We start from the raw sequence: 288,358 nt of genomic DNA, 5'->3' as shown, positions 1-288,358 counted from the left end.
CTGTTTTTTGACTAGTTTTACATGTTTTTCTTTGTTTTTGTATTCAGCAAAGAAGCTCATACGAGAATATCTGGAGTATGTAAACTTTAAATCCACAATTACTACAAATATTGAACGTGCAAGTAAATCAACACATGCAGGTGGTACATGTGCAAAAAAATTGTTACGTAGAGGAGATGTTGTGGACATAATTAACATTGACTCTGACTAAGTCAATTATTGAAGCAAACTATTGTTTTAGTGAAAATGTTTTTGAACTTGGAAAATTGAACTTTGTACGTAGAACATGATGTTTCTTATTTGGAATGTTATTATTGCAATTGACTATGATTTTCTAATGGGAAATACTAAAATTTTTCTTGTTTTATGATTTCCTATTTTCAACAAATCACTGTAGGGAATAATCCATGTTTATTTTGTCATTTTACAAAGAAAATTTAACAAGTATTAGATACTTTCTCTTACATATCTTATTTACTTGCAAGTAAGCTTTTAAGTTCATTTGAATTGATTGATTTTGAGAAATCTTAGTGCATTTCATATTTATATTTGCAGCAAGCAAGCAACATGCACCAATCGAAGGGAATGATGAAGTAAATTCTTTCAGGGGACCAAATGATAAAAATTTTCAACCATCTCTTCATAATTATCCTTCTATTGAAAAAGTAATAATTCCTTCAAAGGAACATTTCGTAGGTGGGGGGAATTGATTAGTGTCATTGAGCATAACACAACTATCTCATTGCACTCCTCATAGATTTGTATTTGAGGGCAAATTGCTTTGTAAGTATGGAACATACAAAGTTGCAAATCCCAAATATCCAACCTTCTTGAAAGGTGACTTCACCGACAAGTTTCGTTCTTACATCGTGACGTTACTTGTTCCCTCATCTTATATTCATTAATTTGTAATTTTTTTACAAATTGGTGAATTTTATAGAATTGAGGGTGTAGGTGTTGTTCCAAGGGGGATAACTGAGGGTGGTACCTCAAAGTTTTCTCTACTTGTTGAGGCAACAACTTGCATCATACAAGGGGAACCTTTTGAAGGAAACCTTCCATTGTTACCTACCCATCCAATTTGCAAGTATGTTCCTTGGGCTACAGAGATGATTGATCAACTTCGACAAATTGAATGTTCCCAATGTCATGGGGATGATTGCAATAGTGATAATCAAGGTTCCAAGTAATGAAGGTATGGCCGACCAAATCATTGTAGCAGATGGACCATGCGATGAGGATAGAGCTGCAGTAAATTACATACCTTAAATCTACCATACTGATTTATTTCCCTTTTGTGGAATTTGGATGTTTGAAACATTGTTTTCTATTCTTGCAGCTTTCTTTCATCACCGAAAGAAAACCCACTCTCACTCAACTAATCCAAGAATTCAATGAGGAAGGTGTGGTTATGTACATTCTAAAGAATGTATCATTCTTGAAGGCAAAGAGTACTAATTGTGTCTTTGACTTCACTATTCTTGCGGACGTACCTGATGGTCCAACAAAAGATGACTTGAAACAAGCTTTCATGGCCCAAGTGTCTTGTTTAGGATATGGAACAAAGGTAATAATCACCTTGCAAAATATTTTGGTGTTAATTTTTACAAAATACTGATGTTTCATTAATTGTGCTTGTAGGTACTTGGCATTTTGCATTTTACACATGTCAATGTTGACTTGATAGAGCACATTTGTGAGACTTGTGGTGGATTTCGCGTTAGTTGCAACCCATTACGACCTTTTTGTTATTCTTGCAAGGGCCCTCAACCTATTGCATAGATCCCTTCCTTGACTGGAAACATTGTCAAATGTGGAGGTGAAGCTATTCCTATTCATGTTCGAGGACCTTACGTGGACATTGTACTTCCTTTTGATGTCCCATTCCTCTAATTATATGAGGAAGATCTTATGGCAGTTCATAGTAAACTCAAAACTTGCAAACCTAGTGGAAGCTTCACTATTGATAGCTCTGGGTTTGTGATTGCCTATGAGCCGAATATGTAATCTTATCTCAATTTGAAACATTCCTCTTCTATTCATATTGGTACAAGATTATTGCTTTGTGTTGCACTTTCATCCTTCTCAAGTAACGAATTCTATAATTTCCAAGAAACTTTACTACGATGAATATTGAAGATCTTCTACGTGGTAGACATTTATCTTTGAACAAAACCTTTATTATTCAAAACCCATCAAATAGAGATATTATTGTTTGTCTTCAAGAGTTTTATCCAAGTTTGTCTTATCAACAACTTCTAGAAACCACATTTATGGATATTACAAGTACGAATGCCAACCAAAAGAATCCTTGGACATTGTTGACGTCACCTACTACAACGAACACACTATCAATAGAAGATATTCATTGTCTAGCTCAAACATCTTCTACTTCTCGTGCATTGATTGTAGACATTCTTCAACATTTTTATTCTATTTTTGGAACTCCCTTTGTCTTGATTTGCTACGACGGCATAAAGATGTCGTCCAAAATTGCAAATTGCAATAGGTGAAACAAAAGGAAAAATTGTCAATACTTTGATGTTGGAAGAGTCTACTAGCAATCCTACCTTAACATCATTAATCCATTTACAAGGGAAATGCACATACCAATTATGGTCTACAATTGATGAATCTAAATTAGAAGAACTACTTCAATTCTGCTTTAGAACTTACATATACAACTACAAAGGTTCTAAACAAAATATACAAAATACGAAGAACTACTATTGTAGCAAATATCAACATTCCTATGTTGTCTCCACATATAACAACACCTATTGCAAGGAATACACTTTCTTCAAAAAAAAGAACAAAACATGCTTTAACATTCCAAGAAATATATCAACAAAAAGTCTTGGATACTCCAAGTTTTCCTTGTATTTGTTGTGGGTCATTGAAGTTCTTCTCAAACATAAAAATTTTAAAAGAAAACATGGCAATATTCTTGCATACAAATGGAGTTAACATTTTGACCGCAAAAACAAAAGATTGTCACTTGTGTTCGCTTTGCTATAAAGATGTTAAAATTAACAAAGTGCTAACATTGTGCTCAAAAAACATGAAAATGGCAAATAAAACAAATTACTGAAGCCAACTCAATGACATTGAAGCACGCTTAATATCCATTAGAATTCCTTTTGCACAAATCCATGAATTAACATATGAAGGCCAATATGGACTTCATGGAAGTGTAATGAATGTACTTGCGGATGTGGGTAGAGCACAACGAGTACTTCCTCGATTCTTGGGGGAAGAAGACATTGTGGCTGTGGTATTAAAAAAGACACTATCATACAAACATAGTTACATGAGTGGAGTTGTGCAACCAACATTCACTATGATGGCTCTTGTAGAATTGATGAAATCACAACTATACTTGCAATATGACGTAAATATAAATCCTCTTTGGGAGGCCCACATCAAAATGTTGCAAGCAAAAGAACACACACATCCCAACTACGAAGATAACAATGAACCCACCAATGATGATTACATGAACAATGATACTTTGGTCCATGGCCTATACAATAGCCAACAAGTAGTTGACTTCGAAGACAAAACGATTGCAGTTGCTCCATCCGAAGGCTTCTCTCCATTGAGTATATTCAAGGACAAGCACTGTGAAGAACTTGCATTTCCGAGGTTGTTCTTTGGAGAACAACGGCAATACAATATTCCAAACACTGAACCATATCATTCAATTGCACGTTGGGAGCTAACAAACATCGATCGTTGATTCACTATTCAATCAACAATCTTTTCTTCAAGACAATGAAAATCCTAGTACGTCAAGTACTGTCATCTTCATGGGTAAGAATGCACAAGGCCCAAACAAAAGGCCACCGCAATTTCAAGAACTTCAAAAAAATTAAGAATTTATTGAATAAGAAAGCACACTCACTATGGACTACAAAACATTCTTACATTCTCTTAAAATGACTGAAGAAGAATATATCCTAGCTCTTAGATCGTCCATTGCACAACCAATAATTTTTCTTAAAAGACAACCAAAAGATGCCTACACATATAATTTCAATTCAACCATGTCAGGTCTTTGGGGAGCTAACACAAACGTTCAATTCATATTAAATCCACATGGAGCAGCTTCCTATTGCACATTTTACATGACTAAAATAGACAAGGAAACAACAGAAGCTGTTAAAGCTGCAATGAATCAAAGCTTGCATGAAAATATTCCAACAAATGAACGAATTCGAAGTATGGGAAATGCAATTTTGAATACACAACATATAAGTTCTCAACAAGTAGTATACCTAGCTCTGTCTCTACCACTATCATCATCCACAAGACAATTTCAATACATCAACACAAATCCTTTAGAAAGAAGAACACTACTTTTGAAAAGGCGACACCAACTCAAACAGCTACACCCAGAAAGTACAAACATCTTCTTTGACAACATTATAACAAAGTACTTGAAATGCCACATAGACCTACAACACATTTGCTTAGCAACATTCGCTAGTGAATACACATTCTCTAAAAAATGTTCCAAGCATAGGAAAACCCATGCATCATTCATTTCAACGACTACAGTGAGATAACAGACCCTGAAAACTACTACAGGGAATTGTGTACACTATTCTTGCCTTACCAAAACAAAGAACCAAACCTTGATGACAATACAAGTACATGGCATGACATGTATTACTCCAACAGACACATCATCGACCCAAAAAAAAAAAAAACAACAAACTTATTCCAAAAGCTCCTTCAAAATCAACATCACAATCCAATACAAATACTTCCTCATCTAACCAAACAATGTCCAACAACAAGGAAACTTATGACACTGAAGTTAGACCTGAACATTCCAACTAAAACAAAACAATTTGGTAATGATTTTTTGCTAACATACAAATTGCAACCCAACAATCATTACCACTACACATTTCGTAACTTCAATGAAGAGCAACGACTAATAGTTGAAGACACAATGCTACAAAAAAGACTAAACCCTTCCAAACAATTTCACCTTTTCTTAACTGGAAACACTAGTATCGAAAAGACTCACACACTATTGACAATAGTGCAAGCACTACTTAGATACTACTCACACAAAGACACAACTGATGCCACCCTTCCTAGGATATTGCTACTAGCTTACACAGGGAGAGCAGCATTCAATATAGGTGGAACAACAATCCATTTAGGTCTTCCTTTACCACTTATGGCATCACACTATACGAGTTTGTCTGCCAAAAAACTACAAGAACTATCCCATTTGTATAAGAACCTTGAACTGGTGGTATTTGATGAAGTGTCCCTAATTGGACATAACACATTTGTTGCAGCACACATGAGACTACGTGAAATAAAACATAACCACATGCAACCATTTGGGGGGGTTGATATCCTCTTGTGTGGAGATCTATGCCAAGCTAGTCCAACGAAAGACTCTTGGCTCTTCATGGAACAATCATCAATAACAACCACAACAACATCTTATTGGAAAGACAATGTAATGATGCACGAACTTAATATTCCTATGCGACAAGATAACAATGAGTTTATAGAACTCCTTAACAAAATTAGAATAGGTAAGCAAACAATAACTGACATCGCAACATTGAACCACCATTACTGTCGAACACCATTGCAAAAACAAAAAGTTCCACACCTCTTCTACACTAATGCAGCAAAAGACATTCACAACAAAGAAAATTTTTATTTGCTAGAAGATAATCCACATATTTTTGAAGCAATACACAAAAAACACAAAACATGCAACAAAACAATAATACCACCTTGCAATGCAAAAAGTACTGGGGGTTTGCACAAAACACTACACCTAAAGCCTGGTATGCTTGTTGAAATTTGTTCAGGCAACTTCGACATTCCCGGACGGTTTGGTGAACGGGGCAGATGGCATATTCAAACATTCAGAAAAATCAAATAGCAAACATGTCATTTGGATATTATTTAAAGATAAGCATATTGGAAAACAAACATGCCTCAAACATGTAAATTGTACAATTCCAATATTCCATCCATTTGGACACATATTCACCAAATTACAAGAGAATTTCAAATTGGAAAGAGTTGCTTAAACACCATTACAAGACAACAATTTCCAATAGCAAGAACCATTCATCGCTCACAAGGACTATCCATGAATTCAATAGCATTTGACCCAACATCAATCAAATCTCATGGCCTAACATATACAGCATTGTCACATGTCAAAAACACAAATCACTTGTATATTATCAACCCAATTCAACAAAAACATATCAAGGTGGATCACAACATCCTCAAAGAGATCGAACGATTGAGAGCGGAGTGCAAATGGATTGTTCATTAAAAAAACTTGTTTACCATAAATAGCATACATCCCACACTACAATCCCCAAACACAAGATCCTTAACACACATTATGACGACATACTAAATGACAAAAGTTTGCCAAGTGCCACAATACTATGTCTTCAAGAATTACACACAACATCATCCAACACACTCCTCCTCCCACAATTTACATCCATCCAGAAAAACAACGGCTGTGGAATATCCACATCCTACAAGAGGAACTTGAAATTAGCACATGAGGAATACATATGTAACAACAAATGAGAATGCTTGTTAACAATATTCTCCACCCTCAATTCATATGAATTTGCAATTATTAATGCGTACAAATCACCCACAACATCAAATTCAATCCTCCAGTCAACATTACAAATTGTCTTAGACAAGATTACAAAAACAATACATACAACAATCATAGGAGATTTCAATATAAACTACAACATTTCCGACATCAACAAAAAACAAATATTTGAATTCCTCTATCAACAAAACGAAATTTGTGGGAGATTTTGAACTGCAAATAAAATTTTTGGGAGATTTTGAATTGCATGCTATGTTTGTTCTTCTGTCGAGCGATCTCTCCACCGAGAAACTCCTAAGAGAACGTGTGTCCACTAACTCATCGATCTAGAGAGTAGTTAGGAGTGGGGGTTTGGACTCAACCTTCATTCAAGCAACATAGAGAAGAATTTAAATATAGGCACCAAGCTTTCCATCAATCACCTTGAATGAAGACCTCAACTCTTCCAAGAAGGTAGGCACCGATGCATTCTCAGCTAAATAATGGTTAACTAGACGATGATGTGTTGAAACTTGGGATGCAATATCTGAATGTTCATAAATAAGCTTGAGACGGTCCCAAATATCCTTTGAGTGAGGAAGACGATGAACTAGATCTACCTGACTATCTCCAATGGAGAGAATAAGATCATATTTTGCTTTAGCATCATTGTCTTTCCATGTAGTAATGTCAGCTTGATTAGTAGGAGCCGAGCCTTGTGCTGTGTCGTTGGTAGCAAAGATAGGTTGTGGAGATGGGGTGGTACCATCTACATACTTCCACAAATCTTCTCGAATGAGCAACATTTGTATACACATGGACCACCTACGATAGTTAGTGTTGGTGAGACACTCAATTTTATAAGATGAGAAGCCTTTATATGTGGAGGCCATGGTGATGTGGACAGAAGTTCTTCACAACAAAGAGCCGACTAATATGGCAGTTCCATTGCCTTGGATAGCCTCAAAGAATAGGCAGTTCCAAGTAGAGAGTGGATAGAATTTTGTTTAGAAGGTGGTGATGGTAGATCGATGCAAACTATTGATCAATGGAATTTCGAAAGTTCACATGCTGTGATCTTTAAATCATCAAAGCATCAAAATGAAAGGAAGATAGGAAGTTAGAGGGCTTAGTCTTGTTGATGGGTGGTGGGATTAGGGGGGTGTCAGGGGGAGACCTCAGGAGGAGGGGGCGGGGGAGGTGGAGGGACCTCCAAAGCTGACTCTGCTAGGGCTCCAGACTCCCGCTAAATGGGTACCTGGGTACTTTGCTCTGCTGTCACCTGAGGTTCCGAGGGGAGATAAAAAAAGGTCTCCTCCTCCTCCATCTATGTACGGGGTCTGGGGACTCCGTTAGGCACCTTCCCCTTCCCCTTTCCTGTGTCCTGGGAAGAAGAAGTATGCGTCTTCTTGCGCTCTTTAAGTCTAGCTCTCCTTTTTCTTTTTCCAGCTGATTTGGAGGCCTTCTTTTTCTCCACCTTTGTCCATGTCCCTTGGGAGGGGTCAACCCAAGGTGTCTGAGTATGTTGTTGCCTCGCTTGGTGCTGCTGGGGCCTGAATCTCATCCAGGAGATCATAGTACTATCAGTGCATCCACTGTAATATGTCACAGCTCTCTGTCAGCATAAAATGGCATCCATGTCAAAGGTGACCAAAAGCAACTTTGCTAGCCAAAACACTCAATTCCGCAACTTTATTGGCCAAAACACTCTTTAAGCCAGTGCCAAAAGCATCACAAATGAATGCATAGTCCCTGCAAACATTGCACTGTCCGATCACAACATATGGCATCCAAACTGGCCCAAAATGCATCAAATTTGGCATCCAAAATGCATCAAACGGGGGCTCGGAAAGTCATCACTTTCACACTCCAGAACTGGCAAAATGTTGCTCAAAAAATGGATGAGGTAACTAGGTTGTTGGCCCAAAAAACCTGCTCACCAAATGGTGGCCGAAAGATCCTGAAAAATCAAGGTTTTTGATGCATAAAATCCTTTGCAAAAGGGAGCCACAATCCTTGGCCAATACCTGACCTATTATTGGCTAACCTTTGATAATGCGGAAATAAAGGTTTTTGTAAAAAATTGATTTTTTTTGTTCTATCAACAGATTATGACCAACATGCTCTCTGTTTCTGTTTCTACTAATTTCGCTTCTACTAGTTTTGTGTGTCTGCAATTCGACTAGGAAAGCAACAAGGATTCGCACAAGCAGGCTCTTCTGGAGGCTTGCAGAGAATTCATTGAGAAGACTACAAATACATTGTTGCCTTGAAGCGAGGCACCTACTGTGTATTTAGTGCGGAGCAGCAATTTGTGATGGAACTGGCAGCAACGGATTTCACAGACGTTTGCACTTGGTGGAAGTGAAGACCGAGGTAAGCACGGTTGTCACGATCAAGAGCACATCCAAAAATCCCATCAATGCCAATCTGGAGGGCAGGAGAGTATTGCACATCACTCCAAACAACTGTCATTCCCCAATTCAAAAGACCATGGACATTGTTTGTCAAAACGAAAGAAACCAACCCGCGCAGGTCCCATTTCGGCTCAAGTGGAAGGAGCCCATCTCTTGAATCTTTCTCTGTGGATCTTTTTGTTGCTCACGCTACCTTAGCCCCCACTACCATTCAAGCTTTGCTCAAGCATCCAGGTGTGATACTCAGCTTGTAGAAGAGGTGGCAGGCACCATGTGGAGCTTGCCAATGAACGATTACAATAGCACCATGGAGCTCACACCCTTGAAAGACACCAAATTCTTATCCTTGTCTTGCCAAACAGAATGCAGTATCTTAGACTGCTAACACACAACCTTCATAAAAAATAATTGCGATCATGGCTTCTTAAAAACTGAGCAAGCAATCTACGGTGTTTGTGGATTACAAGGAAAAGATCGACAACAAGCTTGCTCCATCTATCACCGATGCCATCTTTACCATACTCATTGGTTAAGACAACCACAGCACAACATCATCTGTAGACTCAACCATAGCTCGAGGGCAGGTAATCAAATCGGTCCAGGGGAGTTGCTAACCCTGTGGCAACAAGGGCCAGAAGTACAATCTAGGACAACAACGATGAGAGCATTGTGTGTGTACATTAGCATGGCAAAGCTTCGCTTGTAATATCTTAAGCCTAAAAGATGGTATGATCAATCTTAAAGGATGAGGATAGCCAAAATCCTCCCTAGAAAAGATCCAATCATATTTGAAAAGCAAGATCTAGAGAGAATGACTAAAAGCCTACACTTTTTGAGGTCCCCCCACTTTCTGTTGAGACCCAAAAGGTCCCCCCACTTTGTGTGGAGACTCAAAAGGTCCCCCCGCTTTGTGTAGAGACCCAAAAGGTCCCCCCCAAAAGTGGAGGGACTCTTGTCCAAAAGGTCTCCTAGAAAAGAGGTCCCACCACGGAGGTACCTACAGATTGTGTAGAGACCAACATGTATAATATCTCTCAATGCAATGAAGCTCCCACAGATTGTGTAGAGACCAAGATATATAAATATCTCTCAATGGAATGAATCTCCCACTCTTTGGGGTTCAGTGTTCAAGATCACTATTGTGTTCATGTGATTGATCTCCATTGCGTCCATGCTCTCTTACACTATCGTGGTCTAGCATGCCCTTACCATTGCATTCTCTATCCTTGTACTCCCTCCTCCTCCTCCTTCCTCCTCCTCCTCTCTTCTCCTCCTTCCTCCTCCCTCCTTGCTCCCTCCTCCTCCTCCTCCCTCCCTCCCCACCTTCTTGCTCCCTCCTCCTCCTCCTCCTCCTCCCTCCCTCCTCGTCCCTCCTCCTCCTCCTCCTCCCTCCTCCTTTGTCCCTCCTCCTCAACCCTTACCCCTTGAATCCACAAAGGAGACTCGCTCTCCACTCCTCAACCCTAGACTCCCCCTAAACCCTGCAGCCCTCTCTGAACCCACGAACTTTTACATAGCTCTCTCAACCCTGTTCCCTTTTCTAATCCTGAAATCCCCTTATAAACCCTTGAACTCCCATGGAGGCAAGAGCCTCCCTCAATTGTTATGATCAAGCCATCTTTCTCACCCATGCATGCATGAGATCTGCTGTCCATGCTTCAGCCTACACCTCTCATCGGAATATGACTCGAGGACCTACGCTACACTCGTGAACACCTATGCTATAATGAGGGATGACGCAACTGTAGGTGAACAACACACTTGGAATGTGCACTTGGGAGAAATAGTGACTATAGGCATCTGGTGCAGGCATAGCATCTTGGAGGGCTGGGCACCTGGCCCACCGATGATCACAACCTACCCCTATGGAAAGTGAAGGAAAGTGTTGGCCGCATTTGCATTTGGCTCTAGCTCATCTTGGGTTAAAACTACCATTTGGTTGCAACCAAGTGCTAGGATGAGTTGTAGGCACTCAATGTATTGCCTCCACTACTGGGCTTGCTCTTCTATGATGAGCGTGCTGTGCTCTGTCAGTGTATTGGCATCCATGGGGACTGCATATTTAGTTGGGTCTCAAGAATGGCATGATTATAGATTCTTGAGGAATAGACAAATAAATGGCCAATTGGGATGGAGGAGCCAAGGCAGTCATCAAAACAAGGGGAAGGGGTGCCAACATAGTTGGGCTCATCGAGGGAACTGAAGGGTGTGCTTTAGAGAAGGTCACTGCTTTGAGACCAACTAGCAAGGGGATGCAGTGAGTGGCTTGAAGTTGCCAGTTATAGAGGCATATTAGTCAGCAGTCTCATTAGGGCTAGTGTCCTCCAGCTTGATGACTCTGGTAGTCTTCTTGCTACAGCCGATCTTCTTCTCTAGTGTGCGCTTCGAGCGATGCTTCATGACCTTGGACGTTTGTGCTGGGTTGGCCTCTAGTGCTCCACCTATTGGTGGTATCAAGAAGGGGAACAAGGCTAAGTAAACCTAGCCAATGTAGCTCCGAGCATTCACATGCTTTAGGAGGTGTTTTACCTCATTGAGGAAGCACTCCAAGAATAGCCATGCCCATGCCATGGGCTTCCCTTCTGTTGAGATATGGTACCATGAGCACATAATTAGAGGCTAAGGTATGGTATAGGAATATATTAAAGTAGCCACCCTAGGATGTGGACTACAGATGTGGAGATGTGGATCAAGGATATCCACAAGGAGAGATGTGGATCAAAGGATCCCACACGTGTTGACAATTCCCAAGGCTCTCTCTATATAATAAGCCTATCATGTATTGTTGATCATATACATTCCAATAGATTGAGTATTGCCTACCTTATGTCTCTCTCGTGGTGTTACGATCATCCTTGATTTCTCTCTTTTGACATGGTATCAGAGCTCCCTTGGTTTTCTTGAGACATCGAGATCCTTGTGAGGGTGAGATAGTGATTGAGAGGTTCTCTTGAGCATTCTTCGTAAGACTTCACTCCAATGAGAGACGTCCATCCATATTTCCGTTCTTTTTCACTTGAGAGATTGTGAGATTTCCATTGTTCTCAGTCGAGTTCATTCTACTCTCACTAGAGATCTAGCTCCAGCTCCAATGAAGGTAACACCTTCTTCAACGTATTCGGCTCCATCTTGTCCATTAGCTCCACCTCCAATGACACACTGCTACCTCCTTTCATCAACACCAACCGAGACTGCATCGTCCTTGCTATCTCCCAACAAAGCACTTGGCTAGCTTCAGCTCTTCAAGCTGAGATCTCCAGTGCCAGTGACTAACTTTGACCTCCAAAAGTGATCAGTAGAGCTGCCATCACCAACTAATGAGCTCTTGAGTGTAGCCTACCTCCTACGGCTATTGCAGCCTCTCAAAAAATGAGCAACAACTCCCCATAGCTCGTAAGTAGCCGAGCTCCTTGCAGCAGCACTTCTCCCACTTCGTAGCTCTATCCTTGTAGCTACAATAGATTGCGGCGATGTTTTGATGCAAACTCTGCCTCCATTCTGAGCTCCTCCTTAAGCCTCAACCCACGACTTTAACCAGCATGGCTTTTGCATCCTCCTATGCAATGGGCACCACAAGCAGCCAGCCGCCAGCCGATAGCACCTACAAGCTCTCCTGCTCCTGACAAGCTCACCCACAGCCATGGGCTGCAACACTGATGAGCACCGATCTCCTGCTCCTCGTGCCATTTCCATCAACTCTCCAACAATGCCAGAGTCCTCCATGCTTCTCCAACGAAGCAACAAACTTTCATAATCCTCCTGCGCCCTCGCACAAAAGGTCACAAGCATTCGAAATCTACAAATCTCCAATCAGCAGGCGTCGTGTCGCCGTCGTCATGCAGAGAACCCTCTTTCTTCCCTAAGGTATAGACCTTAGGACACGTGGTGTTTTTGGAACCACCCCTAGTGAGATAGGGTTGGTTGAGTTATTTAACTGTGGTTAGGTTCCGTTGCTTGGGTTAGTTGGATCATAGTTAAGTGTGTGTAACCTTGGGTTAACTAACTTGGGTTAGAATGTTGCCACATGGCATAGTGCCACCGAAGCACATAGCCCCTGCTAAGCACAGTGTATCTGCAACATGTGAATGCCCCCTGTGCCACATCATCATGCCTCTTCTTTCTTCATAAAAACTTTAACAAGTCATAGCTCTCAATCCATAAAGAATTTACATGCACTCTAGAAAGGAAAAATAACCAATTTTTTGAGCTCTATGCATCTGTCAACTCAAATTTTCTGTATGCAATTAGACAATGCCAAATTTGAAAGTATCTTCAACTAGTAAGACCTTTGCAATGGCAATACGCACCCCAACGGTTGAGAAGTTCACTGGGGAAGGATTTCATACCTGCTCTACACAAAATGAGGTATCTCCTCATGCATCAAAAGCTTTGGAAGACCATAAAAGAAGACATACCCACTGCACAAAATGTTGCCTGGAAGGAAAAAGACAAAGCAGCACTATGCACTTGGGTCCAAACACAATTCATCATATAGACTCCAAGGATCATGCCAAAGATGCATGGGATGAGTTGAACACAGTGTTTGGTGCAAAATCCAAAAACCAAGAAATTCATCTTAAGATTGAATTCTATGGTTTGCACATGAGCTTCAATGAATCGATGGCACAATTTTTCAACAAAATCAACAGCATTATGACCCGACTAGAAGATATAAATGCAAAAGTAGGGAAAAGGATGCACTTGCAATCCTCCTTAAAAGCAAGCCTACGGAGTACAGTGCACTGACAACCACTTTGAAGAATTTGCCAAATCTTAAGTTTGAGGAATGTGTATCCTCTCTTCTTGAAAAAGAAAGAGAGTTGAAGACATCAACATTGACATCGACATCTACATCAACACGCAACAACTATAATGAAGAACAAGCATTGTTCAGTAAAACATCAACAAAGTGCTACCATTGCAGAAGGATGGGTCACTACCAAAGTGACTGTAGACTAAATAACAAACCAAAGTGTCACCATTGCAAGAAGTTGGGACACAAGGAAGAAGATTGTAGATTGAAAAAACAACAAGACAACTACGAGGAGTCATCATCAAGCCATGAGTAGAATGACAAGAACAACATGTATTGAGAAGCAAAAGCTTTGCCACCTTCAGCCCATAGGTTTGTAAATCAAACCTGACCACCTGAGAGTAGCCATGTAAGCACCCAGGGGAGGATTTGATCTTGTAACTCACATCTGACCACCTTGCAGTAGCCAAAGGATCATGGCACCAAGGGGAGGTGTTGAGATATGGTGCCATGAGCACCTGATTAGAGGCTAAGGTATGGTATATGAATGTATTAAAGTAGCCGCCCTAGGATGTGGACTACATGATGTGGAGATGTGGATCAAGGATATCCACAAGGAGAGATGTGGATTAGACGATCCCACATGTGTTGACTATTCTAAAGGCTCTCTCTATATAAGAAGCCTATCATGTATTGTTGATCATATACATTGCAATAGATTGAGTGTTGCCTACCTTATGTCTCTCTAATGGTGTTACTATCCTCCTTGATCTCTCTCTTTTGACACCTTCCCCCACCTACATCAACCATAGTGTTGCAGCCAGCCAAGATATTAGCAGTTTTTGCTTGCAACCAAATCAATTCAAGAAAGAATCTGAAGCAAGGGATGAGACTAAAGTCAAAAAGGTTGCTAATAAGGAGATGCTCCTTGGTAGATTTCTTGGCAAATAGCATCTCCATATCATTGAGCTTAGCACTGGAGTAGCAAACTTTGCTGTTTTGAGGGAGACTAAGTGCTAAGGTGACCAACTTTGAATTGAGCATGTATTCCTTGGAGGCAACACAAACTATCTTTCCATGTTGGAGCTATGCTGTAATGCTATCGGCCTTGGGGTGAATGGGGATTGTGCTCCATGTTAGGCTTGCTACATATTTGAGTTGTGTTGTCGTCAGCCATTCCTCTACATGGGGTGCTATAGCATCAAACTCCAACAACTTAGTGTAAACCACCATGGTGGGACCTAAAGGGATCTGAGATAAAGCACAAGAGAGTGCGAAGAGCAAGAGCAATAGAATTGCTATGAGTAGAGTTAGATATGTTTGAGGATGATTGTAATTACTTGGATGGATTAGCAAAGTCTATTGTTAGACTTCATCTTGCAGAGTCAGTCTATTTCACAGTAGTAAATGAGTAGACTATGGAAGATTTGTGGAAGAAATTATGTGCCACTTATGAGAAGGAAACTTCCTCTAATAAAGTTTACCTCATGAAGAGGTTGTTTGAGTTGCAGATGAAGGAAGGGGTCTCCATTGCTTCCCACTTGAATGAATTCAATATTATTTTCAGCCAGCTTCAAGCTCAAAAGATGAATTTTGATGCAGAGACTAAGGCAATATGTCTCTTGTGTTCATTGCCATCCTCATGGGATACCTTCCATAGAGCTGTCAGTAACTCTCCACCTAGTGGAGTACTAAAGTTTGATGATATTGTGGGTAGCTTATTAGCAGAGGAGATTAGATGGAAGTCTATGGAAGGCAACAAGAAGTATGCAACCTTAAATGTGCAAAGGGGAAGATCACAATTTAGGGGAAAGTCCCAAGAAAGAGGGAAGTCTCGTAGCAAATCCAAGGCATAGAACATTGAGTTTTACCATTATGGCAAGAAGGGCCACATGAAAAAGGATTGCTACAAGCTGAAAAGAGAGAAAAATGATAACAAAAAGAATGCAAATTGGAGTGAAAAAAAGAAGGAAGAGAGTTCAAGGGAGGACAAAGGAAAAATGAAGATCGAGGAGATCAATGCAGTCATCACTGATAATAGTGACAATGCCATTCTCTTTATGACCAGTTTACCTCTGCAGACTTGATTACCACTTCAGATGATGCATATTCCCAAGATTGGATTTAGGATTCTAGTGCTTCATTCCATGGTACTCCCCATAGGGAATGGTTCTGCACTTATGACTATGGAAAGACAGGTTGTGTGCATCTTGGAAATAACTATGCATGTGACATAGTGGGAGCAGGTGACATAAAATTTTCTTTTGCAAATGGGTCTGCATTTGTTTTTAAAAATGTGAGACATGTTCCTAAGATGACCAAGAGTCTTATTTCAGTGGGTCAACTAGATTATGCTAGTTTTCAGACCACCTTTGGTTTTTAGAATTGGAAAATCAAAAGGGCTCTATGGTTTTGGCAAGAGGTGCCAAGTGTGTGACATTGTATCGCTTACATGTATCAGGGTTGTCTAATCATGTTGTTGTAATAATCGAGCAATCAAGTACTTCTTTGTGGCATTACCGGTTAAGGCACATGAGCCAGAATGGAATGAAACTCTTATGCCATTTGGGTTATGTACCGCACTTGAGTTTTTCTAACTTTGAATTTTGTGAGCATTGTCTCTATGGGAAGCAGATGAAATCAGCCCATAAAAGAAGGGGAAAGAAAGAGCTTGAAAGGCTTGATCTGGTGCATTCAAATGTATGTGGTCCCATGCCTACACGGTCATTAGGCAGGGCTGAATACTATGTGACATTCATTGATGATGCAACTTGGAAAGTGTGGGCTTATGATATAGCTCGGAAGAGCGATGTGTTCCTGGTATTTCAAAAATGATACACGTGGGATCAAGAGGGAGCTCACAACACCATTCAAGAAAGGCTGCAATGTATTCTTTCCAATGTAGGTCTTTCTAGTGGTTTTTGGGCTGAGGCAATGAAGACTGCAGTGCATGTGATCAAAAGATCACCTAGTAAGAGTTTGGATGGTGGTATTCCTGAAGAGGCATGGAGTGGCAAGAAGCCCTCTTACTCTCATTTGCGTATATTTGGGTGTGAGTTATATGCACGTGTGCCGAAAGAGCTTTGGAAGAAACTAGATTCTAAGTCTAGGAAATGCATCTTTTTGGGGTATGGTGAAAGTGGAGGGCATGGGGAGTGGGAGGGGGGGGTATTTGACATGCGCGCAAGGGGAGGGTGGGAGGGTGGGGGGGGGCATGTGCCTTGGGAGGGGGGGGCATGGGGGGGGGGGGGGGGGGGGGGTACGCACATGCATGCAAGGGGGGGGCATGGTGGGTTGGGGGGGTGGGGGGTGTGGGGGTTAAAGGTCACTGTGCCTTTACCCCGGTTATGTACAATACTCAAACACATATATAAATGAATGAAAAAGAAGATTAGGGGGTTCTGCACCCACCAAAACTTGTGTGGCTCTCCGTTTCTCTCTCTCCCTCTTCTGTTCTTACTTCCGTTGAAAGCACTCTCAACTGGTATCAGAGCCCGGGTGATCTAGCTGAGCGTGCGTGAATGCTTGGAAGCTCAACAGCTCTGTGGGAGGAAGGAGAAGCTCTGTGGGAAGCTTTGTGGGTGACTTTACTTGTATCCGAGTGTGCAGAGACTTGGAGGAACCTTTGGAAAAGTCACTTTGGTTTTGTGAAGTGGTTTTGAGAGCCTCTTAAGTGTTTTCAAAGAAAAAGTCATTTTTTGAGCTTTTCCCTATTCCATTCGATGACAGAGACTCTGTATTGACTTGTAGAGGTGCTTGCTTTTGGTGTCCACTTCACTTCAGGAGCTTGGAAGCACTTCATTCTTGAATCTGGGATCATTTCATTGGATTTCTGACTCACTGTGTCAGTTTCTGCGTTTTTCTGCCCGGGTGTTGGAACTCAAGTTTGGAGTAACCATTTGCAGATCTGTCAGTTTCGGTGGACTCAGGAGGTCCTAAAACTTCTATGTTACTCATCATTCGCACTCCGGTGGAGTTTACAAACAGCTCTATTTCCAAAAACGTTTTTCAGTCCGTGTGTTGGACCCAGTGATTGAGACCACGGTTTCCAAAACCGTCTGTCCCATTGCATTTCGGACGCCCAAAAACCCCTACTTGTCAGTTCTTACACGATACGGTGGAGGTAGAGTTATATATCTCTGTGTATTCGATTTCACCTCTCTATTATGCATTTTTCATTCTAAGGTTTTGAAACCTTAGATTTATGCCACATGGCAGTGGATCAGTGTTGACTCCCATTTCTCACTCATCGGTTGGGATGTTGGAGTTCCGACGGAAGAAAGATATTTGCAGATTTTCTCGCTGAGTCCGATTATGCAATGGCGCCCATGTTTCGAGGCATCTCAGGTTCTATTTTCAGTAGCGGTCATTACCGTGGGACTATGATTTCTTGAGCATACCTTATGTAGATCACTCTGGTTGCAGTTTGAGCAGTGTGCACTTATTCGTGGTGTGCATTGGGTTGTAGTGGATGATTTATAGGCCATTTGGATGCATTGCAGTCCTTATTGGATGCGCTGATAGGCCCCAAATGCCTTGTGGGATGCTATTTTTATGGATGCTTTGCACATGGATGCTATTTTATGCTAAGGGATAGCTTTGACACATTGCAGGTGATGCACTGATAGTGCTATGCTCTCTTGGATGAGATATTATTAATGCATATGCCAGTGGACGGTGTTTACGCTTAAGTCATTTGGCACTTATTGGCATTTTGGATTGCCATTGCAGTTGGCATTTTCTTTTGGGCCAGATTTGCTCATATGGATGCATAGTATATGCACATGAGTCAAATGCATTTTTTGATGCTTTGACCCTTGAGTTTTGCTTTGAGACATGAGTTTTGGTGATATTTCACTCTATTATGGCATACACATTTGGGTGGACCTAGTATTTGGTGTGATTCTCTTTTGTAGGCACTAGCATTCGGGATTTTTGCTTCATTTGCATCATGGCATCCTCTTCCATGTCTGAAAAGGAGTTTTTTAGCATTAAAAAGTTTGATGGGACAAACTTTTCTTTGTGGAAAGAACAAATAAGGGATGTGCTTATTCAAAAGAAGCAAATTAAACCCTTGGCAGGGATTGAAGCTAAGCCTACAAATATGTCTGAGGATGATTGGAATGAGTTGGATGCATTAGCAAAATCTACTATTAGACTTCATCTTGCAGAGTCAGTTTATTTCACAGTAGTAAATGAGCAGACTACGGAAGATTTGTGGAAGAAACTGTGTGCCACTTATGAAAAGGAAACTGCCTCTAATAAAGTTTACCTCATGAAGAGGTTGTTTGAGCTACAGATGAAGGAAGGGGTCTCCATTGCTTCTCACTTGAATGAATTCACTATTATTTTCAGCCAGCTTCAGGCTCAGAAGATGAATTTTGATGCGGAGACTAAGGCAATATTTCTCTTATGTTCATTGCCATCCTCATGGGATACCTTCCGTACAACTGTCAGTAACTCTGCACCTGGTGGAGTACTGAAATTTGATGATGTTGTGGGTAGCTTTTTGGTCGAGGAGATTAGACGGAAGTCTATGGATGGCAACAAGCAGGATGCAGCCTTAAATGTGCAAAGGGGCATATCACAGTCGAGGGGGAAGTCCCAAGAAAGAGGGAAGTCTCATAGCAAATCCAGGGCACGAAACATTGAGTGTTACCAATGTGGCAAGAAGGGCCATATGAAAAAGGATTGCTACAAGCTGAAAAGAGAGAGCAAAAGGATAAGAAAAAGAGTGCAAATTGGGGTGCAAATCAAAAGGAAGAGAGTCCAAGGGAGGACAAAGGAAAAGTGAAGATCGAGGAGATCAATGCAGTCACACATGATAGTGACAATGACGTTCTCTTCATGACTAGTAGGGATGTGGAAATGAGGAGAATCACTTTCTAGGATGTGATTCCACCTGCATATGTTGACAGACAGCAAGCCGTCCATGCACCAAATGTGCAAGAAATGGTACCACCAAGTACTCCCATAGGTATACAATCAAGGGTAGATGATGGGTCCTCTATTGGTGGAAACGATGAGCCAAATGTGGCTGATATGCAGGTGGGACAAGCTGAAATGCCCTTGAGAAGATCATCTAGAGTGTCTAGACCACCTGATAGGTTTGTTCCAAGGGTAGATTATGTGATGCTTATTGATTGCGGGGAGTCTTCTTGCTACAGAGAGGCTATGATGCGCGAGGATCAACGCAAGTGGGAGTATGCTATGCAATCAGAGATGAGTTCACTTATGAAGAATAAGACTTGGGACTTTGTTTCTTTGCCACATGGAAAGAAAGCATTGCCATGTAAATGGGTCTACAAAATGAAGGTCACAGGTGATGCTGTGCCTAGGTACAAGGCCCGTTTGGTCATTAAAGTGTTCAAGCAAGAGAAGGGTGTGGAATTTGATGAGATATTCTCTCCAGTTGTGAAGATGACCACACTTAGATGCATGCTTGGACTAGTGGCAGCAGAGGATATGGAGCTTTTGCAGATGGATGTCAAGATAGCTTTCTTGCATGGGGATCTGCATGAGGGAATTTACATGGTGTAGCCGAAAGGCTTTGAAGAAAAGGGCAAAGAGCATTTAGTTTGCAAGCTGAAGAAGAGTCTCTATGGTCTTAAGCAAGTGCCTAGAGAATGGTATCAGAAGGTTGATGCTTTCATTCGGTCCCATGGCTTTAGAAGGAGTGAAATTGATCACTGCCTCTACACTAAAAGGGCTAAGGATAATAGCTTGATACTCCTGGCACTATATGTGGATGATATGCTATTGGCTAGCAAGAATACTTATGAGCTAGATGCATCAAAGGCCAAGTTACATGAGGCCTTTGATATGAAGGATTTTGGACTTGCAGGTCATATTCTTGGTATGCGCATCACGCGTGATCGGAGTAGTCACAAGAGAAGTATGTTACAAAAGTATTGCAGTGTTTCAATATGGAGGGGAGGAAGGCAGTGAATACTCCATTGCCTCCATATGTGAAACTGAGCCATACAGATAGTCCCAAATCAGATGAGGAGAGGGCCATGATGGCCAAGGTTCCTTATGCATCAGCGGTTGGGAGTCTTATGTATGCTATGATAGCTACTAGACCAGACATTGCATTTGCAGTGGGAGTTGTTAGCCGGTATATGGCTAATCCAAGAAAGAGGCATTGGGAGGCAGTTAAGTGCATCATGAGGTACATGAAGGGCACCAAGGAGATGTGCATCGGCTTTGGTAGAGGAGACATGCGTGTACTTGGGTACACAGATTCAGACTATGCAGGGCATGTGGATAGTAGGAGATCCACTTCTGGTTATGTGTTCACCTTTGTAGGTGGTGTAGTGTCGTGGATGTCTCGCACACAAAAGTGTGTTGCCTTGTCTACCACAGAGGCTGAGTATGCTGCAACCATAGAGATTTGGGGATTCATACAGGTGTACCGACATTGCATAGTGATTCTATGAGTGCTATTCAACTAGCACGGAATCCGATCTTTCATGCAAAGACCAAACACATTGAGGTCAGGTACCATTTCATCAGGGAGGTACTTGAGGACAAGCGCATAGAGCTTGTCAAGGTTCATACAGATGATAACCCTATAGATATGCTAACGAAGAGTCTACCTAGTCAGTGGTTTGAGTATTGTCGTGTATTGATGGGCATTGGATAGTATGCTCACTGCTTGTTCTCCCTTAAAGGCACATTGTCCTTTAAGTGGGAGGTTGTGGGGATTAAAGGTCACTGTGCCTTTACCCCAGTTATGTACAATACTCAAACACATATATAAAGGAATGAAAAAGAAGATTAGGGTGTTCTGCACCCACCAAAAACTTGTGTGGCTCTTTGTTTCTCTCTCTCCCTCTTCCGTTCTTGCTTCTGTTGAGATTACTCTCATTGTGTCCCACCGGGATGGGGGTGAACCATGGCACTTGTGCATTGGGTGTAGTGCTGGTTGCCTATATACTAGGATTGATGGCTGTTGGTGCTGTTGGGGTTGGGGTTGAGCTACCCTCATATAATATGCTGTTGGGGTTGGGGTTGAGCTACCCTCATATAATATGTGATGTATAGAGACGATGGTCACTACTACTATAGATTGAGGTGTATTGTAATTGTTATGAGTCGCATTTGACATTGTTCAAAATGGATATGTAAGTGGTACTGTGGCACTAGTAGATCATCATCTTGTTTCTAGTTTGGATTTTAGTAGACATGTACTATATGTTTGAAGGAAGATGTGTGTATTTCACACACATATGGTGGGTTGCTTAGTTAACATGCACTTCAATTGTCAATTCACTTTACTAGAGTTTGCATAGCCCATCTAGTTTTGTGCATGTGCCATCATCGATTGGATGCACTTCTGTATTTATGGGAACTATGACATCAATTTCTATGGTCTTATTTGATGTGGGATGAAAATGATTAATATGAGAGTAAAAGGGTAATGAATGGCACCAAAGTGATTGGTAAGATCAACCAGTGGGAGGAGATATCTTGATCAATGAGGGTGGAGTGCCTTATGAGAGGGTGAACATTGAGATTGTTGGTGATGCATGCATGGTTATCTATGGGTTATATAACCCATGAGGTTCCCAATTCCACCTATGATGGACTAGTGTATAAAGGTGCACTCAATGGTTATCTGTGGGTTACATAACTCATGAGGGTCCTAGTTCCACCTATAAGGGACAATTATTAGAAAGTCCACTCAATGGTAATGGGAGTAGCATGTATAGGTCACAAGCACTACATTTCTCTTGTGACATACGGAATGGGTTCACATAGTCCATTTGCTTTTGAATTACATGCCAAACATGGGTATGCACTTGCTTGGATTGATTTTGCGAGTTATGGCCCCTATTTCATGGGAAACGATCATGGGATGATTAGCATAGGTTTGCCATAGATACAAAAGAGAGTTGTGATTACTGAGTGATGGTAGGTAGTCATTAAATGGAATATATTGTGCTTATGAGTTATGGAATGTCAAAGATGCTAGTAATGTAAAATTTCCAAAAATGGGATAAAGGTATGGGTTTTTATTTTTAAATTTCATTTTCAATCACATTTCCTTGGGGCAGCAGTACATGGTTGCATCTTGTAGTGTGGTTTACCAGGTTAGGTTTGTTCTCCTTTGTTATTTTCATTATGTGATGTCTATTGATTTATTAGTGCACTCCACATCACTCAAATGCAATTGTGTTCATTCAGATCAATCGCTTTGTTATGTGCATTGGTGGAATTTTGTTCAAAGCAGCTATGTAGAAGGCCAAAATGAGTCAATTATGATGTAACGATGAGATTCATTCACTAATTTGGGATTTCCAAATGTGATGTGCTTGTAGGGTTTCTCAAGCTGATCATTTTCTATGTTCACATGAACTTTATTTGATTTATGTAGTGAAAGTGTGCCCATATTTGTGTAGCAGTGGAATCAATATCTAGATCTACTTAGTCTTGGATTTGGGATAGTATATGTATTTTGGGTTCTTGATTGATGGTACATAGGGATGATTTTTTCATGTTAGTTTCGTTAAGAAGCAAAACTTTTATATTGGTGTAAAACTTTGTATGCCCTAATAAAAATAAATGCTTGAAACATTCGCTAGGATTTGAAAGTTTTATGTGAAAATTGTTGAAGTTTGGCCAAGATTTACAAATTTTATTTGAAAATTCAAAAGAAAATATACAGAACTTTGCTATATGCTATCAATATTGTGAAACTAAAAGAAATATCTCAATAAACTTTTGTAAAGATTTTGTATTAATATACAAATATACCTTTGATAAAAACATCCATGATGGTACATGTGGCACATTGTTTATTGGGTGGCCATTGTAACCACAACTGCATCATCGTTGATGTATTTTCAAAGGGATTGTGGCGCGAGACGGGTGACGTTGGTTTCAGCTATCAATTGGTGGATGTTGAGAAGTTTTGTTGTGCTCACTTCAAGGTAGATACATGGAGGTGACAACATATCGTAGTTTGTGAAGTGTTCAAAGGGTCGCTAGGGAGGCCTAAGTTCAATATAAAAGGAGAGGGTCTATTACTCCTGCATGCTTCCCCTTTCTAGCTCCTCTTAGACATTGTTGCTCCAATTTGGATCGTTCTAGCTTACCTTCTCATAGGCTCTCCTAAACATTCTTGTTTACAAGGAGCTAGTCACAACCAAGTGTAATGGAATGAAGCTCCCACTCTCGGGGCTTAGTTTCAATTCACATCAAGTGTTCATTTTTTTTTTTTTTAAATAAAGTGTTCATATTTTTTCTCTCCTTGTGTCCATGCTCCCTTACTTTATCAATGTGCACGAATATGCTCTCACCCTTGCAACCTATCCTCTCGTGCCCATGCTCCCTTACTTTATCAATGTGCACTAGTATGCTCTACCCCTTGCAATCCATCCTCTTGCACTCCCAACTCCTCATCCTCCTCCTCTGCCTAACTCCTCCTGCCATCCCAACTCTCCTCCTCCTTCTCCTTCCCTCCTCCTTCTTCTTCTCCTTCCAACTCCTCCTTCCCTCCTTGGTCCTCCTTTGCACTCTTAAGTCCTCTTTCCATCCTCCTCCTCTCCATTGTTTACTCACACCAAACTTTGCAACTCTTAAACTTCTAGATTAGACTTCTCAATTCTTTACCCTCTTTGATCCATGGAGACAATGTCTCTACTCCTCAAGCCTATCTTCTTTGTGAACCTTGCAATCTTGTCTTGAACCTGATAACTTCTTATCCTTAAAACTCCCAAAGTAGTTGAAAAACTCCATCAACCTCCATTCTTCTTCACTTGAGCTAAATACCAAAACTACTTTCCATACTTGAGCCTACATCTCTAATTAGAATACGACTTGGGGTCGTATGCTCAACCGTGATCATTCTGCTATGACAACCAAATACCCATAAATGCGGGGTGACTCAAAATAATGAAACTTGGAAATGAGATGAAACTTGACAACATTTTGGCTCTATTTTGCTAGGGAGATTGGCACCGTAAGTGGATGTACGTCATCAATAAGCTTGTGTGTGAAAGAAATTCCAAAGAAAACCATTATGTTAAAATAAGTGTTTTATCTTAATCTTACTTATATTAATGTTTTTTTGCCAGGACATGGATACAATGTCAAACAGATCAAAATTCTAAGAACTTTTCAAAAAAATTTAATCACTTCCTTCCACAAGCTATATAATCTCCCCCCCCCCCCCCCCCCCTCCCAATTCTTCCCCCTTCATATTTTTGCAATCTCTCCCAAAAGACCCTTCTTCTTTCCCCCCCTTTTGGTTTCCTTAACCATCTCTCCACCAATGCACCACCATTCCTCTTCCTTAGGATCATCATCTCCATCTCCTCCACCCCCCCCCCCCCCCACGCCCCGCCCTCTACAATTTCCTCCTCCATCCCCTTCCCTCAACCTTTGTTCTTTTATGTCTTCCCCCCTCCTTCCGTCTAACTTTCTTCCATTTGTGTCCATTTTTCTCACCCCTCCCCCTCCATTTCCACTTCCGACCCCCTCAAGCTCTTGGCGATATTTAGCCATCCCCTCACGATCTCTCCCACCCCTCAACCCTTCCCCGACCTTCACATATTTTCCCCCAACACCCACTCATGTCATCACTTCACACCCATTCTTCCCCTACAACTAGCCACCCCCTCCTTCCTCATTATGCCACCCTCCCCCCCCCCCCTTTCTCGTTCATCACTCCCTCCCATTCTTTTCCTATAGAAAGCTATCCCCTCTCCCCACCACTTCCCCCCGTCCTCTCATTCGTCACTCCCTCTCATTCTTCCCTTACAACCAATTGCCCCTGCCTTGTCATTCTTTCACCCTCCCCCCTCCTCTTGTGAATCACTCCCTCCACCTCCTTTTCCACTCCCTACCCCTTCCCCGATTGAAGCTGGTAGTTAGTCGCACCGGCATCATCTCTACCACCCCTTCCATTTTATAACATGTTCCCCCACCTTCACATATTCGCTCCTCTCTCAAATTTCCCTCCCCCTTGCATTGTTTCCACACCTAATCCCCTCGCAACCACTCCCTCACCTTTTGGATCCCCGTCAAAGCTACTCCCTCACCTCCATAGCCAATCTAGGTGCACCCCTCCCCACCCCCACCCCACCCTCAACCCCCACCCTTCGCAACCAAATCCCTCTGCCCATTTTCCACTTCCTGCCTTGGTTTTCCAGCCTAGTCCCCTCTCGTAGCCACTTTCCTCCCCCATTGCCACCCCCTCCTCCCATTTTTCACCCTAGCCCCCTCGCATCCACCCCCTTCCCTTTTCCACTCTAGCCTTGCATCGCAGTTACTCCCCCATTGTTTTAAATGATTTTCCACCCCATCCCCCCTCATGGAAAATCCCCCCTATTTGCCACCCCCCCTCCAAAATTTTCACCCTAGCCCTCCTTACAACCACTTCCCTACCTAGAGTTTCCTCTGCTTCCCACCTCTCTTTTTCCTTAATTCTCCTATTGCCTCACAACCCTTTGTATGTGCACGCACCTGCACACAAACACGTGCCTGCACACACATGCCCACAATTGTAGCACACTCTCAAGACACAAAAAACTTATCCAAACAATAAAAACACACAACACAAGCATAAACAAGCCATACACAACACAACACACACAGCACACTGCTAGGACTCACACACAAAAACCATGCACAACAAAAAACACACTAACAATACATTTGCACAGAGTCATGACTCACATCCGTAACACATTTGAAACACATCATTCAAAACACACACAAGGTCATATTATGGAAAAACAAACACACTTTCACACACCACCAACTCAAACATACAAAACACATGCAGCACACACAAGAACCAAACATAGAATACACACACAACCCACATGACTCTCATTTTCAAGTTTTGATGTATCAATTGTGATTAGTTGGTCATTATAACACAATGATCACCATTGTAACGTGTGGTCATTTTGCAATATAGTGATCACAGTTGTAGCATGTAGTCATTTTGCAACAAAATGATTATAGGTGGTCATCTAATTGTGAGGAATTGCTCTCTCTCTATGCAAAGCATGTGACAAGTATTTTAGTCAATACTCTACCTAGATTCTAATGAATTCCTCTCTCTATGCAAAGCAAGTGGTAAGGATTTTAGTCCTCTCTCTAGACTATAAGAAACTCCTCTTTATGCAAAGCATTTGGTAAGGATTCTATGTCTGATGTAAAATCACCCTCCATTGAGTCCAAATTAGAGCATTCTCCTCATTTTTCCAGTAAGCATCTTTGTCTCACTAGTTCTAATATTTCCCTCTAGATCATGATTTTACAAGTTTCTAAGAGAGCATTTTGGCTATATTTATCCTATTAGATCTACATAATATGCCTTTAGGCTCCAAGCGAAGCTTTTCCACCACTACTACTACTACCACACACACACACACACACAGACACATAGGGAGAATGATCTCATGTTGACTACACTTGATTATGCATTTAAGCCTTATATGTCGCATGTACTATGTGTTCTTGCTTTGCATTGCTCATATGATGCTTGTTTGTATGTTGTGTGCGTTATTATTCCACTCGTATTAATTTTGTATACGTTGTTGTGTCGTATGGTCTATGATACATATTTACTATGGACAAGTTGCATTTGTTAGTCATGAGATTGACCCATACTTTGGGCATTACAAAGTCTCAAAGCCTTGGTTGAGTGAGAAGACTTAGGAGATGAGTGTGTGAGCTGTCCTTGAGCTAATGATGCAAGTAATAGGATCCAATGGAGCTCATAAGGACTCTTGACAACTGCACAAGACTCATAGGAAGACACAAAGGTCACTATAGAGTACAACTAAAGTTGCGTAGACTTTGTTCAGTGATGCAACCATTGAAACGGCGAGAGGTGCATAACAACGCTATGGAATTCACAATAACCCACTGTCATAAATTGTGTGATCAAGAGAGCATGTTCAAATGGTGAGGTGCATACCAGCACTAAGAAACTTCTAATGAACCACAGTCATAAAAGGTGTGATCAATGAAGCGCTCTAATGTTACCAACCTGGGTAATAACTCATTACGTGCTGAACAGAAACTTTCAAGGCCCACATTAAAAATTGCACCAATGGCATTTGATCGAATAGCCATGGGTAACATCCGAGTCCATCTCTCATTTGTGTATCGGTCCAGAATAAGCTCTATTCTCTTCATTTCTTCTGGCATATCAGCTCCTTTCAAAAGCACCTCAGCTTGCAGAATCTCTCTCTCAGCGTTCCTGTCCCTTGTTAATGCTTTGGAGAGCAGGCGGCCAAGGATCACTGCATCTTCAAGCGCACAGCATCCCCCTTGTCCAAGATTTGGTGTCATAGGGTGCATTGCATCACCTGCTAGTGTTACTCCGCCTTTTGAGAAAGCAGGGCCCATGAATGGCAACATCCATCGATCAGATATTGTGCTTCGACTCAGGGTGTCAGGCAGAGATCTATTTATTGCATCACAGATTATGTATGGCCATCCTTGAACAAAGCCTAACGCTTCCTGCCTCACAAGCTCAGGATCTGTGATTTTTCTAACTGTCAAGGGCATGCCAAACGCAATGTGTCAAAACTGAAACAATGTTCATGACAGATTTGAACTGACTAAAATGGTCCTTCCATGGACATCTTAAAATGAAAAAAAATGATCATGTACCTTTTGTTTTGCTCACCCCCAAAAAAAAGGAAAAGCATGGACCTTTTGGTAGCTTAACCCACGTCTCTCTCTCTCTCTCTCTCTCTCTCTAAGTCCAAGTATGAGACTATACAATTTAGTGCTGCACCTGTGGCTAGCGGAAATGACGAGGGAGAAGAGGAGGAAGGCCAAGTGGAAGGGAGAGAGAGGAAAGATGGCCGGGGGGATCGAATGGTAGCAGCCTGTCAAATGGGCTGCTGAAGGCTCGGGCGCTGCTGGAGCAGCTCACAGAGGCAAAGGATGAGGGAGCTAAGGGGGAGAAGGAAGGTGAAGCAGGGGTTGAGGGAGCAGGTTGTGTGTCATACCACGAGCATTTTAAGCATTTTTGTACTTTTGAGTTTGTAGGTCTGCTTGAGAATCTCTATCTTATTCTCCTTTCTTTTTACTGTAAATCTGTTTATGAAATTTCACCTGTTCCGCAGAGGTCAACCTTTACTGCATTCTGTTAGAATTATTGTTATAATTTAGCAGTGACCAATGTAATGTAATAAGTAGGTTAGGGGCACTTTTCCCTCACTTAGAGGTTTTTTCCCCTAACCACAGTTAGTTCACTAAGTACAGTTAGTGAAGGATAAGGTTTTGTCACTTAGACAAAACCTATCACTCTCTTCAGTTGTAACTCTCTCATCTATTGCAACTATCGTTTTAAGCTCTCTCTCTCTCCTGTTCCTGCTCTCTCACTTTGCTCTCTCCCTTGTTCTCACATTTGGTATCAGAGCGGGTTGACCCTGCTCCCAGCTCCTTGCCCAAGCTCCTCCTGCAAGTCAACCTACCCAAGCTTCTGCTGCTGCATCGTCGCCGTACAGCCCCAGCCCGTACAGCTTCCGTACCATTTTCGTACCATTTCGTACAGCCATCGTTGGCTGTTCCATACATTCCGTACACAGGCGCACACTCTGCCTATACATTCCGTACACAGGCGCCGTACAGCATGTAGCCTATCCGTACAGTTCGCCGTCGTCAGCCGTACAGCTCGTCGCCCACTCGTCGTCACCCCGTACAGTTCGTCGTACAGTTTCGTACGCCCGTACCAGCTCGTTGTCAACGCCGTCCGTACGATTGTCCGTACATGCACGTGTCGACCTCGTCGTCCGTACAGCTCGCCGTACATCGCTGTCAGATCCGTACAGGTGTACGGATTTCGACCGTATAGGCTGAGCTGTATAGTTCCGTACAACTGCATTCAATCGAAATGACAGTTCCGTACAGTTTGAAGGTGAAACTATTTTTGTAGGATTTTCTTTGCAGGAGGATATTGGAAAGAGTTTTGTCAGGCTCTTGTGCATACAACCATTGTTTGGCTATATTTTTGGGAGCACATTTGGAGCTTTGGCAAACAAATTGCAAATTTGGGGCTTTCACTTAATTTGCCCTCTTTTGGATGCAATTTCCTTGAAGAAATTTGGGGCTTTTGCAGAAAGAGAGCAATTTGTGCAACATTTGGGGCTTTCAGACCATTTGCTCCTTTCTGGTTGCAATTTCAAGCCACAAATTGGGGCTTTTGTGTTGGGAGAGCAATTTGACAGGTTTAAGTTCACACTGCCTTTTTGTGAGTGTTTTGAAGCACTTTTGGCAGGTTTTGGGAGAGATTGGATGCTCTGGCAGATTTCTGACAGAGACATTACAGAGATTTGAGTTGCATTTTTAGCCAGTGTTTGGCTGTATTTTTTGGGAATTGTGCACTCCATTCCCAGCAAGGGAATTCAGATTTGCATTTGCTGTATTTTCTTTCTCAGACATGGCCCAGCAAAATCATAATGATTTCCAGTTCAGTGGTCTCTCACAAGAGGATAAGCTGGATGGTACCAACTACTCCCTCTGGAGTTTTATGGTATGCAATATTCTGATTTCCCGTAATTTATGGGACTATGTAAATGGGGATGAGTTCCGGCCAGCAAATGTGGCACCTAATACCCCTCCCCAACAAGGAGGAGGTAGAGGTCATGCACAGGGTACAGCTGCAGCACAAGTTATTGGTGCAGTTATACCTACCACTCCAGAACAAAAGAGATGGGATTCACGTGATGCTTTAGCTTTGTCGTGTATTTCTCTTTCAGTGAAAAGATTCATCATTCCGCATATCCGGTCGTGTAAGACCTCAAAGGCAGCATGGGATATTTTGGAGAGCATGTATGCAGCTCGGAATGATGCCAGAGTGTCTTTTTTGAAAAGAGAATTGTCTCATACACATATGGAAGAGGGTGACTCCATGTCAGTGCACCTCACAAAGCTACAGGATTTATGAGAGCAGTTGCTGAATATTGATGAGATCATTCCTGATTCAGAGATGATTACCACTACTCTGAATTCTCTTCCTGAATCTTATCTCAGCTTTCATACCTCGCTGAATTTGTCGTTGAGGGGGGGTGCAAATCCTCTCAATTTTCACGAGACAGGCAAAGACTTCAGCAAATCAGCCTTCCAGTGGTTCATGATAGCCTTCTCAAAAGGCTAAGGGTGATGCAGGTAAACCCAAGAAGAAGGGAATATGTCATTACTGCAAAAATCCAGGTCACTACATTGGAGAATGCAAGAAAAGGCTTGCAAAAGAAAAGAAAAACAGCTCCGGTATGGCTGTTTCAAATTCAGCTCCTCATGCATCTGACAATGAGCAAGCTACAGCCAACTTTGTGGAGCACGACTATGCCTTCTTGTCTTGCATTTCAGACTCTCAGTTGGCTGCTCCGGATAGTACAGCCACTTGTAATCATGACTCTTATGCTTTTCTGACATGCAGTTATGATTCTTCCAAGGATGCATTAGCTTTCAGTGTCAATGAGACACAAAATACATGGTATTTTGACAGTGGTGCCTCAAAGCATATCACTTCCAAGAAGTGTCTTTTCACATCTCTGCATCCACCACCCGTTGGTAAAAAGGTCACATGTGCCAACAACTCCTCCTATTCAGTTCGTGGTACAGGAGAAGTTAAACTTACAGCCATTGATGGCTCAACATTCAAAATTTCTGATGTCTTGTATGTGCCTGGTATCACAAAAAATTTACTTTCAGTGTCCACTCTTAACAGAGCTGGATTTCAGGTCATTTTTGAAGATGACAAGTGTGCAGTCCATGACAAAGAGCATGACTATGCCTTGAGATTGTCTGGCACTTTGTTACGTGGTCTTTTTCAGCTTGACATGTATGAGAAAAGACCAGCACATGCTCTTGCAGTTTGCACTCCTACTGCTGCTATGCAGAATGCTGAGTTATGGCATGCCAGATATGGACACATGCATTATGGCAGCTTGATGACGATTCAAAAACATGCCATGGTTGATGCATTGCCTCCTCTTGAAACACCTCCTCCACATGCCTGTGAAGGGTGCATTCTTGGTAAAATGCACAGATCTCCTTTTAAGAAGGATGGATCAGTAAAAGCTGTTCGAAAAATTACAGCTTATCCATAGTGATGTCTGTGGTCCCATGAGAACTCCATCATTGGGTGGTCATCTTTACTTTGTCACTTTTATAGATGACTACTCCAACTACACTTGGGTTTATGGGCTGAAACACAAATCAGAAGTGTTTATGGTTTTCAAATACTTTATAGCCATGGTTGAGAATGAATCAGGACTCAAGATACAGACATTACGTACAGATAGGGGAGGGGAGTATTTGTCTGCAGATTTTGATGCTTTTTTGAAAGACAAGGGCATTGTACATCAACTTACAGTGAGGCTAACTCCTTAGCAAAATGGCAAAGCTGAGAGGAAAAATCGTACTCTTATGGAGATGGATAGATGCATGCTAAAAAGCAAAAAATTGCCTCACAAATTTTGGCTTGAAGGTCTCATGTGTGCCAATTATGTTTTGAATCGGGCACCCACAAAAGCTTTGAAGGCCAAGACTCCCTATGAAGTTTGGCAAGGGAGAAAGCTTTCTGTGGATCATTTCCGTGTTTTTGGATGCCTTGCATATGCTCATGTGCCCGTTGAGTTTCGGCATAAGTTGTCTGATAAGGCAATCAAATGCATTTTTGTTGGGTACAGTCTCTACAATCCTGTCACACGCAAGGGCTACCGTCTCTACATTCCTGTCACACGCAAGATTATTGTCAGTAGAGATGTTATATTTTCAGAAAATTCAGCTCACACTCAAGCTGAATTTGATTTGCCTTCTTCTTCCGATGATGTCTTTGAGGGGTTACTACCCATTGCCTTGGGTTCCCCCGCTCATATATCTAATGCAAATCAGAATTTTCAGATACCTCCACATGCACCGATTCAGCCACAGGATGTCTTACCACCTCCACAAGCAGTGGAAGAGGTTGTTCAGCAAGAAATTGCAGATATACATGCAGCAAAAACAGTCCCAAATTGGCTGTTACAAACTCTCAGGGAGAGTAAAATTGATGCTCCATTACTTGGTAGAACTCAGAGTGCAGTAAGGCATGGGGGAGGTGCTCTTTCAGTTGAATCAGCTTATGCAGGTACTCTTCTTGATGAGGAGGAGCCTAAGACATTTGAAGAGGCACAGGATAATGTGCATTGGATGAATGCCATGCACGATGAGTTGCAGTCCATTCAGAAAAATCAGACATGGGAAGTTGTCGATTTGCCACCAGGTAAACATGCCATAGGTACACGGTGGGTTTTCAAAGTTAAAAGAAAGCCAGATGGGACCATTGATCGGTACAAGGCAAGGCTGGTTGCAAAAGGATATGCTCAGAAAAAGGGCATAGACTATGAGGAGACTTTTGCTCCTACATCGAGAATGACAACCATCAGGTCAGTTATAGCTATGGCTGCAAACTTTGAATGGAATGTTCATCAGTTATACATTAAAAAAGCTTTCCTTAATGGAGACTTGTTGGAAGAGGTTTATGTCAAACAACCTCCAGGCTTTGAAATTTTAGGAAATGCACTTCAGGTATGCAAGCTGTGAATAAAGCTTTGTATGGGCTGAAACAAGCCCCACGTGCATGGTATGCCAAAATTCATGCCTTTCTGACCAGCAAGGGGATGCACAATAGTCCAACTGAGAGCACCCTCTACATCAAGAAGGATGGGGGGGATATTTTAGTCATCATTCTTTATGTAGATGACTTACTGCTCACAGGGTCAAATGAAGATAATATTGCAGATTTTAAAGCTGAATTGCAGACCACTTTTGACATGTCAGATTTGGGGCTGCTACACTTTTATTTGGGGATCCAGTTCACTCAAGAGAAAAGTGGCATCGGTATGTCTCAATCCAAGTATGTGCAGAAACTCTTGGACAGATTCAACATGCAGGATTGTAAGCCCATAGCTACTCCCATGGAGCCGGGGCTGAAGCTTACAATGCATGAAGCAGGTGAATCATTTGATGCCACACTCTACAGTCATGCTGTTGGATGCCTCATTTATCTCTGCAATACACGACCTGATATTCAGTTTGCAGTTTCTCAGGTGAGCAGATATATGCACAGCCCAAAGACTATGCATTGGCAGGCTGTAAAACGCATCTTCCGTTATTTGCAAGGTACCAAGTCTTTTGGCTTGATGTTTCCCAGGGGGGGTGACTTGCAGATGCATGCCTACAGTGACTCAGATTGGGCTGGAGACTATGACACTAGGCAGTCCACAAGTGGCAATTGTTTCTTTTTGGGCAAAGCTTGTATTTCTTGGTTGAGCAAGAAACAATCTACAGTGGCTACCTCTTCATGTGAAGCTGAGTACAGGGCAGCTTTCACAGCGACAGTTGAATGTGTTTGGCTGCGTCGTTTATTTGCTGATCTTCATCTTTCATTGGAGGGTCCTTCTCCAATTCTCACTCATAGTCAGAGTGCTATTGCAGTGGCAAAGAATCCTGTGTTTCATGCTCGCACGAAGCACATTGAGGTTCACTATCACTACGTCAGAGAGAAGTTGCATGCAGGAGAGATCAGTATGATCTATGTGTCAACACATGACAATGTTGCAGACATTTTCACTAAAGCACTTCCATGTGAAAAGTTTGAGGCATTTCGCAGTGCCCTGAACTTATCTCCTTTTGGTGATTGATCATTTCCTTGTACATGACATTGGCACTGCAGGGGGGTGTTAGAATTATTGTTATAATTTAGCAGTGACCAATGTAATGTAATAAGTAGGTTAGGGGCACTTTTTCCTCACTTAGAGGTTTTTCCCCCTAACCACAGTTAGTTCACTAACTACGGTTAGTGAAGGATAAGGTTTTGTCACTTAGACAAAACCTATCACTCTCTTCAGTTATAACTCTCTCATCTATTGCAACTATCGTTTTAAGCTCTCTCTCTCTCCTGTTCCTGCTCTCTCACTTTGCTCTCTCCCTTGTTCTCACACATTCTCCTGTTGGGCTTGTGTTCTTAAATTTGAAATCTAGCTAGCCTACCCTTTCATTCTCCTTATATTTTCCTCATCGCGGTAACAACTCTCTCACTGGCAATAGGGATTAATTGTGGTATTACATTTCCTTACGATTTCTTCTATTACTGCATCTTCCCGTCAGTGGGATCCAAAAACATATATATTTGTGCAAGATTAGGCAAACAAGCCCGTCAGTGGGCTCTTTGGCTGCCTTTGTCCCGCCTGGAACAATTCTCCTTTGCTCAAACTGACTCTGACTCTTCCTTCTCGAGCTTTGCCTCCTTTTTCTAATCCGCCTTCTTTCTTCCTACAATCTCACACAAGATGTCGAGGATGATCACAATAGTACAATTTTCCTCCTCTTACTCTCATTGTTTGAAGACTTGCCATCCCCTAGAGCCCCCAGTCTGGTCTGCCGGGAGTTGGATAGTACAATTCCACGACCTTGTTGATGATGAGCTCCTGGATAAAGTGGTAATGGACCTCAATGCGTTATGTTTGTGCATGAAAGACGTGGTTCTTGGTCATACTATGCACTCTGGTTGTCACACAAATTCACAGTTACAACCTCCTGAAGGGCATCCATATCCTCCAAAATCCACCTGAGCCACAACGTCACAAGTTGCAATACACGTAGCCAGTAGTGCACCACCATTGAAGAAAGGGAAAACGTTGGCTGTTTCTTGCTAAGCCATGAAATGGCACTTGATGAAAGCACGAAACAATAGCTGTATGTTGAGCGTCTGGTGTCCCAATCACCTGCCAATCACAATCCCCAGCTACACACCTGTGCTATGAGTGATCCCGTATGTGCTTAGTACCCCTCAGGAACATAAGCACCCACAATCCTACCTTCTAGTAATTCTCCATTGGTTTTGAAGAGAACTCACAGAGTATACTAATGGCAAAAGAAATGTCTGGTCGAGTGTTAGTTAACTAACTTTCGAGACTTGCTGGCATCTAGTATCTCAAATAAAGCAAAGCCCACTAACTGTTGAGACTGTTAGGAAATGGAGTCAAGATGAGTCAATTTCGTGTGTTCTAGTGTGAGTTCTAGTCAAGTGTGTCATATGGATGCCACGTGTCACATTGGCAGTTATCCCATATGCATTGGTGTTCATATGTGTGTGTGTGCTCTATATAAGAGCTGTACTTGTAGCATCAAGCCTACAAGCTCTTTGGTCTACATGTCATTTTGTTTATTGCTCTTGCTATTTCATTTCCATTTCATTATGTCTCTCTTTGAGTATCATTATCTCTCTCCCTAGCCTACCCTCTCTCTCTCTCCCTCTCCACCATGCACCTTGATGTGGTATCAGAGTCTCCTTTCCTACCTTTCCCTTCTCCATGCTCAATCTAGAGGATGAGGGAAGCCCACAAATGGAAGCCATCCTCTCCTTCATGATTGAGCTCCCTTCCACTCCTTTCTCCCCATCTTGTTCTCTTCTCACCCATAGCCTCTCCATGAGCTGCTCTTCTTCAACAAATTCAAGCTTGGAAACGCTGCCATTGGTGAAGCTGCTGGTCTTGGAGCTGTTCATCGCGAAAACTTCACTCTAGACCCCTTTTTTAGCATATTCGTGGCCTCTCTACGAGCTGCCACACTGTTTTGGACGATTTCGGATTTGGTTGAGGTCATTTTTCATCTGCCGCCTTTATCTCCATAGTCGCCACCTCTATTGCTGCTAGATGACACTCTGAACAGCTAATCCAGTGCTGAAATATGAGAAAACAGTCAAAACTGTGTTTTTTGACCTAAAAGTCGAGTTTTAAAATTTTAGGTTGGACACTTTGAATTTATGGGACTTTCATGATCAGAGGCTCATGACTATTGCTAGGAAACTTTCTTGCAATAAATTTTGAAAAGGCCTAAATTTTTAAAAACCCTAATTTTTGACAAAAACTCTAATTTCCAAAATTTAGGGCTTTTTTCTGACTTTTGCAGTCCTTTGGCATTGAAGCCTCTGACCTGTGAATTCTTTGGGGATTTTTCAAAATTGATGTAATTTCATTAGTATTTGGTACATTCATTTGGGAATTCTGCCTCCTTTGGGCATAATTGCTCAAATTTGAGGCTCTACTCCGATCTTGGTGACTCACATCGCGACATTTTGAGAGTCATCATGTGATTGCTCCTTGTAGCTGCTCCCATGGCCGACATTGACATATCATTCGGGTGTTCTCGCCATATTCTTCACCGACATACTTTTTCAGATCGGGATGTGTACTCTTATGTGCAGCAGCTACTTGGGGTCATTTTGGGTACTTTGCCTTGGGTTGTTTCCAAAAATGAATGGAATAAATGATGTGTGTTGAATCAATAAAGTTCTCCGTCTTGGATAGTCCTCCTAAAATGATATCTTTCTTTTATATTTATGGTGTTTGGCTCCATGTCCCTATTGAGTCCCTGGAGCGCATTAGTCTCCTAGACCTCTGAGTTGGCCATGCATCCATGCATGATGAACCTCTGAGCCATGTTAGTTGAGCCTCTAAGTCTATACCATGCTCACTTGCCTCTGAGTTAGCATGGGATCCATGTCTAGTTCTAGAGCATCATTGCACAGTTTGATGACCATCGTTGCCATGTTCTGTTCTTGGTTCCATTCCAGTAGTCACTCACCTTTCCTCCATGGGGGGGTGCTAGGAAATGGAGTCAAGATGAGTCAGCTTGGTGTGTTTTAATGTGAGTTCTAGTCTAGTGTGTCCTATGGATGCCACGTGTCACATTGGGAGTTATCCCATATGCAATGGTGTTCATATGTATTTGTGTTGTGCTCTATATAAGAGTTGTACTTTATCAATCAAGTATCAAGCCTACAAGCTATTTGGTCTACATGTGAGTACTTTCATGTTGTTCATTGCTCTTGCTATTCATTTCCATTTCATTATGTCTCTCTTTGAGTATCATTATGTCTCTCCCTAGCCTACCCTCTCTCTCTCTCTTCCTCTCCACCATGCACCTTGAGAGACTTGCTGGCATCTACCGAAACTGAAAAGTATCTCCAATACTCAACTTCAGCCCGACTCCATCGGCATTACTACTTCCTTGCAATACTCCATTCGGAACTTCTTCAGAATCTCAGACCAATACTTCTCTTGAACCCTGGGAATGAATATGCTATGCCTTCCCTGTCTCCTCTCTACTCCAAGGAAGTAGTGGAGTCCTAGATCAGTCATCTCGAAAGCCTTGATCAGGGCTCCTTGACTAGCAAAATCTTCCCCTTGAGATCACTTGTAAGAATAAGATCACATACAAGATTATGATCCTCCTTCTGCTCCCCTCTGAAAAGAGGTACAGATTTGAATCCCGATGGACTTATAGACAATCCAATCTCCTTCTGCTCCCCACTGAAGAAGTCATTAATGCAGTGGTATCGTGCGCTTGGGGCATGTTTCAGCCCATACAAAACTTGCTTCAATATGCACACCTATGTACCAGTTCTTGGAACATGAAATCCCTTTGGCTGATCCACATAAGCTTCATCCGTCAGGTTACCTTCTCTTTTTTCTTTTGGGCAGATCAGGTTACCATTTTAGAAACACAGACTTGACGTCCATATGGAAAATGGACCATCCAAAATGGATAGCCAATGCTATGACTATCTGTATGGTTGCCATCCATGTTGTTGGGTTAAAGGCCTGATCAAAGTCAAGACCCTTCACCTGAGCATAACCTTTGACCACTAACTTGGCTTTGTACTTGTCCAAACTGCCATCTAACTTGAACTTTGCTTTATACATTCTATTTGTGCCAATCCCTTTCTGTTTGAGAGGTCTATCTACCAAGTCCCAAGTGTGATTCTTTAGAATGACATCCATCTTTGCCTCCATGGCAGCTTACCATTCCAGCATATCTTTCGCCTCTTCAAAAAACCTTGGCTCCACAATCTGAGTCACTAAAGCATAATTCACAGCACGATTCTTCAACATTCGTTGAGTTATTGAATATGGAACGTTCCTCACTCAAGAATCCTGTGGAGATCATGGAAGCTTCCCCTCCTTTGCTAGGGTCTTCTTTGGTACCAATGGAGCTTCATGTGCTGCCACCTTTGGCTGTGGTTCCATCTCTTCAAAGATGATGTCACGGCTTATGAGGATTTGATTCTTGTATGGTAAAAGAGCCAATGAGCTTTTGACTTCCCCTTGTACCCAACAATATGCACTTTTAGATCTTGGAATCTAGCTTCTTCCTCTCATATTTATGCACATAATCAAATGATTTAGAACTGAAAACTTCCCAATGATAGGCTTCTTACCATAGTAGCCTTAATGTGGGGTCTTATCTACAACTATCTTGGTATTGGTCCTGTTTAGGATGTGTACAGCTACATGAACCTCCTAAGCCCACTAGGCCTTGGGAAGGTTCTTCATCCTTATCACTGTTAACCTATCTCCACCATCACATGATTCTTTCTTTCCACAACCCTACGTTGCTGGGATGTGCGGGCTGTGGTGAGTTGTCTCTTGATGCCATTCTTGATGCCGTTCTTGTCCCACTCTCAACATACCAGCCTTCTTTGTTTTTAGTAACCACTCATGCTCAACAACTAAGAACAACTCTCCGGTTGTTACATTGGCTGATTCGGACTGGGTCTCTTCCTTGGCTTTCCTCTTCCTCTTCTAATTTGCTTTCTTTTTCCTATAGTCTTTCAAGAAGTGGCCAAGTTCCTCGCAAATAGAAACACCTCTCCTTCTTCTCGTGCATCATCCCATATTTCGCCCTTGGATTCTTCTTTGGATTTCCTTGCTAGAGTTTAACTTGTCAGAAAAGCCTTGTTGTTGTTATTCTAGTACAATTTCTACTGGGCTTCTTCCTATGACAGCAAGGGGCTAAACTCTTCTAATATAAGAGGCTTGGTCGTCTCTCTTGCCGTCATAGTGGTAAAGAAGCCTTTAAAACTTCTTGGAAGCATCCCAAGAACAAGAATTGCTAGCTAGTTTGAGTCCACTTTGTTGCTGACTACCACTAGCTGATCCTTCACCACCTTCAACTTTGTGAGATGGTCATGTACTTGATCCCCTTCCTCCATTCTCGTTGTGAACAATTGATCTTCGAGGAATAGGGTCCTTGACAAATTGTGCATCTCATATAGATATTTTAGAATGGTCCATGCCTCACAGGACGTATCCGCATTCTGGATGCGTGACGGAATGCGCTATAGTCCCTATGATCTTTGATAGGGTTTGCACATCTGTCCTCCCAGCCTTCAACCACATCCAGATCTACAACCACCTATCACCTTCCCTGAAGCGTTCTTGATATCCACGGGCTTCAGTTCTGTTCCTGTTGTCACCTCCAGCCTCCTAGCCACAAGGTGGCTCCTCAACTTGACCTTGTAGATGGGGTAGTTTGACCCATCTAGCTTTCCCACATCTCCAAAGTTTGGAATGGAATGGGTATAGATTCTGAAATCACAGGAAACAAAAAATAAATTTGCTGTAGCAACCAACCAAACACCTGCACCTTTCTTGAACCGGGGTTGCCTTCGAGCTTGGAGGGACTACTTCCTTAACTGAATACAAGCATCTCGCTGATGGATTTGATACCATGTTAGATAATAGTGGCCTAAATACTTGAACCTCTAATGCAGCAGACAGATCTAGGAAACTCTTTCCAAACACTTGTAGATGCACTCACAAGCTGGAACCTCACCCAGGAAACTAAAGCGGAGAGGAGAGAACGAGACCTCAGACTTTATTCATCTAAAAGAAAAGGAAAAACAGCTCATAGAAGACCTAAACACATCCAGCACAGGTGCTGGATAAAAACACCAATCTACGATGATTACAATGCTGAGATCTCGGAGGGAGGGAGCTGAATGCTCAAGGCACTCCTCACTCCGTGCTGCCTTTTGAAGGGATTCAGGGTTGCTTTTGCATGCAAAGAACCCCCTTTATATTGGGGAGGGGCGCTTGAATCCCCCCCCCCCCAACAAAAAAAAATTCCAGTAGGTAAGGCTTCTTCCGGTCCTAACCTGTGCTGTTGCCGCTGGAGTTTCCCTACTGCCAGACCTATAAATAGACCATGGCAGTGCTGTACTGACCTGCTGCTTCGCTGCCCTGTAGTCCTGATGTGCTGCCACACAGCCTTGCTACCACATATTGATGCAGATCCTTCTCCAGACAGGTCCAAAAATTGCGCACCAGCCTGATCGAGGTAAGCCGACCTACCCTGGTCTACTAACCCATTGTCCTCCTCAGATCGGGTCTCATAGTTGGGTTAGCAACCTCTCTTCTAACAAGCCCTTTTTGTAATAAGGAGTAACCGTAGCTCACCTATTACCAGAAAACACCTTATATATGTAATAAAGAGAAAACGTAGCTCACCTATTGCTGGAAATAAACACCTTATATACGCTGCAGAATGTATCTTGATTGAACTTTTGCAGCTAATTACTCACAATAAGATAGCACAATTTCAATGTTGGCATGCCAAATGAGAGAATGTGATTGACACTGTTACTTTAGTATAAAATTCTGTTCTGTACTTCATTCAATTAGGAAATGCATTCCTGACAAGATGCATCTTCTTATAATACTCTGCAATCATGCAAGTACATAAGTGCACAATGCAGCTTACTGGGGAGTTCTGATTTTAAGAATGGTGTTTGAGAAACATAATCTGTGAATGAAAACAAGAAGTGTGCACTTATAGAAGTCGAAGAAGTCGACAAACCTGAAGAACTATTGAAGACGACAAACCAGTACAATTTGTTGGAATCCATGGGCATGCAGCCTGATCGGACACCTCGCCCTAATGTTTGCCTTACTGCTGCCTTAAGGTTATGTCCCTCTGGGTATACTGCTAATCCACGTATAGCTATATATCCAGCGTAGCGAGGCTCTTTAAATCCCATCCATTTTGCCACAACAGATCCAATACCATCGCATCCAACAAGGACCTTTAAAATTCAGGGAAATAAAAAGGGGTCACCTCCAGAGCCAATAATTTAAATGTCGTAATGTGCACTGTTGATAATTCGTCAAGTGCTCAGGTTCATAGCTTCCATTTATGCCTTAAAATTTTCTACAAGCATAGTGCAATTCACAGTTGTAAAAATCATCTAACTCACAAAAATGGGCATGCCTATGACAGTGTATCCAATGTCATTTAAGAGGCCTGATATTATTTCATATTTGTTGGGTTTTTGGAGCACTTTCTCCTTCCAGGCAAAGTTCTGCTGATCATCACTTCCTATTATTACTGACCTCTTTAAAGAGTTGTTGAACTGGGTGTGCCACACAAAGAGATGCATAGGATATTCATCCTTTCTCAGTGTATTTTCACATGTTAGGAGGGAGACGAGCCAAGGCACGTACACCAGGGTTCCCTGCCGGAGTTTGGGCTTTGCTAGGCTAGGTTTGAAGGCTTGTAAGGGTCGCATTGGACGCCTCACTAGTTGAGGTTGGAGGCCACATTTGGCCACCCGACTAGGTTGGGTAACCCCAACTAGCTTGGTTGGGTAGAGCCGACCAGACCTGATTGGGTTAGGCCAACCAGCAAGTGGGCCTGTCGACTGCATAAGCAGGCCAACCAACAAGGGGGGACTCCCCTATATATAGGTACTTCCCTTGCCCTCTTGTTATATCATCCATGTGGAGGTTTTCTCACCATTATCAGCAACGTTTTGTCCCTGGCTCCTGTGTCGATTTCCATCGAGTTTTCTTGCTATTCCAGTTTGCTATTCTACTCTCCATTTTTTGCTTGTATTTTCATGACAATTTCACATGGTATCAGAGCAGCAAGTTGACTGGAAACTTGGACCCAAAGGGGGTTTGAAGGGTGAATCTCTTCGGAGATCAATGTTTGAAGGCGCTTTGAGCTGAGGCGTGTTCAGATCCGGTATGTTGTTTTGGCTCATATCCCCTACAGGCCATAGCCCACCCACCCTTATTGCATCGTGCATGGATGAAACTATCGCCGGTGTCTTGATCGTGCAATTTACATTAGAGCACTATGCTTTTGGAGCTGACGTAGTTTGCTACTAGAAGGACAAATCGGGTGTAGAGGAGCGCTTGAAGAAGGAAAGACTAGTTTGGGGTAGAAGGCGATTCTTTGGATATGTTGCAAGGCATGGACAGCAAGGAACTATTGAGAAGGTGTGCAGGCAGCAAGCATCGGAGCAGCTTCTTCTCCTTTCCACATTCTCTTGCAGCCTCCTTCTCTCTTCTTTCTTCATCCTCTTATCTCTTCTTCTTTCCCACCCCCCCCCCTTTACAGCAGAGCTAGTCCTCCACCCCTCTGCGATGGCGAGTTTGTTCTCGATACGGATGAGAAACCAGTTAAGATCCCCACCTTTCCTATTGACGGTCATTTGGGTGGCAACAACTATAGGGTTTAGAGAATGAGGATCGAGTCCGTTATTTAGTCTTATAACTTAGCCAACTTCATCCTTGTGGGCATTACTAAACAAGATCTGCTTTGTAGAGAACCCTGGAATCCTTGAGCAAAGGGATGCTGAGACAATGGCTCAGCTCTAGGATCTAGTAAATGCTCAAGTTCGTTTCTTTATCTTTCTGAATTGTATTCAACCACGTCAAGCACATGACACTAGCAAAGGGGATTTGGGAGCATCTGGTGTCTCTACACAACGAAGTCTCCCTGATCGTCGAAGTCCAGGTGATGTTGAATCCCACCAAGTCTACCTTCATGCAGGGAGCATATCAACAAATTGCAGGAACTTCAACAAGAGGTACTCCAGGCATGCAAGGAGATCTCTCCAAGGACATGGCCATCACGCTGTTGTTCCATTTATCATCCCCATATTCATCTTTCTACTCTTTCCTTATCACTAGTGGGAGGTTGAAACTCTCACATGAGAAGAGAGTGTGCCCATGGTGCTTGATGAAGAGGAAGTTTTCGGAACCCTCCACAGGGCAGAGGTGCGGAAGCTTTGGCTGCCCCGCAGAACAAAGGACTGAATAAAGGCATCGATAAGTGGAACCCTTCGTCATCCTCAGAGAAGAAGACTGATGCAGACGAAAAGGCCTTGAAAGAGGAACGTACATGCAACCATTTTGGCCAAAAGGGTCACTACTAGAGGAAATGCCCTCATAGAATCAAGGCAAGGGTACCGGTTCCTTGTCTGCAACTGTCACCGCCGCCTTTGTTCATTTGCAAGTCATGGATCTTCATCTTCTTTAGAAGGAGAGGGGTTGCCCTCAAATTGGGTGAGTCAAAGGACTGAATCCTTGATAGTGGTACCTCTAGGCACACGACTCCATCCTCGTGAGAGTTCCAAGCCTTTGGGTTGAAGTTAGGCAATGTGTTTATTAGCGGCAGTTCCACAATTCTAGTTCATGGAGAGGGAGGGCTTGTGATCCATGGGTATATTTCTTGGCTCAGGAAGATTTGCCTTCTCCCAGGTTTGAGATTGGTGTGCTCTACTTAAGAAAGAATCCTGGCTGGCCCATGAGAGCTCTCGAGGCTAACAAAGGGGTTGAGTTCTATTCACATGCTTTTGAAAGATTTTGTGCTGGAAAAGGTTTTAGAAGGGAGCTTGCAAACACGGGAACTATTGGCGCAGAACATGCCATGTCGCACTCGGGAGGTGGACCAGGTGTGGGATCCCCAGGTCCCGTCCCATAGCCGCCCACCAAAATCTCCACAGCCTCCCAAAAGCCCAAGGAGGGAATGACTGAGGAGGGCTCAAGAGGCATATATATTCAAGGGTCTTCCAAGGGCGCAATAATTTATCCAACTCCTTGATTTACATGTGTCAACAGCCTGGGACCTCCCCCCCGAAATCCTTTGTATTATGACCATTCCACTATATACATGAGGGTGAAGGCCACCACATCCAACACCCCCCATGGTCGAACCTTGAAACACCATCAATGTACTGACCAAATCAAAGGCCAGCACCAAACCAAGGCATTGTGGACAAACCGCACGGGGTTGGCAAACCAAAGCCACCCAAAGTGCCTCAAAGCCCACGCCAACTAAACAAGCAGACAGCCACCGGTGCCATCAGTTGCCCACGGAAAATCACACCGTACTTTCAAATCCACCACAAATCCCGGCCCTTCATGGTGAGTCACACTTAATGCCCACTCATGCAGATCATGATGCCTCTGCACAAGTGCACAGGTCCAATGTCCAAAAATCTGCGCGACTACCACACGTCAACATCTGCGACAATTGTCTACTTACTCTGATACCATGTTGGCACAGAACACGCCACGTGGCACTCGGGAGGTGGGCCGGGTGCGGGGCCCCCAAGTCATGCCCCATAGCCACCCACCAAAAGCTCCACAGCCTCCCAAAAGCCTCGGGAGGGGATGACTGTGGAGGGCTCAAGAGGCATATATATTCAAGGGTCTTCCAAGGGCACAATGATTTATGGGATCCAACTCCTTCATGTACATGTATCAACAATGTGGGACACCCCCCCAAAATCCTTTGAATTATGACCATTCCACCATATACACGAGGGTGAAGGCCACCACATCCAACAGGAACTCCATCTGAGAATGAAATGGTTTAAGGGGAAAACAAGACCGTGGTGGAGATGCCATAAAAAATGATGTAGCACTGTGATTTTCCCAATCTCTTTGGGAGGAAGTAGTGGCAACGATAGTCCATCATTAATTGACCATTCTCTTTGGGGGGAAGTAGTGGCAACGATAGTCCATCATTAATTGACCCTTGTCTCCGTTCAATATTTTGGGAAAAAGCCTGATGTGTCTTATTTCAATGTGTTTGGTTGCGATGCTTATGTCCATATTCCAAGAATCAGAGAGGGAAGATGGATACAAAATTCCCAAAGCTGGTGTTTGTTGGCTATAACTCTTAGTGTAGGAACAAGAATGGAGAAGAGTTGTGAACACAAGAGAACAAGAAGTGAATACAAGTGAACTCCAACTAAAATGTTCAAATGAAACAATACAAGTACTTGGTATATATAGTACCCAAGTACTAGTCAACCATATAGTTGAATTATGGCCTACAACACCATATCATTGTAGATATCTCTACAAATCCCCCCTCAATGATATGGCTGAAGTACTCTAGAGTCTAGTCTCAGTAGTGCCTGAAGAACTTAAAGTACCATGGTTGCACAAATTCATCCACATGTGGATGTAGCAACCTACGGGAGTACAAAAGAAAACAATGTCATTTTACAACCCCCCTTGACATTGTTTGTATGTCTCATATCCCCAAGCTTGAAAAGAGGGGCTGGCAGGCTTTTAGTGAAGATGTTGGCCACATTGTCCTCAGTGGAACAATATATGAGATCGAAAGGTGGGGGATTGGTGCAGAGGCACTCTGGAGCAACATGACGAAATCTAGCAATGGAACTCCGCGTTCTAACATCTTCTTCATTAATTTCTTGTTGGAACCTACAGAAGAAGGCTTTTGACATGGCATACCAATCGAGAAAATACCCAATTGGAAATTGATTGTATGAACTTTGAGCTTTCTTGATCAAGGCACATGGAAAATAGTCCATATAGTCTTCCTCTATGGTTGTGCCATTGATATGGAAAATACGCAGGAAACTTTGCAAGTGACTGTAAGGATCTTCATCACCTGTGCCTTTAAAATTTTGGAACTTTACCTTGATATTGGAGCTGGATTTGAACTTCTCCACCCCAAAACCCAAGTATGTGGGTCTACCATTCGGAAGAATTGACTCGCTCGCTCCCCACCCATCACCTTCTTGATTGTGACATTGTTGTAAACCCCTGACTCGATTGGTATAGTCCTCAAGCCTCAAGGGTACAACCGGATGTATACCTATTGGCCAAGTAGATTCTCTGTATGTTGTGAGAGGAACTTGGGCAAACTGCCTTAGTTGCTCTACATTGACATCAGAAATGTGGTGGCGTCTCTCTTCATCAGAAGCACACCTGTCTTCATGATGATGGATTCTTTGTCCATTTGTCGTAGTTGGTATTTTGGCTTCATACCTTTCTCGGCATACTCTTTCAGTTACAATAGCTTAGTAACGCTAAAGAGGTTCTCGTCGCTCTCTGAGTTGGTCTTCACTTTCATTTTTTTGTTCGATCAAGGAGATGGCATCTGTTCAAAATCCAAACTCTCTATAGATGAGTACTCAGATTCCATTTGCCAAGATGGTGGGCCTTCACCTACCAATCTTCTGGAATGCCTTAGCCAATTCCTTCCCCTACACCGACGGGTGGACGTACTGCCCAGCCATCCCCTCGCGCCCCTTCGACCGCGGGATCAATAGCAATGCAACTCAGGCTATCACATAAGATCTGTAATACAATCCAGCACATAATGATAGTGATTCTCAATGTGTTTCATGTGAGCATGAAATACAGGATTGTTTCCAATAGCAATGCAACTCAGGCTATCACATAAGATCTGAGTTGCGTCACCACCCTGAGCATGATGCAATCATGCAGAAGCTTTCTCAACCACATATATTCCATAGTGGTTGAATTCGCAGCTTTGTACGAGTGACACTCCGTCTTGCTTCTTACTGAGCCATGAGATACATGCTGAGCCCAATGAGAAGCAATAGCCGGAAGTGGCCTTGCGATCATCTATGTCCCCTGACCAATCTAAGTCTGTAAAGCCATTAAGAGAAATGTCACCATCTGGAGCATAATGCAGCCCATAGGTAAGTGTACCATGTACATAACGGAGAACCCTCTTTGCTACATTCCAATGCATGACTATGAGACAATACATCAATTGAGATAGAAGCCCTATGGCATAGGCAATGTCTGGCCACATAGAGCATAAGTAAATCAAACTACCAACCCGATGCCTATACAAAGTGAAGAGACCTAGTAGCTAGCTAGGAACGAAATGGGAAATATGGAAAGCATAATGAAAGGAAAAATGGAAAGGAAAATAAAAGAACAAGTGCTAGGCAATGATAACCAAAATACTCACATGATATAAAGCTTGATGTTGACTGATGTAATAGACAACAGACAAGTACAACACTATATAGTGTGCCACTAGACTCTAGAAAGTCTCAATGTCTATGGGATATCTCCTAATATGACACGTGGCATGTCTAGGACTCACTAGACTATAAAACCACACCTAGACCACCTAGAACACTCATTTTAGACTCACTTTGGCTTCATATTCCAACACCCCCCCATGAAGGCAAGGTGAGAGACTACTAAAATGGAACCAAGAACAAAACATGACAATGACGGTCATAAAAAATGTGCATGCCGGTCTAGAACTAGACATGGCTCCCACACAATCTCAGAGGGAAGTGAGCATGCGTCAGAGGCTAGTGAGCATAACATAGAAAGATCATCTAGCATGGCTCAGAGGCTTATCATGCATGGATGCATGATCAACTTAGAGATCTAGGAGACCAATGCACCAACATCCTGGAACTCATATGCCAGGCCTGATAACTAGACCCTATCAATGCCAATATATGGCTCCCATAGTACATCCCCCCTTGGCTTCATAACAGGACATGTTAGAAAGCCATACACCAAAATAGGAAACCCAATACATCTTTTTAGGAGGACTATCCAAGGTAGAGGACCTTTAGACTCAATGAAAACCAAACACTCAATACATATCATTTTAGGGGGACTACTAAGGGCAGAGGACCCCAAAATATATCAAGCTGTAGTAATAAATAAAAATATCTCTTTGTGAAAGAGATGTCCTCCAAGTAGCCACTACACATGTGTGCACATCCCTGCGAGACGATGACGATGTTGATGAAGCGCTAGGCAGGAATGCCCCAAAAGATGTGTCAGTGAAGTCCATGGGGTAGCTAAATGGAGCACTCACATGATGACTCTCAAAATGGCGGAAGGAGAGTCACCAATGTCGAAGTAGAAGCCTCAGGTACCACGACCAATCGGGAAGTCAATCAATGCAAAGTACCTCAGGCACCGATCTATTCCAGGGCTTTGTGAACACTCACACAGACCCAAATTTATATGTTCTGCAATAGAGATCAAATCTGAAAGATATACTAGACCCGCATTCTTTTTAAAAAAGGACCCTTTATAATATAAACCCGCATTATACCCAAAAAAAAAGAAAAAAGAAATCAGATCTGGTCTTGCTGGTTCTTTAGGTTGATGACATCATACTCACTGGCAATAATTCTCAGCAAATTGCAGCAGTGCAGTCCGTTCTTTGTCAAATATTTGATATGACAAATCTCGGCCTCTTACACTACTTTCTTGGCATTGAATTTTAGCAAATCCAAAATTCAACGCCAAGGGGTTGTTGCAGAAATTTAAGATGGGGAATAGTAAGCCTATGGCCACTCCATTGGAAAAAGGACTCAAGCCTGAACAACAAAACCCTCGGGCTGATGCACATAGACCTTCTCCTTGAGATCCCCATTGAGGAAGGCGGTCTTGACATCCATTTGGTACATGGACCATCCATAAAACATAGCAAGAGAGATGACAGAGCGAATGGTGGTCATCTTGGCCACTGGAGCAAAAGTCTCCTCAGAATCTATCCCCTCTTCTTGTGCATACCCCTTTGCAACCAATCGGGCTTTCTACTTCTACAACTGTACCATCAGCATGGTACTTGATTTTGTAGATCCATTTTGTGCCAACCACATTCTTGCCAATGGGTGCAAGTCCCATGTAGCATTCTTTTAAATGGATCTAATGTTAGCTTCCATGGCTTTCTGCCATGCCGGATTTCCCTGAGCATCCTCAAAGCGCTGAGGCTCAGTTTCAGCTTCCATCACTTCGGTCATGACAGAAAAGTTCACCTGCTTCTTGGCATTTTGAGTGCTGGCCCTTGTTCTCCCCAATATAGGCTGATCTTTAGCATCTGCAAGTGTCAACCTAGCCCATCTAGGAATTGAATTCTCAGCTTTTTCGCTGGGAATAGCATCTAGAAGTGTGACCTTTTTTGCACGGCACTGATAATGCTTCCAAATATTGGGTTGTCCCTCCCCATGAGGTGGCTGCAAATCTGAAACATTCGAGGGAAAAGGACCCTCAACATGTGGCAACACTGCTGGAGTCTGAGAGGTAGAGGGAACATCAATTGGAGAAGCCAAATCGGCATCATCCTCCTCAAACTGAATGATGTCCAGAGGTGTATCATCATATGGAGGTAACTCCTCACTGATGGCCTGCATGCTATCATGCTCAGCAAACAAAACATCCATGCTTATGATTACTTTCCTTGTGGCTAGATCATAAAGCCTAAAGCCTTGATTTGCAGTGCTATACCCCACAAAGATGCATTTAATGCTTTTATCATCAAGCTTGGATCGATTTTTAGCCGGTACCAAAGCATATGCAATAGACCTAAAGACTCTGGAATGGTTCACGTTAGGCTTGTACCCATAAAATGCCTCAAAAGGTGTCTTGTCAACCAATGCTTGTGTAGGGCAGCGATTCTGAATATATGTGGTTGTAACAATTGCTTCACCCCAAAATGCTTTTGACATTTTCTTAAATTTCAGCATACACCATGTCATCTCCACGAGAGTCCTATTCTTTTTCTCTGCAATCGGATTATGCTGAGGCATGTATGGCACTATTTTGAGATGCTTTATCCCAGGCTCTTTCAGTACCCTTCAAAAGCATGTGAAGTATACTTCCCATTCTAAGAATTAAGTGTTCCAATTCTAGAATTGGTTTGTTCTTAGCCAATGCTTTGAACTCCTTAAACCAATTGAACACTTCAGATTTGCTTTTCATGAGAAAGAGCCAAGTGAACCTAGAATAATCATCAATGAATGTGACAAAATACCGATATCCTCTATGGGTTGTGACATTCATTGGTCCACAAACATCACTATGCACAATCTGCAAGACCCTTTGTGCTCATACTGAACCTGGACCATCCTTTTGGAATGGTAGGTGATGTAACTTTCCAAGAGCACAAGCTTCACACACCTCTTGGGTGGGCTGCTGTAATTTTGGCAACCCTTCAACCATGTTATGATTATGCAAATATGCCAAAGCTCTGTGACGTACATGACCAAACCTGGCATGCCATAAATCACCTTGAGTAGTAGAAGAGACAACCATAGCACGCTGATTATAGGGCTAAGCATCAAGCTTGTAAAGACCCATGCTGGCCTCATAAGAAATTGTAGCCACAATCTCATACCCTTTCTTTGGATCCTTGATCCTGCATTAATCATCTTGGAATTCCACAAGCATGTGCTGATCATGGGCCATGGATGGAACTGAAGCAAGATTTTTCCTGAAGTCAAGAACATACAAAACATCACAGATATACTTTTTCTTTCCTGAATCTAGAAGGATGGGAACATCTTCCACTGCTGTGATGTCCGTAGTTGCATCATTAGCACAAGTAACCTATCTGCCTTGAACAGGTTTGATTTCTTGAAACCTCTTTTTCCTGTGAGTCATGTGCTTCGATGCACCACTATCTAGATACCAAGTATCTATGGTAGCAAATGAAGAATCCCCAGATGAAGCAAGAGAAGCATCATTTGCAACTAAATCCCCCCTGGCACCAAAGCTGTCCTGAAATGCAGTAAACACATAATCCTCTCCCTCTTGTGCAAAGTTTGCATGAGATGGTGAAGCATTGCCATTTTCAGCTAGTGCCACATAATTACTACTTGTGCCTTGCCTCTTTTTCTCCTTGGCAATCCTTTTCTAGCACTCCGCAATGTAATGATGTCACCACAATGTAAATATCCTAAGTCAAAGTACAGTTGACCATTTATTTGATCTTAATTAAAGAATGTTATATGTGTTAATTACGGTCGAAGAGTCATTTTAATGGTCAAAGGATTGACTACGGTCAAAGATACTTGACTCCAGTCAAGTAAACCTAACTACGGTCAGAGAATGTTGACTTCGGTCAACAAGACTTGGCCTGCGCCAAGAGGGTTAACCCCGGTTAACCAAGATGTGCCAACTCCGGTTGGAGAGACTTGGCTATAATTAAGGCGCCTTGACCTTTGGTCGAAGCTCTTTAATTATAATCAAGAGTGTTGACCTCGGTCAACCAGAGAAAATATATATATTTATTTATTTATATATATATTTGTTTAAATGTGCACATGTGTTCAGTGGGGACGCCCACCGTGACTAGGATTAGTCCACAGTGTGTTATTTGCATGCAAAGCGCTAACAATTAATGGGTACCATGGTGGTGCGCTTTTATTAATTGTTGCAGGTACTGGAAGGATTATTTTTCCTAAGCGAAATGGGAGCCTGACAAGCACCTAGGAAGCGGTTCGTGTGACCGAGAGCCTGGAAGACTCCAGAATGGCCCTATGTGGCTTGTAATAAGAGTCAGTCTAGATTGTAGACAAGTGGCATGTTGCCAATTTGAATGGGGCTTGAAGCCCTTGTAAAAAAAGATTTCTTTTCACGTAGGAGGGAGGAGAGACTTACGAGACAGCTCATGCTGAACTTCTGTAACAGTTTTTCTGAAAGTAATAAAGACCTTCGGGGGGGTCCAGCCCGACAATTTGTCCTGGGCCCTAGTGTTTGTTCAGAGAGAGGGAGAGAGGGAGAGCTTTGCTGTGGACAGTTTGAATTCCGTCGTTGACGTGAAGCCATATGTTGTTTTATTCCCCTCCAGCTCGGTTTTATTGGTATCAGAGCGTTAGGATCTCCCTACCTTCCATGGTGGGAGCGATCAAGAGAAAAGAACCGCAGGCCATCGCATGGGCAGCGAAGCTATTGTGAGCAGGAGCAAAGGGGTGTCGCAAGTGCACCGTCACGCTGACTGGGCTGGTGACACCGTCACGCTGGCACACAAGGCGCAGTGCGTGTGCTCGACGCCAGCGCTCATAGGCTAAGCAACTGCTGAATTGCCAATAGCAATGAAAGAGGTTCCGTGACCACGAATCAATGAGCAGACGGCTGCGTGATACCCCTGACGGAGAGTAAGCGCAGATGGGAGCGATTCTGGTGATTCTTGGTCTCTAAATTGGCGAAGGAGTATCAGGGAGGTCGCTGGATGGTATGCCCAAAGGAATTCGTGCAGATCCTTGAAGACTTTGTGAAGGCAATGCGCGGTGAGCTATTCCGCTGTCTAACAGAGATGCTGACGAAGACCTTCAGCGAATCTTCGTGAAGGCTTAGATCGATGGTCATCAAGGCGCAGGCGCGACGCGCGATGATTTCCTGCATAGCCAAGGTTTGAAACCTTTGGCTGTGCTGACGTGGCCAGGGTGCCACCTAGGCAGACACGTGGCATACTCAGAGCTGACGTGGCGCTGACGTGGCGCAGGACATGTGGTGCAAGACACGTGGCAGAGGTCTTGCAAGATGCTGACGTGGCAGCCAGCCTGGCAGACCCGTGGTTAAGTTAACCCGGGTACAGTTAAACCCTGGTTAAGTTAATCGCAGTCAGTTAACTCTGGTTAGTTGAACCAGTATCCAGTTAGTTCAACTTTGGTTCAGTTAAGCTGGCCCAACCAGACCAGTTTGGTTGGTGTAACCAGTCCAGTTAGTCTAGTTGCAGACTAACCAGACCAGAACCAGACAGTCGGTTAAAGTAACCAGTAGTTACTCATCTGGTTACTGTTTTCACAAAAAAAAAAAAAAAAAAAAAGAGACAGTTGCACAGACAGTTTTGGCTATCAATTTTCTCTTGCCTGTCAGGCTTTTACTGTCAGAAAAGTAGCAGAAAACCAGAGAAAAGCAGAGAAAACAGAGCTTTGCAGAAAAAGGAGTATGCATGCCTTTGAGCAGTAAAAAGAGGGAAAAACAGATGCCTTTTGAAGCCATCTGCAGCAGCCAGAAAAGGGCAACATAGTTGATAATGCTTTGACAGTTGTATGGGTACATGCCTTGAACTGACAGCCCGTACTGGCGTAGATTGTGAATGCAAAACACCTCTTGTTGAGGTACCTTTTCTGTTGGAAAAGCAAAGGTAGTGTGCATTAGTTACTTGCACAGTGTGAGAAAAATCTGCAGATCTCAGAATATGGATCAATCACCTATCCAGTGGGATTCTCAAGATAGGGATGTGCATCCAAGACAGAGGAATGTGCCACAAACTCAACAAGAATTTGAACAAATGGTACACACTCGTATACAAGAGCTGGAAAATCTAAAAAGGGATCCCAGGGCTCAGCATTCGTTTCCAGCAGAGGCTATGCCTAATCCAGTATATGACGTGCCAATGCCAGAGGCACACTCCCGTGTACAGTCTGAGAGAGAGAGATCTCATAGATCTCATAGGAGACGGTCCCATAGTAAAAAGAGATCGAGGCATCGTCACCGATCTCCTAGTCCATCACCGTCTATCTCGAGTTCGACTTCTGTGTCTTCTTCTTCCTTATCAGATAAACCATCCAGGAAAAGAAGGAAACACGAGAAGTCTGGGAAGAGAAAGTCTTCCAAAGCGACCAGGGAATTTAAAGAGGGAGGAAAATCTGTCAAATTTATGACCTACAATGGACAGTATGGTCATACAGACAAAGCATTGCAGTTTATCAGACAGTTTGATGCTGCATTTGGTACAGAGAAATTTTCAGAATCCTCCAAATTAAGAATGGTCAGCCTACACTTAACAGCAACGGCTAGTGCATGGTGGAGTGCACTGACCACAGATGGGTCAGCCCCAAGAAAGTGGAAGGGCTTCAAGAAAGCCTTCTACCAGCAGTTCATGCCTAAACAGTTCAGAGACCATGTTCTTCAAGACTGGGACAGCTTGCACATGGATGCAGGAGATACAGTGGATGGGTACAACCAAAAGTTCTGGGATGCTTATTTGCAGGTTGCACCGTTCAAAAAGATCTCCAAAGGTACCCAGATGAGGAAGTACAGAGCAGGTCTCACTCCAAGAATTCAGGCAGTAGTGAATGCTTTGGGGGCAAAGAATATTCAAGATCTTATGCATTCAGCCTCAGTAGCGAGTCTTGTACCGCTACAAGATCCATCTACAGTGCCATCCTTGCATGCAGGACGTGCTGATAAAAAGAAATCTGATTTTCAAAAATCAGAAAAGAAAGAGTCCCCTAAGGCTGAAAAGAAAGGGTTTCAGCCTCAGAAGCCGAGGGGTACTCAGTTCTCGAAGACCTATAAAGGCAAATCTACTTTTACCCCTGAACAGATAGCGGAATTCCGTAGAGATGGGAAATGCTTCAGGTGCGGTAAAGAGGGGCATGTGGCTGCCCAGTGCCCAGAAAAGCCTTCATCATCGAAGGGAAAAGAGGCAGAGAAGCCACGAGGACCGCAAAAGCCAATGGCGGGGGGTATTCCTGATATACTGGGTCATGCTTTGAACCCAGAAGAACGAGAATTGCTGCTATCGTGGGGCAAAGTTAGAGACCAGCAAGCGCTAATTTTATTTGATCCAGGGGCTACTGATAATTTCATATCAGAGGATCTAGCCCTGAGGCTGGGAATAAAGACGGAAGAGTTAGGCAGGGCTTTGGATGCCGATCAAATGTTTTGTGGGAACCCTGTGCCAGTTACTCCCTTGATAGGGAAACTCCGTCTACATGTTCAAAGTTATGTGGATCAGGAAGACTTCTTTATTTCTCCACTGAAACATTATGATGTAGTTTTGGGGATGCCTTGGTTTCACCGCAAGGCAGTGAAGTTGACTCTTCCTGAAAGAGTGCTGGAATTTGTACATAGGGGGAAAAATCAGCGTGTAATTGCCAGGAATAAAGGGGACACTATCCCCATTGTATCTGATGTTTCATGCAGTAAAGCAATAAAGTCTGCAATTTCTGCGTACATGGTTTTTGTAAAAGAAAAAGAGACTGATATGCATGCTGAAATGAATGATGCAGACAAAGATAAGTTTCAGTTTTTGGTAAACTTTAAAGATTGCTTTTCTGATGTTTTGCCAGGGGAGTTACCCCCAGAGAGACCAGAAGATCATCAGATAGAGTTAATGCCTGGTAGTGAGCCACCAAACAGACCCCCTTATAGAGTCAGTGCGACTCAGAGAGAGGAGATTATGGCTCAAGTACAGGACTTGCTGTCCAAAGGCTTGATTCAGCCCAGCTCGTCTCCTTTTTGTTCCCCTGTACTGTTAGTACAGAAGAAAGATGGTTCATTCCGTATGTGTGTTGATTATCGCGCACTGAACAAAATGACCATCAAGAATAGATTCCCTATTCCGCGTATTGATGATGTCTTGGATCAGTTAAATGGAGCTTCAGTTTTCAGCAGGATAGACTTGAAGAGTGGCTACCACCAAGTGAGGATACAGCCTCAGGATGTGCATAAGACAGCATTCCGCACAACATTCGGGTTGTATGAATACTTAGTGATGCCTTTTGGATTGACAAATGCTCCAGCCACATTTAACAGAATGATGGATCGCATCTTCCGGAAGTACAGGCATTTTACTGGTACTTTCTTTGATGATATCTTAGTTTTCTCTAAGACAGAGGAAGACCACAGAGAACATCTTGCTATAGTGTTTCAAGAGCTGAGAAATCATCAGCTCTATGCAAACAGCAAGAAAAGTGAGTTCTTCTTGGAAGAAATCCACTATCTAGGGCATATAATATCCAAGAATGGGATACAAATGGATCCAGCGAAGATCCGTGCCATTCAAGAATGGCCAGAGCTGAAAACTGTGCATGAAGTTCGAAGCTTTTTAGGCTTGTGTTCTTACTGCAGAAGGTTTATCAGACATTTTGCTGATATCGCAGCTCCATTACATGACCTCACTAAGAAAAATGCAGCCTTCACATGGGGATTATCACAGAAGAAAGCATTCAATACACTCAAGGAAAAGTTGACTACAGAGCCTATTCTGGTAGTTCCGGATCTGTATCAGTCTTTTGATGTGGATTGTGATGCTTGTGGAGAATGTGTTGGGGCTGCATTGCATCAGAATGGTCATGTAGTAGCCTATGAAAGCAGACGACTTCGGGATGCGGAAAGATATTTAGGAATCTATGAGAAAGAGTTATTGGCTGTAATTCATGCCATCCATACTTGGAAACACTATCTTTTGGGTGCAGATTTTACTGTCAAAACAGATCACCAAAGTCTGAAATACTTTTTAACTCAGACCAAGCTTTCAGAGAAGCATATGAAATGGGCAAACATGCTGTCAATGTATCATTTTCAGATTGTCCATACTCCAGGAATTCGGAACAGAGTGGCAGATGCCTTGTCCCGAAGACCCCAGGTCAATAATGTAACTATTGCTTATCATCAGGACCTGGAAGGCATGAGGGAACAATATGTTCATGATTCTGATTTTGGTGAAATTTTACAGCAGATGCAAGAAGGGCAACCCACCAGTCACTATTCCCTGAAAGATGGGTATTTAATGAAAGATGATTGCCTATGCATCACCCAGGAGATGAGGAAAAAGATTTTGGGGGAATGCCATGCACCTCCCTATGCTGGACATAGAGGAATTACAGCAACAACTCTAGCACTAGAGAGGTATTTCTTTTGGCCAAGAATGCGCAAAGATATACATCAGTTTGTTACTGAATGCCTTACGTGTCAGAAAATGAAATATGATAGACACAAGGCACCTGGCCTACTTATGCCTCTTCCCGTGCCTCAGGCACCATGGGAAAATATTACAATGGACTTTATTTTTGATTTGCCGAGATCAAAGTCAGGGAATGATGGGATCTGGACTATCATTGATAGATTCAGCAAGCAAGCTCATTTCATTCCGGTTCGCAAAACCATAAAGGCAGATCATATGGCTAAGCTGTTCATGGCACAGATCTTTAAACATCATGGTATGCCTAAGTCCATTGTTAGTGATCGAGATCCCAGAATGACCAGTCTATTCTGGAGAGCTTTATTTGATAACATGGGGACGAATCTGAATTTTTCTTCTTCTTTCCATCCCCAGACAGATGGTCAAAGTGAAGTAGCAAATTCTACCATTTTGGATATGCTGAAATGCTACGTGGGTGACCAGAGTTCAGACTGGGAAAAGTACCTACCCTTAGTAGAGTTTGCTTACAATAATACAGTACATAGCTCTACAGGGAAAGCCCCTTTTGAAGTCATATATGGGAAGGTGATTTTGCCACCTATATTAAGGACTAAAGATGAAATATTTGCAGCTGATCAGTTTGTAAGAGACCTCCAGACAGCTTACAGCCAAGTCCGGACAGCAATTGAAAGGTCTCAAGAGAAACATAAAAGGGCTGCAGATAAACATAGGAGACAGTTGGATCTCAAGGAAGGGGACTGGGTACTTTTAAAGTTTGAAAAAGCTAGGCTCCGCAAGTTTAAAGGCAAACAGAAAGTGTATGCAAAGTTATCTCCCAGATACTATGGCCCTTTCAGGGTTACAGAGAGAATAAATGAAGTTGCATACAGATTAGCATTGCCAGAGCATTGGAGGATTCACAATGCATTCCATGTGAGTCTTCTAAAGAAATTTCAAGGACCAGAGCCTACAGAACCAGTATCAGAGGATCCACCAGAAGTGGATGAGCTGGAGGAAGTCCTTCAGCCAGAGCAAATTGTGTACCATACTGTACGTAAAGGCCCTCAGGGTAAGGAATTTTACAGGTATCTTGTAAAATTCAAGAATTATACGGCATTAGATGCCAAGTGGATGGACGAAGACATGTTATCCGATCATCCACAGCTTTTGGATGTTTACAAGGAAGCTTTTCAGTTGAGGTCAACTGAATAGAAGCCGAGGGGATGTCACCACAATGTAAATATCCTAAGTCAAAGTACAGTTGACCATTTATTTGATCTTAATTAAAGAATGTTATATGTGTTAATTACGGTCGAAGAGTCATTTTAATGGTCAAAGGATTGACTACGGTCAAAGATACTTGACTCCAGTCAAGTAAACCTGACTACGGTCAGAGAATGTTGACTTCGGTCAACAAGACTTGGCCTGCGCCAAGAGGGTTAACCCCGGTTAACCAAGATGTGCCAACTCCGGTTGGAGAGACTTGGCTATAATTAAGGCGCCTTGACCTTTGGTCGAAGCTCTTTAATTATAATCAAGAGTGTTGACCTCGGTCAACCAGAGAAAATATATATATTTATTTATTTATATATATATTTGTTTAAATGTGCACATGTGTTCAGTGGGGACGCCCACCGTGACTAGGATTAGTCCACAGTGTGTTATTTGCATGCAAAGCGCTAACAATTAATGGGTACCATGGTGGTGCGCTTTTATTAATTGTTGCAGGTACTGGAAGGATTATTTTTCCTAAGCGAAATGGGAGCCTGACAAGCACCTAGGAAGCGGTTCGTGTGACCGAGAGCCTGGAAGACTCCAGAATGGCCCTATGTGGCTTGTAATAAGAGTCAGTCTAGATTGTAGACAAGTGGCATGTTGCCAATTTGAATGGGGCTTGAAGCCCTTGTAAAAAAAGATTTCTTTTCACGTAGGAGGGAGGAGAGACTTACGAGACAGCTCATGCTGAACTTCTATAACAGTTTTTCTGAAAGTAATAAAGACCTTCGGGGGGGTCCAGCCCGACAATTTGTCCTGGGCCCTAGTGTTTGTTCAGAGAGAGGGAGAGAGGGAGAGCTTTGCTGTGGACAGTTTGAATTCCGTCGTTGACGTGAAGCCATATGTTGTTTTATTCCCCTCCAGCTCGGTTTTAAATGACCAGGCTTCTTGCAATAATCGCATTTGCCTTTCTTCACCTTTGCACCTTTATCTGCATTCCCTGTGGTTGTGTTTGCATTCCCCTCCTTCCTGGGCTGATAAGCATGACTAGTCTTTTTCTGAAATTTACCCTCTTCATGAGTGGCAAGTGCTTGCTCACTCGAATAGACTAAATTAGAAGTCTGCATTTCTTCTTGTAAGAGCAAGCCAACTAACTCCTCAAAACTGAGCGGAGCAACCCTGAGCATAATAGTCAAGGAAGTAGCAAACGTATCATATGAGAGTGCCAGTCTATTGAGGGTGATAGAGACTGATTTCTTGTCTTCTATATCCTCATCAATAGTTGCGAGCTCATCCGAATGCCAGTAATCTTTGCAATATGAGCTGAAATAGTTTGACCTTTCTGCATGGACAAGTCACTAAGCTTATTATTCAAAGAAATGCTTCTTGCTTCATTCTTCACATTCGACATACTTTTCACTCTATCCCAAGCTGCCTTTGAAGTCTTGCAAGACTTGATAGTGGACTTAATGTGTGTCTTCACAGACAATGCAATCAAAGACAACGCTTGGGCATCCCTGCGATCAAACCTCTTCTGATCCTCCGTGGGAGTAGTAGTAGAAGCCTGAGTGGTAGTGCCAAAAGTGGATGATGCACTCGTGCTAGATCCAGTAGGTCTAGCCTCATCACCATTCACAATGTCCCATAAGCCCTTTCCAACCACGATATTCTTGAGTGTAAATGACCACAAAGCATAGTTGGGTCCATCCAACTTATCTGCTTCAGTTATGGTACCAAAATTCTCATTGAGAGACATGATTTCAAGCTCAAGAATAAAGGCAAGTGTACCTGCAAAGGAAAAGACAGAAAATGGAAAACTGAAAGACCACTGACTGCTATGCAATCACTGCAATGACATTCACTGACAGTGGCTGCTCTGAAATAGCAGTAAATCTGCCCCAAAATTTCTGCTCAAACCTCAATCCCTTCCAGGATACAATATGCAATCAAGCACTATATTTAATATGCAACCAAGCACTATATACTATATTTCTACCCCAAAAAGTTATCCTCAACCACAGCCAAACACATGCTCAAATGCAATGTCCTTTTGCCCCAAAAATCAGCCTGTATCTCAGCCAAACAATGGCTCACAATGCAATAGCAAACTCTTGCTCAATAGGCATCCAAAAGTGCATCAACTTACAGCCAACACTTGGCTTCAAATATGCACAACACCTGAGCAATGATTTGCACTCAATGTGTAGCCAAAAACTGTCCCAAATGCACTGACACCTGTGCAATGCAATCTGCAAGACACCTGCGCAATGCTATCTACAAGAACCAACTAGGAGAGGCTGAAAATATGCTGAAGCAAAAATCTCGAGCTGGAGTAGGAGCAAAAGTTGAACCACCAAGTCGAATCCGGAGCTGGAGATGCAAGTGGCAATTTGGAGAGGCAACGGGCAAGCGGTCAATTCAAATGGAGAGATGGAGAGGAGAACTGTACGAAAAGCAGTAAAAATCAGCAAAACGTATCTTTTGATCTGTTGCTCAGAATGAAATTTTGATAGCACGAACAGCTCCGAAAGGGGAGTAAACTTTAGTACAACTATTCAAAACTCTTCTGGATTGCTTGACGCAGCTACAAAACTTCCGGTATCCGAAATTGCCTGAAAAAACTGTGCACGCAATGCAAAACGAAGTCGCCCAGCTGAGGAATGCTTCCTGGTGCAAAATCTCACAACAAAACTGAAGCTCAAGATCACGCGAAGCTCGTGGAATCTCACAACAGCCAAAAGAGAAGTTGACCAGCAAGAATTAACTTCTTCTCCGTGACAAAAGTGCAACAAGAGCACGTGGGAGATCGGGGAAGCAAGTGACGTGGCTGGAAATACTAGCTCTGATACCACATGTAGAAACAAGAATGGAGAAGAGTTGTGAACACAAGGGAACAAGAAGTGAACACAAATGAACTCCAACTGAAATGTTCAAATGAAACAATACAAGTACTTGGTATATATAGTACCCAAGTACTAGTCAACCATATAGTTGACTTATGGCCTACAACACCATATCATTGTAGATATCTTTACACTTAATCTACAGGTTATAGGTTTTATGACCCAGTGAGGAGACGCATTGTGGTCAGTAGAGACATGATCTTTAATGAGCAAGTGCTGACTTCAGTGGTTAAGGAGCCACAAGTTCTTGAAGAGCCAAGTGATTATGAAGACCAAGCTATTCTTGCAGTGGCTCTATGCCTAAAAGGCTAAGGTAATTCCCGTGGGTCGTGTCCCAGGTCATCGAAACAAGGATGGGAGGTCACCCAGTGTGATTTGCATGTCCGTCCACTGCCGATTATGTCGTGCCTCGCACCCCGGATCCCTACTACGTCTGCCATTGGTGATTGTGTGGTCCATACAATCTGATTGGAAGAACTCTGTGGTCCTGCTATGAGAAGAGTCGACGGTATATCTGAGGCATGTCTCTATATTTTGAGTAAGTGCTCTCTATGCCGAACCGCCTCATGAATGAAAGCATCCCAAGCATCCCTGGTCTAGGTACGAAAGGAGTCTGGAGAGGGACCCAAAGCCGTCCCTAAGGAGACAATGATAGCGACCACAGATCTCGTAGTACACAAGGCAACTGAGTGCAAATTGCTTCTCTGACTCGACCTCCTACCTCCGATTGCATAGCGTACATAGGCGGCTCTCCCTGGGCATCCCCTCAGCTCATCCGCTCTCGATATGGAGTCAATGTGATGATACTCGAAATTGCCCGATGGAGATCCACAATGAGTGTGGTAAGTGAATATGAGTATACTTTGGCGGGACAATGAAGCCCTCCTCAGAGATGCGAAGGCAATGATCTCTGTAGAAGTTGAGCTTCACTGGAAGCTCTCTTGGCTCCAACCAGATCCTGAATGTGTGTAGCTGTAAGAGATCTTCTCGAATGACCTAGTTCTCGTGGTACCCAAGTGGGATTGATGAAGCGTCTAAGCTATAGTGGAAGGGAGGTAGTCTATCCATGTGGAGTCCCAATCTCTTGAGCCACCTACGTGTCTGTTCATACAACCTCTCTCGTCCCCTCCATCTGCAAGACTCATGACGAAGCGAGAGACATCCATGGTGGCCTACGTCTCCTTGATGTGCAGTCTCCATACTGACTGACACGGTGTAAATAAGTAATGGTCTGAAATGCCGCATCTAGTTGCACTGGAAACGCGGCTTGAATGATATGAAGTGGCACCGATGGTTTCCCCAGGATCATCCATGAGAGCAAGAGAATCTATAGTCACTCTACTCATGCCCACTCCGTGTCTGAGAGATCGGGTTCCCAACAAGGGCTGCCATACATGCCGGGTGGTCGAACCAAGGAGTCAAAGAGAAGAGGCTTGGTCTGAGGGTCTTGAAAGTGTAAGTGGACTCTCTCTCTCTCTCTCTCTCTCTCTTTCTCTCTCTCTCTCGTTCACACACCTTCTGGTAAAAACTCTTGTTCACACACTTTTTTTTTTGTAACAGAAACTTTTCATTAAGAAGAAAGTGCATTCATAGGTGTCCCAAAGTGGAACAGCTACTACTCATGACAAGAGAAAAAGCAGATATAAAAAGGAAGCTTCCAGGGGCTTCGAAGGGAATATAGGTCCATCTTCCCTTCCATAGGGCGGGCCTTTGGCATAGTTTTAGAGTACCCCTTAGAGTCAGAGGAGACAGTGGTGACAGATGACAGAGTCCCTCGACTCAAGCTAGTGGTAGAGAGCCCGGACACACTTCCAAAGGTGATCCTTCTGGAGACCTTGGAGGGAGGTACGCTTCGCTAGTGTGTGGAGGTCTCCGATCTACAAGGGCAGTGTTTGAGGTGTAGGCAGAAGAGACACCTAGCCAGATATTGTACGAGAGGACTGAGCAAGGCGCATCCCTCCTCACAGGAGTCGCAAGGGCAACATAGTGATACGAGAGAGGGCGGGACTTGGAGTCCACCTAGGCAGGCACAACAGCACTTTCAGCGACAACAGGTGGAGTCCCAGACTCCTTGGGTGGAGCCCTCAGTGGGAAGATGGACCAAGGCAAGGAAAAAGAAGAGGAGCAAATGGGTCAAAAAGAATCAAAGGCATCGGGCCAACCACAAGAGGAGAGCACAGGCAGTGGCTTAGGCACAAGGAGTTCAGGATGGTGACCCGCAGACAGGAGCATCACGTGACCCAGAGAGAGTATCGTCGATTCTTCAGGCCCCTCTAGAGGAGAGACTCCTCGCCCATCACAGGACCCACAGTAGTATCAGGAGCAGCAGGCATCAGAGAACCCCATATTACCAGTGTCCCTGGCCCCCCCTCAGAGACCAGAGAGGGTATCACAGGGACCGTAGGTGCCACCACTGCAACGACATTCTACGCCCCTTGCAGTGACAACAGTTGACCCCACCCAGCTGCCTTTACCCCCCCCCCCCAAGATCCACCTGCCCCCTCTCCGCCACCCCTTTCTGCACTTTCCCCACCTCATCCTTCTCCACCGGCCCCTCCTACGGTGGTTACCCTCCCTATCCGCCCTCCCCCGTCAGACCCCTCTTCCTCCCTATAGACAACAGCAGCCTCGCCTGGGGCCACCTCCTCGGGCACCCCGTCGGGCCCTGCGATGGGCACCTCTTTTGTGGGTAAGGGGAAGGCATAAGATTTTATGCCTACCTCTCCCAGGCCGCAGGCCACATAGGATACAACCTCTTCTCATAGGTTTGGGGAGAGGGGCTTCAAGACTGAGCCCTCAAACCTTCACATGCGAGCGGGCCGGTCGGTTGCCGAGGGAGTTTTGGCGATTGGGTCCTTGGAACTATTTGGAGATCCCAGATACGTACCTATGCCCTTGGAGCTCACCATTCTAATCCTATAGCCTTGAAAAGGGGGCATCAGTGCAGTGGGCTCTCCCACCTCCAATTTGGATCCTCCATTTCACCTCCACCGGGATGGAGAAGTGGACCGCAGAGCTTTTTGATGCGATGATGGAGCTTTAGGTATACCAGATGATGGACGAGTGGATGGGACCTCAGGGTATGGATCTCTAGTAGGCCCATGGTACCTCTGCATATTTTCAGCTTGGCTTTTATCCAGTAAAGCCTGGATAAGGCTTGGCTGTAGCCGTGATCCGCCTACCTGCAGAGACACTATTGGACGCTCCAGCAATGCGCCTACCTGTTTGGCGTAGATGTTTCTTTCATGCAGTATTGGGCTCGGAGCATGGGGATTGAGACAGTGTCGATGCTAGCAAGCGCACAGATACCGATTATTCGCCCTTTATAACCTTTGGCAAAGTCATTGAAATCCGTCTTCCTTGAGTAGGCTCCCATGCACAGGTGAGCCTTGTTCACTACCGTCCCATCTCCATGAGTTTGACGGTGGTGACTTGGAATGTGCACAGGCTTCATGACCGTGCGTGCAACTAGCCGCAATACCTGATTTTACGTCTGAAACTGCAACGGGCTCTGGTAGGCAGGTCAGTTAATCTTCTCTTGATTCAGGAGCATACGTTCTCAGCAGCAGACGTGGCACGCCATCACCACCACCTCCTTGGGAAAGGCCCGAAGATCTGGTCCCCATCAGTTGGTAGGAGCGGTGGGTTTGCATTTTAGTATCGCAAGTGCTGGCCTCGGAAATTTTCGCATAGGGTGAGCTCATTTCAAGCCACACAGATTGGATGGGCCTTCAGGAAGGAGAGGAATGGATTGGTATCCTGAACGTGTATGCACCAGCTTGCAGGCAGCACCGCCCGACTTTCTGGCTGCCGCTAACAGATTGCCTCCCAAAGGATGGATTGTTGGGGGAGATTTCAATAACCTTGAGTTCATGGAGGATAAGCATGGAGGAGCCTCTTTCGCAAAGATGCCATCAGGGGAGAAGAGCACTTGAAAGTAGTTTATTTTGCCGGTTAGTGACAGGGATCCTTGGCGGGAGCCAGAGTTTACCAGACTTTTAGGCAGCCTGCGCTTTTCCTTTGGCTAGAGACGACAGGATGGACTGCTAGAGCATCTAGACAAATTCCATATTGGCGATTGGGGTTTAATCCGCGGCGGGTCCACCGGCATTCTAGTAGGAGGAGGATGTCCAGCAAGTGTTGGTAGAGATCTGGAGTCAGCCAGTGGACAGTCCCATTGAGGGATGGATGGCATGGGAGGCCGAGCAAATACAACAAAGCAGTCAGGAGCTACAGAGCCAGGCCCTAAGGCGGTGAGCTGCTCTTTAGGAGTAAGAGCGGGCTCTGCATCAAGATCTTGTGTCCATTGAGAGACTCAGGGAGCAAGACCCAGGGTCCCCGTGGCTTTGGGACCGCCTAGAGTGCGCACGCTCGGGGCTACAGGACTTGGAGGTCCGCAGAGCAGACTTTTCTTACCATTCTTCTAGGGCCAGATGGGTCCGACAGGGGGACAGGATGACCTGCCAGTTTTTCCAAGCCACAAGACCACGGTCAGCAAGGATCTAGCTACAGCGTCTTAGGAACTCCAAGGGATAGATGCACTCAGACGCACAGGAGATCCTCGAGATGACTATATCCTTCTATGGCCAGCTTTTCTTGTCGAAGGAGGCCTCGGCTACCACTCCTGTAGCTAGAGAGGCAGTTTGGGAGCAGGTCCCCACAGTTGTCTCGCCAAGCCTTAGCAGACACCTAGAGGAGCCTTTCACGGATGAGGAGTTATGGGAGGCCCTACAGGCTCGTCCAGCTCAGAAGTGCCTTGGAGAGGATGGTTTGACCTTGACCTTCTTTCGCTGCTTTTGGGAGCACATCTCCACCCCACTTCAGTTAGTCTGTCAGGAGATCTTTGACTCAGGGGACCTCATTTGATTTATGGTCTCATACTAGTTTGAGGATCGGTCCGCCTATGCAGCTATAGGGACATATTGAATCAGATTCATAACGTTGACACTGGTAATAATTCTTCCTCATTCCCTAAGCAGAGGTTGGATATGCCTGATTCCGAAGGGGGGAGAAGATATTCGACAGTGGAGACCGATCACCCTTCTAGACACAACATACAAGATCTTGGCTAAAGTCTTGAGTCTGCGCCTGAGATCCCACCTTCCGGATATCACTCATGAGAGACAGACCGGTTTTGTCCATGAGCGCAGCATCCTGGATAATATCTTCACCTTCTAGGAGGCACTTGACTAGGCCAGGGAGGAGGCACAACCTCTTGCTATCCTTCTCCTTGATTTCGAGAAGGCTTACGACAGAGTTGAGTGGTCCTTCCAGGATGGGACTATGCAGAGACTTGGCTGTTCAGAGAGGTGGATCAAAGGAGGGATCTCAGCTTTATATGCAGGCAGCTCCAGCCAGGAGGCTATACACACGAGATCTTCCCACTCTCCCGTTTAGTGAGATAGGGATGTCCCTTGGCTCCTTATCCTTTCCTTTTTGTGACAGAAGCCCTGGGCAATTTTCTGCCTTCTCAGACACTTGGCCTTACACTGATGAGGTTGCCGATCCGACAGGAGGAGGCCTAGATTCGGAGTTTGCAGATGATACAACGCTCTATGTTGACGGTTCTACAGCCAGTCTAGAGAGGGTCAAAGGTGCATTATCCATTTATTGTGAGGCCTCCGGAGCTCGTATAAATTGGACCAAATCTTATGGCTTCTTCACAGGCACGAAAGAGAGCTAGGAGGTTCGAGGCTGGGGCACAAATTTTGGCTTTTAGTGGATCCCGAAAGAAGAGATGGCTAGATACCTGGGCTGTCAGGTGAGCATCGATATTTTGGCAGAGCAGCAGTTCAGCCCGGTTCTGGAGTGTTCAGTGGAAGCTCCTGTACTGGAGCTCCGTGCAACTCTCTCTTGAAGGTCATGCTCTAGTGGTGAACCAGGTACTCCTTGCCACATCCTGGTACATCGCTTCTTATTGGTGCTTTCACTGACGTTGCAAGGGGGCAACTACGCCAATTGGTTCGGAACTTCCTTTGGTCGGGATCGGATGGCGGTGGCTTGGCAGACAGTGATTTTGCCCCAGGCATAGGGTGGACTTGGCATTATTGATCTTGAGATGCAGAGTAGAGTCCTCTTGGGCAAGCTAATAGTGCGCGGCCTCACCCCGCGGGTGGAGCCTTGGAAGCTCTTACTACATCAAGGGCTTCTTGGGAACACACCTCGTAATGGGGCCAGTGGCAGCAGTCCTACGAGTGGGTTTTCTCCGAGGCTCCGCTAACATGGAAGGGTTCTCTGCTGATGCGGAGTCTCTACAGAGTGTGGTAGAGATTGGCAAGAGGACTCATCCGGGCTAGGCGTCTTGTGGAGAGGAGTTTGAGAGAGCTCTGCTCATCTGGCACCCAGAGCTCAGAAACTCGGAGGGGCGCATGCTTGGGCAATGGACTCATATCGGATGGGCACACTGGGATAGTGGACCGGCCATATTCTTTGGGACTTGGAGAGGACTTCCCAGAGAGACAAAGGCTCGTAGACAAGCTCTCTTACCTCCAAGGAGCAGACACTAGGATACAGGAAATTGAGGAGGCGATCTCGGATTCTTGGTGGGAGGGATTACGAAGCTCGCTGCCCTTGGGCCCCCCATTACTGGTCTGGACAGTTCTTACAGACAAGGGTACCGCTTAGGATATGCTTCTTTTAGGAGTCTCTTGGCTTCCCCCAGTCTCGCTTTTATTGAGTGGGACAGGGAGGATCTCTGCAGGCTGGGTCGGAGATGGAGGAGGAGACAGAGGTGGACTTAGAGGACTTAAAGTGGCAGAGGGTCAGAATTGTGGGCCGCATGGGCAGGACTTGGTACATCGACCCCTCCGTAGTCTTATCGACCCCGGAGGGAGCAGTATGGTGCTTATGGCTCTAGATAGGGCAGACCTTTATGTGACATCCACTGGGACCCAACGGAGTGGTTGTGGCCAGCCCGCATTGGGCAATCGGACCGGGTGGAGGAGGTCTCTTTCTTCTCGTACACTACTCGTATTGGGCGCCGTTTATAGCTTGAGGCAGCAGCATGGTCCCCCATGAGGAATGTCATTGGCTAGAGTAGGATGTCCCACGAGAGGTCATAGGCCGCTTTTGACCCCGCCTTTGGATGAGTTTGTGCCCGCGGAATATTTCGTATTTCTTCTAGCTGTTGGCACATGGGGGCCTACCCATTGGCCCTTGGCTGGAGCAGATGAGGATAGATGGCCGATGCAATGGTTGTGTGGATGGAGTTCTGGAGACGATCCCGCACTATCTTTGGGGCTGCCCTGTCGAACAACGGATATGGCTGGCGTCCTTCAGGATTGTTGCTAGCACACAGAGGATGAATAGGGATTTCACGTGGGGGATGGTGGCCTGGCTCTCACGGAGGGAGGCCACACCTTTGCGATCGACCCTATCATGCCGGCCTACAGAATACATGGGTAGCAGGTTTCCTAGATTGAGATTCATGACGCAGTTCAGCCCTCCCGTCCACGCCCACCACCTCTCCCGGAGGATGGTGTTTGGGAGACTGTTTCCAGCATTACTACCTGGAATGTCTGGGTGACTCATTGCAATCTGGTGATGGGAGATTTCTCCGATGGCTGCCCTAGTAGCCATTTGGCAGGATATCATACTCACCTTGCGTGCCGTTTGGGAGCGTGGTACTCCAAGCTCGAGAGCAACAGTTGAGAGACGGGAACGCTTCCGCCAAATTTGGCCAGCAGGCATCTTCTACACCATGTCCGCAAGGGGTATTCGCTGGGTATGTAGACCACCACCATGGTTGCTAGCTCCTGTTTAGGAATCTCTAAAGGTGAATTGCCATGAGATCCGGAAGCGGGTGTCGTCCTTGTAGCTCGGCAACCTGTTCCTTTCTTGTTTTCATCGACAACTCCTTGTGGAAGCTGGTTGTATGGGTTTTTTCTAGCATTAATAGAATTTACCTTTCTTTGGAAAGCCGGGCCGCAGAGAGATCTCCATAGCTTGTTTCGTAGTTGTTTATAGGGGTACACACTACTACCCTATTTTCTCTCTCTCTCTCTCTCTCTCTCTCTCTCTCTCTCTCTCTCACACACACACACACAGGCCCACATAAGACAAAACTCAACCTTAGTTCGTATTGTTGATCCATTCAGAAGTTCAATTTCAGTACAGCCTCCATCGATTTTCCGAAGGTGAAGCACTTGACTATTGAAACGAACAGTATCAGGTGGAAGAGGTTCGTTAAGAGCTTCAAGTAATACACTTCTCTCAACTCCACGCAACTCAACATCCCTGCGATCACCAAATTATGCATAAAATTTAAAGATTTTGAAATAATTGTACATTTTGTAATGCATGTATAAATACGTTGTTAGGGCCTTCAGGTTCCATTTAAACATCAACGTTATATACGTACTGCTACAATCACCTCGCTGATATACGTGTATTGCTTTTGGCCAATAATAAGAGTTATGAAGTAATTGAGGCAAAGATATAATGTAAATCTGGTGATGGTGGACAAAGCAGCAAGAAGGGCTGTCTATGATATTTTGTACATTGGCTTGAATGAAACCATGAGAGATGGGATTGCATATGACTTCCATTCCCAGTTAAAAATTATAAAGAGCGAATATAGCAAGTCACCACAATTGTGGCATCGTTTTCAGACTCAACGATCACCACAATATATATAAATATTATATGTGTGTGTGTGTTCACTTTGGACTCTCTAGAAGAGATAGAGACACAGAGTCCTTGGTGATCCTATCTTTTGTATTTTCATTTTCTTTTGTCGCTCTTTGCGGCAATCTCTCTTCGATTGTCTGCAAACTCACTACATAGGCTATGATGTATATTTGTCCTACATTGAGATTTTCTCTTGATGTATTTTTCAGCTTCCCAGTGTGGGACATATGTGTTGATGTATTTTTGCATATCCCATTTTGGTAGCTATTCTGTAATATAAAGCATAAAAAGTTTCACCCAAAAAAAAAAAAACTGTGTGTGTGGTCATAGCACCTGGTTGAGTACCTCTACATAAACTCTGTTGAAACTGGTTGTGTGTGGTCATAGCACCTGGTTGAGTACCACTACATAAACTCTGTTGAAACTGATGCACCATCCAGTCATTCCTCCCTTTTATAAAAAAGGGGCAAAAGGAAATGAATGGAAAACAAAAGCCACCACCTACCTTTCTGTGTTATTATTCTCTCCCAGGAGGATCTCCCTTATTATAGCCTTGCTATACGGTTGGGCTTTTACAAACATTGTTCCTGTTAGATCGCTTAAAATATACAATGGTGTAGGAGATTTTAGTAGCTATCCATGCCACAAAATCTCGAGTGCTGGAAATTGTAACTGAAGGTCAAACTCCTTAGGCACCAACAGTACATTACAGTAAAATTGACTAGTTACAAAAAGACATGCTTAATGTGTGCCTGATGCTCATTCTGGCAATATCACGTACGTTGTCGCAGCTTCAAAGCTCAGGCTTGATAGGCATTTACCATCAGCTGCATAGAACTCTATCCTGCACATTTAGCATTCCCGATTTAAATAAGCTCTCAACAGTCTAAATGTTCTGGGCGGACCACATCAACTATTCACTTGATCAATCAAACGTATTTTGTAATACATCCACTTCAGAAGTGTCCAAATGTAAGGAACAAATACAGTCGGATGTTCCACGCAAATTTTATATTTCGCAAAACTCGAGATCAGACTGACGGGACGATGATTATATACTCGGTAAGTGATTGCGATAGATATATAGTTCCAATGGTGAGTTTACGACACAAGCTCTGCCCCAAGTAGCATACCCCACCACGTCTGTAAGGGAAGCAGTGCTCCAGCCAGACAATCGCAATAACATGATGCAAATAGCAATCTTCAACTTTAAGGACAAGCAAGTGGAACGCAACTTACTCCTTCATTTTCATAAACTTCTTCCGTAGGCCTTCCGCAACCCCAAGAGCTTCCAGTGCCCGCCATGCATTCGTCCAGATACCAATGCTGGACCCAGCTGTCCTAAGTCTATCGGATTGCTCTAGGACTATCGACTTAATTCCCAATCTGCGGTGGTAACAGAATTTGGGCCAAATCAAATACACGCGATTAAGATTTGAGAAAAAATTGAAGACAATTCTTAGTGACGGGGTTATCTGCATCAGCATTAATAACTTCTATACATGGACTACTGGACTGGATTGTATCTAATTTGGATGCAGGAGAGCGACTGCAAAACGACCTGTGAAGAGCCAACGCAGTAGCCAAACCGGCAATACCAGCTCCAACAATCACGACATTCTCCAGATGAGAAGTCGTTCCAAAGGGATCGCGTTGGGCATTAAAGGCAGTGTCGTTGCTGGAAGTGTCTCTCGACGAGGCATAAATTCGGGAGCCTGTGAGTTCCCACGATCTCTGGATAAGAACGTTCAGCCTTGGGGATATCAGTAACTGCCGAAAATTGTCTTGCAGTAGAGCTACATTGCGACGGCAGGAATCAGAATTGAGGTGAATTGAAAGTGCGGGAGCTGGAAGAATGGCATTCGCCATGATCAGCAAAGGAGCTACAATCTAAATACTGTCGATTCTCGAAATTGTGGAGCAGCTACAGGCTAAAGCTAGTTTGTGAAGTCACCATTGGGAGTATCGTAGCCACTAGATTGGTTGGAGTGTAGAGCAGAGTACAAAGACCAAGAACGACAGAAAAAACTTCCATCCAGAAAGATCTCTTCACATAGGGTTTCAAAAATTTGCAGGTTTCTCTTGATTTTAAAGCTAAAATATGACTAAATTGCTAACATTTTGCAAAATTTTTATCATTGACAATATATTTTTGGCCTGCCTCGTAAGGGTAGGTCTTAGTAACGAGTTTCAATCTTGACAACGAAAAATGTTTTTCATGTGTAACTATTTGGAGTCTTCATTTTGTGGTGGTCTGATTGGTTGTGTGCCACGTCTCCTTGTTTAGCATCATTCTTTTTTTGTGTTATTCATCTCTCCTCCTCGCTGGGCAGACCAGTTGAATCCGATTCACCTTGTTTATAGATGAAAATGAAAATGGTCCAGGTTCATTGTATATCGTTTGCAAGTTTTCTGTGAACACTCCTCCTTTACACTTCAGTGCGGGCCGGGCCCTTTTATTAAGGCAATCCCATTACATCAAGAACCCACATTTGGGTGCAAGAACATTGTCCTGATCAATCAGTTAGACGCCCAGATTAATCTACTTGCTGACTACTCAACCGACGTGGATAGAGGATCGGCTGACGTGGCCATATGGTCGTTATGTCTACCTCCCCTTGAAAAAGAGACAGTTCGGGAGAAATAAGGCTTAATGCGAGCAATGTGGGTTGTGGTTTGAGTCTTTTTTTGCCCATCAGTATGTCGAAGCACTTGATAGGGTCCTACCCATTTCGCTAAAAACTTTTCAGCTAGTCCCTTTTGCCGTGTTGGGTAATGAACCATCACCAAATCTCCCACAGAGTATGTAGCTAGTCGATGGCGAAGATCATATAATCTCTTTTGGCGACTTTGAGCTTTGTGAAGATGATCAGTAGCATTTTGTCAAACAAACGAAAGAGCATCTGTCAAATAATGAGCCCATTGAAGTGCATCTTTATGTTTGATCTTGTCCACTGAAATTGTGTCGACCTCGAGAGGAAAAACAAGTGGCCTCCCAAACAGAGCTTCAAAAGGACTCAGCCTAGTAGAATCCTGAATTGCAGTGTTGTATGCCGCCATCACATAAGGGAGCAAGATATCCCAATTGGAGTGTTGTGGATCAATGTACATTGCTAGCATCAACTTTACTATCCGATTAAGGCACTTTGTCAAAGCATTTCCATCCGGGTGATGCAGACTAGCAAATTGTTGCTTCACATTCAATCTGTGATTCACAACCTTCATTACTTCATATTTGAAGTTACTTCCCTGATGTGACATTATGATTTCGGGACAGCCATGTGGAAGAATGAGGCATTGGAGAAGGAATTCAACAACTTTTGAAGCTGAAGCAGTCTTTAGTGGTTGAGCAATCCCCCACCGGGTGAGATAATCTATTAACATAATGACATAGCGAAACCCATTTGACGAGGTTGGAAAGGGGCCGATCAAGTCATAAGCCACTAGCTCCAAGGGACAAGACACCGTAATAGATTGCATGCCTGGCGGGTTTAGTATTAGGACTCTTATAGGCTTGGCAGACAAGGCATGACTGTAAATATTGATGCAATGAAAAATGCATTTTTGGCTAGTAGAACCGTGCTTGCAATTTGGTAAGGACTTTCAGGAATCCCAAATGGCTGCCAAAAATTCCATCATGGTGGAAAGCATTTAAATAATGCTCTCGATACTCAACCGGAATAAACAGCCGGGGTTGGAATGGAAATCGATGGTAGTATAACAAACCATCAATGAGACGCAGATGTTGTGGTGTGGCGGACGTCTGCATGCGACTGATTAGTTGTTGTATGTCTGGGTCACCATCTTGCGCTCCTTGGATATCTTGAATGGAAGGGGGGGGGTTGCTGTAGAGGTATTGGCAATGGTGTCCGAGAGGCCGTCGGAAGTGCGTCAAAATGCTGAGCTGCCATTACATATGAGCGTGAAAGCACATCCGCAACTTGGTTATCTTTTCCAGGTGGATAAGATATTGAAAATGTATAGTCTTGCAACAAGAGGACCAATCTAGCCAAACGTCCTTGCAGATTTCTTCTCTTGAGGAGACTTGTTAGAGCCGCGTGATCAGTTTGTACCTCAAAGACAGTCCCATGAACATATGCATGAAATTTTGAAATTGCTCGAACTATTGCAAGACATTCCAGTTCGGTGGCTGCATACCTAGATTCAGGGGCATACAACGACTGACTTACGTTCATTATTGGTCTCCAATCACCATTGTCGTCTTGTTGTAAGAGAACTGCACCCAAACCGTCAATTGAAGCATCCATTTTGATTAGAAATGGTTTTTGTAAGTCTGGATATTGTAGTAAGGCGTCTTCTTTGAAGCCTTCTTTACGTTGATCAAAAGTTGCTTGATAGGCAGGCGACCATAGAAACCGTTGGCCCTTGAGCATTAGTCAACGTAGAGGTGTTGACAGAGTAGCCAATTCAAGCATAAATCTTGAGCTGAACGTTGCCATGCTTAGGAATCGTTGAAGCTGCTTGATTGAAGTTGGTGCAGGAAAACGATGTAAAGCTTGGACTTTAGCAAGGTCAGGACGAATTCCTTCTTCTGAGATTATAAAACCCAAATACTTAAGGCTAGACTGAGCACATTTGCATTTGGTTGGAATTAGTCATAAGTTAAACTTATGTAGCAATCGAATCACCTTGTTTAGAGCATCCTGGTGTTCTTCCCAAGTGGAAGTGTGAATCAATACATCATCAAGATATACTAATACACTCCCTTGGACAATTAGATCATGCAAAACAAATTTCATTAGTCTTTGAAAAGAACTAGGAGCGTTTTTCAAGCCAAAGGGCATTACATTGAACTGATATAATCCAAACGGGGTTCTGAATGCGGTCTTTTCATGATCTTGTGGACGAAGAGGGATCTGCCAATAACCAGACTTGAGATCAAGTGTGGTAAAAAACTTTGAGTTTGCCAGAGAATCTAAAATGTCATCGAGCTGAGGCAGCGGGTACTCATCACGAATGGTAACATTATTTAGTGGTCGAAAATCGACACAAAAACGGTATGAGCCATCTCCTTTTTTTACTAGATGCGGTTCACAGGTCCAGGTACTATGAGAATGTGTGATAATCTTATCACGTAGCATCGCATTACATGCTCTTTTAGGACTTGAATCTCTCGAAGAGATCAACGACGCTGAGGTGTAGAAATGGGACGAGCATCAAGTGTCGGAATTTTGTGGCAAACGTTTGCTCTAGTGATTATTGGGGTAACCCCAGCAAACAGAGGATTACCAGAATTCGAGCGACTACGTTCGAGCGAGGCGACGGTTCGAGTGAGGCATTCATAAATTTTGACATTCTAGTGTGATGTTTTATGTTCAAAAAGTAGCATGCATTGCTTACTTTTACAATTGTTGTCCTACCCATGATATTGTGAGTAATCAATTGTCTTATAGACAAACAACAATTTCTGAAAATATTTGGCAATGTTTTTCAAGGGTCAACGATGGAGGGGTGGAAGAAAGGGGTCAAAGTATATGTTTTTCTTGTGCAATTTCCATTTTCAAGGCAAAAAAATAATGGGAGGAGGATTCTCCCTAGAGGCCGCGATATCGCGGCCTCTTGGGAGGCTCCTCTTACCAATTTGATTTGGGCCATAACTTAGTCAATCGAACTCCAAATATGGTCATGTTTGTAGTCAAAACGATCGGAATGATATGAATGAATACATTCATGATGTTAAAGTTTCAAAATTCTAGATATTTAGAAAGTTTATACTTATCTTTGTTTCATGAGAGTCGGACCTTATCAAACTCTATATTTAATTATGACCATGGATTTTTCTCATATAGAGTTTGGGTCCTTGGTTTCCTCCCTCCATCCTAGAGGTGTATACATGGTCAAGGACATATAAAGGTGATCCATATTTAGTTAGCATCATCATGGTCATAAGGTGATCAATAATTTATTAGTTCCATAGTTTAAACATTTTATTCATGTGATCATTTTGTGTACAAAATGGATCAAATCATGTCGGTAGCATAAAAATCGATGAGCTACAAATAGTTGTTTGTGAGAGATTTTGCTAGGAGGAGCTTCTATATCATCGGTAGGACTATTGTTGCCATGTATGTAACTCCATAAAATAAAGAAACCCCTTCAACTCACGTGCTACCTTACATAATTCTGAGTGATCGCCTTGAGGTGTAGACATTGCAGCATTTCCCCTTTTGTATCTATTGAATGATTGCTAGCTTGCATGTATTTATTATTTATCGAATAATAGGTTTTCTCTTTGTATGTTGCCATGAATTTTCCCTTTGGTATTCATTGAATGATCGCCAACTTGCATGGATTTATGAGTTATCCAATAGTAAGTTTAATCTTTGTAAGTTGCCAAGAATCATACAAAAAATAATTAAAAACAATTTGTAATAGTGTCATGTAGATTCAACCATTTTTAGTAAAAATTTATTGCTCCTACAGGTTTAGACAAAGTTCCTCATAAGCATCGCTCGAACTTTGGGCTCGCTCGAACGCAGTTGCTCGTCGATGTTTTGACTAACCCCAGCAAACACATGAGGAAATTTTGACAGTAAATGTTGTACTAGAGCTTGACGCATAATATCATTTTGAAGCATGGAGGATGATACCTACGAAGAGAGAATTTGAGAGTAGACCCACGGAATAGCAACATAATTCGGCAAGTGTAAACATTTGCATCTAAAATCAATAGTGGCCTAATTCTTGGTCAACCAGTTGCACCCCAACGATATCGAAAAGATCTGTTGCAGCAAAACGATTGTTGGTACCATGAACTTATTGCCTGCAAATTCCAATTTGACATCAACTCCCAATGAAGTACCGACTGTTGTTGCATTATCCCCAAATGTGATGTTGTTAGACGGCAGGTTATGGAGTGGGATTTGTTGTTGTTGAACAAAAGAAAGAAAGGACGTCGTGAGGGAGCTCCCAGAATCTACCAGAGCAAAGATGGGCTTGGAACGATAGAAGGCTTCAACCACATGCAATAGGTGGAGGCAGAGAATTATATGGAGTCGATGCCTCCTTCAAGACTCCTGATGATCTTTTCCCGAGACAAGCGAGTCGTTTGTATTTGTGGTTTGAGCACTTTGTGTTGCAAGTAGAAGACGGCAATGCTTCTTGACATGCCCATACTTATTACAGTACACACTCACAATCTGGGAGCTTGCGATCAGTGGAGGTATGAGGTCTAAAGGTGGGCTTGTGACCAACTTGAGCACGCTGCGTGTGGTCAATCTCCATAGGCGTTGGTTCGATCGAGTACGTTGGAAAAGGCAGCAATGGCGAAAGAGAAGGTGGCTTAGAATTGGGCTTATTGGAAGCGAACTCAATACGTTGTGCCACCAATAAAGCTTCATTTAGAGTTTTTGGACCTTGATCTTGAGTCCGTGTGGAGATTTTTGGTCAAAGACGTGGCCAAAGAAAGAACAATTTTAGATCCTCGATCATGTTCAAGTCTACACGGAGAAGAGGATGGGTGAGTTTCACCCCAAATTGAGACACAGAATCAGATCGCTGGTGGCTGAGCTCTTAAAGCTATGTGAGAGCATCCTTAACTGTGTCAGTATTGCCAAAAGCGGTAGTGAGGGCATGTCGAAGGTGCGGCCAAGAATGCTTGATATTGTCGTCAAGTTGATGGTACCACGCAATAGCCAAAACTTGAAAAGACAGTTTAATTTCTTCTACTTTCTGTGCATCAATCCAGCGATGATATTCCACCAGGTTCGAAAAATGGTCAAGCCACATGTAAATATCATCTTCCGACGAGCATGTGTAAGGATTTGGGCGCATTTTAGAATCATGGCCAGCATTGTAGGCTCTGGCATTCGTCACATGAGCAGTGAGATTAGCGACTTAGACATTTGATTGGATTAATTCCGTCAACGGGGTCGTCAGCATGTCCGGCTAAATGCGACTTGTTGGAGAGTGCCTCTCTTGAGACTGGGGCTCGAAGTTCTGAGGTTCAAAATCCATCTACCGGCGTCTCCACCAAAAGGTCATAGTGACTAGATTGGTTAGAGTGTAGAGCAGACAGAGTAAAGCAGAGTGCAAAGACCAAGAACGACAGAAAGAACTACCATCCAAAAAGATCTTCGTTGCACTTCAACGCAGGCCCTTTTATCAAGGGAATCCCGTTACATCAAGAACCCACATTTGGGTGCAGTCAATCCCAAGACATTGTCTTGATGTATCAGTTAGATGCCCAGATTAATCTACTCGATTAATCTACTTGCTGACTACTTAACCGACGTGGATGGAGGATCGACTGACGTGGCCATAAGGTCGTTACATTATCTAGGCTAGATTCAAAATTTTGTTCGCATCATTCTCAGTATTACATATCATTATCCATAATTTTCTTCTCTCAATATCCACCATTGGCATGCCACATGGACTTTCCCACGCACCACTAGCCCGGCGCCAGTAGTCAAGTGGAAATGCCACCTCCTAGCAAACCTTTGTCATGCTGAGGTTGTTCCCACCCTGCACGCTAAGCCAAATTTTAACGGCGCACCGCCCGGGTGGAGAGTGAAAATTTCACCCTCCCAATGGGCATTTTGGGGCCAGCTCCAATGCTTCCAATCATTAGGTAGGCAGCATAGCGAGCCGCCACATGGCAACCTAATTCAAGTTGTGAGCCACGTGTGATTCTAATTCAAGCCATGATCTTGAAAGGATGGTTTGCTTTTTGCATAGCCGTATTGCATGATTCTAAAAGGATGGTTTGCTTTTTACTCCTTCCCCTTATTGCCTGCCTAAAAATCTTTCCTTGCAATTGTGGGTTGGGCATTGCGTGTAGCACCAAGCTCTGTTGAATCCAAGTTGCTCGCACCTTTGGTGAAGGCAGATTCTTCCTCGACTATCACGATCTCTGAAGCCAAACAGCCTGCCTAACGAGGGGCAAACTCTGAGCTACGACGATTGAACAACAACTAGGTATATATTTTTCTCCTGCACAGGTAAGAAGAAGAAGTCTTTGTACGTAACTGCTCACTTCTCCTCATCTTTTGCTCCTTTGCTTCTGGTGCGTTCATCGTTCCATGAATACCAAGACCCAATCTCAATGCCCACGGCTTGTCGACGGAATGTATATGCATTCCAGGCTATTTCCTTCTACGAGGAACATTCTAAACGGTAGAAAGACGACCAAGACGCCAGATATTTGTATGATTTCCCTGACCTTTTGTCGAGTTTTGGGAGATTCATTTACACAGAACCTCATTTCCAATGCAAAAGGTGATCCTGCAAGATTTATTGCTCATCGAAAATCAAAGCCCGCTCTTTGTTCTCAAAGAGGGACAACAGATGCAGGTCCCAAGACGCTGTTGAGGACCTTCGATCGAGGAGATGATAACTCAATTAAGTGAAGCTCAGAGGCCTGGATTTCAGTCTGACACAGAGTCAGAGTTTTGTGTCTTGAGATGCATGATGCCCTGGACTCCCGCTTCTATTTTTCCTACCTCCACCTGGAACTAAAGAAATTCCTACAGACTCCGAGTCGAATCGGACCCTGAAGCCGGGAAACCCTTTCCCCTGACCTGGGGCTGGAAATCAAGCCGGAACGCTGGCTCAATGCGACCTGGCCTCCGCACAATTGGCCTCCTACTCCGCCCACATCTTTCAGCCTCACAAGCCCTTCCGCTTGCCTGCATTCGTCCTCTGAAGCCAGCAAGAGCTCTTTGATTCCTTCCTCGACCCACGATAAATTATGCAACATTTCTCAGAATGTTTTGAAGCTAGAGATGCTCGATGTAAGCAAGAAATACGACGACCGGGTAATCTGGCTGCTGTGGATGTGGAGGAGGAAAGCATGTATCCCCGAGCTTAATTCGAAGCCTGATGACAACTAAAAGCCTGATGCGTTAGAGAATTCGTTCTACGACGGCAACCCAGGAGATTTGAGGGGAATCTGATGCGAGCAGAGTGGGCAGTTTCCATCAGCTTAACTATGCGGTCTGTCGAAGTCATCATGATCGCTTTGGCGTTTACAGATGCCACATCCTACAAGGGAACAACTAGCCGCGTCCTGTCTGAGTGGAAAATCTACAAAACAAACTCAAGTTTCATCATCGAACCAGGAACAAACTTACTCAACCGTGAATATCTCATTTGCTTTGGCATTTAACTTATCAAGTTCAGCTTTCAGATTGATACATTATTTAGGCAAGGAGATTTCTCATCAATTTTCGTACATATTATAAATCCATAACATTTCTAAATATTTACATTGCAGGTATTGCGACTAATTGATAAACATTATTTCATATAAGGACGTTCATTAAATAGGTACATTCACTATTTCCTATAACCTTCTCTATCCAAGTAAAAACAATCAAAAAATTCTTTAAAGAAAGATACATTATGCAATATGCAAAAGACATTATGCGATTTACAAAATACAGGATGCAAAATACAGGATACAAGTTCCCAAGGAATGGCACATTCCTTGGTCTTATAATTTTTGGAGAGAAGCTGTGCCAACTCTCCCCCCACATGAATATGTAGTTAGACGAACATGTCGTTATATGTATTATGAAATTTGTGCCAAGATGATCATGCTTTCACATGATCATATGATTATATACACTGCAAACTTTCTATCCACATCAATGTGTGGTTATATGCAAGATTTTAATAATGTTACGTAATTATATATAACAATACAACGAAGACTTATCATGCATTTTCAAATGTGTTTTCTTTGTTGTATACTTTCTTGTATACTTTCATGATATATTTTTACATTTGCATTGTACAGTGAAGATGTGACTTATCGTCAATTGACACACCTTGTCATCTGCTCCAATATCACGTGGATTGCGAGCAATTGATATGAGCAGCCATCTACAAGCACATCTAAAGACCAGGTACTTTTATGATATATTTGGTATCATTCATAGAAATGAAGCGAACATTTATGGAAAAGCGAGCATCTGCTTATCATAATACTATTCAAAATAAGAAAAAGGCGATTACACCCCAGTATCCCATCATGGCCATTCATCAATACACATTTAGAAGAATGACAAAACATGTGCTTTAAATTTGTAACTAAAATGAAATATTGTGCATATTGTGGTAGAGTTGAATTTGCCACAAATTTGTTCTCGAAGTTACGAGCGATACCATCTATACTAGATTCTGAGGTCATACCATACGACCTATCAAATATTTTTCTCAGTGTGTATACTGAGAACAAGAATGATAATGATTTGTGAGGCTTGCATAAAGTCTCCTTTTAGAAATTTATACTCAGTTCCATATGATCTTCATTACATACAAAATATGCTAATTGCAGACATATTTCAAATGCAATTATTGTCGGTCATTGATGTATCTTTCAATATTTCAAAAGCAATTAAATAATTGGCAGCAGGAACGTTGCAAAGAAGATCAATACTAGACAATCCATTAATATGTTGGGATCGACAACAACGGATTTGCAAAAATCCAACGACACTATTGGCAACAACTGAGCAAATACTAGCTTTCAACTCAAGAACAAATCCAATCCTCACAAAATACATATCAATGTACGAAAGACGCCATCCAAAACTTGGAATTAGTGTTCTTTCCTCAGAAGCTATTGTTGACATTCTAGAGAGACACTCTGCAAATTCTCTTTTCGATCTTATGCGAAGTTGCACATGAGGACAATTATTTGTTGTTATTGGAGCATGTAGATGTAGTGCCTACAACCCATCAGTTTTAAAGACAAGATTCACATGAGGTTGGCACACAAAATCATGGAACACAAAATCTTTACATCCACAGATGGATTATTTGATTCTCATGGATAGACAATTGAGAGAAAGTTATTTCCATTTCTGTACCCTTTTGGACATGGTAGCCATGATGGTAAGCTGCTCTTAAATGTGTACTTAAAAATGAGAATATGATCACTATTCTCACTATTCACACTCTACAAGCCGTACTTGCTATACTAATGTACCAAATTCAACAAGTAATCATTATTGCAAACTTAACACGGATGACAATTCTACAAAGAGATATTGATCAACAATGACGACAGAATCTGAGAATATCTGAACATTAGATAATGAAACAGGTGATCAAGTTTCAAGTACCAGGGTCGATACTTGGATCCCCTTCATGGCATCGTAGAAGCTTAAAAGATCTAATAGCGATGGTTGAAACATGGGGACTTCCTAACATATTTCTTACACTCATAGCAGATGAGGTATTGAGTACAAGATGGTGTGAGATCGATGAAATAGAAGCAATTACAAGACAATTCAATCAAAATTTCACATGGAGAGATTGTCTAGTTGAGTGTGAAGTACTATTTCATGTTCGACTACAAAGGTTCTTGTCTAGATATGTTATATCTAACAAAGGACTACTAGGAAGAGTCAAGCATCACATAGTGAGATACGAGATCCAGAGTCGTGGATCAATGCATGCTCATATAATGTTGTGGATTGAGGAGGGTGATATCAAAGTTATATTGAATCAAATTGATGCACATATACCCTACCTGAATGACTCGAATACACTACTTGAGAATTCCTTGGAAAAGAAGCTTCATGATTTGGTGAAAAGAAAGCAAATTTATACATGCCGATCAACATGCAATTCGATGGACTCAGATAACAACCATAGATACAAATATGGATTTCCATTTGGTATTCATTCAGAAACTAGACCGACGATGGATCCTCTTACACATAGATGGCTCTATTATTGCCCATCCCTTGAGCATCGAAACGTTGTCCCACATCATGCTAGCATACTATTGTTGTGGGGCAAGCACGCATGAACATTCAAAGAATAACAAATACAGGCCTATCATACTACCTCTTAAAGTATGCTATGAAAACAGAGCCAATGGGACATATGCACTTAAACATTGAGGATGCAAAGCTCCTTGGACTTAAGGAATGCACCCAACCAAGAGCACATGCATACATGACAAGAAAAAAGGCATAGACCTAAGAGGCACAATCTAGATCATTAAAACAATCATGGAAAATCAAGAATCTCAAGATAAGAATCCTCAATCAAGAAGCTTTCAAGGCTACAAGAAGATGGCACCTGAGAGCCCAGCGGGTGTAGACATGAGAAGCCCCTTGGTAGTAAGGAACCAAAAAGCGTCTCAACCCATAAAGGTGAAGTTTTAATACTACAAGTGAGTAGAACACAAACATCCTTGTAGCCACATGTAGAGTTTTCTCCATGTGTGCACTATGAAAGAGATTACTTGAACTACTTCTTGTGCATATTAGTGAGAATGGAAAAGTGATGGTTCGATCGATTCCCTATTGGATATTTCTAGGACTAGAAACACATTATATAACCTTTCTACGACTAGCAACACATGACATAATCTTTCTTGAGACGTTTTTGCCAAGGAGTCAACAAAGAGGCTGTTAGAATAAAGCTCAATGAATCATACTAAGACTTTGTCTTGTAATTGGGAGCCATGATCAATCAATTGAGCAAGTTTTTCAATGATAAAACAATGATCAATTGATTGAGAAAGTTGCCTAGTGATAAAACCATGCATACCTAGCTATTGAGTGAGACACTAGTTGATCTCCATTTGTTGGATATTAAACCCAAAGAAGACCTATGAGGAGCTTCTTGATAGAGTTGATCTAAGGAAGAGTGGCATAGTCAAGCCAAAGTAAAAGAAGATTGAGGCAATCAAGGAAGAAGGCAACTCATCTCCAACAAGAATGAAAGAAGCATGGACATCACTTTAAGAAAGTATTGCAAGGATTGGGAATTTTAGGATGACCTCAAGCAAGCAAGAAGTGGTGTAGCAAATGTTACATGGGGTGGCCACCTAGAAGCACAGTGGCATCCCATACAGTGTGAACCCTATGTAAAGCATGTCCATGATAGCTTAAAATGCTACTGGAGCAACAAGCAGGCTACAAATGTACTCAATCAAGTCTCCCAAGTAGCCAGACCAAGAGATGACAAACCACACACCACCAAGGAAGAGAAAGAGGCTTCCAATTGAGGGGATAAGGAGATAGAGATTGAGAACCTCATGAAGACCAAGACAAAGGCAAAATAAGGGTTAAATTATACTACTCTAAATAAGAGGTTCATCTGAAGAGTGGACAAGAATACATCAAACTTCTCCACAACAACTCAGGGAGGTGGGAAATAGATCCTGATGTGAAATGCCGAGCAATACTCAATGAGATGCCAAATATGCCAAAGCAATAACTCATACAAAGGGGAAAGCAACAAAGCAAGAGAAAATGAAGAAAGGGAAATACATAAACTAGAAAGAAGACATTGATACCATAGCAAAAATATTATGGAAATTGAAGGAAAATCCCTCCCACACTAGAGTTCCAAATATAGCAATCAGTCTTTAAAACTCTGAGTAGAAGGGAGATCAACTAAGTAAGAAGAAAATGCATCACCAAGTACCACAAAGGAGCTAGAGCTAAGCCAAGGAGAAAAACCAAGCAAATAAAGAGGTAAAGAAGCAACATAAGCATGGGAGATATTCTCGGGGGGTCCACCTTGGTAAATGTAAGTGTACCATGAGAGTCTAGCTTATGCAACTATTTGGGAATATGGCGGAGAGGAGATTTCAAGTCCCTATTTGACAACTAAGTTGAATGCATATGCTATGGGCATGCTCTCTCTTTCCACTGCAACAACAAATGATAAGCAGATAATTGTAACAATCTTGTGCATTACCCAAGTTATTCGGTTTTGTTAAGAGTAATCAAAAGCTTAATTTTATAATGCTGAAGCATTTTTCCCTCCCACTAGTCCTAACCCAAAATATCATGAATTTCCCACCATTTGTTTTTGGTTGTCCTCTAAATGCTTCTGCATCAGAATTATGTAGTTATTAGTTGACACATGTATCTTCTAAGATCTAGCTCTAATGCATAGAGGCATGGGCAATGATGTTGCATTTGAAGAAAAGGAAGATTTCATGCTTTACTTATCTCTAAACAATTTTAAAGTATGTCATGCATTTACATACTTTGTTCAATACTTGCAAGTGACTCAATCATGGTGATGAGCAATGTACATAATCCGTAGAGTGGGGTATGTAAGTTGTATTTGAAATAAGGCTAAATATTTGCCATATATTTGGTAGCATGCCACGGTAAAAAGTTTCATTAAACTTATGATTTGGGTTTTGAGAAGTTGAAGATTGCCTTGACATTGAAATTGTATGTACAAGTGCATTAAGGAGGTGTCTAGTTGAACACTGTTATGGATAAATTTGACCAAAGTAAAAAGGCATAAATATGAGTGTGTGCTTGTATGTGTGGCAATAGTATAATAAAATATGGAGTGCATAGGGCCCAGGGTTGAGGTGGCAGGGCATGACCATGTGCCACCCTTCCATGTAAGAGGACCCATAAGGTGTGTTGTACATAATCCACGGTAGTAATATTATAAAATGTTAAGAAAGCATGGCTCCTCCATGTGCCACCCCTCCACCTAGGCGGGGTCCCATGCCTGCATTTAGTGAGATATGGCCCAAAGTCCATGGAAGAAGTAGTATAAAATAGGTGGAGATGGATATTATATTGGGTTATTCCCTCCATATAGGATAGACCCATGTGGGGGAGGTATAGAAGGTCCAAGAGTGCAAGTTAAATAATGGGGAAAGTAGGATGAGGTGGTAAGATTCCTTGTGCCAACCCTCCACTTGTCCTCCTAGATGTTTGAATGTATTATAAAATTGGAAAGAGACCAAGGGAGTATCATAGACTTGGGATATGGGAGTTGATATATGTGGAAAAATGTGGCCAAGCATTATTGCACACAATTGAGAGTGCGTAACCACCTAGCCCACATGGGAGACTCTTCCACACACACCATGCATGTGGGAGGATGCATTTATTGGGAGAGACCCTCTCTCTTGGCTATAAAAGGAGGGGGCTATTCCTTAATGGGACACGCTCATTCTTGTAAAGCCACCTAGCTAGTACTTTGATATTTCCCCTTATCCTTACTTTCAAATAAAGCATGACCTCTTCCCTTGATGTCTCCATCTCTACATTCCTCCTCCACCCATGTATATACTCCTCTTTCCCCTCTTCCTCTCCCCTTGTGCCATAGTCTCCCTCTTCTTTCCCTCCCCTCTTAATCCCTTTTCCCCACCCATGTTAATGCTCCTTCCCTCACATTCCCTATTCCTCTATGGTCCTCGAGCGTCGCCCTACCTATCCTCTAGCCTCTTGTCTTGATTTCTTTTCCGGCTAATAGAAATGGTGTGGCTACTGGGATCGAAATCTCCACGGCTAATGGTGTAAAATCTGTTACTCCTATGACTGGGTACGGCTCTGCAGCCTCTTCTGTGCGTAGTTTTCTACTTTTTCACCTCCAAACTGTGTGCCTTCCCTATCTCTACAGTTGCAAAACCTCCCTGCTTCTGCACTTCCAGTCTGCCTGCTTTTTCTGCTCACGGTTCCTACGTGTATTCTGGCTGGTGAATCTTCTACTCGTACCGATCGCATCTGCAGAACTGTAACATCCGTGCTCCCTCTGAGTTCTTGCGTGCGCATTCGCGCATCTACTATGTACACCCGCACGCATCGTGGACAGATCGTGATAGTTTTCTGGGGTCCTGCGTCTTCTGGTCTCGGACAGTTTTTCTGGGCTTCTGCAAAACTGTAACAAATCCTGCGCCCCCCCTCTTCTCTTCTCCTTCTCCTCTCCTCTCCTCTCTTTTTATTAAAGAGTGGGATTTGAATCCAAGACCTCCCCCTTCACAAAAGGGAGACTTATCATTGGGCCAGCAGATAAGAAGACTTGATGAAAATGTACTGATATTGCTTATATATTGAAATCCCATGAACTGTAACTCTCTAACCGTGGGGAGTTTTCACATGTTGTAAAAAGCAAAAGTACTTCACTTTATGTGCTCTACTCATATCTCCTACTAGATTGCAGATTCTGAACTTTTTCAAGTTCACTTCACAGACGCACGCCACACAAGGAGGGTGGATATTTATGTCACTTCTCGACGAGTTTAAGGATTTGGTGCCTGGTCCTCTGTGCCTTACGGCTACCAATGGGCGAGATCTCTTTCTTGATCTTCATGTCAATCTTCAACAACTGATTGTACAGTGCATTGCTCAAGGAGACGACGGGTGGGATGATACACCGTGGATGATTCAAGGTGAAGAACTAGTGATACGCTGGGAGGACTTTGATTTCAATTCTACTCATTGTGTGGTGATCGAGCTACTTGCTGCTTTGAAAGTAATTAAAAGGGTGTCCTTCGAAGGGTGGGATGCTCCCCAAGCTTGGGGGGAGATTTGGCGTATCTGCTTATTAATTCCTGTGGATAAGCTCGTCTTGAATGGTTTATTCTCAATCTCACTACAAAGGTTTCTAGGGCTCGGCTATGGTTGGTAATGTTTCGACCAAGGAATCCCTTTGTACCTAATCAACCCTTTGTGCCTCATTTTGAGCTTCAAGTTGTAATTCTTTTTAGTCTAAAGATAAACTATCAATAAAGAATTGCAAGTTTATTTGGTGCTGAATGTTTGGCTCAAGTATTGAATTCTCCTCACCCTCTCCTTCTACCTATCTCGGACTACCGAGAAACTTGGGATGTTTGGATTTTAGTCTTGGTGTGATGACATCTTGGATCCTTCAATTTGATGGAGCTTACAAACCTTCGACCAAGGCTGCTAGTGTGGGTGTGAAGCTCACTTCACCAGGTGGTGAGGAGTATTATTATAGCAAGTCTGCACCTGTAAGTACTTGCAACCAAGCTGAGTACTCGGCACTCATTTTTGGGATACAAAAGGCACAAGAACATCACGTCAAGCAACTTGAGGTGCAAGGAGATTCTCAACTAGTATGTGAACAAGTTAGTGGAAGGTGGAAGTTGCGGAGCAAAGGCTTGGTTCCACGACATCAATAAACATTGGAACTTTGCAACCAATTTGAAGAGGTAAAAATTCAGCATATTCCTCGAGCTCAAAATCTAGTTGTTGATTTCTTGGCACGTGAAGCTTGTACTTCAATCACGCATGACGCAAGTGGAAGCACCACCCCAACAAAGCCGCAAGCCACGAAGGAGGGTGATCATTTGTAAGGAATGCAAAGATTGTGGTCATCATGAAACTAAGTGTTGGGCATATTTGATACGAGTTTACCAACTTCGAAAGATCATCAGAAAGGTTCTCAAGGACATTGCTCAAAAGAAGGATGCCAGACCGCACACCCCTTGAAGAAATAGCATGGCGATTACAAGAACTGGAAGAAGTGTTTGCTCCTTATTTGGGGGATTTCTTGGAGGTGTTTTTAGATGATTTCTGTATATTCTCATCACATAAGGAGCACATCATGGTTAGGTTGGCCTTCCAAAGGGTCAATAATGCGAATTGTAGTCTCAACCCTGAGAAATGCACCATTGGAGCCACTCAAGGGAGGTTACTAGGACATATTGTCTCATCCGAGGGCATCAACAATGACAAAACATGTGTGCCTCAGGATCTATGGAGCACTCTAAGGTGGATGGAACCTGTGTGGAAACATGATGAAGGGAGTGCTCATGACATGTATCTCAAGTCAGTTAGGTTCCAAGATAGATTAGCTTGGACTCATAAAGAGAATCTTGAGATAGTGCAAAGTGCTTGATTGATATTACTTCAAATGAACCTCCCTTTTATAGGTGAGGGTACTTACATCCATTTGCTTGCTCACATGTGGGATATCTCCTCCATGCCATGTGGCAGCTTGCCCTTTACTCATACCTTTGCTCTACATGTGCTCATGGCACCACAACTCTTAACACCTCCCCTTGTTGCCATAATCCTTTGGCTACTTCAAGGTGGTCAGATGTGAGGTACATTCCATCACCTCCCCTTAGTGCATGCATTGCTACTTAAGGTGGTCAAGTGTGGTTTTTACATGTCAATACCTCCCCTGGGTGCTTTCATAGCTACTCTCAGGTGGTCAGGCTTGATTTACAAAATATAGGCAAGGTTTGCAAGGTATTTGCTTCTCAATACATTCCATTTATGTCACCTTTTGGCTCATGGCTTGATGATGACTCCATGTAGTTGACTTGTTGATTCTTCAATCTGCAATCTTCTTCCTTGTGTAGCTTCATGCATGATGCTTTGTTCTTCCATGTGCCTTGATGCTTTATGTGTGGATGCCATGCTTCATGCTATGGTCATCTCATGCACTTGTGCTTTTGGCATGCTTTCTGCATTCACGCATTGCTTTTTCATTTGTTGCAAAGGTCTTACCAATTGATTTCTTTCAATATTGGTAGTGTCTAATTGCATACAATGATTCTGACTTGACAGATGCGTAGAACTCAAAAAGGTGATCACTTTTCCTTTTTTGGAGCACATCCAAATTCTTCCTGGATTGGAAGTTATGGCTTGTTGAAGCTTTTGTGAAGAAGAGGGGCCTTTGATGATGTGGCACAGGGATTCACATGCTGTGCTTAACAAGAGGTTGTGTGCTTTGAAGGCACTGCTGACTGTGCATGCTAATGTGGCTTAACTAGCCCTAACTTTAACCATGGTTACCCATTTGACCAAGGGTGAGCTAACCCTAGTGTGACCACAAACTCAACCAAGGATATTTCTAACTAACCTTGGTTAGTTATTATCTGCCACGTGTCTTAAGGTTACACCTTAGACAAACTTTGAGGCTGCAGAGAATTTGCAGCGACGACGGCGATGAAGAAGCTCAGGAGCTGCGAGCTGCGGAATGGCATGGGAGTCACAACTCTTTCCAAGAGCGAAGCTCATTCCCTGAGCTTCATTTCTGCGGGTTCGGCGGCTGCTCCAGTTCTTGTAAAATGGAAAGATCGGGATGAAGCTACGGCCGTCTGATGAAGTCCGTGCTCCTACATCTCCTCGTCTTTCTCTGCCGTCCCCCTTCTCCTCTATTGTCGCTGGCCTGTCTGCTCGCTACTGCTTTCGTTGAAGGCTGTGTATTTGTACTACTTGTAGTTTGTCAGCACTAGGCAGACGCTGTTGTGAGAAGTTGTGGGAGCTTGGAGGAGATAGGGCGCTGGAGTAGTAGTCGTTGCTGTGTGCAAGGCGGTGGCGTATACTTGTTGCCAGTGGAGTAGCCCGTGGGCTAGTCATAGAAGTCAGTTGCCTTGCTTGCTAGGCGTCGAATGGAGAGCTGCATTGTGGTGAAGTTTGCCGTTCGATGCGTTGATGTAGTTTGTAGAGTTGCTTGCTAACGAACTATGGCGCTGCTGAGAGTCAGTTGTGTTAAGTCACAAGGATTGGAAATCCAGCAGGCTAAAGGCATCACTGAATGAGCCGTGCGTGGGCTGTAGAGTCGTCTTTCGAGGTGCTAGAAGAGGCTCTTTGAAGCATCAGTGCCTTAGGCTGTGAAGGATTGCTGCAGCTTATTGAAGGAGCCATGTAGGAGTCAGCTTGTTGAGATGAGCTCGTGGCCTTTGTGCTTGCATGTCGTTGCTTGCAGGAGGTGCCTCATGGGTTGTAGGCTCTAAAGATCTCTCTCTTCCTCACGGAAACTCTCTTGATACAGAAATCTCTCTCGACTGTCGCTTAATAGAGACTTCATGATCCCTTTCTCTTTGAGAACTAGCTCTTACTCTCAATGCAAACCTTTCTCTCTCAACTCATAATCTTTTGATGGATGGAATAACTTTTGCAATGGAAGAATCTCTCCCTAATGGAATGACAAAATTCTTTTATAGCAATGAACAGAATTTTCATTCAATGGACGGAATTCTCTCAATCTAAATCCTAAAAACTAACCTAGGAGAAAACATGTGCTCCTAAGGCAAGCCTACACCTAATCTAGGAGACTAGACCTAAGCTCTGATACCATGGCAAAACATGTGTGCCTCAGGATCTATGGAGCACTCTAAGGTGGATGGAACCTATGTGGAAACATGATGAAGGGAGTGCTCATGACATGTATCTCAAGTCAGTTAGGTTCCAAGATAGATTAGCTTGGACTCATAAAGAGAATCTTGAGATAGTGCAAAGTGCTTGATTGATATTACTTCAAATGAACCTCCCTTTTATAGGTGAGGGTACTTACATCCATTTGCTTGCTCACATGTGGGATATCTCCTCCATGCCATGTGGCAGCTTGCCCTTTACTCATACCTTTGCTCTACATGTGCTCATGGCACCACAACTCTCAACAAACAAGCCTTGACCCCGAGAAGGTAGAAGCCATTTTCAAGCTCTCCCCACCAACAACCAAACATCAGGTATGCTCATTTGTCAAGCTAGCAAGATACTATCGCCGCTTCATTGATTAATATGCTGCTTTGACATGATCCATGACTATGCTATTAAAAGATGGGGTTGATTTCTCTTGGGATGAGGATTGTGATCATGGGTTTGCACAAATCAAGAATGCTCTAGCTTCAGAACCCATTCTACCCAATCCTAATTGGTTAAAGACTTTCTATATCAATCTTGGGTTTAGTGAGCACACTCTGGCAGGTATTCTTCTCCAGCAAGGAGAGGATCGGTTCATGTATCCTGTTCAATTTGCTTCTCGACAATTGCTCAAAATTGAACAACGCTACTCTGAGGCTGGCAAGCATGCCTTGTCTTTGGTGTTCTGCATTGAGAAATTTAAGCATTATGTGGCTGGAAAGTCCTTCATTATAATCTCTAGCAATGGTATTGCAAAGCAGGTTCTTCAATCACCAAATCCCATGGGCCAGTTGGCCAAATGGTTGGCAGTTCTACAAGAATATGATTTTTCTTTCAAAATTGAAAAAGGGGGTTGTTCAAACTTGAAGAATGCTTTGATTGATTTAGAGGAGTGCCTCGATGTAACCCTTGTAGCAGCCATAGAGGTTGGGGATCATGGTATGGTGGTATCTACAGGTTTCTGATTGCTTTCTCCTTTCCTCCGAAAAGTACTAGCTATGAGAGAAAGAAGATCTGAAGAGATAGTAGGCGCTACACTCTCTTTGATGGGGTATTGTACCATCAAGGCATGGATGGGGTACTAAGACGGGCCATTGATGCAGATGAAGTGCCTAAGGTATTGAAGCATTATCATGATGGATTTTGTGGAGGCCACTATGCCAGTGACTATACAACTAAGAAGATTTTACACGCTAGATACTATTGGCCGACCTTGTTCAAGGATGTCACTTTGTATTGCAAAACCTGTGAACCATGCCAATTCTTTGGTAGGAAGGATTTGCGTCCTGGGCAACATCACCTAGTGATGTCCATCCATCCGTTTCAAAAGTGGGGAATAGATTTTGTCGGGCCCTTGCCCATGACTACCCGCAAAAAGAAGTATCTTTTGGTAGCCACTCAGTATGTCACTAAGTGGGCTAAAGCTTTTGCCCTCCCTGCTATAAATGGTAAGGCAGTTTCAAATTTCATATTTGAACATATCTACACAAGGTTTGGGACACCCATGGAAATAGTATCTGACCATGGGAGTCCATTCTTAAATGAAGGAGTGGAATTGCTCATGGATCGCATGGGTATTGATCACCGCACTTCTAGCATCTATCATCCAGTGTCCATGGGGGACAAACGGAGCGGACCAATGGCCTCCTTTGTAAAACCATGGGGAAAATGGCCACGGGGAATAGGAGCTAGTGGGATCAGAAGGTCAGTGAAGCTGTGTGGGCTTACAACATCACCCATAAAACGTCTATAGGTCACACTCCTTTTGAGTTAGTGTACGGTACTGAGGCAGTTTTACCACTAGAGATAGAGATTCCGGCCTTGAGATTGGGCCTTGAGATTGACACAAGAACAGAGGATGACAGAAGATGAACATGTAGAGTCCAGATTGGTACAACTTGAGAAGTTAGATGAAACCCGATGCCTTGCACTACACCAAACAGAGATCCAAAAGAATCGACAAGAGGCCTGCTTGGATGCTGAGATTTGCAAGGGATGGGAAAGACACTTTGCTGAGGGACAAGTTGTGCTATGCTTTAATAACAGGTTGGACCACCAAATGGATAAGAAGTTTCTGCCACTGTGGACCGGTCCATACAAAGTCATCAACGAACATAGCAATGGGTCTGTATAAGTTCAAGAGCTGCATGAGCCATATGGCAAGAAGCTAATCAACAAGCGTTATCTCAAGCCCTTCTTTGTGCGTGATGGTCCCAGGCATGGAAATGCTCTGCATTCCCTGCCTGGGGGGGGGAACTATTATGGATAAATTTGACCAAAGTAAAAAGGCATAAATATGAGTGTGTGCTTGTATGTGTGGCAATAGTATAATAAAATATGTAGTGCATAGGGCCCAGGGTTGAGGTGGTAGGGCATGGCCATGTGCCACCCTTCCACATAAGAGGACCCATAAGGTGTGTTGTACATAATCCATGCTAGTAATATTATAAAATGTTAAGGTGGCATGGCTCCTCCATGTGACACCCCTCCACCTAGGCGGTCCCATGCTTGCATTTAGTGAGATATGGCCCAAAGTCCATGGAAGAAGTAATATAAAATAGGTGGAGATGGATATTATATTGGGTTATTCCCTCCATATAGGATAGGCCCATGTGGGGGAGGTATAGAAGGTGCAAGAGTGCAAGTTAAATAATGGGGAAAGTAGGATGAGGTAGCAAGATTCCTTGTGCCAACCCTCCACTTGTCCTCCTAGATGTTTGAACGTATTATAAAATCGGGAAGAGACCAAGGGAGTATCATAGACTTGGGATATGGGAGTTGATATATGTGGAAAAATGTCGCCAAGCATTATCGCATACAATTGAGAGTGCGTAACCACCTAGCCCACATGGGAGACTCTTCCACACACATCATGCATGTGGGATGATGCATTTATTGGGAGAGACCTTCTCTCTTGGCTATAAAAGGAGGGGGCTATTCCTTGATGGGACACGCACATTCTTGTAAAGCCATCTAGATAGTACTTTGATATTTCCCCTCATCCTTACTTTCAAATAAAGCATGACCCTCTTCCCTTGATGTCTCCATCTCTACATTCCTCCTCCACCCATGTACATACTCCTCTTTCCCCTCTCCATCTCCCCTTGTGCCATAGTCTCCCTCTTCTTTCCCTTCTTTCTTAATCCCTTTTCCCCACCCATGTTAACGCTCCTCCCCTCACGTTCCCTATTCCTCTATGGCCCTCGAGCATCACCATACCTATCCTCTAGCCTCTTGTCTTGATTTCTTTTCCGGCTAATAACACATGAATCTTTTTTGTGGCATTTATAGAGAACTACGTCACATTCACAATTTAATGATGGAGAGATCTTTTTGTGGGGACTACTGTTGATATTAACATGGAATTTTTTGGGGATGCTTTTATTTTTCACTTGTAGCTATATTAATATGATAGTCATTTTTATGCTTTTAAATTATAACTATCCAGAGTCCTCTCTTTTTCTCTCTATGTTTTCTTCTAGGCATTTCCCTTCAAGATCGGAGCTATTATTTGGTTTCTTTGCATAAGTTGAAGCATGGGGAGCTCTTTGTTTCTTCTACAGACTACTTTGCAGGATCGAGCCTTGGGACTAATATATCAAAGGATATGCTTGCAATTGACATTGCATTGGGCCTTATGCAAAAGGTGTAAGCTCTTTAAGTCACATCACTCTGTAGGGGTCCTTATGCCAAAGGGTAATCTCTTTAAGTTGCATAATTGAATAGTTTTTTTTATTTTATTAATTTAAAAGTTGAAATCCTAGGCAATCTACCATAGCCACACTTGAACATGTTTGTTTTGTGATCACATCACACTTGTGTATACTGAAATTGAGTATCCTTAATGTTGGATTCATGATGCTCCAGTATGTCATCTTGTTCTAGTTATACCCAAGATAACAAAGTTGACTCTATTACAAATTTTATTCAAATGGATGCGAGGTTGAATGAGCTAATTTATGTTATTCCTAGTTTTAAGTATAATTGATTATCTATTTATTAGTAATACCTCCTCAAACTCCGCAGGCTAAGTGGTTTAGTGGAGATTTTGTTTGGGGTATTCTTTCTATTATTGATGTGAAAGAACATTATGAAGCTTAAAATGGAAGGCCAAAAATTGTTCCACAGTTGGAAAAACTATTATGAAGCTAGAAAAACTATTAGGAAGCCACAAAATAGGCTATGAAGTTGAGAAACTAAATATAATGTTGATTTTAAGAAAGTAGTCTAAAGCTAAAAATGTGCATTATCTTTTCATGTACAAAACTATGACAGGATAATTCTAACAATGAAAAAGACATGTTGAAATTTAAAAAAACATTTGGATTTTGCCTAGGAATATTTATTATGAATATCAATTATGGCATTGAATAAAATTTTTATAAAGTTAGAAGAGAGATCATGAAATCAAAGACATCGTTATAATGTTAGAGAATCGATTCGAATTGCTTTGAAGTTGACTGTGATTGTTATGAAGTTAGAAATTTGTTTAGAAGCTCAAAGTTTTATAGTATTCATCAATAATGGTTTTAGATAAGACATCTAATCAGGTAGCCAAGCATTAATGATTTCTTGTATACATGTTAGATCTTTATTTAATAATTTTAATATTTGAATTTTAGATGTGGAACTTCTTCTATACTAGATGATACTTTTCCATATAGGTGTCATTTCACTTGACATCATGTACTAGTTTGCCTTTGGCTTTTCCTCCCAAAAAATGCACTTACTAATATGGTAGCAATCATTATTTATGCACACCTCTTCACTCTTGTTTCTTCTTCTCTAGTCGTCTCTCTCTCTCTCTCTCTCTCTCACACACACACACACACACACACTTGCTATTGCAGTTTTCGAAACTCATTAGATCTCTTTAGAATGTTTCTTAAAGTTAAGTTACTTGCAAATTTTGTAAGCAATATAGTATTAAGAGCCTTCTACTCTATTGACAAGGTTTGCGATTTCCTTAGCCGACTACTCACATAAATACAAGTCTAGTAATAAATAGCCTCTAATAATCCAGCCTTAGGAGCACTTTGGTCTCCTAACATGGTCTACAATTTTTCTGCAAAGATGCTTACGAGAATCAAGTCGTCTAATGCATAGTCTCTAAGAAATCTAGCCTAAGGCGCTCTCCAATTTGTTAACATGGTATGTGTTTCTTAGTAGAATGCTAGTGAGAATTAAGTCATCTAATGCATAGGATCTAAGAAATCTAGCCTCACAAGTACTTAGATCTCTTAACATGGTTTGTAATTTATCTGGCAGACTGTCCACAAGAATCAAGCATCTAATGCATAGACTCTAAGCAATCTAGCCTCAAAAAAACTTTGATCTCTACTGTAATCCTTAAGCAATCTAACCTCAGGAGCACTCCAGCCTATTGACATGGTCTGCAATTCCTCTGATAGAATTCTCAAGAGAATCAAGTCATCTAACATATAGTCTCTAAGCACTCTAGCCTCAGGATCACTCTGATATTTTGATATGGTGTGTGATTCCCTTGGTAGAATAATAAATTCTAGGATTCTCTTGGTAGAATGCTCAAGGGATTCAAGTAATCTAATGCATGGTCTCTATACAATCTAGCCTAAGGAGCACTCTAATCTCTAATATAGTCTTTAAGAAATCTAGCCTTAGGATCACTTTGGTCTCTTGATATGGTCTTTGATTCCTCAGGTAGAATTGTAAAGGAAATCAAATTGTCTAATGCACAATGTCAAAGAAATCTAGACTTAGGAGCACTTCGATATGTTTTACATGGTCTATAATTCCCTCGACAAAATGCTCACAAGAATCAAGTCATCTAATGGGTAGTCTCTAATAATATATCCTCGAGAATTCTAGCCTCTTGAGACAATATGCAATTCCCTTAGAAAAATGCTCATGAGAATCAAGTCATCTATTACGTAGTTTCTCCTTAGGATTACTTCAGTCTCTTGATATGGTTTGTGATTCCCATGGTAAAATGCTTGAGTTATTCAAGTCATATAATGAGTGGTGGTCTCTAAGAAATCTAGCTCTAGGAATACTATAATCTATGGACATGGTCTACAATTCCTTTGGTAGAGTAATGCATAGTCTCTAAGCTATCTATCCTCAAGAATCAAGTCATCTAATGGGTACTCTCTAATAATCTATCCTCAAGAGCATTTTAGCCTCTTTAGACAATATGCAATTCCCCTAGAAAAATGCTCATGAGGATCAAGTCATCTATTACGTAGTTTCTCCTCAGGATTACTTCAGTCTCTTGATATGGTTTGTGATTCCCATGGTAGAATGATCACGTGATTCAATTCATATAATGAGTAGTCTCTAAGAAATCTAGCTCTAGGAGTACTCTAATCTATGGACATGGTCTACAATTCCTTTGGTAGAGTAATGCATAGTATCTAACCTATCTATCCTCAAGAGCACTATAATCTCTTGACACAGTGTATGACTCCTCTGGCATAATGTTCATAAGAGTTAAGTAATCTAATAAAAAGCTTGTAAGCAATCTAATGCATAGTCTATAAGCAATATAGCCTCAAAATTCAAGGGAAGACATGAAACATCTAAAACTTTGAGTTGAAAGAGTAGAAATGGACTAAAGGGAAGTTTCCCAAAAGAGTAGAAAGGGTAGAAATGTACTAAAGGGAGATTTCTAGACTAAAATATCTTTAGATGCATGAATAATTATAATTTCAGTTCAATAAAGAATTTATAATATTCATTTTTTTCAATCATTACCTTTTATAGAGTATACTTTTGAAGCTAGGATCTCCACTAAATTATATGTAATTACATAAATATAAAACTACGTAAATTCAACACAAATGAAGGGAGATACATTGTGTTAGTAAGCATAGTGAATTGTGTGCACTTTGTATGATCAAGTTTGATGCCGTTCTAATGAGCTGATAGATAATAGTGTTTTCTAATAGAAAATGTGTCATGTAAGCAACATTATGCTAGTACATGCATCATATTAGATACAAACACTCTAATAATTTAGATCAACATAAGTTTAAATCAAAATTTTTGGTCCATATTCTTAGATGCTTTTGTCATTATATCAATGTTCCAACTCAATTTATTTCATCCAAAACTCTAGTACCTAGTAAAGTGAATATGGAGGAGGTATTTTGGGAATTGTGTAGATGCAAAGTTGAAAATACATTCTATTGGGTACTAGTGTGTGTGCAAACGGTGCATGCCCATGATATAAAAACTCAAGTGGCTTATTTGATTTCACAACATGACTTCTCATAGGTAGTATCCACTTTGACTTACAATTAAATTTACAAGAGGAGGGTAAAAAATCAGGCTTTCCAAATGTTATATTTAAAGAAGAGATATAATTATTGGCCCAAAAATTCACATTAGGGGTATATAAAAATAGGGGCAAATGGGTTAAAGAGGGTCTTTTTTAATACCTTTTGAATGCATGTTGTATACATGGATTACACAAGATGGAACCCCCGATGAGATATTGAGAGATCTGAAGTTTGACTTAACACAAAAGCAATTATTACATCTTGCCTAATACTACCACATGTATTTTTTGCAAGACAATTCAGACCAAGCTAAGAAGATGACATTCCCACATGATTGCCACTTGACAACTATCATTCTACTGATTGATGCCCTATTGGTGTAGACAAGGTGGTACCCATTATAATCAAAATAAAGAAGCAAAACATACAAGGTACCATTGGTAATGGGGGATCAAGTCAACATTAACTCTGAAAACTTGGTTAAAAATATGAAGTTGAGAAATTTGAATCCATCCATGGATCAATGGCTATTGTATCCCTAATGAATTCTTTTTTGGATGTGGTAATCACAGTAGAGGATCTCATTGCATGGCATGCTTAATTGTAATAACCATGGAAGAGTACCCATGGCTTTAGCAGAAGACCTTGGCTAAGTAGTGCCAAGGTACTCTATGATTGGGGTTCTAAAGTGATGACAATTAGAACCGGGGAGTGTGTGTGTGTGGGGGGGGATTTGTGGCTAAGCATGTGAAGTCTAACGAATTGAAATGTGGGTGAGTATGTAGTTGGGGATAAGGACCCTTACCTTGTATAAATGAAGACACATATTTGCATGGTGTGATACAGAATGGGAATCCAAATCAATAGTTGGATGAGATCTTCTCTCTCTATCTCCCACAATGTGCATTCTCTTCCAATGAGAACTCTCTCCTATTTATTAACATGGTTTCAGAGCCATGATAGCTCTTTTCCCTTACTTCTTGCCATTTGTAGATCCTTATTCTTTAGCCAAATGGTTGGCTTCTCCAACATAATCTTGAGTAAAAAAATTTCACATTAAGTGATGAGACTTTTGGACCTTTTGTCCAAAGGTTTAAGGTAGCTTAGAATGTTTTTTTAAAATAAGTTGCCAACAAGAGTGTATTGCTACTACTAGTAATCATTTTTTCCAAGAAACAAAATTGTAGCAGCCAATATAGTTCATAGAATATATACTCTACAATATTTTATGGCCAATAGTATTTAACAATAGTTTCCTAGAGTTATTGAGCATGAATATTTTCTTGTGAAGAAAGGTTTTATGGCTAGTAGATCTTAGCAAGTGTTTTTCCTAAAGGTTTGTAGAAGGTCTATGGGTTGTGGAAGCTATGAGGCTATTTTGTACTACAGAGATCTGATAGCTTGTTTTAAGCCTACATGCAATGATGTTGTATTTCCAAAACCACTCTCCAAAGACTAGTTTCTAGGAAGAGTTATCCTACTAGGTGTCATTATTTTTTTGTTTGTCTCTTGTTGAGCATCCACAATTCTAAGGAGACCTATCGCCAGACTATTCTAAAGCTGAATGGGTTTCTAGTTGGGTTTGCAGTCGCATCACCTTTTACCATTCAAAGCATTTTATCTACTATTTGTCACACTTTCCACTCTATCACATTTTATTGCAAGTAGTATTTACCTGAGCTGCAAGTTAAAGAAGTTTCTATTGTTGGGGTGCCATGAGTTTTTTTATGAAATATTTTTGCCCAGCCATCATTTTCTATTTGAAGTAGTGGGTCTCCTAGCATACTTTGCAATGCTTGTGTAGCATCATAACTACGCACAGACGCAACGGGAAACAGAGATAAAAAGATACGTGCAACATCTACAAAAAAGGAATAGAGAAGACACAACAATGAAGAACTCTATATTCCAGTGCAAGAGATCGCACAACAACTATGTAAAGAACAATTGTCAGAATGATAGTAATAGCATGGGTACAAGAACCATCTGATGATTAGAGAAGAGTCCGTTGCAGACTCAATCGCTCGGAGGACTGAACTGCCAATCTTTGTGGGGCTAATCTACCCTCGCACACCCCTCAGAGTCAATGCTGCTAACCCGCATGGTTATGCAATAACACATGGCACTCACGATGGACTGTACGAACCACACACATCCCCTGAGTAGAAGTCAGATGCCAACATAGTGCATGTGCATTAGTGTAACAATCATTTTGGGCATAGCCTTGGTAGAGAACTAGGTGCAGTAAGTTAATCCTAATCCTTCACTCACTACACATGAATAAAAAAGCATCTCATTTTCGAATCCATAAAAAAAACATCATCTGTCATCAGTCTAAATGCCTATCTGAACATCCTTTGTTGTCTTCACCTGCTTGTGCAATAGCACACAGCACTCCAATTAGCTTTTATCCTTCCTATCCAAAAGCTTCCCGCACTCTGAGTACTTTTGATCTTTGCTTGTCCAAAAGCATCCCACACTCCGAGTGCTTTTTATTCTGCGAGGCCACCCAAAATCCATCGTTGGATCTCTACTCTTCATCCAAACTAAAACTACACTGAATAAGTGCATCAATGACTCCCACCTCGCTCAGTCCCGCATCACCGCTTTCTTGACACTCTTGCAACAAGTGGTTCTGCTCTACTAGAACTAGCACCAATTGTCTCCAGCTGCCTCTTCCACAACCAAAGCTTCAACCTGTGATCCTGCTCCATATTCATCAGCTGGCAAAGGATGAGGCTTTGACCAATCCACCGCTTGCTGTTCAGGCCACTACTCAGTGGATAATACCTCCTCAATCCATGCATCCGATGCTAACTAGTATTGCCAGCGCTCCTATTGTGTAGCTGGCTTTGCTGAATCACCATAGGCTCATAGGAAGGAGGGTTAGGTAAGCCAGGAAAGGAAGTGTGCTTATTATAAAACTTCTCCAAAAGCCGATCCGCTTCTTTCCACCAAGGAGGATGAGGAGGCAATGATAAACTGAAAGAATGGGCACACGATTCAAACCACAAACACAGAGAATGCATTTGCTGCTTCAGCACCTCCACTTGTCTGCTAGAGCGAGCAACCACGTCCACAATGCTGTCAGCCAGCTCTTCATACTTTGCATGCCAATCCTCACCAGTTAGCACAGACTCCGTACCCACTCCTTTACCCTTATTCGCACTACCAATACCACCTGCGGAATTACTGGAACCCATCGGTCCAGATACCATTGTTGGCTCTTTCCCATGGCTTCTGTAGGAAGAGTAGGGTATTCTCAGTATGTAGGGTTCCGAGGTTTTTTGTCACCTATAGATATATCGGGGTTGTTATTTGTAGTGTATGTGTAGCTTAGGACCTCGAGTCGTATTTCGGTGAGAGACGTAGGCTTAAGTGTGGTAAGCAAACATAGTGCATGCATGTGTAAAAGGAATGTGCATCATCATGGTTGAGGTCATGAAGGTTTTCGCCTTCATTGGGGGTTACAGGGGGAGTTTAAGGGTTAGAGGGAGGTTCAGGGTTTAGAAGGAGGTTCCAAGGTTTAGAAGGAGGTTCCAGAGTTTAGAAGAGGTTCCATAGTTTAGAAGAGGTTCCAGGGTTAGAAGGAGGATCCAAGGTTCAAGGTAGACTACATGGTGGAGAACTCGTCTCCCTCGTAGATCATGGAGGTTAAGGGTTGAGAAACTAAGGGTTTAGGGGGAGCATAGGAGTGGGAGAGGAAGAAGGTGTAAGAGCATGGGGGAAAGAAGAGAGAGGAGGGAGGAGGAGGAGGAGAAGGAGGAGGAGGAGGAGGAGGAGGAGGAGGAGGGAGGAGGAGAAGGGAGGAGGAGGGAGGAGGAGGAGAAGGAGGGAGGAGGAGAAGGGAGGAGGAGGGAGGAGGAGGAGGAGAAGGGAGGAGGAGGAGGGAGGAGGAGAGGGAGAGGATGGGTTGCAAGGTTGGAGGAGAGGGGAGGAGGAGTTGCAAGGTTAGGACATGCTTTTGGACGTGGAGTGCAAGGAAGCATGGACACTTGAGACAATTGCTTGGAATACCAAAGTAGAACTCAACACAATGCCCCAAAGAGTGTGGACTTCATTCCATTATGGGGTATTTATACAAGTTGGAGAGCTTCTCTCTCTGCATGTAGGAATTGTAAGACATTCTCTCTCTACATGTAGAGCTTGCATATAGAAGTTGCATGTAGGAGTTGCAAGTTGCATGTAGAACTCGCATGTTGCATGTAGAACTCGCATGTAGGAATCACATGTAGGACTTGCATGTAGGACTTGCATGTAGGAGTTGCAAGTAGAAGTTGCAAGTAGAACATGCATGTAGGAATTGATGTAGAAGTTACAAATAGAACATGCATGTAGGAATTGCATGTAGGAGTTGCATGTAGGAGTTGCATGTAGAACTCGCATGTAGGAATCACAAGTAGAACTTACATGTTGAGGATTCATAAGAGAGATTATTCCTAGCCTTATGCAAGTACAAGTGGAGCTTTGCCGCTACTCTACACACACATTCTATACTACCTAAGTCCATGTTGGCACACAGACAACAACCGTATGCACTTGCAGACCACTTTGTGGTCTAGAACCCACACCAGCACCCGCATCCCCATCCATTCTGGGTCGGCGTTGTTGTAGAACCAGCTCCTGACATGTTTGCAGAATCACATGTGCATGCCAACGAGCAACTTGTCTGTCCCATTCTGCATGAACATCCCCTTGGAGAGCCTTTAGGAGTGCACCCATTTGCTCCATATTGACACTAACATTACCCGAAAAAGCCCATAAATACTCAGCTAGTGCATTGGTAGTACGTCGGCATAACAACTCCTCCTGAATGCCAGAAACATACTTCGAATGTAATTGCTGAGTGGCCTCCAAGTGTGCTTCTGCCACTTGCACCTGTGCTTCGAGAACCACAACCTTGTCCTCCAGTTGTTGTAACCATGCCTGCTGACTTTGCAGGGATTCATTTTCCATACGCAACTGAGTGACCTCCAATTCCAAACTTGTCACGCTTGACGAATCACCCCTCACGACATATTGCATTGCAAGACGAGCGAGCAATTGTGAACAAAATTGTAGTTGCACATTAATAGGCTGCACTCAAAAAGAAAATCCGACTGAGGATGCTAAAGAAACCACTGCAGGCTTAGAGATCATCGCCGCGAATTCCTTTGCTAGAGACACCCACACTACCTTAGACATTGCCACCACCCTTGGAGAGGTCTCCGCAGTGGTCATTGCTAGACGCTAAAGTTACTCCAACCACCTTTGAGTAAGTGATCCCCCCACCAACGGACTACCTCCGAAAACACCCATCGTAGTAGTTGCAGGAGCTACCATCACCATCACCCTCTTAGCCATGACTAATGGTGCAAGTGGAGGCATAACACTGATCTGATTGGATGCCACCCCATTGGAGAACCCACTCCCCGTTCCACCTACATGAGAAGGAGTCAGGGGTGCAAGAGAAGAAACCATTCCCTGAGTGATATGAGGCCCCTAATGTTTTCGCTTCTTGGGTGCTCGACCCACTGAACCCTTAGCCTCCTCCAGCATAGGACCTTTAGGCTCAAGAGAAAGAACTAAGGCCGTATTACATTGAGGCGCCGTAGACTCAAGGTGTAAGGGAAACAAAATCTCTAGAATTTGAGCAATCTTTGAGTTCACCGCCTGCTTCTTCTCAATTGTTGTCGCCACCCTTTGAGCCTCTACATGTATGCGCTCCTTCAGAACATGAGCCCATGGCACTACCCGCTACTTACCCACCGCGATCACCCCTCGAGACCAAGGAGTGATTGTATAAGTTTTGGCCTACAAAAATACAGACTCCAGAATCCAATGATAGAGATCCCGCGCTTGAGCATCCTGGCATGCACTACGCTTATACTCTCCTCTGGCAGGAGTTCCAAAATCAGCCACCATGGCCTCCACTGAATGCATCGGCTGCATGAACAATCCTCCATCCATCGAAAAAAATAGACGCTGGTAGATAACCTGAACTGTCAACTCCCGATGCTCACCCAAAAACTCCACAGTAGTACTCGCCGCCAACTGCTGGCAAAGCGCCAACGTTGCTTTGCCAATCAATGCTGCTGAAGCTCCGAAGGCATAATAGTTGAAATGAGCATCAATAGACTGTGAATCAATGTAGACCAATGAAAGTAAAGGAAGAAACTGTGCATGAGCCATCCCCATAGCGATGTGAAGTAGAAGGAAGGAAAGAGCGCTGAATGCAGATGAAAGCTGGAAGGCGAAGGAGCTCAGAGAACTGCAAGTGCGATGAGGAAGAACAAGCAACCAACTGGTACATGCAAACAAATGCTCAAGAATTACAACATTGCCAATACCCCACCTTGACGATAGGTAGTTGCATGGAGGCTTTGATAGGACCTCGCAGAAGACTGTCGTCATCATGTCGTGAATCCTTCTGCCACATGTCCTCATGAGATTTCTTGACTGCCTCCATCTCAACCCAGGAAATCTAGATATTGGAAATGGGCACTGAAGACTATCGTCACATGATGGTATGGACGAAGCTGAAAACCATTAACGGGATGTGGAAGTACGTGCCCTTGCACTGCAAGATAGAACGATGTCGATCTGCAATCATGAAAAATCTAGAATGGACCAGCCCATCGCAATTTCAGCTTCCCTGGCATCCACCCAAGGTGAGTGTTGAATAGAAGAACCAATTGCCCGCGCTCAAAAGATTTTTTCTTCGAGGCCAAATCCACTCTCCGCTTCTGCCTTGCTTGAACCTCCAAAGTCAGATAGTAGCTCTCCAACCGCATATCATCCAACGGATCTAGAACATCCAACCGGAACACCATAGACTCTTGTGGAAGGAGCTTGTCCTCCACTGCAATTTGCAAACTCGAAACAATATGCTCGATTGGCGTAGTTGCTTCCAGCCCAAATGCTAATTTTAAAGGAGTCAACCCTTTGGCCACCTTGAATGATGTGCGGTAAGCCCATAGTGCTACTAGCAACTTATCATCCCAATCCATGCAGTGCTCATTCACCAACAGTGAAATAATCCACTTGAAAGTATGATTTGTAGACTCAGCCAATCCATTAGCCTGCGGATAGTAGGGGGAAGACTTCTTGTGAATCACCATTGTGAATCACCATATAGAAAGAATTTTTATGCTTGATGACCTTGTTGACAAAGTGAGTTCCCCTGTCGCTGACGATTTCAATTGGGCACCTAAACCGGGTGAACACATCGCGGTAGAGGAATTTTTCAATCGAATTTGCGGTATTATCCCGCAAAGCCCAAGCTTCCACCCATTTGGTATAGTAGTCAGTTGCTACCAGAGTGTAACAGTTCCGTGTGCGGGCAGCCACAGGCTTGAATGGACCTATGAAGTCCATACCCCACTTTTGAAATGGCTCTAGTGGCAATATGGGGTTAAGCAGCATTCGATCTCACGATCTGTGGGTTGGCCCAACCAGTGGTAGAGATTGCAACTTTTTGCAAACCATCTGGCATCCTTCTGCATGGTTGGTCACCATAAGCCTACTTGCAGAATCTTCTTTGCAATTATTTCCCCCGCAAAATGACCACCCGAAACCTCACTATGGGCGTCCATTAGCATTGCCTCCTACTCATGAGGCTGAACAACCACAGCAAGGCCTTCATCAGATGTCACCGGTACAACTAGCCCAAGACTCCTTCAAAGGATCTGCTCCACAATGCAAATCGTTTCCTTTGGTCTCTGCACTCGGATCCTACTGTTGACCAATCGCTCTCTAGCCGCACCCATTATAGTGGCATCCCAATGTGTTGTGTGTTAATTAGTCAAGCAAATCGTGCACCAATTTGCATTAAGGGCACACTCGACTATGGAATGACCAGGATTGCGACAGTGAGTGCACCAGATACCCTTCAAACCTTTAGGTACTGATCCTTCTCCAGAAGCCACTGGAGCGCCCTTGTCCCCTTTAGAGGCTCATCGTGTCTTCGTCTCTGCTTTTGAATCAGAATCCTCCAAACTTGTATCTTCAGAGCTTTTGTCAGAGCTAGCCACGTCTGAATCCTCATCGCTATCATCCAACTTCTTATATTTTGGTAGTTTCTTCTTGGTTTTACTTTTGGAGGATTTGCGATTCTTGGCTATCCTCTCGTGCAAAGACTCCCCTGCTTGTACTACTTGTTCCATGATCGTCATGAGTGTCGTTTGCATCCGATCCACTATGGCCAACACCATCCACAGATCCTAGGACACCTCAAAATGAAGTAGTTGTTGAGTACTTCCTGAGCAGGCCGATTCACTTGTGGCACACATTATAAGAGTAATTTGTATTTGGATGCATAATCCTCTACACCTTGGTCTCCTTGATCCAAGCATCACAATCTATCCAGAGTTTGGGGAATCGTTTTTTCCTGACAAAACCGTCTTAAGAATGCTTTGCGGACAAGATCATATGAGGCGAAGTGATCCACTGCATACTCTACCAGCCACCGTGTGGCCTTGTCTACTAAAGTTGACTAAAAATTTGCCTCCAGTCGGAGTGGTACCATGGGCGATGGATTGTTCAGCTCATAAACCTTCTCAAACTGTCATACATGAGCATCCGGGTCATCTAACTTTTTCCCCACAAACTTGGCATACTTGACTTGACCTGCTATCACGGCACCTCCAATGTTTGGTGCTTCTCCTCTCGATGGCACTCCTTTACTGAAGAGATTGCGAGAAGCAGCCGAAACTGCTGTTGGAGAAGAAGATGCAATCAATACCCGGTGTCCATCAAGTGAGACCTGCACCTGCAATCATGGTAGTGAAACTGAATGAGAAGGCATACTTTGACACCAGTCAAATCCTCCCAGAGAGCCTTGCGGAATGATGTCTCCATGCTCGAGATCACTATTCTGTAGCCGCAACCGTGTCGTTGGTGTCAAGGGATCAAGAGGTCCTTGTGATCGTGTGTGCATGCATGCCTATTGAGAAGATATTAGCAGTAGAATTTGCTACCAAGACCACCGAATGAGGTTCTTCACTAGGATTTCTGCACTCGCTCGACCATAAGTAGGGTGCTGGGGATCGGAGGATTGCATCCGCTGGAGTTTATCTTGAAATCCGCCATGGCTCTTGCGACATCTTGCCTTCGAAATACAACTCATGGTGAGCTTTGGCATTGGTGGGATTCCAGTAGCATCAAACATTATCATCTTAAACACAAGATCTTGCTGAAGTTTTCTCACGAATAGCAAATCACCAACTTTGATGTCTTTGTTAGACAAACATTCCATGACCTTGAGCAATCTTGGACACCTTGATCATCATAGGGCAACATGAAAGAGAATATTGAACAAATTGTGGCTCATTGTGTTGCTAAATTCTTTGCATATGCCCTTGGGATGTTAACAATCTGCATCCCCATGGATGCCACAGTGGAGCATGTGATTGATGAACCCGATGAGCTCTCAGATAGCCTTAGTGCTGTTAGCCGATTTTGTGAATTTAGGCGTACCTTAAGAAATTGTCAAATTTCTTAACATCTTGGTCTATGACAATAGCCTCCTTGCTCCCAAAATATGTGGAAAACTTCCACACCAAAGTCACAAAAAGAAGGCAAAGGTAGCTACTTGAGGCTATCCTGTAGAGTGACAAATCTTGCCCCACCATTGATGCTCATAGTAGGCAATTTGGTGACACTCATGGGAGTCGTGGATTTTCTCTAGGCTTGCATCATGTCTTCTAAAGTCATTATGTCAATCTAAACAAGAAGTTTCTTGTTTAAGGCTAATGAGCAAGGGTCATTACACTTGTCTCCACCATTGTCTCCCATGCCTTTAGGAAATACATCTTTCCTTTGCAGCTAGGGCACCACCCTCACCCTTATTAATGTTGTTAGGAAATCGCTATCTCAAGTACAACCAAGGCAACTCCAAGCAAAAATAATTGAGCCAGAGCATTGAGTTACAATTGGCTAGCATGCTACCAAAGAATGCCTAGAAAAATGGATATGGGTAAGCAAATGTTGGTATCTCTAAATGTTGTGGGTTGTCAAAGTGTTAGTGGGAAACTGACCCCATTAACAAAGTGTTGGGGTTAAGGGCTACCCCCAATAGAGTACTTTTGAAAACTACATCAAGCACACAAAGGGACGGTGAAGAAGATAATGTGATGCTGCCAACATGCAAAATAGTAGAATTTGCCCCCAAGACGAGGGATGTGGAGCCCACATGAAAATGCTCTGGACAAAAATATAGGTGGCCAAGCCTCCACATTCACTTATGGGGTGTCCCTGCATAAATGCCAAGTCTACCTAATATTCCACCCCCATGTGCTTAGTTCACAACCATCAGATAAATCCCCAACCAACACCTAGAGTAATTAGTGGTGCATCTATTGGTCGAATGCCTATGGACCTGGTCAACAACAACATAGTGTCTCTGCTTTGTGTAGCACGCATCTTGTTGCTTAAGAAACACCTTGAGTAAAAGGCATTGTTGGTTGCATTGCACCCCAACCTACTGCTTGAGCAATAACTTGTCTCTATGTTGTGTTGGCATGCAACTTGGTGCTCAAGCAATACCTTGGAGTGAAATTACTCTATAAGCACTTCATGCAAGCTAAGATACAAAGAAAGGAAAACAAAATGAGCATGCACTCTAAAATTGTTTTTATGATTAATTCAAATGAGAAAATGTTAATTCTTGAATCATAAACATGGTAAGCAAACGTGCTCCAGCTAACCACTCTTTTTTCTAATCAAACATCACACATCTAGTCTTTAGATCACCAAAACCATCCTGATTCATGCAATTGACTATATCCGCCCTTGAATCCGGACCCCGTGTAGAAAATTTGAAAACAAAACATGTAACCTCCTCAAATTCCTGACCAAGGAATCCATTACAATGGAAGAACTCATACATGCATTTTTGTTTGAACTCCAAATACCATCTAGTCAACCACTACCAGTTAAACTAGTCCTTTTTGATTTGCCAACAATGTCTTGCAAGTTGATTAAAACAACAAATAACAAAATCAATCTCACCACCTTGCAAGAATTGTGATATTCAACACTAAGGGATTGCCACCCACTTGCATGTTTTTGCTCTACTAGCTCTAATTGTTGCAGGATGTTGCACAACTCAACATCACCATAATGAGCCTGCTCAAGTTGTTTTACATTCAATTCCATTTCTCCTCAGATTGTTTTACATTCAATAACATTCTTCTACGAGTCTTTGTGTCACATCCTCCTAGTTCTACCACTATGATTTGATTGCATGGCTTCCCGCACCAACAATCAAATTCTTCCTTGATGTTCAAAGTTGTACTTTGTGTGCATGCTTGCCCATATGTATCATCAATTGAGTCAATCTTGCATCATGGCGCATCACGTACTGAGCTGAACTATGACACACCCTAACATACATGGTTACTGCCTTGCAAAAGTGACACCTCAAGGACCCTCCGTCGTCGTTGCTGGTAACCACCATGCCAATGTCACACTTCCTTCCCACTAGACCGTTGAAGAGTCCATCATTCTTCATTAGGGTAGGGGAGACAAGGCGTAGGTGTATTGTGAGGAGGAATATATGGGTAAAGTGGAAATCAGGCTAAGTATTTAATAGTCTAGGGAATGATGGATTGAGCCATTCAAACATACTTGCACATGAACTCTGAGAGCCATGCCCTCAAATGCAATACTACAAGTTATAGGTTTTTTCCATAGATGGACATCATATTTGAGCTCCATTCCCTCCTTGATGGGGGTGGCTCATCCAACCTCATAGCATGCCCAATCCTTTTCACAAAGGTACCTAAACTTGTTGATGTACATCGAGAATGTATGTAAGCTACAACACTGCACCCAAGAGATATTGCATTTCTACTTGTTTTTGAAATTTCTAAGGAGGGTTCATCCTCATTTGTTTCCATTTTCTCTACTCTATATTGCATTGGAGGGTTTTCATCTCAATAGTTGGAATAGGAATCCTCCTAGATGACCCAACCTTATCTACAAATGCTTTCTGTGGTGGTGGACTTGAGGAAGATCTACTTCCAATTAATGTGGAGCCTTTACTCCCAGGAGATTCCATAATATTTATCAGTGTGTGGGGAGAGGACCCCGATATTTTGGATTTCTAATCCAATATGGATTGCATGGTCATTACCCTCCACTTGAACATTTTCCCATATTGGATGTTGTCATTCCCCTCCACCTGAACATTTTCAAAGCTTCTCTCATTGCTGTCTCTATCAACCTCTACATAGATGGCATTTGGACCATGTTTAGACTGGGATGGTGAGGATAGCCTCATTGTGGACAGTACGTACTTAGAAGCAAAGCTTGAATCCATAGTGAAATGCAAAGATCCATCCATATTGGTGTGCTCCACCATTGGGATCAGGGTTTGACCACCAATAGGATCAGCAACAACAATCACTCCATGTAGTCCGTCAAACTACAATCATGCAAGGAGTTTAGTTGCCAAGAAAATTTTATTCACAACACACTTTCTATCCTTTATAATGGAATTTCTATATCTAGAAATAGGCATTCTTAATCAAATGCAATGGTTACAATGCTCATTGTTGTTGGTAATCTATAATGTCCTCAGCTCAAGGCAATGACAAGCTCTGGAAATGGGAGAGAAGCGAGTGGGGAACCTTGTGGCACCAACTCCCTTTAGTAAGGATACCTATGAAAATCTTGAGTCTGAGATAAACCTATGAAAATCTTGAATATGAGAGGAATTTAACAATATGCCATGAGTGGAAATTAGTCAAATTAGCATGGTTGTGTTCTACACTAAAAGAGCTTCAAATATGTTTTTACACCTTGAAATTTGGGTAATAGATGAAAAAGTTACATGATTTTGAAAGGAGGTTGGTTTTCATATTTTAGTGTATTTTTTGTTTTACCCCCCGTAGTCCAAAAGGCAAACCCCCAAAATTCCCCCCCCATGCTTGGGTATCACATATTATGAAATATGTACAAATCATAAAACTTTGCATTATTTTCAAGCTATATACCTTATGATTTGTGGGACTGGGGTCCTCATATTTTTCCCTTGCGTATTTATAATTTTTGTAAAAAATGCATGCATATTCTATATGGACCTTGTCCCCCCATACCCTAGATTTTGGACGAGAATAGTAACATAATACATATTGAGTTGGAATCCTAGGTGGGGAATATAGAATGGGAGGGAAAACAGAATGAAAGGATTGTGAGGGAAATGTGAAGGAGCATGAAATGGGGGGGGGAAAGGGAGGGAACATAGAATGTAAGGGTTTGGTGGGAAATGGGAGGGAGCACAAAATGGGATGGAAAAGGGAGGGAACATGGAGTGGGAGGGTTGGTAGGGAACACAAGATGGAAGGGAATTCCTATAGGGGACACCAAATGGGAGGGTTGGAATGGGACTCAAAATGACAGGGAAAGAGGAGGGAACATGAAATGGGAGGGTAAGCAGGGAAATGGGAGGGAGCACAAAATAGGAAGTGGGAGGAAGCACGAAGTGGGAGGTTGACCACAAAACCCTAACGGTTTGAGTTAAATTGGAAGTAGTGGTAGGGATGGGATAGAAGTAGGAGGGAATAGGAAATAGTAGAGGGAACATAAAGCCCTAAAAGTTTTGGCTCAAAAATTCCAATTTGAGGATGTTAGAGTTTCTATGTAAGTGCTTTTTTGAAACTTGCATGTATCTACATATAGAAGCACTTATATATATATAGTTATAAATATATTTATAGTTATTATGATAGTTATATATATGTATGTATGTATGTAGAGGGGGAGAGAGAGAGAGAGAGAGAGAGAGAGAGAGAGAGAGAGAGAGAGAGAGAGAGAGAGAGAGAGAGAGATAAAAGTTATATAAGTTCATTTATATAGTTTATATATTAGTTATATATATATGACTATACATTATATTTCTCTAGAGAAAGCACAGTGTTGCTTAGTTAGAGTCCTAAAGATAGGATTCTAACTAAGCCATATATTTACCCTAAAGTTAGGGATTTCTCGCTCCTCAACACTTCCTACTCTTTCCTCCCTCCTTGCTCCCCTCAACATGCTCCCTTTTCTTATGACCCCTCGTGGCCTCACGAGTCCCTCTCCTTTGCAACCTCACCTTGTTGTTGCGATTGGGATATCTATTGTGGATGTTTGACTTTCCGTTGTGGTTGTTCAATCGAGATGGCCGTTGTGACTAGGGAGATTTTCCATTGCACTTTTGCGACTTTTTCTTGGATTGTTTTGCGATGTCCTGTTTTAGTAGAGGTAAGTCCATGCGACTTTCTATCAATTGAGCCATTGTGATGTTTTTAGGCTCAAGACATGAAATTTCTTTTGCTTCCATGAGCCAATCGCTTGGTTTTCATCCAACCGTTGCAACATTTTTAGGCTCAAGACATGAGAGCAAAATAAATTTCATAGCTTGAGCCTAATAACACCGCACGGCTCAATGGAAAGTCACATGGAATTACCTCTGGTGCAATGGGAGATCACAAAATAGTGCAACAAAAAGTCACACAAGTGTAACGAAAAAGCCTCCCGATCACAACGGCCATCTCAGTTGAACAACCACAAACTAAAAGTCAAACATCCACAATAGATATGCCAATCTCAACAAGGTGAGGTTGCAAAGGAGACAGACTTGCGAGGTCATGGGGGGTCATGAGAAAAGGGAGCATTGAGGGAGCAAGGAGGGAGGAAGGAGCAGGAAGCATTGAGGAGGGAGAAAGCCCTTCGGCAAAAGCCAATGATTGGCTCATGGGAGCAAAATGAATTTCATGTTGCTGAGCGTGGATGTCATTCAATAGCCAAAATTTTCTACTCCCTTGAGCCAATCTTTAGCTTTTGCTAGGTGAAAGCCACAATGACGATCCCAGTCAGACACCATCTACTAACTACCTGTAATGCCCTAAGCTGCAAGGGTGTGGATATACAATGTGTGCAATTGCAACCATTGACTGAAGGGTTACGGCAACTTACACTCCTTGGAATCTATGCTAACCCCGTATGTTATCAATGCCTTAACACTACCACGGCCCCGCCCACATTGTTTTGGCATCTATTAGACAAACTATTGGAATTTGATGTAAATGAGTTAAAGGAGCTCGTTATGGATGAGTGAGGGGATAAGGTCATCTCTTGCATGAGACAAATAATGAGTGTAGTCTTTGATCGAGATATCATGGATCCTTGGATAACACAGTCTACCCACAAGAATGATTACGTCATAAATATTCTTTAAAAGGAGCACCCTGTGCCTCTTGGTCGTGAGTTTTGTAGCAAATGGATGGAACATCACAGGGGCAAAGTTTTAAACATTGTCGGATCAAATGTATGTTTGCATTCAATCAAGGAAAACCAAAGCCCGAACATGTACTCTGAGATGATGGGAGCAGAGTGGGAGCGGGCCATTCAAGAGATAGAAGAAGAACTAGAAATGTGGGAAAGTAGGAAAAAGCAGCACGAGACCGCCTGTGATAGATAGGTGCTTCGCATCTTGGGAGATGTGGGAGGTCCACAACTAGGCAATGGATTGTAAGTAGTTGTGCTACATACTTCTTTTGTAAACTTTAGTTTCATTTGAATACACTGTTTAGCTCAAAGAAATTTATCTAATGCTTTTTATTTGGGTTCACAAGAAATCGGGGATTGGGTAGGCTCCAATAGAGGACAAAATTGACTATGCATGGAGCCATGGCATATATGCTCTTTTCCAAATGTTGGAGAGGGAGAGAACTCACTCGATTGAATGGCAACCACATACCCACATGTAAGTCTTTGATTCTCCTTCTTCTCAATCATTTTTCTTTCCATTTTTAAACTCAAGCTTTAATCATATTTTTGAAATTTTTACATGCACTATCCCTCCACTGTCCTTAGGGCACGAGTGGACGGAGTGATGAAATAGGCGAGGGCTCAAGATCTAGAGCTACGGGTTAGGGCTTCGACAAGGGAGGTGTGATGGTAGAGATCGAGAGGACAAGGGGTGATGAGGATGAGGAGGCCAATTAGTTTAAGATTTTCTAGCTTATTATATCTATGATTTGTACATAGCCTTCAGGACGACTGTAGATTACTGATGGATATACCGATGCACATACTGACGAGCATACAGACATACATACCGACATGCTTGTTGCAACGGCCATTCTGACTAACGTACCAACATTTTCAATTTCAAAAAAAAAAAATGCTAATGTATTTTTGATACATGTATGTCGAAAAGCGGCCAGCTCCTTCAAGTGCATGAACTTATGTCACACAAGTAGCATTTTACTTTGTATTCCAGATGTCTTTTAGTTATAATCTACAACTTAGTAGTGTATATATTGCTTCTTGTAGCAAGAGCATAAAACTTGGTAATAAATATTGCTTGAAGGGTGCAACAAAAGTATCCAAAGAAGCACTTAAACCCAAAGTTGAAGCACACACTGGAAATCATAAGCATGGCAAGGTACACAACTAAATTTATTACACTAAATCCAAAGTTGAAGCATAATATATGACCATAGCAAGTTGCATATTTAAAATAATGCAATTGCGTGTTAAAATTTTTCATTATACCGATGCATGTATTTGTGCAACCCATTTGTCCTTTTTTCACAAAGGTTTCACACATACATATGCAAAATAATGAGACATGTGTTGAATAAACATAAGAATCTTGTAGTACCACTTGATGTTGACCTAAGGCCCAAAGTTACAGTATGCAATATTCTATTGCATGCCAAGATGGAAAGTTGCATTGAAACCAAAAGTTGAACATGTAATATCAGGATTAGGATTCCATGGTATGTAAATTGTAATAAAAAGTCAAGATTGATTACATGTTCAAAAGCATTGAAGCATCAAGACAAATCTCCATGCATGGAGGCATTGCAATGGTTCAAGGTATGGAAATCTCCATCATTCGCATCATCTCCTTCTATTATCAGCATGTACTATGTCATAATGAATTGAGGCATACTATGTTGCACTCGCCTTATGCATAACATCCTTATGCATTGCCACCCTATGCAATCCCTATGGCACTATATCTCCATGTTTTGAGATCTTTATTTCCCATAAGGACATTTTTTACAACCATATATTATCTATAGCAAAAACGATGGGAGAAAAAGAGAACATTTAAGCAATCATAACTCCGAAAAGATAATAATTGACCATGCATGCCATAAAATGGGGAGACAACAATACGCCCGTGAAGAACCTGGAATTAATTAAAGTTATTACATGTCAATATGTTTTGCATGTTAGAAAATCAAACTTTAATAACACATGCCATAAAAGAGAAACCCGTGTGATAAGACAAATGCCTAGTGGTTAAATTATATAATTTAAGGATACAATATGGCTAACCTAAGACGTGTTGAAATGTAAGAGAAAATGGGAATAATAAAAATTCATGACAATCGAGTTGTTTCGAAGTACTTTTTGTACAAGAGCATGAAAATTTTTAGTTTTCTTCTTTGTGCATGTCGGCTAGGTAGGGGAGGTTTGGAATCAAGAGAGGGAAGTGAACGTTTGAGCTTGGAGTATGGAACCAGCTGAGGCTTGGGCAAGGATTGCTTCGAGAGAGGGAAATAACTTCGGGGACGTAGTGATTATGGTTAGGAAGTGAGAAACTTGGTGCATTGTGGGACGACTAGAGGGAACGTCATGTGTGCACATGATGGCAATTTCTATCACTCTCCTAGCCGCTTCCGGTGTCAATGTTGTGTCGTTCAAAATGCTCAATTCATTCTCAGAGTAAGCTAATCTTACCCATGATACAAGATTATGGCCTTCTAATACTCCTTCACCGAATGTGGTGGGTCGCTTGCCTGTGAGAAGCTCTAGCATTACCACTCCAAAGCTGTAGACATCTCCCTTCGTACTCACTTGAGAATGGCATCCATATTCTGTGTTCAGCACCATGATCGCAATGCACACGTTGTCGTTAGTGGACATATCAACGAATATCAACACCATTTGTATATTAAATATCAGGTGTAACCAGTTGACGACGTACATACCTGGAGGGATGTAGCCGATGGATCCCCTTAGAAGAAGAGAGGTCGAAGCTTGGTAGCTACTACCATTGAGAAGCCTGGCGATACCGAAGTCAGAAATGTGTGGTTCCAAATCAGCGTCCAGTAGAATATTCTCGGGCTTGATATCACAATGAACGATGGGGCCTTCAGGATGTAATTCATGCAAATAGTGGAGTCCATCTGCAACTTCTTTTAGAATGTGTAATTTCTCCTCCATTGTCAGTGGAGCTCTATGAATGTCATTCCCATAACAGCGCTCTGCCAAGTTACCCTCGGGTATAAGCTGTAAAATGAGTGCCTTTATGCCCAAATTGATGCAGCATCCATAGATCCTCACTATGTTACGATGGCGCACCTTGGCCAACACTTGCACTTCTCTGTTGAAGGTAGCCTCTTCTTTGAGGGCAACATCATCCTTAAGCACTTTGACAGCTACTGCAACACTGTTTCTTGGAAGTATAGCCCTGTAAACAGTGCTCACACTCCCGGAACCTATAATATTCTCACTGCTAAAGTCACCAGTGGCTTGTCGAAGTTCTTCTGCCGAGACAGTCAAATATTCCTCTCTGAACAAAGCGACTGTGATCTGCGCTTTTCGTTTCCTCCGACGCCAAATGGCAAGTTGCACGAGAATTCCTGCTAGGACTACCGACACTAGAGACGCAGTAATTAGTGCAACGACCAACTTGCGCTTGGAATTAGGCCTGATGACAATAGTTGGAGACGGAATGACGTTGCACGCTCGGTGCACTGGTAGACCGCACATGCCAGGGTTGCCAGCAAAGTTGGAAATGGATGAATTGTCGAACGGCGGAATCTGTGCAATTGAACCCACAAGCTGGTTGTAGGACAGATCCAGCACCTTCAGGTTCTGCAGTTTTGCCAGCTTTCCCGGGACATCACCGCTGAGATTGTTATACGAGAGATCTAAACTTATGAGCTCCAAGCAGTCACTGAGAGCAGCAGGGATCGCGCCAGACAGGTTGTTGCGTGATAGATTCAAGGCTTGCAGCAACAATAGTGATCCAAGCTGCGGTGATACTTGGCCATTCAGGTCGTTGTGCGATATATCTAGACTGATAAGAGCAGACAGGTGTCCCAAACTATCCGGAATGTTACCTGATTCAACATTCAAGGGAACCTCATCCATCTACGTAAATGAGAGGACTCAATTCCAAGAGAAAAACACACACTATTTACCGTAACGCAAGAAATCAAACGGAATTGAGAAAACTCACCTGAGAGGTTGTTGGAGGAAAGGTCTAGTGATTGCAAGAAGAGGGAGGTCGAAAACATGCTGGGTATGCTTCCTTCGAAATGATTTCCTTGAAAGCGTAGTCCAACTAGTTGCTTGAGACCTGCAAGCGAGCTTGGAAGGCTCCCTGTAAAAGAATTGTACGAAAGGCCTAGGTACGTGAGGTAGGTACATCCCTCGAAAGCATCAGGGACATTACCTTCGAATTGATTCCTATCGATTAGCAACACTTGCAGGTGCGTGAGTTTGTTCAGGAGATCTCGGAGAATATCAGAAATCCCTCCACTGAGCTGATTACTATCTAGGGTAAGTGATTCGAGGGAAGAGCAATTTGTCAAGGAGGTTGGAATCTGCCCGGTCAGACTGTTCTCCTTCAGATAAATCTTTCGCACTTGTTGTAGCATGCCAAGCTGTGGAGGTATTCCTCCGTTCAATTGGTTCGTGGAAATCTCCAGATCCAATAAGGCAGAGCAGTTCCCCAGATCGCTGGGGATTCCACCAGTCAATTCGTTGCCCCAAAGGTAAAGATATTGCAATTTTTGCAGCATGCCTAGCTGGGGAGGTATTGCTCCACTCAGCTGGTTCTGCGCAAGCGACAGTTCCTCTAAAGTGGAGCAATTTCCCAAGGCGCTGGGCACATGACCCGTCAATGGGTTCACGGAAAGAAGAAGCGTTTGCAGATGCGGCAGCAGGCTTAGCTGTGGAGGTATGCCTCCGATCAGCTTGTTCACAGCAACCTCCAGATTCTCTAGTGCTGAGCAATTCGCCAAGCTAACCGGAATAACACCCGTCAAACCGTTGCCCCAGAGCAAAAGCAATGTCAGTCGGCTCAGCATGCCCAGTTCCTGCGGTATATCTCCGCTCAACTGGTTGGAACTGAGATCAAGCCACTGTAAAGCCGAGCAGTTTGCTAAGGCGTTTGGAACCTCACCCGTGAATGCGTTTGCGGAGAGGTCACCGTATTGCAAGCTTTTGAGATTTCCAAGCTGTGGAGGGATACTCCCACTGAGCTGGTTTCCCGTCAGCCCAAGGAAATATAAAGTAGTGCAGTTCGCCAACGCTGGTGGCAAAATGCCTGTGAAATTATTGCTCCCAAGATCAAGCACCTGCAATGCTTTCAGCCTTCCGAACTCTGAAGGAATACGTCCGCTCAGCGAGTTTGTATCGAGGACGAGTTCTTCCAAGGTATTGCTGCAGTTGGCTAAAGCATAGATATCAGCGACGAACCCATTTTGGGCGAGGTGTACTCGTCGCAGATGTTTCAGCTGGCTGAGCTGGGTGGCGGGGAGGGTACCTGTGAAATGATTGTTGGAGAGGTCGATGATTTGCAAGGAGGTGCAATTGGCGAGGAAAGCAGAGGGGATAGGACCGGAGAAAGAATTGGAGGAGAGGTTGAGGAAGAGGAGGGAGGAGGGAAGGGAGTGGGAAGGAGGGAGGGAGCCATGCAACGAGAGACCAGCGACGTCCAGCGAAACCACACGATCATGGAGGTCACAAGATACGCCCACCCAAGGCATTGTATTGGGGAGGCAACTAGAAGAAGAAGAAGTGTTGGTGCAGGTATTGTTGCTGGGCAGTGTCCATGTTGAGAGGGAAGTGTAAGGGTCTGAGAGAGAGGCCTTGAGGGCAAGCAAAGAAGAGGCATCTTGGGATGCTGGTATGCAATATTTCGTTGCTGCTCCTGCCACCACCAAGCACCTCCACAACACTAATAAGCACCGCACAACGCACAAGAGAGGACCCATCTTCCTTGCATACGCTAATCTTGAGCATGTACAAAGGAGGGAGGAGGGGAGAGGGCGGAGAGATTACAACGATATGACTACCTTGTAATTTCAAACCCGTTTTTTCTAGTTTAACGTAGTAGCACCCTAGCTGCCAATTCTTCCTGCTGCCCATGTTCTAATTCTTCCTGCTCCTGCTCCTGCCATAGGCAAATGTTCCCCTCGTGTGTAAGTGGGTGGGTGAGTCGGAATAGAAAAACATACCAAAATTTAATCCTCTACCTAGATGCACCTCATATGTGTATGGAGCCATGTTGGGTTAAAAAGTGCAGGCTAGCCATGGTTTTTGGCTTGGCCACTTCCCAAAGGTAAGCCTGCCTTTGGAAGGGTATAGGGAAGGTTGACCACTTCCCAAAGGTAAAATAGGTATTTATTTAAACATTTCTTTTTTTTAATGCTTTTTCTAAGAGGCTCTAATGCATGCATTTAGTGACTTCGTCCTCTTTGGCCTGCACCCCCCCCTTTCTCTCTCTCTCTCTTTCTTCTTCTCTCTCCCCTCTCCCCTTTTTGTAAGTATGCTTTTTGTAAGAGGCTTTAATGCATGCATTTAGTGACTTCGTCCTCTTTGGCCTGTCCCCCCCCCCTCTCTCTCTCTCTCTTTCTTCTTCTCTCTCCCCTCTCCCCTTTCTCTTCTCCTTTTCTCTCTCCTTTGTTTCTCTCCTCTCTCTCTTTTACTTTTTTTATCTTGGGCAAGCCTTATGAATGATTAAATATCATTCACCTTGTTAATTTATTGAAACAAGTTCAAGGATCACAAATAGGTGTAACATTAGGGAATTTTGGACTCAAAAAGGGCCTCATAAGGAGTGGATTACTAAAATGGAAGTGGTCATTCTTTAGCATTTACCACTATACCCATCAACATTTATCTGACTTGTATGTGTTCTTTTCCTTTAGAGGACACCTATTATATTATTTCTATACCATCAATGATGATGAAATCTTAGGGTGACTTTGTGGATGTAAAATATATCTTGCAATCTACAAATAAATATTCATAATCTAGCATGCGTTTTGAAGATCATATTCATGTGTAGTTAAGTATAAAAACATAAGTATATGTATCTAGTGCATCTTAAAAAGTTGCATTACATAAATTTGTGCCCCTTCTTAGAATCGAGCGTTTTTGGAGATAGACCTATGAGAATATAAATTGCTTTCAAAAATTGGCCAATAATGGTAGGATTTTGAAGAGAATCTTTTTTTGAGAAGCCATGCAATGTTCTCACTTCATCCACAATAGTGTTATAGTGGGAATAGGCCCTTAGCCCTTAAATGCAAGAGTGTTATTTGATTACTTTGATTGAAAATCAAGCCATAGTGGTTTTACCATCATCTTATTTAAAAGGAAGAGTGACTTATGGAGAGTGATTTCAATCATGGCTGAGTAAATATTCTATGCAAAAGTCTTCTTGGGTCAAGGAGGGTTGTGTTGTTGAGAAGAGAGACTTCAATCCGTGCAGGCCCCTGAAAGTTTTATGATTCAATGCAAAATTCATCTTGGGTAATTGGAAAGAAAAATGACTTTAATGATGGGGTAAGTTTTGCAAAAGTCTTGTTGGGTGATGACTTGGGATGCAAAAGCCAAGAAGACTGAGCTAAAATTCTAGCCGCCCTTCAAATGCAAAAGTCTTCTTGGGTCAAGGAGGGTGACCTATTGAGAAGAGAGGCTTGAATCGATGCGGGCTACTAAAAGTTTTTTCATGATGCAAAATTCACCTTGGGTGATAGTGACTTCAATGATGGGGCCAGTTTTGCAAAAGTCTTGTTGGGTGAAGACTTGGGTTGCAAAAGCCAAGAAGACAGAGTTAAAAGTCTAGCCATCCTTTAAATGAAAATTTCTTCTTGGGTCAAGGAGGGTGACCTATTGAGAAGAGAGAATTCAATTGGTGTGGGCTGATGGAAGTTTCATCATGATGCAAAATTCGCCTTGGATGATTGAAAAGAAAAGTGACTTCAATCATGGGGCAAGTTTTGCAAAAGTCTTATTGGGTAAAGACAAGCCAAGAAGATTGAGTAGTCACCCTTCCAACCATTTCTAATATCTAGAACCATCATTTTTTTCTCTTTGGCTTGCCCTATGGGAAAGGCCTTAGTGATCTTTTTATTTTTTGTGGTTGTTTGAAATTCCCATTGGCTACTCCAAATGTTGGCAGAGACTATTGATGATTTGGGGTCCCCTTTTATGACTTTTGGGCTATTTCCTCCTAATCTCCTTCCTACTTTTCACATTCATCATCCCTTCCTGAATTTGGGGCCTCCAATTTAATGCTCGCTTTGTGCATTTCACTCAGGAAGGGGTAGGTCTAATGAATGATAGATATATCATTCACCTTGTGGATTTTTTTACTTGGCCAGCACTAGAGCGTTTTATGAAACTCTAAAATCCTACGAAGCCACGTGACACATTTTAAGCTGTTAGATCAACTGGCCTATTATTAGCTACTTACAATACACTTAAGAACTGTTCAAGCATTCAAGTTTGCATTGTTTCTTTTATTGAAGTGCCAACCATATGCGCTAGTTTTTTACACAAGAAACCACATTCTACCTAGACACGATAAACCACTCGGTCGAAACTTGTACCTGTAGTCTTAGAGACTTCCTTGTAGATCCATCACCTTGAGTCACCATCGATCTGGACCCATCTCCCATGTCCATCTCTTTCTATATTCTCTCAACGCTCACTCCTTCCCTGGCCTCTTGCTCTTCTTTGCTTCTACTTTTGTTCCATGTCATGTTTAGGAGCTCCTACTCTTGCTGTATAATTCATTGCATAACGAGCGAGCCGTGGCACGGTTGTAAACAAGCTCCAACCTGGTACTACACTCATGTGCGATATTTACATGTGCACACACACATATAGATAATTTATATTTATTATTATTATTATTATTATTATTTTGCACAACCCCTTGCATTGCCACGGGGAAGGAAAGAAGGGAAGGGGTAAATGAGGGCATGGAAAGGGGGGGAGAGAGAGAGAGAGAGAGAGAGAGAGAGAGAGAGAAGGGGGGGGCAGGGGGGAGGGGAAGGGGAGAGGGAGAGGAGAGGGAAGGGAGGGTAGGGTAGCTCTCACACTACTGCAACAGTAAGAAATTTAAAAAAGGAATCGGGAGGGAGAGGAGAGAGAGAGAGAGAGAGAGAGAGAGAGAGAGAGAGAGAGCGGGGGGGGAGGGGAAGAGGAAGAGAGAGAGAGGAGGGGAGACGGAAGGGGGGGGAGAGAGAGAGAGAGAGAGAGAGAGAGAGAGAGAGAGAGAGAGGAAGAAGAAGAGAGAGGGGAGAGGAGAGGGAAGTGGTGGAGAGGGGGGCGGATGGTCGAGAGAAAAGGGGAGAAGTTGCATTGTCGCAGCGGCAACAAGAATTTTAACACAAAAAAGGGGAAGGAAGGATCGAAGAGAGAAGGGGGAGGGAAGGGGTGGGTGACTAGGGGGAGAAGAAGGGGTTGCGCTACCACGGCAGCAAAAAATAATAATAATTTTATTTCTTTCTTTTTTTGCTACCGCAGTCCCTTACGCTACCACGGTAGTGCAATGAGGGTGCGAAGGCATGGGAGAGGAGAGAGGAGAGGAGAAGGGATGGAGAGGGTGGGAAGGCATGGGAGAGGTGGGGAAGAAAGGGAGGGAGAGGGTGGGAAGGCATGGCAAAGGCGAGGAAGAAAGGGAGGGAGAGAGGAGAGGAGAAAGGGAAGAGAGAGAGAGAGGGAGGGAGGGGAAGAGAGAGGGAGAGAAGGGAGGAGAATGGGAAAAGAGAGGGAGAGAAGGGAGGAGAAAAGGAGACAGAGGGGGAGAGGGGAAAGGGAGCGCAACACAAAGGAGAGGGAGAGGGAGAGGGAGAGGGAGAGGGAGAGGGGGAGAGGAAGGGAGGGGAACACAACAAGGGTGAGAGTAGAAGGGAGGGTGTGATTGAAAATGAGTTATGGGAGAGGTGATATTCAATATATAGCCCTCAAGGAATTAAAACTTCCTGCTCTAGAATTCAAACTCCCCTCCCCCCTTTTCCCCTCCAGCATTTTCCCTTTCCCTTCCCCCTCCTCCTCTCCCCCCTTTCCCTTTTTCCCTTTTCCCTCTTTCCCCTCCCCCTTTCTCTTTCCCCTCTTTCCCCTCCCCCCTTTCTCCATTTCCCCTTTCCCCCCCTTTTTCCTCTCTCCCCCCCCCTTTCTCCTCCTCCCTTCCCCTTTTCCCCCCTCCCCTCCCCCTTTTTATCCTCCCCAACCCCTCCCCTCCCCCCTTTTATCCTCCCCACCCTTTCCCTTTTCCCTTCCCCCCCCCTTTCCCCTTTCCTTCTTTCCCCCCCTCCACACACCTTTCCTTTCCACTTTGCCCCCCCACCCTCCCCTCCACCCCCCTTTCCCCCCTCCTCTTCTCCCTTCCTCCCCCACATCTTCCCCCCCCTTCTCCCCCCTCCCCTTTCTTTTTTGCTTTCCCCTTCCCCCCCCTCCCCCTTTCGCCCTTTCCTCCCCCTCCCCCCCCCACCTCCCCCCCCCCTCTCCTCCCCCCATTCCTTCCCCCCCTCTGCTCCCTTATCTTCCCCCTTCTCTCCCTTCCCTTCCCTCCCTCCCCTCTCCTTACTTTCCCTGATGTACTTCCTTATGTTCCCCTCTCCTCCATTCCATTAATTCTCTTTTTCCCCTATCCTCCCAAAGGTATATTTTTAAGGGTGAATATTTTCCCAAAGGTGAATTTAGGAGCTTCTTCAAACTAGTTTGGATAATATTTTAATCTTGAAATTTGAGAAAATTTCCCAAAAATTAACATAACTCTCTCGTATGAGACCCAAATTTAGCTCTCCAAATACTCAAATCGATCGGCCTAAGCCGTCTAGAGTCATATATATGGTTATAATTTTCAAATTCCAGCTTATAGAAAACGTGTGCAAAGTATCATTCCCATCAAGTATGAGCCAATTCGAATGACATACCTTAGATACTCAGAACACTTAGTGAAAAAAATGGTGTTTGTGCCGAGTTTCACCATCCAAATCATATCCGATGGGCATGATACTCAGCACATGCCTCAACATATGTTGTATACACATGTGTGTAAAGTATCATGCCCATCAAGTAGGAGTGCATTCTAAATGATGATAATCTAAGATTCAAACTAAGATAACAAAAGATTTCTATAACACTTGATGAAAAACTATGTTTATGCCGACTTTGACCATCCAAAGCATATCCGATGGGTATGATACTTTGCATGCACCTAAACACAGGTTGTATTGATGTGTTTCAAAGTATCATGCCCATCGGGTATGAGCACATTTGAATAACACACCTCATATACTATTTTTTGGCGGTTGTGCATAACACTTGGTGAAAAATGGGGTTTGTGGTGCATTTGACCATCCAAATCATATCTGATGGGCACAATGTTTTGTGCACACCTAAACATAGGTTGGATTCACATGTGTTTAAATTATCATGCCCATACAACATGAGTGCCTTCTAATTACATACCTCAGATAGTTTCTTTTGACAATTGTGCATATTACTTAGTGAAAAGCGAGGTTTGTGGCAACATTGACCATCCAAAGCATATTTGATCGGCATGATAATTTGAAAACTCCTTAAAATAAATTTTATTGATGCTTTCACATATTATTATGCCCATCAAGTATGTGCACATTCGAATAACACATCTTAGAGCGTGTTTTTTGGCGATTGTGCATAACACTTGGTGAAAATTGGGGTTTGTGGGGAGTTTGACCATCCAAAGCCGATGGGCATGATACTTTGCACAAGTATCAATATAAATTGTATTGATATGATGTCAATGTATCATGTCCATCCAGTATGTGAGTGTTCAATAACACACCTCAAATACTATTTTTTGGCGATAGTGCACGACACTTGGTGAAAAATGGGGTTTGTGGCAACTTTGATCATCCAAAGCATATCTGATGGGAATGATACTTTGCACACATATAATAAAATGTTTGATTTATGTGTGTGCAAATTACTGTGCCCATCGGTCATGAGTGCATTTGAATAACACACCTTAGATAGTATTCTTTGGCAGTTGTGCATAACACTTGATGAAAAATGGGGTTTGTGGCATGTTTGACTATCCAAATCATATAACATGGGCACAATATTTTTCATGTACCTCCAATTAGATTATATTAACACATTTTCAAACCATCATGCCCATCGCGTATGAGACCATTCAAATAATATGCCTCAGATACTATTTTTTGGTAGCTGTGCATAACACTTGGTGAAAAACGGAGTTTGTGGCACGTTTAACCATCCAAATTATATCCTATTGTCATGATATTTAGTACATCCTCAACATAGGTTTTATAAATGTGTGTATAAATTATCATGACCATTGGGTATGAGCACATTTGAATGACACACCTTAGATACTATTTTTTAGCGGTTGTGCATAATACTTGGTAAAAAACGAGGTTTGTGGCAACTTTGACCATCGAGAGCATATCTGATGGGCACTATAATTTGCACACAGATCAACATAGTCTGGATTGATACACATGAAAATTATTGTGCCCATCAGGTGTGTGTGCATTTGAATAACACACCTCAAAGCATGTTTTTTGGCTATTGTGCATGGCACTTGGTGAAAAATGGGGTTTGTGGGGCAAGTTTGACCATCCAAAGCATATCTGATGGGAACGGTACTCATAGGCCTAAAAATAGGTTAAATTTACATGCTTTTGATGTTTTGTGTACATGCCCTCAAACACAATTGAGATGACACTAAGGACCAACTCAAGGCAGCTAAGCTACATTTTGGTCTTGAGTCCAAGAGACAGGTAGAGGAGTACGAGTTAAAGTAGTAGATTAAGATGCTTGAGCAAAACAAGAAGTTCCTCCAAAAGAGGAGAGCAAAGACGAGGAGCAACGTAGAACCGGGTCCTCTAAAATAGACACCGACTGATGACTTGTTGTCCAGCAAAGCTAGCCCCTCCTCCCCCTCCACCACAAAAGTGAGTGCAATAGCTTCCTCCCTCTAAGATGGGTCTACAGTAAGTACAGGAGGAGCATAGCAAAATGGCAGCAGCAATGATTCACATGATGTGGACAACCAGCGATGACCTTATTCTCAAGAAACAACAGCTCCAACAAAACCTTAGCACTGCCTAGGAATAGTTTGTCTTTAACTGGAAGATTATTGATGATGCTTGCATAGGCATCTGGCAGCTTGCCTAGTTGTGGCACACAAGTAGATACCAAAACCCCCATGGTATCTGTTGCCCTCCAAATTTTTGCAGATGCACTCATGCAATCGGGCTACTCTACCCCAACTTGCACCACCACCTCCACCAGCAGTGTCGAATCTGTCAGCCGTTCCTCCTCCACAATAGAGCGTGCCCCCACCACTCAATCAACATCTTACTACACGGGCATCCAAGCTAGCCAATAGTCATGAGTCAGAGATTGTTTGATGACACATGGCCTTTTATACTATGGGCATGGGAGTTTCTCCAGCTATAGGTAGTTGTTGGTAACATTTGCCTTCCACAGATCTCATCCAATTCCTCTTTTGTCTTTCGGACTACTAGTAGATAAGGCTCTCCTCACTTGCATTTCTTTCTTTATTGGCTAGTTGACATGCTCCTGAGTGATCTAGCTGGGCTTACCATGATATGCAACCCAAAGGCAGTATCTTCTTGCGAGTTTTTATTTGGGTTCTCAGCCTTGGCCCGACCATAAAATGATGAAATTTATTTTTCTATCAGTGTTTCTGTTAATATAGAAGTAGCTCCCCTTTAAGGTATCTAAATTCTCCTTAGGCCTTGTGGAGTTCTTGCTTTTGGCAAACCGCTCCCTTAGGGGTGCCAAAGTACCCCGACCGGGTAGGCATTCCATTAACACTACAAGTCCGACCGTCAGAGTCACCTAAGCTAGAGACCCACATCTGACAGGACTTTAAGGTGCAATCAAGAGGGTGGTTGCTTCTTGTTCAATGTGGTGGCACCCTTGGTTAATGTAGGGTCTCTCATGTGGTCATAGCCATTAATTCATATGACAGTTTAAAACACACGGTGCCTTACAATGATTGTTTTTTAATCCAAATTTTTGAAATACAAGCAACTTTCCTCAGTTAGACCCATTGGTCTATTCATAGTACTTCACGGGGAACTTTGAGCTCTATATTTCTCATTTCTATGTTATGGATTCCAACCTTGTCTCTGTGTGTTTAACTGTGTTTATTTTTTAGTATTTCTTTGCCATGTTTGATTAAAGCAACTCAACTTGAATGTGTACTATTTAATCTCCCAACCTGCTTGCTTCATTTCCCAACTTGTAGCTGTGTATAAACGTTGCATTGATACAATTGTTTAACATGGCACAAACATCCCGTTCACAAGCCAAAAGCTATTCCAAGAAGTTATAAGATTTCATATGTACTATTTTGGATCTTGAAAGCTATCTTATGCTAAATATATTATGTGGGGTCATAATATGGTCGGTTACCCATGACACATCTTGGTGGCTAGAAAATTTGGGGCAAAATTGTTGACCTAAACCCATGAGAGCATGATCATCAAATTTCCTCTCATACTTTGGAATATAGATGACCCCCTTCTTGGTGCAACATCTCATCAGTCTAGGATTGTGCGGTTAATTGTCAATAGATCTTGGTGTAATACCAAGTTATTAATACTTTTCTTTTACATCCCAAAGTAAAATTTCTTACAAACATTATGCTAGATTTAAAAAATGAGATAATACAAAGTAGGCAAATTAATTAAGTGTTGTAAATGGATGAGTAGATTCCACTGTTGTGTTGTCATCCTTTGCAGAACCATCTTTAGATTCGAAGGCTATCAGAATATGAGTAGTCCACCAGTTCTCCAACTAGTTTTTGCTCTATCTCCGTGTTTCAAACATCAATGGGTAGATGGTCTTAGGCTTCTTCACTACTTATATCAATCAATGCATCAAGTGGCTGCCTTATCTTATCTTGAATTTCCATAGCATCATGAATTTTCCTAACTTCATCTACCACAATGGAATTGGATGCCATAACTAAAGCTTCTGCAACATCTTTGTTTACAGTTTGTGATGTTTCTTGTGTTGCAAGACTATATTGGTTTTTAGAGGGGAGACAAGTCATACTAGTAAGGTTTCCTATTCCTCATGCCCAAGCTATGTATCCTTCTCCAAGAATGAATCGATCGTACAACTAGAGTTTTTTATTTGAGTAAATAGACCTGCTTCTACAACTCCTAAACCTTCTCTTCAACAACTCATCCGACATGAATATTCTTGCAATATTTGACTCCTCCTCAACCATGGAATTTATTTTTTCTTCAACTAATTGGAGGGATACCATGGACTTTATCTTTTCTTCAACTAGTTGGAGGGCTACAAGTTGCCTCTTTAGCATAATATTTTCCACCTCCAGTATCTTATTTTGTGTAATAAACTGCTCAAAATCAACTGATATGTCTTTTTGGATATCTATAGACCAGGCCTCCAACTGAAATGTTTTTTGGATATCTATAGACTAGGCCTCCATTTGATCTTTCTACTACATTCTCTCTTTGTACTCTTGAAATGACTTTTCTAGGGCATCTTTCTTCTCTATGTAGTCGCCCTCCATGATTTTCTATTCCTCTTCTTTAAAGGTCAAATCTTCCTTCAAGCAATTAATTTGGTGCTATAGAATGTCATTATCCCATCTCAGTTGTAGCTACCATTCCTCATATTCCTTGTACATCCCAATATATCTGGTCTCCTCTTGCTAATGGAATTTCTATAGAAAATGAAGGGCATGGTTTGCCTTATCAAAATTGATAATTGCATCCTTAGGTGGCTCATCCTTTGACTAGGATTCTAATTCCTCTCCTTCTACTTCACCTTCTTCTGGTGGTGGGGATTCAACCTCTTGAGTTTCAAGGATGGATTTGTCCAAGTTGTTGATCTACTGATGCCGGTACTGTGTGTTTCTCTTAGTCTGGTGTTAGATGAGCCAAATTTTACTCCTGTGGGACCTCATTTTGATATGGGTTCTTGACTACATCCTCTCTAGGTTTCTTATTATCCCTTGGTGCTGGTCTTCTTGGTGTTGTTTTCACTTTGACTACCTTCTTTGTCTTCTTCTTTGGGGTACTTTCCTTCTTATATCTCTTAACTATGTCCAGCAAGTTCAATGACTCATTCAAGCCCTTTTTTAAGTTGCTAATGCTAATGCAATTTCTTTTGCTGTGTTCTTGGCCGCTTTATAGGCCTACTCTATTTCCATCACCATATCTCCTTGAAGTGCTTTGGCCTCTACTGTAGAATCATCCTCAAATGCTTGGGAGTACACTTTCAAGGCCTTAGTGCATTGGGAATGTGCACAAAGAGTGCAAACAAAAATTATCTGAGCTTCTTGTGAACCAAACTCTGGCATTTGTCCTTATTGGTGACATCTCCCATGATTCTACCACAAAACAACGGCACCTAAGGAACTAGATGACCAGTTATTGCATAATGAAATAAATCATAGTTATCTTGGGAAATGTATTCATATTCTACCAAAAATAGAACTTTTTCAAAGAGCCAAAAAACTTTCCTTTCTTTGATCCACATGAGCTTGCTTTACTATAATAAATATCCCTTCAAGTGGGCATGAGGACCAAATTCCTTCACCATCACATCATTCGATATCTGCATGGTGCTTTGACTAGCGCATCTAGAGCCAAGGGCAAATAAAACATCTTAGCCACCATTCCATAGTGATCTATATCTGAGACATCAAATAACCGTCAGTGTCCTTTAGAATTTGAAATTGATACTCTACCTCCATGTTCGTAGCCCATGTCCACCATGGGAGCTTATAGAAAGCATGCAATTGTTGGCCTATAGTCAAAGTGCATTTTTTATAATTGTATTGTCCAAATTATGACAAAAGTCTTGGAAATGAGATGTGGGCTCCACTACAAGGTTGTTACTCACATTTTGTGAAGATTTGATTGTTTACTCCTTATCATTTTTTAACTATGCAATGACCATCGTGTCACCAAAGAAACCTTTCTCTTCTTCATCTTGGGGTTGAAACCTATTGCTACCACTTGTAAGTTGGACAAACTGCTTCCATCCTATTCTTTGTCTTTGCTAATTCTTTAGCTACTAGTCAGAGCGCACCTTGCATGTTGATTTCTTGAGAAAAGATGCTGCCAAAAGCTCACACAGATTTCATAGAAGCAAGGAACACACTATTCAAAATTTTTGGACTTGTGTAAAGTCCAATTTGAGAAATGGACTAAAAAACAGCCCAAAAATTTTGAATATACTAGAAAGGTTGTTTTTTAAACTAGATTTGACAACTCAAAACAAAAGATTTGGTGATTATGTACTAAGCACATTGACATAAAGTTTAAAATACACCATTACGTATAAAATGAACCTCATAAACAATCTTTATACACAATAATGAGAGTAAAGAAATCAAAAAAGTAGTTAACTTTTTATTAGATATTCGCTTTACATAGAAGTTCAAAACTTGCGAAGTTCAAAACTTGTGATTACAAAGCCATCAGCCATCATGTTCCTCAATGCCAGGCCCTTGACTACCAGGGTCCTGACTAATAGGCTGCTCTAAGATAGTACCAATGTCTTCAATGCACCCTTGACTACCAAGGTCTTGACTAATAGGCTGCTCTAAGACTGGAGTCTCAGTAGCAAGGTCCTCAATAGTTTGCTCTTCGGTTCCAAGCACCGGACTAGTAGGCTGCTCTGGAGTTTGAAGGTCATGGTTGAAGAACCATCTATGCCTGCTGGTAACTCCTCTTGGTCATGCTTTGCCTTGTCCATACCTTCTTTGGGTAAGGCTTCCTTGCTTGATCCACTTGCATGTCCTTCACCCAAGATCAAGGGTACCTTCCTCACTTTTAATTTCAAGGGAAGTGCTTCCACCTCTTTAGTCTTACCTTTTCCTACGTCGTGCTGTACTTCTTGCTACCGTGGGCCTTCTCATATGATGAGTGGAACCTCCTTGACTCTAGTTGACAATTGATCACCCTTATTCTTTGTGTGGATTTCTTCTTGGCGTAAGTCATTGGATTCAGAGCTTTCATCCTCATCACCATCACCTGAGCTAGAATCATCACCCTCAGAGTCACTACCCTCGTCTTTGACATTTTCCTCACTACCCTCTTCTTTGACATTTTCCTCTTCAAAGAAGGTAGTGCAACTGTAATAGGTGTCAAAGAACTCAATCTGATGGAGGGTATCAATGACATTTAGATTTCTACCTTGGCGTAGCAATTTCTCAGCAGCAAAACCCATTCGATACAATGCTACTTCCCACCCATCATTCAATAAATTCTTTTTCATGTCTAGTATCACATCAGGATGCATCAGCTTTCTGTAAACCACCATTGCTGCATCAAGCTTAACCTTATTGTCCTCAAAGTAATGAAGCTCGAGAGTCCTTAAAGGAATTTTGATTAGATTGCCACCACCCCTGGATAAGAAGCACATCAAGAAAGGCTACAAGACTTAAATGGCAGTGCCTTCCAAGATAGTCATATGATTGCATAGGACTATACCATGGTATACTTTTGAAAGTAAATACCCAAACGCAGATGTCAAACTCATATACAAGGCATCCCTTTGTGATTTTGTCATGAACAAGACCAACGTTGATCTTTTCTTATCTGCCATAGGACCTTCTATGATAAACCGCACAAGTTCAACTATTCGTGACACTGCAAGGTCTTGCAATTCATCTATGAAAAATACACATGGCTTCTCCCAAGCATGACTGCTCATTGTTATGAAATGCTCTGTATCAATGCCATTGATGTGTGCAAATTTTGTATCATTCTCTGATAGCAAGATATCATAGGAGAAGCTGAATGGAGAACCATCATGTAAACCACCAATTGCTCTACCTTGGGCTGTGGACTGCAAGGCCTTTTTCTTGATGTCCATATATTCTGTCTCAACAACCTTTGGCATTTTAGCTCTTAGATCCTTTGTTGGTGTGGCATCTACATCCATTGAAGCCAACCACTTTCTAGCCCCTGTCTTATCAAGGAGTTGACCTAGGCTAAGTGCTTTCTTCTTATCCACATCAATTGACTTGTTAGCTAACTCATCATCAGATTTCAATAAAAACAATAGTGCCGAGAGAGCAGCCTCACTTTGAATCATTCGGGTGACCACTTCATCCAAGTTGCTATGCTTGCTCTTCTTTCCAAAGAAGTAGGCACTTTTAGCCGGAAAAGTTATCGAGATCAGAGGCTAGAGACTAAGTATGGCGACGCTCAAAGGCCATAGAGAAAAGGAGATCACGAGGGCGAAGGGATGTCATAGGGGTGAAGAAGGAATTAGAAGTGGAGGGAAGGAAAAGGGAGACTATGACACAAGGGGAAAGGGAGAGGGGGAAGAGAAGCAGGTACATGATAGGAGGAGGAATGTTGAGATGTGGACATCAAGGGAAGAGAACCATACTTTATTTGAAAGAAGGGATGAGAGGGAAATATCAAAATACTAGCTAGGTGGCTTTACAAGAATGAGCGTGTCTCATCAAGGAATAGCCCCTTCCTTTTATAGCCAAAAGAGGGGGTCTCTCCACATTAATGTATCCTCCCACATGCATGGTGTGTGTGGAAAAGTCTCCCATGTGGGCTAGGTGGTTACGCACTCTCAATTGTGTGCGACAACCCTTTGCCTCAATTTTCCACATAAATCAAGCCCCATATCTCAAGTCTATGATACTACCTTGGTCTCTTTCCAATTTTATAATATGTTCAAACCTCTAGGAGGACAAGTGGAGGGTTGGCACAAGGAATCTTGCCACCTCATCCTACTTTCCCCATTATTTAACTAGCTCTCTTGGTCCTTCTATACCTCCCCCACATGGGCCTATCTCATATGGAGGGTATAACTCAATATAATATCCATCTCCACCTATTTTATATTGCTTCTCCCATGGACTTTGAGCCATATCTCACTAAATGCAGCCTAGGTGGAGGGGTGGCACATGGAGGAGCCATGCCACCTTGCATTTTATAATATTACTATTATGGATTATGTACAACACACCTTATGGGTCCTCTTACATGGAAGGGTGGCACATGGTCATGCCCTGCCACCTCAACCTTGGGCCCTATGCACACCATATTTTATTATACTATTGCCACATATACAAACACACATACATATTAATGCCTTTTTCCTTAGACAATTTTATCCATAACAGTTCCCCCCCCCAGGCAGGGAATGCACATCATTTCCATGCCTGGGACCATCACGCACAAAGAAAGGCTTGAGGTAACGCTTGTTGATCACCTTCTTGCCATATGGTTCATGCAGCTCCTGAACTTGTACAGACCCATTGCTACGTTCTTTGATGACTTTGTATGGACCAGCCCACAGTGGCAGAAACTTCTTATCCATTTGGTGGTCCAATCTGTTATCAAAGCATAGCACAACATCCCCCTCAGCAAAGTGTCTTTCCCATCCCTTGCGAATCTTAGCATCCAATCGGGCCTTTTGTCGATTATTTTGGATCTCTGTTTGGTGTAGTGCATGGCGTCGGGTCTCATCTAACTTCTCAAGTTGTACCAATCTGGCCTCTACATGTTCATCTTCTGTCATCCTCTGTTCCTATGCCAATCTCAAGGCTGCAATCTCTTTCTCTAGTGGTAATACTGCCTCAGTACCATACACCAACTCAAAAGGTGTGTGACCTGTAGATGTTTTATGAGTGATGTTGTAAGCCCACACTGCTTCAGTGACCTTCTGATCCCATTGGCTCCTATTCCCTGCGGCCATTTTTCCTATGGTTTTACAGAGGAGGCCATTGGTCCGCTCTGTTTGACCCATGGATGCTGGATAATAGATGCTATAAGTGTGATGATCAATGCCCATGCGATCTATGAGTAACTCCACTGCTTCATTTAAGAATGGACTCCCATGGTCAGAGACTATCTCCATGGGTGTCCCAAACCTTGTGCAGATACGTTCAAATATGAAACTTGAAACTGCCTTGCCATTTGCAGCAGAGAGAGCGATAGCTTCAGCCCACTTAGTGACATACTGAGTGGCTACCAAAAGATACTTCTTTTTGCGGGCAGTCATGGGCAAGGGCCCGACAAAATCTATTCCCCACTTCTGAAACGGATGGATGGACATCACTGGGTGATGTTGCCCGGGACACAAATCTTTCCTACCAAAGAATTGACATGGTTCACAGGTTTTGCAATACAAAGTGACATCCTTGAACAATGTCGGCCAATAGTATCCAGCATGTAAAATCTTCTTAGCTGTATAGTCACTGGCATAGTGGCCTCCACAAAATCCATCATGATAATGCTTCAATACCTTAGGCACTTCATCTGCATCAATGGCCCGTCTGAGTACCCCATCCATGCCTTGACGGTACAACACCCCATCAAGGAGGGTGTAGCGCCTACTATCTCTGCGGATCTTCTTTCTCTCATAGCTTGTACTTTCTGAAGGAAAGGAGAAAGCGGCCAAAAACTTATAGATACCACCATACCAAGGATCCCCAACTTCTATGGCTGCTACTAGGGTTACATCAAGGCACTCCTCTAAATCAATCAAAGCATTCTTCAAGTTGGAACAACCCCCTTTTACAATTTTGAAAGAAAAATCATATTCTTGTAGAACTGCCAACCATTTGGCCAACCGGCCCATGGGATTTGGTGATTGAAGAACCTGCTTTGCAAGACCAGTGCTAGTGAGTATAAAGAAGGACTTTCCAGCCACATAATGCTTAAATTTCTCAATGCAAAACACCAAAGACAAGGCATGCTTGTCTGCCTCTGAATAGCGTCGCTCGGTGTCGAGCAATTGTCGAGAAGCAAATCGAACAGGGTACATGAACCGATCCTCCCCTTGCTGGAGAAGAATACCTGCCAGAGTATGCTCTCCAAACCCAAGATTGATATAGAAGGTCTTTGACCAGTCTGGATTGCGTAGAATGGGTTCTGAAGCCAGAGCATTCTTGATTTGTGCAAAACCATGATCACAATCCTCATCCCAAGAGAAATCAACCCCATCTTTTAATAGCATAGTCATGGGCCGTGTCAAAGCAGCATATTGATCAATGAAGCGGCGATAGTATCCTGCTAGATTGACAAATGAGCGTACCTGACGTTTGGTTGTAGGTGGGGAGAGTTTGAGGATGGCTTCTACCTTCTCAGGGTCAGGCTTGATGCCCTCGGATGAGACAACATGTCCCAATAACCTCCCTTGAGTGGCTCCAATGGTGCATTTCTCAGGGTTGAGACTGCCATTTGCATCATTGACCCTTTGGAAGGCCAATCTAACCTTCATGATGTGCTCCTTACGTGATGAGAATATACAGAAATCATCTAAAAACACCTCCAAGAAATCCCCCAAATAAGGAGCAAACACCATCTGCATAAATCTTTGAAAGGTGGCAGGAGCATTGGTGAGGCCAAATGGCATTACTTTGAATGCAAATGTCCCCGAGGGTGTGGCAAATGTGGTTTTAAGCACATCTTCCTCGGCAATTCTGTTTTGATAAAACCCAGAGTAACCATCACAGAAAGTATACATCTCATGACCACTTACCTTCTCAAGAATGAGGTCTTGAAAGGGTAGAGGATGATGATCCCTCTTGGTGGCAGCATTGAGCTTCTTATAGTCGATGCAGACCCGCCACTTGTTGTTTTTCTTTGGGATGACTACCACTGGTGAAACCCATTCACTATTGTGAACCGGAACAATAAACCCAGCCTCTACAAGCTTCTGCAACTCTGAGCGCAAAGCGTCGGTCTGCAGGGGCCCTAATCTCCGATACTTCTGAGCCACAGGCTTTGCATCAGGCTTCAGCTCTATCTTGTGCTCTATGGCAGTCACATGGCGAAGGTGGTGGTAACTAGTTGCAAAGAGGTCAGGGAAATCTTTGAACATTTCAAGAAACTCATCTTTCTCACTTGGAGTGAGGTCTGGAGAAAGCATTGATTCGAGCTGTTGAGGACTAGCTGTTATCTTTTCTGCAGGTGACAGGGTCAGAGACACCCCCATCATGTAAACTTCCTCCTCTGAGAATTCGTCCCCCCCGTCTGATTCTTCCATGGACTCAGACACCGAAGATGAGATAGTATCACTGTCATGCTCCGCTTCTTCTTCCGGTTCCATGGCACCAGGTTGCACCGGGATCTTCTCCTTGGAAGCACCAAAAGACATGTGTCCTGTCTTCCAATAGCTGACTGCATCACTCTTTCTCAACCATGGTCTCCCGAGTATGGCTGGGTAACTTCGGCCTGTATCTTCAATGTCCACTACATAGAAATTGACAGTGGTGGTCAACCCATTGACAGTGATGGGCAAATCCTCAATCACTCCCATGGTGGAGAGTCGTCGACCATCTGCTACCTTGATTCGAGTGGAGGAACGCCTTGTACATTTCAAATTCAATTTCTTCATGATGCGGGGCACCATGATATTACATGCAGCTCCCCCATCAACACACACATTTTTGACACGGCAATTATCTATGATGACATCTACTGTGTGTGGGTGCCGATCAATTTCTTCAGAGATAGAAGATACCTCTCGTACCTTTCCCTTTTTCTTGCTCTTCCTTGTTGAGAGACCTTGCTGCAGCTCACGTCTCACCTTAGGGCTTAATGCTATTAGTTGAGGGAGTGTGATGCTCAAAGACCGATGAGCAAGGTCTTGAACGACCGAATAGTCCTCTTGCCCTGAGCCGATGGGAAAATCCGAGGGTGACCACTTACTCCTGCGAGATCTTTTAGTCTTCTCTGTTGGTGGGTCTGCCATCTCAGCATCTGAGGGCTCTGAGAAGGACACCTTCTTCCTGGGGCGGCCCGGTCCACGGTTTGGAGAGGGGTCCGAGGTAGCACGAGTTCTTTTCCCGAGATCAAGGATCTCCACATCAGAATCCTCAGTGCCCGACTCACTTAGAAGATTCACCCTTGGAATATTGGGGCATTCTGTGCGATAATGACCCTTCTGGTGGCACTCGTAGCATACAACATTAGCACGATCTCTTGGAGGGCGGTTGGCTTGATTTCTGATGCCCACCATCTCAAGCCGAAGATCATTCAGGGCCTTGGCTAAGTCATTGACTCCAGGTTCTGTTGCAGGGGGGGCCTCTTTAGTTGGAGGGGCCACGGGAGTAGAGAGGAGGGGAGCTCGTGGGCGAGGCTGGGGAAATCTTCGAGGCGGAGGATGAGGATATCCACCTTGTTGAGGGTAAGCATCTAAGGGAGGACCATACATTTGAGGTGGAGGCGGTGGATACATCCCTGATGAGGGGTGGGGGTATGCCCCTGAGTTAGACCCCCCAGGTTGTTGTTGCAGGAATGGAGGGGGATGCGGAGGGACAATCATCTTCTTTGAAGCGGGGTCAGACTGAACTTTATCAAACTTTTGAGCAATCTCATGTGCTAGCACCATAGTTTCTGGATTCTCCCATTTAAGCTTGAGGCGGAATTCATCACTCGCTCCTGCTACAAGGTAGCCCAGCACATGCTGAGTCATTCCAGCTCGAAACCCGGCATTGTCCTCCTGTGTGGCAATCAAACGGTCCAGGAGCACGGCTGCTCGATCCACATATCGACGCGCCGTCTCACCTTCTGACTGCTTCAAATTTGCCACCTGCAGGTACACATTCTCCGGCTCCTCTTCTTTGCCGAAATACTCAATCATTGCTACTGTCAACCTTGGCCAGCTTTGGCGAACATCTTCGGCTTGCTTCTCATACCACACTTGAGCCAAACCTTCTAGAAATGTGGGAAGAACCAATAGCCATCTGTCTTCAGTAAGAAAGTTGAGAGAAACACAACGGCGCTTGAAAGCCACAAGATACTCATTTGGATTTTCTTCTACCTGTCCACAAAACACGGGAATGTCAGCCATGCTTGGAAGATGGAAAAGAGGGGCTTATCTATGGACGAACAATAGTAAGAGGAAGCTTGAACTGAAAATCGGGTGAAGATACATCCAAAAAGCACACATAGGCAGGGTAGGGTGTGACTGGTGTAGTGTGAAATATTACACAAGAAGAATCTTCAGCATAGAATAGCACATAGACAATCTTAAAAGGACCAACCCTCATGATATCACATTGATCATTACACGCGAGGGTTAGAGGCGCGGCGTTGCATGAGGTTGTTCATCAAGGCAAACAAGAATGCCATGACAAAGGTCAACAGTTGGAGAGCTTGCACATCACCTTCAGCTTCTTCCAGTTCTTGTAGTCGCCATGCTATTTCTTCAAGGGGTGTGCGGTCTGGCATCCTTCTTTTGAGCAATGTCCTTGAGAACCCTCCTGATGATCTTCCGAAGTCGGTGAACTCGTATCAAGTATGCCCAACACTTAGTTTCATGATGACCACAACCTTTGCATTCCTTACAAACGATCACCCTCCTTCGTGGCTTGCGGCTTTGTTGGGGTGGCGCTTCCACTCGCGTCATGCGTGATTGAAATACAAGCTTCACGTGCCAAGAAATCAGCAACAAGATTTCGAGCTCGAGGGATATGCTGAATTTTTACCTCTTCAAATTGGTTGCAAAGTTCCAAGGCTTGTTGATGTCGTGGAACCAAGCCTTTGCTCCGCACCTTCCACCTTCCACTAACTTGTTCACACACTAGTTGAGAATCTCCTTGCACCTCCAATTGCTTGGCATGATGTTCTTGTGCCTTTTGTAGCCCAAAAATGAGCGCCGAGTACTCAGCTTGATTGCAAGTACTTGCGGGTGAAGTCTTGCTGTAACAATACTCCTCACCACCCGGTGAAGTGAGCTTCACACCCACGCCAGCCGCCTTGGTCGAAGGTTTGTAAGCTCCATCAAATTGAAGAATCCAAGATGTCATCACACCAGGACTAAAATTCGGACATCCCAAGTTTCTCGGTAGTCCAAGATAGGTAGGAGGAGAGGGTGGGGAGAATTCAACACTTGAGCCAAACGTTCAGCACCAAATAAACTTGCAATCCTTTGTTGATAGTTTATCTTAAGCCCAAAAAGAATTACAATTTGAAGCTCGAAATGAGGCACAAAGGCTGATTAGGTACAAATGGATTCCTTGGTCGAAACATTACCAACCATAGCCAAGGCCTAGGAACCTTTGTAATGAGATTGTGAATAAACCATTCAGGACGAGCTTTTCCACAGGAATCAACAAGCAGATGCGCCAAATCTCCCCCCAAGCTTGGGGAGCATCCCACCCTTCGAAGAAGGATACCGTTTTAATTACCTCTGAAGCAGCAAGTAGTTCGATCACCGCACAATGAGTAGAAGTAAAGTCAAAATCCTCCCAGCGTATCAGTAGTTCATCACCATGAATCATCCACGGTGTATCATTCCACCCGTCATCACCATCAATAATGCACTGGTGGACAATCAGCCGTTGAAGGTCGACATGAAGATCAAGGAAGACATCTCGTGCATTGGTAGCCGTAAGGTGCGGAGGAACAGGCACCAATTCCTTAAACGCGTCGAGAAGTGACATAAATGTCCACCCTTCTCGTGAGGCGTGTGTCCGTGAAGTGAGCTTGGAGAAGTTCTGAATTGGCGATCTAGCAAGAGTTTTGGATAGAGCACATAAAATGAAATCTTTTTGCTTTTTACAGCAAGAGCAAACTCCTTACGGTTAGAGAGTTACAGCTCCCGCGATTTCAATATATGAACAAAAATCATTACATTTTTACCACTTCCAACTTGTTGGCCCAATGGTAAGACTTTCTTTTGTGAAGGGGGAGGTCTTGGGTTCCAATCCTACTCTTTAATAAAAAGAGAGGAGAGGAGAGGAGAAGGAGAAGAGAAAGAGAAGAGATAGGGGGGGCGCGGGATCTGCTGTTACTCTTTTGCAGGGGCACAGAAAACAGAACAGTCCGTGACCAGAGCAGTCCAGAGAACTGTCCGCAACCAGAAGTCGCAGCAGTCCAGAGAACTGTCGCGCAGGTGAGCGCACAGAACAGTCCGCGACCAGAGCAGTCCAGAGAACTGTCCGCAACCAGAAGTCGCAGCAGTCCAGAGAACTGTCGCGCAGGTGAGCGCAAAAAACTGTCCGCAACCAGAAGTCGCAACAATCCAGAGAACTGTCGCACAGAAAACCGTCCACAACCAGAAGTCGTAGCAGTCCAGAGAACTGTCGCACAGGAGTCGCACGAATCAAATGCATGCGCAGTAGCTTAGAAAGAGCACAGATGGTATAGTTTTGTCGATGTAACCCGTACGAATAGAAGATTCGCCACCAGCCGTGGAGATTCGGATCCCAGCAGCCACACCAAAACTTTTAGCCGGAAAAGTTATCGAGATCAGAGGCTAGAGACTAAGTATGGCGACGCTCAAAGGCCATAGAGAAAAGGAGATCACGAGGGCGAAGGGATGTCATAGGGGTGAAAAAGGAATTAGAAGTGGAGGGAAGGAAAAGGGAGACTATGACACAAGGGGAAAGGGAGAGGGGGAAGAGAAGCAGGTACATGATAGGAGGAGGAATGTTGAGATGTGGACATCAAGGGAAGAGAACCATACTTTATTTGAAAGAAGGGATGAGAGGGAAATATCAAAATACTAGCTAGGTGGCTTTACAAGAATGAGCGTGTCTCATCAAGGAATAGCCCCTTCCTTTTATAGCCAAAAGAGAGGGTCTCTCCACATTAATGTATCCTCCCACATGCATGGTGTGTGTGGAAAAGTCTCCTATGTGGGCTAGGTGGTTACGCACTCTCAATTGTGTGCGACAACCCTTTGCCTCAATTTTCCACATAAATCAAGCCCCATATCTCAAGTCTATGATACTCCCTTGGTCTCTTTCCAATTTTATAATATGTTCAAACCTCTAGGAGGACAAGTGGAGGGTTGGCACAAGGAATCTTGCCACCTCATCCTACTTTCCCCATTATTTAACTAGCTCTCTTGGTCCTTCTATACCTCCCCCACATGGGCCTATCTCATATGGAGGGTATAACTCAATATAATATCCATCTCCACCTATTTTATATTGCTTCTCCCATGGACTTTGAGCCATATCTCACTAAATGCAGCCTAGGTGGAGGGTTGGCACATGGAGGAGCCATGCCACCTTGCATTTTATAATATTACTATTATGGATTATGTACAACACACCTTATGGGTCCTCTTACATGGAAGGGTGGCACATGGTCATGCCCTGCCACCTCAACCTTGGGCCCTATGCACACCATATTTTATTATACTATTGCCACATATACAAACACACATACATATTAATGCCTTTTTCCTTAGACAATTTTATCCATAACAGCACCACTTAGGATCTTCTTGCATACTTCTTCTGTTATTGCATCTGGAACAAACCTTAATGCTCTCCACCAAACAATAGACATCGGTTTCATTATTTCTTTCCTCTGAGTTGCAGTGTGCTCTAGCGCCTCAAAGGATAACTTTCCTGTTTCATATGCTTGGCAAACATCCACGATGCTCTGAAACACTGAGTCCTCGTGAAAGACAATGCAAGTAACATCCCTGTATCTTGCAACGGCGGTGTTCAGATCCTTTGCCTCAACCTTATTACTTGGTACGCCTTGTGTATTGCTTACAACACCTTTCAAGCATCTATAGAACCGAGTCCTCTTTGCCATGTACTCAGATGTAGGTCTCCTGCCCTTCACTGTTTGTGGCTTTCCACAGCCCACCCATAACTCCCTTGCCTTTATCAGGATCTCAGAAAGAGAAGAGCTTTTTTTCAACCTAAATGGAGTAGAATTCAGCCTTTCTGATTCTAGAATAAACTTCGAGTCATCGTTAAATATGCATACATGACAAATTACCCATTGAAACTTTTCCATCCACTCAATCTGTGGCAAGTTTCCTTTTCTTCCCTCATCAAGGCCCGATCCTACAAGCTTCACAAAAGTGTTGCCCATCAATGGGCTCAAACCTGCATCTTTCCAAGAATCTATTCTTTGCTAGCATGTATCTCTTCTCGATGTCATCGGCTTTGGTACAAAGCCTCTTCACGAACAAAGTCACTCCTTCTAAAATTCTCAAAAGCATTAAGAAAGTCCATGCGCTTTTGAAATGTGACATCACGCAATGTAGGATCATCTTCTTGAAGTCTCTTAAATGCCATAAGACGAAGAGTGATATTAGTGGCAATTGGAGTTCTTGTTTTCCTCGTATCTTCATACAATTTGCGTGCAAATGTCTTACCTAGCTTTCTTTGATTTGTGAACAACGAAGCTCGATCAATAAGCATTATGGCCACGCTGAATTGTGAAAATCCCCAAATGTACCCCTCATCCTCTGGAGGATGTAAGTCTGCCACACTTATAGAAAAGTCTGCAAGACTTGTATCTTCTTCTTGCGGATCCTCCTGATCATCACTATCCAATTTTTCGCCTGGTTTTAAATAACCTGGACTTGAACGATCTACACGTGAAGTAGAAGTTATTTTGGCTCTCTTTCTAGGAATAGCTGTGGAACTTGAATGTGCTCCACGATCACTCCTTGTTCCTGTAGTTACAGCAGTCGATGGTGTAGGTACGGTTGGAGATACTGTAGTTACTATCGCAGATATTGTAGTTACTCTTGTCGGAGATACCATAGTTATCGCCACAGATATTGGCGATACAACTTGAGGGCTACATATTATAGATGGTGTACTTACTGCTGCTAAAGGTAAAACACCACCACTTGGAAATGCATCCCACATTTTCTTCAATGCTTCCAAGGCACTAAGTAATTATTGGGATCCCTCAATTGAATCTGGTAAGGGCTTCAAGAAGTGCTTGTGCATAACTCGTAACTTGTAGACCACATCGTCATTCTTCCCTTTGCACATAACTTCTATCAAATTGTTTTCTTTAATGTTGATGGTTGAGACCATGCCACCATTTCTTACTGCCTCTCGAGAATATTTCACGCTTGACACAATCTCGTACTTTGATTTGTGCTCCATAAAATACCAAGCATGTTCAAGATATTTGAAAGACACCTTGGAACCAAAACTCGAAGCCATAGTTTTCTGCAAAGCAATCAAAAACAAAAAATGAGAATTACAATGATTTTCAAACTCAAAATATTAAAAAAATTGCTAATTAAATATTTAAATATTAAAAATTAAAAATTAATTAAAATTTCAAAAGTTCAAATATATTTTTATATTTCTAGGTATTATTCTTTTATCTAATATTTTTTTACATAAATAATTTAATTCAAAATATTTTATAAACATAGATTAAAAAACTAATTTAAATTTTATTTGATTTTTTAACATTTTTATTTTATTTATTTAAATTTATTTATTTATTTATCTATATATTTAAATTTTAATTTAATTTTTCTTAAAAAATTTAAGTTTTTATTTATTTTATTTTATCTTATTTTTTAAATTTATTAAATTTATTTTTTTCTATTTTTTTAAATTTAATTTAATTTATTTATTTATTTTATTTAAATTTATTTATTTATTTAAAATTTAATTTGTTTTATTTTTTTGTCACTTTTTTTATTTATTTAATTTTTATTTTTATTTAAATTCAATATAATTTAATTTTTTTAATTTATCTTATTTTATTTTATTTACTTTTATTAAAATTTATTTTATTTTATTTTATTTAATTAAATTATTTAAATTTATTTATTTATTTTAAATTTAAAAAATTCATCGTTTTTTTTTTTTGAAGGCCCAAAGGGCTCCCACTTAAGGGAGGGGTTAATCCCCTCCCCTAAGGGGGCCTTAGGGGAGGGGATTAACCCTCCCCCCTAACCTGTTGCACGTGCAACAAGAGGGCTGCCTATTGCGCACGCAACAGGTTGGGGGGGGGTTAATCCCCCTTCCTCCCTCCCCCCCCTCTTGCTTCCCCACCTCCCGCCTCCCCCCCTCTCGCCTCCCCTGTCCCCGCCTTCGCCTCTTGCCTCCCCGCCTTCGCCTTCCCCTCCCCACCTTCACCTCCCCCCTCGTGCCTCTGCCTTCGCCTCTCCCCTCGTGCCTTCACCTCCCCCCTCCCCGCCTCCTATCTCGCACCTCCGTCCTCTCCTCTACCTCCTTGCCTCTACCTCTCCTCCCCAAAACCGATTCCTGGAGGAGCTTGAGGAAAGTTGTGAGAGAGAATGAGGAGAAGTAGAGTTTTATAGAAAATGGGTAGCTTTTAGGTCGTCAGCTTTTTTTAGTTTTTTGGGTTTTTTTAGTTCTTTTAGATTCACTATAAGTAGAACATTCTTCATTCTCTCTTTCATTCAAAGTTTATTCTTTCACACTCCACGCTTCTCTGCTCTCATCAACTTGTTGCAAGATTTCCAAAATTTTTAAAATGTTGCAAGAGATGAGTTCATTTCCAACATATTGCGTACGCAAGAACTTCTAAGAATTAAGTTTTTGTAAATTTGATTTTTTTTTTCAAATCTGATTCTTTTCTCAAAAACCTATTGCATACGCAACAACTTCAAAAAATCATTTTTTGCATTAAATCTTTTTTCTGACAAATTTCCCTCTTTACCTCAAACTCTCACAACCTATTGTCACAAATTTCTCTCAAACTCAAACTCTCCCAGCCTATTGGGCATGCAACAATTTTTCAAAAAAAATAATTTACAAAACAATCTATTACAAATTTCTCTCTCAACCTCAAAACCACTCAAACCTCCCTACCTATTGCGTACGCAACAACTTCAAAATAAAATTTAACTATAAATCTCTCCAAAAACTCTTCTCACGACACTTTATTAATATGGGAAATCCATTTATAATATTTTAACTCCATAATATAATAAATTTTTATTAACTAATGTTAAAATATAATTTTGCTAAAAATATATATCGTTAATCTATAAATTAATATAAATATTATATAATTATTATATAAATACATTAATTTAAAAAATATAACAATGAAAATATATACTTTATACAATACTTATTCTTCAATAGTGAATGTATTTGTAAGGTAGTTCTTAATATGAAAAACTCTATAATACTCTTCCTACTATTAACTAGACATTAAATTTTAGTTTTAATAAAAATATACATTATTAACTTAAAAACTAATCTAAATATAATGTAATTATTATATAAATTTAAATAAATATATATATATAATTAATATTATACATTAATAACATTTAAAATTATGTATATTATATAGTAATAACCTTTAAATTTTAAAAAGTAGTCAAGCAAAGAATTGAATTAATTTAAAAAATAAGAAAATATTAAATTTTACACACGTGCTTTTAGCATGTATGCTTTTCTTCCATGTGTATAATACTTGTTAGTCAAAGAATAAAGAATTAGATAATGCATTTGTAAGGTAGGTATTTAAAACCATAGAATTTGGAAGAGGTTTAGCATACTTGCTTATCTTTGTTACAGTATGTAATACTTTGCAAAAGCCTTAAACAAAGTTTAAGGCTTTGCACAAAACTACAGTATCATTGAATCCATATCATTTTTCTACTTTAGCAACCACCAGATATCCATGGTATGAATCCATGATATGGAATACATATTTCTTCTTAATATTTCTTATCACATACTTCTGATACACCATGCAGCATGAATGTAAGAAAATATGAATCGGTGTGCTTTTAGCCTATGTGCTGTCCCTAATCAATAGGATACTTTGACTAGGTAGACTTATAATTACTTAAAGTAAAGCCTTTGCAAAGGATCGTACCTAGTATTGGATATAAACAAAACACTTTGGAAAGCATATAATATATAGTCTATATATATCTAAACTAAATACTTTGGAATGCATATTTTATATAGTCTATATACCTTAAATCTTACACCCTAAATCTTAAATCCTAAAGTTCCCTAAATCTTAGGTTATACAATCTAAGCTCTTAAACTTATATAATAGTTCTAATCCCTAAACCCTAAACCTTAAACCCTAACCCCTATAGCTTAAATTCTAAAACCTAATTTCCAGATCCTAAACCCTAGATTCTATACTCTAACCTCATGACCTTATATACTAAACCCTAAATCCTAAACCTTGAAACAATAATCATAAACCCTAAACCCTAAATGCTAAATCCTAAATCCTTAACCCTAAACCTTATATCTTAAACCCTAAACCCTAAATCCTAAACCCTTAGCCCTAAACCCTAAACCCTAAAAGCATAATCATCAACCCAAAACCCTAAACACTAAATCTTAAATCCTAAGCCTTAAATCCTTAAGCCTAGATTCTAAACCCTAAACCCTAACCCTAAAATACAACCAAAATTTAATGATTTTTTTCAATTTGTGCAATAGGTTTGATATATCCCCCAACCTGTTGCAAGTGGAACATATTAATGGTGTACCTAACCTATTGTAAAAATCAAGGAATTTTCTTGATTTGTGCAACAGGTTGGATATATCCCCCAACCTGTTGCTCCTTAATCCTAGATTCTAAACCCTAAAATACAACCAAAATTTAATGATTTTTTTTCAAGTTGTGTAATAGGTTTGATATATCCCCCAACCTGTTGCTCCTTAATCCTAGATTCTAAACCCTAAAATACAACCAAAATTTAATGATTTTTTTTCAAGTTGTGTAATAGGTTTGATATATCCCCCAACCTGTTGCAAGTGGAACAGGTAAATGGTGTACCCAACCTATTGTAAAAATCAAGGAATTTTCTTGATTTGTGCAACAGGTTGGATATACTCCCAACCTGTTGCATGAGCAACAGGTTGGGGGATATATCCAACCTGTTGCATAAATCAAGAAATTTCTTGACTTGTGGAACAGGTTGGATATACCCCCCAACCTATTGCTCAAGCAACAGGTTGGGGGATACATCCAACCTGTTGCACAAATCAAAAAAATTCATTAAATTTTGGTTGTATTTTAGGGTTAGGGTTTAGGGTTTAGGGTTAAGGATTTAGGATTTAGGATTTAGGGTTTAGGATTTAGAGTTTTGGGTTTAGGAGGATATATCCAACCTGTTACACAAATCAAGAATTTTCGTGATTTATGCAACAGGTTAGAAAATTCATTAAATTTTGGTTGTATTCTAGGGTTAGGGTTTAGGGTTTAGGATTTAGGATTTAGGATTTAGAGTTTTGGGTTTAGGGGGATATATTCAACCTGTTGCATAAATCAAGAATTTTCTTGATTTGTGCAACAGGTTGAATATACTCCCCAACCTGTTGCTCAAGCAACAGGTTTCTTGATTTGTGTAACAGGTTGGATATACCCCCTAACCTGTTGCTCAAGCAATAGGTTGGGGGATATATCCAACCTGTTGCATAAATGAAAAAAATTCATTAAATTTTGGTTGTATTTTAGGGTTAGGCTTTAGGGTTTAGGGTTTAGGGATAAGGATTTAGGATTTAGGATTTAGGGTTTAGGATTTAGAGTTTTGGGTTTAGCATTTAGGGCTTAGGATTTAGTGTTTAGGAGTTTAGGATTTAGGGTTTAGGGTTTAGGGTTTAGGGATTAAATGTTTAAAGTTTAGGATTTATGGTGGTTAAGATATTTTGGTATTAATTGTTTAAAAGTTTAAAGTAATAATAAGCTCAATGATTATTTATTGTATCTTTTTTTGAGTTGCTAATCTATTTTTGTACATAAAACAGGTATTCACCCTAACAGAGGGTATGGATGTGGTGTTATATAAGAAGAATGAAGTTGTGGCTTTTGGACGAATTCATAGTCTTGATCCTATGAATGTGTGTCATTTCCAACGTTGTGGTGAGAGAAGATGTGTAGTGATAATCACCAACGTTGTAAATCCTGAAGTACATTTAAAATATCCACTTGGAGACTTTGAAACATTGGGAGATATCTTACAATGTGACATTTGATATGCAAGCACACAAAACGCTCTAGGACCAAGACAGAATTGTTCCAAAGACATACTTTCAAGATATCAAGAAAACTTATTTTGAGGGGGAAAAAGTAGAGATGTTATCTTGCTCTAGAGAAGTTTTAGCAATTGGCAACTTTAAGGGCTATGCTCAAAGTTTTCTCTGTATAGTGGAGATAATTAAGTTGACTAGTGTAGGTGTCATTCAAAATGCAATGGACAGTACTTCACATCTAGACATCCATAATACTACGTCTCATCTACAAGTTCATAGTACTTGTAAATGGGGGTTAGCTTTCTTGAAATCAAGTTTGCCCAAGACAGTTTCCTTCAATGTCATGGAAGACACAATAGAATATTATCAGAAGAAGATGACTATAACACAAATGGGATCCAAATTGATAAGAAGCTATAGTAGTGATCAAGAGTATCATAGTGGCATGCTCACAGGTATTGAGGACATTATAGTAATAGATGTTGATGAAAAAAAGGTTTCTTGTGTTGCAAGTGACTCAAATATACTCACTGGTATAGAAGACTTGTCTTGTGTTGCAAGTGACTCGAACACGCTCATTGGTATAGAAGACTTTGTCTTGTGTTGCAAGTGACTCGAACAGGCTCACTAGTATAGAAGACTTGTCCCATGTTGCAAGTGAATCGAACAGGCTCACTGGTATAGAAGACTTGTCCTGTGTTGCAAGTGACTCAAACATGCTTACTGATATAGAAGACTTGTCTTGTGTTGAGAATAATAAGATGGGACCACAAAGAAAAATACACGCAAAGATCGATGGGATAAGTGATGCAATAACAGGAATTGATGATATTAGTGACAATGATCACGATGTTACCACTCGAATGCAGGGCAAAGGGGGTAGCGAATCTGAGACTTGTCATGTTGTTCGTAATATTGTTGCTAGCATGCCAGAGGATATAGATGGGAGAATCTTGAGTTACGAAGGAGAAAGAGTTCAACCACAAAATTCAAGAGGCATTGGCAACAAATTGACATCAATGAACATGTCTACCAAATTGCCATTTCCAAGATATTATAAGGCATCAAATAATTCTCAAGCCCACACAGCATTTGACTATAGAGATGAAGATTCAAGGGAAATGGATTTGAGGTTTGATGGTCTTACAACTAAAAAACGCAAGACACTATTTACAAAAAGAAAGTATGTGAGTGTGAAGAGGCGAAGAATCATGGCATCAATTCTAGAACCAAAGAGATGTAATGTTATCCAAGGAAATATGGAAAGGATGCTTATGTGAGTTTGTTGCAAGAGACTTTGCATTAGAAAAGTTGGGAAAGATGATTGTGCAGTCATACGCCTTGGTATTTGGAGTAAGATAGCACCTAATAGACATAACTATCTTCTTCAAGAGTTTTCATGCTTTCTTCATCAAAGCACTGATTAAGATTTGAGCACAAGACACTGTAAACCTAGATTGAAACCCATGGTTAATGGGAGACCCATTTGCAATTGAGGATATCAATGGTTAACTAGACTATCACATGGCACATACTGGACCATCTGGGCAGAGGTGAAAGAAAAAGTGGTTCATACAATTCATGGAAATACCTACAAGCTTAAATGCCATGGAAGCACTATAAATGCAACCGCAATATTAAAGCAAGTTCTCAAAGACCATGCATTACCACAGCCTCATCTTCAACAAACAATGCTAGATGGACGTGTTGAATTTCAACAACATCTTCCTTTGGGAATGACAAAGAAGGTCATCCTAGAAACTATCAATAAAACTTTACAAGATAGAGACAAGAGCATGATTTCATGGTCAACCTTGTACAAAATTTGGCATAGAGAATTTTACCATGTCAAGACACCATCAAAGCAAAGGATGTCAAAATATAAGACGTGATGAATTTAAAAATGCCATTGAACATAGTAAATGTGAGTAGCAACGAGGAAGATATATTAAATGGCGATCAATCCATTTACATCATGTGCAGGATGCTCAAAAGTTGTATGCTTCTTGGAGAAAGGAAGCTATTTCACATGTCGATAAGTCCATGTGCATCACCATTGATGACATGGACCAGAAGGCAAATGTGGACTAAAAACACACTTCTGTGGAGTATTAGTACATGGATACCGAATCTTTTGTGATGTATGGATTGATAGTTTGCATGACCATGATAGTAACCAGGTTGTTACATCAATCATGAAAGCAATAAGAAAGTTCAGAGATGCTCGCGGATGTTTACCTAACACATTGCGAATACAAGCCAATAATTGTTGGAGAGAGAACAAGAATAAATATATATTTGCTTTATGGTCTATGCTGGTTGGTTTGAAAATATTTGAAGAAGTGGAAGTTCACTTTCTTCTTGTCGGCCATACACATGAAGACATAGATCAAATCTTTAGTGTTATCTCTGGTGAGTTGAAGTTAATGGATGTTTTGACAATGGAGGATATGCTATTTCGAATTGGGAAAAATTCTGGAGGGTCTCGCAAGGAAGAATCAGAAGTGGCTATCTTAGAGAGGATGGTAGATTGGAGAGCATTCATAGAGCCACATTTACAAATAGGAGATGATGCCCTAATAGGACACACAAATCCATACTACTTTTGGTTTCACATGCATAACAATATTCTAGTGATGCAATGGAAGCACTACTCAGTAGATGGAGATCATTTATGGAGTGAGTCATATGCTTTATTACAACGAATAATTCCATTAGAGGAAACTAGATTTGTTCTTGCAAAAAACAAATCACTTGACATAGATGAAATGAAAGGCTTGAAAGCCTTCATTAAACATCTTCAAAGTATGATGCAGAAATATCCTGAGCAATCAACTAAGAATTTGGAGACAATTAAATCAACTAAAGCACTTATCCAATTTTTAGAAAGACAAGAAAACTTAATGAGCATTGAATACTATGAATCCTTTTGGCCGGAACAAGCTAGGTTACCAAGTTTTCCTTTGGATATAAATATGTTAGTAGATATGAAGAAAGCAGAGGAATGCCTTTTACCTCAAAAATATTGTGGCAGGAAGGGAGACAAACCCTTACCAGAGTTTATACCATCTAATGAGATTAAAGAGGGTCTATTTGTTACAGTTTGGGCATTTGATCCAAGTTCAGAGTTGGATGACCTAGGTGGCCCAATTTGGGTTGCAAAGTTGCTAAGATAGAAAGGGATGACAAGGGAACTCCTATAACATTCACAGCTTTATGGTATGAACCAAAGCCATTAAAAAATCTCTCGAGAAGATATACAATAAAACAACTCTCTGAGGGATGCTTGCAAAAGAAACATGAATGGGTTCCAAATAATGAGGGATTAACAGAGGTGGAAGTCAGTAGCATTATTCATTGCTGGAAATCGAGGACACGAAGTTTTAAAAAGAAGCATGGATACAATGTTGAAAAATGTATCACAATCCCTGATCCAAGTCGTGTCCATATTAAACATCATTTGGCAAGAGTTGACCCATCAAGCGCAAATACATTACATGAATCTGATGACTCTGAACGAGATTCAGATGCATAAGATAATGTTTTGTATGCTTTTTTCTAGACAAAAGGTGTATCTATACCACCACCAATAAGATAATGTATTGTATGGTTTGTTTTTCAAAAAAAGAATGTATCTATACACCACTTATATATTAAATTCAACAAACTCTTTTTTTTCCAAAAAATGGTATATCTATACACCACTTATATGTTAAATTCAACAAACTCTTTTCATATGGTGTCATATTTTCACTTCATAGTGTTAAAATTGAACTAGAGTTAGGAGACTACTATTATTATTATTATAGTTATTGGATGGGGGCACCATGCACAAGTTTGGGAATTATAGCTTCATTGAGCCTTTTTTTTTTAAATTAGAGGTCACCACTTGATTTTTTAGCTTAATAAGGCCATATTTTATAAAAGTGACCCATTTAGTGCTCTAAAAAATCCAATTTTTGAGCTCACTAAGTGAAGTTGAGTGGAGAGGATATGATCCAAAAAAAAGTCCAAACCAGGAGAGAAAGTCCAAAAATTTTGAATAGTGTGTTAAGAACACTGATCTTTTCTTTAAAACAATTAGTGATAGTGAACTAGAGGTGTAAATTTTAAAATGATGAGCTCCAAATGTGTAAACAATCATAGTCACAACCAGAGTCAGAGTCACCACTCCAATAACTCATTGCCCTTTTTATAACCCTAAGGTATCAAAGTCCCACTTTCGACTCATCGAATTGGTTCCAAAGTCTGATGAAAGGTTTGAGTTGGAATCCATCCACCGGCTTGGGCAGCATGCAAATCAAGAAACTGGAATGTTCCCTAAACCAAATCCTCCATGATATTAAATGGACCACTATAACTTAGCTTTAACTTTCCCAAAACATTTCCCAACTTGGAATTGATCATCAACACCCAATATCCTTCCTTAAACATTTTGAACTTAATATTCACAGTGTTTACCCATGCTTGTCTGCATTCTTGAATGATCTATATTGGCTTTTTAACCAATCCTCTTCTAGCTATGCAAGTTGATTGTGTTAGAATTCTAGTGACTCCTCTAGACTCAATTTCTCTGTAGTGATCCAAAAGCTTCCAGCAATGAATTCCATAGGTGCCACTACTTCCAATCCATATACCAACCTAAATGGTGTCACTATGAGAGCATTTTGGTTTTAACTTTGTTTGTGGTCTAGAATGCCCATAAGATGGAATTTAATATGGTAGCCCAATGTGTCTTATTTTCTAACATCTTTAATTTTAAAACTATTTTTACTAATTTATTTGTGCTTTCTTCCTACCCATTGCATTGTGGGTGATAAATGGATGCCTTTTTATGTACAATCACATGTACTATAGTCAATTTCTTTGTTGCTCTACCCAAGAAGTGACCACCTTAATCTAACACCACCTCAATTGGGCATCCATACTGAGTTATGATGTTCTAATAAAGAAATTTGTCATAAGGCCTGTCAAAATATCACAAATTGCTTACGCATCTACCCATTTAGTATAATAGTCTATGGCCACCAAAATTTATTTATTCCTAGTGTGTCTGGTGTCTAGCTTAAATAGACCCACAAAATCTAGCCCCCACTTCTATGGATTCAAATTCATTCAATCAGAATATCTACTTTGGCAATACTAGCATTTTGTTGTGAACACATGCACATATTTAATTTCCCCATAGACTACCACATCTTTAATTACTATGCTTTTAGGAAGCTTCCAGAGGATCAGAGACTCTTATCAATTTGCCACCTCAGAGGGAGTGCAGCCAAGATGCAACAGATAGATGTAGCCATACTAGTAGAGTGGATAGATATAGATGACATGCCTATCACAAAGTCCACTTGGTTGGGAGATTTTACGGGGACTGGTATTCCTTTACAGGTTATTGCCTTACAGGATGCACTTGAGGAGACCCTTGTCTTGGATGTTCATTCAGGAGGCAGACTTCTTAGATCTTCAAATGATATTCTTTTTGGACGTTTCCTTCCAACCTAATAGGATTGCAGGTTACTTGGAGTGGGGGAACAGGTGGTATCTTGATCCTGACCTTGCTCTCCTGGCACTTGGGTCTTAGAGACTCTGGTTATATGGTGGTTCCCCCATTAGGTTCTTGTAGTGGGACCCAGGGGAGTGGGAATGGATTGATAAAGGGAATCGAGAGAAGAGCATCCCCTTGTTTCGTTACACAGTCAAAAATGCTAGGAGATTTCAGCTTAGCAGTAGAGGTTGGAGGCCCTCTAGAGCTCCTCATTGGGATAGTTTTCAGATTTCTGCAGAGGTGCAAAAAAAAATTTAGAGGAGGCTCTAGAAATCCCTCAAAAATAAAAAGATCACTCTCTTATTTTGGATTTCTATGCATGGAGGGATTGCAGTGAACCTGTGGAGACCTAGCACTTGGAACTAAGTTCCTATTCACGTAAATGACAATAGTACCTATGAGTACATCAAAAGGTGAGTGCAGGGGACGATACCAGTGCTTCTTTCAGGATGGGCATGTCTTTCGTCCACTTTCACGTCTAATCCACCTCCATGAACAGATTCGCATTGGGCTCTATCTGCTTGAGATGCTACGACACAGAGACACTATTGCGACAGATTTGAGAGCACGGCACCACAGGCTATGAGGCAGACCGAGCACAGAGACATGTCACAGATTACTATGCATTCGAGTCAGCTCTAGGACACACTAGGGTAGAGGAGGAGGAGCTAGCTGATATAGGGCAGCATGGATCAGTAGAGAGAGCTGACACGACAATCCCGAACGAGGGGCACAGAGACCACACCTGACAGGGAGAGGGACCAAAGCACATACGATCGAGGTCTGGCCTATCTCAGCCCTCCTCAAAGGAGACCACGAGAGATGAGGTGGCACTCCTGACATAGTCTATCGGATCCAGAGATCAAGGAGCCACGCCCTTCACCACAGCACGAGACAGCTCGACGGACGCGGATCCGAGATAACCTCGCAGCTCAATGGATTGACAGACCTAGCAACGACATCATTTTGTAGACCACCAGAGGAATATGAATTGTATAGCTATTCTAGACCTCATGTAAGTCTAATAATCACTTCAAAGGAGAGTCACTAATACATCACTGGAGATCTTTGTTGGCGAGTAGTTGTCATCCCATTTGTAGCAATGTTTCTTGTAGTTATTTGAGATCCTTGATTGCAGTAGAGCAGGTTCTTGTGGAGGTACTCCATTTTTAGGAGCAGGTTCTTGTGGATCTATTGTTGGCATGTTTCTTGTTGTCAATGTTGCACCATTGAACATTGCAATCTCCCACATATACCACTTCTATGATATCGTAATAAATTGATATATGTTCTATGTATCAAATGTGAGGAGGATCGCAATGTCACATAGATCTTTTGCTTTTGTTGAGCCCAAGTTTCAACTGAGAAAGTTGTCAAGAATGAAGATAATTCATTGTTCACATTGGAAGGTTCGTGTGGGACTTCTGTTGTGATGGGTATTACTTGTGTGGCTGATTCTTGCATAGCTACCCTGATGATAGATGCCAAATTTCTTAGTATAAGGAAGGTTCTTGTGTGGCTCCCAACATGGATTCAACTTTTGTCTTGGCAGGTTCTTGTGTTACTGTCTCTTTTTTCAAGACAGGTTCTTGTGTTACTGCCAATTTCCTTGAAGATGATGCAATAAATTGACATGCCTTTTGATAGACTTGTGGTCAAATTGTCTCCCTTTTTGAGTTAGGTTCTTGTGTAGCTACTTGAGAGGAGGTAGATGAATTCCTTTTCTTATGATCCTCCTACATGGGTGCTTTTCCCTTATCCTTGCAAGCAGGTTCTCACAGTTCTTAGCATCTTTGCAGAGTAGGTTCTGTGTGACTACTACTCGTGCATCTGCACTCTTGATTCTTTTGTTTTGATAGAGTTGGGGCTCCACTCTTGCTTTTGCGATGGTGTACATTTAGGCTTAGGGCAAGCATGGATGGGTTGTAGATTGTTCTAGCGAGGCTTGGGTACCCATATATAAGAATTGCCAAGTCAATATCCCTGGTCCTTGAGTAGTCTTGTGGGAACCCATTGGTAATGTACCTTCCTTGTTGGATGGAGTCGTCTTCTTCTTTGATGTTGAGATTTGTTGTTTACATGAGGGGGTGGTTGGCGATGGTGAGGCTTGATGTTTAGAGGAGGAGGTGGCTTTATATGTTGAGGTTTCTTTGGAATCCAAAAATATGATTCACCCTCAAAGTATCCGTGAGCCTTCAATAGATCCTTTTGGACCCACATTTGCTTGGTTGCCTTTTGTCTTTGTCTTTTTCCTTGGTGGCTTCCTTATTGAGGTGGGGAGGTGGAAGTAGATGCTGATGTTGATCCTTCGCTACCAGAGGAGTGCACACAATATTGCTACATGTACACTAAGTGTATTGAACATGAACATAAAGATATACATGTGAACCCCTTAGGGTTAGGCTTTGTCCCTATGCCCTATGTGGATAGTGCAATTTACACTATCTTTAACACCCCCTCTTAAATTGCACTGGGTAAGTAGAGGGTGCATGTACAAGACCTATTTGTGGATTTTGTTTGGTGCATATAATAGATGATAGAGATTATACTTCTACTGCATCATACCTCACAATTGCTATTAGTTCTTTGGGTTGTTGACACCCTCGTATGTCACGACCTACTGGATCACATCTCCATCGCTACATCAACTAGCCTCACATTCGAATGCCTATTCTACAGAGCAGCTACACAGGCCAGGGTGACACATGACATATTCATCTTTGACATGTTCAGCATGTAGACTAGTCTTTGATCCAGGTGGACTTTATTTTTCGCATATTTCCTTCCCCTTACTTTCGGCCTATCTTCTGGGTTTTATTCCCAAAGGCAAAGGATGACCCACAAATTTAGAGGGGGAAATGCACATCTTGTACAGGACCACATAAGTTGTACTCATTGTATATGCTTTTACTACATAGCCACTATGCTTGCCTACGCAAATACTACTCAATTTTCTTTTCAGTTTTGGATGCTATCATATGCACCAAACAAAATCCACAAAAAGGTCTTGTACATGCATCCTCTACTTACGCAGTGCAATTTTAAGAGGGGGTGTTAAAGATAGTGTAAATTGCACTATTCACATAGGGCATAGGGGCAAACCCTAGCCCTAACCCTAAGGGGTTCACATTTATATCTTCATTTTCATTGTCAATACACTTAGTGTAAAGGTACCTATATCGTGTGCACTCCTCTCTCTCTCCCTCTCTCACTTCTACTATCAAATAGCTAAAGTGAAACTTTAGAGTGAAAGAAGATGATTTGGAGAAACTTAACCTGGGGAGGCCAGAAAAGCCACAACCAATGAAGATCAACATACACGCAAAGGGGAAGTTTAAAGTAGATTTGGTCTCCAAACGGGCCCCGCAACCCGAGAGTGGGCTGCCCCGGAAAATGCTCCGTCTACCCTCAGTGCGGTCAGTCATGGGATGCCTTCCCACACTTGCATGTAGCCTAGTTGGCAGTGTGCCAACTCTATCTGAAGCCGGCCATCCATCAGGCCACACATGGCCCCCATCTAGTGTCCAAACCAGGACCTACCGGATAACCTAGCTACTCAAATGCCTTCTCCTCATATGGGGGGCTTACAAGTAGAGTTAGTTGGTTCCCGCGTAGTTACACGAGAGTGGAGCATTGATATCTAAAACTATTGCCTCTCCCTCCATCATTCCTCCTTTGGCCTCTATCCTTCTAGCCTATCATGGCTCTTCCTTCATCCTTCCCTACCTCCTATTGTGCCTCTTCACCTCCACTCTTCTTGTTTATGAAGCAAGGGGTGTGTATGATTGATTGCCTTGCCTCTCCCCTCTTTATGCTTGAAATCCATCCATGTGTGTGTGCATTTGTGTGCAAGTGTCCACATATTAGAGAGCTTGAGAGAGAGAGAGAGAGAGAGAGAGAAGGCAATAACACATGGTTAGATGCTCCCCCTCCGAACTCACAATGTTGATTTTTTCTAAGTATTTTTGTGATAAGTTATCTATTGATATTTGCTTGTAAATTAGTTAATTTGACATGATCATCGCAATTTGTTGCATGCATTTGGGCATTTTGGATTGGGAGGTACTGGGCTTACAAACTAGAGTTGCGAAGAGACAACCAAAGATCGATGGCACCCTGCATGCTACAACCAAAAGTTTTACCGTCCACATGTTGTAACGCTCGGAATAATCTCTCAAGTGCACCAATGGAGGAATGCCAAAAGAGTATCCAATTGTATGATACACAAAAAGCCCAATTTTCTCTTTCACGACCAAACGATTACTAAGCCCTTCCCCAATGGGGGCAAGTTAGTTTTAAAGGAGATCATCCTTTAAAAATTACCTTTTATAGCCCAACTCCCTTTTTAAAAAAGTTTGCTCATCTTGTTGCCATGCACACTTGTGCACTCTTATGCGTGCCTATCGCTCCTGCGCCTAAAACCTATTAATTAGTTCAACTCTCTTCCACCCCGCTCAAATTAACCTATCCTAAAAGCGAATAAACCTATGCTACCTAATGCATCAATGCGTCTCTCTCATCCCCGCTCTCGCTTCCTCTCCCTCGAGCGTCTCCCTTCCTCCACTCACTCCCTCCTTCCTCCTTCCTCCATCCCATACTCCACTCCCACCTTCCTCCCCTCCTTCCTACGTCAAAGGTTGGGGTCGCAAGAATGTAGATCTAGACCATTGGATTGAAGATCTTCCATAATGGTAATCTCCCTCCCTTGCTCAACCTGCTCGAACTGCCATGTGTCAGCTCCCCTAGCCTTTGATAGTTGAAAAAGGTGGGACAGTCCCACTTTCCCACTCAAAAAATGGCTCGCGGGCAGCCTGCCCGCTCACCATTTTCTAAGTGGGAAAGTGGTTTTCCCCCACTTTCCCTACTCCTTCCCACTCCTCCGCTCCCTCCTTCCTCCTCACTCCTCTCTCCCCTTCCTTCTCATGACTCCTCTCTCCCCTGCCTCCCCTGATCTTCCTCCTTATCTTGGGGAGGGCTTCATAGCCCCTCTACTTGCAGTCTACCCCCTACCCCCCCTCCTTTTATACCCAGGGGCAAGGTGGCAGAAACTTCTAGATTAGGAAGCTTCCCCAAGAAGCCACGAGCTTCTCCAAGGGCTTCGATTAATTTTTCCTGCATGATTCTTAGTAATCTGCGCTTAGGTTAATCGATAGGCTAAGGAAATCCCCCAGACAAGAACAAATTAATGAATGGGTTTCTATCGACGCCCTCCCCTCCCCTCCCTCCCCCCCTCGCCTCCCTCCCCCCACCCACCCCCGCCACCCCTTCCCCCACCCCCTAGCCCGCGTCCCCCCCACCCCCCCGCCCACCCCTAATTTGATACCTAAGTTCATTGGATACCCTCGTTGGTGTAAGGGAGCGATGCTAACACCAAGACCCATATATAACGAATCCCAACGGTAATAAACATCAAAGGACGTAGAAAGCTGTAGAAAATCTCAGCCGTTGGAAATGGAGATCCGGCGGTCATGAGCGCTCCATGCACCACCTGCCTGCTTCATCGTAGGTTTCTTCTCAGTTCCCCATCGCCGTAACCAACTTTTGCTGTGAGCTCCAGCGATCCATCCAGCTCAATCAGCCTGCTCTGCTCGCCTGCAAGCCGCTTTGTTATAGACCCACAACTTCATGTTCACAGCACAACCTACACGGATAGCTTCCATCGCTTCTTCAATCCAGCTGCGGCGCCCACCCGTGAACAGATCTGCATCACTCCGTCTCGCTTGATAGACATGTAAAGGCCACACATACGTGTTGAAGCGCCTTCGATTGAGTGCTGGTGAAGTCGCAGCTCCCACCAAGAGTGCTCCCACCTGCCGTGCTCGCAAAATGAGTACTGCTGGCGAAGATATCGAATTACCTCCAAAAATAATAGCGGCGCTTCCTACGGATCCCTTCGAACAATTTGATGTGGCGCGAAAGATCCTGTCTGGAGCAGTATCTGCGGGATTTTCTAAGCTCGAGGCAGAGACTGTGAAACTTCGACAAAAACTGGGAGAGAAGGAAAACAGCATTCACAGTATGCAGCAACGAATTGCAGAGCTTGAGCAATCCCTGCAAGAGACCACAATACGCCTTTCGCATGAAGTCGATCGGCAGGTTAAGCCCTTGCCCCTGTTCACTTTAAACATTTTCTATCCACGTCTATGTAAAGAGATGCGCGGCTCTGCGGAACAAGATATTAGAGGGCAGTCTTCGCCAGCAACTCTCCCCGCCACATTCATCCTTAGAAAGATTTCTAAGTGATCTTAGAATCGGTAGATGGGAAACATAGATGAGGAAACTAATTGACGAATACCTATGTATCTCCAGATATGTATTTAATACCTGCAGGTCCATGCACTCATTCTATGACCATGTTGCTCTTGTTTCGGCCGGAGGTTGGAACGGCCTCTAGATGTGGAGGATTCTAACCCTACACACATGACAAGAAAAGGGAGAACGGCCTTCCGTACATCCAAGCCCCGCACGTCATTTGGTTTGACTGCTGTTATGCCAACTCTTGTCAATAGCTATGCTAAGCTTAGCTCAAGAAATCCATCCAAAGTGTCTGAGGACACGCAGGCTCAACACTCCCTCCGCCCCTCGGATCTCAAACCAACCGTGGCTCTAATACCATATGAGAAGTGCAGCGGAAAAGTATGGAAGAGAGAGAGAGATAGCATGCCTCACACACACACACACTAAGAAGGAGAAAAAGGAGAGAGAGAGGCACAAGAGAACTGCAAGCGATCTCTGGAGAAAACCCCGCTACAACTGGGGAAAAACCTCGGACAGAACAGGCTGCTCGAGAGCTCAGACATAACAGCTCAACAACCAGAAGAACGGGAGCATGAGGGAGTGGATGAACTGCTCCACTACCCTGCTCCTCAAGTGATGCTGTGGGCTGGCTCTGCACCTCTGCCAGACTCCACTCTGTGGTGGACTGATCTGTTCCAACAAGATGCTCAAAAGGGCTGGTTCTGCTCCTCTGCCAGGCCCTCCAATGTGTGATCAAATGAGGGCTGAGGGGGGCGTTTAAATAGCCCCCCCCTAGCCCCTCCCTACTCGACTGCTAGACTAGGGCCGACCCCTGCTGGTAGGTGGGCCGACTACAGCACCTAGGGCTGGGCACACAGCCCTATATCAAGGGCGCACCCCTCTACGCCTAGGGGGGCCAACTCAGCAGGCCGTACAGGAGCCGACCAGGCTGCTACTCCCCTATATAAGGGGCTCACCCTCTCCAGCATACAAAGTGGCTGCCTATGGCCGACATGGCCTGGAGATAGAGCTGGCCCAGCACCCTACAAGAGGGACTGCTGGGGCCTAGTCTCCTGTCCAAAACACCTGCCAACCTACCTAGATCTATCCTCACAGGGATGGGCACACCCACAACAAAAGCCCTCTCTCTGCCTACCCTTACCTCACACTGGGCAGGCACACCCACCAACACTAGCCCTCTCTCACTAAAGTGACATCAAGAGATGTTCACCCCCAACACCTACATGGCAATGCAATGAATGTCTCAAAAAGAATAGTGTTTTACAATGAAAGTAACACTGTGGTTCTCTAAAAGGAAGCCTATCTCCAAAACAATGTCTCTGACCACAGCTCAGCAAAGATAAAGGGATGGATCAAATTCATCCATCTATTGATACTGTTAAAGTCAACAAATGCCAAACCAAACTTCTTATCCAATGTTTCCAATTATTGTAAAATTCTAGAACACGTCAGCTTCCATCCACAAATCCTCCAAAGATGCAAGAGTTGCCAAGAGCTCCGAGATCAAATTGCAATTCCAATCTCCCCACTTTACTCAAGTCGAAAATGATGCCAGATGCTTGCATGAGTGAGTTGCTTGTCAAATAGCACCCAGGCTCATAACAAAACAGCAAATCATTTCTTTAAAGCTGACACGGGTTTGCACTAGTGGTAACCGGGGGCAAGATCAAGTTCGAGAAGGAGCCCTAGGATGAAGTTGTAGCAAGAAGGCAGCAGCTGGATGCAATTGCAGCAAGTCTAGATGTCTTATTGAAGTACTCTATATGAAAATTTTAGAACATTAAATCTTCACATAAATACTATTCATAGAGTAGGGATAATAAAAATTGTGAAATAAAAGAAACCGAAGTAGCATGGGGTGTAAACATAATCTAGCCGCTACTAGGACAATAAATCTTTGTTTATTTATTCCAAGGGATACATGATTGCAATACAGCAGTGTTCAGAGTTTACTATAACTTTTTTGAAACCATACAGCATAGCTAGAGATGTCCAAGGCACCAACTACCTCCAAAACAATGTCTCTGACCATAGCTCAGCAACGATAATGGGATGAATCAAAATTGTCCATCAACCGATACGAATCACCCACAGGTCAATTCCACGATGAGTAACACAAATCCAAGTTGCCACAGTGGATGGTCAGAGCAAGCACAATAGAGGTCCAGCCCATCGCTGCTCTACTTAGAGGAGAGCGACCAACATGAGGTGTCACCCTTGACATGGCTTGAGATCCCAGAGACCACACCCTCTGCCATGGCGAGAGACAGCTCGACCAGCTACAAATACACAACATCTTTGTGTCTCATCGGAGGGATACCACAACTCCTGGATATGTCCTTGGAGCTGACCTACTAGAGTCTCTTGAGAGTTTCTGAGAGTGTGTTTTTCAGGTTTTGAGATCATTAGGTTAGCTTATCACTCAGCAAGGGTCTTAGCGAGCCCTTTGCTTCAGCCTTGTATGAGTTATTCTGCTGATTGTACTTGGTCTCATAGGCCCGCGCGCCCTCCTGAAGACGTTAACACAACTATATTTCTTTCTTTCTCTGAAATGAAAAGTCAACGATGCCAAACCGAACTTCTTATCAAATGTTTCCAATCAGCGTAAAATGCTAGAACATCTCCAAAACGCAGATGTGAGAGCAGCCAAGAGCTCCAAGATCAAATCGCAGTTCCAATCTCTCCACTTTACTCAAGTCGAAGATGCCAAATGCTACCATGAGCAAGTTTAGCACCCATCATAACAAAACAGCAAATCACTTCTTTGAATCTGACACGGGTTTGCACTATTGGTGACCTGGAACAAGATCAGGTTCCAGACGGAGCCCTAGGAAGAAGTTGTAGCAAGAAGAAGGTGGCTGAATACAATCGCAGCAAGAGATAGCTTAAAGAACTACTCAAGATGAAATCCCAGTCTAGTAAAGGGATGGGAAGCAAGCAATGCAAGCCCCAGGTGCACCCAAGGCACTAGAGAGCAATGGGCAGTGGATCCAGCTCTTAGAGGTGCATTTGGGCACTGGAAAAGGCGGAGACGGAGGCAGCAGCAGGGTGCAGCAGAGGCCGCAGCAGCAGCAGCAAACATTAGCATATGCGTAGGGCTCATCCATTGAGTAAACACACAGGTGTAGAAAGGCATCTGACAGTGATGAATAATTAGGGCTGTTAAATCTCCTCCACCACCAAACCAGCTGTCCTTGATTGACAAAAAATAACTAATCAAAGGTATTCAATTGGAAGGCTTCCTAATAAATCTGAATAAGATGAGGATACACATAGATAATTTTCAATCCACTTGCCGTTTGTGACAAAGATGGACTTGTGATAAGGATTCTTGTACTCGGGAAGGTCAGTATTACTGCAAGTACTTCCTGAAATTTCAGCACCACCCCCATTCACACTATTTTCATATCCACCAGTTAGTTCCTAACACCTTCCACGAGGTTTGTGGGTCATCCAATGGTGATTTGAGCAACTATACATGATTATTAAGATATAGCAAGATCACATACAATAGATAGTGAGTTAGAAGTGATCTCTGGATCTATTGCTTTTTAGCAAGTTTTCTCTTGCACATTACATTGATCACTCAAAGATCTACTCATAGGCGATAGTATTGAGTTTTCTAGACTAATGTATGAGCCTAGAAAAAACCTTTTGATTAGTTATGTGCATGGATGGAGGGTTCATGGGAGGAATTTTTAAAAGGGCTAGTAAATTTAACTAGATCTAGTTGTAAACTTAAACCCAAGATTAGGTTAGTTAATCCATAACGAAGTTCTCATCAACACTAATTACTTAATGATTGATTAGAGATTTCTGCTTATGGTTTTTGCCTTCATTAGTCTAGTCTAGAATGTAAGTTTGCAAGTCTTTCTAGATTGCAATTTCAGTTCTAGTGCTTCCTACTTGCATGCTCTCAGCTTCCACTTGATTACATGTGCTTTTACCTACCTCTTGGCATAATGTCTTGCTTAGAACACCTCTTTTGCATATAGAACACCTTGGAGCACTTATGGAGGCAATTCTCTAGACACATGGGCCCCATTACACGTTGTCGACTACTTCTGATCGGTCTGCTGGTTGGCCGACCAGGTCTGTGGACCGGACAACCAAACCAGCCCTTTGGGGGACTATTGAAGCACCCAATGGCTGTGCTGTTTGTTCCCACGTCTAGGGCTAACAACAGCTCCTTGTGACTTCTCCAATGGAGCCTGAAATAGGCTGCACACATGCTCTAAATCAGGGCCCATTTTTGGCCCAAAGAATGGTCAACACCAAATGGCTGTCTCTTTGAGGACAGATCTGCCCTAAAGGGTGGGTCATAAATAAACCTAAGAAGGAAGTCTCTGTGCTTCCAATATGGCATCCTATGTGCTTCCCATGTGGCAACCTGTTCATCCCTCCCCTTGCGCTGATTTCTCTATGGGTGCACCCCCGTGCTCAAAACGGGGAGTTGAGGCTTATTCTATAATATCCCTCTCAATTAGTTGTTGCGAGTCATAGAACACTCTTTAAAAAATGTGCTCGATCTTTGCTCCTTGGGAAGAGATCTGAGGAACACATTGAAAGCATGTTCTATGTCTAGTCCAAACACCCGTAGATCAAATTCTAGCATTTGCTATTTGACAGTCTAGTCTGTATCATCTAGAAACTGCTCTGCAACATCCACTCCACCCGATGCATACTTGGTAACTTGTCCAATGATGTCCTTCACCAACTGGTAGCAACCGTCTAACAAATCTCTTTGTGAAAATCTCTATCCAAAGGCTAGCTGTCTCTGCCATCCCGCTCAATGCTTCTTGTGAGCAATGCTTAGGTTTGGATCCCGAGTCTTCAAGGTCACATCCGTACTCCCTTTGTACTCTCCCATCTATGACACAAAGTCTTCAACGGAGTCTGATCTATTATGTTAGAAATCGACCTACAAAGGGTACGCATAGCGAAAGACTGACTCACACAGTGTATGTGGGGAGTGGAATCACAAACTGCTGAAACTTATGTTCATCAAATAGATGTGCAAACTCATCAATAAACAATGAGCCAGCTAGATATAGAAGCTACCAAAAGAATATATATTTCCATCCAAAACTATGGACACAATATAAAGAGAGATAGATCCAAATTCCCACCAGAGCGTGGTCCTTTGATCTTACCATGTACTTCTCCTATCTGTCGGATATGTGTGCACTACTGCTCCTGTTGTGTGCTGGGTATGAAATGAGGCCCAAGGCCTCTCCTTTTATAGACCCTCTGAAATGGCCGACCTTTTCTGGCCTAAATGGCTGACTTTGTCTGCCCCAAAACCAACCTGGTTGGCTGCCCCTACCAGCCCAACCAGGGCCCTATATAAGGGCTTTCACTTGCCCTTCCTTTGTTCCAGGTACAAGAGATGGCGCTCCCTCCCAACCGTGCGCTCCTGTGAAAGAAGCTTTGATGGCGAGCTGGAAACAGTAGAGGACGGAGGCTGGATGCTAAGGAATCAGGGTTGCTGTAGCCAGTGATGAAATGGGCTTCACAGGCTTGCTAGAGTCTGTACCCTTTGTGACATGCAGACAGTTGAGACGGAGGCACATGTAGCTCTACAGTGCCCCCGATATGCACATATCAGGGAGGACTACCAGCAGATACTGGGGGACTTCACTAAGTTGACATCAGTTCTCTCCACTGCCTCTCCGGCAGCATTGGGATCTTTTGTCACTCGTCTTTTTACCTGTCGTCAGGAAATCATAGACTCCTGACCTCTCTCCTTGAGGAGACTCTTTTTACATTGTATCGAGACGGGTCCCATGGGTCATTTTTGGCCCCCCGAGGACGCTAATAAACTCTCTTTCTTTCTTTCTTTCTTTCTTTCTTATATAGCCACCAGTCGTAGTCAGTTGGGCTCAATTGGGTGACCGACCCAGTCCGCCCAAAACGGTCGACTGGGGGTCAGTCCCGAAATAGGCCACTGACCACTGTCGGCCCACAGCCATCCGGGATCATCTGGGACTCCAAACGGGCCCCGCAACCCGAGAGTGGGCTACCCCGAGAAATGCTCCATCTACCCTCAATGCGGTCAATCATGGGATGCCTTCCCGCACTTGCATGTAGCCTAGTTGACAGTGTGCCAACTCCGTCCAGCCATCAAGCCACACATGGCCCCCATCTGGTGTCCAAACCAGGACCTACCGGATAACCGAGCTACTCAAATGCCTTCTCCTCATATGGGGGGCTTACAAGTAGAGTTAGCTGGTTCCCGCGTAGTTACATGAGAGTGGAGCATTGATATCTAGCAGTATGCTAGTTTTACATGTGCATTACGGGTTGATCATTCCCTCTTGCTATCTGATCACTTTCCAGTATGCTTGACATTATCTGTAGCACAATTGACAGATGATATGCCTTTCTTTGGTCGTCGCCTCCTCCATGTTAATAGTGCTTATTTGCTTCATCAACAATTTCAGAACATGGTGAGAGTGGCTGTCCGCCCCCTCCTCCCACATGCTCAGGAGGACATGGATTTTGCTTGGATCAGTCTTGCTCATCGTTTGCAGGCTGTCATTCAAGATTATGGATGGAGTTACATGGGAAACTTCAGGCTTAAGCTGAAATGGGCTCAATCTCACAAGCTACAAATGGATGCAATCAGCTCTCATAGGCAGCTCACCTCCTCTGAGCAGGACTCTTGTGCTTATGCTGTTCATATCATCCATCAAAATGATCTTCGCAAATTAAAGAAATGGCAAATCCGAGCTCGCATGAAACCCCTTCTGGATAAAGGCTACTCCTCCAAAGCTTTCTTTAAAAGCCTGCATGCAGATAGGCGAAAGGAGGATATTTGCAGGATCAAGCAAGATGATGGCACCTGGACCACTTCCAAATCAGAATTGGAATCACAATGCTCTCGTCATTTCCAGCATCTCTTTTGTCTTCAGCCTGATCATTCGATGCAAGTGAATGCAGCCAGGTCTCGGGAACAGGCTCATGCATTGGAGCAGCCCTTTATGCTTCATGAACTGGATGATGCTTTGAGTCATTTACGTAAAGGCAGCTCTCCTGGCTGGGATGGATTGACAGTTGAATTCTTCCGTGCATTTTGGGGTGATCTTAAAAACACTCTTCTTCTTATGATCAATCATGCTTGGACAGAACGATCTCTTCCTCCTTCTTGGAAGCATGGCCTTGTCAAATTGATCCCCAAAAAAAGGTTGTGTGAGACAATGGCTGATTGGCGGCCCATATCTCTTATGCCAGTCATTTACAAACTCATTGCCAAAATGATCGTCCTCAGGGTTCGATTTATTTTGCAAGCAGGACTTCATCCCAGGCAGTATGGGTTTGTTCCCAGAAGGCAGATTACTGACAATATCTCCAATGCTTTGCTTGCAATTGAGTATGCCAAATATTCCAAACAAGATGTTCTCATTCTGTAGGTGGACATTGCAAAAGCATTTGATACTATCCATTGGGATTTTATCTCTCAGACCATGCATAAGTTAGGATTTGGTCCTCGGCTGGTCCATATTATTTACTGGCTCTACTCCCATGCCACTGCGCAGTGTTTGCTTGGCGATGGGTTGTCAAGAACCTGGACTATGACCCGCTCAATGAGACAAGGTTGCCCTCTTAGTTCGCTACTGTATGCTATTGCTACTCATCCATTATTGTTGCACATGGACCATCTTGCAGCCACAGGGCACCTTCATGGATTGCAAATTCCAAGAGCACAGCCATTTCTTGCACAGGCATATGCTGATGATTCATATTTTATGCCCAGGAATTCTCAAAGTGACCTATCTCATTTGATGCAGACTCTAAATGATTTTGGCATAGCTGCTGGACTGCATATTAACTTTCAGAAGTCAAATCTTCTAGCATTGAAAGAAGCTGATTGGCATGCTCTTCTCTGGCCAGGCCACATTATTTCATCCCATACCATTGTGAGGCATTTAGGGTATCCCATTGGCTGGAATATTACCCCTCAACAACAGCTTCAATGGGTGCTTCAAAAGATTAACAAGAAGCTGGAATACTGGCATTTGTCCACTTGGCCTCTACATGTTCGACTCCGGATAGTGCAGTCCATCATTATGGCATATGTGCAATTTTACTTGCCTCTTCTTCCATGGTCTATCAGGCACTTGGCTTCCTATATGTCCCAGGCTATGGAGATATTTTGGAAAAGCAAATCTCACAAAAAGGCTTTGCGATTACTTCCCATGCAGTCTGTTTGTTCTCCTAAGACTCATGGGGGACTGAACATACTCAATCTTCAGTTCCATATGTTAGCAAGAAAGAGTACTATGATTGCTGATTTTTTCCAGCAAAAACAGCCATGGGCTATTATGTTAGCAGCTATGTGTGGAAACATGACGTCCCATTCATATGGGCATTGGATTACAGATCACTAGGACGCAGTCATGACCACTTTTCAGGGGAAAATTCCTGGTTGTCCTGTTTCTACTGCTTTTATTCATGATTGGAAGAGAATTCTTTCTTATGCCAAATGGTCAGGTGCTTCTTCCCATCATGGTAATTCTCTTCGCTTGGAAAGCATCCATTGGAGCAAGGTATTTGAATCGCCTCTTGCTTTACAGGCACCGATTAAAGCATATAATATTATGAAATTGGGCATAAGAATTGTTGGAGATGTTGTGGATCAACATGGTTATTTGCTTTCATTTCCACAAGCTTGCAGGACATTCCCCTTGGGTCTGCATCATAGACCCATTTGGAGAACACTTACAATTATGTTGCAGCCATTTGTTCCTGTTCCTCCGCTGTTTGTACAGGACAGACTACTGGACTGGAATCTGGTTTCCTCATCTCCTGCTACCTGTTCACTTTGAGTGCATAATCTCACTTTCTCGATGGTCTACAGGTTCCTTCTTCCACGGCCATGGATTGATAAGCATGCCAACACTCTTTGGAATCTGGATAGGCCTTTATCTTGGTGGCAATTACAACTCAAGAAAATCCAAATTGCCATTGAAACAGAGGCTTTTCTTTTGGAGATGTATAGTGGGAGCTTTTTCCGTTGGGGTGAAATTGGCAGCACATCGTATTGCTTCCTCTTCATGCCCTCGTTGCTCTCATCCCCGCGAAACAGTTCCCCACTTGTTATGGTCCTGCCCACACTCTGGAGTATTGCTCACTCATGTCTCTCATTTGCTGCGGCTTCGATTTCCCTCTATCAGATTCGGGAAACTCTTTTGGATGTTTGGATGCTTCTCATCTCAGATGTCTCCTTTCCTCCTTTTCTTTCACTGGGCTCGTTTCTGGCTACTATGGACCATTTGGACACAGAGATTGCATTCTAGGATGGGACAACAGTTTCCTCAGGCATATGCCTTCTTCAGAATGTCCCTCAAGCAATCATTATATGATAGTTATGCTGCAAAGGACTTGGATGCTACTAGTCTTGAAGTGTTTTCTGACTGTTTTTGAGTTTTTCCATTAGGCTCCTCTTGGAGTCTAATGCCATGTACATTGATTTCATGTTAATAATATAGCTACTGGTTTCACAAAAAAAAGTGTGTATGTGCATGCATGCATCCAGCAGCCTGCTTGTTGTGCAAACTTTTAGAAGAATCCAGGAATGTGCTTGATATTCCTGTGCAATGGTAAGGGAAAGAGCACAGATTCAAACCACAAATGCTCGTCATTCACAATATTACCAAGCAATACCACAATCATGCAAGGGACTACCTACTGTGATACCTGTATGCTATGTATACTAGCCACTTGACTCCTTGCAGTATGGATCTTACAAGAAGTAATGATGCTATTACTAAATATAGAGATGTTATTGGCACTTCATTATAAAGTACATAGAGATGTTATTCTTACAAGGAGCGATGACAATACTGTTAAATATAGAGATGATGCTATTATTATTAGATATAGAGAAGCTATTCGCAATTCATTTATAAAGTACATGTATTCAGACTAAACACCTCCAATTCATCAAGCAACAACATTCTACAAATACAAAATGGGACACATTGGTGAAGGCAGCAAAGAATGTTAATAAGCACAATCTTTTCTCTGTAAACTTCATATGGGATTATCAGTGCTATACATATGTTACAGAAAAACAGAAATTTGTCATACATAACAAGCATAAATTTTGCAGGAAAAGGTAATAAGTGAGAAAAATGCCCTCACTGCAATGGTTCATAAACTAAAGCGTCAAGTTGCCAAGGTAAAGACATTTCAATAGCAATACTCTAGTAATTCTATGTTTGTTTGAATATATGATAACAACTTCATAAGGATAGCTGTTAAATTCAGCTAAATCAAGTAACAGGTTAGGCATATAAAGGCATCACTGTTTGTGGCTTCTCAAAATCCCTGCATTTCATATAACATTGAAGGGCTTCTCATTGACCATATCCATCACCTAAATTTACCTTGAGATTTCTGCATAATGAGAATCTGGTTGGCCTAGAATTTGAGCAAAGACATGAAATGAAGCCAAAAGAAAGTGAATTATACCTGAAGAGAAGAATACAAAGTGGAGAAGACTTATAGAAGTGATCCACATGGATGTGAGTGGGATCACAGTGTTTGTGTAGGGAGAAAAACTACAATCTGCATGGAGATGCGAATAGCATGATAGATGCCATCAACTTATCGCCTGTCCTGGTCTCCAGTGATTTCCCTTTGGCACTGATTTCCAGTTCCCCCTCTCCCTATGATGTACTAGGTCATATGTTCTTTCACCCCAAAAAAGACCCTTCCATTTAAGTAAAGAAAACCTTGGTTGCATAAAACCTGTGCCAAACCAACCAAAGGCTAGCTAAAACTTAAGACAAAACCCCCTCCCAGGTTGAAAAACCTTGACTATGATGGTCAAAGCAACATAAATGAGAGATCCCGAACAGAAATGACTAGCCACCCAACAGTGGAGTACTGTGAGGTCCCACCTCAGCCAAACCAGTGCATATAAAGTGCTGACTCTGGGTCTTGAGAAGGACATCACATCTATATAGGGCTGCTCTGACAAAGGTCCCAAACACAATTAGTGTCAACGATCTCTACCAGTGGGCATCCAAAGACAAGCACCCGAAGGCAATCAGCCTTCCAAATATGCTGGGTGGCTCCCTATTATCCCTTGTGTGTCTGGACCCTTGAAATAAGAGAGCTGATTCAAGGTAGCCTGATCGTTTCACAGCTGAATAATCATGCCTCTAAGGACATGCCTGGACCTACTAGCCCCGGATAGGTCTTCATATTGATTGTTGAACTGATGTGGTAAGCCACCTGACTGCACCTTAGAATTGGTAGATGATACAAAAATTTGAGTCAAGAATATGATACTAATCACTGTTACTCAGGTACAAATATACAAGAGGTCCCGTCCATGCTTGATAAGAACATACATAGATGGACGTGCACCAGTTAACAATTAAGAACAGAGAATTAGTTCTTCTAGAGACATAAGTCAACAAGAATAAGTGATCTAATCCCATTCACTACGCTGCAAGCTCATATCACCAGCCTCTCCTCTCTCCTCTCACCTCTGAGTTTAGATGCCCACTTAGAGGCTCCACCCATTTGGTTTTCTTTAGTCTCATAGACCCTTCAGTCTTTCAAAAACTTTACTCTCTCTCTCTCTGTCTCCTGTGTCTGGCCTCCTCAATGATCCCTCTAAGTGTAAAAATGTGATCGTAAGTCGAGTGATCCGCCCTGCCTGTCCGGATGCCCTGAGCCCCTCTACCTCTGCGCCTACAGATACTGATGTTTGCTCGGATGATCCGCAGCAAACCATCGGTACCACACCAGATCATTCTAGCAGAGTTCGGCGCCTCACCCCTACAGCTTGATGCGGCTTTTCAGGCTATCACCTATCTCCATAGAGTCAGGGATTTCAGCTCCTCTGCCAACGGTCGCCTCCGCCTACCTTGGCTAGCCGTATCCTCCTCTATGGCCTTATCCGTTGATGGGGACCAGCGATGCTAGTATAGTCGTCTTTCCAGTTGGTTCACTCGACTGGGCCTCGACTTAGACCGGTTGCCTCCTTTTCAGTACAGCCTCGACATTCCACCATCTCCCCTCTCCCCCACTGACCAGGAGGTCAACCGGCTCATTCGAGCGGATCTGCTCCAGCTCCACACCTGGCGGACATGGTTTCTTCTCTTCGAGCTTCCTGTGAAGCTCGACTTCTACCGCCGACAGTACCTCCAGATCTCACAAGAGGGCTTCATCACACCTCCGGGTTACACACAGCTTCATCTACCACATGCGCTCCGGATCTCCCTCGATCAGTTCAGGGTCTCGTCACACCGATTACGGATCGAGCGCAGACGCACAGAGGGTATCCCACGAGAGGACCGCCTTTGCCCACTCTGCGACTTGCAGGAGATCGAGTCGGAGGAGCACTTTGCTTTCAGATGTCCTATCTATTATGCCATTTGAGGCCGGTACCACTGCCTCTTCCGCGACGGATTTGGCTCCCTCCCACACATGCTGCAGTTCTCGGATCAGCGATGCCTAGCCGCTTTCTTACATGAGATGACTCGCCACTGAGATACCTCTCTCCGAGCACGGCGACACGAGCAGCACACACAGCGTGAGGACACCCAGCGGCCTATCACTGACTTCTTCCAGTCACAGGATACCTCTTCTCAGTCTAGCCGACGATGCGGACGTGAGCGAGAGCCAGAGCCACGACAGCTGCGCCAACGGACAGACTCACACATCCAGGTCCATGACATCTCGTCTCTGCTCTCTGCCCGTCCCACCGGGGTTACCATTGCCCTCATCCACAGGGCCACCCGCCGCCCCCGACGACCGAGGCCACGTGACGTCAGAGGCCAATCATCTATCGCAGGGTTTTTTCTGACCTCCCATTTGACGGCCCCTCTATGATTGGTCTCTGACGATCACCACCTGCACATGTATACTGTATCTCCCCCCTCTGCCCCATTTTTGGTGCCCCCCCCTTCTTTTTTGTATCGTCTGGAGGTAGACACATATTTTTTGTATCAGGGCTAGACACACAGTCCTTCATAACCTCTTTTTTGTAGAAACGGTTGGCTGAGACCACCACCGTTATGCTCATTGTATCAGTTATCTTTAGTCTCATAGACCTTCACGGTCTCCCGAAGACTTTAATAAACTTTCTTTCTTTCCTTCTTTCTCTCTCTCTCTCTCTCTCTCTCTCTCTCTCTCTCTCTCTCCCCCAGCCCCCCCTGCCTCCCCTCCCTCCCAGCCTCCCCGCCTAGCTCTCTCACCCCCCAACGTTCTCACCTACCCCCTAGCCTCTCCGCCTAGGCTCCTAGCCCCCCAAGCCTCCCCGCCTAGATTTCACTCACCCGCCTGAATTTTGCATGGCATTTTGCCCTCCCATCTACTCGTGGGCTGCTGCAAGCCCTCCTGCAGGTCATAGACCTGCTCCAGGCTAGTACGGGGCACTTGCACTCCAACTTCTTGATCACACCATAGCTCCAGGTCCCCATGGGGGCTACAGGACCGGGCCTGCTCCAACATCCTTTGAGTGGACCCTTGGATGACCTGTACAAGCCCTACTCCCAAACCTGCAAAGACCACCCAAAATCAAGAAAATCAAGGACCTCACCTGCTGCTGCCTTTCAAACCTGCAAGGACTTGTAAAACGACCAAGGAGCATCCAAGAACTAGGCCAAAGTCAAGAGCATATCAGGTGCATCAAGAAACTGCCAAACATGTGAGTAGTTCAAAATACTTTTTAATATCTGATATGTTCTGAAAAAAGGGGGCTTTCAACTGTCAAGGTTACAGATTTGTTTGGCACAATGCCTACACGAGGATGTGTAGAGTATACATGGGGGAAGCAATGCTATTGCGGGGAGGACGCCACCTAAGACCATCTTTGGTGTCATCACCCACCTCAACAAAACCTGCATAGTCTTGATTGAAAAAATAGAAAATCTGGAAGCTACAAATGTGACCCCGTTAGCTAAAAAATCACAAGTTGACAAAGTGTCTGAAGTGAAGAGGCAGGGAGGAAAGATGCATGAAGAATGGAGGAAAGACAAGGTCAAAAGAGAGGAATGGGAAAAGGAGAAAACAACATGGGAAGCAGAAAGGATTTGCCTCAAAGATAAAATGCAGGCCATGTCTACTGCAATACAGTAACGCAAGGTCATCATGGGGACACCGTGCAAGTAACCACGCTGAGTTCACACAGCAAATCACAAAAGAGAAAGCAGATATACTTGCATGGAAAGAAGTGGTGAAAAAAGCATCGTAGCACCCAAAAAGGAGCTCATATCTGAAACATTGGAGGAAAAAGGAGGCGGAGCAGCAAGGCATTGAATTTTCTGGTTAGAAATGGAAGCCTTGCAAGTAATGATGCAAGGGAAACATGCAATCACATAGCAAATCACGAAAGGGAAAGCACATATATTTGCATGGAAAGAATTTGTGAAAAAGGGCACAATACCTCATATATACGAGTTCAGGCACCTGACGCATGACCGATTTTCATCGCAGTATGCTACTTCCCCTTGAACACGTTATCATGAGGTCACCACAGAGGGATGCAGTCCATACGAGATGATACATGGTAATATCACGGAATTCTCTAGGTATGGGGAGATCCTCTTCGTGACTTCAATGTGCATACTAAGGGTAGACAGGTCGAGCTACTTGAGTTTGGATCCGACCACCTAACAATCCTCCTTGGCGGGAGGAAGTAGCGTTGGCGGAAGTAGCATGGAACGCTTTACCCGATCTAGTGGTGGAAACAAACGCCTCGATGGGGGAAGACCTCCTACTCAAAGAGTGAGGGAGAGAACCCAGAGGAGGAAACTGTACGGGTGAAAGAACCCATCCATCCAAAGAGGAAGCCAACGTAGGATCAAAAGGAATACCCATCAATTCTCACCAAAAGTGGACTCATCAGGAAAGTCCGCTAGATCTGCAAGGGCCAAAAAGGAGTTTGTGAAGCTCAAACCTGGCGTTGGGGTACGTATAATGCATGCAGTCAAAACCGGAGAGACAGTGGGTGCAACCCCTTTCCCTCTGTCTAGGAGGGAAGACGTGAAAAAAGGATGAGCCTGCTCAAAAGAACCATGACCATAAAAATATGCAATAGGGTCAAGCGAGGGAGTTGCAGTCGGGAAAGCATATGGAGCAGCATCCTAAGGTAAGCATGGGGTAGCTTCAGGTATCACTGTGATCAGACCTTGAAGTACCACTAAAGTCGCAGCCTGAGGAGGATCATGAGAGTCACTAGTCACAACCAAAATGGGAATATCCGAAAGTCCCTAGCGTGGCTAGGTCCAGGGTTCATGAGGGCCCCTCTTGATCTGTAGGTGGTGGACGTGCATGGACACTAACTGGGACCCAATGGGAGACAACTGGAGCAAGGTTCAAGATGAACACTCTGAGGAGAAATAGCCTAAGTAGGTCGGGGAGGTCGTGAAGGAGATGCACTAGAAGGTCTTTTGGGCCTCTTTTTCTTTCTTAGCAAAATGCCCAAAGGACCTACAGATCTTACATTGGCCTTGTCTGCCCGCAATCTCAACTCTCTGTCAAAAAAAGGAACCATCAGGGTGCTAGAGCATAATATGATCATCGGATAAGTTAGGGTCATCAACGATAACCCTCACTCTCGAAAACCTATCCGATCTGACTGCCTCTACTGAAGAGGGTAAATCAGGGAGGGCGGATCTGAGTGACAACTCCGAACTGCTCTCCAATCAAAGCAAGAAGCCGATGGTAAACCTGAGGAAGTCGTGGAAACCTGATGAAGAGTGTAGTGCCATGACTATCCTCTTCTACTGGGTCAAAACTCGGCTTAATGGGAGACAAGAAAATTCACCTAAAACCCAGTTGTAATGGGTTTTCTTTGAGCACCGTCCGTGCTCGCAGCCTCTGGAGAATCAAAGACCACTTGGAAAAAACCCCATCCCAATAAACAAACATCTTTAAGGCGTGGGGTGAGGTCAGAGGGCAATGATGCAACCATCCAATATCTGGCTTGAAGTCTTGAGGGGTGAGAGCCATAGACACGAGCGAAAAGAATGGTGGAAGATTCCCATTCCACATCTTTTTGAAGTTGCAGCAACACGTCTTTTGGAAATGTGCAAGTCCTTGCGGCCAGTGGAAGCGAGAGGCCTACTCAAACAAAAGAAATTATGCTCTATCTGTCTTGAAGAGAGCAAAGGAGGGAGAAAGAAAAAAAGGAGGGCATAGATCGTGAAAATAAACTACTCCCACATACCTCTCTCAGGTGGTGGCATCCATGAGAAGCTTGCTTGTTCTCCCCATACTCTGTTGAAGTCACCTCCAACAATCCACGAGTCCATGTTCGGCTATGGGGTGATGTGGGATCCGCACTCGGTGCATTTGGCCATGTGGCACCTTTTGGAGTTTCTACACCGCCAAGGGTCCCTGCCACAGATCGTGAAAATAAACTACTCCCACGTACTTCTCTCAGGTGGCAGCATCCTTGAGAACCTTGCTTATCCTCCCCAAACTCTATTGAAGTCACCTCCAACAAACCACGAGTCCATATTCGGGAGGCTCTCAGTCAGCTGCCTCCATACCGCGGGGCGCTGCGAGTTACAAGTAGGAGCATAAACATTCAGAATGCCTATCATGGAGTCTTCGAGTGTAGACACCTCACAAGCTCGTGGAGTTTGGTGCTACCTGTGATTCTTTGAAGCCTGCTTACTAGGCTTCTTCCGCTCCACCTTGGTCCAAGTTCCCTCAGACGGCTCTACAAAAGGTGTTTGGGACTCCACCCCCTATCTGGTCACTCATCGTACCCCGACAGTCACGTGCCAAGTGTCCCATCTACTTGCACCATAGGCATTGCCTTGGCAGCCCCAAGATCTCGATGTGTTGCTTGATATCTCCACCGTCGAGTCTCAAGAATGATCTCCTCTGGTAAGGTCTTGCGGCACTCGGCTATCAACTTGAGGCGAGGAACGCCATCATTTGCTACCAGTGACATTGTTGTTTGGGGTGGGGACTCAAGCACCATGCCAAAAGCCCTCCAAATCGAGTAGAGGATAGGCCAATGCTCCCTCGGGAGCCCCACGAAGTAGAGCATCACTAGGAAGCGGGGGCCAGGATAAATCGAATTTATGTTATCTACAATGAAACCATGATACCAAGGGATGAAGTACACAAGGTGTGGGCCTAGGAAAGCACCACAAGGGACTGAGTAGTAGCAAGGAGATCAACTAGAGGAGGAAGACACCACCTCCGAGATGGTGACATCTTGGATGTGGTCACCTTCTAATGATAGGATGTCCTGGATCCAATCTTGCATCTAGCACTTGTAGGAGAAAGTAATACAATCTTGCGAGTTGCTTGCTTCACCTGTTGCTTGTCTACTGGAGGGATAAGGACATAAATGATAAGGGGAGTCAAGGGTGCTACCATGAGAGTGTTGGTAAACTGAAAGGAAAGGAAAGAGTGGACACAAACTCAGAATACTTGCATTACATGCTTGTAGAATGAAGAAGAGTGAGGTCCTTAAGTAGGCACCTCATACATGCTCACTGACATCACTGATGACTTCAAAGCTCCACAATCATCTCCTCAATCTACTCCTAGATTCTCTCAATCATCCTATGTGGCTCTCCACCACCTAACTGTGCTTGTGGGCACCTAACTGTGCCTCTAGCACTCACACATAGAAACCAAGGTGTGCCTGAGGCATACACCTTGAGATATCCCATCAAACCCCCCCTCAAGGGAATGCCTCAGGCTATGTCAAGGATACATCTAGTCTCATAGTTTCTCATGCCATCTCATGGTGGTTAAGGATAAATCTATGGCTAGGTTCTCATGCTAGCAAGGGTTCCCTTGGGTGTAAGGTAAACAAAAGGGATACAAAAAGACCTTCCAATGGTTATCTCCCCTGCATGTATATGCACACAATGTCTGCAGGAGGTACCATGGAGCAAAACATACACATGGCCTACATCATAAGGTGACCAGAGGTGTTTACAAAACACACAAAAACACAATAGTTTATTTCATTCATTTTGGAGGACTATCCAGGCTGAGTACCTTGACATAAAAAGAGAGATCTGGAGCATACATAGAGATGATTTAAAATGCATAATCTTCATGGGATGCCTCATCTTGTGGAGGCTCTTCAACTGAAAGTAGATTTGCATTTTCTGTCTTTGCTTTGGCTCTACAAAACTTCTCATTATGGTTGTTCTTGCCACAGTGCTTGCATGGATTAATTTTGAAGCAGTCCTTTGAAAGGTGATTTGTCTTTCCACAGTGATTGCAAGGGGTATACTTGCCCTTCTGGACTTTTACAGCATAAACAGTGTCATTGCCTTTCCTGAGCTCCATATGCCTTTCTTCTTCTTGGAGAGCAGAGATAATACCTTCAAGATTAGGATTAGGAAGATTTTTCAAAGTGCTAACTATGTGATCATAATCTTCAGGCATACTCTTAAGTAACACTGCCATAGCATCATCTGGAGTAATAGGAGAGTTTATAGAAGCAAGTTGAGTCATAAGACTCCGCATATAGTTGACATGAGCTGCCAAAGTAGTACCACTAGCCATCTTCAATTCAAAGAAAGAGATTTTAAGTGATAGTTTAGAGATGTGAGAGCTAGCACCAAAAATCATGTCAAGCTTCTGCCAAGCTTCTGAAGGAGACTCTAAGTCAGAGATGTGGTGAATATAATCATCTCCTAAAGCAAGAGCAATGATACCGTATGCTTTTTCTTCTCTAGCTGGATCCCTTGCCGGTCGTGTCGGAGTTGAGGATTCTCCAGCATTGGAGGCCGTAGAAGAAGCGGTAGGAGTAGGTTTGACAAGTCCCCATAAGTTCTCCCTCATCAATGCAAATTTCACCTTCATCTGCCATGTGTGGAAGCCCTTTCCATTGAACTTCTCTAGATTCAATAGGGTAGCCATGAGAGGGTCTAACCCAGATATTGGGCAGTGTCTATCTCTCTTACAAGGCAAAAAATAACTGAAAGACTTCCAAAATATGAGCACTTGATGTAGCAAAGACTAGTGACCAATATTCAATCAATGATGCTTCTTCTTACACACTTCATAGAAGTGGCTAAAATGAATACTTTCCAATCAAAACTAGGTCTAGTAATTCAAAACAAAACTGAAGCCACACTTGTACTGAAGTTATTGAAAGATTCAAAAAACCAGAAATGCTAGAGTAGCATTTTATGTAGCATCATCTTCAAAAGATTGTCCAAAACTGTCAAAACTAAAAGGCTGAACTTGGAGGGCTTGTAGCTCACTCTTCAAAGCAAAGGAAAAGGGGGTTTGTAAGGCAAAAGAGAGCTGTTATACCACAGAAGATCCTCTGGGAAGAAGAGGCGCAAAAAGGCGTCAGAACTCCATAGCTTGCCTTTCCAACGTCGACTGGTTTTTCTCTGTTTTCAGCTTGAATAAGCAACCATTGCTGCTCAGATTTCAGCACAGGATAGCTCAAGGCATGGAGAATCTACCCCTGAAAGGAATTAGAGGAAGATAAGGTGTGCTGAGAGAAAACGCAGAAGGAAGAATCGACGGAAATCGTGTAATGGCGACGAAACGGGTGCGGTTTTCTTTGATTCCTCTCAGCCAGAGGTTCGCCCCTTCAAGGTGGATCTCCCAGCAGGAAGGACGTGGGAAATGGCTGAGAACAGGAGGAGAACAAGCTTAAGCAAACTTTGGGAAGAAATGGTGAAGAAGAAGATGAAGAAGAAGATGATGATGTGGCAAAAAATGGGCTCAAGGGGGATCAAAGGGCTCTGATACCATGTTGGTAAACTGAAAGGAAAGGAAAGAGTGGACACAAACTCAGAATACTTGCATTACTTGCTTGTAGAATGAAGAAGAGTGAGGTCCTTAAGTAGGCACCTCATACATGCTCACTGACATCACTGATGACTTCAGAGCTCCACAATCATCTCCTCAATCTGCTCCTAGATTCTCTCAATCATCCTATGTGGCTCTCTACCACCTAACTGTGCTTGTGGGCACCTAACTGTGCCTCTAGCACTCACACATAGAAACCAAGGTGTGCCTGAGGCATACACCTTGAGATATCCCATCAGAGAGCCCCTCTGGCCAGACCAAGGGTCACCATCAAGAAGCTTCCTCTCCGAGGCAAGGCAATGAACACACCACTACAAAGAGGGAACGGGGGGTGGAAAAGAGGGGGAAAGTAAGGAGAAAAAGGGAAAGGCCAGCCACCAGTTTCAGAAAAAGGATCGGTCTAAACACTAGAAGGGGCTAGGGGGCTAGGGCCAACCAGGCTCAAGAGAATACCTCAAAGTGCTGGCTGGGCTGTAGAGAAAACCCAGGACAGAAAACTTGAAATAAACCCCAAGAAAGCATTCCAAATGGGCACCAAAAGCAGCCATGACCAGCAGGTCAACTCCCTAGAAGAGGTACGAACAGACCAAGCTCCACGACGCCTTCACAAACTGCCGTGAATCTGCAACGGGGGGCTCTAAAGACCAGCATGACCTGGTGGGGAAACCAAAGGGGGAGCCAAGGGGGCCACGAGCAGTGCTGAGGGAACTTTGAGCAGCTAGAAGGGCAGGAAACCAGCAAACAGGTCAGCTTGGCGAGGCAAAAGGTGGAGGATAGGAGCAGGGAAAGAGACAGAAGGAGAGAGAAGGGGTGAAGGGAAGGTGACAAGGAGGGGAATTGTCTAAGGGGGGGGGGGGGGTCCTACCACTTTTGGAATTGTTACCGGAGGAGGCCTAGGGCCACTTGTGCGAGGAGCAAGTACAATGTGTCAATAAGAGCATCGAACGAGTAGAGACGATGGTGTCACCGATGGTGCGCGGTGTGAGTGCTGGGACAATGATGTCAAGAATGGAACAATCAGGGACAATGATGTCACCGATGCTGCAAGTGCAATACGAGTGCAAGAGTTATGTGAATGTGCAAGATGTTAAGCGGAGCGTAATTACAAGAGCCAACCTTTGACATGAAATGTACTAGAACTCAAGCCACATGACAAAAGGTCCATTTACCAGGTGAAGGGGATTAGAAAGGGACATCAACTTCTAAACCTAAAGAACGGTGCTTTATTATTAGAACTCGAGCTGTTGCTCCTCCCCGCTCCCTTGCTGCACCCTCTCCCTCAGCCCGTCCCTCCCTCTCTCCCTTGCCCTCAGCCCCTCCCTCTCCCTCAGCCGCTCCCTCCCTTCCCCTCCTCCCCTTCAGCCCGCCCCCTTCCTGCTCGCTTCCTCTCCTTTCAGCCTGCTCCCCCTCTCAGCCTGCTCCCCCGCCCCCTCCCCCTGCCTGCTCCCTCGCCCCCTCCCTGCCTGCTCCCCCGACCCCTCTCTGCCTCTCCGCCCCCTCCCTGCCTCTCAGCCTGCCCCCCTGCTCCCCCGCCCCCTCCCTGCCTCTCCGCCCCCTCCCTGCCTGCTGCTCCCCCGCCCCCTCCCTGCCTCTCCGCCCCCTCCCTGCTTGCTCCCCCGCCCCCTCCCTGCCTCTCCGCCCCCTCTCTGCCCGCCCCCTCCTCTCCCTCTCCTCTCCCTTCCCTTCACTCCCCGCTCCCTCTCCTCCCCCTCTCAGCCTGCCTCGCCCCCTCCCTGCCCCTCCCTCTCCTTCCTCTCCCTCTCCTTCCTCTACCTCTCCTTCCTCTCCTCTCCCTCTCAGCGCTCCCCCTCCCAGCCCGCCCCCTTCCAGCTTCTCCTTCCTCTCCCTTTCCTTTTCCTAGCCTGCCCCCTCCCTCCCTCTCAGCCTGCCCCTTTCCCCTTCAGCCTCTCAGCCTCTCCCCTTCACCCCTCCCCTTCTCTCCCCTTCCCCCTACTCCCTCCTCGCCTCCTTTCCCTTTTTTCTGCCCCCCTTTTCTCCCGCGTTTTTTTTTGGAGCAGAAGGAGCCTTTAATTTGTTAGAGTCCGCCTCCTCACCTCGATTGGCGATGGATACTCCGTCAGCCAATCCCACTCCACCTCCACCGGCCACGAAAACTATTACCTTTTCTAAAGACGAGTTGCAGCAGCTCAAGAAGGATGTAGAGATTGAATGCTCTACCACGTTGCTAGCACGCATCTTCGGGTCTCACCCCTCCAGTTCCCAAGCCAGAGACTGGATGCTTGCGGCTCTCCCCCCAGACCTCACTCCATGATTGTTAGATGTCCGTCTTCTGGGACGAGGTTTTTTCCAGGTTGTTTTTGACACTCCAGAGGCTGCGAGCAATGTGCTCAAGGCTGAGTTTTTACACCTGGGACACAGGAAGATCTTCTTTGAAGCCTTTCATATTGGTTTCGACCCAGTGGAGGCAGATAAGAAAATCTTCTCGCTCTTCATCAGATTCCCCGGGCTTCCCACCATCGACTTCTTTCTGTTATTGGGGAGCATTTTGGCGTAGTTGCTGAGATCCCACCCCTCCTTGGGTTGCCATTGACTGCAGCAGAGGCAACCAAGGCTGATGGGGTTCCTAGAGTTAGGGTCCTTTGCAAGGATCCTAACCTCAAGATGGATCATGTTATGATCCAGCGCCCGGATGGTTCCTTTTTTCGCCAGAGAGTAGAGATTTCAGGCAGACAGGACCAGTGCAGGATTTGCAGGACCCTGGACACTTTGCCAGGGATTTCCCCAGGAAGAAGAAAAGGCCCAAGAAGCCCTCTAGTACAGCTACCGCCCCATGGCCTTGACAGGGGGGACAGGGGGGTGGTATAGGTCCTGCACAGTCCGAGACGCTGAAGCTTCGACCTCCTCCCCAGTTGCAGCTTCTTCCCTAGACCCAGCGGTGCCAGATGCTCTTCTTGAGGCAGGAGAGGTCTCCGCGGCTGGGCAGACACAGGATAGAGAGCATTCCTCACTTCCTCCCTTGGATAGGGAGAAGGGGATAGCTTACACTATTGATCCTCTTCCTTCACAAGGGATCCTTCGCACTCCAGTGTCTGGCTTGCTCCACAGGAACTCGTTTTCAGCCTTGGCAGAGGGTTCATATTTCCCAGAGAAGGAGTTTGTGCCCGCTACTTTTGGGGAGCCAGTGATTGGGTTTCCTATTGACAGGGCTTCTTCTTCAGGTGCCAGGGTTCTTTCCCCTGTTGATTTTCCACCACTTGGTTCCATCCCTCCCTCCTCGAGCAGGAGGTCTTCCCCTGTTGAGGGGTTTGTTTCCGCCACTAGGTCGGGTAAGGTGTTCCACTCTACATCCTCCCGTCGATGAGGATTATTAGTTGGAACATACAGGGCCTAGGTGGTGTCCCATATCGCCGCCGTAGACAGCTGATCCGGGATCAGCTTCATCCAGGTGTTACTGGGGGTTCCATTGATATATTATTTATTCAAGAGCACAAGCTGGATTCTAGAGATTGTGCCAAGTCAGGCAAGTTGCTTTCTGGCCATACTTTTTGGTCGCCTGCCTCGGGCACCAGGGGGGGCACTTCTATTTCAGTTTCGCAGTCGGTTCTCCCCTTAGTTGTTGGGCACGGAGTCATTATTCCCTCTAGAGCTCAGTGGATTATTCTTTTGATTGGAGGGCGTAAGGTTGGTTTCCTTAACCTGTATGCCTTCAACATTAGAGGGGAACGTGTCCTTATGTGGAAGACTTTGCTCTCCTGGGCCCCCATTGTGGATTCATGGGTGATTGGAGGTGACTTTAACATGGTCGAGTTACCGTTAGACAAAAAAGGGGGTAGAGAAGGCGGACTTCACTCTTTGGAGAGAGCAGCTTGGGATGCCTTCCTTTTTCACTTCTGTGGCATAGATACTTGGTGTGATGATGCCTTTCTTATTCAGCCACAGTCCCTCCTGTTCTCTTGGTCGAACAGGAGGCAACAGATGCCTATTCATGCACGCATTGACAGATTCTATGTAGATGACTGGGCACTAGACAGAGGTGGATCGGTATGCATTGCTGCTGGGGTTTCCACTTCAAACCACTTCCCTGTTGTGCTGGCTATCTCAGAGCCTCACTTGAGAGGCCGGTCTGCCAGCACAGGATTCCAGATGCCTTTTACACAGAGGAGGACCTTACAGAGGCAGCCTTGCAGATATGGGTTGCTCATGTCCAGGGTGGGCAACCATATCCATCACATGTAGCCGCTGCCCTTTCTGGTATTAGCGACTTCTACCGCTCAGTTGCTTATACCAGGAGACAAGATATTCTCAGACGTGAGATTGGTGTTCGCCAGCAGTTGGCAGCTTTGCAGAGGGAAGAGCAGAAACGGCCTTCAGATGCTTGGATTCAGGAGCGCCTTGCTGCAGCAAGGGCTCATCTGCAGTTATTGCTTGATCAGAGAGCAGAGTATGCCTTTCATGCACGGGAGTCCTTCTGGATTCAGATGGGTGGTAGAGTCAATAAACACTTTTTCTCTACTCTTGGCCCTAGACATAGTAGAGAGAGTGTATCCCAGCTTATTGACTCACATGGGGTTTTACAGACAGAGCCTGATGATGTCTTACGCATAGCTTCATATTTCTATGCCACCCTTCTTACTGCTGATCCCAAGACACATGATAGAGAGGATGCTAGACAGGCTATTTGGCAGAGCATCCCTGTGTTGGTGAATCCGGGTATGCATGTTCTACTCGACGCACCTTTCACCAACACAGAGTTCAGGACTGCACTTTCAGCCCTTCACAAGGGCAAGTGCCCAGGTTCAGATGGCCTCACCCCATCTTTTTTCATTGCATTTTGGGATATGATTGGAGACTATATTACTTCAGCCCTGCAGGCCATTTGGGACTCTGGCGAGATGCCTGGGTCGCTTACAGAGGGTCTCATCCACCTTATCCCAAAAGGAGGTAGCAGAAATTTAGTGTCCCAGTGGAGGCCTATCACACTTCTGGGGACTTGTTACAAGATTCTGGCCAAGGCTATCAGCCTCCAATTGCAGCCACTTCTCCCTGATCTCATTCATGACACTCAGACGGGATTTGTGCATGGCAGAAGCATTTTTTATAACATTTTTTCTTTCTGGGAAGCTTCAGAGTGGGCCATGCAGAGTGGCCAGAATCTTGCCATTCTACTTTTGGACTTTGAAAAAGCTTATGACAGAGTAGATTGGGGTTTTTTGGAGGGCACCCTTCTACGCTTTGGCTTTACTGATGCTTGGATCAGAGGTGTCTTCTCTTTGTATAGATCAGCCCACAGCCAGGTACTTATTGGTGGGGTAAGGGGTGAGAGATTTCAGATTTCGAGATCAGAGGTGTCTTCTCTTTGTATAGATCAGCCCACAGCCCGGTACTTATTGGTGGGGTAAGGGGTGAGAGATTTCAGATTGAGAGATCAGTCCGTCAGGGATGCCCCCTTGCTCCTTTCCTTTTTTTGTTCGTGGCCGAAGCTATGAGTATCTATGTTAGATCTCAAGCTGACATCTTTGGGCTGAGACTTCCCATCAGAAGGGAAGAGGAGCTACTTGACAGTGAGTTGGCTGATGACACAGCAGTTTACTTGGATGCCACTCCACAGACGCTCACTTCTTTCAGGACAGCATTGGATTTATTTTGCTTGGCGGCAGGGGCGCAAATAAATTGGCATAAATCCAATGGCTTTTGGATCAGTGATAAGGACACTCCAGTTTGGGGGCTTGACATAGGATTCACTTGGGTTCAGAGGGGTGTGCCTATCAGGTATTTGGGCTGCCAGTTCGGCTTGGATATTTCTACCACGCAGCAATTTGCTCCCGTTTTGGAGAGCATCAGAAGGAAGCTTCTTTTTTAGAGCTGAGCCAAGCTGGATCTTGCCTCTAGAGTTGTGGTGGTCCACCAGGTCCTCTTGGCCACAGAAGACCGATCAGAAACTTTCTCTAGAGTGGGCTTGATGGCACAGCAGATGCCTTAGCCAGAGTGGCTTGGGAGACCCTCATCGTCCCTACACATGAAGGGGGTCTCAATATTATTGATCTAGATTTACAGTGCAGAGCTTTACTTTGCAAGATGGTGGTGCGGGGACTTATGCCAGGGCAGGAACCGTGGAAGGACTTTCTTATCAGCAGCATATAGAGGTGCACACCTTCTTCAGGAGGAGACTGGATGAGCAGTGTTAGATGGATCTTCACCACAGCACACCTCAGGTCACCTTCGTCCCCTGTCATGGTTGCCATTCTGAAAGCTTGGGCCAGTTTCAGAAGCACTCTTCGGAGGATTCCTCCTTCCTCTTGGGAAGAGATTGATAGGCAACCCATCATGGGGAATGACAATATTTTAGATGATCATGGCACACCACTGGGTGCCTCACTCTACATGCAGTGGTCCAGGTGGGAGAGGGGACCTGCATTTTCTATGGGGTCTTGGAAAGCTTTCCGTAGGCTTCCAGAGGAGACCAAATCAAGGTTGACAGAACATCTCAGAGGGATAGCAGGGAGGATCTTGCAGATTGAGGCAGCCCTTCCAAAGGTTTGGGTAGACACAGATGATATGCCACTCACTTCCTCCACTTGGGCAGGTACTTTTTCGAGAGGCGGGGTTCCGCTTCAGGTTTTGGCCTTTCGAGATGCACAGGAGGATGCTTTGGTTTTTAGTGTCCAGGATGGTGGCAGATTGCTTAGGTCCACAGAGGACATCTTGCTTGAGTCTGCTTTTCAGCCTATCAGGGTTGTAGGTCTTTTGATGCAGGGATCAGATTCAAAGTGGTTCCTAGACCCAGACCCCCGGCTACTCTCCACCGGGTCTTGGAGGCTCTGGCTCTATGGGGGAGTTCCCATCAGGTATTTACAGTGGGACCCCGGAGAGTGGGAGTGGATTGACGCAGGGCATCGAGAGAAGAGCATCCCCTTCTTTCGTTACACGCTTTCGTTACACGGTCAGTAATGCCAGGAGATTTCAGCTCAGTAGTAGAGGTTGGAGACCCTCCAGAGTTCCCCATTGGGAGACTTTTGGTATTACTGCGGATCAGCAGAGGTGCTTCTGGAGGAGACTCTGGAAATCCCACAGGAATAGAAAGATCACTATCTTCTTTTGGCTTTCTATCCATGGAGGGATTGCAGTGAACCTTTGGAGGTCCAGGTTCGGCGGAGCCGACCCTACATGCCCTCGATGCCTTTCTGCTTCGGAGTCTATTCAGCATTGCTTATGGGATTGCAGACAGGCGAGGATGATTTTTTTTTTCCATGAAAAAGACTTCTATTAAGTAAGAACAAAAACCCGCGAGAGCAAGCTCAAAGCGGAATAAATCATGAAATCATGAGGATAAATAAAAAACCCCTCAGAGTGAGGTGGAAAAAAGCCAAGGCTGAGGCTGAAAGTGCCATCTCAACCCTGTAGTAGTTTCAGAGAAGAATGGAGAATCCTTCCATTCCCTGAAGAAAGAAGCCCTCCTAGCTGAGGCTGCACGGGAGTCCCCCTACATACCCGTCCATACGGCCATCAGAGTGTGTACGATGTCTGTCCAGATACTAGCCAATGTGTGCGAGGGATGAACCTGAGTACCCTCCATAGCCTCTGTGCATCTGGCTCTCCAGATATGCCAGGCTGCTATGCTCGCTAGAATCTCCCAAGAAGTATCCACAGAGGCATGTACAGCTGTAAAAGGAAGGTGTGGTACCACATCCAACGAACAGGACTCAATCCGATGACGTCGAACCGAAATGGCCCGAGAGGAGTCAACTCCCTCATAGAAAACCTGAGGTCCTGTAAGAGAAAGCCAAGCCACCGAGCCCCAAGTCATAAAAAGTGGGGAATGGGCAAAGTGACTGAAAATCCTGGCTATCCCCATCCAAATCAATCTCGCCTGTCTGCAATCCCATAAGCAATGCTGAATAGACTCCGAAGCAGAACTGCATCGAGGGCAAGTAGGGTCGGCTCCGAATCTGGACCTCCAAAGGTTCACTGCAATCCCTCCATGGATAGAAAGCCAAAAGAAGATAGTGATCTTTCTATTCCTGTGGGATTTCCAGAGCCTCCTCCAGAAGCACCTCTACTGATCCGCAGTAATACCAAAAGTCTCCCAATGAGGAACTCTGGAGGGTCTCCAACCTCTACTACTGAGCTGAAATCTCCTGGCATTACTGACCGTGTAACGAAAGAAGGGGATCTCCTCTCTCGATGCCCTGCGTCAATCCACTCCCACTCTCCGGGGTCCCACTGTAAATACCTGATGGGAACTCCCCCATAGAGCCAGAGCCTCCAAGACCCGGTGGAGAGTAGCCGGGGGTCAGAGTCTAAGAACCACTCTGAATCTGATCCCTGCATCAAAAGACCTACAACCCTGAGAGGCTGAAAGGCAGACTCAAGCAAGATGTCCTCTGTGGACCTGAGCAATCTGCCGCCATCCTGGACACTAAAAACCAAAGCATCCTCCTGTGCATCTCGGAAAGCTAAGACCTGAAGCGGAACCCCGCCTCTCGAGAAAGTACCTGCCCAAGTGGAGGAAGTGAGTGGCATATCATCTGTGTCTATCCAAACCTCTGGAAGGGCTGCCTCAATCTGCAAGATCCTCCCTGCACTCCCTCTGAGATGTCCTGTCAACCTTGATTTGGTTTCCTCTGGAAGCCTACGGAAAGCTTTCCAAGACCCCAAAGAAGAAGCATGTCCCCTCTCCCACCTGGCCCACTGCAGGTAGAGTGAGGCGCCCAGTGGCCTGCCAAGATCATCTAAAATACTGTCATTCCCTATGATGGGTTGCCTATCAATCTCTTCCCAAGAGGAAGGAGGAATCCTCCGAAGAGTGCTTCTGAAACTGGCCCAAGCTTTCAGAATGGCAACCATGAGAGGGGACGAAGGTGACTTGAGGTGTGCTGTGGTGAAGATCCATCTAACACTGCTCATCCAGTCTCCTCCTGAGGAAGGTGTGCACCTCTATATGCTGCTGATAAGAAAGTCCTTCCACGGTTCCTGTCCTGGCATAAGTCCTCGCACCACCATCTTGCAAAGTAAAGCTCTGCACTGAAAATCTGGATCAATAATATTGAGACCCCCATCCTGTGTAGGGAGGATGAGGGTCTCCCAAGCCACCCTGGCTAAGGCATCTGCTATGCCATCAAGCCCACTCCAGAGAAAGTTCCTGATCGGTCTTCTGAGCTGAATGATGCAGTCCCTAGAACGGCACCGACATGAACATACAAACCAGGCTGTGGCCAAGAGGACCTGGTTGACCACCACAACTCTAGAGGCAAGATCCAGCTTGGCTGAGCTCCAAAAAGAGAAGCTTCCTTCTGATGCTCTCCAAAACGGGAGCAAACTGCTGCGTGGTAGAAATACCCAAGCCGACCTGGCAGCCCAAATACCTGATAGGCACACCCCTCTGAACCCAAGTGAACCCTATGTCAAGCCCCCAAACTGGAGTGTCCTCATCACTGATCCAAAAGCCATTGGATTTATGCTAATTTATCTGCGCCCCTGCCGCCAAGCAAAATAAATCCAATGCTGTTCTGAAAGAAGTGAGCGTCTATGGAGAGGCATCCAAATGAATTGTTGTGTCATCAGCCAACTCACTGTCAAGTAGCTCCTCTTCCCTTCTGATGGGAAGTCTCAGCCCAAAGATGTCAGCTTGAGATCTAACATAGATACTCATAGCTTCGGCCATGAACAAAAAAAAGAAAGGAGCAAGGGGGCATCCCTGACGGACTGATCTCGAAATCTGAAATCTCTCACCCCTTACCTCACCAATAAGTACCTGGCTATGGGCTGATCTGTACAAAGAGGAAACACCTCTGATCCAAACATCAGTAAATCCAAAGCGTAGAAGGGTGCCCTCCAAAAAACCCCAATCTACTCTGTCATAAGCTTTTTCAAAATCCAATAGTAGAATGGCCACTCTGCATGGCCCACTCTGAAGCTTCCCAGAAAGAAAAGGCGAGGATGATTTGGATGGGGGTAGCCAGGATTTTCAGTCACTTTGCCCATTCCCCATTTTTTATGACATGGGGCTCGGTGGCTTGGCTTTCTCTTACAGGACCTCAGGTTTTCTATGAGAGAGTTGACTCCTCTCGGGCCATTTCGGTTCGACGTCATCGGATTGAGTCCTGTTCGTTGGATGTGGTACCACACCTTCCTTTTACAGCTGTACTTGCCTCTGTGGATACTTCTTGGGAGATTCTAGCGAGCATAGCATCCTGGCATATCTGGAGAGCCAGATGCACAGAGGCTTTGGAGGGTACTCAGGTTCATCCCTCGCACACATTGGCTAGTATCTGGACAGACATCGTACATACTTTGATGGCCGTATGGACGGGTATGCAGGGGGACTCCCATGCAGCCTCAGCTAGGAGGGCTTCTTTCTTCAGGGAATGGAAGGATTCTCCTTTCTTCTCTGAAACTACTACAGGGTTGAGGTGGCACTTTCAGCCTCAGCCTTGGTTGTTTTCCACCTCACTCTGAGGGGGTTTTTTATTCATCCTCATGATTTCATGATGTATTCCGCTTTGAGCTTGCTCTCACGGGTTTTTTCTCTTACTTAATAGAAGTCTTTTTCTTGGAAAAAAAAAAAGAAAGGGACATATGAAATGAAGAGGACTTTGAGTTGTGACCAGAGATGGAAGGAAGAATAGTGTATAGGAGTCGAACAATAACAATACACCAACAAGACATCACCATGATACACCAGGTGAGCTCGTGACTCAAGCCTTCCTCTCACTCGTCTTCGACAATCATCAAATACCCCATCCCCCTTATCCTCCTCCCCTTCATGCCCTCTACTGCCTCGTGGAGGGTCTCTCCTTGCTGAGAATCTTCTTCCGTTCTCCCAATTGGTGGTGTCTCTGTCCACCTTAGCCATTCCACCGCTCCGACTCTTGATGGCTTCAACCAATTCTGACTCACCACCTCCTCCCAGCTGGTAACATAATTACCCTATATAAACCTCCCGGTTGGTCTACTGCTTTGGCTAGACTAGACTAGACTAGAGCGGAAGTGTTTCCAGGTGCACTTTAGACTACAGCGGCAATGTTTCCAAGCGCATTTCTTTTTTTACCGAAAAAACAGTGCTAATTATATTACTTCGAGAACAAGATACAAGAGGTCAGCTTATAGCTGACGGGCTGCGTTCACAAATCGGACACAGCCCTAAAAGGTAGCAGAATAAAGCATACTCTCACGGAGGGATAAGACGAGTGTGAATGAATAGCCATCGGGGTGGTGAGTAGTGCCACCGAAGGCCCTGCGTAGTCTGCTCAAAGAAGAGGCCCTGTGTGTCCCAAGCCCGGAGGAAGCGTCTCCGCTTCTCCTGACCGGCTCGGGAGTCTCCCTGAATCTGGTCCCACTGGCCTCTGAGGGTATGAATAATCTCACTCCAAATCTCCGCCATGATCTGGGCAGTCGATAAGGAGGTGCCACCGAGGATCTGCGCGCAGCGCGAGGTCCAGATGTGCCACCCTGTAATGCTGCTAATAATCTCCCAGACTGGCTGCCTCTCCCGAACTCCTGTATCAGCCTCTGCTAGGTGCTGCGGGATACCCTCGAGCGGCCCCCACGTCCCCTGTGTGATAAGGAAAGTGGGGTCCTGCTGGTATGCCTCGAATAAGTGATGAAGACCAGGTGCGGTGCTGCACCAATAGAACGCGCCCCAAGTGATCAATCCTAGCTTTGGTGCTGCGCGAGTAAGAATCCCGAAAGTCCACCTCCACACTTCCTAGGCGCGAGTGCAGCTCCACAGGCAGTGTTTTGGTGACTCCTCATCCGCATGGCAAATCTGGCAGCATCCGTCCTGGCCTATCTGCCTCAACCAGCTCCCCACTGGAAGACCTTTGTGGGCAAGAAGCCACAGGAAGTATGAGATCTTCCGCGGCCGCCAGCTCTCCCACAAGGCCTTCCAGAATGCCTGCAAAAAGAACCTGGAAATACCCTGTGCGTACCAGCTGGGTCGCTGGGTGGGGGGGCGGCTCTGCATCCTCCCAAGAACTCGCCTGCCCAGAGTCGTGCTGTAGGCGAAGAAGGAAGTCGGCCCCTGTCCTGTCACAACCTCTGGCCACCACCACTCTCCTGGGTCCCAATCAAGCTCTGACAGGGCCCGCCCCTCCCAGAGCCAAAGACGCCAAAGCTGTATCTGGTCCTGCTCGATGCTAGGGTCGGTACGCCAGACCTTCCCCAAAAGGCCTACGACCCGAACCCTCTGCCATGGGAGTAGGGGGTCGATGAGCGCATCCTCTCTCCTGAGTCGTCCATCCCCAGAAACCGCGAAGAAGGAGATAGAGGAGTCATCCATACGTCTTGCGATCACCAGTGGGATGCCACGGGGGGTGAACTGTCCCAGCCAACGGGTGTCACCAGGTATGAGGACCTGAGGCTCAGGTGGAACCAACCAAACAGCTGGGATCGCACCGTCGATCTCCGTGCGTCTCGCCTGGGCTCCACGTGCTCCTCCAGCTGCGTCTGCAAGATCAGCCAACTCCAGATGTCTGTACGTATCCCTCCAAACTCGAAGGGACCGGGCTGGCCCCCTCATCCAGCCGTCCCACCTGATATGTGATCTCTCCCCCAACTGAAGGCCCTCGGCATCTCTGACCTGACCATTCCAGATAAGCGGCTGGCGATCGATCTCCTCCTGACAGCTGGGAGGGGACTGAATGAGACTGAGGCGGAGCCGCCTCCAAACCATGAGGAGGCTACGAACGAGTGGGGAACGGGGCTGAGTGAGCGGGGCGGAAGTGAAGATCCACCTGAGGGACGGTAGCCACTCTCCACCTCGGCGCGGGACACAAGAACCGACTCCCTGCTGAAGTAACATCTTCCACGTCTGCCCCCCCGGGGTCAAACCGCGGATGACAAGCTTGCCTAACAAGGCCTGACTCTGAAGCTCTGGATCGATGACCCCCAGGCCACCCTCAGCCTGCGGAAGAATGACTGTCTGCCAAGCAACCCTGGCTCTGGTATCTCTAAGACCATCCTCCCCGGACCAAAGGAAGTTCCGAACCAACCTCCTGAGCTGTGCCACGCTGGATCTCGAGAAGCACCAGCAGGAAGCCACATACCAAGCCGTGGCTAGGAGGACCTGGTTAACTACCAGGGCACGACCTGCAAGAGAGAGCTTAGCAGTGCTCCAGAAAGCTAGCTTCCGTCGGATGGAGTCTAGCACCGGGAGAAACTGCTGAGCTGGCGTGATGTCTAGGCCAACCTGAAAGCCAAGGTATCTAGCTGTCTGTCCCCGTGGAATCCATCTGAAACCCAGAAATCGTCCCCACTGAGAACACGCCCCAGGGTCTGTGAGAAAACCAACTGATTTGTTCCAGTTGATTTTCGCACCAGCGGCCGAGCAGAAGACCTCCAGGGCCATCCGCACCCTCTCTAGCATCCTCTCATCGTCCTGGACATAAAGGGCTGTATCATCTGCGTACTCCGAGTCCAAAAGCTCCGTGTCCTCCCGGAGTGGAAGGCGAACACCCCTGATCCCTGTGGACCTCGCCCGAAGGTAGTCAGTCATGGCCTCGGCGAAGAAGAGAAATAGGTAAGGAGCAAGGGGGCAGCCCTGACGCACTGATCTCTCCAAGCTAAAGCGCTCACCCATCCTGCCTCCAATGATGACCCTGCTAGACGCTGTCCTGTACAAAGCTGAGATACCCTGAATCCAACCTGCCGGGAAACCTAGCCGCTCCAGAGTCCCCTCCAAAAAGGACCAGTCCACGCGATCGTAGGCCTTCTCGAAGTCGAGAAGTAGAATGGCAAGGTGTGATCCGCTGTGCTGAGCCCACTCCGCCGCCTCTGAGAAGGTGAAGACATTATCCAGGATACTGCGATCCTGGACAAAGCCTGTCTGAGTGTCATGGATGAGGTCTGGGAGTAGAGGCCGAACTCTGGCACTGATCATCTTGGCGAGGATTTTGTAGGCAGTGGTAAGGAGAGTGATCGGACGCCACTGGCGGATCTCCTGTCTATCTCCTCCCTTCGGGATGAGGCAAATCAGTCCCGAGGAAAGGCTCTCTGGCATCTAACCGCTGCTGAAAATCCCCTGCAGAGCTGCAAGGAGGGGCTGATGGATCTGGTCCCAGAAGGAGGTGAAGAATGCCCGGGATAGCCCATCCTCACCTGGGCATTTCTGTCCGTCGATGGCCATCAAGGCCTCCAACATCTCATCCATGGTGAACGGTGCCAACAATGTCGCCTGCATGCTAGGCTGGACCAGGGATGGAATGTGCCTCCACACCTCCTCACGGGCACGACTAGCACGAGGGGCAAGCGGCTCCTGCTGGAAGAGGGTCCTGTAGAAGTCAGTGGCCAACCCCAGGACCTCCCCCGGATCCGTAACGATGTGACCATCCGCTGTCCTGAGACTCCGAAGCTGATCACCTGCAGCTCTCTGGCCATGCGTCCTGAAGAACTCCCTACACATCCGGTCACCCTTCCGGGCCCAGAAGGAGAGAGAGGCGTGATAGGAAAACTCTGAGCGACGCTGGAGTGTCTCCTCCAGAAGGGCTCTGGCTCGAAGGGCCTGGATCCGAAGCTCCTCCGAGCCCGGGGAAGCCTGCTGGAGTCGCTGAATGGAGGCGAGGTCCCTCCGAAGAGCTCTCTCTCTGCCCCACCAATCCTGTCGAACCTGTAGGGCTGCGAGCTGGCAGATCTGGCTGGACTCCTGCAAAGCCTATGCAACCGAGTCAACCAGATCCACGCACTCGCCCCAGTCTCTGTCCCAAAGACTGCAAATACTGCTGCGCACGTCCACCCTCGAGAAAATGGAGTCGGGAATCGTGCAAGACCGGGGGGGAAGGGTCTGGGCTGCCGAATCTAATGATAGGACACTGGCGCATGGTCGGAAAGTGTCGTCCCTGGAACTATACCCGCCTGACCGCCTCTGCTGATGGCCCAATCACTGACATAAAATCTATCAAGCCTCTCCAGGAGTCTGCCTCCTTCCCTGCGGAAGCCCCAAGAGAAGTCCAGGCTCCCGTGCCAACGCCGGAAGGACGGGTCTCTCCAACTGTCCCTCCCTCCTGTCGCGAAGATGAAAGAGTCCCAAGCTGACTGCTCTGCCTGAGCCATACCTGTGAACTCCGGACCTCTGCCCTGCTGGTCCTCCAAGGTCTCCAGATTGTTGAAGTCACCTCCAACAATCCAGGAATCCATGTCTGGAAGAATCCCTGTAAGTGTCCTCCAGAAGGTGGCTCTGCATCGGAGGTCTGTGGGAGCATAAATGTTGAGGATTCCTATTTTGGATCCCTCCAAATCCAGGCCTACCCAAAGGGCCCGGCCTGGGATCAATGTGCCAAGACCGAAAACTCCCTGGGCTAACTGCTCGCACACGGAGGTACAGACACCCCCACTCCTCCCCTGTGCGCCGATCGAGGGCTCCCAATAAGTGTAGGAACGTCCAGGGAGAACCTTCCCGCAGCTACGGGAATGAGCCGCATAAAGCTTGTGCTCCTGGAGCAGAAGTACATCCAAACGACCAATCACTGCAGGCTGAAGTTCCTATCGCAAAATGAGCTTCCTGGGACCACGGGTGCCAAAAGAGTGAAACCCGTTCACATTCCAGGATACGAGGTGTAGGCTCATGGAGAGGGATGGGAGGCTGCGAACAACTGTCTGCTCGCGGTCGAAGTCGATGAAGAAGCAGACATATCGGAGTGGAGGCGCTGCCGCTTATGAGAAGGTTTGGAGGGGGAGACGGGGTCGTCCTGCCCGTTCTTCAACACCTTCAGCAAAGGCCAGAGGCCTTTGGTGCCATGAGCAAATGCTTTCTCGAGCCAGCTCGAGATCTCTGAAGTGGTCATCCCATAGAAGGTTCGGAGTTTCTGATGGGACCAAGCTCTGACATCCTGGGGGAGGGGCCATGACAGGGGAGGTCTGAGGATCACAATCAGTCGGAAGCGTTTGACGGCGCAACGCCACCGTAGGCGCACATCGCCCTTGGACCACTGAGTCTCGAGAAGCTGCCCACCGGACGGGCCTATCCAGGAGCAAACCTGGGCGTGCGTCTGCTCTCTGAGAGCCTCCCAAACCGAGTCGTCTGTCCAGGTCTCGGTGCCATCGCTGAGGAACGTGAAAGCGAAGCTAGGGCCATCCCTAGGGGCCAAGGCGGAAATCCTCCCATCCGCCCCTTTGCGGAGCAGGAAGATACTGATGTCGAGACAAGCCGGGAAGGTCCCAAGGTCGGCCACATCCAAGTAGTCCCAGGGGCCAGATCTGTAAAAGTCTCGAGGAAGCTCTCTCTCCTGAAGCTGAGACCCATCAGAGTCTGCCACTGAGGGGCTAGCGGACAGGGAAGCCTGCTCCAGTGGTGGTGTAGACTCCGGGTGTCCTGCCAGCGGGGGGGGAGGGGGAGGAGGCTGAGGGGTAGGCGACTCGGACTCCACGGAGGCGACTAGCGGAGGAGGTGGAGGAGGAGGAGCGGGGGCTGCCCTCGGCTGGGAAGCCGACGGTGCAACTAGCTCTGTAGGAGAGTCGAGGGGGACAGGGGGGGGGGGGGATGGGGATGGGGCTGAGAGGGAGGAGGAGGAGACTGAGGAAGAAGAGGCGTGGGCTGAAGCTGCGGGTCGGGCGAAGGGGGGGGAAACTGGGGAAGGGGCTGGGACTGAGTGGAAAGGGGCGGGGGAGCGGGAGAGAGGGGGATCTGAGGCTGTGAAGGGCGGGCTGCCGTCGAAGAAGAAGCTCTCCCAGGTCCCTGGGGCGGCTGCCTGTCAGGTCTCTGGGGTGCTGCTGCCGGAAGGGTAACCTTTGCCTCCTTGCCTTTGTCCGAAATCTTCTTGTTCTTTCCTCTTTTCCTTCTAACCTCGGTCCAACTGCCCACTAACTCTGGACCGGACTCCGGCTGCCTCGGCTCCTCCTGACGTGGCTGTCCAGGGGGGGGGGCGGGGGGCGGAGGGGGCGGGGGCGGGGGGGGTCGAGACGAGCTGGCGAAACGTGGACAAACAGCCGCCAAGTGCCCAAAGCCGTGGCACCTCAGGCACTGACCTGGCTGTCCGGTGACTATCATGCTCTGGGTGATGCTGCCGGCATCTGTCACGATCTCGATCACTGCAGGGAGAGTCGCAGGATCTGCCACAGCCACTCGGACTCGGGGGGCTCCTGCCGTAGTCACCGCGTCGGCGAAAGTGTCGTGCATAACCCAGCCAAAGTGGGAGCCCAAGTCCCTGACAATCGGCCGCAGCTCAGCAGCAAGACCTGGAAAAACTAGTGTCACTGGGTGGCGAGGTATACGGAACCGAACATCAAAATCCGCTGCGCTGAATCCACGGTACCACGGGACTATCATGATAATCTTTCCATCCACCGATGTGGGGGAACCGGCAATCAGGTTGCTTGCAGCTTTCTCATTGGAGAGTTTGAGCCAGAAGATGCCCCTTCCCATAAGGGCCACCTCCTCAATATGGCCATCCTCTAGCAGGAGAGTGGACTGGAGCCAGTCCCTGATGGCTGATCTGGAGGGAGAGTGTCCAATGACCCTACCGTAAACAGAGGTACGGGAAAAGTCAATGGCAACCTCCTGAACACGAGATGATTGTTGCTCTGTCAGGATAACGCGGTAGGCATCTGGAGAGGGAGGGTCCGACTGGGCCTCCGGATCCGAGCAGGGAGCCGCCATACCGCCAAGACTAACTGCAAGCTTCCGATGAGGAAAAGGCTGCCACCCAAAAAAGGGGGTCGAAGCGGGAGGGTGGAGCCTGGGTGTGGAGAGGACGGTTGCGGAGGCGGAAGGTGGAGAGAATGGAGGGCGGAGGACGGAGGGGCGAAACGGAAGGCTGGGAGGCGGGGGTGACGCGGGGGGAGTGGGGGCGGAGAGTTGGTGAAGTGAAGAGGCGGCGGGATCGGGGTGAGGCGGGGCGGGGCGGAAGGGAGGGGGTGGCGGGGTGGAGGAGTGGAGCGGACGGGCGGGCGAGGCGGAGTGAGGGGGCGGGGGGTTCGGGGGCGGGGGGCGGGGTGAAGGGTGGGGGGTGAAAAAAAAAAAAAAGGGTACGGGGCGCGGAAGGGCGGGGGGGGCGGGGTTGGTGTGGCGAGGGGCAGAGAGGTGAAGCGGGGGGCGGGGAGAGCGGAATGGAGGCGGGGGGGGCGAGTGAAGCGAGGGGGGTCGGGCGGGTGAGGCTGAGCGGCGAGAGGGGGGTGAGGTGAAGCGAGGGGGGGAGAGAGGAGGCAAGGGGCGGCGATGGAGAGGCGAGGTGGAGGGGAGCGGAGGGACGAGGTGGAGGGGAGCGGAGAGGCGAGAGAGCGGCGAGGTGGGAGAGGGCGGAGGCAAGGGGCGCAGCGAGATGGGCGGCGGGTGAGGGAGAGGGGGGGTGGGGGGCGAGGGCGGAGGGGCAGGGGGTGGGGGTGGTCGAGGCGAGGGGAGGAGCTAGGGGGGGGGGAGGTAGAGCTAGCGGTGGGGGGGAGGGGAAGCTCGCAGGAGCTAGATCCAATATGTGATGAAAGTCTTTCCCTGATTCCAAGCGCATTTCTAGGATCCACCGACGAAGGGATGGCTTTTTGACACACTAGTGCGGCCGACTGTCATGTATGCAGCACCTTTTTGGGGGTGCGATCTCCTGAGGATAGACCGGAGGAGCTTCGAGCAGCTACAAGTGATGATGGGATCCAAGATGATCCGATGTAAGCCCTCACTTCCACATGAGATAGTACAGGCAGAGATCGCCATGACACCTCTCCAGGTTGATGCCATCTTTCAGACAGTGACTTTCATCCACTGAATCTGGGACTTACCCCATTGGAGACTTCCGAGGTTGGCCCTAGAGTCATCCAGACGACTCGCAGAGAGCAGGGTAGACACATGGTATGCACGCATATCTACATGGCTTGCCAGGCATGGTATCCAGATGGACAGACTTCCCCCCTTTCAGTACAACATGGATGCACCTCCTGAGTCGATCCCGCGAGATGAGATCAACCGTATCGTACGGTTAGACCTCCTCCAGCTTCACACATCCCGGACTGAGGGGGGGGGACTAGAAGCTTCCCCCCAAGACCCAGTTTTCTCGCAACCACTTCCTAAGAGTATCAGAGGAGGAATTCATTATTAGACCTCAGTATCTCGAGGATAGAGGAGTATCTCATGCACTAAGGATTGGCATTGGTCAGAGCGGGTTTCATCCCACCAGCTGAGGATTGAGGCAGGGAGAGCAGCGGTTCTGCATGCTATGTACGCTAGGGGTGGTTGAGACAGAGGAGCATTTTCTTTGTGTTTGCCCAATCTACTACGAGATTCGGGGACGCTACCATTGTCTCTACCTAGAGAGGACTGGCTTCGGGCCTTTGTCACAACTGATCCATTTCCATGACCAAGTCTGTATCGGGCATCTTTATCTGATGGAGATGCGGCAACATAGGGAGGCGCTTCTACGACAAATCAGAGAGCAGCAGGGGATGGTCAGACCACTACAGGACATAGAGGGTGATCGGGCACAGCGGCACGTCACAAACTTCTATACATTTGAGTCAGCCCCTGGACACAATGGAGTGGAGGAAGAGGAGCTAGCCGTCTGGATGAGCAGCCGGTAGAGTACCATCGAGAGAGGGGCACAAAGGCCACATGTGCGACAAACAACCCCCAGAGTACACTCTATTGAGGTCCGACCTATCACATCTTTTCTTAGGGGAGACCGACAAAGACGAGGGGTCACTCTAGACATAGTCCAGAGAGTCCAGAGAGCGAGGAGGCCGCACCCCCCACTGTAGCGCGAGATAGCTCAACAGATGCAGATACGAGACATTTTTGCAGCCCATCAGAGAGCCATCACTGTACCAGGCTTTGGTTTTGTCCCAACGCCTGGATAGATTGATTGATATGATTATGATTATGATTGTGTTAGTATAGACTAGTACTCAGTAGTACTCAGCAAGGGTCCTAGCGTACCCTTTGCTTCAGCCCACTGAGGCATGTATGAGTTTGCTTTTCTATGCACTTTGTCCCATAGGCCCACGAGGTCTCCTGTAAACGTTAATATATCTTTCTTTCTTTTCTTTCTATGTGCTCTACTCCATGTGCACCGCTTAGCCTTCTAGCTCCTAGTGGTTGTTGACTTAACTTCTCCATGTGCAACTGCTGGTTGTTCTCACTGCTCCACCTACACCTCTTGGCGCTTGTGACTCCTAGTTGGCAAGGAGCCGCATCTATCAAGTTGTCCCATGATTGCTTTGGTGGTCACTTGACATAGTTGTCACCATGGGTGACATGGTTGTCATTGATCACATGGTTGTCACTTGATCAACATGGTTGTCACCTAGCTGACATGGTTATCACAGTTGTCACTGGTCGACCAGGTGGTCCCTGGTCACATGGTCACCTTTGACACCTACTGTCCTTTTCGAGAATATCCACAATAGTTTTCCCCATCTCTATCATTCACAGTCCCAAGGATCGTGAAGTGGAAGGGGATGCAAGTGTAGCACGAAGTTACAAGGTGAGAAACCATAGTGGCTCACGACCTTACAATGGAATAATGAAAATGACCCACATGTTGCCTTACAAGTTGGGTGATGAGGGATTCCATATGATTCAAATGAGGATTAAGAGAATCTTCATGCTTGATAAGGAGCTTAAAGAATTCCTATCTGAGAAATACTTTGGAATTGATAATTTTGTTACCAAATAGGCGCTCTAGTATGTCCCACAATTCATGAGCAGTGAAATCAAAATCTAAGTGATGAATAACTTATCAGACAAACCCAAACCAATGATAGCAAGAGATTTGTCATTGAGATTTTCCCAAGCTAGAATTTTCTTTTCATTAGATGTAGGTTTCTTGTCTTTGCCACTAACCACATTCCACACACCTTCTTTCAAAAGCAAAAGCCTCAACTTGGTTTGCTTAGTTGGAAAGTTCTTACCAGAAAACTTTTCAATGACAATTCCCATTTTGAAATACTCTATGTCAATCAAGTGTCTGCTCCAAATGTTGCAGCAATACAGGCTGAAGGGGAGCTCGGAGCAAAGGCTATAACAGTATGGGCTGCATCAGCAGCTCAGCTTACAGTCAAGGCAGAAAACAGCCAAGAGAAGGCATTGGACCAGCTGGAACATAGGCGGAATCAAGAGCAGTAGCTGGCAGGAATCCCGAGAGCAGGAGCAATAGACGTAGGCGGCAAACCCGAGGCTGATGGCGAGGGTAGAAACGAGAGCAGCAGTCTCAGGCTAGCAACTCCAACAGTCAATGTAGGAGCAGTAAATGTTGATGAAGATCAGCTCCAATAGCTACATGGAGAGGCTAAGAGTGAGAAGGAGATGTCTTCCAAGAGGAAAGAGGGAGAGTAGCTCCTCTTTCTTGGCCTCCCTCACCTCAATCCTTTGGAAGAGTAAGAGGGTAAAGGAAGGAAGAAATGAAGAGGGAGGAGGAAGGATGGATCTGATACCACATGAAGGAACATGGTGGAGAGGGAGAGGGAGAGAGATAGGGTAGGCCAGGGAGGGAGATAATGATACTCAAATGGAAACATAAAGGAAATGGAAATGAAAGAAAGAGAAATGGAAGTACCAAAATGAAAGGACTCACATGATAAGCTTGATTTAGACTCCTTGATGTGTATTGATGTGACACACAAGTCCAATCATATATAGGATAGGCACACACTAGAATACCAAAGTGTATATGGGATATCTCCCATATATGACCCGTGGCACTCACACATAAAACTCTACTAGAACTCCTAGTAGAACATACTAAAACTCACTAGAACTCCTAGTAGAACACACTAAAAATCACTCAACTTGACTTCATGTTCTAACAATGCAGCATGGCCTGCTCAAGTGTACGATGCTTCTCCTGTAGCTCTTCCTATGCCTTTTGCTAGAGTGCCTCCTTGGCCTCAAGTTGTGACTACCACTCCCGCTGCTATGTGTGTTGGATATGGTCTGTGGATTTGAAAAGCGTTCCACCAAGTTGAGAAAATGTATCATCAGAGCAGGGGCTGAAGAGGCTGAAGATGCTTTTGAGATTGACATCTCTGCTACTAAACCACACAACATAGTCGAACAAACTCTACCTTCCATAGACCAGAACTCTGTATGCACCTAACTGAACCTGAGTCACCCTCCTTCTTGCAAGGGCACTGTCCTCCTCCAGTCATGGAAGTTGATTCCCAAGAGCTTCTGAATTAGGGTCGTCCTTTAGGAAGGTCCTTGCCTTCAAGCTCCCACTGTGAGGCTCCTACTTTGGCTCTGATACTATGTTAGAAATCGACCAACAGAGGGTACGCACAGTGGAAGACTGATAGAATATTGCCTAGGAGTTCACACAGTGTGTGTGGGATGTGGAATCACAAACTTCTTTATTTAATGTGGATCACATAGATGTGCAGACTCATCAATAGACAATGAACCAGCTAGATATAGAAACCACCAAAATAATATATTTTCGTCCAAAGCTCATGACACAATACAAAAGAGATGGATCTAGAGTCCCACCAATGGTGTGGTACTCTGATCTCTTACCACAAGGTACTTCTACTATCTACCGGATATCACTAGACTCGAGCCCACGTGCTCCACCTCGAGCGTTTGTAGACTTCTGTCTAGAATGATCTCAGCAACCTTCTACCCTGGAAGACAGTCTAGCTGGCCAAACTTCTCAAAAATGCCTGCCATGGACCGATATTCCATAGGTTCTAAATCCTCCATGGGTGCAGGGGTATCCATATCAAGAAAACAAGCAAGAACTGTGGATCTAATAGAACCGGCTGTCAAGGTGTTGCGCAAGGGCACGCACTATCATGATTAGGTCGAGGTCCTCCTCCTCTATGACCATGGGGGACCTTCTGTGTTTGAGCTCACCTAGGAGTTTGCGATAATCTACAGCTTCCACCCACCACTGTGCCCTAATAGAGAAAGACTTCCTAGGTGATGATGCTATGTAATGGTCCAGCATATCATTCTCATGGAGGGGAGAGCAATCGGCTGGAAGGGGCAAGGGAGAAGGTACACAAATAGTGGAACATGATCGGGTGGTAATTGTGTCAGGTAGTCTTGCCCAATATCTCCAAGGAGGTATAACCACAGTGGCAGGAGCTGAGGACTGCACTAGAGAAAGGCACGAAGCCTACCGCCCTACTAGAGAAGTGGTAGTGGCAGCAGTCATCGTCGAATATGTACTGAGAGAAGAATTTAGACCCAATCTGAAATTAAGATCAAGACAACGAGGTCCTTGAGTGACCGAGCCTACCATGTGAGGCAGAGAGTGAGGAGGCGATGGTGCCCTGTAGGCGGATACTGTAGGCGGATAGTACCTCAATGGGCTCGATGAGCGACAAGGAAAAAGGAATGGTTTGGTCCTCGAAGGATTCTGCAGGAGCAAAAGAATCATCATGGACGGAGGAGGTGACGATGGGATCGGTAACTGTACAAATAGAAGAAGTGAAGCTTGATGGCCCCACATGGAGAATATCTATGAAAATTGGTGTTGCCCTTGAGCTTGATTCCACCGAGAGAGTGTCCAGGACATCAATCACCTGCGAGACACCCTAGTGGATACCATAGAGGTAAAGAGGAGAGAGGCCACAAAGGTGGAATGGAGAGGGGAGGTGGAGGATGTTGTAGGGTAGGGATGAAGAGTAGGAGATGGGGGGAGGTGGGCAGGGGACAATGCAAAGGTGGCAATGGAGAGCAGGACAAGAAGATAGGAGAGTGGGAGCATGTGACGTGGAGGGGTCGGAATAGAGAAAGAAGACGTGTCGGAGGGGAGGGGAAGGCTCTTGCGCACCGTGCTATGGAAGGTGAGAGCATAATAATAAGTAAGTGAGATGAGATCCACATGTGCAATTATATGTACCTTGGCTCTTGCGCACCGTGCTACGGAAGGTGGAGCATAACAAAGCAACGAAGTTGTACGAGGTGCTGGTAAGAAGGGTATTTAGGATGGGACGAATATGAAAGATCATAGTGGTAGGGAGACAAGCAAGCTAACACTAGGAATGGAAAGTAAAGATAACAAGCATAATGGAAAGGAAATGAAAGCAATGGACAAGTACTCACATGATACCAAAGAGCTTGATGAACTCCCAATATGACACGTGGCATGTCTAGGACTCACTAGACTATAAGACACACCTAGAACACTCATTTTAGACTCACTTTGGCTTCATATTCCAACATCCTCCCATGAAGGCAAGGTGAGAGATGTGAATCCATAGAGAAAGCAATGAGGCACAAATGTAAAGCTTTATTCAAAGAGTGGTTACATATATAGGCAACTAGTTGCCTCCATGTTGGTAGATCCCAGATCCACAATCATCTCCATGATTATCTTAATCAGTCACCTCCTATGATCACTCACACATCACACCAACGTGACACACCTAACTGATGAGTCACTAAAACCTTCAGCACACCTACACTCACACACTCCTTGCATAGGACTCCAAGCCCATAGGCATACACACACACACATCAATTTGCCCCTTCATTCCCTCCCACAAATTGATGACCTCATCCCTCAGCTGTAGTACATGGGATGCTCCATGGGTTGCCCACCATCATGTGGCAACACACATGGCCCCAATCTATGACTCACTCTTAGGATTCTTGGTTTACAACTGGGAGATAGACAATGACTATGTATGAAAAGCCCAATGAGTCCAACAAGGAAAGAATCTCAAAAGACTAACAATCATTTAAGGATGGACTATCCATGGCAGAGAACCATTATTGACCTCACACACATAACTTAGAAAACATATGGATCCTCACCCTTGTCAGAATTGACTTGGGTGTTATAAGCAGTGAGAGCTTTGATATTCTCTAGTTCTTCTTCTTCAATCTCTGCTTCCTCAACAAGATTGGCTGAACATCTCTTCTTGGCATAACATTCCTTTTCAAAGTGTCCAGGTTTGCCACAAAAGTTACACTTCATTTTGCTCTTTCCCTTGAAGTTGCTTTTGGCCAAATATGCCCCTTCTTTGTAATCACTTCTTTGTTTGATCTTTCTTTCCTCTTCCAAGAGGAATGCTTCAATTTCTACCAGACTTATCTCTGGTATATTGGTGAGTGTGGTTACAATAGTGCCATATTCTTCAGTGAGACTTCTAAGTAAGATGGCAATTACAATATCTTCATCAAGATTAAACTTGATGCCTAATAACTGTGTCAAAATGCTCTTCATTGAATTTAGATGTGAAGAGATGGATTCTCCTTATCCAATTTTAAATCAAAGAACTTGATAAGCAAGCTAAACTTAGAGCATCTTCCCTGTGCTCCAAAAACATGCTCAAGATGAGTCCATGCAGCATGAGCAGTCTCACATCCATCAATGTGATGAATAAAGGAATCACTCAAACCAAGAGCAATTATAGCAAGTGCTTTTTCATCTTTGGGAAGCCATGAAGCTTCTCCTTCTCTAGTTGTAGGTTTAGTTTTTTTTCCATTTGCTACCTTCCATATTCCCTTTTTCACGAGAATAAACTTCAATTTTGTTTGCCAAGTGTGGAATCCCTCTCCTTCAAACTTATCTATTTTCAGTTTGGAAGCCATTTTGGGAAGGTCTTACCGATTTAATGGCAGTGTCTAATCCCTTTACAAAAGATCAATCTTTCTGAACAAAGAAATCACCTTCACCATATAGATGCAAATTGCAAGATAAGAATTAAAAAATCCTAATTGTTTGGCATATGCATAACCAGTTGGCTTCTCCCACAACCTCTTAACTGGGGTCTTCTTTACCTTGTACTTTGTCTTTGTAGTCTTCTTGGCACTTGAAGAAGATTGAGAGTTTGGCATTTTGTCAAGAAATCAACATCAACTGAACTTCAAAGAGCATTCTTTGATCTGAAAAAGAAATCTCTGAATCTCTGATTTGAATTTTAACTCCTCAAGCATCAACTTAGCATTTAGTGTAGCATCTATTTTCAAAAAAATAGTCAAGAAATGCTTGCAAAAACAAAGTAACCTTGAAGGATTGCTACCTCACACCACAAAGCATCAACCAGAGGGCATTTGCTGCGCAATTAATGATCCTTGGGAGTAGAAGACTCAGTGCAAGCCTTAGACCAAAAGAAGCTTCACACCTCCAGGGGCAACAGCCTCTTATTTGCCTCCAAAAACCATGTCTTCTTGAAAAACTCAACTGGTTTTTCTGTAGTTTCTCCTCATTCCTTGGACCATTTGCTCTCAAAATTCACCAGCAGGTAGCCCATACGGTCGCCTAAGTGCACCTCAGACCGTTTTTGAAATGGTGGCTCCAGCAAGCTGTATCAATAGAAATGGCGCGGGATAGGGCGAGTGTAAGCACGGGCTGTAGAAGCCATAATTCTTCAATTCCTCTCAGGTGGAAGGGCACCCTAACTAGGAGAATCTACACTTGAAAGGGTTGGAGCAATGGTGGCTTGTAGGAGGAGAATGAGCTTAAGGAAATTTATGGAAGGAAGGAAGAAGAAAACTCCATTTGAGGAAGAAGAGAGAATCTAGAGGGAATCTTTCTAGGCACTAGAATCTTCAGCAAGCTCTGATACCACGTGTGAATCCATAGAGAAAGCAATGAGGCACAAATGTAAAGCTTTATTCAAAGAGTGGTTACATATATAGGTAGCTGCCTCCATGTTGGTAGATCCCAGATCCACAATCATCTCCATGATTATCTCCATCAGTCACCTCCTATGATCACTCACACATCACACCAACCTGACACACCTAATTGATGAGTCACTAGAACCTTCTAGCACACCTACACTCACACACTCCATCCATAGGACTCCAAGCCCATAGGCATACACACACACACATCAATTTGCCCCTTCAAGAGACTACTGGAATGGAACCAAGAACAGAACATGACAATGACAATCATCAAACTATGCACCCCATGTAACTCAGAGGCTAAAGTCTGAGCGTGTTCAGAGCTTGATCCAAGCACTCTCATGGCCTGAGACTCAACATGCTCAGAGGCTCACGTTATAGCATGGCTACATGACCAGCTCATAGGCCTAGGAATACACCAACGTCCTCGAACTCAGCCAAGCCTGATAACGAGACCTATCAAAGACAATACATATGGCTCCCACAGTACATCCCCCCTTGGCTTCATAACAGGACATGTCAGGAAGCCACACACCAAATCATAGGAAAACCAATACATCTTTTTAGGAGGACAACCCAGGGCAGAGGGAAGAGGGCAGAGGACCTTTAGACTCAATGAAAAATTCTTAATACATATCATTTTAGAGAGACTACCCAGGCAGAGGACCCCAAAATAACATCAAGCATGCTGTAATAAAAAATAGATCTCTTATGATAAGAGATGTCCTCTAAGTAGCCACTGCACATGTGTGCACATCCCTGCGAGACGATGACGATGTCGATGAAGCGCTAGATAGGAATGCCCCAAAATATGTGTCGATGAAGTCCATGGGTAGCTACATGGAGCAATTACATGATGGCTCTCAAAATACCAGAAGGAGAGTCACCAATGTCGAAGTAGAAGCCTCAGGTACCACGACCAATCAGGAAGTCAATCAATGCAAAGTACCTCAGCCACCGATCGAATAAGCAATGTTGAAGAAGTCACTTGTTGATGTAGAGTGGTCTACATCAAGCTTGATGTAATGCACTAATAAGAGAGATCACTGTAGTGGAGTGTGTCGAAGTAGTATCGGACAACTCATATCTAGCTCGGAAAGTCTTCACCAAAGTTTGGAGTAGTCACATGAAGGAGTCACCGCAATGTAATGTCAAGAGCTCACATCAAGTGACGGGCAGAGAAGATAGAGGCAGCGTGGACAGCAGCTCCAAGAGCATGTTGGGCAGAAGAAGCAAATGGCAGGCTGGAGCAGAGGTCAACGATGAAGAGGATGGACAGCTCCATGTTGACTTTGACCTTACACCTCAGATTCCACAACGAGTAGACGTTTCTGCTTCTACATAATCAATTAAAGCTATCTCATCATGCTTGGGTTGTCAAATCATTGGGCTCCAGAACAAAATTCGCGTGCAAAAATAAATTTCGTCACTTCTTGCAAGGGCTGTAACTTTTCACAAAAAACTCAGATTGCAATGATGTAAAAACGAAACTTGTAGTACTCAAGGTCCTCTAGAACTTTGCTGAAAACACAAAGCCATGATTCTACTTCTAGATCCGGATAGAATCGTCATCATCTGCAAGTCACAAAAAGATGTAGCTGAAGGAAGGAGAAGATAGGTGGCAGATCATGGCGTGGAGAAGAGAGCTCAAGGAAGGAGAGAAGAGGGCAGCCTTCTAAGGAGGAGGAGGTAGAGTAGCTTCATTGACCTCCCTTACCTCAACCTCTTGGAAGGGAAAGGGAAAGAGAGCACAGGGCTAGGAACATGGCTCTGATACAACATGAAAGATCATAGTTAGGGAGAGAAGCAAGCTAACACTAGAAATGGAAAGGAAAGATAACAAGCATAATGGAAATGAAATGGAAAGAGAATGAAAGCGTCACATTTCTACAAGTCACAGAAAGATGTAGCTGACGGAAGGAGAAGAGAGGTGGTAGATCATGGCGTGGAGAAGAGAGCTCAAGGAAGGAGAGAAGAGGGCAGCCTTCCAAGGAGGAGGAGGTAGCTGAAGAAGCGTCACATCGTCTGCAAGTCACAGAAAGATGTAGCTGAAGGAAGGAGAAGAGAGGTGGCAAATCATGGCACGGAGAAGAGAGCTCAAGGAAGGAGAGAAGAGGGCAGCCTTCGAAGGAGAAGGAAGTAGAGTAGCTTCATTGACCTCCCTTACCTCAACCTCTTGGAAGGGAAAGGGAAAGAGAGAGCAGGGCTAGGAAAATGACTCTGATACCACGTGAAAGATCATAGTGGTAGGGAGAGAAGCAAGCTAACACTAGGAATGGAAAGGAAAGATAACAAGCATAATGGAAATGAAATGGAAAGAAAATGAAAGCAATGGACAAGTACTCACATGATACCAAAGAGCTTAATGTTGATTGATCTGATAGACAATAGACAAGTACAACACTATATAGTGTGACACTAGACTTTAGAAAGCCATAGTGTATATGGGAAAGAAAATGAAAGCAATGGACAAGTACTCACATGATACCAAAGAGCTTGATGTTGATTGATCTGATAGACAATAGACAAGTACAACACTATATAGTGTGACACTAGACTCTAGAAAGCCATAGTGTGGCATATCTAGGACACACTAGACTATAAAACACACCTAGAACACTCATTTTAGACTCACTTTGGCTTCATATTCCAACGGAATACCCTTAGTGATGAAGAAATGGCCTGGTGCCGACTACAGTTGTGAGAAAAATTATTGAGTGAGAATGGACTCCCTACTCGTCCGTCTATTGCTTTGCAATACTCGTGTCCCTGCCTCTGAAATTTGCATTGAGTAAGGAAAGATAGCACCACGTGAGGCTCACCAAAATCAGGTTGTACAGATACAGTGGGATGATGGAGATAAGATCGGGTGTGAAAGTGTGGTGTGAATCGAAAAAATCAAAAGTGTCAGTACCCGCATCATAGGACCTTATTAAAGACGTTCAGAGCTGACCATCCATAAATGGCGAAACCACCTTGTCAAACTGTAAAAGGGACATTGCTTGAGTTTCAACTATTGACAAGACTGAGTATAGTGAAGAATTGGGATCAAGGAGGAGTTTGAAGATGACCTTGATCTTAGGGTAAGAGAACGTGGGACGGGAAGGGGATGTGCTACTGGATGAATCATGTAGTGTTGTAGTTTGTACCCGATGCTTATCCGAGATGACATTAATATCTGGGACACCTGAAGGGACAGATGACCCAGACAGAGAACTGGGAGCCAATTTGTGTCACTTGGAATGAGGAACTGTCCTTAGAAGCTGGTGTGGAGAGGGGAGAGGAATCTCGTACTCGACGGCGGGGATGGGGAGAGGGGCTGAGTGAACTCATGGTGTAGAAGGAAGTGAAGAGGGTGTCCTTCGGGAGGCAAGGTTTGTACTTCCGTCAAAATTGATCTGGCATGAACTATGTTCTGTACGCGAGCGCGAGAAGAGAAAAGGGTCTCTAAGTAGAGGAGGAGAGAATGGGCAAGTCGGTGGCATTGTAGAGGCAAGGGGGAGGGGCTGTAGGGGCGCATAGAGAGCAAGGCGAGGGAGGGGCAGGCTGTAGGCACACAAAGAGGAGGCTAGAGGGGGTTGTAGGTGCACAAAGAGGGAGGAGTTGTAGAAGCTAGGGGGAGGGGCACACGACGGAGAGAAGGATGAGGGGGGACTGTAAAGTCGGTGGCACTGTAGAGGCAAGGGGGAGGGGCTGTAGGGGAGCACAGAGAGCAAGGTGAGGGAGGGGCAGGCTGTAGGCACACAAAGAGGAGGCTAGAGGGGGTTGTAGGTGCTCAAAGAGGGAGGAGCTATAGAGGCTAGGGGGAGGGGCGCACGATGGAGAGAAGGGCCGGGGGGGGACTGTAGACGCATAGAGAGGAGTGTAAGAGATTACAAAGATATGGTGTTGTAGGCATCAAGTCAACCCTATGGTTGACCGGTAGTACTTGGGTACTATATATACCAAGTACTTGTATTCTTTCATTTGAGCATTTCTATTGGAGCTTTTTGTGTGTGCACTCTTGCTCACTTGTGTTCACAACCTGTCTCCACTTTGTTCCTACATTTGGTATCAGAGTGCTTTTGTCTTGAGAGCCCATTCCCGCACTTGCTTCCAAACACCCGCTTGCTTGGTGCTCCAATGCGCGTTCCTGGTTCTCACATTCAGCTCTCTAGCTTTTGCTTGAGGTAGCTCCAATAGTCCAGCAGCTGTTTATTGACCTTTTGAGATCCGATTACGATGTTTTTTGAAATTTCGGAGCTGCCCGCATACAAACAAGCCTATCCCGCACCATTTCAAGCGACGGATCTGTCCATACAGTTGCGCGACATTGCCGCAAGTCCGTACGACTTGTCAGAACCTGATTTCGAGCCGGTACGACTTATTAGAAGGCGATTCAAGTAGTTTTTCGGCTGTTTTTGCTCAAATCAGGACCTTTTTCAGCTCCAGTCTCTCCCGGGTGTGTTCCAGCAGCTCCAAGCGTCTCCATACTTCTCCAGGCTCTTCTCTACATGTGTATTGTGTTCAGAAGTACTCCCGATAGCTTCATTCAACTCCAGGTAGCTCACTTCAGCTCCTTTGTCATCTACAGCTTGCCCACACAGTCAGTGGACTGCTTTTCAGGTGTTTCGGGCCAAGGTGCACTTTCAGTAAGTGTTTTGAGCTGTGTATTTCACTTCGGGACTGTTTTTGCAGCCCATACTCTTGCACTCTTAGGTGCATTTGCAAATACTCTGCATTGTTGGGTGCATTTGCAGTTACTTTACAGTTGTGGATGCTTTTGAGCTCCGTTGGATGCATTTGAGCACTCGTGGGTGCGATCTTTTAGATTTGGGTTGTGCATTTTTAGTTTGGGATTGCACTTCAAATTGCAGTAGAGTGCAGTGATTGATTGATGCCATTTTTGCAGTGATTGCATTGTGCAATCAGTGGCATTTCAGAGCAGCTAGTCGTACTTTGCATTTACAGCTAGTATTAGTTTGGGATTTGCAGACACATTTGCAGCCAGTTGCACTTTTGGGACTTGCAATTCTTTTTGCAGGTACATTTGTAGCTTGTGGGTATCTCTGTCTTGTGGTCATTCATGCTTAAGAACATCTTGGTTGGTAAGGGCTTGTGGGATATTGTTAGTGGGGATGAGGTGAGGCCTGCAGGCTCATCTACATCCAGCACAGCTTCTTCGGGTCAGACTACACGCAGACAGCAGACTGCTACAGTCCCTCCTGCTAGTCCCATAGCATCGACGGAGGAGCAGAAGAAGTTTGACCGCCGCAGTGCCCAAGCGATGTTTTTGATTGCCACAAATGTGAAGAGGCACATTATGACGACTATCGAGTCGTGCAAGGATGCAAAGGCAGCATGGGAAAGATTGGCAAACATGTATCATGTTAAGAATGAGGCAAGGACCATTGCCTTGACAAATCAGCTCAAGGATCTCGAGATGCAGGAAGGCCAAGCCATCACTAATCATATTGCCAGGATCAATGATCTACGTGATCAGCTCGCAAGTATTGATGAGGAAATAGAAGACAAGAAGCTCGTCTCTATTACTCTCAATAGCTTAGCGCCCTCATATGGCACATTCGTCACTTCATTGACCATTGTTCTCAAGGCAGCCCCACTCTCGTTCGATGAGTTAGTTGGGTTTTTGTTGCAGGAAGAGGAGAGATGCTCAAATTTTGCCAAAGCCTCTTGTCAGGGTGAGCAAGCGCTTGCCATGGGTCGAAAATGCAAATTTCAGAAAAAGTTTGAGCCAAAACACAGCCATACAACTCAGCCCAAGGAGGGGAATGCAAGCAGTTCAAGCAAAAATAAAAAAAGGGCAAATGCAATTATTGCAAGAAGCCAGGGCATTACATCGCAGAGTGTCAGAAAAGGATTGCCAATGAAAAGAAGACACAAAGGGACAGCTCTAGCAGTAATTTTGTTGCCCCCACTAAAACTTGTGCTTCAGATGCACATGGTGAAGCTCATCTTACCCAAGGTGATAGAGATTTTGTGTTTGCTGCAATGATGGATGCCAGGGGGGATTTGAATGCTGAAAATCAATCAGGGGATGCTTCCCTTGTTGCAAGTGATACATGGTATATCGACACTGGTGCTACTAAGCACATGACTCCTCGCCAGGAGTGGTTTGAGAGCATCACATCTGTTCATGGCAAACAGGTTACATGTGCCAATGATGCTTCTCAAGACATCATCGGAGTTGGGCACATTTCCATTCAGCTTGATAATGGGAAAGATAAGTATATCCAAGATGTTTGGTATGTTCCAAATTTGAGGTAAAATCTGATTTCAGTTTCAAACATTGCCCATGATCAACATATGTTGGTCGAATTTCAGGATAACCAATGCAGGATTAAGGATCCAAAGAAAGGGTACGAGGTTGTAGCAACAGGCACAAATGACAGAGGCTGATACAAGCTTGATGCTCAGCCTTATGATCAAAAGGTATTGGCTGTAGCAAACACTTTCCAGGCTGATTTATGGCATGCTAGGTTTGGACATGTCCATCACAAGGCATTGTCCTACTTGTACAACAATAATATGGCTCAGGGAATGCCAAAATTACAGCAACCAGCAAATGAAGTGTGTGAGGGGTGTGCACTTGGCAAATTGCATCGCTTGCCATTCAATAAACAAGGCAAGAATTGGGTCAAGGCAACCAGAGTGTTGCAGATAGTGCACAGTGATGTATGTGGCCCCATGACTATTCCCACGCATAGAGGAGCAAGGTACTTTGTGACCTTTATAGATAACTTCTCTAGGTTCACATGGCTTTTTCTCATGAAGGAAAAATCTGAGGTGTTCTATTGGTTTCAGGAGTTCAAAGCTATGGCTGAGAACCAAACCAATTCTAGAATTGGAACACTCAACTCAGATAGAGGGGGAGAGTACATGCCACATGCATTCCAGGGATTTTTGAAGTAGCATGGGATTAAACATCACTTGGCATGCCCTTACACACCATAGCAGAATCCACTCCCTAAGAGGAAGAATCGTACTCTCATGGAAATGACGAGATGCATGCTGAAATTCAAGAGAGTCTCAAAGGCTTTTTGGGGAGAAGCAGTTGTGACAACCACTTATATTCAGAACAGATGCCCTACCAAACCTTTGGTTAATGTGACTCCATTTGAGGCTTTGTATGTCTTTAAGCCAAAGGTTAGTCATTTCAGAATTTTTGGCTCAGTGGCATATGCTTTGGTTCCAGATGCACATTGGACAAAGCTTGATGACGAGTGTCAAATGCATTTTCGTGGGGTATAGCACTGAAAGCAGGCGATTTAGGCTTTATAATCCCGCTACCAAGAAGGTAATAATCAGCAGAGATGTTCTCTTTGCTGAGAATGAGTGCAGGCTTGCCACCATACGATGACACCTCTTTGGACATCATCCAGTTTGAGGATGATGAGACGGAGTCTCCTGATGCTTTCTCTTCTACTTCTCATAGTTCAGATGGCTTGCCACATGTTGAGGATGGCTCTCCCTCAAATGTTTCAGATTTGCAGCCAATTAATGAGAATAGATAGCCTCATGTTTGGAGGCATTATCAATGTCGTGAGGCCACTAAAGATGTTGATGCAACTCCGAGTGGTACAGGAGAGAAATCTATTCCACGTTGGGCAAGGTTGACCATTCAAGGTGCTAAGAATCAGCCTACTTTGGGGAAACTAGGGCCAGCACTCAGAAAAATCAGAAAAAGGTCAATTTCGCTTTGATGACCTCAATGATGGAAGCTGAAAATGAGCCTCAGAGCTTCAAGGATGCTCAGCATAATCCGGCATGGCAGAAAGCTATGGAAGCTGAGATTAAATCCATTGAGAAGAATGCCACATGGGACTTGGTTGATGCGCCCATTGGGAAAAATGTGGTTGGCATGAAATGGATTTATAAGGTGAAATACCATTCAGAAGGCACAGTTGAGAAATACAAAGCCCGTTTGGTTGCAAGGGGTATGCACAAGAGGAGGGGATAGATTACGAAAAGACATTTGCTCCAGTGGCCAAGATGACCACCATTCATTCCGTCATCTCTCTTGCTGCGTTTTATGGTTGGTCAGTGTACCAGATGGATGTCAAGACCGCTTTCCTCAATGGAGATCTTAAAGAGGAGGTCTATGTACATCAGCCCCAAGGTTTTGAGGTGAAGGGACAAGAATATAAGGTATGCAAGCTCAGGAAGGCTCTATATGGGCTGAAACAAGCACCTCGTGCGTGGTATCAGAAGATACATCAATTTTTGCTATCCCAGGGCTTCGTAAACACTCATACAGAGCCAAATCTATATGTTCTGCAGCAAAAATCAGAATTGGTCATGTTGGTACTATATGTGGATGACATCATACTCACTGGCAGTGATTTGCAGCAAATTACAGCAGTGCAGTCCGCTTTATGTCACAACTTTGACATGATAAATTTGGGCCTATTGCATTATTGTCTTGGCATTGAATTTTGGCAGACCCATGATGGGTTGTTGCAGAAATTTAAAATGGAGAACTGTAAGCCTGTGGCTACTCTATTGGAAAAGGGACTCAAGCTGAGTAAGCATGATGCTGCTGAAAAGTTTGATGGCACTTTGTACAGGCAGTTGGTTGGCAGTTTGATATATCTATGCTCCACACGGCCTGATATTGCCTACACCCTAGGGATTTTGAGCCAGTTCATGCATTGTCCCACGATCACACATTGGAATGCAGCAAAAAGAGTTCTCAGATATGTCCATGGCTCTTTCCTCCAATGAAGCAGAGTACAAAGCTGCAAATTCAGCCACTACGGAGTTAATGTGGTTAAGGAAGCTTTTGCATGACTTGCATCATGCACAGGATGGCGAAGCAAACTCTATCTTCTATGACAGCCAGAGTTGCATTGCTGTCTTTCATGCTCGCATGAAACACATTGAAAATCATTATCATTACGTACGGGATTGTATTTCTGATGGCTTCACTGATCTCATCTATTGTCCATCTGAGAACAATGTGGTGGATATCTTCACCAAAGCCCTGTCAACAGATCTTTTCTTACGACATTGACATGGCTTGGGGATCAGAGACATTCTCACAGTGTCAAGGGGGGTTGTGAAGTGATTCACAATGACATTGTTTTCATGTACTCTCATAGGTTGCATATCCATTTGGATGAATTTGTGCAACCATGGTACTCTAGGTACTGCAGGATACACCTGAGATGTTTTTAGGGTACTTTCAGCCATATCTTTGAGGGGGGATTTGTAAGAGATTACAAAGATATGGTGTTGTAGGCATAAATTCAACCCTATGGTTGACCTGTAGTACTTGGGTACTATATATACCAAGTACTTGTATTGTTTCATTTGAACATTTATATTGGAGCTTTCTTGTGTGTGCACTCTTGCTCACGTGTGTACACTCCACTTTGTTCCTACAAGGAGGGGGGGGAAAGGGGGGCTAGAGAGGCTGGGGGGGGGGGGGGGGGGGTTGTAGGTGCATAGAGAGGAGGCAAGGGGGGGCTGTAGAGGCTAGGGGGAGGAGTGTATAGAGAGAGGAGGTGAGGAGAGGCTGTAGGCGCACAAAGAGGAGGAGAGAGGGGGGGCTGGAGACGCCGCACAGAGAGAAGTCAAGGGGGGCTGTAGAGGCTAGGGGGAGGAGTGCACAGAGAGAAGGTGAGGGGGGGGCTGTAGGGGCACAGAGAGGAGGCGAGGGTGGGGCTGGAGACGCACAAAGAGGAGGCAAAGGGGGCTGTAGAGGCTAGCGGGAGGAGTGCACAGAGAGGAGGAGGTGAGGGGGGGGCTGTAGGCACACAAATAGGAGGCGATGGGGGCTGTCTTGACCTTGATGATCTCCTAAATAGGGGGAGGAGTGTATAGAGAGAGGAGGTGAGGAAAGGCTATAGGTGCACAAAGAGGAGGAGGAGAGGGAGGGGGCTGGAGACACACAGAGAGAAGGGGGGACTATAGAGGCTGGGGGAGGAGTGCACCAAGAGAAGGTGAGGAGGGGGCTGTAGGGGCATAGAGAGGAGGCGAGGGTGGGGCTGGAGACGCACAAAGAGGAGGCAAAGGGGGCTGTAGAAGCTAGCGGGAGGAGTGCACAAAGAGGAGGAGGTGAGGGGGGGGGGCTGTAGGCACACAAATAGGAGGCGATGGGGGCTCTCTTGACCTTGATGATCTCCTAATGAGCCTTCGTCCTTCACCGAGAGAACGTGAGGGGGGGGCTGTAGGGGCACAAAGAGGAGGCGAGGGTGGGGCTGGAGACGCACAAAGAGCAGGCAAAGGGGGTTGTAGAGGCTAGCGGGAGGAGTGCACAAAGAGGAAGAGGTGAGGGGGGGGGCTGTAGGCACACAAATAGGAGGTGATGGGGGCTGTCTTGACCTTGATGATCTCCTAATGAGCCTTCGTCCTTCATACTTTCCTCTTTCACCCACTCTCCACTTTGCACTTCTTCTTTTCCGGAGTCCCGATCTAACCACCAAGGGTCCTGCTAGTCCAAGTCAATGAGAGCTTCGATGAAGTTACTTGCTCTAGCTACTGCTCCAATGGGTTCACTTTGTGCTCACCTTGAGGACTTCGAGAACTGTCATTGTACGTAATGCTTCTTGTATTGAGTTTGGTCATCTGGAAGTCTTCTCTCCACTCTCCTTTAAGTACCTCCTAGTTCTCTCACTAGCTCCTTCAAGGGTAATGGAACTACTCGACATAAGACCTGTTTCCTCTAGGACCCTAGAACACCAATTCACTCTTGCTACTTAGCACCAACAGTGTCCCACTGTGATCGCCATAAACTGTCTAGGGAGGGAGGGGAGGGAGGGCCCTACCAATTCCAAAAGTGTTACCAGAGGCCTAGGGCCACTGGTGCAAGGAGCAAGTAGGATGTGTCAATGAGAGCATGGAATGATGGTGTCACCGATGGTGTGCTGTGCAAGGGCTAGATGATGGTGTCAATGATGGAACGAGCAGGGCCGATGGTGTCACCGATGGTGCGAGCACGATACGAGTACAAGAGTGATGTGAATGAGCAAGATGCTAAGTGGAGCATAATCACAAGAGCCAACCTTTGACATGAATGTAACAGAACTCAAGCCACATGACACAAGGTCCAATGTACCAGGTGAAGGGGGATATAGAAAGGGACATATGAAATGAAGAGGACTTGGAGCTGGACTTGGAGCTGCGACCGGAGATGGAAGGAAGCATAGTGTATAAGAGCTGAACAACAAAAATACACCAAGAGGACATCACCATGATATACCAGGCCAGCTCGTAACTCAAGCCTTCCTCTCAACCGCCGACTTTCATGTATGCAGCACCTTTCTGGGGGTGCGATCTTCTGAGGACAGACTGGAGGAGCTTTGAGCGGCTACAGGTGACGATGGGATCTAGGATGATCTGATGTAAGCCCTCAGTTCCACATGAACAACAAAAATACACTAAGAGGACATCACCATGATACACCAGGCGAGCTCGTGACTCAAGCCTTCCTCTCAGCCACCGACTTTCATGTATGCAGCACCTTTCTGGGGGTGCGATCTTCCGAGGATAGACTGGAGGAGTTTTGAGTGGCTACAAGTGACGATGGGATCTAAGATGATCCGATGTAAGCCCTCAGTTCCACATGAGATAGTACAGGTAGAGTTCGCCATGACACCTCTCCAGCTTGATGCCATCTTTCAGACAGTGACTTTCATCCACAGAGTCTGGGACTTACCCCATTGGAGACTTCCGAGGTTGGCCCTAGAGTCATCCAAATGACTTGCAAAGAGTGGGGTGGACACATGGTATGCACGCATATCTACATGGCTTGCCAGGCATGGTATTCAGATGGACAGGCTTCCCCCCTTTCAATACAGCATGGATGCACCTCTTGAGTCGATCCCGCAAGATGAGATCAACCATATCATACGATTAGACCTCCTCCAGCTTCACACATCCCGGACTTGGGGGGGGGACCAAGAGCTCCCCACCAAGACCCAGTTTTATCACGACAACTTCTTGAAAGTATCAGAGGAGGGATTAAACCCCAGTATCTCGAGGATAGAGGAGTCTCTCATGCATTGAGGATTGCCATTGGTCAGATGCGGGTTTCATCCCATTAGCTGAGGATCGAGGCAAGGAGAGCAGCAGGTAGACCTAGAGAGAAGCGGGTGTACACACTATGTACGCTAGGGGCGGTTGAGACAAAGGAGCATTTTCTTTGTGTTCGCCCCGCCTACTACGAGATTCGGGGACGCTACCACTATCTCTACCTAGAGGGGAGTGGCTTCGGTCCTTTGTCACGACTGATCCATTTCCATTACTAGGTCTATATCGGGCTTTATCTGATGGAGATGCGGCGACACAGGGAAACGCTTCTACGGCAGATCAGAGAGCAGCAGGAACGTCACAGACTTCTATACATTTGAGTCAGCCCCCGGACACAGTGGAGTGGAGGAAGAGGAGCTAGCCGATATGAGAGTAGTCTGGATGAGCAGCCGGCACAGTACCACCAAGAGAGGGGCGCAGAGGCCACATGTGCGACAAAGAGCCCCCAGAGTACACTCTATTGAGGTCCCGACCTATCAAAGCTTTCCTCAGGGGAGACCGACACAGATGAGGAGTCACTCTAGACATAGCCCAGAGAGTCCAAAGAGTAAGGAGACCGCGTCCCCCACTGCAGCGCGAGACAGCTCGACAGATGCAGATACGAGACATCTTCGCAGCCCACTAGAGAGCCATTAGTGTACCAGGCTTCGGTTTCGTGCCTGGATAGATTGATTGATATGGCCCACTCTACAGCCGTAGTTGACTTTTTTTCTATGATTATGATTATGATTCTGTTAGCATAGATTAGTACTCAGCAAGGGTCCTAGCGTACCCTTTGCTTCAGCCCACTAAAGCTTGTATGAGTTCGCTTTTCTGTGCACTTTGTCCCATAGGCGCGTGAGGCCTTCCGTGGACGTTAATATTTCTTTCTTTCTCCCACAATCATCAAATACCCCATCCCCCTTCTCCCCCTCCCCTTCATGCCCTCTACTACCACGTGGAGGGTCCCTTCTCCTTGCTGAGAATCTTCTTCGTGCTCCCATGGTGTCTCTGTCCCCATTAGCCATTCCATCGCTCCAACTCTTGATGGCTTCAACCAATTCTGACTCACCACCTCTAACTCACACCTCCTCCCAATTAATAAACATAATCACCCTATATGCACCTCCTCTTGGTCGACTGCTCCATGTGCTCTACTCCATGTGCACCGCTTAGCCTTCTAACTCCTAGTGGTTGCGGGCTCCTAGTTGTTCTCACTACTCCACCTACAACTCTTGGCACTTGTGACTCCTAGTTAGCAAGGAGATGCCTCTGCACAAGTTGTCACATGATTGCTTTGGTGTTCACTTGACATAGTTGTCACCATGGGTGACATGGTTGTCATAGTTGTCACTGGTCACATGGTTGTCACCTGCCTGACAAGGTTGTCACCATTTTCACTGGTCGACCAAGTGATCAACTGGTCACATGGTCACCTTTGACATCTACTGGCCTCGTTGAGAATACTCGGACAAGGAGAGTTGGCAGAGAAGCCCATGGGAGGGGGGGGGGCCAGCAATGGGAGAAGGGGAAAGGGCATGATGTGAAAACTCTTTTTGATGGTACAGGCTGTTAAGTTAACATCCACATGTTCCATCATGCTACACAAAGAGCGTAAGTGCCTCTAGGCTGTACACCAAACTTGAGAGACGATGTCCAACATTACTGCTTCAAACAATTGGGTTGCCCATTGCAATTTGGTGATGGAAGGCCAGCATGTACCTATGGCAGCCACACTTGTTGCCATTTATCATCATGGGTTCTCAAACGACCGTTGAAAGTCATGCACGTTTTGCAAGACTTGGCCTACAGATGGATGCATCCGTTGGTTTTCTAGCCCCCCATCCGATTGTTGGCCCCTGTTTCTGAGATTGCCTAGGCAATAATCTTGGTTCTCCAGAAGTAGGCTGCATATCAGCCATCCCTTTTTCTTGTACTTTCTTCTACAATTAGCACCACGTGGAAAGTTGATTTGTATGGTTGGTTTCTCAGTGGTAATAGAAGGTTCCATGCTAGACATATATCCCACTATATCCAACTGATATGTGTCCTAGGTGCAAGCATAAAATGCTGCTCCCACGGACTATTGGGAATGGTTTATGGAATCCAAATACTCTGCTTCTCCTTAATGTAAACATTTGGAGGGATAACCCCTCCTGCACTTTGCAAAAGATAAAGCAACATAGCAAACTTGGTGCAGGCATTACAGACTTCTAGACGATGCTTGCACGAGTGCTATGCGTCACCACTCTGAAGTCATGTAGCCCTCCACGGAGGAATACTCACCAAGAGCTGTTCAGCTCCTGCGAGCCCCCCTCCCTCCCTCCCGCAGCCTCTACCTCCCTACCCTCCTTCGCCTCTCTCCCTCGCCCTCGCCCCCCTCACTTTCGCCTACCCCCCTCGCCCTCGCCGCACACCCCCGCCTCAGCCCGCCTCCACGCCCTCACCCCCTCGCCCCTCCGCCCCTCGACCCTCGCCTCACCTCTCGCCTCGCCCCTCGCCTCACCCCCCTGCCTCTCGTCTCGCCCCTCGCCGTGCCCTCCGCCCGCCCCTGCCTCGCGCCTCACCTCGCCCCTCGCTACGCCCCCGCCCCCTCGCCTCGCTCTCCGCCCGCCCCCCGCCCCTCGCCCATCCGCCCTTCCGCCCCGCCCCCTCGCCTTCCACCCCCCCCGCCCTCCGCCCTCGCCCTTCACCCCCCTCCGCCCCTCCGACCTCCGCCCCCGCCCCTCGCCCTCCCCCCTCCCCCTCCGCCCCCCGCCCTCGCTTCCACCGCCGTCCCTCCCCCTCGCCTTCGACCTCCGCCTCCGCTCTCGCCTCCGCCATCCGCCCTCCACCCCTTCCTCCTTCCGCCCCCGCTCTCGCCTTCGCCTCCGCTTCCCCCACCCGCCTCGTTTCGTTTCGTCTCGCCTCACCCTTCTTCGTCACACCCAGGCTCCACCCCCTCGTCTATCTCCCCCCTTTTTGGGTGGCAGCCTCTTCTTCATCGGAGGTCTCGCAGTTTGTCTTGGCGGTATGGCGGCTCCCTGCCCGGAACCGGAGGCCCAGCCGGACCCTCCCTCTCCAGATGCCTACCGCGTTATCTTGACAGAGCAACAGTCGTCTCGGGTACAAGAGGTTGCCAATGACTTTGCCCTTACTTCCGTCTATGGCAGAGTCATTGGACACTCTCCCTCCAGATCAGCCATCAGGGACTGGCTCCAGTCCACTCTCATGCTAGAGGACAACCACATCGAGGAGGTGGCCCTTATGGGAAGGGGCATCTTCTGGCTTAAACTCTCCACTGCGAAAGCTGCGAGCAACCTGATTGCTGGTTCCCCCACATCTGTGGATGGAAAGATCATCATGATAGTCCCTTGGTACCGTGGATTCAGCGCAGCAGATTTTGATGCTCGTTTCCGCATACCTCACCACCCAGTGACGCTAGTTTTTCCAGGCCTTGCTGCTGAGTTGCGGCCGATAGTCAGGGACCTGGGCTCCCACTTTGGCTGGGTAATGCATGACACTTTCGTCGACGCGGTTACTGCGGCAGGAGTCCCCCGAGTCCGTGTGGCTGTGGCAGACCCTGCGACTCTCCCCGTAGTGATTGAGATCGTGACAGACGCTGGCAGCATTACCCAAAGCATGGTAGTCACAGGACAGCCAGGCCAGTGCCTGAGGTGTCACGGCTTTGGGCACCTGGCTGCTATTTGTCCACGATTCTCCAGTTCCTCTCGGCCCCCCTCCCCTCCGCCCCCTCCCCCCCCCTCCGGGCAGCCACGTCAGGAGGAGCAGAGGCAGCCGGAGTCTGGTCCAAAGATGGCTGGCGGCTGGACCGAGGTCAGAAGGAAAAGAGGAAAGAATAAGAAGATTTCTGAAAAAGGCAAGGAGGCAGAGGTTACCCAACCTGCAGCAGCGCCTCAGAGACCTGACAGGCAGCCGCCCCAGGGTCCTGGGAGAGCTTCTTCTTCGACTATAGCCCGCCCTCCGCAGCCTCAGGTCCCCCTCTCTTCCGCTCCCCAGCCCCCTTCCACTCAGCCCCAGCCCCTTCCCCAGTCGCACCCCCCTCTTCCCGACCCGCAGCATCAGCCCCCGCCTCTTCCTCTTGAGCCCCCTCCTCTTCCTACTCAGCCCTTGTCCCAGTTTCAGCCCCATCCCCCTCCCCCCGCCTCTCTCAGCTCTCCTGCAGTGTCAGCTGTACCGATGATTCCTCAGCCGTGGGCAGCCCCCACTCCCCCTCCTCCGCCCCCCCCGCTAGTCGCTTCCGTGGAGTCTGAGTTGCCTACCCCTCAGCCTCCTCCCCCTTCCCCACCCCAGGCAGGACACCCCGAGTCTACACCACCCCTGGAGCAGTCTTCCCTGTCTGCTAGCCCGACCCCCTCAGTTGCAGACTCTGGCGGGCCTCAACTTCAGGAGAGAGAGCTTCCTCGCGACTTCTACAGATCTGGCCCCTGGGACTACTTGGATGTGGCCGACCTTGGGACCTTCCCTGCTTGTCTCGACATCAGTATCTTCCTGCTCCATAAAGGGGCGGATGGGAAGATTGCAACCTTGGCCCCGAGGGATGGCCCTAGCTTTGCTTTCACATTTCTCAACGACGGCACCGAGACTTGGACAGACGACTCGGTCTGAGAGGCTCTCAGAGAGCAGACGCACGCTCAGGTTTGCTCCTGGATAGGCCCGTCGGGTGGACAGCTTCTCGAGACTCAGTGGTCCGAGGGTGACGTGCGCCTGCGGTGGCGCTGCACCGCCAAGCGCTTCAGATTGACTGTGATCCTCAGGCCCCCTCTGTCGTGGCCCCTTCCCCAGGATGTCAGAGCCTGGACTCCTCAGAAACTCCGAGCCTTCTACGGGCTACCTCAGAGATCTCGAGTTGGCTCGAGAAAGCATTTGTCCATGGCACTAAAGGCCTCACGCCTTTGCTAAAAGTTTTGAAGAACGGGCAGGACGACCCCGCCTCCCCCTCCAAACCCTCTCAAAAGCGTCAGCGCCTCCATTCCGAAATGTCACCTTCTTCATCGACATCAGCCGCGAGCAGACAGTTGTTCGCAGCCTACCAGTCCTCACCATGAGCTTACACCTTGTCTCCTGAAACGTGAACGGGTTTCATTCTTCTGGCACCCGTGGTCCTAGGAAGCTCATCTTGAGACAGGAACTTCAGCCAGCAGTGATTGGTCACTTGGATATACTTTTGCTCTAGGAGCATAAGCTTTCAGTGGCTCATTCCCGTAGCTGTGGGAAGATCCTCCCTGGACGCTCTCACACTTATTGGGAGCCCTCGATTGGTGCACAGGGAAGGAGTGGCGGTGTCTGTACTTCCGTGTGCGAGCTGTTTGCCCAGGGAGTTTTTGGTCATGGTACGTTGATTCCAGGCCGTGCACTTTGGGTTGGCCTAGAGTTGGAGGGTTCCAAAATAGGAATCCTCAACATCTATGCTCCCACAGACCTCCGATGCAGAGCCACTTTCTGGAGGACACTCACAGGGATTCTCCCAGACATGGATTCCTGGATTGTTGGAGGTGACTTCAACAATCTGGAGACTTTGGAGGACCAGCAGGGCAGAGGACCAAAGTTTACAGGTATGGCTCAGGCAGAGCAGTCCGCTTGGGACTCCTTTATCTTCGCGACAGGAGTTAGGGACAGCTGGAGAGACCCGTCCTTCCGCCGTTGGCGCGGGAGCTTGGACTTCTCGTGGGGCTTCCGCAGGGAAGGAGGCAGACTCCTGGAGAGATTGGATAGATTTTATGTCAGTGATTGGGCCATTAGCAGAGGTGGTCAGGCGGGTATAGTGCCAGGGACGACACTCTCCGACCACGCGCCTGTGCTCTTATCATTAGACTCGGCAGCTCAATCCCTTCCTCCCCGTTCGTGCCAGATTCTCGATTCCATCTTCTCGAGGGAGGAGGTGCACAGTAGTATCGGTAGCCTTTGGGACAGAGATTGGGGCGAGTGCGTGGATCTGGTAGATTCGGTGGCGCAGGCTTTGCAGGAGTCCAGCCAGATTTGCCAGCTCGCAGCCCTTCAAGTTCACCAGGAGTGGTGGGGTAGAGAGAGAGCTCTTCGTAGGGACCTCGCCTCCATTCAGCGACTCCAGCAGGCAGCCCCGGGCTCGGAGGAGCTTCGGATCCAGGCCCTTCGAGCCAGAGCCCTTCTTGAGGAGACTCTCCAGCGCCGCTCAGAGTTCTCCTATCACGCCTCCCTCTCATACTGGGCTCGGAAGGGCGACCGGATGAGCAGGGAGTTCTTCAGGACGCATGGCCAGAGAGCAGCAGAGGTGATCAGCTACGGAGTCTTAGGACAGCGGAGGGGCACATCGTTACTGATCCGGGTGAGGTCTTGGGGTTGGCTACTGACTTCTACAGGACTCTTTTCCAACAGGAGCAGCTTGCCCCTCGTACTCGACGTTCCCGCGAGGAGGTGTGGAGGTACATTCCAGCCCTTGTTCAGCCCAGCATGCAGGCGACGTTGATGGCACCGTTTACTACTGACGAGATGCTGGAGGCCTTGATGGCCATCGATGGGCAGAAATGCCCTGGCGAGGATGGGCTCTCTCGCGCTTTCTTCACCTCCTTCTGGGATCAGATCCATCAGCCCCTCCTAGCAGCCCTTCAGAGGATTTTCAGTAGCGGATATATGCCAAAGAGCCTCTCCTCGGGACTGATTTGCCTCATCCGGAAGGGAGGAGATCGACAGGAGATCCGTCAGTGGCGCCCGATCACTCTCCTCACCACTGCCTACAAAATCCTTGCCAAGATGATCAGCGCCAGAGTTCGGCCTCTACTTCCTGACCTCATTCATGACACTCAGACAGGCTTTGTCCAGGATCACAGTATCCTGGATAATGTCTTCACCTTCTCAGAGGCGACGGAGTGGGCTCAGCCCAGTGGGTCACATTTAGCCATCCTACTTCTCGACTTTGAGAAGGCCTACGATCGAGTGGACTGGTCCTTCCTGGAGGGTACTCTGGAGAGACTAGGGTTCCCAGTAGGATGGATTCAGGGTATTTCAGCGTTATACAGGACAGCTTCCAGCAGGGTCATCATCGGCGGCAGGATGGGAGAGCGATTTCGTTTGGAGAGATCAGTGCGTCAGGGTTGCCCCCTCGCTCCTTACCTGTTTCTCTTCTTCGCCGAGGCCATGACATACTACCTTCGGGCGAGGTCGACCGGGATCCGGGGTGTTCGCCTTCCCATCCGGGAGGACACCGAGCTCCTGGACTCGGAGTATGCAGATGACACAGCACTGTACGTTCAGGATGACGAGATGATGCTGGAGAGGGTGAGGCTGACCTTAGAGGTCTTTTGTTCGGCAGCCGGTGCGAAAATCAACTGGAACAAATCAGTTGGTTTTCTCACAAACCCCGGGGCGTGCTCACAGTGGGGGAGGTTTTTGGGTTTCAGATGGATCCCGCGGGGACAGACAGCTAGATATCTTGGCTTTCAGGTCGACCTGGACATCACGCCAGCTCAGCAGTTTCTCCCGGTGCTAGATTCCATTCGACGGAAGCTGGCTTTCTAGAGCACTGCTAAGCTCTCTCTTGCAGGTCGTGCTCTTGTAGTCAACCAGGTTCTCCTGGCCACGGCATGGTATGTGGCCTCTTGTTGGTGTTTCTCGAGATCCAGCGTGGCACAGCTCAGGAGGTTGGTCCGGAATTTCCTGTGGTCTGGGGGGGATGGTCTCAGAGATACCAGAGCCAGGGTAGCTTGGTAGACAGTCATTCTTCCGCAGGCTGAGGGTGGCTTAAGGGTCATTGATCCTGAGCTTCAGAGTCACGCCGTGCTGGGCAAGTTTGTTATCTGCGGTTTGACCCCGGGGGGGCAAACGTGGAAGATGTTACTTCAGCAGGGGATCGGTTCTTGCATCCCGCGCCGAGGTGGAGAGTGGCTACCGTCCCTCAGGTGGATCTTCACTTCTGCACCGCTCACTCACCCCCGCTCCCCGCTCATTCGTAGCCTTCTCATGGTTTGGAGGCGGCTCCGCCTCAGTCTCATACAGTCCCCTCCTAGCTGTCAGGAGGAGATCGACCACCAGCCGCTCATCTGAAATGATCAGGTCAGAGATGCCTTGGGCCTTCAGCTGGGGGAGAGATCACATATCATGTGGGACGGTTGGATGCGGGGGCCAGCCCGGTCCCTTCGAGTTTGGAGGGACACGTATAGACACTTGGAGACCGTTGCTCTAGCAGCCACAGCTGGAGGTGCCCGTGGAGCTCAGGTGAGACGCACAGAGATAGACGGAGCGATTCCAGCCGGTTGGTTGGTTCCACCCGAGATTCAGATCCTCATGCCTGGTGATGACCGTTGGCTGGGACAGTTCACCCCCCGTGGCATCCCACTGGTGGTTGCAGGCCGGATGGACGACATCTCTGTTTCCTTCTTCGCGGTTTTGGGGGACGGCCGACTCAGGAGAGAGGATGTGCTTATCGACCCCCTCCTCCCGTGGCAGAGGGTTCGGGTCGTAGGCCTCGTGGGGAAGGTTTGGCGGACCGATCCCAGTATAGAGCAGGATCAGCTGCAGCTATGGCGACTCTGGCTCTGGGAGGGGCGGGCCTTGTCAGAGCTTGATTGGGACCCAGGAGAGTGGAGATGGCCAGAGGTTGTGACAGGCCAGGGGCCGACCTCTTTCTTCGCTTACAGCACGACATTGGGTAGGAGAGTTCTCGGGAGGATGCAGAGCCGACCGCCCAGCGGCCCAGTTGGTATGCTCAGGGTATCTCCAGGTTATTTTTGCAGGCCTTCTGGAAGGCCTTGTGGGAGAGCTGGCGGCCGCGGAAGATCTCCTACTTCCTTTGGCTACTCGCCCACAAGGGTCTTCCAGTGGGGAGCTGGTTGCGGCAGGTTGGTCAGGATGGACGTTGTCAGATCTGTCATGAGGACGAGGAGTCACCAAAACACTGCTTGTGGAGCTGCACTCGCGCCCAGGAAGTGTGGAGGTGGACCTTCGGGATCCTTACTCGCACAACACCGGAGCTAGGTTTGATCACTTGGGGCGCGTTCTGCTGGTGCAGCACCGCACCTGGCTTTCATCAGTTGTTCGAGGCAGGCCCGCAGGACCCCACGTTCCTTATCACACAGGGGACTTGGGGGCCTCTCGAGGGCATTCCGTCGCACCTGGCAGAGGCTGACACAGGATCTCAGGAGAGGCAGCCAGTCTGGGAGATTATCAGCAGCATCGCTGGCTGGCACATTTGGACCTCGCGCTGCGCGTAGATCCTCGGTGGCACCTCTCTTTCGACTGCCCAGGTCATGACCGACATCTGGAGTGAGATTATACACACTCAGAGGCCAGTGGGACCAGATACAGGGAGATTCCCGGGCTGGCCGGGAGAAGCGGAGACGTTTCCTCCGTGATTGGGATACGCAGGGCCTCTTCTTCGAGCATACTTCGCAGGGCCTTCAGTGGCGCTATTCACCACCTCTCTGGCTGTTCATTCACACTCGCCTGATCCCTCCGTGAGAGAGAGCTTTACATTTTTGTTTCCTTTTAGGGCTGCGTCCGATTTGTGAATGCAGCCCCGTCAGTTGCAAAGCTGACCTCATGTATCTTGTTTTCGAAGTAATATAATCAGCACTGTTTTTCCGGCAAAAATGTAGCCCTCCACAGATAGTGTTTCTAAGCAAACGCAGACTGGTTGCCTCCTCAGGTGGCGACGGTCCTAGCGGGATGATTGACATGTGACATTGGAATTGAACAGGAAGTCCTCAACCCCAGTACTTGTTACTTCGCTAGGAGTTACAGAGAGCAGTGGTTGGCACGGCAGTGGATTTACTTTTGGTACAGGAGCATATGTTTTCTACCTCGGACATTAGACGTAGACGCCACCTCCTTCCTGGGAGAGGCCTGGAGATCTGGTCTCCTGCAGTGGGAAGGAGTGGAGGGGTTTGCATTTCAGCCTCGCAGCGGTTGCTGCATCAGAGGAGTATGACCCGGGGGAGCTCATTACAGGTAGAGCAGTCTGGATGGGATTACGGATGGGAGATTCCAGGATTGGGATCCTGAACGTGTATGCCCCAGCGTGTAGACAACAGCATCCGACCTTCTGGAGGCGCTTGACTGATTGTCTCCCGGATGTAGACTCGTGGATTGTTGGAGGGGACTTCAACAATCTTGAGTTCGGAGAAGACAAACAAGGGGGTGCTTCTTTCTCTGAGATGCCCGCGGCGGCGGAGAAGAGTACTTGGGAGCAGTTTATCTTTTCGGTCTGCGACAGGGACCCCTGGAGGGAGGCTGAGTTCTCTAGGACTCCTGGCAGTCTTAGTTTCTCCTTTGGCCAGCGTCGGCATGATGGATTGCTTGAGAGGATGGATAGGTTCTATGTTGGATATTGAGCCATGCATAGAGGTGGTTCCACAGGCATTCTTGCAGGGACTACCCTCTTAGACCAGTAGCCGATTGTGCTTCATTTGGAGCAGCCCCGTCAAGGGCTCCCACAGAGGGGGGTTCGCATCCCAGATGCGTGGATGCAGGAGGAGGAGGTGCAGTAGGTCATATTGGAGATTTGGCAGCAGCCAGAGGACACTCCGGAGGGTGGCTGGGAATCCTGGACAGCTGAGGCGATTCAGAGTAGTGAGGAGCTCCGCACCCAAAAGCATACAATAGAAGACATAGATATGGGACTGATTTCACAAGCCTAAAAAATGCCCAACTTGCAAAGGTTTTGAGGGCGATGAATTCCTCTTCACATGCATCTGTATTTTGTGAAAATATATTGGTGTGCAAATGGTTAGTACATGTACATGCGTGCATGTGCGTGTGTGAGTAGTGTATGTGTGCACGTGCACCTGTGTGAGTAGTGTGAGCACGTGTGTGTGAGTACGTGTGTGCATACCTACACATGCAAACACATGCATGCACAAAGAGTGCACGTGCACACCACACTTGTTTGCTTGTGTCTTTGTGTATGCATGCTAAACCTGGGAATTTTGATTAAGAATCTGGAATGTATATTCGATGGTATGTTCTGGAAGTAGCTGTCATTTCCTAATTGTGAGAAACAGAGTAAACCTAAACATATGAGTACAGATTTTAGAATTTCCTAAACAATGGCAACATTTGTCTGATATTGCTGTGCTTTTCTTATGTGCTTGCAAATTTAAGTAAGCCCATAGAATAGGACTTGATTTTTCTGGGATGAGCTTTCTTCAAGACTTACGACATTCTCAAATACATTTTCTTTGCTCACCATGGGACTGAATGTTACTCATGTATTTTTCTTGTGTAGCTGGAAATGTTTAAGAAAAACGTACTACAATCGTTGCAGGAAAATGAAGACACTGCTTCTGTGAGTCCCCTGCACCATTATGCCAAGCATGAAAAGTTCAAACCCATTTCCTTCTTCTCTTCTATGATACGTAATGAAACAGGGATTTTCCGTTTCCTGCACTTAACACTTGTCATGGCTAGGTGGATTCTGTAAACTTCACAGTAGATATTATGCCCTACCTTCATACTTGCCTCTTATGCTATTAACTGCTTGTCAACCTCCTCAATGACCTCAACAGTTTGTTGTTTCTGCTGGATTTTGTGCCATCTTTGAAATTCATGGTCACATCTCCTAATGAATCCAACTACCCAATACTAAAATCATATCATAGGTCCATTATACATAAACTGGTCTGCAACCTATAATCTTCTATTTGGAGTGTACATTCCAGAGATGTGCACCATTAGCCACTCTAATCATCATAATATTCACAGGCTTACACATATTGCTTTGCTTGACCTCCAAGACATGACATTAAATAAATGATATTATGAGTGTTGTCACTATCAATGAATACTATGGGAGATGATACAAATTGTGGGAGAGTCAAGAGTGGAAAGCAAAATACTAGAGTGTTTTTCATCAGAGTTGAAAGTTCCATTGAATAGTCAACTATGAAAGTACAACTCTTGGGTTATATATCAAACCCAAATATGAAATAACATTGTGCACCACGTGGCAAGCTTGCTAACCCTATCAAAATTGACATGTTTTCCTAGGGTTAACTTGACCAACCATATCTAGTACACACGTCAAAATCTTGATGAGACCTATCGACTGGATTAATTAAACTAGGACTAGCCTACACAACCATACCATTGCATATGTTAGCACGATTCCCCCCTCAATGGTATGGCTGTAGTATTTTGGAAATGTCTCTGTAGTGCCTAGTGTACCTAAAGTGCCATGATTGCACAAATTCATCACAAGGATATGAAACCTATGCATTGTCCTACCAGCTAGATGGTCTAAGCAATCTTTTTAAAAATTATTTTTTTGCTTGGATGCTCATTTAGGAGAGATTAAAATGAAATCGTTAGTCTTTACAAGCAATTGTAGTTTGAATGAAGAGAATGTGGACTTATTTTTTATTAGCCTTCTCCTTTAGTGCTAGCCGTTGTCACGGCTGAGTCTGCCCTTCACCTCCAGAGTGCGAATAGAAACTCAGTACAAAGAACTTTCTATAAATGAAAGCTCAATTATGTGTGGATTTGTATGTGTGAGAGCGTATGTTTATACTATGGTCTACACCCACTATTGGGTGATAATGACATTGTGGGGATGTCATAGTAGATAGTCCTTGCTATGCATGATGGAGTTTATGGTTTCAACCTTATGAGTGACTATCATGAGATTGAAACTACACACTGTGTTGTGTTTTTAGAGAAAGAATTTGGGCATGTTCCTAGATTCACTAGATATATAACAACCTTAGGAGTACAAAAAAATAAAACAATGGAATTTTACAACCCCCCTTGACATTGTTCATCCACAAGACTTCTTGAAGGTGTGCAAATATATCCATGGAAAGGATTTTGGTGAAGATGTCTGCCACGTTTCCCTCAAATGGACAATAGATGAGGTCAATGAAGTCATCCTCAACACAACCCCAAACCTAGTGATGATGGTTTTCAATGTGCTTCATGTGAGCATGAAATATAGGATTGTTTGCAATGGTGATGCAAACGTACTGGTGGAAAGGATTTTGGTGAAGATATCTGCCACGTTGTCCTCAATGGACAATACATGAGGTCAATGAAGCCATTCTTAACACAACCCCAAACGTATTGATGACGATTTTCAATGTGCCTCATGTGAGCATGAAAGATAGGATTATTTCCGATGGTGATGCAACTTTGACTGTCATAGTAAATGGGAGTGGCCACATAGTCTTGTGAATGATGCAAATCATGCATTAACTCAACTACATGTTCCTCATAGTTGCTGCATTTGTTGTCTTATATTCTGCTTCACTAGATGAAAGAGACTCTAGCTTGCTTCTTACTGAGCGAGTGAATCGTCTATCAGACAGCTGTGTCTCCTGAACCAATAAAAGTTTGTATACCCATGAAGTTCAATGCCACTATCTTGATCGTCATGCAAACCAAAGGTGAGACTACCATGTACATATTTGAGAACCCTTTTGGGTGTATTCCAATGTGTGATTGTGAGACAGTGCATAAACCGACTTAGGAAGCCTCTAGTAGCATAGGTAATGTTGGGGCATTCCAAGTGAAAGGTCAAGAAGTAAGCCTAAATATTTGCAAAAGCTTCAAACTCTTCTCTGGGTAGTGCCTCGGTGAAAAGATCTACAATATCGTGATATGGTGGACAACAGATCAAGCTGACAAACTCTGGGTAGTGCCTCGGTGAAAAGATCTACAATATCGTGATATGGTGGACAACAGATCAAGCTGACAAAAGCTTCAAACTCTTCTCTGGGTAGTGCCTTGGTGAAATGATCTGCAATATCGTGATATGGTGGACAACAGATCAAGCTGATCTGAAGTCTCACTTTGACATAGTTGTAATATATTTCAATGTGTTCTGTGGGGGCATGAATCACTGGATTCCATGCTACTGCAATAGCACTCTAAAGTCGGTGAGAATTAGAGTGCAAGTTGAACCTCCTAAGCCATATGCATTCCAAGGTCGTAGTGAAAGCTGCCCTATACTCAGCTTCACATGACAAGATAGCCACCGTAGAATGTTTCTTAACCAAGAAATGCATGAGTTTCTAAGAAACAAACAATCGTGACTGGTCTGCCCTTCACCTCCGAAGTGCCAATAAAAACTCAGTATGAAGACCTTTGTATAAACAGAGGCTCAAGTATGTGTGGGTTTATGGATTTGTACGTGTGAGAGCATATGTTTATAAGATGGTCTACACCCGTTGTTGGGCTCTGATGACATCAGTGGGGATGTCATAGTAGCTAGTCCCTGCTATGCGTGATGGAGTTTATGGTTTTCAACATTATGAGTGACTTTGCTGGGATGAGTTTGGGCATGTTCCTGGATTCATCTAGATCTATAATTGCCACTGGTAGAATGCCACGTATCAAAGATTCTAGCCCACAAGTCACCCCTTGGGAAACAACAATCCATATGATTGTATGCCCTGCAAATAACATAATACATGCTTTACTACTTTCCAATGTTACGTCCTTGGGCTATGCATATCAAGTCTGGTATTGCATCAATAAATGAGGCATCCTAGTAATTCACTGTAAGGATATGAGGAGGGCTGAAGGGGAGTGGATGATGGAGGGCACAACACGACACCACAAACTGAATATCAAGTCTGGTATTGCATCAATAAATGAGGCATCCTAGTAATTCACTGTAAATAATAATTAGGGAAAACAGAAACGGAAAACGAAAACAGAAACGTTTTGGGGTTTCTAGGAGGGCTGAAACGGGGGAACGCCATGTCATCAAGGGGGATTTAGAGAAATGGATTTTGAGCTGAGCACACACAGAGGGCTGAAGGATATGAGGGCTGAAGGGGAGTGGATGATGGAGGGGGGCTGAAGCAGCTTGTGAGAGAGAAAGGACTCCTAGGGGCTGAAGGAACCCTCAAAACTCCAAGAGTGTGAGGCTGAAGGGGTGGAGGGAGTGAAAGATTGCAGTGGAGGCCAAAAACCAAAATGCAGAGAAGGAGAAGACCTGTTGGCGGAAATTGCAATTTAGAGGGAGCCTGTGTTACTTGAAACAGCCCATTTCAGGGCCCTGAAACACGGCTCAGACTGGCTGAAACGTTTCAGCCAGCCGTTTCAGCCCTGAAACGGCATTTCTGGCTGGGGCTTTTACCAGAGCCAAAAATCGAGATGAGCTGCTGCTCCTCCCCGTGAGCTGCTGCCCCCCCCTCTCCCTCTCTCAGCCAGCCCCCTCTCCCTCTCCCTCTCCCTCGCTGCCCCCCCTCTCCCCCCTTTGCTGCTCCTCCTCTCCCTCCCCTCTCGCCAGCCCCCTCTCCCTCCTCCCTCACCCTCCCTCTCCCCTTCCTCCTCCCCGCCCTCCCTCTCCCCCCCCCCTGCTGCGCCCTACCTCTCCCTCCCTGCTGCCCCTACCTCTCCCTCCCCGCCCTACTCTCCACCAGCCGTCAGCCCCCCCGTCCCCCTTCTCCTCCCCTGTCCCCTGCCCCCTCCCCCGTCATCCCTCTCCCCCCCCCGCTGCCCCCCTCCCCGCTGCCCCCTTCTCCTCGGCCCTCCCTCTCCCCCGCCAGCCCCCCTGCCCCCTTCTCCTCCCCCGCCCCCTCCCTCGCCCTCCCTCTCCCCCCCCCGCTGCTCTCCCCCTCCCCCATCCTTTCCTCTCCCCCGCCCTCCCTTTCTCTCTCTCCTAACCCGCCCTCCTTTCCTCTCCCCCTCCCCCTCCTTCCTCTCCCCCGCCCTCCCTTTCCCTCCCTCCTATCCCCCCCCGAAGGAGACCCCCCAAACAAAAAAAAAAAAAAAAAAAACTCCTCCCTCTCCCTCCCCACCCCCTTCCTTCCTAACTCAGCTCCCCACGCCTCCCCCTCAACCTACCTCCGTCTCCCCCTTCAGTCTATCCTCTCCTTCCCTTCCCCTCTCTCCTACCCTGTCTTTCGCCTTCTTCCTGCGCCCGCGTTCAGGGTGTCCTGGGCAGTAGTTTCACGAACGGAGCTTTTTCAGTGTTGGAATCGGCCTTTTCACATCGATTGGCGAATGGATCCCCATTCAGCTAATCTCTGTCCACCTCCACCAGCTGCGAGCGAGAACCGTCATTTTTTCAGAAGACGAGTTGCAGCAGCTCAAATAAGATGTGGAATTAGAGGGCTCCACATCACTTTTCGCCCGCATCTTTGGGTCACACCCTTCCAGATCATAGGCTAGAGACTGGATGCTGGCGGCGTTACCAGGAGACCTCGCCCCACACCTCAGGGATATTCGACTTTTGGGATGTGGATTCTTCCAAGTGGTTTTCGACTCCCACGAGTCCACAGCCCTTGTTCTCAAAGCTAATCCCTGGCTTTGGGTTCAAGGAGGATCTTTCGTTTACCCTACCCATTGGCTTTGATCCGGTCGAGGAGGACAGGCAGGTCACATCGCTGTTCATTAGATTTCCTAGTCTTCCTCAGGTCTACCATCGACTGCTTGCCACTATCGGAGCCACATTCGGAGTGGTCACTGAGATCCCCTCCCTTCCTGGCATGCCTTCTTCCTCGGCAGAGACAGTCAGTGCAGACGGGGTGCCTCGTGTTAGGGTCGTTGTCTCTGACCCTAACATCTCAGATGACCGCATTATGCTTCAGCGTCCAGACGGTTTTCTCTTTCTATAGACAGTCGAGATTTCAGATAGACAGGACCAGCAGGATTTGCAGGACCCTTGGGCACTTTGCTAGAGACTGCCCAAGGAAGAGAAAAAGACCCAAGAGGTCTTCTGGTGCGGCTCCTTCACATACTACCATGACTGCACCTCCCCAACACCCTGTATCACGCACTCCAGGACCACCAAGAGCAACAAGGCGCCCTGCTTCACGCACCCCAGGACCACCAGGGACAGCAGGGTGCCCAATGCCCGCAGCACACCCAGTACTACGATAGAGAGCTATCAGAGCGGCTCCCTTACCTCAGGAGGAGACTTTTGATTCTGTTCAGACAGACGCCTTCCAGACTCCAGAGGTGGATGATGCTGCAGCCCCAGACACTACAGTTCCACATCAGGAGGGGCCTTTAGATCCACCAGCCCCAGTCACTTTGGTTTTTGACTCCTTGGTTTCTGACCACGAGGGGGCTACAGGTACTTCTTCCCCGCAGACTGTTCCTACCACAGTCAGGACAACCGAGAAAGTACAGGCGCAGATGAGGGCTCCTGATTCCTCTTCACCCCAGCCACAGGCCTCCTCAACCCCCAGCTGTAGTTTTGTTGATAGAGGCCTGGCAGATCCTTCTCCTCCATCTTCCACGAGTGCATGTCTTCTTCGCACTCCTCGGCTAGACTTGCTTATCAAGAATTCTTTTTCGGCACTAGCAGATTCGGCGACTTTCATTGATGATGAGGAGTTTGTGCCCTCCACCTTGGGGGTCCCGGTCATTGGGATTCCTTCTGACAGGGCCTCCCTTTCAGCAGGTGTGGGGATCCTTTCACCTATTGAGTTTCCTGCCCTCAGCAGGAGTGTTTCGGCCAAGGGGAAGCTGGTCTCCTCTACTAGGTCGGGTAAGCCTTTCCATCCAGCATCCTCCTGTCGATGAGGATAGTGAGCTGGAACATACAGGGCCTAGGCGGAGTTCGCCGTAGGCAGCTGAGCTTCATCCAAGTGTCACTGGAGGTGCTATTGATATCCTTTTTATCCAGGAACACAAGCTGGATGCCAGTGATTGCTCTAAGTCTGGCAAACTGCTTTCAGGACATACCTTTTGGTCGCCTGCTATGGGCACAAGGGGAGGTACTTGCATTTCGGTCTCTCTTTCTATTCTCCCCTTGGTTGCTGGTCATGGTATTATCTCCCCTTCTAGAGCTCAATGGATCATTATTTTGATTGGAGGGTGTAAGATTGGTCTTCTCAATCTTTATGCTCCCAACAACAGAAGCGAGCGGATCTCCTTTTGGAAGGAGTTACTCTCTTGGGCCCCCATTGTAGATTCTTGGATCATTGGTGGCGACTTCAACATGGTTGAGTTGCCTTCAAACAAAAAGGGAGGCAGACAGGGTGGAATTCATTATTTGGAGAGGGCAGCCTGGGATGCCTTCCTCTTTGAGTTAAGTGGCAGGGACACTTGGTTGGATGATGCCTTTCATATTATGCCACAGTCACTCCTGTTCTCTTGGTCGAACAGGAGAATACACATGCCCATTCATGCACGGATTGACAGATTTTATGTAGAGGATTGGGCACTTGACAGAGGAGGATCTGTATGCATTTCTACTGGGGTTTCCACCTCATATCATTTTCCAGTGGTGTTGCAGATTCTTGAGCCTCATCGGAGAAGACGCTCTGCCAGTGTCAGGATTCCGGATGCTTTTTATGCAGAGGAGAGCCGCACGGAGGATATTTTACAGATTTGGGTTTCTCACATACAGGTCGGAGCTGTCCACCCATCTCAAGTAGCTGCAGCCTTATCCGGAATTAGTGACTATTATCATACAGTCACTGATTCTAGGAGACGTGAGATTCTCATATGTGAGATTGGTATACGCTAGCAGTTAGCGTCCCTTCAGAGGGTCCCTTCAGAGGGAAGAGCAGAAGAGACCCACAGATGCTTGGATTCAGGAGCGCCTTGCTGCAGCAAGGGCTCATTTGCAGACATTGTTGGATCAAAGAGCAGAATATGCCTTTCATGCACGGGAATCCTTTTGGATTCAGATGGGTGGCAGGGTCAACAGACACTTTTTCTCTACTCATGGGCCCAGACATAGTAGAGATAGTGTTTCGCAGCTTGTTGACTGAGATGGGGTGTTACAGTCAGATCCTGATGCTGTCATGCGTGTAGCTTCAGAATTTTTTGCATCCCTTCTTACTGCAGATCCCGGCACACAGGCAATTGATGATGCCAGAGAGGTTATTTGGCAGTGTATCCCTGTATTGGTGAAGGATGAGATGTATGTTTCTCTGGATGCACCTTTCACCAATGCAGAATTCAAGACTGCATTACTTGCCCTTCACAAGGGCAAGTGCCCAGGTTCAGATGCACTTAACCCCTCCTTTTTTGTTACTTTTTGGGAGCAGATTGGTGATCACATTACATCAGCCCTACAGGGCATGTGGGACTCTGGTGAGATACCGGACTCACTTACAGATGGTCTCATTCATCTCATCCCAAAGGGGGGTAATAGGAATCTTGTGTCTCAATGGAGACCCATCACTCTATTGGGCACTTTTTACAAGATTCTGGCGAAAGCCATCAGTCTGCGGCTACAGGTTTTTCTTCCAGATTTGATTCATGACACGCAGACAGGGTTTGTGCATGGCAAAAGTATTTTGGATAATATTTTTGTCATTTTGGGAGGCCTCAGAATGGGCCATGCAGAGCCGCCAGAGATTGGCCATTCTACTCTTGGACTTTGAGAAAGCTTACGACAGAGTAGACTGGGATTTTTTAGAGGGTACTCTATCTCGCTTTGGTTTTTCAGATGCATGGATTAGAGGAGTATCCTCTCTCTACAGATCAGTCCATAGCCAATTGCTGATTGGGGGGCTAAGAGGGGACATGTTTCAGATTTCCAGATCCGTCTGCCAAGGATGTCCTCTTGCCCCGTTTCTTTTTCAGTTTGTGGCGGAAGCTATGAGTATCTACATTAGATCTCAAGCTGATATTTATGGGCTGAGGCTTCCTATCCGCCGGGAAGAAGAGCTCCTGGATAGTGAGTTGGCAAATGACACGGCTGTTTTTTTGGATGCCTCCCCCAGGATACTCACTTCCTTCCGGACAGCCTTGGATTTGTTTTGCACGGCTGCAAGTGCACACATTAATTGGCATAAATCGAGTGGTTTTTGGATTTGCGAGGATGACACCCCGGATTGGGGTAATGATATTGGCTTCACTTGGGTACAGAGGGGTGTCTCCATCAGATATTTGGGCTGCCAAGTTGGGGTGGGCATCTCTCCTTCACAACAGTTTGCTCCGGTGTTGGAAAGCATCAGAAGAAAGCTCCTTTTCTGGAGCTCAGCCAAACTTGACTTGGCCTCCAGGGTGGTGGTGGTTAACCAGGTTCTTCTAGCCACAGCATGGTTTGTATGCTCTTGTTGATGCCTCTCTAGGGATTGTATCACTCAGCTTAAGAGGCCTGTACGAAACTTTTTATGCAGTGGTCTAGATGGCACAACTGATGTTACAGCCAGGGTGTCTTGGGATACCTTGATTCTTCCTACAAGAGAAGGGGGTTTGAATATCATCGACCCAAATCTACAGTGCAGAGCTTTAGTTTGCAAGTTCGTTGTGAGAGGGCTTATGCCAGGGCAAGAGCCTTGGAAGGATTTTTTTATCAGATGCATACAGTCTCGCACGCCCACTTCAGGAGAGGATTGGACACACAGTACTAGATGGGTTTTCACCACAGCCCACCTCAGATCTCCCTCTTCCCCTCTTATGGTTGCTATCCTGAAAGCATGGGCCTGCTTCAAGAGTACTCTTCGCAGGATTCCCCCATCCACCCATGAAGAGATTGAAAGGCAGCCTATCATGTGGAATGACAGGATTTTGGATGAGCTTGGCAGACCACTTGGAGCTTCTCCTTACATGCAGTGGCCAAGATGGGAGAGGGGCCCTGCATCTACAATGGGAGCATGGAAAGCCTTCAGGAAGCTTCCTGCAGACCAACAGGCCCAGATGGTTCTTAATCTCAGAGGGAGTGCAGGGAGAGTCCAACAGATTGATGCAGCCTTGCCCTTGGATTGGGTGGACACAGATCACATGCCTATTACTTGCTCCGCCTGGATGGGGGCATTTTCCAGATTGGGAGTTCCTTTACAGGTGATTTCTTTTCTTGACCCACATGAGGATGCCTTAGTATTTGATGTTTCTTTGGGGGGCAGGCTGTCCAGATCCACAGACGATATCTTGTTGGAGGTACCGTTTCAGCCAATTAGGATAGTGGGCTTCATGGAGCATGGCTCTCTTTCACAGTGGTACTTGGATCTTGACCCGCTTCTCCTCGCCCTTGGCTCATGGAGGTTGTGGCTCTATGGAGGTGTCCCAATTAAGTTTTTGTAGTGGGACCCTGGGGAATGGGAATGGATAGATGAAGGGCACTGAGAGAAGGGCATCCCCTTCTTTCATTACACGGTCAGTAATGCCAGGAAATTCCAGCTCAGCTGTAGGGGTTGGAGGCCCACTAGAGCTCATCATTGGGAGAACTTTTAGATTCCTGCTGACTTGCAGAAATTTTTTTGGCAGAGACTCTGGAAATCCCACCGGAATAGAGAAATCACTCTACAGGCGAGAATCATATGGAAGGGGATTGCAAGACTTTTCAGCACTTTTGTTGACCTACCTTTCTATATGACCTGGGGATCAGTGGCTTGGCTTACTCTTTCAGGGCCCCATGTATTTTTTGAGAGGTTTGATTCCTCTTGGGCTCTTCACATCCGACGACACCTTGTGGAGTCGTACTCTCTAGAGGATGTTCCGGCCACTCTTTTCAAGGCTGCTCACTCCTCTGTCGACTCTCCATGGGAGATCCTAGCTAGCATTGCAGCATGGCACATTTGGAGAGCCAGATGCACTGAGGCTTTGGAGGGTTCTCAGGTTCACCCTTCTCAGATCTTGGCCAGTACTTGGACAGATACGATACACACTCTGCTGGCCACTTGGGCGACCATGCAAGGATCATCTCGAGCAACCTCCTCCAGGAGAGTTACTTTTCTTAGAGATTGGAGAGACTCTCCCTTCTTTGCTGAGACTTCTACAAGGTTGAGATGGCATTTTCAGCCTCAGCCTTGGTTTCTTTCTACCTCATTCCTCTGAGGTGTTTTTTATTACATGCTTAGCATGGTGTATTTCCGCACAGAGCTTGCTCTAGCGGGTTTCTTTCTTACTTAAATAGAAGTCTCTTTTTTGAAAAAAAAAAGAAACACATTTCAGAGTAACTGTGCTGTAAATAATGCCAATCAAAAGGTTCACTCCCATCATTCTTTGATAATTTTAAACCCCGGTTCCATCAGTGTGTGGAGATGGGATTCAGTCCTGAAATTTGAACTTTTCTAACAGTTTGTAAATATATTTGGATTGTCTCGACACTATGCCCATATTAGTCTGCATAAAGTGAATTCCCCTATTGCAGATATAGACACTCTCAAGCAGTCACTTGTTGACCATGCATTGACCACATGTCAATCACGTGTTGACCACATGTCAACCATATGTTGATCACAGATTGACATATGTCAACCATATGTCAACCATATGTCGATCACAGAGACACTCTCAAGCAGTCATGTGACCATGTGCTCAGCCAGAGGACACACATATGTTCGGATCAACGAGATAGTAGACCATCGGGGCTTGGTGACACATTCCTATGGAGACAGAGGCATGACTGTAGGCACCTTTGCACTTGAGGGATTGAGATGGCAATCTTAGAGTCGTGGTGGAGGGTCTACGCGGGTTAGCAGATCCGTAGCACTGGTATGGTTAGTTCTTTAGGACCAGAATACCCCTCAGGGTTCAGTTTTTGCAACAGTCCCGAGGCTCTTTCCGTCAGCGATGCTCTATAGTTGGGATTGGGAGCCTTCTTCAACTAGAGATGGCAAAGGACCTAGAGGCGGATATGGCTACGAGGTGTTGGAGTGGCAACAGATTAGCTTAGTGGATGCTTGAGCAAGGACTGGACTGTTGATCTCAAGCTAGTTTTCCTGACGTGTAGACCTTCAAAAGGTGACTTGTATAAAAGGCCAAACGGTCGACTTTGGTCTTCATTGTTGTATGCACAAGTTTGGAATACAAGCTCCCTCTTCTCTTCCAAGAGTGTCTTTGGGTGTTCTCTTGTTTCCCTTGTAGTGCCTTTGTGTTTGCCATTCCATCCCCCTTCACTCTCCTCTTCCCTTCTCCTTCTCCCTCCCTTCTCCCCTCTCTTCTCCTTGTGCCTTGCATTACTCTCATAAGGAGTAGCTTGCAGTGGAGGCTCCATCGGCATTCCTTCAAGATCCCCACGACACGTGAGTCACTGTTAAGACTACACAGCTTCCTCATATGGTTGGCCAATATATCAGTTTGATGTCAAGACAACCTTCTTTAATGGAGACTCAAGGAGCAGGTATATGTAAAGCAACCCCTAGGCTTTAGTATTGCAGTACAGGAACACAAAGTGTGCAAGTTGCGGAAAGCACGATATGGTTTGAAACAAGCACCATGTGCTTGGTATCATTGCATACATTCCTGTCTAATGTCACATCAGTTTTGCAATACTCCAAGTGAGCCCAAATTGTACGTTGTATAGGAACATGACTACATAGTCATCCTCATTTTATATGTGGATGATATTATACTCATAGGCAATGATGCAGAAAGAAAGAAAGAAACAAAGTTTATTAAAGTCTTCAGAAGACCGATGGGTCTATGAAACTGCGAAAAAACCTGAATACAATGAGCTGTGGTAGTGGAGCTACTAAACGAGCGTCCACACTAATGCAGAATGCAATAAAATGCAAAATGGCAATACTAAGTCCTAAGTATAGCATAGCCATATCCCGACTATATATATATATATATATATCAATCTCAGCATCATCGTCGGCATCACCATCATAACCATCATCATCATCATCGTCAGCAACAAAACATCAGGATGGGTGAGGCTGTGGAAGCAGAGGCATGAGATCAGCAATAGAGCGATGTCACCCCCTCAAGGGTGCAGTCCTGGTACGTCTCATGGTCGTAGCTCTGTGTCTAACCAAGGCCATTGTGACCCCCGTCGGTTGGGCTCCGACCCTAAACAAGGAGGGGATGTCCCCAAGTGTGATCTGTGAGTCAACCCTCTGTCTGAGCTGTCGGGTCACAAGCTCCGGGTCGCGATCATGTCGAGGTCTCGCCTCATGGGAGTCTATGTGATCTAGCTGAAAGAACTCTGTGATAGAGCTCTGAGAGGTATCAGTCAAGGGATCTCTGTCTCCGTGCTCGGAGTATCCTATCTCTGTGTTTGAGCATCTTATGAATGAAACCAGCCAAACATCGCTGGTCTGGGTAGGAGAGGGCACGAGCCAACATCCCAGAATTATCTCTGAAGAGGCAGTAGAAACGCCCTCGGATCTCATAGTAAATAGGACATCTGAAGATGAAATACCCCTCTGTCTCAAACTCCTGCATGTCACACAATGTGCATATGCACCTCTCCCTGGGTAACCACTCTGCTCGGCTGCTCTCGATACAAAGTCTTTGTGAAGAGACCCGGATCTGCCCAAGGGAGATCCTCAACGAGTGGGGTAGGTGAATCTGCGTGCATCCTGGTGGATCAATGAAACCCTTCGCTGTGATATGTAAGAAGTGATCTCTGTAGAAGCCCAGCTTCACTGGAAGATCACTTGGGCCCAACCAAGTCTAGAATGTGTGTAGCTATAGTAGATTCTCACGGATAACTTGGTTGACCTCGTGTGATAGAAGGGGAGAGAAAGGAGCATCCATGATGTACTGGAAAGGGGGTAGTCTGTCCATGTGGAGCCCTAATCCTGCAAACCCTGTCCAGAGAAGATTGCAGCCATCAAGACCTTGCTATTCTCAGAGTTTGAGATGACTGATCTGGGGCTTTTACATTACTGTTTGGGACTTGAGTTTTAGCAAACGTCACATTGCATTTTAGTTACTCAATCCAAGTATGCCTTGACTATAATATGGCAAACAGTATGCAGGATAGCAAACATGTTTCTACTCCTATGGAGAAGGGACTCAAACTTGACGAGTATGATAGTCTTGAGAAGTTTGATGGCACATTATATAGACAACCGGCTGGGAAGCTTATCTGTTTGTGCTCTACCAGACCGGATCTTTCTTATGACATGGGCTTGCTATCCCAATTCATGCAATCTCCTACTGTCACACATTGGAATGCAACCAAGAGGGTCCTTCGATACATATGTGGGACTATTCACTTTGGTTTACATTATGCTACAGGTGATGGATGTACATCTCCATGGTTTTAATGATTCAGATTGGGCAGGAGATTATGATGACATAAGATCTACATGTGGGTATAGTTTCTTTTTTCCAAAGAAAGGACCTAATGCCTGAAAAAACTTCATACAAAACAGCAGCCCCCGAAGGCGTTGAGTATGGAAAAAACTGATAAAGGCTTAAAGAAGAAAAACCAGCCTGTTCCATAGAAACCCAGCTCACTGCCTAGGGAATCTTTGGTATAGGGGCTAATAGCCAAGTGGGAGGACTATACAACCAGCGTATCCCTTGTGGAGTGAATATGTAGAAAACTCATGCAGTCACCCTAGAGGCCGGGGTCCCATGCTCCTAGGTGGAGCACGGGATGTAGATGATGTCCTGCCAGATGGCAACCAAGGTAGCCGAGGTGGAGCTGGATGCTCACCCATCACTAGACTACAGCGAGCAACCCAAATGTTCCATAATGTGATACTGGCTACTACCTCCCACGCGCTATCCTCTGAAGGGGAATGAGGATCCGGGCTATCAGGAGGGACTGCCTCATGGAGCTCTATCCTCTAAATGTTCTGACCCTGTATCCGGTATTCTGGAGGGACCTCATCAATCTAGAACGCGTGACCTCCCTCAGTCAACTAGGCCACCATCCCCCAGGTGTAGTGCCTCTGAAGGCTCTGCATGCGTGTCATAATCCTGAGGGCTCCCATCCAGATTTTCTTTGCGCTACGATAGCTCCAAAGAAAGTGAGGGTCCGTCTCCAGAACTCCAGCAAAGCAGCAGTGACACTACCCCTCCACCCGCATTGGCTCCAACCACGGGCCTATGGGCAAGCCTCTGTGGGCAGCCAGCCAGAAAGAGTAGAAGATATTCCTCGGCCGCAAACTGGACCATAGACGCGTAAAACTTGGAAAGGATCTCCTGAGGAACCCTCTGGGCCACCAATGCCTCTCCCTTGAAGGGTTCCATGTCGAAGAGTCCATTTGAAGCCTCGTGCCAATCCAAGTGGTATAGGAAAGGAAGGGCATCTCGTCCATTCGCTCAGTGATGATCCTAAAAGCCCAAAACCACTCTCTCGGATCCCACGGGACCTCCCTCAGGGGCCTACCTTTCCTATGAAGGAGGTTCGCTATCCAGTCCTCTTTTCAATTTGTAGATTCTGATCACAATCGTAAGAGAAGGTGTTGAGATAGAAAACCCAATATCATGTGAAATATGTTATAATGTGCATGCATGTCCTAGGCTGGTTGTTTGTTACCACATGCCATTAATCCGGTGTACGTGCATTATGACATAAGCTCATGGATGTATTTGAATTACTTTTTTTATTGTGTTACTGTGCAGTACAACATACGTGTCTATTACTGTGCCCACTATGTCATATGCACCTACGCTCTCTTGTTCTTATCCTGTTCATCCTCACTATCACACTGGAATTATAAGGTCGATGCCCCACCTGTAAGCCCCGAAATGAGGAGAGCTCAAAGGCTTGACACGTACATAGTAGTCTGGGTAGATGAATCGGTAGGGGGAGGACTGAGGGTGCCATGTGGGCAGCACGATGGTTGCCACATGGGTAGCAAACAGGGTTGCTTGTTTTTTATATTTTGGCTCAGCCTCAAGGACCACCCTGGCCAGCAGCAACGGCTGGCGAAAAAACCTTGGTGAGGCAGCCGGATGGGCCCAGCAGCAAGGTGAAGATTTGCAGCAGTACAGCAGGCTGTACAGCATCAGGGAATCATACAACAGCATGTCCAGGGCAGCAGACACAGGCCCAGCAAAAGGAGCCTGCAGGGGGTTGACAGGGGCTGTTAATCGGCAGTCAGGTTGGCTGATCTAGGAGGATGCACCTGGTCAGGTCCGCTGATCTGGTCAGGTCAGCTGATCTGGTCGGCCAAATCAGGGGACTTGACTTCTATATAAGGAGCCCATCCAGGGTTCCACTTATCCTTTGGGTGCTTGCACTATCACACGCAAATCAAGGTTTTAAATTACTTGTACCAGATAGACAAAGTTAGATCTCCATTAATTTACCTCTGTTGCAGATAACATCGTGGACGTAGCAATACTTCCCCTCCTGTGTTGCTGTCTTTGGAAATCGATACTATGAGGGCAGCAACTTCTTGTTCTCTCATAGGCCTGAAAGCTTCGAGCCTCTGTTTACTGAAGAGATCTCTAACACAAAGTTTCCGTACCAGGCGCCAGTAAACTTCTCCATGTTTGACAAGCTACATGAATGTGTCCTTGTATAAAATGAGAAAAGTTGGGCAAAAACCCATAATAAGTCTCAGTATTGATGTCCCGTGTCTGAAGACACCAGGCTGGATAATTTCCTCCTTATTGAGTTAAGAATATTTAAAAGTATGACTCCAAGCTCCAGAGGTTTGGAAAATAAACTAGTTATCCTTATAAAAAGATTTTATGAATGAAATTAACTATTTGTGGCTTGGTACAGCAAAGTGGAGATAATGAGCATATTTTACAACCTTTATACAACAACTCTTTGAGCTCTTCTACAACTTTGAATAGAGGTTCATTTTTCTTTCTTTCTTTCTTTGCTTCTTTCTTAACAAATTTTAAATGCAATAATAACAATGATTTGGTTATGGAAATTCGATCTCTTATATTTTGAGGTGATCTTTCATCCTTTTACTTGCTTTCCTCCTTGACACCCCCCCCCCCCCCTGTCCCCCCTTCCCTAGTCTCTTTCTCTCTCTCTTTCTCACATCATATTGTCTATTGCACAAGTTTATGCCACAGGCAGATGTGGATTGAATCTAAATGACGCACAGACTTAGCTATTGGACCATGCAGCTTTAGTGATGGGTCGTCTTCATCACCGACATGCAATTGACCAATCTAGAGAAAATTTGGTGATGCATGAGTAAGCAACATGAAACTGAGTTGAGGATGCAGTACATACTTCAAGAGAAAGATAAATGCAAATATCTTGACCTGTGCACCTGCAACTACAAGAAAAATGCCAAGACTGGATTGTCACAGAAAGTGCCCAAACGAAGGTAATCTTGCAGCGTCTGCCAGACCCAACTGCAGCACTTAGACTTGCCAAACTGCCAGCGCAGTAGAAGCAAGCTCATCAAACGCCCGCAAAGCACAAAGAACAGAAACAACAATGCAAGAATTAGCCAAACCTAGCAAAAATTTATAAAGCACAAACAGTATCTCAAGGGACATGCATTGGGTGAGCTTGAAATGGAAGACTATTGACTCAAAGAAGAACAAAAGTAATGAAAGAAAAGCTTTCATTGAAGATACCAAACAATTGTAGAATTCATTCCACAATGAGAACTCCACTCCCTGGCCACTTCTCCAAGCTCTCCAATATGTGGGATAATTTATTTCACAGCACATGGAAATGGGGGACATAAAACAGCAGCTATGGTCGGAATATGCCAAGACAGGGCTAGATGGAAATGACTATGGATGCACGACAGGGTAGATAGGTCTACCTCTTCACCCAAGAAGATGTAGAGACTGTAGGGATATTTACAATGGTATGGTAATGTATGTTAGTTAGTCAACATTAGGTTTGATCTTTTTACTGGTTCCATTGTGGAATACACACTTTTTTTTGGGTACATTCTCGACTTCTTTTTTCTTTCAAAAGAGAAACCAAGTATTATGTATGACTAAAATACAGAAATCTACAAAGACATCCTGTGAGAGCTTCATACAAAATCAGGAAGTTGGGTTATTGCAACAAATTCGAAAAGTGGAAATGTCATGAAGGCCGTGTGGCAATCCAAACCATGGTTCCACTAGCTCATAAAAGATGCCCTCCTAGACATAATGGCACAGGGGAAACCCTAAATCTCAGCCCAAGTGGCCATGATGGTGTGAAGGATGTCTTGCTAGATAATACAAAGTGACGGAGAGGCAAAGGTCAGTCCCATCTATAGCCTGAGTACATCTAGATTGCCATACTTGCCATGCAATGAGATTGGCTATGATCTCCCAAGCCGAATCTACAATGGAAAGGAGATATGAACATAGTAAGTGTTCATCCAGTGTAGTAGTTTGAGGGATCCTCTTTGGATCAAGAGAGCCCTGACACATTTTGCTCCCTCATAAAACATCCGAGCACTTGAGTATGTGAGCCAAGCGATGGATCCCCATGCGATGTAAGAATCACATCTTCTCATTCTACAAATCAAATGTGCAATGCCCTATTGGTCCTGAAGGCTTCTTTGCAACCCTAGATACAATGATGAATAGACTGGCTATCAAAGGTGAGATCATAGTGCAACATGGGAAAGAGGACAGGTTGAGGGGAAGCATTGATTTCTGCCAAGCATTCGGTGCCGAATGTAAGAGCAAGCCTTTGTTGGAAGAAAATTTTCATACTAAGTACTACATGGATGGAAGTGAAGGGGCTGAATTGGTAGGGCTCATTTTGACGTATGGGGTTGTTGGGTCGCATCATTTTGATAAAGCTCAACACAAGAGAACCCACAATTAAATGAAATAAAAATACAGCTATGATAGCATGGGAATAGCTCTTCCTTTGACCCTCAAAACCCAAAACAAAGAACACATGCTTATAGGATTTGAAAAGACAAGAATGTTGACATATAGTTCACGAAAAATGGAACAAGATATGAGAAGTTAGGACCATTTTAGTAACAGACTCCAAAACTGTCCGAAATCCAAGTCTACCCTGTTCTGCACACTGTAACATTTTCTCAGTAGATCAGAACATGGAAGTAAAGACATAAATGGATGGAGCTCAAAGAGACGAAGATTTTGATATAGGTTTCAACCAAAACGAAGTAGGGAGCAAAAAGTTATGGCCGTTTTACGACAGGGTACCAAAAGGGGCCCCCTCCATCATCCACCGAAGCCTACACAGGCATCGCAGAGCAGTAGTAGTCTACAGGGAGTCTCAGTTTTGCACAACCCCTTGCTAGATATCTTGTGCTCACCTTGAGCTTGCTTTTGCCCACAATTTGGTGGAAGAATACATCTGAGTTCTCTCTCTCATTCTCTCTCTTTTATCTGTTGTCCATGCTCTATCTTTTGAATGAGGTATTCTTGTGTGGTCTGCATCATTGAGTGTGTGAGACGGAGCTGTTCCTATTCTGCATAAGTTGTGAGGTTAGAGAGATTCTATACTTCATTTCCAACACCAAATAGACCTCCTTATAGAGTTAGCCAAACTCAATAGGATGAAAATTTTTAAGCAAGTTCGAAACATTGTCATACACTAGTGAACGGTCCTCATATCGAAAAGAGTAAAGAAGAATGAGAAAGTGACCAAGATGGCCAAAGTACATATCATTGGACTAGCACCAGAGGTCACAAGTCGCAAGTCACAAGAACACACAGGTCTATCCCCATAGTAGACAAAGGGATACACACAGGTCTCTCCGCACTCTCTCCTTGGCGAGCTCGTAGCTTCAGCCTCTATCTCTCCTCACACTCTCCTTTCTCTCGCTTCAATGCCGAACGCCGAATCCTCCATCCTGAATCTCTCCTCCCCTCTCCACCTTCTCCTTCATCCTCATCCCCCTGCCTTGGAGGGTCCCCTCCTTGGTCGCTAAGAATCTCTCCCCTTTCTCCTGATTGGTCATCCTTCTATCTCCTTTGCTGTTGAGGATAGTCGTTGCGCCGTTGACTCTCTTGATGGCTCCGACGACTTCCTGACTCCCTGACTCGCCAGCCTCTTGGAGTCAGGGTGGTGTAAATATTCCATGTGCAAGGGAGCTAGATCACCACACCACTCAACCATTGAATCACTGTGTAACTGTAAATCAGAGTTAGGGGAAACGGAAATGGGGAAACGGGGAACGGAAACGTTTCGGGATTTTTAGGAGGGTTGAAACGGGGAAACGCCACGTCAGCAAGGGAGGTTTAGAAAAACTGCCTTCACCTCATCCTCTAGAAGATTTCCCCTCAATGCATCAAAAGTGGGAGGGGTGTATGTGGGCCCAAAGGCTGTAATTTCAGTCACCATCTCCTTGAAATAAGCAGACCGTGCCACATTGAAACTAATCCCATTCGAGTAAAAGAAACGGGCCACGGTTGCATCTACCTGTGCCTTCCTTTGTGGATGCCATGCAGTATAAAGGGTGCTTTGCCTTCGTGTAGGTGGGAGAGGTGAAGGAGATGCAATAGGAGTAGAACCTGTAGCTCCAAGAACATGTGCACTCCCAGAAGATGAAATTGTAGTAGCAGCAGTAGAGGGAAGAGGACTCCTTTTTGCAGTAGCCATATGAGCACCTGAAAGCTCCTCCACCAGTGGATGCAATAGTCCTACCTTTCTTCGCGGAAGGAAATGCCTCGACCTCTCGTGACAACGCCTGCACATGAACTTGCGAGTGCCTCCTTTCTTGGAGTCGTAGGCACCCAGAAGATCGACTTGTCTCCACGAAAAATCTGATTGGGTGAATTCTACCTCGGAATGAGACTCAGGGGTAGGGTGTCTTGAAGCCATGGAAGCTTGTTGCTTGAAAGGGGGGCTGAAACTGCAAAGAGAGCCAAGGGTTGAAAGAGAGGGCTGAAACTTGAAAGTGGGGCCTGAAAGAGGAGGGAATAGAAGGCTGAAAGAGAGGGCTGAAAGAGGGGGCTGAAGGAGGGCTGGAGGGGAGTAGATGATGATGGAGGGCTGAAGCAGGCTGCAGGAGAGAAAGGAGAGGAAAGGAGTGAATGGGGCTGAAGGAGGGCTGGAAAACCTTGAGGATGGAGAGAGTATGTACTATGAGGCTGAAGGAGTGGAAGGAGGCCAAAATCGGAAGCAGAAAGACAAAAAACGGGACTAGCGGCGGATTTCGCAAGATGTTGGAGACCTAGCAGCCTATCTTGTCTGAAACGTCACGTTTCAGGGCTCTGAAACGTCACGTTTCAGACTGGCTGAAACGTTTCAGCCAGCCGTTTCAGGGTCCTGAAACGTTTCAGACCCTGAAACGCGTTTCAGAAAACGGCACTTCTCCGAAACGGCATTTCAGGCCTGGCTGGCTCTGAAACGTCACGTTTCAGACTGGCTGAAACGTTTCAGCCAGCCGTTTCAGGGTCCTGAAACGTTTCAGACCCTGAAACGCGTTTCAGAAAACGGCACTTCTCCGAAACGGCATTTCAGGCCTGGCTGGGCTCTGAAACGCGTTTCAGCGTAACTATGCTGTAAATACTCCTAATTGCTCCATGTCCTAATGTCACTCTCCATGTGCGCAGCTCTTGATGAGATCGCCTTGGGCATGGTACTCCTGGTTGACCTGTGGTTGACATATGTCGACATGTGGTTGACATGTGTCGACCAGTAATGGTATAGAGAGATAGTGTTGAAGCTGCTCCAAGAGAAAGAGGTGTTGCTACTCCTCTAGAGATCATCCAATATACTGTCATTCCACATGATCGGTTGCCTATCAATCTCTTCACGAGAGGAAGGAGGAATCCTCCGAAGAGTGCTCCTGAAATTGGCCCATGCTTTCAGTATGGCAACCATGAGGGAACAAAGGTGATCTGAGGTGTGCTGTGGTGAAAATCCACCTAATACTGCTCATCCAGTCTCCTCCTAAAGAAGGTGTGCACGTCTGTATGCTACTAATAAGAAATGCCTTCCACGGCTCCTGCCCTGGCATAAGTCCCCGAATCACCATCTTGCAAGCTTTCTCTCTCTTCCTTGCATCACTTTTCTCTCTCTTCCTTGCATCACTTTTTTTGAGTATTTCTCTTTCCAATCCCAAGATCTTACTCATCCAAGAAAGAGGGGCTGCAAATTTCACCAAGGGCTCCAAGGGAACATAAGTGGAAGGGGAGTTTGACATATGAGATTTGCTTATTGCAGTACAATTTTACATTGAAATTTTTGCCTTTTCTCGAGATCTAGTGTATGCAACTAATGTGGGATGAAGTTATGCACCCATTCCTTGCGGATTGAGGTGCCCCTGGAGTCAAATTCTCACTAGTTCTAGTTTTTGAATCATTCCTTGTATATAGCTCAACTTGAACATTCTTGTCCTACAATTATGTCTATGTCTCTCTCTCTCAAGAGTTTGAGTCCAAGTTTGTAAGGTGCATTGCACCTTGGTCTTGTATCTCCATTTGAGCAATAAAAGAGCCTGGATAGGGGGGCCGGGCGTCTTAGCCTCTCAACCCAAGTGCAATTGTGTATATCTCTTGTTGCTACTCTAAATTATATCAAGTTTTGCAAGCTCTTGTTCATGCAAACTCCATTCCAAAATGCATCTATGAACATCTTGAAAAAGCCTGTAAAAATAGTCCATAAATTCCTTTGTCCGAATTGTTAAAAAGCACAGAGTGGTTTCAATCTTCAACACATCTTGAGCAGCTGCACACAGAGAGTAGTTATCTTCGATGGGGCTCCAGTGGAGATTGTTGCATCCTATACATATCTTGGTGTCCTTTTTCAGGTCCGATTTTCACTATACGACCATCTAGGAGACCCCGTTTAAGTAGGCGGCATGCCACACTAGCCAAACTCGATCCCCAATGCTTCCACTCACATTTTCAGGATCACAAACCAAGTCTGTTCTTTTTTATTCATTGGCCCACCTTGCATAGCGCGATGTACTACTTTTATTTCTCGTCACATACGCATCCGCCTTGGGTGGGGGTGCCCATTTAGTAGCCCCATGATGAGGTCTCATTGTATATGGTTTCTTTTCAGTCTCATAGACCCTTCAACTCTTTTGTAGACGTGAATAAAACTCTCTCTCTCTCTCTCTCTCTCTCTCTCTCTCTCTCTCTCTCTCTCTCTCTCTCTCTCTCTGCCACAAGTCACCGTTATCGATAGGTCACAGACTGTTGTTACCGACTTCTATGCATCTGAGTCAGCTGCTGGTGAGGCTGAGGGAGAGGAGCTTGAGGAGATGAGAGCATCATGGAGTAGCAGTAGGAGAGTCCACCACGATGCTGCTAGACGAGGACACACACCTCACGTGCGACACGGATAGGGACCGGTCTATTTGAGCCCTTCTTAGAGGCAACCGCTAGAGGCAAGGCATCACCCTTGACGTAGTCCACCAGATCTAGAGATCGAGGAGACCACGTCCTCCCCCACAGATACGATAGCTCCTCACATCTCATCATAGAGCCACTATGTAGAAGTGTATGGGATAGAATAGATGCATCATGGCACAAAGAGAGAGAGCTCAAGTGAGGCAAAATCCATTGTATTAGAATGAAGGAACATCCTCCATTATATAGAGTGAGAGGTAGGTGTAGGCACCTCCCCTATATCAGTGGCAATCAGCCCCTACATCAGTGGGACTGGCTAAATCAAAGGAACCTCCCATGTGGGGGTCTTTGTGCTTACATCATCACTTAGGTCACATACTAGACACCTCATAGCACTAGATGTGCTTCTACAACACCTTTTTTTTTTTTTTGTGAAACCAGTAACTATATTATTAACATGAGATCAATGTACATGATATTAGACTCCAAAAGAGAGCCTAATGGAAGAACTCAAAAACAGTCAGAAAACACTTCAAGGCTAGTGGCATCCAAGTCCCTCGCAGCATAACTATCATATAAAGATTGCTTGAGGGACATTCTGAAGAAAGCATATGCCTGAGGAAACTGTTGTCCCATCCTAGAATGCAATCTCTGTGTCCAAATAGTCCATAGTACCCAAAAACGAGTCCAGTGAAAGAAAAGGAGGAATGGAGACATCTGAGATGAGAAGCATCCAAACATCCAGAAGAGTTTCCCAAATCTAATAGAGGGAAACCGAAGCCGCAGCAAATGAGAAACATGAGTGATCAATAACTGAGAGTGCGGGCAAGACCATAACAAATGGGGAACTGTCTCACGGTGATGAGAGCAACGGGGGCAGGAAGGGGAAGCAATGCGACGTGCTGCCAATTTCACCCCAATGGAAAAAGCTCCCACTATACATCTCCAAAAGAAAAGCCTCTGTTTCAATGGCAATTTGGCTTTCCAAATTTTCTTGAGTCGTGATTGCCACCAAGATAAAGGCCTATCCAAATTCCAAAGAGTGTTGGCATGCTTATCAATCCGTGGCGGTGGAAGAAGAAATCTGTAGACCATCGAGGAGGCCAGATTATGCATTGAAAGCGAACAGGTAGCAGGGGATAAGGAAGTCAGATTCCAATCCAGCAATCAGTCCTGTACAAACAGTGGAGGAACAAGAACAAATGGCTGCAACATAGTTGTAAGTATTCTCCAAATGGGCCGATGATGTAGACTTGTGGGAATGAAAGCACATAACCATGTTGATCCACAATATCTCCAACAAATCTTATGCCCAGTTTCATAAGATTATATGCTTTAATAGGTGCCTGTAAAGTGAGAGGCGATTCAAACGCCTTGCTCCAATGGATGCTTTCCAAGCGAAAAGAATTACCATGATGGGAAGAAGCACCTGTCCATTTAGCATAAGAGAAAATTCTCTTTCAATCATGAATAAAAGCAGTAGAAACAGGACAACCAGGAATTTTCCCCTGAAATGTGGTCATGACTGCTTCCCAGTGATCTGTAATCCAATGGCCATATGCATGGGATGTCATGTTTCCACACATAGCTGCTAACATAATAGCCCATGGCTGTTTTTGCTGAAAAAAATCAGCAATCATAGTGCTCTTTCTTGCCAGCATATGAAACTGAAGATTGAGAATATTCAGTCCCCCATGAGTCTTAGGAGAACAAACAGACTGCATGGGAAGAAGTCGCAATGCCTTTTTGTGAGATTTGCTTTTCCAAAATATCTCCATAGCCTGTGACATATAGGAAGCCAAATGCTTAAAAGACTAGGAAAGAAGAGGCAAATAAAATTGCACGTATGCCATAATGATAGACTGTACTATCCGAAGTCGAACATGTAGAGGCCAAGTGGACAAATGCCAGTATTCCAGATTCTTGTTGATCTTTTGAAGCACCCATTTGAGCTGTTGTTGAGGGGTAATATTCCAGCCAATGGGATACCCTAGATGCCTCACAATAGTATGGGAAGGGAGGATGTGGCCTGGCCAGAGAAGTGCATGCCAATCAGCTTCTTTCAATGCTAGAAGATTCGATTTCTGAAAGTTAATATGCAGTCCAGCAGCTATGCCAAAATCATTCAGAGTATGCATCAAGTGAGAGAGGTCACTTTGAGAATTCCTGGGCATGAAATATGAATCATCAGCATATGCCTATGCAAGAAACGGCTGTGCCCCTGGAATTTGCAAGACATGAAGCTGCCCTGTATCTGCAAGATGGTCCATATGCAACAATAACGGATGAGTAGCAATGGCATATAGTAGCGAACTAAGAGGGCAACCCTGTCTCACTGAGCGAGTCATAGTCCATGCTCTTGACAACCCACCACCAAGCAAACACTGCGCAGTGGCATGAGAATAGAGCCAGTAAATAATATGAACCAGCCGAGGGCCAAATCCCAATTTATGCATAGTCTGAGAAATAAAATCCCAATGGACAGTATCAAATGCTTTGGCAATGTCCACTTGCAGAATGAGAACATCTTGTTTAGAATATTTGGCATACTCAATTGCAAGCAAAGCATTGGAGATATTGTCAGTAATCTGTCTTCTGGGAACAAACCCATACTGCCTAGGATGAAGTCCTGCTTGCAAGATAAATCGAACCCTGAGGACAATCATTTTGGCAATGAGTTTGTAAATGACTGGCATAAGAGATATGGGCCGCCAATCAGCCATTGTCTCACACAACCTTTTTTTGGGGATCAATTTGACAAGGCCATGTTTCCAAGAAGGAGGAAGAGATTGTTCTGCCCAAGCATGATTGATCATAAGAAGCAGAGTGTTCTTGAGATCACCCCAAAATTCTACAGTCAATCCATCCCAACCAGGAGAGCTGCCTTTACGTAAATGACTCAGAGCATCATCCAGTTCATTAAGCATAAAGGGACGGAAAAATTCTACAGTCAATCCATCCCAACCAGGAGAGCTGCCTTTACGTAAATGACTCAGAGCATCATCCAGTTCATTAAGCATAAAGGGATGCTCCAGTGCACGAGCCCGTTCCAGGGACAATATGGGCTGAACATGCATCAGAAATTGAGACCTAGCTGCATTCACTTGCATTGAATGATCAGGCTGAGGAGAAAAGAGATGCTGGAAATGACTAGAGCATTGCGATTCCAATTCTGATTTGGAGGTGGTCCAGGTGCCATCATCTTGCCTGATTCTGCAAATATCCTCCTTTCGCCTATCCACATGCAGGCTTTTAAAGAAGGCTTTGGAGGAGCAGCCTTTATCCAAAACGGGTTTCATGCGAGCTCGGATTTGCCACTTCTTTAATTTGCGAAGATCATTTTGATGGATGGTGTGAACCACATAAGCACAAGAATCCTGTTCAGAGGAGGTGAGCTGCCTATGAGAGCTGATTAAATCCATTTGTTGCTTATGAGATTGAGCCCATTTCAGCTTAAGCCTGAGGTTTCCCATGTAACTCCGTCCATAATCTTGAATGACAGCCTACAAACGATGGGCAAGACTGATCCAGGCGAAATCCATGTCCTCCCGAGCATGTGAGAGGAGGGGGCAGACAGCCACTCTCACCATGTTCTGAAATTGTTGATGCAGCAAATAAGCACTATTAACATGGAGTAGGCAACGACCAAAAAAAGGCATATCATCTGTCAAACGTGCTATAGATAATGTCAAGCTTACCGGAAAGTGATCAGATAGTAAGAGGGAATGATCAACCCATAGTGCACATGTGAAACTAGCATACTGCTGAGCATGCAACAAATACCATCTATCAAGTCGAGCCCAGTAATGAGTAAAGGCATTGTGATGGTATGTGTAACCCATATCTCTATCCCTTGTTGAGAGCCATAAATCTTCTGCATGCAAGAAAGAAAGCATATCTTCCCAATGTCGAAGCTCAGTGGGGATCATGTGAGAACGATGAGTGGTGTTGTCTTGGATGGCAGGCGAGTTATTAAAGTCTCCACACAAAAAGGCATTAGACAGCCATGGATATTGTTTGAGGGAGGCCCACATTCGAGCTCTTGTCGCAGAAGTTTGAGAGGCATAAACAGATGCTATTTCATAAAGATCAGCATGACAGATACATCTGATCACCATCCATTGACCCTCGGGGTCATTGTAAGCAACCGTGGGCTGCATATCATGTTTCACAAGCATGCATACCCTCGAAAAGTGCATTGTACCAGCATAAAAGATGTCATAACCAGCAAAATGGCCTTGCTGGCCAGCCAAGAAGTGTTGGTTGTGTTCCTGTAAAGAAATTACATCGGGGTGCATTCTATGTACATAGTGCCAAAAAGGTCTCCACTTATTGACATTGCAAAGACCTTGAACATTGTATGTAATGCAAGTAATTGAAGTAGACATAGAAGATATGTACAGCCGAACCAAAAAGCATAGTGAAGGTGTAAGTTGTCAGGCCTCAGCCATGACATCGACATCCACCTGGCCTCCTGGATCAGTAGCTCTATAATCCTCATCATTGTCACATACAGGGATGCCCCTCTTGAGCACATCAACCCACAGTTGAGAAGTGAGGCTATCAGCAGGGGTAGAGGCCTGACCAGGAGTGGAAGTAGAGGCATCCCAATGGCGAGATTGTAACGGTCGTGGCTTGAGCGCAAATACCTTTTTGGGTTGCTGCTAGGCACCCTGAGAAAGGCATGAGATTCTGAAATTTTGCCCTTTCCCTTATCCTTTTGCTTGGCTGGAACCTGAACCACATTTTCTTTGGGTGGGGCAGATTTAGATGCCATATCCCCCGACTTGCTAGGCATAGCCTTAGGCCCCAAACCATAAGTTGGAGGGGAAATATTTTTTGGAGCAATAGCTGTAGATGGGAGCTGATGCAGGACTGCAGGACACTGTGAAGCTAGGTGGCCAAAGTTATGACATGTGAAACAAGCACCTGCAAATACTCCCCATTTCAAGTCAAAATATTTTTCGCCCAAGGGGACATCCTCCACCTCTACCGCAATAGAAGGAGGGGTTGGGTGATCTGTATCCCAAAGAACACAAAACCGATTTCGATTACCCGAAGGACGGGGTGGGCATACAACTTGCCCCAAAGTAGTTGCCAGACTTGGTAACTCAGCCCTCATGTAGTCCGGAAAATCCATGACCTCAACCCATACAGGGTAGTGATGTCGAATGAGACCGTGATAATCCTTATTTGGCGACCATGGCATGACATGGACCATTTGTCTGCCATAGAATAGAGGGGACATCTCCAATATTTGCTGACGATATGAGGCATCCAAAAAGTGCACTTCATAAAAAACTCGAGAAGCAAAATATACTCCTTCAACAAAGCAACCTCCCAACAAAGCCTGAACCCACTGTAGCTTCCCTGGAAAGAAAATGATGACTGCTTGCCGAGAAAACTTTCGGAGAGGAGCGACCAATGAGGGCAGCTTCAGCTTATATTTAAGGGCCGGGGGAGGTTTGGCCCACTCCTTCCGGCTGTGATGAAATTCATCCTTGAGCATGTCGAAAACATAGTGAGCATCTACAGAGGCTGAAGTAGAAAAATCAACTTGCTGTCTTTTGGAGTCCCGGGACAGCAGGTCCTTCCGGGAATAGCTTTTGAGATGGTCCTCCATGGAGTTAAGCAGGGCAAGATCGATGAAGAGGCAGAAAGAACCAGAGCTGTACAGCAGGGTTTGTACAGAGCAAACAGCACGGGAGAAATAGGGAAAACAGTACGGACAAGAAGAAACCGTACGGACAGTATGGATAGACAGGCCGTACGGACTGTACGGAGTGCTGACAGGGCACATAGAGGCTGCACGGAAGAAAAAGAGTTGGACAGAGATGCTGACGGAGGGCAGGGGGGCTAGACTGTACGGAGAAATGCGGGGGTGTACGGATGCACGGAGGGGGCTTCAGAAGGGAACAGCGATGGCGATGCACACACACACAGAACAGAAACGGGATTGCACGGGATTGCACAGGAAGGAGCGGGCATGTTCGTACGGCCGTACGGCACCTGTACAGCGACCGTACAGGTGTACGGACAGATGGGGGAACTGTATGGGACCTCCTCTGTCTCGTGACCTGCTCTCTCTCACGCTCTCAAGCTCTAGACACACACACATACACACACACCTTCTCTCTCTCTGCTTCTAACACACACACACACACACACACACACACGTGACTCCCCTAGATGCACACATGTGTGGGGTTAAAGGTCACTGTGCCTTAACCCCAGTTATGTACAATACTCAAACACATATATAAATGAATGAAAAAGAAGATTAGGGTGGTTCTGCACCCACCAAAACTTGTGTGGATCTCTATCTCTCTCTCTCTCCTTCTTCTGTTCTTGCTTCCGTTGAGAGCACTCTCAACTGGTATCAGAGCCCGGGTGATCTAGCTGAGCGTGCGTGAATGCTTTGAAGCTCAGCAGCTCTGTGGGAGGAAGGAGAAGCTCTGTGGGAAGCTTTGTGGGCGACTTTACTTGCATCCGAGTGTGCAGAGACCTTGGAGGAACATTTGGAAAAGTCACTTTGGCTTTGCGAAGTGGTTTTGAGAGCCTGTTAAGAGCTTTCAAAGAAAAAGTCGTTTTTTGAGCTTTTCCCTGTTCCGTTCGATGACAGAGACTCCGTATTGACTTGTAGAGGCAACTATTGCTTGCTTTTGGTATCCACATTACTTCAGGAGCCTGGAAACACCTTTATTCTTGAATCCGGGATCATTTCATTGGATTTCTGACTCACTGTGTCAGTTTCTGCGTTTTTTGCCTGGGTGTTGGAACTCAAGTTTGGAGCAACCATTTGCAGATCTGTCACTTCCGGTGGACTCAAGAGGTCCTAAAACTTCTATGTTGCTCATCATTCGCACTCCGGTGGAGTTTACAAACACCTCTATTTCAAAAAACGTTTTTCAGTCCGTGTGTTGGACCCAGTGATTGAGACCACGGTTTCCAAAACCGTCTGTCCCATTGCATTTCGGACGCCCAAAAACCCCTACCTATTAGTTCTTGCGTGATTCGGTGGAGGATTTTCAGAGTTATAAATCTCTGTGTATTCGATTTCGTCTCTCTGTTATGCATTTTTCATTCTAAGGTTTTGAAACCTTAGATTTATGCCACATGGAAGTGGATAAGTGTTGACTCCCATTTTTCACTCATCGGTTGGGATTTTGGAGTTCTGGCAGAAGAGAGATATTTACAGATTTTCTTGCTGAGTCCGATTATGCAATGGCGCCCATGTTTTGAGGCATCTCAGGTTCTATTTTCAGTAGTGCTCATTACCGTGGGACTATGATTTCTTGAGCATACCTTATGCAGATCACTCTGGTTGCAGTTTGAGCAGTGTGCGCTCATTCGTGGTGTGCATTGGGTTGCAGTGGATGATTTATAGGCCATTTGGATGCATTGCGGTCCTTATTGGATGCGCTGATAGGCCCAAATTGCCTTGTGGGATGCTATTTTTTATGGACGCTTTGCACATGGATGCTATTTTATACTGAGGGACAGCTTTGAAACATTGCAGGTGATGCACTGATAGTGCTATGCTCTCTTGGATGAGACATTATTGATGCATATGCCAGTGGACAGTGTTTATGCTTGAGTCATTTGGCACTCATTGGCATTTTCTTTTGGGCCATATTTGCTCATATGGATGCATAGTATATGCACATGAGTCAGATGCATTTTTGATGCTTTGAGCTTTGAGTTTTGGTGATATTTCACACTATTGTGGCATACACATTTGGGTGCACCTGGTATTTGGTGTGATTCTCTCTTGCAGGCACTAGCATTTGGGATTTTGTTTCATTTGTATCATGGCATCCTCTTTCATGTCTGAAAAGGAGTTTTTCAGCATTAAAAAGTTTGATGGGACAAACTTTTCTTTGTGGAAAGAACAAATAAGGGATGTGCTTATTCAAAAGAAGCAGATTAAACCCTTGGCAGGTATTGAAGCTAAGCCTGCGGATATGTCTGAGGATGATTGGAATGAGTTGGATGCATTAGCAAAGTCTACTATTAGACTTCATCTTGCAGAGTCAGTTTATTTCACAGTAGTAAATGAGCAGACTACGGAAGATGTGTGGAAGAAACTGTGTGCCACTTATGAGAAGGAAACTGCCTCTAATAAAGTTTACCTCATGAAGAGGTTGTTTGAGCTGCAGATGAAGGAAGGGGGTCTCCATTGCTTCTCATTTGAATGAATTCAATATTATTTTCAGCCAGCTTCAGGCTCAGAAAATGAATTTTGATGCGGAGACTAAGGCAATATTTCTCTTATGTTCGTTGCCATCCTCATGGGATACCTTCCGTACAGCTGTCAGTAACTCTGCACCTGGTGGAGTACTGAAATTTGATGATGTTGTGGGTAGCTTGTTGGCCGAGGAGATTAGACGGAAGTCTATGGATGGCAACAAGCAGGATGCAGCCTTAAATGTGCAAAGGGGCAGATCACAGTTCAGGGGGAAGTCCCAAGAAAGAGGGAAGTCTCGTAGCAAATCCAGGGCACGGAACATTGAGTGTTACCATTGTGGCAAGAAGGGCCATATGAAAAAGGATTGCTACAAGCTGAAAAGAGAGCAAAAGGATAAGAAAAAGAATGCAAATTGGGGTGCAAATCAAAAGGAAGAGAGTCCAAGGGAGGACAAAGGAAAAGTGAAGATCGAGGAGATCAATGCAGTCACACATGATAGTGACAATGATGTTCTCTTCATGTCTACTCTATCTGCATAGTTGCTTACCACTTCAGATGATGCATATTCCCAGGATTGGTGGATTTTGGATTCTGGTGCTTCATTCCATGTTACTCCCCATAGGGAATGGTTCTCCACTTATGATAGTGGAAAGACAGGTTGTGTGCATCTTGGAAATGACTATGCATGTAACATAGTGGGAGCAGGTGACATAAAGTTTTCTTTTGCAAATGGGTCTGCATTTGTTTTGAAACATGTGAGACATGTGCCTAAGTTGACCAAGAGTCTTATTTCAGTGGGTGAGCTAGATGATGCTGGTTTTCACACCACTTTTGGCTTTCAAAGTTAAAAAATTCAAAAGGGCTCTATGCTTTTGGCTAGGGGTGCCAAGTGTGGGACTTTGTATCCCTTACATGTATCAGGGGTATTTGATCATGTTGTTGCAATAACCGAGCAGCCAAGCACTTCTTTGTGGCATTGCAGGTTGGGGCACATGAGCCAGCATGGAATGAAACTCTTATGCCGTTTGGGTTATGTACCGCATTTGAGTTTCTCTGATTTTGAATTTTGTGAGCACTGTCTCTATGGGAAGCAGACTAAATCAGCCCATAAGAGAAGGGGAAAGAAAGAGTTTGAAATGCTTGATTTGGTGTATTCAGACGTATGTGGTCCCATGCCTACACGGTCATTAGGCGGGGCTGAATACTATGTGACATTCATTGATGATGCAACTAGGAAAGTGTGGGCTTATGCTATAGCTCGGAAGAGTGATGTGTTCCAAGTATTTCAGAAATGGCTGGCCTTGGTTGAGAATCAGTCAGGTAGAATGCTTAAATGCCTACGGACTCACAATGGTGGAGAGTATCTCTGTCATGACTTTCAGCATTTCTGTGATACACGTGGGATTAAGAGGGAGCTCACATCCCCTCGTACTCCAGAGCAAAATCCAGTTGCAGAGAAAAGATGAACCGTACCATTCAAGAAAGGTTGCAATGCATGCTTTCCAATGCAAGTCTTTCTGGTGGTTTTTGGGCTGAGGCAATGAAGACTGCAGTGCATGTGATCAATAGATCAGCTAGTAAGAGTTTGGATGGTGGTATTCCTGAAGAGGCATGGAGTGGCAAGAAGCCCTCTTACTCTCATTTGCGTATATTTGGGTGTGAGGCATATGCACATGTGCCAAAAGAGCTTCGAAAGAAGCTAGATCCTAAGTCTAGGAAATGCATCTTTCTGGGTTATGGTGAAAGTGGAGAGATGGGCTATCGTCTCTGGGATCCAGAAGCAAAGAAGATCATACGCAGCCATGATGTGGTCTTCAATGAGAAGAAGATGCATAAGGCACCCATGAGGGATGTGGAAATGAGGAGAATCACTTTCCAGGATATGAATCCACCTGCATATGTTGATAGACAGCAAGTTGTCCATGCACCAAATGTGCAAGAAATGGTACAACCAAGTACTCCCACAGGTATATAATCAAGGGTAGATGATGGATCATCTATTGGTGGAAATGATGAGCCAACTATGGCTGATATGCAAATGGGACAGCAAGCTGAAATGCCCTTGAGAAGATCATCTAGAGTGTTTAGACCACCTGATAGGTTTGTTCCAGGGGTAGACTATGTGATGCTTACTGATTGCGGGGAGCCTTCTTGCTACAAAGAGGCTATGATGCGTGAGGATCAACGCAAGTAGGAGTATGCTATGCAATCAGAGATGACTTCACTTATGAAGAATAAGACTTGGGACTTGGTTTCTTTGCCACATGGAAAGAAAGCATTGCCATGTAAATGGGTCTACAAAATGAAGGTCACAGGTGATGATGTGCCTAGGTACAAGGCCCGTTTGGTTGCTAAAGGGTTCAAGCAAGAGAAGGGTGTGGACTTTGATGAGATATTCTCTCCGGTAGTGAAGATGACCACACTTAGATGCATGCTTGGACTAGTGGCATCAGAGGATATGGAGCTTATGCAGATGGATGTCAAGACAGCTTTCTTGCATGGGGATTTGCATGAAGAAATTTACATGGTGCAGCCGGAAGGCTTTAAAGAAAAGGGCAAAGAGCATTTAGTTTGCAAGCTGAAGAAGAGTCTCTATGGTCTTAAGCAAGCACCTAGAGAATGGTATCAGAAGTTTGATGCTTTCATTCGGTCCTAGGGTTTTAGAAGGAGTGAAATTGATCACTGCCTCTACACTAAAAAAGCTAAGGATAATAGCATGATAATCTTGGCACTATATGTGGATGATATGCTATTGGCTAGCAAGAATACTTATGAGCTAGATGCTTTAAAGGCCAAGTTGCATGAGGCCTTTGATATGAAGGATTTGGGACTTGCAGGTCATATTCCTGGTATGCGCATCACGCGTGATCGGAGTAGGAAACTCCTTTGGCTTTCACAAAAAGAGTATGTTACAAAAGTATTGCAGCGTTTCAATATGGAGGGGGGGAAGGCAGTGAGTACTCCATTGCCTCCATATGTGAAACTGAGTCATACAGATAGTCCCAAATCAGATGAGGAGAGGGCCATGATGGCCAAGGTTCCTTATGCATCAGCAGTTGAGAGTCTTATGTATGCTATGATAGCTACTAGACTAGACATTGCATTTGCAGTGGGAGTTGTTAGCCGGTATATGGCTAATCCAGGAAAGAGGCATTGGGAGGCAGTTAAGTGCATCATGAGGTACATGAAGGGTACCAAGGAGATGTGCATTTGCTTTGGTAAAGGAGACATGCGTGTACTTGGGTACACAGATTCAGACTATGCAGGGCATGTGGATAGTAGGAGATCCACTTCTGGTTATGTGTTCACCTTTGCAGGTGGTGCAGTGTCGTGGATGTCTCGCGCACAGAAGTGTGTTGCCTTGTCTACCACAGAGGCTGAGTATGTTGCAGCCACAGAGGGTTGCAAGGAGGCTATATGGCTTGATCGGCTAGTGGGAGATTTGGGGATTCATACAGGTGTACCGACATTGCATAGTGATTCCATGAGTGCTATTCAGCTAGCACGGAATCCGGTCTTTCATGCAAAGACCAAACACATTGAGGTTAGGTACCATTTCATCAGGGAGGTACTTGAGGACAAGCGCATAGAGCTTGTCAAGGTTCATACAGATGATAACCCTGCAGATATGCTGACAAAGAGTCTACCTAGTCAGCGGTTTGAGTATTGTCATGTATTGATGGGCATTGGATAGTATGCTCACTGGTTGTTCTCCCTTAAAGGCACATTGTCCTTTAAGTGGGAGGTTGTGGGGTTAAAGGTCACTGTGCCTTAACCCCAGTTATGTACAATACTCAAACACATATATAAATGAATGAAAAAGAAGATTAGGGTGGTTCTGCACCCACCAAAACTTGTGTGGCTCTCTATCTCTCTCTCTCTCCTTCTGTTCTTGCTTCCGTTGAGAGCACTCTCAACATGCACCTTAGAGCAAGCCCTTGATCACACTTATCCCAACATACCCCCCCTCAAGGATTTGCCTCTTGCTATGTCAAGGATACATCTAGTCACATAGTTTCTCATGCCATCTCATGGTGGTCACACATGCCATCTCATGGTGGTCAAGGATAAATCTATGGCCAGGATCTCATGCTAGCAAAGGTGCCCAAGGGTCAAGGTTTACAAAAATGGGATAGACCAAACACACATATCACATGGCCTACATCATATGGTGACTAGAGGTGATTTACAAAAGACAAAACACATAGCATTCTTTTTTGAGTACTACTCCAGGCAGAGAACCTAAAAATTTGACCAAGTGATGATAAACAAAAATGCAAAGCAAATTGCTCAAAAGGCAAAGTTCTTGTCTTCTACCACAAAGTTTGATGCTTCATTTGTTGATGGAGTTCTCTCTTCAACCAGATTTGTCATACTCCTCTTTTTCTCATTGCAAAACTTCTTTGAGTGATTGTTCTTGCCACAATAAGAGCAAGGGTTGATTTTATAACAATCCTTCTCAAGATGATTGTTTTTTCCACAATGTTTGCATGCCTTGTACCTGCTCTTTGAAAACTTCACTGCAAGTTCTTCTGTGTGTATTTTACCCATTCTTGAAGTGTTCTTTCTTTCCTCTTCTTGCAAAGCACTGATGATGCCCTCCAGTGTGGGTTGGGGAAGATTCTTCAAAGTAGTCAAAGTCTTGAGGCATACTCTTTAAGAGCACAGCCATAGCATCATCCTCAGTGATAGGAGAGTTAATTGAGGCTACTTGTGTCATAAGACTCCTCATAGTATTAACATGAGCAGCAAGCAACATTGTCTCCCTCCATTTTAAGTTCAAAGAACTTAATTTTTAAATTTAATTTGGAAGTATGACAGCTAGTACCAAATAATATGTCTAACTTATGCCATGCTTCAAAAGGGGATTCCAAATCTGAAATGTGGTGTACATAATCATCTCCTAAACCTAATGCAATTATTGCATAAGCTTTCTCTATCCTTTTTGCATCTGCAGGTGTAGAAGTACCTTCCCTTTACCTTTGGTTGTAGTTGATTCACCTTCTTGAGAGGATTGAGTTCTTGACTTGACTAAGTCTCATAAATTTTCTTTCATAAGCATAAACTTTATCTTCATCTGCCAAGTATGAAAGCCTTTGCCATTAAACTCGTCAAATTTATAGGTAGCCATGAGAGGGTCTTACCTTTTTCAGGCAGTGTCTACTCTCTTACAAAATGACTAATCTTGTTAAACAAAGAAATCTCCCTCACCATACAAATGCAGATTGCTAGAGAGAAACTCAAAAAATCCTAATTGTTTAGCATATTCATACCTAGTTGGTTTCTCCCAAAGTTTCTTGGTTGGGGTCTTCTTTACTTTGAACTTTGTCCTTCTTGTAATCTTCTTCAAGTGCTTAGCATTGGAAGAACAATTAGAGCTTGGCATCTTGACAAGAGATTAGTCCCAACTTCAATCTGAAATTGCATTCTCTGATCTGTACCTTAGCATCACTTCATTCCTCAAACATCATCCTAGCATTTACTCTAGCATCAAGTTTTCAAAACTGTCAAAAATGCTTTGCAGAATACTAGCTCAACTTGGAGGGCAAAATTCACACAATTGGAGAAGAGTTTGAGAGGGCTTTCTGTGCAAAACTAAAGCTTGAATACCAAGGTAGATTCAGCATAGAGCTTAGGCGAAATAGTGCGCCATTCTGTCTGGGAGAGCTGCGCCTTCTTTGACTGTTCTTTCCTTCATTTCGCCTCGCTCCAGCAAGCATTGGCCCTCAGAATTCACCAGCAGCAAGCTCTAGGCACAGAGGCGGAATTGCACGTTTTGTCATCTACCTCTATTTGGATCAGCACGGGTGATAGAGACTATCTCTGGAGGAATGCTCTAAGCTAGAGGTGCGCCCCATAGGGTAGAGTCTTCAGCTAAGAGGGCGTGGCAAAAGACGCAAGGGGTGGAGAGAACAGAGCTAAGCCATTTCTGAAGAGAAAGGAAGAAGAAAGCTTCAAAAGCAGGTGATGGAGAAGATGATGAGATGGCACTACCAAAGTGGGTTCTCTAAAGCCTACCAGCTCTGATACCAAATATAGAAGTATATGGGATAAAATAGATGCATCATGGCACAAAGAGAGAGAGCTCAAGTGAGGCAAAATCCATTGTATTAGAATGAAGGAACATCCTCCATTATATAGAGTGAGAGGTAGGTGCAGGCACCTCCCCTATATCAGTGGCAATCAACCCCTACATCAGTGGGACTGGCTAAATCAAAGGAATCTCCCATGTGGGGGCCTTTGTGCTTACATCATCACTTAGGTCACACACTAGACTCCTCATAGCACTAGATGTGCTTCTACAACACACACACACACACTTTTTTTTTTTTTTTTTTTGGGGTGAAATCTTTGATTGATTATATTATATGAGTAGCAACCTCAAACTAAGGTGCTACAATTACATCAACTGAAAATTTCAGTATATGCCAAAAAGACCTCATGATCTATGCAGCTGATCTGTAAGCAATCAAAGAAAGATTGCTGTAGAGAACGCCACCTTTTTTTTTTTTTTTTGGGTGAAATCTTTGATTGATTATATTATATGAGTAGCAACCTCAAAATATAGTGCTACAATTAGTTGCCGAAGCGGTACTTTATAGGCCCAAAGTTGTTGTAATCTTTTCCTCCACCACTTGGCTAGGCGATGCATTCGCCAAACAGAATCACCTCTCTCTGAAACCCAAGGTCGAGGCAAAAGGATTTTATACAATGCAGGTACAGTAATCTGAGATAGCCTCAAAGGACGAGAAGAGAACGCTGGAGAAGTTAAAGTCCAATCTTCCAGCCGGTCGTGGAGTTTCAAAGGAGGAATCGGAACAAAAGGCAAAAGCATAGAAGTAATTTGTCGCCACAAAGGACGATAATGAGAGCCCAATCCATATGTAGTGGCTGCTAGAGAAAAGGGGAGCACAGTACGAGCATCATCTATAACATCAGCAACCGAGGTGATGCCTTTAAACGAGTCAAAGTAGGAACATCGAGGTTCTTGTAAAGCCAAGGGAGAATGAAAGACTTTCGACCAGTGAATGCTTTCAACTCTCAAAGAATTCCCAAGCAAAGACTGCCGTCCATTCCATTCCAGATGAGAAAGAACATGCTTTCAATCAAGAAGCAAGCGGGAGACAAAAGGGCAGTCATGCAAAGTGCCATCAATGCAGCCAAAAAAGAAATCCCAATGATCGAGTTGCCAATGACCAAACACATAAATTATGAGTGACCAGAGTTCTAATCATAAGAGCCCAAGGCTGATCACCGTGCAGAAATTGCAGCGACATTTTTCCCCTATGGGCAAGAATATGCACATGAATATCCATGATGTTCAATCCACCATGCATCTTGGGAGAACTAATGTGATGCATCGAAAGCAACCTGAGACTTTTTCTACCATGTTTGGATCGGCAGAAGATTTCCATAAAGAGAGACATGAAAGATCTGAGATAGCCTCAAAGGACGAGAAGAGGACCCTGGAGAAGTCAAAGTCCAATCTTCTAGCCGGTCCTAGAGTTCCAAAGGAGGAATCGGAACAAAAGGCGAAAGCATAGAAGTAATTTGTCGCCACAAAGGACGATAATGAGAGCCCAATCATATGTAGAGGCTATTAGAGAAAAGGGGAGCACAGTACCAGCATCATCTATAACATCAGCAACCGAGGTGATGCCTTTAAATGAGACAAAGTAGGAAGGTCGAGGTTTCTGTAAAGCCAAGGGAGACTGAAAGACTTTCGACCAGTGAATGCTTGCCGTCCATTCCATTCCAGATGAGAAAGAACATGCTTCCAGTCAAGAAGCAAGCGGGAGACAAAAGGGCAGCCATGCAAAGTGCCATCAGTGCAGCCAAAAAAGAAATCCCAGCGATTAAGTTGCCAATGACCAAATGCATAAATACTGATATGAGTGACCAGAGTCCTAATCATAAGAGCCCAAGGCTGATCACCTTGCAGAAATTGCAGCAACATTTTCCCCCCGTGGGCAAGAATATGCACACGAATATCCGTGATGTTCAATCCACCATGCATCTTGGGAGAACAAATGTGATGCATCGAAAGCAGCCTGAGACCTTTTTTGCCATGTTTGGATCGCCAGAAGATTTCCATAAAGATAGACATGAAAGATCTGAGATAGCCTCAAAGGACGAGAAGAGGACCCTGGAGAAGTCGAAGTCCAATCTTCCAACCGGTCCTGGAGTTCCAAAGGAGGAATCGAAACAAAAGGCGAAAGCATAGAAGTAATTTGTGGCCACAAAGGACGATAATGAGAGCCCAATCCATTTGTAGTGGCTGCTAGAGAAAAGGGGAGCACAGTACCAGCATCATCTATAACATCAGCAACCGAGGTGATGCCTTTAAAGGAGACAAAGTAGGAACGTCGAGGTTCCTATAAAGCCAAGGGAGACTGAAAGACTTTCGACCAGTGAATGCTTTCAACTCTCAAAGAATTCCCAAGCAAAGATTGTCGTCCATTCCATTCCAGATGAGAAAGAACATGCTTCCAGTCAAGAAGCAATCGGGAGACAAAAGGGCAGCCATGCAAAGTGCCATTAGTGCAGCTAAAAAAGAAATCCCAATGATCGAGTTGCCAATGACCAAACGCAGAAATACTGAGGTGACCAGAGTCCTAATCATAAGAGCCCAAGGCTGATCACCTTGCAGAAATTGCAGCGACATTTTTCCCCTGTGGGCAAGAATATGCACATGAATATCCGTGATGTTCAATCCACCATGCATCTTGGGAGAACAAATGTGATGCATCGAAAGCAGCCTGAGACTTTTTTTGCCATGTTTGGATCGGTAGAAGATTTCCATAAAGACAGACATGAAAGATTTGAGATAGCCTCAAAGGACGAGAAGAGGACCTTGGAAAAGTCAAAGTCCAATCTTCCAGCCGGTCCTAGAGTTCCAAAGGAGGAATCGGAACAAAAGGCGAAAGCATAGAAGTAATTTGTCGCCACAAAGGACGATAATGAGAGCCCAATCCATATGTAGTGGCTGCTAGAGAAAAGGGGAGAACAGTACCAGCATCATCTATTACAGGAACGTTGAGGTTCCTGTAAAGCCAAGGGAGACTGAAAGACTTTCGACCAGTGAATGCTTTCAACTCTCAAAGAATTCCAAAGCAAAGGTTGCCATCCATATGTAGTGGCTGCTAGAGAAAAGGGGAGAACAGTACCAGCATCATCTATTACAGGAATGTTGAGGTTCCTGTAAAGCCAAGGGAGACTGAAAGACTTTCGACCAGTGAATGCTTTCAACTCTCAAAGAATTCCAAAGCAAAGGTTGCCATCCATTCCATTCTAGATGAGAAAAACATGCTTCTAGTCAAGAAGCAAGCGGGAGACAAAAGGACAGCCATGCAAAGTGCCATCAGTGCAGCCAAAAAAGAAATCCCAGTGATAGAGTTGCCAATGACCAAACGCAGAAATACTGATATGAGTGACCAGAGTCCTAATCATAAGAGCCCAAGGCTGATCACCTTGTAGAAATTACAGCAACATTTTCCCCCTGTGGGCAAGAATATGCACATGAATATCTGTGATGTTCAATCCACCATGCATCTTGGGAGAACAAATGTGATGCATCGAAAGCAGCCTGAGACTTTTTCTGCCATGTTTGGATTGCCAGAAGATTTCCATAAAGACAGACATGAAAGATGTAATATCTGCCTTAGTGAACATGATTAATGGCAAGTAAAATTGAATATATGCCACAAGGATGGACTGCACTATTCGAAGACGAACGTGCAAAGGCCAGGTTGCCAGTTTCCAATACTCAAGCTTTTTCTGAAGCTTAGCCAAAACCCAATCAGTTTGTTGTCGGTGAGTGAGTTCCCACCCCAAAGGATAACCAAGATGACGAACAAACTGAGTGGGTGGAATGATATCCCCGGGCCATAATAGAGTATGCCGGTCTTTGGAATGCAAAGGGAGTAGCTTAGACTTCTAAAAATTAACATGAAGACCAGCTGCCAAACCAGAGATGATCAAGACTTAGGTTAGCTCAGCCAAGGAAGAGATGGCTATTGTAGCCAACAATAAAATTAATAAAGCAGATGTCTATGCAGAAGTTAAAGAGCAGGAAGCAGTAGTACATAACAAGAAGATATTACGCATTGGGGGGTTGCCCAAAGATTGCTGTGGCAGCTCTAGTGAGGAGAAGATGAGAAAATAATATGACTATACCTCAAATTGAATGGAATGAAAACCACATTAGCCACATCACTCAAAAGGGAACACAAACACAGGTTTATTTCAATGAAAGGATAGAGAGAGTCAATATCCTCCGACAGACAAATAAGTTGAAGGGTACAAAGATATGGATATCTGAGGAGCTCACTCCGACTCAACTCGAACTCACCAAAGTCAAGGATGCACGTAAAGCTAGTAAATGGGCAGTACATCGAGATGGAATAGCATTAAAAATCTAATCCTAAAGACCCTCAGTCTTAAATTGATGTAACGAAGGCCTTCCTGATATAGGACTACAACTTAGAATTGTGTTTTAATAAGCTTGAGCTGAGTTGCCATGTGCGCTCCTCGACCCTCTCTGGTTTATCCAGTTTTTGCACTTTGTCCCATAAGCCCGTGAGGCTTTCTGCGGACGTTAATAGATCTTTCTTTCTCTCTCTCTCTCTCTCCCCCCCCCCCTCCCCCTTCTTCTTTTTTTCTTCTTTAAAAAAAAAAAAAAAAATCCTCTTTGTTTTGCTGTTGCAGTTAATTGTTGTTAGTAAGCAAGGTTCACCTTACAAAAACCCACATTGTCAATGTGCGTGTGCATGTGCACATATACATATATCTATGATTTACCATATGTCTTCATGTCATCGTTGGCATACAATCTGTTCTTACTTCAAAAGGTTCTCAAATGTCTGCAGTTGATGATAGAGGTGGTGCAATCATCACGCGACCCATTGAGCACGGGACAGTCATCCCAAGGAACAGCGAACATGGATTGGCTTTTGGGTCAGTAGTTGCTGCAGCTTCGGACCGGGCATCACCTCAAGATGATAATGATGATGATGATGATTATGACCAGCAGCCCAATGTCTCCTGCGAGCCTAGTAAACCATCCTATATTTTTGTTACATCTTTGTAAATCCAACATACGACGTCTTCTCAAGCTTGGCCTGAGATTAAAACACATAAGCAGCTGCCTTAGCACTGAGACAGCTGGAAGTAGGAGCCTCATGTCTACTCTTATGGCAGCAGGTTCACCAACATCACCATCTTCTAGTAGAGGTGGATCCTTATTCCGGCCTTCCTCTGCATCACCACCTTGGCAGTCAAGTGATGGCGCTCCTGCTGCTCGAAAATTATCTAAACGGACAGTCCGGCATAGTTCTTCGGTATCACCTCGAAGTGCTGGGGGCTCTCTTCCAGGTGTGCAATATCTTAATCTTCAGTCAGCAAAGTTTGGGTGTTCACTCTTGATCCTTAGCAGCCGGAATGGATATTCAGTAAGCAAGCAGGTACCTGTAATTTCGACATTAGTGTTTACTTACACAGTCGTATGATTTACAGGACAAACTCCCAAGGTGGATGGAAAAGAATTTTTCCGGAAAACCAGGTTTGAAGATATCCTGATGCAATGTTATGGAATAGAAGATGTAACAACCAGATTCTTCTCTTCACGATATCTTTGATTGACATGTGCAGGAGTCGGTTGTCTTACGAGCAATTTAGTGCTTTCCTATCAAACATCAAAGAGCTGAATGCACACAGGCAGTCAAGAGAGGTACAAATCTTCTCCCTTGAGCCTTGTGGGAAGATCACATTTCAGGCCTGAATCTACTCTCTCCTTTCCTATAAGCATGACTGCAATACAGAGTTGGAAGTATTTTTCGTTTTTGGTTATTTTATTAAGTTACGTTTACATGTACAATATAATAAATATATGCACCATATCAGGGGTTCCTTCATTACATATATCACCATAATGCTCCTGCAAACTGCTCGATTTCTTGAGACCTGGATGTTCTGCATATTACAATGCATAAGGCTGTAAGCCTAGGCGAAAGGCAAACTTTTTGCACAGTCCACTACAGTGGCTCGGTGGATGGCATAAAACGAAGGATATTTTACTCTTAGATTTTCGAGGAATCTCATGAAAGGGTCTGGCTAAAATGGTTGACCTTATGGCCGTGCCCGTCTTTGTTCCTGGTTTTCATGCCTTAAACCTTGTCGATTGTTACGATCCAAGGCCGTAACGCATAGACAAACGAGTCTTAAATCATAAAGAGCTTGTGTGCTTGTCTTCAACCCTTGGTGGGGAAGCAAGGTACCTCTGTATAAGGCTTTTCATCTTGAGCTAGGCTTTTGCAAAGATTGGCAAAATTGGGTCTTGGTGATTTTTTCTATCCAAAGAGAGGTGTAGCAAATGCGCTGAGATTCAAGGCAATCCACATTAGAAATATAAGCTATAAACATGGAGATTGCAATGACATAGTTCTTGCAATCTCTCACAAGGCTCACTCTATGAATTCCACAAAGCACAATCTAAAGGGATTCTACTAGCAACATTTAATGCTATGTTACAACATTGGCACTGGCACATGTGAAAGAAGAAGTACGAGTGCAAAAACTAAAAGGTGAACCAAATCGAACAGATAGGACAACAATTTATTGATTTGTGTCTATAGTGTGGGAAGAAAAATACAACTAACATCGTGAGACGAGGAGAGTATAATTTAATACGTGTAGAAAATAAAAAAAGAAAATGAACATGCTATATCCATCTAATAAAGTGAGCCATAAAAAGATACATCTAAGAACATCTTAGGAAGCAAAGGGGGAATAAAAGTGACACTATTCGATCTGTAGCCAGATCAACTACTATAGTTGTGTCAAGTGGCCTCATATGGGCTAGGCTGCCTACTGTTAAATAAAACAAGAAATAATAGTCATAAGGTGTTGAAATAGAACCCGCTGGATCCTATGGTATCTAAGAATACTACTTACCAAAGTGGTGGATTATACAACTTGTATTTATGGAAGTGTACAAGATATATGTGGGACAAACCTCCTAGAAATAGATATGACACACTAAATATTTCTCTTGGAATCCTTCATGCGTTGCTCCCATTGAGCTCACAAGAGTGTGGTGTTTATGTTCATGAGAGTGATCGCAAGTCGGATCTTTTACCCTTCAATCATCATGAATGCTACAACATGCAACCTATCGGGCCATGTGCTGTTAATAGTCTCCTAAACACCATCCGGCTCCATGGTCTCCTCGAGAGAGGTTGGCATCTTGTATCTCCTAGCAAACACAAGACAAACCATTTCTATGTGGAATGTGTGCCTCTTCTTTGAGAGTATCTACCTTTTTGGTGTATCTCATCAATCATGCAATGATCTTGAGTGAGCGCTATCGTGTTTGCGGCTAGCTCCATAAGCAATGAGAAACTGCCTTTTGGACCCCTACGGTGTAACAATGATGTGTCATCCCTCCTCACCTGCTCCAATCACAAGCCCAACCGAAACACTTCAAATCCTCATGGCTATATTTTCTCTAGTTGTATTGCTTTTCATGACAACCAAGTATTTGGCTTCCTTCTTTTTTTTGGTGGGTGGGTGGGTGCGTGGGGGAAGGGGGGTTGGGAGGGGATAGGGGTGCACTATCTAAATCGTATAGTATTAGTGAGCAAGAACATATATAGAATACCTCTATAGTAAAAAATTTACGCTTTTAAACATATTTGTGGACCACTTACTATTTCAATATTATACTTAAACATCCCCATCACATATACTAATCATACTTGAAGAATATCTATTTAATCCCCTCAATCATGTAATTGTCTCAATTTAAAATTCTCTTTGCTACTCAAATGTGCAACGTTACATGTTTGAAGAGGGACCTCCTATGGTTTGGCTTGCAGAGACTCACAAGGTGTCAAATATCCTATTCGACCCTTTTGTTCTAATTTGTGCTACTCATGCAAGGATCCTCCCCTTCAATCATAAGATTCTTGATAGTTGAACCACAACTTGAAACCCCACAATATAAATGAGTTTTGAGATTTATGTATCATCAACAACTAGAGAGTATGCTCTGTAAGCATTAATGAGGGCATGTTTGCACCAAGGTGAGGGCTTTGGTTCTTGATTACTTTCTTTTGGTCCTCCCTTGTAGTGACACCCACATAAATGGATATTTGGGTCTCACCTTGATCAATAGCAACAATCAATCAAGAAAGCATGGTAGAATAACACATGTTAACCTAGTCTTCCCTAATCGATGGTAGTTTAAACATACTTGGGGACTAATACAAAATCTAGGATGATGCCCTCAATCAAATTGACTTTTAATTAGCCTTGATAGAATTGCATAAGGTTTTCATCCAATTCGATGGTTGGAGCACATCTATGGGCTGGTCGATTTGATCCTACCATAATTGAATGTCATTGGGGTTACAGGCCCCTTAATCCACCTTTTTAAGGACTCTAAGCCATAAGGCTCCAAGATATGAAAATTTGTAATCAAAATGATGTGCCTATGGTGTTTTATTGACCATTGCCTAGATGCAGGTGAGCAGAGTCATATAGACGCATGTGTAATAGATGTATGTTGTAGAGAGCAATTGCGAGCTAGGAGCGTCGCAGACCTTATCGCAAATCCCTTGTAAATATCAAAGGAAAATTACCCCTCCTTTTAATCAAAGCAATGGCATTCAACTCCAAACTTTTAACTAGGATTTTCTTTTTTGCATTTTCCCCATTCTTTAACATGAAAGTCTATCATGGATTTAGTGTACTTTAAAGCGTTCAATTTGGTGGTCACGAGTGAGAATTGTAGAAGTTGTGTCTTAGCTTGGACCTTTTTGCTTAAATTGCAATGGTGTAGATGTAGTAATAGGAATTCGTACAGTAGTGTAAAAAGGGAAGACCTAGAATTCCACCTTGAGGAGTTCAAATCTATATGTACTATGCACAAGACTGTGTATTTGGCTTGAATGCTTAAAGACTAGGCTTAAACCTTGTATGTTTGATTGAGTCTTGCCTCAATCGTCAATTGGAAGGCATTTCAGGACTTGTTTATTGCCAAATTTGGTGACATGATAAAATCCGAAGGATTGTTAGCCGCTGGCATGCTCTCGCGCAAGTCCTACAAAAATAGCAGAAGACTACTCACATAGAGTTGAGAACTTGGTGCACCAAAGCATAAGTAATATTAACCAATTTGCTCATTGGAGGTCTTAAGAAACAAGTTTAGATGTTCATGTGACAAGAAAATCGAAAGCCATTGGTGGTATCCATAATGAATTTGGTGAGAAGAAACACTAGAACCTAACAATAGAAGTAGGAAAACCTACAAAAAATTAGGAGTACTAGTTATTACATGCAACTCAAGCGTTATATCCTCTAATTTCTTATTTTATTTCCTTGAATGAAGTGAAAGACATGACTTAACCTTCCATCATATAAACTCCTCACTATGTATGTAAATTTCGAAAAAAAATGTAGAACAAGGTGGGGATCCCACTAAGGCCTTGCAATGCAATTCACACAAATTGCAAAACAAGTAAACAAAGAACTAAGGAATCGAAATGAACGAAGCAATACCTTATGTGGTGCTTTTTGAAGACAAGGAGAATGCACGTAAAAGCAAGAGGAATGAACAAAATCTAGCTAAAACAAAGGCAAACAAATGATCGAAAGGGAAAATTCTGTACGTACAAATTCTCTGCGTACAATGCAGAAAGATTGATAAATATAATGTTCAAGCAGTAACAATTGATGGATAAAGCGACGGAAAAGCTTACGGATCAATTGAAGGAATGTTGCATCAAGAAGGTCGACGGAGATCCAATGACGGACGAAAACCCTAATGACACAGAACCAAAACGACTGAAACTAAGAACTAAGCTGATCTCTAGCCCTTCCTCTTTCATCTTCTCGACGGCTTCTAGGCCTGTTTGTGCATTGTGGCAAAGCCGCTTCCTTTGTTGTTCTTGTTACTATAGCAACTGTGTCTTTAGTCCACCACCTGATTAGGAACAACAGTACATCGTTGATCGAAGTTTTCTTCAGTGCTACCAACCTCTCCTCACAACTTTGACAACGCTTCAAACTCTCTCGACCCATCTCGCCCAACACCATGCAATCAGTAGCTATAGAACATCATCCATGACTACAAGCGTGCAAAAGTAATCAAGCTATATCTATTCCTTCTATATGCACAATTTGCAGTTCTCTCTCCTAATCGGAAGAAATGACTGCCAACCCAAATGTGTTTGCATGAAATACTGATATGCATAATGGAATTTTAAAATTCCTTTGTGGATTGATTGACAGAGAAAAGAGTGCGAAACATTGCCTTAGTGTTGCAGACAAATGAAGAAGCCAATTGATGCTTGCAAACTTGTGGTTACAAATCAACTAGATTGCGGACTACTTCAAGAAGCATCTAGAAAAAAATGTGCCTTGCTCTCGAAGATGCTTCTGTCGTTGATCAATGGCTGCGAGTCTCTGAATATTCATATTCTATTGCTTTGAGCAGCAGGGATTATTACTGTAGAGACTCATGATTCAGTCGTAGCCTTAGTTTTAATGTGGAGAATGTCCTTTGTATTTTGAACACCAAATTCAAAGCGACAGAATGGCAAAAACTCCAGAGTCCACATCATTCCTCTCCTTGCACATAGGTGCATGGGCGTTCTTCCTTTCTCATTGCCTTCATTTACCGCCAACCTGAATTGAGGAGATTTAGATAGACAAGCGTTCAAAAGGAATATCTTGACTGTAAGTCTCTTTCGGAACTAGTTGTTTAATTTTCGACTTTCCCTTCGTCTCTCTCGCCCTTCTTTCTCTCAAAGAGAAGCACCTTCCAAATGTGTGCTGCAGTTTCCTTGATCGGGCTTCCTTTGCTTCTGATCTTTGATTTGAGTTGCTGTTGCATCATTGCTGCTTCCGTTAAATGCAAGAATGAGGGAGTTCAGAGGAAAGGTTATGTAGGAAACTTGCTACTAGAAAGTTCCTCAAGAGGAAAGTTGTTGTATAGGAAAAACTCCTAATGGAAAGTACTTGGATAGGAAAGTTGCTATATAAGAAAAGCTCCTATATTGAAAGCACCACTAACCACCCAACTAGCCCATGACCAACCCTAGGGATTCCACTAACTAGTCAAACTTTGACCAATACCAAAGAAATCCCCGTTTTCCCAACCCAAGCCCAAAAACGCCACCGTATCCTAAGACGCTTGCAGGGCCAAAAAGTAGTAGGATTTTACATCAATAATGAGGTGAATAGTGTCAGTAGATAGGATAACCTTGAAGGGGCTGCTTTGAGATAGCCATTGCGTCAAGAAGGTCACAATACTCAAGGAGACACATTGAGGGTAATGTTTTCATCATCGAATGTGAGAGCATTGATGGTCTCCAATTACTTTCTTCAGGTGATCCCTTGTAGGAATATCCACATAGATTGTTGTCTAGGTTTGCACCTTTGATACCCAATTTGGAGTGTCTCGAATCACTTGGACCTTAATTGACGCCTACCTTCACTTGCAAAAAGACTTAGGAGCCTCGTTGTGAGAGAGAACATACTTTCTTTGTACCTTTTCACTATATAGACCACTAGGTATCCAACTTTCACATAGGAACATGCTAACTGTTAGGTATGCAACATCCAAACTATAACCTATCCTTGGCATTATCAAATACTTCTCCCTCCATGTATGCCACTCAAACAAAAATGTTTAAAAGAGGCATTCAAAAGTAAAGGATATGGTGAAGAAATTGGTCGCTTGAGTGGACTTTGGAAATCGTTGACAAAGCATAGGGTGACACGCCCTAGTAATGGTAATGTGTGGGTTTCATCTTTACTTTGTTGCGGCTCGCTATTGGGCACTTTGGACTTTATGGATAGACCGCAATTGTAAAGTCTTTAGTGATCCTAATTTTTCTTTGTTTGCTTTCTTTAAGCGTTCTCTACAGCAATCTTTCTTTGATTGCTTGCAGACTCGCTAGATAGATGAGGATGTATATTTGGCTTATACTGAGATCTTCAGTTGATGTATTTTCTAGCGCCTCTTTTCTGAGGTGACTATTCTTGTTATATAATCAATCAAAGCTTTCACTAAAAATGTGTGTGTGTGTGTGTGTGTGAGAGTGAGATGGGAGAGGAGCGGAGGAGACCAGCCTTGCTGCCAGCACCCTGTGAGCCCCTCGTTCAGGGCTTCTTGCACCCTAACTTGGTCCCCGCTTCAGCCCACGTGCTTCCCTGCATCTGCTGCCAAAAAAACTCCTCGTGGACCTGCTGCAGATCCCCTTTTCATTCCGTACTGTTCCGTACAGCCTGTACGGATTCCGTACATTTTGTGGCTGTTCCAAGCCCTCCTGTGTGTGTTTTTCCTACTCCCGGCAGTTTCTAGACAAAGTTTTCTCCTCTCCTGCATCTCTCTATTGTGGTTTTCTCCATTTCTCTTGTTCCATCCTACCCTTTTTTGGCTTTCAGATTCTCTTTGTAACTCCTCCTTTTTTCTATTTGTATATATCAGCCCTCTTTTCTTTTTTGTCTACTCCTTTTCTATACCCTCTTTTAGCCTGTATCTACTTCCTCATTTTCCTATCTACCCTTAAATTTCTTCCTGTTCAAGCTCTGTCTCTTTCCTCTCTCTCCAAATATGCTTTACAGGTACTCAATGACTACTACGAAGACATACATAAATAAAAGGCACAAGCAAGATTTGGGTCAGGATGACCTTGGGCATGTTTCTACGGAGGCTCAGTTAGTTTATGATGTGATGCATGAGGGCTTTGATGATACACGCAAGGATTGGAAGGATCCTGCTCCCACTGTTGGAATAATGGTGGAAGCAGAGGATATTGTGGATCCGGTGCGTGAATATGCCAAACATGCAATTATTATATTTTTTCCAGGAAGGATGCCAGTTGCAGCGGATGTTGGAAATTGGCTAACACGCACTTTGGGGGGCTGTTTTGTTCGCAAAGTGCATTATGCAGCCAGGGGCTTCTTTGAGGTGATTATGGTAGATGCTACTTGAGCACAAGCAGATGCTACTTGAGCATTCCCCTCTCTTTTATGGACAGCAAATGGTACATATTCTCCCTTGGTCACCTATTAGGGATTATCAGGCTTTGATTAGGCATCATTGTCCTATGTGGGTGGAAGTTGTAGACTTCCCTCAATGTCTTGCCTCCTTGTTGCCAAAAATTGCAGCCTCTTTGGGGAAGGTAGTGTGTCCACACGGCCAAATGGCAACTCGAATAGATTTTGCATCTTGTGGTATATAGATAATCCCACTCCAGATTCATATTCTGTTACGGTTAATAATGTTGTGATGGGCAGTGCATTTTACAAGTTGAAATGGGGTTTATTTGCAGGAGCCTGCTTTGAGTACAAGAAGTTTGGGCACATGGCTTCACAATGTCCTCTAATCCTGCACAAAATGCCTCCAGATGCTATGCCTGCTGATATGCATCCCAAGGATACTCCTACCTCCTCTCAGGCTAAGAATAAGTCCAATAAACCAGCAAATGCAGCTCAGGATAAGGGGGAAGCTCTTGCTGTGTCAAGTGCTAATGTTTCTACCTCGATGCCTTCAACTTCTCAATTGAAAGTAAAGGAAAAAACTTTGCAAGAAGCTTGGCAGAGTCCAAGAAAAATTATGACAGCAAGGAGAACTCTTCCTTCACGTACTTGGAATGGCTCGTCATCGAGTGGGAACACACCACAAGAAAATTTAGGGATTGGAATTACTTGGGCTGCAATGAGACAGCAAGTTGCACTCTCTTTCCCGAAGAGGAAGTGGCTGCTCTTTTATCTTCTCCACAGACATTAGTTTCATCTCAGGGTCGGGGGCCGGATCCTGAGGTTGAAATGCAAACTTGATCTTTTGGGTTCTTGCATGTAAATACTTTGTAAATATGCTGTCATACATAAAGTGTCTTACTCTCAATGTACAGGGTCTATGTGATCCCAGGAAATGGAAGCTGGTTTGGGGATACCTGCATCAATTGCAGCCTGACATAGTTGCATTGCAAGAGCATAATCAGCATGTATGCTGGTCATCATGGATATTTTTCTGGTTATGATATTTTCTATGCAGGAGAACATTCTTTTTCAGGTGTGATTTTCCTGGTGAAACATGAGTTACAGCCAGTGGTTACTCTAAATGATAGTCAAGCTAGATGGCTGGTCATCCAATGTCTTATATAGGGGGAAGTCATTGAATTTGCATCGGTCTATGCACCACAATCTTCTCGTAGCAGTAGAGGTTTAATTTGGGCTGATATGCAAAGTTATCCCTGGAAACAACATGCCTTCATTTGTGGAGATTTTAATAATGCTTCTCAACCAGGTGACAATACTTCAGTCACACTCACATGTTAGCCTCTGAGCTTCAGTATTGGTCTACTCTTGACTCAGCTCCTCTTATTGAATTGTGGAAAGAATCACAGCCTATGCTGCCCGGTTACACATTTCAACACAATGCTCAATCTGCTTATCAGGCTCGGTTGGATAGATGGTATAGAGTTGATCCTCAACACTATGATTTTCTCACTGTCAATTTATGGGTGGATTACACTTCACCATGCCCCTTTGTGGTTGAGGATTGGTCTCCATGAGATACCTGATGATAGCCTTGTGCACAGAAGACTGCTCATTGTCAACAGTAGTTATTTGGAGCATGAAGCATACAAGGACTTGGTTAAAGATGCGGTTCAGCCACTATTTCAACAGGCTGCCATTGGCATTGATTTTTCTTGGGAAGATTTTGTTACATGAATGCAAACAATCATTCGTAATTATGGAAAAAGCTACATGAAGACCTTGCGGGATAATGTTTCTCAGGCAAAATTCCAGTGTCAATCTTTGACACAGTTGAGTCACTTCATGAATCTTTCTTCCAAGGGAAATTAGATTTTACAGCGGGCAAAATATCATCTATAATGTAATGACAAAAGGAAAATAGCCAAATGGGAGACACATGCGTGATAGAGAGCTTTTTTGGATAAAGGCTGCTCTCCAAAGCATTTTTTAAAGAACTGCATTACATAAGGTCTTCTCAAAATATTTGCAGGGCTTTGTTATCGAATGGTGTTTGGACTTCTTCTAGGGCACAGCTTGTTGCATGTCACTCCAATTGTCTCACCGGAACACAAAGCCCATTTGTGAATCATTGGCTGATTGGAGGCCTATTACTCTAATGCTGGTGATATACAAGATCATCACCAAAATGGTGGTTGATCGAATTAAGGAATATTTACATGATGGCCTGCATCCAGCTCAGTATGGTTTTATTCCAAGACGGCATATTACTGATAATATTGCCAATGCTTATGTTGGGATTGAGTATGCCAAGTACATAGAGCAAGATGTGCTTATTCTGCAGGTGGATATTGCAAAGAGATTTGACATGATTCAATGGGATTTTATAGCTTAGACTATGGAGGCTTTGGGATTTGGTAAGAATTGCAGCATGTCATCTTCTAGCATTATTAGGATGGCAAAGCTACATGCATTTTGTCTGGAGACTTATCAAAGCTCTGGACGCTTCGATGTTCAGTCCAGCAAGGTTTCCCTCTCAGGGCTATCTTATATGCTATAGCCACGCATCCAATGCTTCGATATATTGATCACTTGGTGGAGACAGATATACTACATGTTCTGGAAATTCCTGCAAGTCGCTCATTGGTTGCTCAGGCTTATGAAAATGATTCATTCTTCATGCCAAAAAACACTCCAAGTGGACTTCTTCACTTATGCAGGCTCTCTCTTTGTATGGACTGGCTGCTGGCCTTCACATTAATTTTTAAAAATCCCGTCTGCTGCCATTGCACTCTAAGGATTGGCAAAGATTGCTCTGGCCAGGAAAAATTGTTCCACCAACTCACTTGATTCGTCATCTTGGATATCCTCTGGGTTGGAGCATTACTCGCTGTCAACAGATTGATTGGGTTCTTGCTAAATTGAAGAAAAAATTGGAATATTGGAAGTTGGCTACTTGGCCGTTGCATGTCCATCTTTGCATTGTTCAATCTATTTTGGTGGCTTATATTCAGTTTTGTCTGCCATTGATTTTTTTCACTAAGGGGGATCTGTCTTCCTTTATGTCCACCATTATGGAAATTTTATGGCTGTCAAAGCATGGCAAGAAAAGCTTGCGGATACTTCTAGTACAGAGATTATGCTCACCCAAATTGCATGGAGGGCTGAATATTCTTAATATTTATGTGCACATTTTAGCTCACAAAGGCAAAATGAGGCTTTAGTTTCTTCAAGGTGATCAGCCTTGGGCTGCTATGATGCGTTGCTTACACATCACCACTCCTGCTTTTGGTTTTTGGCAACCCACGCAGTGGGATTTTCTTTTGGGCTGCATTGAAGGCAAAATCAAAGGTTGCCCTATGATTTCTTAGATGTTTCTAGATTGGAAGCATATTCTTTCACACTTGGAATGGAATGGAAGAGACTCTTTATAGGGTAACTCTTTGCGAGCTGCGAGCATCCATTGGTCACGGGTTTTTTCTCCTCCCTTGGCCTTGCAGGAGCCCGACGCTCTTATTTTCTTAATACAAAAGGGATTTCCAATGTCGTTGATGTTATTAAGGATGATGGCACTCTTTTTATCCTTCCTGTTGGCTGCTGCAAAATATGGTTTGGGCATGCACTATCGTCCGGTATGGCAAGTCATTGCTCGAATGCTTCAGCCATTTCAGCCAGTACCGCCTATAGAACTTCAAGATAGGCTTCAGGATTGGACTCGTCCATTCTTCCTTTGAAGCTATCTCATATAACAATCTCTTCTTTATATTAAGTTCTGTTATCACCACCTTGGGTGTTGGACATGGCTAATCAGATTTGGGCATTGCACTGTCCAATCAAATGGTGGAGAAAGAGATTGAAATAGATTTGGCACTCCAAGGTTCCATTACATAAACATGTCTTTTTATGGCGTGTTCTGTTGGGGGTTGTTCCATATGGACAACTTTTATCATGCAAACGTATTGCTCCAGCTATCTGTCGTTGGTGTTTAGCTCCAAGGGAATCAGTATCTCATATCTTTTGGCATTGCCCCGAGACACAGAGCTTCTTGGGCATCCTTGGGCACAGATTGAGAATGTGATTTTCTTAGGCTTCTTTTGGCAAGCTTTTTTGGTTGTTTGGGATCTATCCTAAATGGTTGGATTTTGATTTGTTCTTTACCTGGGTTCGCTACTGGGCACTCTGAACTCTCTAGAAAGCTAGAAACCACAGAGTCTTTAGTGATTCAATTTTTTCTACTTTTGTTTTCTTTTGTCATTCTCTGCAGCAATTGCACTTCAATTGTTTGCAAGCTCACTGCATAGAACAGGATGTATATTTGTCCTACATGGATATTTTTACTTGATGTAATATTTCGGCTTGCCAGTTTTTTTCTGGATAGCTATCTTGTAATATAAAGCATTCAGAGTTTTCACTATTGAAAAAAGTGTGTGTGTGAAATAGTTTTGTTAAGTAGTAATACTTTATAGAGTCCTAAATGAGATGCCGAATGATATATTTTGATAATCATAATGAGATAAAACCATTAACACTACAATGGTAATGGACTATCGTTGTTTCCATGTGTACATATTATAAGTATCATTTGTACACATTTGAAAGACTTATAGGTTCACTATTCTCAATTGACATAACCCTTCAAATGTCTTAACACTATGATGGTGATGGACTATCTCTATCATAATGTATACTTATTATAAGTATCATTTATATACATTTGAAAGATATAATAAGCTTCACTATTTTCAATTGATGTAACCCATCGAATGTAATAAATATATAAAATTTTCCTTTGTAAAACCCTATATATTACAAATCAGGGTTAGTTTGACTGATTTATCTCTCTTTAAAAAAGGGAAGAGAACTAATTTATGTCTTTTGTGTAGGAAACCTTGAGAAAAGCTGAACAAATATTTGGGCCAGATAACCAAGATCTATTTTATGCATTTGATGGGTTGATTACACACCACCTTCCTCCTTGAGAAGCAATTTAATCATAACTAATATGGGAGTCAGACATATTGCTACATTTTTTTTCAAAGAAGATCAGATTGCTACTTAGTCCATATATATATGTAATGTGTCACTTAACAAAGGATAATCAATCTTGGTGAGGTGGCACTAATGAGGTGCTTTAAAATAAGTCGTGGTATGTTTGAGGTTGTTTTTAGAAAAGTTCTTTTACAATTGGTATTTTTTAATTAATGCAATGTGATTATCTCATTAGAACAATTGTATGCGAAAAGTACCTTGTGTGCATATTTGAACCATGAAAATAATGTATGAATAATTAATACATATGAAAAAATGTTTAGCATTTTTTATGCACGAAATTTTAGAATGCCAATTTAGTAAGGATGTATTATTCACGATACCATACGTTCATGCTGGGATATAAAATGGAGTAACACAAGGAATCATGGACCACACTCATTTTCTATATAAATGGACTTTCTATCACTCGTATTATTTTACCAATTTCATTGCTTGAAAAGACAATGGTAACGAATCGCATAGTACACCAGACATCTGAAAGCAAAGTGCTCCTCTGGCTCAATCTCTTGGAACACCAACCAAAGATTCCCTTTATGTTTCATTTATCCAGGGTCCACATTGAGTACCCATGGAAACAAGCCAAAGCATATAACCATGCTTCATGGTTTTGTTCATCATATTACCTACTTTGCATCATGAACCATGTTATCTTTACAATATTACACCCTAGTATTGATTTCATATCCATCTAGCCTCTTATTTGACCTCCCCACATGGGTTGCTACATGCACATACTTAAGGTAATGGTGGCTATCTCTTCATTTATGATTATGGGGTCTTGTGCATCTCTTTGACTTATGTTCTCTCGAGTTATTCATAGTCATCACATAAGAAATGCTTTAACCTACAATATAATTGCATCAAAAGACCATTTGAACTTGGACAAGGATTGTAATACTTTCTTACAATTCTTCTCCCTAAGAAATCTATAAACATCCCACCCATGTCATGTTGTTCATGTTGTTATAGCTTGTTTAAATGCAATCTAAGTAGTGCATTATACTTTGCAATGGCTAATCTTAAATTTTATAAAGCAATGCCCAAAAATGGTTGCAGACCCCCCAAGGCCAACATTGGGGGCCTGTGAACATTTTTTAGCATTACTTTGCCAGCCTTTGTTGAGGTCTACAACAAGTAGTGAAAACCTCCAAAGCTTTTTTGGGGTCCTCTAGCAAATAAATGCCCAAAAATGATTTCAGCCCCTTGGTACACAATGCTTGAAAATGGTGGGGCTGGTAGGGGGTTATGGGGTCTGAGGCCTTTTTTATGCATTTTTATGTTGGTCATCACATCAAAAATGTTTTTCCCTAGAATATTATTGCATCAACATACCATTTGAACTTGGAATATACAAAATATGAAACTTTCCTACAAAAAATATACACAAATGTGATATTTTCTTACCATTTGAACTTGGAATATACAAAAATGTGGGGGATCTATGACCATTTTTTAGCATTGTGCTATGTAGTTCAAGGCCTTTTTTATGTATTGTTATGCTGGTCATCACATCAAAAATGTTTTTTCTAGAATATTATTGCATCAACATACCATTTGAACTTGGAATATACAAAATGTGAAACTCTTACAAAGAATATACACAAATGTGATACTTTCTTACCACTTGAACTTGGAATATACAAAAATGTGGTACTTTCTTACAAATAATTGAATGATGATACACAATGCAATACTTCTCTACAAAGAGTTTGAATGCACAAAGCAAAATAAGTGATTGAGAAGCTAAGAAAAGTGTATCGTCTCCAAAAGAACCAACTCAAAAGTCTTTAATTTAATATTTTAAGTATGCAAGAGCACATATGGAGAGGTGATTGAAATATATCATGTGTAAGAAGAAGTTTAATGTGTAGAAGGCTATGAATATTTAGTGTACGATCTCTACACTTATAGTTTGGAAGGCATGGCACACAATCTATGTGCACTTGTTACAGTTTGGAGATGTAGGCATCTAGTTTAAAAGAATACCCATAAAATAGTTCTAGTTTTCTATGAGCTTAAGACTTTACATTTTGATGTTGTTCGCTTCAATATTTTGGAGATATGTCAGCATACTAATTATAGTGCTTATTATTTGTTTGAAGATTGGGTTTTAGCATGCCTTTACTCTTCTACTTGCTGATTGAGTAATGCCATATCTAGCTTTCCTATGTGTTGCCATGACATATATGGCTTTATAGCTATGACAACATGATTGATCCAACCCATGACACATATGGATTTCTACCTCTTTTTGGTGTTACTTCAAAAAATTAGGCTAGCCATTTGCCATCACTCTAGAGAACCATAGTAGCTCCCTCTCTTCAATTGCCTATCCATTTGTTGATTCAACCATCCTGCCACATCGGAATTCAAATCGACTAAGGACAGCAGGTCATGGGGTTGAACATGATGAAGCCTTTAAAAGAGAGGCATGATTGAGGAAGGTAAGTAGACTTAAGCTTTGTTACTTTGTTGGTTGGGAGAAATTAGGGATGCGCGGTGGGGAACCGTTAAGGAACATGAAGTGGGGGCCATTCTCCTACTGGAGCTACTTCCTTGGATTTCACCACCCTTCACACCACCAACCTTGGCACATAATAATTATAGGTGATCATAATATACCTTTATCATCATAATAATTATACATCAAGACTTGTAGGTGATCATAATATACCTTTATGATCACAACAAAAGAAGCACTAGTCGTGAATTGCATGCTTCACTCTCCAGATGCCACCCCTCTCCTTCCTCAACTAGTATTGAGATACTTGGAAATACTGATGAGATCCATCACAATTTGTAGTAAATTGATCTCTTGTGCAAGGGACAAGCCATCAGCTCCCACTCATGTCTTTTGCCAAAAAAAATGTTGACTTGAATTTAGTCTCTTGAGATTGCCTTCGGGGTTGCTAAGTTGTATGGTTTCTTTTCAAGAATTAATAGAATGTTGTTTCCTCTATTAAAAAAAGATCCTCTTGAGATTAATAAAAGTGATCAATATTGAATTAGATATATAAAGTACATTGCACATGAAATTTGGCCTTTTTTATTATGAGAGAATTTCTCTATTTCAGCACTTTTGTGCTTTTGCAAATAAACAAGGGCAAACAAGCACTCGACAATGCCATGATAGCTTACACAGTAGGGACAACCCCAAACACTACATCTAGTGTCCTCACCAGCCTCCAAAGATATTGCATTAATTGAAAGAATTGACAGCTTGGAATCTACTAATGTGGCCCTCCTTGTGGAGAAGGAACATGTAGACAAAACACTAGCCAAAGTGAAAAAACATGGAGGGAAAATGCAAGAGGAATGGAAAAAAGAAAGGGAAAAAAGGAGGAATGGGAGAAAGAAAAGGCTGAATAGATATGTGAGAAAAACAAGCTCGAGGACAAGGTGCATGCTCTGGAGATTAAAGTGTAGCAAATAAAGGACATGAAAGCGATCCTCGAAGGAAATTGCAAAGCAATGGAAGAGATGAAAATAGAAAATGCCACTCTTAGAAAGAAGATTGCAGCCATGCAGGAACCAATGCAAGGCACACATGCTGAGCTTAAACAACAAATCAGCAAAGGGGAAGATAAGATGTTGGAATGGAAAGATGTGGTAAAAAAGGGTACAGTAGCCCCAAAGAAAGAATTTATCTTCGAAGCACTTGAGGAGGAAAAGAGAAGGACCAGCAAAGCGCCAAATGTCTTGGTGAGGGTCCTACCAATGGGAGACACTCCAATGGTAGATGCCACGATATTGCTCACCAAAATAGGAGTCAATCTCACTTGTGAGATAACCTAGAGGGTGGGCAAACATAAGGCACCCACAAAACCACTAGTGCTGAAGTTTCAAAAAGCCATGGACAGGATGACCCTCATGAGCATGAGAGCGACCTTGAAGGGAACCGGATCTACTTCGATGATGACCTCACACTTCTACAATAGGAACACAAAAGGGAAGGTATGGTACGAGTAATGGCAACAAGGGAAGCAAGGAAATGGGCTGCCTATAGGGATGGTAGGGTGATCATCCAAAAAAGAGGAGATAAGGAGGATAAGGAAGAGAAGGAAGACTGAGAATTATGACGGTGTCTAGCTCATGGGATGTGTATACACATCGGACTGAGAATAGTAGTATGGAATTGTAATGGCACACTATGGTTTGCCTAGGAGGTTTCTTGGAGACATATAATGATAGAGACTCACAGGAGGGCATTGAGGAGAGATAGCAGAGTATGAGGCTCCAAGGGGGTGGCTATCCTTTTCAGACCACACTTGAGACCACTCATATCTACAGTTCGGAGAGAGGAGCATGCACGACACATGTGAATACGAGTTCAGCTCCTAGATGCTCTACCTATCTTTATCGTAGTGTACTTATTTCCTCTCGACACGTCATCCTATGCACGAGAGGTCATTAAATATGGACACAACCCATATGAGATGGTCCATGATGACATCATAGAATTCTCTAGATAGGGAGACACCCTCCTACTGGGGGATTTCAATTCACAGACTGGAAAGAGATAGGTAGGCTTGCTTGACTTCACAGATAATAGAGATCCACACACAGTCTTGGAGCTAGATGCTGTTGAAGAGCTTGGGATACTTATACACTCTACAAACACCCCACAGGCAACA

General features: G+C 44.5%; 3 protein-coding genes across 4 annotated transcripts; 1 reads left to right on the top strand and 2 right to left on the bottom strand.

The window, feature by feature from the left end:
* Positions 1-27,390: 27,390 nt before the first annotated feature.
* On the bottom strand, positions 27,391-71,831 carry LOC147893129 (monooxygenase 2-like). Of its 2 annotated transcripts, XM_087387493.1 has the most exons (7): positions 71,566-71,831; positions 71,399-71,535; positions 71,077-71,223; positions 70,619-70,681; positions 69,279-69,444; positions 41,450-41,675; positions 27,391-28,305 (listed from the first exon to the last, which is right to left on the bottom strand). In XM_087387493.1, the coding sequence occupies exons 1-7, from the start codon at positions 71,704-71,706 to the stop codon at positions 27,728-27,730; spliced, it is 1,458 nt and encodes a 485-aa protein (XP_087243619.1). In that variant the 5' UTR covers positions 71,707-71,831; the 3' UTR covers positions 27,391-27,727. The 2 variants fall into 2 exon arrangements, with proteins under 2 accessions (XP_087243619.1, XP_087243618.1); XM_087387492.1 differs by having other exon boundaries at positions 71,399-71,831.
* Positions 71,832-115,300: 43,469 nt separating this feature from the next.
* Positions 115,301-119,062, bottom strand: LOC147893128 (uncharacterized). Its single transcript, XM_087387409.1, has 3 exons — positions 117,198-119,062; positions 115,942-117,078; positions 115,301-115,827 (listed from the first exon to the last, which is right to left on the bottom strand). Exons 1-3 carry the CDS (start codon positions 118,957-118,959, stop codon positions 115,430-115,432), a joined length of 3,297 nt encoding a protein of 1,098 aa, XP_087243535.1. The 5' UTR covers positions 118,960-119,062; the 3' UTR covers positions 115,301-115,429.
* Positions 119,063-159,081: 40,019 nt separating this feature from the next.
* On the top strand, positions 159,082-283,651 carry LOC147893127 (uncharacterized protein At4g15545-like). The gene is made up of 10 exons (XM_087386850.1): positions 159,082-159,351; positions 169,628-169,696; positions 228,951-229,010; positions 242,549-242,621; positions 244,159-244,368; positions 270,533-270,718; positions 270,867-271,037; positions 271,179-271,224; positions 271,314-271,392; positions 283,556-283,651. Exons 1-10 carry the CDS (start codon positions 159,082-159,084, stop codon positions 283,649-283,651), a joined length of 1,260 nt encoding a protein of 419 aa, XP_087242976.1.
* Positions 283,652-288,358: the final 4,707 nt, after the last annotated feature.

This window comes from Dipteris shenzhenensis, chromosome 16 (assembly GCF_047967505.1).
Source record: "Dipteris shenzhenensis isolate YYH24624 ecotype China chromosome 16, Dip_SZ_1.0, whole genome shotgun sequence".
In the NCBI taxonomy this organism is placed as follows: domain Eukaryota; kingdom Viridiplantae; phylum Streptophyta; class Polypodiopsida; order Gleicheniales; family Dipteridaceae; genus Dipteris; species Dipteris shenzhenensis.
This window is presented reverse-complemented; position numbering and strand designations above follow the sequence as displayed.

What these genes read in the sequence shown, in the direction of transcription:
- LOC147893127 (XM_087386850.1), top strand. Translation starts at nt 159,082, where the DNA reads ATGAGTACTGCTGGCGAAGATATCGAATTACCTCCAAAAATAATAGCG. An exon ending in TGATGACATAAGATCTACAT is followed by an intron (nt 242,622 to 244,158) that starts GTGGGTATAGTT and finishes ATTTTGGCTCAG; the next exon opens with CCTCAAGGACCACCCTGGCC. An exon ending in GAATTTTTCCGGAAAACCAG is followed by an intron (nt 271,225 to 271,313) that starts GTTTGAAGATAT and finishes TGACATGTGCAG; the next exon opens with GAGTCGGTTGTCTTACGAGC.
- LOC147893128 (XM_087387409.1), bottom strand. Translation starts at nt 118,959, where the DNA reads ATGGGTCCTCTCTTGTGCGTTGTGCGGTGCTTATTAGTGTTGTGGAGG. An exon ending in TTCCTCCAACAACCTCTCAG is followed by an intron (nt 117,079 to 117,197) that starts GTGAGTTTTCTC and finishes ATGTTGAATCAG; the next exon opens with GTAACATTCCGGATAGTTTG. An exon ending in CATCGGCTACATCCCTCCAG is followed by an intron (nt 115,828 to 115,941) that starts GTATGTACGTCG and finishes TGCTGAACACAG; the next exon opens with AATATGGATGCCATTCTCAA.
- LOC147893129 (XM_087387492.1), bottom strand. Translation starts at nt 71,706, where the DNA reads ATGGCGAATGCCATTCTTCCAGCTCCCGCACTTTCAATTCACCTCAAT. An exon ending in AAGTTTATGAAAATGAAGGA is followed by an intron (nt 70,682 to 71,076) that starts GTAAGTTGCGTT and finishes CTAAATGTGCAG; the next exon opens with GATAGAGTTCTATGCAGCTG. An exon ending in CGTCTTCAATAGTTCTTCAG is followed by an intron (nt 28,306 to 41,449) that starts GTTTGTCGACTT and finishes TGCCCTTGACAG; the next exon opens with TTAGAAAAATCACAGATCCT.